The 284,128-nt window shown below is 42.7% G+C and overlaps 1 protein-coding gene across 1 annotated transcript; it reads left to right on the forward strand.

The window, feature by feature from the left end:
* The first annotated feature begins 114,903 nt into the window (after nt 1-114,903).
* Nucleotides 114,904-242,983, forward strand: GALNT9 (polypeptide N-acetylgalactosaminyltransferase 9). The gene is made up of 11 exons (XM_059863625.1): nt 114,904-115,189; nt 139,217-139,397; nt 160,173-160,339; nt 162,056-162,230; nt 173,827-174,024; nt 181,487-181,604; nt 225,980-226,165; nt 229,943-230,080; nt 232,387-232,482; nt 238,775-238,942; nt 239,634-242,983. The coding sequence occupies exons 1-11, from the start codon at nt 114,949-114,951 to the stop codon at nt 239,778-239,780; spliced, it is 1,815 nt and encodes a 604-aa protein (XP_059719608.1). The 5' UTR covers nt 114,904-114,948; the 3' UTR covers nt 239,781-242,983.
* The last annotated feature ends 41,145 nt before the right edge of the window (nt 242,984-284,128 follow it).

Below are 284,128 nucleotides of genomic sequence, written 5' to 3' on the forward strand. Positions count from 1 at the left end.
TTAAGATTCAGGTCCTTGCTGCTGCAATTGCCAGCAAAGACAGCTTGGTCAGTCCCCATGAAATGAAACCCTGCAATGGTTACACCTCAGGCAGGGGCTCTGGGAGGTGCAGTGGAGTTTGGTGTTGTCACTAACAGTAACAGCTCTGCTGTTGGGGACCTGTCCCCCACGTGTCTGGGAAGCATTTTCAGATCCTTAAATGAAAGGCACAGCATAGCCATAATGTGGGTCACCAGAAAATGTTACTTTTTAGTTCTTCTAGTATATAAATATTACAGAGCAGGCTTGGCTCTGTCAATGACCACCCCAGAGACCCTGCAGGCTGAACTGGCTACTGACAAGCTGCTCTGGGGGGAAAAGCAGCTCTCCTATATCCTTGCTCTCAGCAAGTCCTTTAAAACATCACCACATCCTAAGCACATGAGCTAGAAAAACAGCTGCCTGCTCCACTCCTTCCCTGCCTGATGAGGTTAATAATAACTTTGAATGCATATGTACAGCATTAGCTTTCATGGTAACATGCATAATTCAAATCCCCTAAAGAACAGTAGAGCTTTGAGGAAGCAAACTTCCTTAATGTACTGGGCAAAGATCCAGCTTTTACCAGCTGTTGAGGGTTGATGTACAATTTTTGGTTAAGTGAATAATTTATCACGGATATTATCTGTAGTGTATCACATCCCAACAGTTTGTAGGCCTGTGCATATGGCTCTTGAGATGCCACAACACTGCCATATGCTTCATGGCCCATTACCACTCACTCCCTTAAGATGTTTTCCCCTATGTTAAGCATGTTAGAGCTGCAGTGGGACCACTGGCTCAGTGCAAATGCTGGCTGGGTTTCTCCCCACCAGCCTCCCTGTGTTTGAAAAAAAATTAAAAAGGAAAAGTGGACTGTTCAGACTCTCCCCAGCCTTGTCATTTTAAATAAGCTGCCTGCTGCTTCACAATACAGATGTGGATTATAAATTCTGCAGAACACCTGTCCTGAACTCATCCCCAGCTACCCTTTGTAACAGGGCTGTGTTGTGTTGTTACAAATCTATTTATTGTAGCTCCAGTCGACTGCATAAATCAAGGCTGCTTTAATCAGGCAGGGAGCCTGCTCTGCCCCTTGTTCTCACAGCACCAGAACAGAACTGGGACGTGCTGGCAGCCTCTGAGAGAGGTATGGAATGCTGTGTCCCAAATTCCAACTGCAGATGGCCTATTTCTTGGTGAGGAGAAGGAATGCTGAAGCTGAAGGACTTCATAGTTTATGGAGCTGCTGTAGTGCAGGAGGGGGGGAAGCATCTGGGCTGTTTGTCAAGTTGATTGCTTATATAGGAAGCAGCTTCCTATGACAAAAAAGACTGAGTCAAGACTGAGAGCAAGCAGCTGCTGAGCTGGAATTGTAGCTGGGTGTCCATCCTGAGGATGGCTGCAGCTTCTTCAGCTACAGCATGTGCTGGGTTTGAGTTTGGTGACTTCATGTCCAGAGAAATACCTTTGTTCAGTTCACCTTGAGCTCCTCTGTGGTGCTGCTGGTCAGTGGCCACCAGGCTCCCCATGGCTGATGGCTGTAGCTTGCAATAAATGAAATCACCCCTACATGAATTGTTCACTTCTGAATGTGCCTCAGGAGAGTAAGTGCTAGAATGGGATCTATCACAGATACTGGATGGATTATTTCAAATTCAATGTTACACATGGTTTTCCTTCAGTATAAAACTGCTCTCTTTCCACACAAATGGCATCTTTAGATCTGTTTATTTACCCTGTGGTTGTTTCTATGTGTAAAGATTGTGCTCAGCTTTCTCTTGTGAGTCTGCTGCTTGTGCAAGTTGCTCTTTTTTCCTCTTTCTTGACTAGATTAGAATTTTTATGTTTTCAGGTTTTTTTCCTTTCTTAGTGGGAGTATTGATCTTTAGATCATCACTTCCACATGCTTAAACATGAGAGATACAGTGGGAAGTGGAACAGGAGATGGGTGTTGTGATGGCCAGCACAAATGTGATGGGTTTCAGGTGACAGGAGCACATCTGCTCATTTGCAGCCACCAGGCAGGCTCTGGCAAAGGGAACCTCCTCCCTCTGCACATCAGTGGGAGGAAGGCAGCCTATCCCGTGCATCCTGGTTATTGCACCCTCTTCAGGGGCAGGCAGGGAGGGCTGTGATCAGTGATCAGGGCCGTGATCACTGAACTCCTGCCTGGCTGCACAAAGGCACAGAGGACCCCAGGGAACAGCCCTCAGCTGGAGGAACTGGCATTTGGGACAGCTCTGTGCCCCCTGTCCCTGAAAGAGCTGAATGCAGGGAAGCTGCAAGGTGCTGAGGGGCTGGGACAGTGCTGCCAGGATGGGAAGCTGTGCTCCTGTGAGCCCTGGTCCTGCCCAAGCTGCTGCCTGGGGAGGGGAGGCTGTGCCTGTGCTGCAGTGACCTTCCCTGCTGGGATCAGCCCTGGGACACAGAGCTGCCTGCCTAAGAGCACTTGCTGCTAGCAAGGGAATGTTTATCCAGTGTTTTGATTAATCAACCTTGAAAAAGGGTCAGATGGATTTACTCAAGCATCTAAGTAACCTTCACAGCAAAAACTATAAATCCCTGGGTGTTAGGGGCTGTCTCTAGCCCTGGCCTTGCAATAATGATGTCTGGAGTCTTGAGCTTGTAGAGCAGCATGGGCTGGATCTGACCCCAACCCACTTCTTGTGTCTGAATGCACACCAGTTCTGGCATGGTGCTCACTGTGGCCACGTGTAGGTGCCTGGTGCTGGCAATCTGAAAAGTTTTTTCTCAAATTCCCTTTGATCCTGGTGTCCTGTCCTGTCTGCTTGCTGTGCTCTGTTCCCTCTGCAATCCTGCTGCTTTATGCCTCCCAGTTCCACCCCTCGTGTTGTTCCCCCTCACAAATGGAAATTGTAAGCATTTTAAAATGTGGGTAGTTGTCTCCATCAGAGTTTCATTAAATAATAAGAACTTCAGAGGTATAATTTCATTTACACCTCCAGCTTTGGCAAATAGGAGATGACCAAAAAACCCTCAAATAAATAGAGCTTCCCCACAATAAAGCACTGCTTTCCTCTAATATTTTTAGAGGGATTAAACAATGCTGAGGATAAGATCAATATTTAAACAAGAAGTTCTTGAAGCCTGTGTTCCTTTTAGAAAGATTATATACTGGGCTGAATTATGAGCAGACCAGTTCCTGTCTCATACTGGAGGAATTTGGCATGTGTCTTCTCCCATAAACATTAAGCCAAATATATTCTTGTGGAACTATCATATTAAATTAAGATGTAGAATCAAGGCAAGGTCTTCATTCTTTGTGGCAACTGGCAAAACAGCTAGAGGAAAAAAATAAAATCCAAACAATTGTTTCAACTGAAAGTCCAAGAATGACATCTAGTGGCACCATGTGAGACTTCTGGGATAATCTTATGTGAGAACACTTAAATGCATAGTGAGGTTCTCCTTGGCTATTCTCATGCTAGAGATCCAGCTGCTGATTTTCAATCACTGCCACCTACCCATTTTAAAAAATACTGCAAGCTGCATGCCTCTTCTTCAGGTTTGTTTTGTTGTTGCTGGAGGCTGTGATAAGCTCAGAAACTTTTTGCTCTGTGGCTAAATGAATGCCTTACATCACAAAGCTCAACTAATACTTGTAGTGACTTTAGCTTCTTTGAGTCCAAGTGAGGGTAAAGTCAATGTCTATGGGATTCCCAGCACCAGATTGATCTGATGAGAGCAGAGGTATTTATCTAGGAGACAGAAAAACTCTTACACAGAGGAAAGAGAAGAAAAATGCCTTCTCTGACTGCCTTCATAGATTTAAACTAAAAAAGGTGAAACTTCAAGTAAAGCAGTTTTTGAAGGCATCAGTGCATCATTTTAGGTTATGAGAGTCAATTATTTGGCAAAAGGTAGAACCCAGAGGATGGAGTGTTCTGCTCTTCTCTGTGTAAGTGGAGAATTGAACAGCATGTCTGACCTTCCTGCATCCTTAAATCCCCCAGGGTCTGGTGAGGATTGTACAGCATATTCATCATTGGTGATCCCAGTGTGGCACACCTCATCTTGGCTGTTTCATTTGTGTTCTGCATGTCTGCTTTGGAGTTATCTTTGGAATTACCTCCACCTTTTCTTGTGCTGTTCCCCTGGTAAATGTAGCTCTGTCCTCTGCTGGGAATGGAGACTTTGCAGTCTCGTTAGGAATTGATTTCACTCCCTCTCTTAGAAACAGAAAATGGATTTTAGCTGCTTGCTTTAAACCTGGAGCACATACCTGGCTATAACTCCACATAAGGAGGTAAAGAGTTGCTGCATAAATGCTCGGGTTCCCTTTATTGAGAGAGAGTTTAAATTGACACAAGTGGAGCCCTTTTATCTTTTTACCCAGCAGGCAGCAAATGAAGTGGGTTAATATCTCTGGAGGAGGGGCAAACTGGGTTATAAGGGGAAATTTTGCTGAGGATATAAAACTGAAAGAGGGACTGTGAGAAGAATGGGAATGTGGAAGAAAAATCCCACAACTTAAAACTAGGCAGATGTGTTGACAGCAGAGGCTCAACTTGAAACCAGGAACTTCAAGCAGCACATCAGAGACTGAGAGTTGTTCTAACTCCCAGAGGGCACTCCCAGTCCTAGCTCTGTCCTCATCCAGGCTCTGCCACTGAGGGGGATTACAAAAAAGGGACAAAATATAAAACTGTAGTAAAAACTCATTACTTTGCTCATGCTTCCCTCAGCTAAGACAGGAGGCAGCTCCACTGCTAAGCATCCTCTGGAAGAAATGTCCAATGTTTAGTAGCCTAAAGGCAGGGCCTGGTGACAGTATTGTCTTAGGAGCAGGGTTGGAAAAAAGCTGATGGTGATGAACAAACAGAATGACACCTGAATGCAGACCTAAACACTCTGATCCAGGAGGATTTGCAACCCTTGGTGGGTTTAGTGTTTCCTCCCAAAGGAGAATTTAGTGATGGGTTTGTGTCACTAAAAGCTCCTTTTTCTGGCTTTATTAGGAAGGGTTACTTTGAAGAGGGCAGTAGTGCTAAGGTTGGTGTACTGTGGCAGCTTTAATTAGAAAAATACCTCTGGATATGTGTGCCAATGAATTTCCTGCCTGAACTCTTCACCCTTATTCAAAATGATTCTTTCTATTGATTGCCAAATAGAAATATCTGAGATTTAGTAGGTGAGCGTGTGACAGCCACAGCTCTGTCCCAGGAAATCTGTCCAGACTGATTGTCTGGCAGTCCAGAGGGAGCTGCTGCCTGCCCTGGCGGGTGGTGCAGGTGCTGAGGAGCAGAGTGACTCTCTGGTGGGTCTGCCCAGGGCACTCAGAGCTTGCTCTCCCGGGCGTGTCCCAGAGCAGCAGTCGGTGGCAGTGCTCTCTCGGATGCCCACTAGGTGACGGTGCTGTCCCACGGACTCCGTGTGCTGGGAATGGGCTCTGCCATGGGGGAATTCCTCTGCTCCCACAGTGGGGACAGCCAGGCTCTGCTGGAGGAAGAGCAAAAATCGGCACTTTTACCCTCCTCAGGTTCTTGGTTTGTTTTTGTTTCCCCTCTGAACTGAGGGGCAGTTTTCACATCAGATGTAGAACAGTTCAGTTCATCTATTCTCTTTATTTGGGATAATATGGCTGCATCACTTAAGAGAAATGAGACTAAAACAGTTGTGCCACTGATGCTGAGGGTTTCTTTTGGGTGCCTTCACTGAGTTTCATTATTGGTGATTACACCAAACCATGAGAACTCGTTTGGAATAATATGAAATACTCTCTGCATGTACAGATGTTTAGTACATAGCTGTCTTCATGGTGGCCCTCCATCATCTCATTTGGGAATGAATATAAACCAAGGTAGCCCTTGTTCATTACTGCCTGGCAGCAACTCATTGCAAAAGGATTTTATTGTTTGGTTTTGGTTTGGTTTTTTTCCTTGGGTACCTGTTACTGTTCCTCTGGGAACAATCTCCTGAAGGCTCCCATCACTTGGTAGCAGGATGTTGTATCTTCCCTCACCAGCATCAGTGTGGTTATGGTCAGGATAATAGCCCAGAAGAAGACTCCTGTTGATCTTGAGACCTCTAAATCCCCTGGCAGTGCTGCAGGGCTCTGGATGTGTTAATTCAATTTACAGCCATGACAAGGCAGCAGCAAGTGGTAAGAGGGCTGTGAAGTAATCTTTGTATAAGTGAGGCTTTGCAGAGACTGCAGAAATTTGGCAGGGTTTGCTCAAGAGACTAATTGTTTTAGTCATTAGCATTAATCAGGAAGAGAGTGCTGCATTTCATAGCTTGGTGTTTCCTCTCCATGATACCCTCCCCACCAGGCTGGACAGCACCCTGATCACTGTGGAATGATGAAATGGAGGCTGGAGCAGCCTGGTCCTTACAGGGTATCTGCTGGCAGGACTTCCCCTCAGAGGCAGCCAGATGGACTGAGAGGATCTCACAGCCCAGGCTCATAAACAAACCCAGCTCCATCTGCCTGGGAGCTGGATTTCATTCCCAGGGATGTAATCCTCACACCTAGCTCCCTCCCTGTGCTCCACCTTCCCCTGCTGTGTGCCCACCCTGCTCCTTTCACTGAGGGGGTTGCTGTGCCTCCTGGAGACCCTCCTGGAGCCTCCTCTGGTGCTCACATCCTCACAGCTGCTGTGCAAGAGCCTTGGAACCCTCCTGCCCCCAAATTCCCCACATCAGTAAAAATACCATATTTATTGTGTAAGATGTTGGTGTTCACATGAACCAAGTTAAAGGAGATTCAGCCCAATATAATGAACAGAGGGGGCAGTGGGATGAGCCTGGAGTTAGAGTTGGCACAATTTCCAGCACTACTGCCATCACTCTAAAGGGATGATTTCCATTCAGAGGTGGAAAAGCCACTTTTTTTCAACCTGGCTATGTTGGCTGCCTCCTTTAGGGCTTATATCTCTTATTTCATACAAGATTTTGTTTCTCTCTTTTTTTTTAAATTTTATTTACTCATTCCAGCATTAAATATTTACCACTTTTTCAGCTGAGAGCACAATTTGGGCATGCTGGAACTGATGTCAAATTTCTAAATTGCCACTGGTGAAACAGCTCTGGCATTAAAACAAAATGCCTTGCATCTGTTTGTGGCTATCTGTAGTCTTTTAATTATCTGGCTAACATATTGCATGGGAGAGAGCTGGTCTGCCTGGGGCAAGGTTAAAGATGATTTGGTGTTCCATCTTTAAACAACAGATTCCAAAAAGGAGAACCCAAAATGCCCTGTTGTGACCTCAGCTCCTCAGCTCATGTACTGGATACATGGATTTGTACTGATAGTGCCCTGGTCCAGCTCAGCATACATCTCATGGAATGCCATACAGATTATTTAAGATTGATTTTAATTAAAGCCAGACCTCTGACAAGGCAGAAGTCATGTGTGTTGGGTTAGCTAGATGGAAGGCACTTGTGGATTCTTTGCTGTGTTGTGCTCAATTCCTGTAAGCTCTGCTCAGCCCACAGCTGCAGGGTCTTTTGAAAACAAAATGTGATAAAATTGTTGTTAAATTTGCTACTAAGCTCATCCATGTTCCTTCTGAAGTCACCAGGAGCTCTGTCCCTGCTCTCAGCATCCTGAAGCACTTTCTGCTTCCCTGCAGCCCCTGCAGTGACCTGGCTGGAGCAGGGCCCTTTGCTGCCCAGGGCACTCAGCAATGCAAGGGGGCAGAGGTGAGAGATCACAGACACCCCTGCAGGCTTCTCTGGCAGCACTTGTCCAACTCCTGGGGCCTCTGTGGAGTTCCCAAGGCAGCTGCAGGAGTGGGAGCAGGTCTGGGACTGTCTGTGCACGGAGGGAGCAGCTCCTCAGTGCTGCTGGAGCTCCCTGCATGGCAGCTCCTTCCCATGGTAGCAGGGAATGTGTTCTCACAGTGACCTGACAGAATCAATCACTGTGTTTGAAGGACTAATATATATATTTATATAACTCAGGGAAAAGCATTTCAGTTCAAAGCTTGGCATAAATAATACATTAGCTTTCCTGCCTAAGCTGTGGTTTACCATCATGCTGAGACACAAATGCAAGGGTGGGGAGGGGGGAACCTATTATACAGAGCTCAGCAGGCTTCCATCTTGTTACTTATACATAAACTGAGGGTAGGTTGCCCCTCTGTTCACATTATGAGGTGATTAGCATGTTGTTTAACATCAATTATGCATGTTCCATGTTTACAGGCATGTTAAATTATGCAAGCTGTAGTCTTTAGACTTTTTATTTAATTTGTTGGGGGTGGGAGGGGGAGAAAAACAACAGCAAAACAAACCTTTTAATTTGATGGCCTTTTTCTATTTACACCCTGGCTTTTACATCTGAGCAATGTCAGAGATGCCCCCCCATCACTTTCTGTCATCCCCCATCTCTTGGGGACACATGGCTTGGCTGCTGGCCTGGCACTGGGGCTGTGGCAGTGGCAGAAGGTCTTTGGGAAATGCATCTTGTAGTAAAGTAAATATCCTTGGGCTGAAAGTTCTTTCTCTGCTTTGCAGTAAACTTAAAAATTAAATATGAGCATAGGTGGATGCAGAAATGCTCTCTTAAGAGCACTTGCCTTGAATGCCAGGCACAGGCTGGATCTTGCCCTTTGTAGGGCAGAAAAGTTCTTTGTTTTGAAGCATGGAATACTTGAACTTAAATAGGGTCTCCAGCACTTGAACCCTGTGCTGTGTTTAGTGATAGTTCCAGTATTCCAGGAGTACTTTTCTGGTACTCATTGGAAAGTGTCTTCCCTGAGACTTTAACCTCACTCTGCTGGGGTCTGCTCAAGTGGGCACCTGACCCTTCCTCCAAGTACAGGGTGCTTTTGAGCTGGAATATGTGTTTCCCTGATGATTAAATTACATTTGTTGGTCATCCTGGTGTTTCATCTGCAGGGATGCTCACTTCCTAAAAAACCAGGCTGGTCTGCAAACTCTCAGAGGAAATGGGTTTTCTTTTCAGCTCTTTACTCCAAATGAGAGAGGCTTTCAGCTTGTGGAAAGACAAGTTTGGAAAGAGCTGGGGGTGGGGTAAATGCAGTGTCTGAAAGAATCCATCCTCCATGGCTTCCCACAGTGATAAAGCACAAAATACTTCCCTGCACAACTTTAAGACTTGAAATAAAAATCAGAAGCTACAGCTATGGTGTGCTGTAAGAAAAGAGCAGGAGGGCCTGGAGGCATGCTGGAGGTCATAGGTGCCTGCAACAGCAGCAGCTCAGTGAGGTGAAATTCCCAGCTGAGGACCTAAAGAAGAGAAACACATCCTCTGTTAGGAAAAATCACCAAAGGGCAGGAAAAGACACAAAATCTGGTGAGGTGTTTTAACCCTTGGCTTGCCTGCAGAATGAATCAGCTGGGAATGAATCCTGCATCCTGCTTTGTGATAATGGGTGAGAAAAGAGCTTCATGTGCTCTCTTTTTAAACTCCTGACAAGCACAGTGCTGTGAGGATGTGATGGGATGGTTACAGGCACAGAGCACTGCCTGTGGGACCAGTAGCTCAAGCAAGGAATCCCAGGCTGCTACTGTTTTGGCTAACCTGAGCCCCAAAGCCATCCCAAAACCATTAGAAGAAGCTGTGGGTTTGCATCCTGTGCTTTTTGCTATAACAAAGCAGCCCTTGCAACCTGCTCTTGCTCCAGGTCCTGAGTAATTGCTCTTGCAGTTTCTGAGCTGCTGCCCACACCTGCCCAGCAGGGCTGCTTTCAAACCCCCTCAACAGGGACATGTCAGCATGAGGCTCTTTGTTAGTGCTATGGACACTTCTTAATCTTTTTTTCTTTCCAAAGAGGTGGAGAATCCATTTTATTCAGGGCCAAACCCAGTTAGGACTGACCTTTATTAATTGTGTCAGATGCAGCTCCCCAAGGTGCTGATGTCAGGCAGGAGGCTTGGGAGGGCAGTGATTCCTCACTCAGTATTTCAATATTACAGGTCCTTGGCAAATAGATGAGAAGGAATGTGATGCTAACAACCTGCTTTACTATGAGCATAAAACCCACAATAGGAATGGGCCAGAAATTGAGTCCTAATGCACACAAAGAGCTTGTAATCTCAAAACAATCTGTGTAGCACCAGGGAGAGAGCTGCAGGCTGTGATTCAGGGTGTCCAACATGATTCATTGTGGTCACAGGTATGAAACAGGGAGCAGGAGCAGCAGTGAAGCAGATTCAGAATCTCATTTTCCTGACAGGCTGCATGTACCTGCTGTGCAGTCAGCAAACATACACCTGTCTGGGTAATGGCTGGAGAGAGAGATCCACACAACATGCACACACATCTCAGAAACAGATGGGGAGGCTCATAAAGTAAGTTTATGGAAAGGCAAGATTAAGCTGGAGAGGCAACAAAATGCTCCAGGAACTTAAATGAGAAATATATGTTGGCAATGGGACAGTGCTTAGAAAGAACAGAAAAATCAATTGTTGTTTAGCTGCAGCAGAGGATATGGATCATTTAGCAAGGGCTGGCAGAAAATATCCCAAGAATAGTATCAGTGCTTCCAAGGACCTCAAAGAAGCCAGTTGTTGCATGAGTTACAGTTCCCAGGGACATGCACACCTGCCCTAGTGTGCAGAGGGCAAGCCTGCAGAACCACACTGGACAGGGACTAGAACACACCAGAGTTTATTGTGCCACGTGAGAGGCAAGCAGTGAGGCATCTCTCAGGACCTGGAGATCTGGGATGCTGGAATTTGTGTTGAATCCCCCATGTCTTGCAAATATGAAGCAGTTTTTTGAGAGGAAAAGGTCTTCTTTCATGAGAGCTGTATCTTCAAGACCCACTTCTGTGACATCTGTTAGACCTAAGGCAGTTACTGATAATTTTAGTGTATTGAGCAGAGTTTGGAGGTCTGCTAATACATATTTATTTTTCAAAGAAAGTGTGGGTTGAAGTGATTTAAAGTTGTGATCTATACCAATAATTACCACCTTACCTGCATGATGTCCCTCTACGTGCATTTCATAATGGCTCTTTACCCTTTATGGGGTTTATGATCATTTGGGACTCTCTGCCCTAACAGGACTGTGAGGGATTTGGTCAGTTTTAGACACTGTAGGACTGTGCAGGGTCTCTTTCTCAACAACACCTTGGTGCTGCTGCTGTAAAAGCAAATAGGAGCAGCAATGACACAGAATTAATCTTGTGAATTAGCCACATAGAAATGTGTCAGGCTTGCTTGTGTGTCAGATATGTGTATGCAAAGGACAAGAAATGTTAGAGACTTCCATGCTGCTGTGAGGAAAGCACATCTTGAATTTGAGCCAGGCATTTGTGAAGTAAAGGAAAAAAACCAAACAAACATGAGTGTGTGTCATTGATAAGGAGCAAGATTTCTTTATTTTGTCTGTGTTCCTTGACTGTATTTGTTTGGAAGTTTTTATTGAAGAAAGTGAAACACATCAGTTATGGCCCAGCCTCTGCTTAATGTTAAATGGTTCAAATACCAAACCTGTTTTCAGTTTGCTCCCTGAGAGTGTTGTACTGCTCTCAAGTCCTTTCAGATCCTCACTCCTACCTCAGCTGCCAGAAGTCAGTTCTTCAATCTCTTTTCATGCATTTCTTTTGACCAGAGCACTGCAGGACATCATCCAAGTCCCTCTGCTCAGTGACTGCTGAGTCTGTGCTCTTTCTGTCACATTTTTATCAAATACTGTAGATGCTGATTGTCTGTGTTTTACAGCTCTGGGCTATTCACAGGAATGTTTTGCTAGCAATAAATTCTTGGATGCACCTGGAGAAGGAGCACATCCAGGCAAAGTTTTGCCTGATCCAGGTCATAAATTAAAAATAGGCTTATTAAATTGTTTAATATCTTTCCTTCCCTTGGCACATGTTATACACATGAATAATTAAGAATTAGCTTAAATTCATGGTATACAAAACTCTCCAGAAGCTGTGGTGTTTTGTGGCTTTCTTTTATTACAATGTGAAAGAAAATACTTTTTTTTAAAGTCCCAAGCTGAAAAGAAAACCAGAACCTTACAGATACAAGTGATCTCTGAGGTGCAAATGCTGTGAATTCTGGGACAAGAGGTTTTTGATCTGGTATTTAAATTCATAGGTATAAGAATGTTTTAGTCTGGATTGTACTACAGTTGCTAGTTTGGTTTCAAACCTTAAAATTCAGGATTCATCCAAGCACAAAGATGGTTGTGTCAGAATGGACCTGTGTCTGTGGAGGTCACATGAGAATGTCCATTGTGTTTCTGGAGCTGTTCACTGCAGCACCCTGACAACTACAGCACTAAATACACAGTGAGAGCTTGCTTTGGTTTTATTTCCAGTGTCTGCATAATGAACTCTGAGTATTTATATTTTCATGGTGCATCTCCTACTTTGCTGCCCTTTTTTCCAAGCATTTAACCTCTCTCAGATTCTTTACCAGTGAGACTTTGTTCCTGGCTGATCTACCTTTGCTCAAAGGCACCTCTGCTCTGAGAAAAACCTCCCAATAAAGTGAGAAGAGGATGAGTTAGATTTAGGTATTACAGAGTGCAAAAGGTGCTTCAGAGCAATAAAAGTCTGTGATTTTTTTTTTTTATTTTTGTGGCTCTTGTGTTTTCTAATTGACATTTACCAAATGTCCTTGCACTCAGTGCAGACTTTTTAAATGACCTTTGCCTGATCTGTAGTTTATGATTACAGGCTTGTGGGCTTTTCAAGGACTTTTCAATAATTGGTGGAACTAGGGGGGAAACTGAGACAAAGAAATGGGGCACAGTCAGAGGATTGAATGAAAAGTGTTGGCAATGGTGTTGGGGATTTATGACTGAGAATTGTGGCTCAAGGTCCTCAAGAATGAATGAAATCTGTCTTGTCTCTTCCCCCCTTAAAGGGGTCTGTATTTGAAGATGCAGCTGCAGGGATCCTTTGTGAGCTTTTCCAGGTGTGTGTGTGGTGATGCTTCATTCAGGACAGGATTTGTGAGAAGAGTATGGGGTCACTGTAGTGTAGATCTGTGGTACAACACAGCTGCTGGCTCCTGTTTAGCCTTACCTAATCCAGTGTAAAATGCACTTTCTCCTGCTGATCAGTCCTGTTTAACCTTTCCTGTATAGCACACGTTGCTGCCAATTAGGAACAGTGTAATAGACTGGTGAGGAGTTCTCTAGGCTGGGGATGAGCAAAGATCCCTTTGGGGACTCATCTCTACAATTGCATTTTGCTTTGCTGTGAAGTACAAGTACTGCTGCTGTCTAAGACCTCATGGAAATAAGACCCAGGAAATTTTAGAGAGAGGCTGTTTCTGCTTATGGATTACAGGAAATTCTGCCTCTCTGTGTATTGCCACATTCCTGTGTCCAGTCCTTGAGCATCTCCCTTGTGCCAGTAACGAGCAAAACCTGCATCTGAATTTTTTTTAATGCACCCCAAAACTCTGTAAAAAGCAAATAAAAAATGCAAGTGGTAGAACACAGAACTAATCAGTAGGGTAAGTTCACATCATTCTTGATAAAAACACAGGAGAGCTGATCTACAAATGCAAATTATTTCTGGGTTTCTCCTTGAAGAGCAGAATATACCAACAAGTTTCTGTTTTAGAGCCTTCTTCCCTTTTCTGTTCTTTCTCTAGGTAAGAGCATGCAGCAGTGCACTTTGTCTCCCAGTGGATTGTCCTTAGGCAAGACAAACTTTAATTATCTCATTTTTGAGCCTTGCTCCCTGCTGTAAAATGGCTCCTAGCTCAGCTCTGCACATCGATGTTTCCTTGCTGTTCTGATGTCCTTGGCATCTGCTGCTGATTCCTCAAGACAGGGTAAAAAAGAAAACCCATGCCTTGCTCGTGGAGCCTCTTCTGTTCATGTTGTTTGTGCTGCTGACACTCCTGTTCCTGAGAACTGCCTGGAATCTTGTGTGGGCACTTGAGGAGTGCTTGTGAAATGTGCCTGTTGTGATCTGCTCAGACCTGCTCAGGTTTTGTTCCACTCCAGTGGCTGAATCCTCACCTGGGGAGCTGCATGTGTCACTGTGACACACCACTTTGATACTGATGTAAAACCATGTGAATTATGGCAGAATAAACCCAGTTAGCACCTTAGTGAATCTGACCTTTGTGCTTTGGTGGCCTGAGGAGACAGCAGCAGCACTTGTACAGGTATCTCAGCAGTCACTGCAATTTTCCATTCCCTTTTTCTTTGGGAGAGAGGGAAGGGGAATCTGAGGCTATTTGAAAAATGAAGCCTATAGAAGAAACAAACAAACTGCCTGCTCTGGTATTAGAGTCATCAATCTTGGTCAGGCATTATTGCCAAAGGAGAACTAGGCTGGAGAAATATGCCTGTCAGTATTCAATCATTGTGTCCATTAGATACTGGTTGGCATTGATACATATTAAATAAAGGAGTGTGAGTTGTAGCTGCTCCAGTTTTCTCTGTGTGGAACACCCAATACAGTGATAACAGGCTGAAAATGCTCTCAGCAGCTCGTTTATTTATGTGTACCTGGAAAGGGGGGTTGGCAGCTGGGCAGGCTTGAACACTGCAAAGAAGAAATTTGGTTATGTGCCAGGAGATTTGTAGTCACAATCAACAACTTCTAAAGGATTCAGCTCAGGAAGAGTGAAGGCATGGAGCTGGGGCCAGTTGAAGCATTTGCAAAGTGACAGGAGAAATATTGTTATATATAAATATTAAGAAGAGCAATTGTGATGATTCCTGTTGCCTTAGAAGTCAATGGAAGGCTTAGAAACTCACAGGAGGGAGCTGATAGCCATTGATAGAGCTCCATGGGAATGACACCTGCAGATTTGAGCTTGAGGGGAGTGATGCCAGAGGTGGAGTGGGAGGGAGGATCAGATGGGGCTGGCTAAGAGAAGAATTAAGTTAATGGGCTCAGCTCTCTTTGGCTCAGAAGCAGCAGGAGCAAACTGTGCCAGCAGTCAGTGCTGTGGTGATACAGAACAGCATGGACAGACTGCACAGGCAGGAGAAAAGTCTTCAAGCTCAATTGCAGGCTCCTAGGATGGGCTTGGTTTCCTACAACAAAGCAAATTTTCTAACATGGTGACTGCTCCAGAAGAATGTCTTTGTGGCATCTGCAGTGTAGCTGTTTTAGAAATAGGCACACAGACACAGGAGCCTGTGCCCACAGAATTGCTTCCCTTGCAGGGAACGTAGCTCACACTGCTGATAGATGTAGCAAAGGTGACCTGCTTCCTTCTCAGCATGTTTCAAGGCTTTAAAAGTGCAGTATTACCTTTCAAAAGCTTTCCATGGCTTCCTTGATGCTGCAGCTCTGGGTGATAGGAATCCTTGGCTAGAGAAAGGCAAAGGTCTGAGCACAGCTGTTCCTCTCCACAGAGCAGACTGAAAACACTGCAGTTAAAAAGCAGAATTTTCCTTTTGAAAAATGGAAGAAAACATTTCTGAAGCCCTGATGGTGCTGAACAGAAATACCTCATTCCTGCAGAGCCAGGTGGGAGCTGTGCTTTGAAGCCTTGTGCTTGTCTCTCTTGCAGACTGCAGCCTCTCATCATGTTGTGTTTCTTCAGCCCAGCCAAAGGCTGAAGAAATCAAAGCAGGGATGGGATCCTGCCCAGCACAGCCCCAGGCAGAGCCAGGCAGAGCATGCCCTAAAGTGAGGTATTTTAGTGACAGCAGCAATGCCCCTGCCTCTGAGCGTGACAGAATGGAAGACCAGGAGGCAACTGCCTCATTGCCTGGTGTCTCTTTCACTGCCTGTGTGGAGCTCTGCAGGGCTCAGGATCCCAATTTGATATCATCAGATTCTCCATCTGGATTACTGACATTGATAGTGCAGTGGATGTCAGCTGTGCCAATGAATTTACTGACATCAGCTCTGCTAACCACACTTTGCTACTCTGAACTTCAGTTTTTCTCCCTAGCCCAGCAGTGTTTGAGCTTCTTCCATGCTCACTTTGTTGCTGGACCTTGGTGTAGCTGTTCCTTCCTTTGTGTTCATGTCCTGTGGAATATTACACTTTGTTTGTCAGGGCACAAAATGCACATATCTCAGATAATAACATTGTTTTCCAATGACACTGTGGGCCCTCTGCTGCTCCCACTACTTGTGCATCCCATGTAAGGTCAATGTACCTCTTCCCCTCAAACCATTTTCTAACATGAGAACCCCTTCTGTTTCACAAAGCACAATTTCCCCTCTTTAACAGGGTTTATATTTTGGCTTTTATTTTTCTTCTTCATTCTACTCTCCATTCCATAGTGCTGAAGCTTTGCAAAATGTCCAGAATTGGTTTGCTTTGGTGAAGGGGAAGTTTGGAAATGCCTCTGAAGGCTGAGCTGTGGACAGCTTCATTCCACACAAGTGTTGATTGTGCTTCCCAACAGCTGGGTGCCAAGGAACCCTAACCCCAAACCAGATGTTAGACCTGTATTTCCCTCCTGTAGTTCTGTCAAGGAAATGCCAGATGTGTTAACTTTTATTGTTCATGGTCCTCATGTGTAACAGCAGCAGTAGAGCCAGGTATGTTACAAACATGACTGGGTGGGGCCCAGGAAGCTGTTATTCTGTTCTTATTTTTGCTCCCATAAAACCAGATATAATATGCTTTTTGATCTCTGTAAAACATCTTGACATCTCAAGATGGAAGTTTCTCCAGTACACTCTGCTGCTGTCTCCCTTGTTTTCCCCAGTTTTAGAAAGCCTTCATCTAAATCCTCTCATCTGAAAAACATGAGACTAGGCAGTGGATTTTGATATATTCCAGTGGTGGGTTGACCCTTGGCTGGTTGCCAGGGCTGTACTCTCACTCCCCCTCAGCAGGATGCTGGTAGGGAGAAAATAAGATAGAAAATCTTGTAATCGAGACAAATGGTAGTTACCATCATGGGCAAAACAGACTTGACTCAAAAAAAAAAGTAATTTAAATTTATTGCTAATTGCCATAGGTTTGGATAGTGGTAAACAAATAAATTAAAACAATACGTGCAGGGAGTGAGGCACTCCTCTGTTTTCACAGCTCTGCCTCTCCCTCCTCCTCACAGCCTGGATCAGGCTCCCTAACAGCAATCAAGGAGTCTTTGGGTACAAAAAACAACTTTTATCTGCACTCAGCAGCAAGCACAGCCTGAGTGACAGCTGGAAAGGAGCGCTGAGTCCGAGTGCATCAACTACCCAGGCCCCTGGGAGCCCATTTCATATCTACTTTCAGCTCCATTTCAGAATGTGCAGCTCAAATTTCTGGTGTTGTCCTCGGGATGGGAGAGAGGGAGTCAGTCCAGTCCGATCTGAGGCAGCCCAGGCTGATGTGTCAGGCTCCCTCCCCGTTGTTACTCTCCAGCTGTCAGACGCGGCCGGCGCTCGAGCCGCGCGCCGCAACGACACCGCGGCTGTCAGGAGCACTCAGTGTCCTGTGCAGCTTCCCTGGCTGGCCTCAGTGGTGTTGTAGCTCAGCTAAATCCCCTTCTGCTCATGGTGGGGGTTGTAATCCATCAAATTTGAGTGACTTGCCTTGTCAGGAAGGTGAATGGTCTTGACCGAGTGAAAAAAAATTCAGGTAAACGCTGGGTTTGCACGTGGGCTCTGGGCTGTCTTGTGAGCAGAGACACTCAAATGGTTGAGTAGAAATTGTTACCACAAAGTGAGTGAGAAGGGGTGTTTACAACACACACAGGGCCTGTTGGGTGTTGTACCCTCAGAGTTAGTCAGTACAACGCCAATTTCTTCCCATGCAAACTGAGGATGGAGCAGGTATTGACCAGCAAAGAGGTTCTGGAAATCTGTCGCCCTGCTCTTCTAAGTTCTTCTAAGCCTTCTGATATTTACATTTTTATAATGGAATTTCTCAAGCAGTTTTTTGTAAAGAATGATTGTTTTTACACTCCTTTCTGGAGGAGGAGAAATTTGATGGACCATTGGTTTGACCAGAGTAGTTGGAGAGGTGGCAATTTCATCTTAGAATCCAGGGTCACTTTTGGAATTCTATAAGTATCCTTACTTTTACCGTGGAGGTTTCAGTGTGCATGTCCTATTGTGACAGTGATCTCCTCAATATTGGGAAAGATTTTTGTGCCAAGATGCTGCGGGATGAGCATGATTCCACAGCACTTGGATAGATGAAGAAATGTTCCTCTTAGAGTTGCAGTAGTTGTGAAAACCAACACATGGAGCTGAAGTGACCCAACCTGTCTGGTATGGGTTATTAGTTTCTCCAAATTTTAACGATTTTCAGTGAATCGGGCTGACTTGGTTAAAAAGATTCAGACCAAGTAGTAATTTCAAAGTTGTGATCTATAGGATAATCTGCTGAGAGCACAGGTTATAGGAGTTTTTCCCTGAAATAAATGAATGCATCCATCTTTGGAGAGTGGCAGCTGAAGGCAGCCTGGTACATGGTCTCCTTCCTTTTTTTTGAAGTACCAGCACATTTTGACTCATGGGAAATCTGAGTCAGGTTTTGACTCATGGGTTTATTCTGGTAGATTTTGCACCCTCCTGGTTTCTGGACTGGAGCATCTGTGCAGGGGAGAACTGCAGTTCTGCATCCAGGTTTTTCCTGGAATTACTGTCCTGGGGATGCAGAGCTGTGGTCCTGCAGGTGCACCAAGCATGACTGTCAGTCTTAAAGGATTGCTCTGCTATTTGGCCACCCCTTTGTACACTTTGTGTACTTCAGAAGTAGAGAATTATGAGAGAGATTTATAGTTAATTAAGAACTTCATCATCTAATCTTACCTTTTATTATAACTCAGGCTAATGAGCTCTACTCAGTGATTCACATACAGAGGCCAGCCTTTGACAGAGGGTCCCAGCTCTGACTGAAAGATGCAGCTGAACTCACCACATCCCTCTCAATTATGCTCATGAATAATTTGCTTATGATATTCAGGGATGCTTACAGTGTATAAGAAATTCATCTTTGTGTCTGGTTTCCCTGAAGAATATTCCCCATTTCCTGAAAAAGCAGCAGCTTGTGCTGGATGAGCACTGCCTCTCTCCTTGTCGTTGATCAGAGCCCTGCTGAAACGTTTCCGGTGGCGAGGCAGAAGCAGAAATGTGCTGTAAAAGTGCCAATCTTGAATTGCATCTGCTGAAATGGACATTTTAGTGAACTGCCCAAAGTCTGGAAATTATTCATGCTGCCTATTTGGGAAATGCTTTCAAATAATGAATAAATTTGCAGGAATCAGGGATTGCTCATGAAAGATAAATGATGGTAGAGAAGACCTTTTCTTTCATTTAAGTTTCAGCATTAGGTCTCTGGTTTGTACATCTGCTTTTGAAGTTACTGCACCAATGCTGATTCATTCAAAAGGAGAATTATGTTTGGAATAATTTCAGGGACTGTATTATATTTAAGGGCATGGAAAGGAAGAGGGGGCAAACCCACCTATTATCTCTAGGAAAATATTACTTAATTTCTGATTTGTGGTTTTTACTTTTGTTATATTTTACCACTACATTTTCTTTGTAGGGGTTAATTAAGGCTATGCTATTAATGAAAGTTACTTCCTCCTCATAATTAGAATGTGATGTTCATTTTCTTACACTTGTATTCTGGTCAGTATTCATTTCAGTGCTTAATCATTTCTCCTCCTGTCTGCTTATAATTTTGCCATTTGCAAGGAACATTGCCCTGGCACTGGTGTTGGTCTCTGTTCCTCCAGTGTACAATGCAATCACCTTTGCTCTGAGTTACACTGAGCCTGTTGATGGAGAAATCTGATTTTTAGGGTAACAGGTACTCAGCCCTTGAACAAGAGATAATGTCCTTAGCCTGGCATGGAGCTGTGTGTCATAGGAAACTCTTGATGTCCTCGTGGTTTAACATAGGCAGGGGTCAAACAGTATTTACTGAGAGCTGCCTAAAGTATTTCCAAAGAAATTTGAGGCCTAATAGTCCCTGGAGAGAAGGCAAACCCTAAATAAATTGTGGGAAGGCTGGAACTGTGGCTGAGAGTTGAGCTGTGGTGGATTTGGGAACCCAGCAGAAAAATCTAAAGCCTGAAGCCTCAGCTGAAGATGCCCTGGTGGAATCATGGCCAAGGCTGGGGCTCAGTGTCCAGGGGAAAGTGTTGAGTCAATCTGAAGGTTAATGAAGCTGATGCTGAATCCTGTGTGTGTGAAACCTGTGCTGCTTGTGGCTGTAAAGGGCCTTGATCAAATAGTGGGATTTCTGAATCAGAGAGTGAATTGCTGCTTGGCACAGTGTGTTTTGTTGTCCATAATGATAGGCTGGACTGTCATGCATTTCCAGTTATTCTTTTTTTACCCTGAGCCATGTTTGAAAGGATTTTGGTGTAGCTTGGCTGATAACTGTGGAGCAGAAAGAAAATGGTTTCTTAAAAACAGCTGAGCCTACACTAGGGAGCTCATTATTTCCACTCTGCTGAAAGACTCTCCATTCACCAGGACAGGCTTCCATCAAAGAAATCATCAATGAGTCTGCCAGCATCTCTCAGAATACCTTGTTCTCTTCTCCATAATTAAAACAGGAAGGTCTGTGCATTGCCCCCCTGGCAGTGTGTTCCCTCCTGCTTGCTTTGTGCAGCCTTGCTGAACAAGGGCCAAATGCTGCGAGGGAATTCTCAGTGAGAGGCCCTGAGACTGGTGCATGAGGGGATTATTATTTCTCAGGAAAGGTGGAAGTGTCTTTGGGTTGTTACAGGGGAGCTGCAAATACATCATTTCAATTCTTGCATCATAAACCACTCATTGCCATTTTAGACTGTGTTGCAGAGGGAAGACTGAAATGGATGTAACTCAGCATTCCATGTGTTTCTGCACTGTTTGAAGCCACACAGCCTAGTCACTTGTTTGATTTGCTTGGCTTTACCAGTCACCAAGGGATACAGCATTCTGTGAAACCAGATGGAGTGTGTGTGAACTGCTGGACTAACCTCCTAAGCAGATTTAATGGATGACAAATATTGAGCAGAAGTGAAAAATGCTGCTCCATTGTGCTAGACAAAACCCAAACAGATCTGGAACTCCACTGTGATCTCTTCTGCTGTTTTACTATGCAACTTAGCTTTTAATATCCTAGAGATGAAATTCTCTGCAGTACAAACTAGAGAGTGCCCATTAAAATACTCCATGGCATGGAGCAATTCTGCAACACTTATTTCTCTAGCAATCAGCAAGTCAGTGCTAAAGGAAATATCTCTCCCTGAACTCCTCCACCCATTTTTAAAAAATTCTAAGTAGGATTCATTGGTTTGATCTCTTTTATAAGCACATAGGAGAGATAATGAAGATACAATTCAAGTTTTTCTTGACACAGCTGGCTGGGTTGACTATGATTTATTTGCAGTGTAGCAACAGTCCATTTTCTTTGCATACTGTTATTGATGCAAAATTCTCACAATTAAATTTTGGAAATGAGGAGTACATATTTAAATGACAAGTATCTGCAGAAAGGATGAGTGGGTGTGCACTGAGAATCAGCTCAAAGCATCACTAGGTTCTTGTCCTACTAAGTTTGCTAAGGCACAAATGGAGAAGGGAAACAATGGGCTGAAAAGGAAGAAATGTACAGTTTGTGTTCTAAAAACAAGAACTTCACAGAAGTAATCTCTAAGTACAGTAGAACTGGAAGGTGACAGTGCCCAAGGTAACTTCTGTTGTCCGAAGTGACAAAATTGCCACTGCTGAGGAATGCAGTAATGCCAGTGGTGAAATTTACCTCGTGTTGATTAATTATGCTCTCCAAATCACCATCTCTGCCATCTCTGTCCAATTCACCACCCTTTTTCTTTCCCAGTGTCACTTTCTGTCCTTACATGCACTGCAGCAGTATGTACATTTCTACAGCCCCACATCATTGCTGCAGGAGTTGTTCTCTGTGCTAACTGCACAGCTCCCTTTTCTGGCACTCCAGAGTGGCAGGAACTTGATATGAAAGGAGAGCATATGGTTTTCCACTGAAATGTTCCCCAGAGAGTCTTTTCCAAAATGGGACTCCACCATCCTCCTCTCATCTCTCATCTACCCGTGGAGCTGCACTTCTCTTGTGTCAGCTGCAGTTTTCCACCAGGAGAGCCCTCCCTGTTTCCATGCTGGGGAGATGGCCCAGATGTCTGTCCCAGAGCTGGCACAGAGCAGATCTGGCTCTTGGTGAAACTGGTCCCAAGGGCAGAGGATGCCAAATTGCTGCAGATCAGGCTGTGTCTGGCCAGCTCTGCTTTGCAGAGAGGCTGCTCCTGAGGGCATCTCTTTGGTGAGGAAGGAAATGCCAAGGACATCATTGCATTGTGAGCCTTGGGAGAAAACTGTTCACATCTGTTTGGGAAATGGGCTTCCAAATGGCTCCCTTCTTCAAATGGCAGTCTGTGCTGTGTGCTGTGGGTCTCTGCAGAGCACTGATTACCCCAGGCATGTGTGACCCCCAGGCTAACGAGATGTGATCCCTGAACACAGGGCAGGTGTGTCTGGCTGTGATAGCAAATGACAGACTTGCACAGGAAGAGCTAACTGTAATTTTTAATTTTTTTTTCTTCCCCTTCATGCCTCTGAGATTATTCTCCACATCCTCAGAGGGTATGGAGCTCAAAATGAGACCTTTGTCTCCCAAAGCTCTCTTTTTAGATGTGTATGGAAAAAAACCCACACTTTTTTTTTTAGCATAGAAGAGGAAAATGTTATTTCTCTTTGCAGATAGGCCAGGCTGCTGTGCTTACACCTTCCCCTGACTGAGTTATTACAGACAGTGGTATCTGAGGTGTGAATAATGCTGTGCTCCTGCCAAAAGGCACACAACACATTGCCCATAGATCTCATAAATGTCAGGGTATGTAAGGAAGGTAATTGTTGATAGTTCAAATCCAGAAAAACAAAGGGGCTGAAGAGGAAAATTTGGCTTCGCTGATGTTCAGCTTGAACTTTTATAGACTTCTGAGAAATGGGTGTTCTTGAAAAGCAAATTGCAATTACAGTTTAGCCCTGATTTATCTCAGAGCAGCCTAATGAGGGACTTTCACTGCTTGCTCCGTGGGCTGGTACTGAAATGCAGCATTGAATCTCCCAGGCACTGCTAGCACCCCATGCTGGGCCAGACCTCTCTCACCCAGAGGAAACTGCAGGCAGAAAGCTTCAGGAGGTTCTGAAGCAATTTTACAACAGTACTGAGCAGACACTGGGTGCTCCCGGTGCTTTTCCTGACAGAAGTTTGCCCAGTTAAACTTGATAAAATATTTCCAATTTTTCCCCTGTGTTTATACACTGTTCATTGTAGCCTGACACTCGAGGTCTGTCAAGGGCCACTGGAAAATTCTTGAGCAATTCTTATTGCTCTTTTTTAATGTGAAGTCACTGTGCTCACCCAAACCCCTCTTAATATGTAGGTACTTCAGTGCATTTCTGATCCAGAGAATTCTGCCCAGAGGAGCCTCCTGAGAGTATCAGTCCTTTAGTGAAAAGAAAATCTCAGGAGAGACACACAGCCTTTGTTTTATTTTAGGCTAAATGAAATGTAGAAATCACATGGAATGTAATGGGTTCAATCATTCTGGGAGGAATCCCTGATTTCATGTCCTTGTGTTCTACCAGGCTGTGCCCTCCACCAAAGAAACTGCTGAAAATGCACCTGGAACTGCTCATTGCTTGGTAGAAAAAACAGTATGGTTTTTAAAAAAACAGTATGGTTTAAAAAAAAACAGTATGGTGTTTAAAAGTTTGGGTGAAACTAAAAAAAAAAAAAAATTCAAATCAAAATGTTCCTGTTCCTGCAGGTGTTGTATTTTCAGGGTTTGTTCTCCTTCTGGCCTCTGGCTTGCTGAGCTGATGAGCAGGAGGAGGCTGGGCTTGAAAGCAGCTCCTAGCACTGGGGCACTGTCATTACTCTGAGTACACCTTGGAAACAAGGATGAAAGGGGAAAAAAATATTTTAATGACTTGTCATAATTACTGCGTTTTCTTCATTTGTAATATCATCAGATAATAATAAAAAATAGCCTAGCAACATGGGTTACTGTTACTGCAAATGTTTTTCATGGAGCTTCCAACTGCTCTGAACCTTTCTAGCAGAAGCTCTGATCCAGATTTGAATTCCAAGGATGGTTAAAATTTAGGATTGTGTGTCTACTTCCAGGTTTTACAAATTATGAATTAGATGGGGAATTAGGAGCTGAATTTAAGTGCTTTGGTAATTCAGAAGAGTCAGAGTAATTCAGGGATTTGCATCAGACTCGTTTCTCGAGGTTAGAGGCATTTCTAATCCAGAGACTGCTGCTTCTCCTACTGTGAGGACTAACAGGCAGAATGTGATGACAGCTGGCAGCATGTCACTGCAGAGTGCTTCTCCTGGGTTAATGAAGATGAGGAGGGAAAAGCTCTGTCTCCTTCATATTCTCTCAACTCGGTAGGATGAAGATGCCTGACAAGATCTTTCAGAAGTTTCTGTGAACTGCTTTGTCTGTCACCCATTAATTGTGACACTGCAGTAACTCCCCCAGGAGACTCCCAGGGCTTTGCTCAGGGCAGTTATTTTAGGGATGAATAAACCTTTAGGCCACTCTGCAGGTGACTCCCAGGATGTAAAGGTGCTGATCTTTGCTTCCTTTAGATTGATCTCTGTCCTGAATTTGCAGTGGTATTGTGCTGCCAAGAAATAGTTGAGGAGGCTGATAGACATGCTCACAGAGTGAAATGCTTGACCCCCATCTCTCTAGGTCAAGAAAATAGTGAATTGGTAAAACTGTTGAAAGGAACTTTTTCTGTCCCAGCCTGTGAGGTACTTGCACTTTGAGTGGAATATTTATTGAAGTGGACATCAGATTTTTTACTGTTCTGTTAGCAGGACAAGAAGCAGCTGCAGTCTGTGCAGTGTGAGAAAATGAGGAAGCAGAAAGAATCCCCTCCAGATCAGCTGCTCCCATTTTGCCTCTGCTGCAGGATTGATATTTTGGGGTCTGCTAAGGCTGCAAGCAGGTGTCTGTCTGTCCTCACAGAGAGGAAATAGGGCTGCCATGAGAATTTTTCTATTCTCTCTAATCTCTTTCTGCTTTTACCTTTAGCAGTTTGTTCTTATTACAGAAAGCATATTGAAGAATTAGAGGAGGTGCAGGAGAGAGCAACCAGTAGGATAAAAGGTCTCAATAGTTTAGAGCCATGTGGAAAGGTTAAGAAAATTAGGCTTGAATTAATTAGAAGAAAGGAAATTAAGAGAGGGCATGATTCAAATGTAAAATTCTAGGAAAGGTGGATGGACTGAAGCTGTGTGAGAACAAGTTAGAAATAGCATGTGAGCTGAAACTAAGAAACAGAGATGGAAGAAGATAGAAAAACTACTTTGAAAAAGTGGATTTTTCAAAAGAAGTATGAGTAATAATTTTTAGACAAAAGAAGAATGAGCTGGAAAACCTCAGAAAGTGGATAGCCAAGGGGGAAGCATTGGTAGGATGCCTCTTAGAGCCTCAACACCAGCCTGATCTCATCTGTGTTTGTTTTAGGTGGAAGCCAGTGCTTGATATGGAAGTTATAACCCATACCTGATTTACCTCCATCAGCAGGGGAAGGGCTGGGTTAGTGACAGGTGGCATAAATTGGCACCACCCTGATTAAAACAGGCCAAAGTCCTCTGTAGTAATGGTGGCTTCTTCCTTCTAGAGATTGAGCCTGTCCTTGTGGTCCTAAAAGCTCTGTGGCTGCTGGCTTTAGGGACTGTGAGTCCTTTAGGGCTGTGTCTCATGGAAATGCACAGACATGCCCACATCTGGCTGTGGGGCCAGCTCCCTGCCCTCCTGTGCTGTGTTTTTCTGTTGGTAGCAGTGAACCCAGCAGTTGTGCTCACAGTGGTTTTGGGTTTGTTCCATATGTGCTCAGCAGAGCTTTCTCGTTAATCAAAATGAAATCACTGCCTTTCACAGATGCTACCCAGCTCTCCAGGAGAAAGTGCCAGAAAATAAATGAACCTTTTTCTCACCTGTACACAAGTAATTCTAGAACCCCCAGGTGATCTTACAGCTCGTGAGATTTAAATTGCAGCCAGGCCTAAAAAACAAGCACTCGGTTTTTTTGTGTGTCACGTTGAATTTTGTCCTGGTTGTAGAGGAGTTCAAAGAAGTGTATTTCCAGGAGCTGGCATTTCCTGATGCCAGGAGCTGGCACTGGGAAGAAGGTGGGGACACAGCTGCTGAGCGTGTGCTGCCTGCAGATGCAGGAAGGAAGGAAAATGTAAAGCCTGGAAGGATGCTCCAGACTGTCATTTGCAGAAACACTTCAGAGGGAGCCTACAAAGAATTGAGTTTGTCAGATTTCCCATCCTCTCTGCTATTTGGAACAGGGTTCGGGAACTCAGCTCCCATGGGACCAGCTGTATTTACAGAGCTGACAACTTTCATTTGGAAGCTGCAAATGGACAGTTAACTCCACAAGCAATAAGTCCCAGTGAGGTGAAAGGGCTGCTGTAGAGACCCATTAATTGGCAGACCTTCTCCCTGCCAAGGTCACATTGTCCTGGTGTGTGCTAATGACCTGGGGAATGGCTGTGGAACAGGGGAGAGCTCACTGTGAGCTCTAAATCGATGTTGGGGAAGGGCCAGAGTGTGGCCTGATCTTTAAAAGGCAACCTCTCATGCCTGTCCCCTTCAGAACCTCCCCAGGGCCCTGCTGCAACTCCACCAGTTGCTCCAGAAAGAAAGCACAGGAAATACCTTCCTTGAGCACAGTTTGTTCTGCAGAGCTGCCATGAAACCAGCCTGTGGGATTATGGAAGTTCACTAAGAGGGAATCCTCAGGTGAACCCAATGCTTGCCTGTGCTGATTCCCTTGTGGTTAGTCACTCCTGGATTCCAGAGTGGCCCCTTGAGGACAGTGACAATCTGTGCCAGTTGAAGTGGTCCCTGGCACAAATCTCAGCACCCCATGCAATGTCTGAATGCTGTAGGTCAGGTACCTGTACCCAGCAGATGCCTTTGTACACCCTGTTGTCCCTGCTGGTTTCCATCTGGATCAAAAGCTCTGGGAGATTCCCCATAAAGGAAATACAAACCCCATCCATTAAACCCCCTCTAGTCACATTTGCTCTCACACTTAGTGCTTGCTCCAAGATGGAGAAGTTAAAATCCTGTTGGTCCAGGGCTTCTTTCTGACAGCCTTATCAAACCATTAAATGTAATTCTGGATTGCCACTGGTTCTCAGTTGAATGTTAAAGAGAGGAATTTGGAAAAAAAAGCTGGGAATCGTGGTGCTATCCTGTATTCCCACAGCATCCTTCCCTGGCTTGCCCTGCCTTCCTGCACTGCTGGATTGCTGAGGCTCCATTCCCTCCCTGGGAGGGAGCTGGTCACACAGCTGTGTGAGCCTGGGGGAAAGGCTGCATCCTCTTCTTAGCCCCTGCCTGGTGCACAAGCTGGATAAATAAATAAGCCTGCAGCCTCTCATAATAAAATACTGCTCCATCTCTGCTGCTGAGTTATAACTTTGGGAGTTAGAGTAGCCTCTGTGTGTTCTGTGTGAGACCCATGCAGCTGAGGCTGGTGACAAGAGCTGTATTTTACATAGGTGAAGCTCCTACTGTAAATTGTACCCCATTAACTGCTGAGCTCTTTGCTCCTAGGGTCTGTTTAACATTTGGCAGCAGTGGAAGGAATAGCAGCTGAAATGGGAGTGGGAGCACTGTACTGTCAGGTCAGCTAAAAGAGCTCTGCTGCCTTTTCCACTGCCTCAGCTCTTAACACCAGCACAGCTGCAACTGCAACCTGGAGTATGTCTGAGCAAGATGATGTGATCAAACACCTTTAGTTAATTAGTGGCAGTGCCTTTACCATTCTCTGAATGTTGCATTTTATTGGACACCAATCATGCTGTAATTTTATATGATCCTGGACTGCCTTTATTATGTTAATTTCATGCCCATTATTGTCCATCTTCTTTATATCTAATGAAATGCTCACTTAGTAAAATTGATGAGCTTTTCTAGTCAGTTCTGCAAATCTGAGTGACTGCAGTTAAACCTAGGCTTCCTGGCAGTACTGACTCTGCTTTTATTATCTGTTTCCATCTGGGAATGCATTTCAAGCTTACCAGTGTTGGATAAAGGGGACTGCAACAGATGCTCAGCCTCCTTTGGCTGTCAGTGTTACCTTGGTCACATCACTTAACCTGTCCCTGCCTCACTAACAAATGCCTCATCTGTCACCGTGTCATTTGTGTGTTGTGCTTTTGGAGGCAGAGCCTGTGTGTGCTGCAGTTGGGTTCCATCCCTGTTGCACTGTACAGGTGCCTCTTGTCCCAGATATCATCAATAAATCCTGCTGGGGTGGCAGGAGAGCTACATCTGCCTGTGTGCACACAGCCCCCTCCCAGAGACAGTGCAGTGCTGTCCCCTGTCCCTCGCTGGAGCTGCTCCATTGTTCCCTGTTCGTTTAGTTCCCAGAGTTAACTGGGAGCTGTTAATTGCCCTGCAGGTGTGCTGGGATTCACTGCAAGGGGAGCACTGCTTGGCTCAGCACAGCTCCATGCCAATGACCAGCAGGGCTCGTTTCCTCTGGCAGGGTGTCAGGAATGCACTTTTCCAGCTGACTCTGTGGTCCCAGTGCCCTGGTTGACATCCCTGGGCCTTACAGGACTGCATCCTGCTAGGGGCTGTCTCACTGGGGTGGCAAGGAACTGCTGGAGTCCTCTCCAGGAATGCAAATGCAGCACACAGCTGTGTTTGCACCACATCAGAAAAGATCATCCCATGCTAGCAAAAGCTTTCACAGGCCAGCAGGCAGGAAAAACGTTCCCATCTTCTCAGGCAGAAAGCCATCAGTCGTGTGCTGGTGCTAATTAGCAAAATTCTGATTAAGTCATTGGAGCAGTGCCAGCTTGTACCAGATGAGGAGCTGGTCCATGTGGAGTTGGTGGATATGGCATGATTCAGCGTGGGCTGAGGGCACCCTGGGGATGTGGTGTGCTGAAAGCAGATCCCAGAGCAGCAGTCCCAGCACCAATTTAGTTAGTCTGGGTTTCTTTCTGGTACTTCATCTATTTGCTTATTGTGTTTCTCTATCTACCTACCTCAATTTAAAATGAGAAATCTATCTATGTGTGCACAATATATGTGTTTCCCTAACTTCCAGGTGTACACTGAGGGTTGTTAAGGCCTGCACGAGCCAGCAGTGTGTGGTTCAGCTGCTCACAGACATGCTGGCTGCCTTGGGGGTCCCCTCAGGGAGGAGGAGTGTGGGCACTGTGCTCCAGTCCTAAGGGACCTGGTTAGGAAACAGGTTTTTTTCCCCCTGCAGCTCACCAAACTGGTGATTTATAGGAAATCCTTTTGATTTATAGGTAAATCAATCAAATACTGGCAAAATATGGTCATTAAGTTTCTGGGGACGTTTGCAAGTCTTTTCAGCTCTGATCATAAGTGTATGTTCTTAATATAGAATCTTAACATTTCCAGCTATCCATCACAGGAGTTCTCCAGTTACCCCATACCCACACAGACACGTTATTCTGCTTCAGTGTCTGAAAATCTTTCTAGATTTAACAAGTGAATCATCATCTGTAGAAAGGCATGAGTTTACTGTCTTAAAGTTTCTTGCATGAAACTTCTATCTATCTCCATTTTTCCTTCTTGATCATTACTGATATCTGCATTCAGGTATGGGAAGCTTAGGGGAAAAGTTCATGAGGTGTTATTTTTTGTCCTTGCAAGTTCATTACAGAGATGTGCAGCAATATTAATTAAACAAAAGTAATCACTAAGATACTCTTAGAGCACAAAAGTTTGACCTATTTCTCTTCTTCCTCCTTTAGCTAAAGCCCACACAATTATACCCTTGATAACCATTCAGTGTAAAACACTCAGCACATTATAGGTTTGAGCTTATTAAAAAATTGAGACTAATGTATGGCCCTGTGTTGTTCTCTCTAATGGAGGAACCTGTCTTCAAAAAAGATGTGGACAAGCATGGGGTATCTAATAATTTTTCTGCTGTTGATAGAAAATTTTCCTTCTCATGTACTGTTCAATGTCAAAATACTGCTTTTATTAAGTACTTGCCTTCCAGGACCTCTGATTTAAATGTCAGGCTGAACTGAGTTGGGGAATGATATTCTTCAGGCTGTGGACTGAAAAGCCTCTTGAGCAGCCCAAGTGTCAGTGCCCACATTTGCCTTTCCCAAATAACCTGAGTGTGTTCCCTCTTCCTGGGGTGAGATGCACAAGCAATGAGATTGCCCCTGCTTGAGCAGCCACTCTGTGAGGCTTCATGAGCTCTGGTCATGATGAGATCCTCAGTCTCATGCTGGCTCTGCAGGGTACAGCTGCCTCATCTGCATGCACAGGATTCCCTTTCCTTGTCATTTAGCTGGTGAAGCCTCTGGGATGAAATGCAGAAGCTCTGTAGTAGTGCTGAGCAGTTACTTGGCTGCAAAAAAAAAAAAAAAACTAAACAAACAAACAAAAAAAAAAAAAACAACAACTAAAACCAGAAACTCTGAGTGCTTTGAAAAGATGGAGTGTCAGAAGAGAACAAATGCCTGATCATGTGGCATGATGGAAGAACTGTGATAGTTTGTCACCATGTCTCTGGAGATTGCTCTGGTTTTCCTTCTCAAGAAAATGAGCATTTCAAATGCTTCATTTGCAGTTTTGTGCTATTTCTGTCGAAGACAAGAGGCTTTGTTCAGTGTTGTATTGTCATGCTGGAAGAATGTTGGTGGCCTTCAGTCTGCCATAGGCTGAAATTATGTTTGGGGTCTTTTTTCCCCTGCCTTTTGTGATGGATCCCAACCAGTTATCTGTCACAGTGAAGGTTCAGCAGGTGTGGAAATGCTCCTGAGTGTTCATGAGCAGTTTAAGAGACTCTGCTGCAGTGGGAGGGGGATGGGAATAATAAGATTTGCACAACTGTTATAGACATTTTTTGGTGTACTTGTTGCCATCACAGCTCTGGAATAAGAAATCAGAGCTTGGAAGCACAATTTATCCAGGGCTATGGGAATATCAGCTTAGGGTTGTAAGGCTAAAGGCATGACTGGCCTGAGAGGTGTAATGGAAAGTGCTCTGGGAATGGATTCAGCAGCTGAAGAGCCCTTGGATGCATTGAAGCTAAAGGTGTAGAGAGACAAATCAGTGACCTTTCAGGGAATTGCCTTTCCAAATCATCTGTGAAATCATCACAATGACAGTTCCCATCTTCAAGTCAACTGGTGCTTGAGCATTATGGAAAGTTTGAGATGGAGATTCCTTGTTGGGCTCGTTCAGGTGGGAGGATGGCTCAGTGCAGCCTGTGGTGTCTGTGACAGCCAAGGACAGCTCTGTGTGTGTCACATGAAATGAAATCCAAAGCCTGGGATTTTAGGTAGGCACTGCAATAGAGCAGAATTCCATTGTAGCCCCTGGTATCCCCTCACTGCTCGTGTTGATGGATGGCTCTCTTTGACAGGAGCATGTGTTTGCTCAAAAATGGGTTGTTCCATTTGTGAGCCTCAGAGCTGCATCTGCCCTCTGTGGAGTGTGCTGTAGGGAGGGAATGATCTGAGCAGTTCAGGGGGCAGCAGGAAATGGAGCTTGCAGGTGTAAGAGTGCAGCCTCACAAGGAACACACGAGGCTGGCACATCTGCAGCCAAAGGACCATCCCTCACTTCCATGTCTTGGGAATTAACCACAGTCACTTAGGTTTTGCTGCACTGGTTTGGTAATACCACTGGATTTCTATGTTGGTGGTAATTTCTTTTCCCCTCTTTCCCCTCTGGCAATTACACAAAACAATTTTCCTCATCCTCTATTTTTTTTCAAACAATGAATTGGAGTTCTGCTCTGTGGAGCTCTATTTCTTTTTTCCATGCTATTCTCTGTGATGAGTGTGGTGGGAGCATTTGTCTCCCCCAGCTGCCTTCGTTGTGGCCAGCTGCAGAACAATTGGTGAGACACCATCTGGCTGTCCCTAATTTTCACCAGCTGTAGGTGTAATCAGCAGGATGATTGCAAAGCTCCTCTTCCTTCCATACAAAAACCCTGGAATGCAAATGCAGCCATGCATGGATGTGTAATAGGAGATGGAAAACATGCCTTGGTTTTCAGAGGGGTACAAGACCTGCATGATGTTATTTTTGTACAAGTGTAAAAGCACCTGGGTCAGGCTGTACCTGGTGGAGGAGCTGCTGGTGTTCAGCTGCTGCAGCTTCTCTGGGGCTGGCTTGTCTCAGTGCAGGTGCCTTGGGGCACAGGCACAGGGAGGTTTGCTGTTTGTGCCTCCTCCTGCTCACACAGAGAGCTCCCTTTCTGCAAGCTGGTGCCCGTTCAGATGTGTTTAGATTTTAATCTCTTAAATCAGTGAAAGTTTTCCAAAGTGTGCAGCCAGTCAGGATGTGCCATGCGACCCCACATGGCAGCCAGCAAGGTGATAGTTAACTTCTGTTTGTCTTGACTCAGTAAAGGGTCAGGATTAAGCCCTGGCTGTGGGACTCTGCCCACCCCACGTTAGGTGTGACATTGCAGCACCTGTAGCTCCCTTTCATTCAGTGACCCAGACCTGCCAGAACTGCAGGGTTTCTCTCCCTGGTTTTTGTCTGGCAGTGTACCTGGGTTTTGGCTGGTGTGTCTGTGCTTTCCAACACTAACCACTGGTGTGATGATATCTTGCTGTCCCACAAAAATCAGACAGGGCATTCCCAGAGGTTGGAGGTCCTGCTGGATGGGGACTGAGGGCTTGTCATGGCCTGGTGAAACCTTGTGTGACCAAGCTGTGCTGGAATTCCTCAAAGCCATGTCTGCTGGAAGCCTGTGGAGCAGAGGCTCGTGTAATGCTGTGTTTGAATGATTTAAGTAGTGCAAAGTACAAAGAGCTAATGAAGCACCTTAATCGTAGATTGCAGGGCTAAGGATTATGATAAACCTGCACAGAGGTGTAGAGGAGTAACAGTAGGGAAGGAGGATTATTTAAAGCAGATAGCATTTATCATCTGTTATTATGCCAGTGAAATTCTTTTTTTTTTTTTTTTTTGTAGTTAAAGCAATCAGTACTCATATATTTTCACATCTTCCAAAAATCATTGTATTGGTAAAAAAAAAAAAAAAAAATTGTTTCTCTCTCATGGGACTGAAATTAATATTGACCAGGAAGGAATTGCAGATACTTCAGCTTTCAAAACCTGTGCCAGGATGACTCCTTTGTTAAGCCCAGCCTGTTCATAGGCTAGAGATGGAAGCAGTTACCATATTGATTAATGTCATATGAACAAACCACTGTGTTTTGAGAATAAAATCAAAGGCAAGATAAGGGTATGTATTTGAGTTTGGTAAGAACAATGTTAATTAAAAAAAACACATAGACAAAAAGGTGCTTAATAGGAAGTGATCAATTCTACTCATATCAAGACTATTAATCTTGCTACTAGTTCAAAGCAAAAACAACTGTCAAAAGAGCCAAACCAAACAACATAAAATGCCCTCCATTGTGCCTAACAGAAATAGCTCAAAAGCTCTTCAGTGGAATTTAAATTTCTGATTAATTAGACTGCAGTGTTAATTAGTGCCAGTGGTCCTGAGACAAATCTGGTAATTAGTGAGTTGCATATCCAGTGGGGAAGCCCAGCAGAACACCTGTTTCAGAGTGGCAAAATGGAAGCAAATGGAAGATTTGCAGAGTTGTTGCACCCCTGTTAATTTTCCTCGTTCTGTGGCTTGTACTGCAACCATCTGTATGCAAGTTTGAGTTTGTGAGCAATATCTCTGAAATTATAGAAAACCATGATCTTTTGTTAGGCTGGTGGTGCTGGGCCAGGTATTGCCTAGCTAATGTGAAGAGGGTAACTATGGATCTGGATCAAGTTATTCCCAATTGTTTAGACTGCAGTAATTAACAGTCAATCAGGCTTGGGTAAATGGATTAACAGCACCTCAGGCTCTCAAGACAAATGTGTGTAAACCTCACACCCCAAACTGAATCTGATCCACAGAAGGTTTAAATCGAAAAATAAGCTCATGAATTCTCTTAGAAAACGTGTTGGATCACGTGAGGCTCCTCCTGGTTTTCACCACTGTGCCTGTGTGGGTGTTGGCAGCTCCTGTCACCTCTGATGAGAACAGAACTAACCACAGCCCTGTCGAAGGCAGGTCCTCTCATTCCTGAGACTCTTGTCTGCTAAGAGCTCCCTGTGTGGTTTTACATGTTCATACCAATACTGATAAATGAGGAGTTGTTTCTTAATTAAACCCCTTTGTGCTTTGGTGATTTTTTTCCTCCTTCTGAGAAGGGATTTCTCTTTGGCTCTGTTAAGTTACAGAAACAGACATTACAGATCTTAGGCTTAGGTGAAGTTCAGTGTGAAGCAAGAGCTGGTGTCTGCTGCATTAGGGGCAGGTGTTTGAACACAGCTCTGAGCACTAATTAGTTGCTCCAGGAGCAGAGAAATACCATCTTCATTCCTACCAAAGGTTTTATGTTAAGCACAGAAACTTTTGCACCCTGATCAGATGCACTGTCTGCTTGGAGTTAATGGTCTTTTTTTTTTTTTTTTTAGAACAACAGGCACATCCAGGATTAAGATTTCAGTTGGCCTTAATTAAGGATGTCATTGGTTGAATAAAAAATGCAGGGCTGGAAATGTCCAGGTGCCCTTTGGGGCAGGGTTCATCCACATTAAATGCCACAGGTTCCTCTGGGTAATGATCTCCTGCAATATGAAGCATTGTCAGCTGCAGGGAAGGCTGTAAGAAAGGTGAGGTTCAGAGCAATTTACTCCATCTGAATCTGACACTTAGTGTTGACACAGCTCAGCTCCAATTAAGGTCAAGAGGCAGAAAGTTTGTGTCAGTGTGGAGTGGTGCTGAAAACCAGAGCTTCAGAAGTACCAGAGAAGAAGGAAATGTTGCTAAGGAAATGGACTTATTTAATGCTCTGTTTCTCTACCAGCCTGTTCCCCATCAACTTGGATATGGGCATTCTTAATTTGATACAAATAGAGAGGCAAAATGCATCCCTTGGCCATGAGCCAAGCAGACTCAGCAGAATCTTGAAAGAAAAATAAAGCACCAATCAAGTTAGCAAATAAAAGTGGAGATTTGTGTCTTTCCTCTGAGAACAGTTGATGGTTTTTAAAAAGTCTTGTGATCAGAAACCTTAAAATTTCCTCTCAGCCAGGACAAGTGTTCCATGGCAATACTTTGGTCTCTGTAATTTCCTCCCCCCACTGCCCTCCCAGGAAAACTCAATCTAGTTTTATAATATTTTTTTACAAGCAAATAAAAATACACTGTGAGACACAAGTTAAAATACTGTGACAAGCAACCAGGGTGTAGGCCAGGATCTCATCCTTTTAGTGCTTTAATCTCTTTGGGGATGGACATTTATCTAAGTAACAATGGCACAAAACATGGGCAGTGTGTTAGGTGGGGCTGACATCTCTTGCTAGACCCATGCATCTCATTGTAGGAGAGGAAAATGCAGTTTGAGGCATTCAGGCCATCGTTTTTCCTGAAATACAAGCCAGTTCAGTATTCATGTGGAGGTGAGAGTGCACTCTCAATGTCTGGCAGTGCTGGTGAGCAGAGGTAGAAAGGCTGAAGGCAGTCCTGGACACCAAACTGGCCACAGTCTGGTCAGGTTGGTGCTGTCATGGCCTTTTCATGGCTTTGTTACATGTCTTGGGGCTGGATGGAGCTGTGCAGCTGAGGCTGGAGGTCTCCAGCATGAAATCACCTCATCTCTGCCCACATGGGCCAGTGCTCTGTGTTTCTGCAGAGGCAAAGTGCTCAGCAAGAGCTGACAGCAGACCCTGCCCCAGGCTCTCAGCAGGCTCTGCTCTCAGCCAGCCTGGGCTGGGCACCTGGCTGCAGTTGTTAGCCAAACGCACCTCTACAGAGCAGCTGTAATCACAAAATCTATAATTGTATGGAGATCAGACTGGAGTGCAGAGACCTTGTGGACTTGCAGTCTATCAGAATGACCTCTGCAGGTCGATAAATGCTGTGAACAGGGAGCCAATTCCATCCTTTCCAACCCTGAGGCAAATGCTGAGGTGAGGTGTAAACAGTACCCTGATGATGGGCACGATCCAAGTGCCCACATGCAAGGGCTTGGGTTAAAGTGTCTCAGAGTCATTTAGCCTTGTTAACAGGGTTGTCCTGGAGCTCTCCAGGTAGATGACAAAACTGAGGGTTTTTGAAGGTTTCTAGATTTGCTGGAGGCCTTCAGTCTTTTGGGTGTTAGCTAAGCTCAGAAGGAAGATCAAGTAAATCATTAGCTTTATGGAAATGGTGCCAAGGCTTTTGTTGGTGCTCCCTGCTCAAACTCAAAATGTAAAAAAAATACGTCTCAATTTCTGGGGGGACTACAGAAAAAAAAACCCTAGTACTTGAAATCCTCTTTTGCTCTACAGAAGCTTGTAACAGATTCTTTAACATAGACATGGGATTGAGCATTCTCCTTTCATGTTATTTCCAAGGAGGTTTTTCACAGTAATGAAATATGCCACAGTCAGTGATAGCTCAGCTGAAAAAAATTGGCCAGTTAAGGAGAGGCTCAGCATATGTGCCCCTGTGCACCATCTTAAATCACTCTTACACTCTGAATTGTCTATTCCTGATAAATCTGTCCAACATGGCTAGGTTTGAAGTGTGTGGAATTAATGCATCCTTATGGGATGTGCTCCAGCTGAATCCAGCCTTGTGTAATTCATGGCACTGGAAGTGGCCCAAAGTGACACTTCTCCCTTTGTTAGTTTTGCTTTTTTTTTTTTTTTTTTTTATTTTACAAAAGGCCAATTGCTATGCAAATTACCTGTGAGAGCTATCAACATTGGAAATATCTGCCACTGTAAATAAATTTGGAGTGTTTGTGGCTTATCTCTGATCAGTTTACAGCATGATTTGAGTGAGGCTCTGAATTAAAATGGATGAAAAATGAATCCAAACCCTTTGTTTTCATTTACACAGGCCATGAGCTGCTGATGTGTGGATAGTTCCAAGAAGATAACTAATGAAAAGACACCCTTACTTGGTGTTAAAATGAATTCCCCAAACTGTCTTGTCCTTCTTGCCTCTTCCCAGGATCATGTGTAGCTTCCTGAGCCAATTCAGATGCATCCCTGAATGAAAGGAAAATAAGACAAGCTGGAAATGAAACTTCCACAGGCAGTTTGTGAGTTGAGAACTGTCTCTGTGTGTAAGCAGTCAGTGAATGGACTCAGAAACAGGGCTGAGATCAGTCTCTCAGGGAAACAAAACCATGTTGCTAACATGTAAATTAACACATTTTCTAATTGGCTAGGTACTCTATATGATATAATGTATATTATATATTGGTGTGAGAGCTGTGTATGGGCCAGGGCAGGAGCCAGCTGAGCCCCTTGGGGCAGGGAGGTGATGGCATTGGGGTCCTGCAGCCCTGCTTTGAGGACCTCTCCCCAAGCCCTGACAGGTTGATGTAGAGTTCTGAGAGCTGAAATACCTGCCTGGTGAGAAATACTCCTAATAACAGATCACTTGAATGCCTGTGGTTTCTGGCTAGGTCATTTGGAAGCAAAACTCTGGGCTGGTGGGGCACCCTGGTGATGAAACAAACCTGTTAGTGCTTTAATTAAGTGTAGAGGGCTGGATTTGCTTGACTGGGGGGTTCTGGAAGGGATCCAGCTCTGTCAGCCCTGGACTCCACTAATTGCCCTAACCCAGGGAGTAGTTTGGAGAGGTTCTGTGGAAGTTTTTCCACCAGAAAAAAATCTCTCCATTGGGAAAAGAGAGCTTGATTCAAGAGCAGAGAGCATTTACAGCTGTAGTTCTGACTGCCCTGGAAGAAGAAGAGGGGTTCCTTCCCCAGGACACTGCTCAGAGCTGAACCATCCAGCCTGGACAAGGAAACATGCTTTGCTAGAAGATCTTGGTGAGGTGTTTTTTCTTTTTGGTTGGTTTGGTTTAATTTTTGTGGGTTTTTGGTTTTTTAGGTTTTTTTTTTTCCTAGACAAAGTGATTATTCCAGTTCAGCATTTGTGCTCACAAGCTTCTTTCACGTTCCAGTCTAATGGTCCTTATTCAGACAGAGGCATGCCTTACTTTTACTTTGGGAAATCTGCTTGTCACTTCATTAGACCACTTACAGCTGAGTGACAGGGAATTTAATTTTCTCCTTTTCTTTGCTGCTGTTGAAGAATTCTCCCCCATCTCTCGTGTCACCCTGTCACACGGGGATGATGTCTGTGGAACAGAGATGCTGTGGCACAGCCTCTCAGCTCACAGCTAATCAGCCATCTCTTATTCTGCCTTGGTGTCATCCAGTCTTGCTTTGTGTGTTACAAAATCCTTGACTCATCTGTTGCTTAAACAGCTCCCTGATTTGGCACCTGGCTTTCAAATCCTGCTGGCAGGGCCAAGAACTTGGGCACAGTGTGAGAAATTTGCTCTGTATCCATTGGTTCCAGGGGAACAACCAGCACCAAGATCTGGTTTCAGGTTCAGGTCCAGCTAGACTGAGCCAATGGCCCCTGGTGCCTCCTGGCCAGGCTTCTCCCTCTCCATCCTCATTGACCCCTGCGCTGGAACAGAAAAATTCTGTTTCCATTTTTTTCTCCTCCACTCCCCTTTCTCCCCCACCCTTGTGATCCATTCCTTCCTTTATCTATGAAATCAATGAACTCCAGTCAGAGACTTTTCTTATCTCTTGGCAGTTCCAGAAACTGCCCTTGAAATGCTGGAATCTGAGAAGAGAGTGTAGCAGAGCATCTGGAAAACTTATCTCCCACAACTTTGTATCACTGCTGTATTGCAATTTTCTGCCTCTGTACTCTAGCTGACCTATACATATAATAGAAAACTTTCTCCTATATTTCTCATAGTCAAAAGTTGTCTTATCTTCAAGGAAGAAGAAAATAGGTTCATTACTCAGAGAAAGACAAGGAGATGTCATCCCATGGTAGGGTTTTTTGAGTGCTTTGTTTGGGTTTTATAAGTGGCCACTTACTGAACAAAAATTGCAGGGGGAAAAAAAAAGCACAGCAGCTTTTCCCATTACTATTTTGTTTTCTAATTAATCCTGCCCATTCAAGCTTTATCTGCTTTGCTCATGCAGAGTTTGCTTTTACAGCTTGAAAAAAGGGTCGGGGGGAGGTGTGAATACCCTCCTCTGCTAATGCATTATGATTGCTTTTTCCCCCCACTGTTGGAAGGCTTTTAGAAACACCAGGGCTCTTAATTTTTCATGTGACACTGGTTTCCCACTGCTCTGGGTCATTCAGCCTGGTAAACATTTTGCCTGAAGGATTGCATTGCCTTTGATGCACAAGGTGGTGAGCTGAAAGTTGCAGCCACTGTGATTGCTTTTGATGAAGACATAATTAAGACAGGCTAATTTGTGTGAGTGTGTGTGTTTTTAATAACTCCTGAACCAGCCTGGTGGAAGTGAATGGTTCCCATGCTAATCACTGCAAACCAATCATGCTGGAGAGAAGGAATTCCCTGTGATGGGGATACATGGCTTGGCTTCTGCTTGGCTGGGTGACTCCAAGTCAACCTCTTTTTGTGGGCAGAGTTATCATGCTGCTCTGCTCTTTGTGTTCCCTGCACAGCCAAAGGTGTTTTCATCCTTGTTAATTTGTAAACTTGGTCTGGGTTGTCAAATTTTGGTCATGTAATAATATCTGACTGTGTTTTATTTGGAAAATGGGGTGCTGTGTGAGGAACTGTGCATGGTCCTTCCTGCTGCAGCAGTTTCTTTCTCACCAGTACATTTCTCTTCTAGAAAAAGCAGCTTTATCAGAATTCAACTTTGCAGTATGAGGCAGTTGGGTGAAACTAGATTTTGGAAGAAAAATGGAGTTGGAGTATCTGAAGAGGATCAGCTTTTAGAGCTGGGAAGTTGTGGAGCAGACCTGATAGTGGCATCAATTATTTTCATGATTTTTCAGCTAAAATGAAGCAAAGTGTGTTTAAAAATGCCCATGAAATTAAGTTTTTAGAAGAATTATTATGGCTTGGAAGAGAAACTGCATTCCCAGAGCATTTCTTCTGGAACAGAAATTCCAATTTTAGCTGATATTGGTGATACAGAAGAACAGTACCTATCTCTTTGATGTGCTATGCACTCATAAATGAGTGCCTATAACACCTCAGAGTTGAATAGGTCCATGTAAGTGCTATTATTGTTTATTGCTATTTAGCATTAGTGGATTTAGATCTCTCAGAAATCCAATTAAAGCAGAAATAGTGATATTCAGGCCTTCATGTTCCTATTTGTCTTTCAGTGGGTTTTATTTCATTACCTTTGAGACTACTTAGGGAATGATTTCTGACCCTCCCTGGGTAATTTTCTAATCTGTTAATGCTAAAATATCTTGGAGAGTCCAGATCTCAGGCTATTTTTCTTCACCTAAATGTTTCTTGGAGCCATTTAAAAAGCCCTTGGAAAGTATAACAACAAAAGCCAGGCAGTGTAAGTTTGCATGACTTTAAATGATATAGACCCTAATTCTGTGACAGACAAATCCCTCTTGGTATGCAGCATCATTCCCCCCTCTGCAGCTTCCCTGGCTAAAGCTGTCAGGGCAAAGTGCATTTCAAAGCTGAAATGTCTCAGTGTCAGAGCAGAGCTGCTCTGTCATTGCTCTTCAAAGTTTAATGTGATATTTCGAGGTGAGATCGAAGAGATGCACCATCCCTGCAGATGCCTCTCTTCTACACAGCTCAGATCCTGAGGGCCTTGTGATGGAGGCATCTCCAAGGTGCTGAATAAAAAACATCCCTGGCTCCAGCTGGAATGTAGTGGTTTGTTTCAGAAGTGCCCTGCTGGAGCTTCCCAGCCTGTACCAGGCAGATGAGAGCTGTGGCTTGTGCCTGTGCATCCTGGAGCTTCATCTTCCAGCTGCACTCAGGCATTCCCTCAGGAGCTGTGGAGGTTCAGCCCTGTGCTGCTGGGGCAAAGCTAGGCTCAGGAAATTACTTTGCACAGTCTGAAAGCAGAGTTCTCTCTGATCTGATTGTCCAGATCCGTGCCCAGCTTTGCAGTAATTGCATTTTCAGACTGTTCAAGCCTTCCTTCAGGTGTTGATCATCTTGTTGCTCCATTGCCATCTAAATGCTGTAGCTGTAGAGATAACTCCTGAGCTGATTTGGAAAGGATGCAGGCAGAGATGAAGTTTGGGAGTGGCATTCATTAAATAATGCCCAGCTCTAATTGTGTCTTCTGCAAGGAGGCTGGAGCTGGCAGATGTGGTGGTGAGGGCTCTGCTGGAAGGTTTGAACCTGCCAGAGCCAGACACCCTGCAGAATGGACACAGATTCCCTTTGCTCTGGGTGTAGCTGATGAAGCAGCAAGGAGCTGAGAGCTGTGTTTCTCCAGCCTGGCTGGATGCCTTTCAGCAGAAATGTCTCATTCTGTGAGTTAAAGGTTCTTGACTAATCACTGCTCTTCACAGAATAGCTCTGGGAGTGTTCCATAGGCATGTCCCTTTAGTGAACTCATTTTTCTCCTCTCTCTTATGGCTGGGGCTACTGAGCTGGGAGATTCCTTCAAGAATAACTTGGTCCTCTTGGTTGTGATAAGGAGAAATTGAGGTGTTGTTAATGTTTGTGCCCAGCTGGGTCCTGGTCCTCAGAAGGAAGGGAAAACACAGAGCAGCCAAACTTTAATTTCCCTGGCCAAGGCAGCAACACTTCCAAACCAGAACTGTTCTGCTTTCAGGGACAAAGGTTCATCTTCTGAGCTGGAATAGGAAGCAGAAATTTCCACTTGAAAATAAAGATATATACAGTTGTACTTGTTTTTCTCCAGAACCTTCTTATATCACTTTCTTCTAAAGTGATAGCATTTTTTCTAAAAGATTACTTGTTTACCTTAAGTTTACTTTTCTGTTCTTTGAAATTCTCTTGCTTCCTATTCACTGCTGTTGTTGCCCAACTCCTGTCCTCTGTTAAATAAAGACAAAAAAAATTTGGGGTTGTCTTTGGTGGTGAACAAGGAAATCAAAATTGTCAAAATTATGATCATGTCCCTTCCTTCCCTCTTCCAGAAGAATCTGTATCTCCTCTCACATTGAAGTCTACAGGTTTGGTGGATTTGAATAAGAGGAAACCTATGGAAGGGGGAGGAAGATGCTTGGTTAATTCAAATTGGAACCTTCCTCTGTATCTTTCATGTTTTAAGCCTCTCTGAAATATGTGTTTGCATTAAATAGTTTGATAGGTAGAATTTTGAAAATCCCCAGTTAAAACTCCCTGGAGGTATCACCCTCCTGTGCAGAAGGCAAGTTGTGCTGATGCTTTACACAGGTTGAACTTTTCTCACTGCAAGCCACAGTCACAGGTGATAAATGATCCTGCAAAGCCTGAACTTTTGTGTGAGTGTATTACCTGCCACCAGCTTCTGGGTTCAAAGCTTCTCCAACACACACACACTTCTTCCTTTAGCTGCAAAATAGATTTGGGTTTTTTTGTGGAGCTGCTTGTTCTTTCAGACAGTGTCTTCTCATGCCCTCTCCCATTTCATCAAAGCTGATCATTGCCAAGGGTAGCTCAGAGGCCCTTTTAATAAAAAAGGGTGTCAAGTGGTGGTGGCAGGGGGCTGGATCCTGGCAGGTGTGCTGCTCATTTTGTAGATGCAGCACAGCACAAGGAGCACCCCAGCACTGAGCAGCTGGGTCTGGTTCTGAGCAGGACAGTCTGGTGACTGATTTATCACTCCCTGAAGAGCTCAGAGGTGTGTGATGGTGGGATCCCCTCCTGAGGTTGATGTCCTAGTGTCACACTCTGGGTAAACTTTGCTGGAATAGGTTCTTGCCAGATGCCTGTGCCCCCCTCCCTCTGCCTGGCCTGGTGATACAATGCAAATCAGACCCTCCTGTCCACAGGGATGATGAACTCTCCCTTCAAGTTGACCAGCTGGACACATGCTAAGTAAATCTTGCCAGTATTAACAAGGTCTTTAAGGGTGTGAGTCCCAGCTAACTCTTACAATCTGTCATTGCACCTTTAAATCTTCATCAGAGCTGGAGCACTGAGCCCTCCCAGGACTGTATTAATTGGATTTCATGCTACTGGGAAGGTGTGTGGTTTGTGCCTTGCATAGCAATTGCAGGCACAGCCACTGAAGATTTTAGTACTCCTTGTTTAATTCCTCCAAAACTGCCATTGCTCTTGAAACTTTTAATAACTTACCTTTTGTGAATCAGTGATTTGAAGGAGTAAACAGAAGTGGAATAGCTTTTCAGCTAACGCAAGTCACCTCTGGTTTTGGCTGACTCTCTCAAACTATGTTTCTTTCTTTAACCTTTAGTTGATTTTCTTTGCCAAGGGACTGCCTGGCACTGTGGTGGCCTTAGGTCCATAAAACAAAGTAAGAATAACTTATGCATCTGAAAACTGTCATCTTTAATCTCGATTTCCAGAGTGCATTGCTGACCAAACTGCAATTTTAAAAGCTTTATTCCCCCTTTTACTGTCAAAGAGGTCTAGTCAGAAAATAGTAGAGAACAAAACCATTTTTCAACCCAGATGAAGTGCATAAAAATTATAAATTGATTTTTATAGTGCTTGTTGAACTTGCTTGCTCAATAATAAATTATTCCAGTTATAATGTAACCAATGCATTCCTTGTAACTACCTACTCTCTGAACAGTGACAGTCTACAACTTGTATTAATATAAACCATATTGAGCAGCCAGCAGATCATATGCAGTGTTTCAATGCAACATCAGCACTAGAATCATGATAAAATACTTCAGGGTGTCAGGCTAGGCTGTGACAAAGAGCTGGCAATTTGGTCTGGTCTTCAGGAGCTACAGTGGAGTTAACAGGGGGAAAAAAGGGTTCACTGGCAATAAAGGGCTGAGTGGCACTTTATTTGTCTGTTCAAATCAAGTATCAGATGCCAATTAAAAGGGTCTCCTGCAGCCACTAATTAAGCAGCACTGAGGGATTGATTAGCCATTTACCAATGGCTGTCAGTACAAATGCATTTGTTCTATTATCCCAGCAGGTACTCCAGGGAATCGACCGGGTTCTATCAAGGAGCCTGAGCAGGCTCATGTGATCAGCACAGGGCTCTGGCATTTCATTTGTTTTCATATACAAACCATTAATTTTATTGACTGGCCTATGCTCTCCAGTCATGGATATGCTTTCTATTTGCCTTCAAAAATGACTCTCCAAAAGGAAAGGAGCCATCCCAGAAAATAGCTAAGGGTCAAATTCTTGTGTGTTCCAGTGGTGTGCTCCAGCACTCTGGGCTTCCTGCTGCATTTCTGGGGCATAAAGGTGAAGATAGAAATGAGGAAAGTGGTGGTGAAAGGCCCAGGTTGGAGGTCAGAGTTGTACCTCTGTAGCATTGCTCCAGCCTGAATTTCTGTAGCAGGATTTTGGGCAGATGGCCCTGCCCTGGCCTTGGCAGCACCTCCACTGGAAGGAGGAGATCCTGAAATGCCAAAGACTTCTTGGATTCTCAGTGCCTCCTTTTCCCTCACAAATGTTTAGGTGATGAGTACATTTTGAAACAGAAAAATATTTTCCCACTGTTTATCTTTAAAGTCACTCTTTCATTTTTATTCAATTTGAAGAAAACTCTTCTTTTGGGTCAGAATTTCCCCCATTGTGGTAATGTGTGGCCAATACTCCTGCCTCACTTTGGTAAAACTGCCAAGTTTTTCTGATGGAGCTCCAAAGGCAGCTTCTGCAGGAGATATTGAGGTTCTGAGAGAGCCACCTGTGAACTCTTCCATGTCTGTCCTTAGAGCAGGTGAGCAAGGAAATCTCTTGGGAAGTAGATGTGAGAGACCAGCTGCAGCCCAGGGTTTTTAAAGGCAGATTTAGTCTTGCTGTAACAGGGTGAGTGGTTTTGCTTCTATACCTTCAGTGGCAGGTTTTTTGGCTGACTTCAGTAGAAAATTTGATGCATCTTGGAAAGGGAAGTAGTTCAACATAGGTGGAACACACTGCCTCTATTTTCAGAATTCAAAGTCCGTTTGATATTAAAATGCAAATAAGCAAGAAAACAAAAATCTCCTCAGAAGCCACGATGCCTTATTCAAGATGCTGCCATTTGATGTCCATTCCAGACTTCATCCCAGTTTTAGTCATATATGAAAGTCTTTCCTAGTCCTGATTTAATGGTTGGGGAAATTAGATTGGGAATGAAAGCTAGTAGAAGGAAATATATCCTAAATTTGCTAGTTGAAAGAAATAGCCTTAATCTCTCCTCTTATTAGTACTAAAGGAGCTTTCAGAGAATAATGAAGCTATTGCACTAAGCTCCTTAATTCTTTCCTTTGGTCATTTCTTCTCCTGTTTTTCATTTGCTTTTTTAAATTCTTCCAATATTAATTTTTCATTCTCTTCCTCAGCACTTTTCACCTTCTTTCCCTCACTCCAGCATTCTGCATTTACTAAATCTTTCCCCCCACTTTTCCCTATCTCTTTTTAAAATCTCATTAATATTTTTCCCCTGTTGTCTCCCTTCTCTCTTTTGTTTCATGTTCTCCACCAGAGCTCAGTCTCTGCTGTTGTGTCTGTTCCTGTCAGCCTGGTCAGGGTGGGTGACCCATGGTGGGTGCAGAGTGGCTGTGCCTGTTTTTCTGAGAGCTCCCTGCCTGCTCTGCTGCTCTTGCAGGACAGCTTGCCTGCTGTTGCCAGAGATGTTCTGCCTGCTCACACCACTCTGGTGTGGCTTGTGGCAACAAATGTGCCAGCTACTGGGTAGTGTGAAAGTGTTTGGGTTACTGCTGGGGAGCATTTTTGCTTGGTCAGCTTGGTTTTGCATTGTTCTCCTCCTTTTCCTTTTCTGTGCAGGGACTTTAATGTTGTCTTTGTATGTTAAAAAGCTGCTGTGAGAGAAGGAGGTCACCCAGATGGTTCATTAGAGCCACAAAGTCAGGGGAGGCAGGCAAATTGAGACTCATCTGATATGATAATCCTGCTATTGTGGCTAAAAAATCATAATAAGTATAATCCTTGTGTAATAGGAGTGATAATCCTTGTGATATTTGCAATGGAAATGGTTATGAGTATGAATAACTTTCATTCAAAAAAACAAAGTTGGGCTAATCAATCATCAGGTGGGTGTTTTCATGGTACAGGTATGCCACCCCCTCTGTGCTTTGGGGCCCCTTCCTCATTTATCAGTTTCAGTCATAGCTGTTGGACATCATTAAGTGGACTTGATATGCAAATTGACCTGAATATAATGGTCTGCAAAGAAAAGGTTGGGATTAAATATAAGACACAGTTCTAATACTAGGATTTGGTGGCCCTAAATGCATATAGTGCCTGAAATTAATCTTAAAATGACAGCACTTTTGTTCACATTGTAGAATAAAATGTTTTACCAAATGCTTTTTGATAACCATGATCCTCTATAGTCACAGAAACTTTACCTGCAGTTATGAAAATACAAAGAATAACAATAATTCCCCAAATCTGACAAACAGCCTCAGTGTCTGATGCTGAAATCCAGACTGCTGGTTTGGCTCCTGGAATCATTTTTATCTCATGTCTCTCCCTCAGCCTTTGGATGGTCACTGGCCTGACTAAATGGCCTGAGTGTCCTGAGGGCCTTTGCAGTGGATATTGCTGAAATTCCAAGTGGCAGCTGCTGCTCAGGCAGGGCCCAAACTCACCTGGGCTGCTGGAAAATGCCATTTGAGGTAGCCAGGCATTCTGAGCTGACCATCTGCTTTACAGTGGGTGTTCCTGTGCCTCATCAAACCTGATTGCTCCTGTGATTGTTAGTAAAGAGGGGGGAGCTACTTTTCATTGTAAAATTAGTGGTGATATTTTCTGAGCTATAAATATCAGTCCCTCTTCAGATATCCACTGGTTCCCATTTGTCAAAGTGACAGCTAGCCAGCCAGCAAGCAAACCCTCAAAATGGGGGATAAAATTAGCTGCAATCAATACTCCATTCAAAGTAATACAATTAAGCCCACAAGTTTGTGTTTAATTTCATCTTGCAGAGGACTTTGTTTGAGAAGGATCTGATTTTTGCAATAGCCAGGGAAGATGAGCACAGATCCCTTTACAGTTCTCATTGGACAATTGCACTTTCCAGGAAAAAATGTTAAGGAAAGTATGGCTGATATGTCTGTTGAAGGGAGACAGATATCAGCAACCACAAATTTCAGGGCAAAATAGCAAAAGTTTTATAAGACAAGTTTTTTTTCCTTTTTTCCTCTTATTTTTGGTGACTCAAAATTATGATGGATACTGAGAAAAACCACTTTCAAATTCATGTGATCACTGGTGCATATCAAATTTAGTGTGGCAGAATGCAGGTTGGTATTTATAACTGGAAATATCACTTAGAGGTGCATATAGCATACCAATTAATCTTACTATCAGCTGAGTGAACAGCTTGGGCAAGTATCTAAATTTTGAATATTTGAAGTAGGATAAGGATAATAGTAGGACTAATTGTTTGGGAGTTACATTGGTCATAAGTAAAAGAATTTTCCAGAGTTTGAGTCTACCTTTATATATCTGATAGTTATATATTTTCATCTACTTTAGTGTTGATTTTCCCTTGGGTCACTGAGATGTTTGTGCAGTACCACTGCTGCATTGCCAAAAAATGCTGCTGACTTTCAAAAATTCACTGTGGGGCATTATACCCTTGATGTTGGGGTTTGCATCATTTCAATGTGTTTGAACAAGGTCTTGAATAGGAGAGCAGGGTGCTAGTAGTGGTGCTGATGCCTTTTTTAAGGCTGTGAGATGCCATCCTGCTCCTTGTGTTCTGTTCCATCCAGAGCCTTTCCTCCTTGAGCATTCCTGTGCCTCCTCCAGGCTGCAGGGATCAGGCTCTACTGCTGCCTTGTCACTGTCCCCCACTGCTGTCATGCTGCACTGCAAGGTCAATGAAGCCATAAATCAAGTCTTCTCTGAAAACAGATCCTTGTAGAAAGCTAAGCATCCTAAAAGTTCTGCACAGTGCACAACCCAGGCTGATCATCTCTTTCCAAGCTGATCCAAGCAAGATGTTTCCTTTTATAAACTGGGGGTTGCTGCTGGCAGAAAATTCTGTGCAGAGAGAAATTCTTTGTGGGATTTGTTCTGTTTCTGTTTGATCTGTTCCTTTGCCTGGAAAACCCTTTCCTTTTGGCTCTTGGATTGAGGTCCTGCTGTGGGTGTGGGGTGAGGTGTCAGTGTCCAAGAGGGATTGGCAGCAATTGCAAAAGGGAGTGTGGAGAGTTTGAGCAGAAGGGTTTTGGCAGCTCCTGCTTGCAGCAAATCCAGAGTGCATGATAACACTGACAAAGGAAGTGTCAGGAGTTGGTGCCACATTAAAGAAAGCCTGAACTAATCTTTCAATTTGGGCTGTGAGAGACTCTTCTGCAGTGCTGGGTGTAAGTGTGCACTCACACCGTGTGCTTCTGTGTGTATAAATAAAAACTGGCCTCTGACTCTTGTAATCCCTTCCTGCTGGAAAAAAAATGTCATGGTATTACATGGATTTTTGGTCAATTCAGAAGAAGTTGTGTCTTAGCACATTTCCAATCGATTGGTCCTGGGAACATGCCTCTGACTGTGCACTTGTGTGCTGCCTTTAGGCACTGTGTGTAGAAAGGCAGCTACCCAGGAGCTTTAGCTCTGCCCAGGAGGAGAGCAGTATTTTATGAGCTCTCCTGCATGCTTTTGTTTAGAAGTGATCATGTTTGCATTATAGGTCACTTGGAAATATTTTCTTCTGAGCGTGTTTTTTCTGTTCAAGCTATCATCTAACCCAGAGCCCAGCCATGCAGCTGCCTCTTGGGTAAATCCTCTGACAGCACAATTCTTGTCAAACTGTCTCACGTGTTCATCTAGGTTGGAATAATCAGAGCTGCTGATGTGTGCTGCCATCAGCAATTGTATTGGCCTGAGCACATCAGTGCATAGAGTGGTTAATTTAAAAAAATGAGCTGATCTCTGTTTGCCCCGAGCCAGGTTAAATTGTAAGGAAACTTGCAAACAGCAAGGCCTCTCACTGGATGGCTCCTGACAGTCAAGGAGCAGATGCTGGGGGTGACTTTTGAATTCCCTGTGTGGTTGGAAATGCAGTCATCTCAGGATGACAGAGATGACAGGACTGGAATTACAGCCCTGTTCGTGTCAAGCTTTGTAGAGATGTGCTCTGGCTAAGGCTGCCAGGAGCCTTGAAATGGTATCTTCCTTTAGTGGATCCCTCACAGCAGAGGCTATTTCTGTTGAAGTGCACATCAGGTTTGGGAGGTATATATTCCGTGCTTTGGAGGTGTTTTTTGGCAAGAGCTGTTCTTAATTGAGGCAGGGCTTGTTTCCTGGCCTTTGCTTTGTCAGGGATGGATTTGCTGTGCAGAAAGACTTTAAATGTCTTTAACTCCATGCTCTGCATCTTGGCTTCAAGGGATTTGCCCATAGCTCAGAGCTACAAACCCTTTCATCTCCCCTGTCAGGACTGGCTCCTTTGCTCTGCAAAGGGAAATGAAGGGTGCAGATTGCTGTGGCTCCAGCCATGGCCTGTGCTTCAGCAGTGGACAGCAGAGAACAAGGCTCTTCTGGTCTCTGATGTGTGCAGGCATCTGAAGGTTGATGTGTGCTGCTGTGAGTCCCTCAGAGCTGATACCTGTGAGGATCCATCTGACTGTGCAGCCTGGTACAAACCTCACAAAGATGGATTAATGACTAATTGTTCCTTGGCTGTGGCTGTGTTCCCTGAGAGCTTGTTTCTCCAGAATGGGGCTTTCCTAATGCCACCAGGAGGATGATGATGATAACTCCATGTAAAACACTGTTAAGTGGCAAAGTATTCAACAAATTAGCTCGTGGTGTTGGAAATCAATATCATTTAGGAAGTGTGTTCCAAACAGTGGCAGCACGAATCTGAAAGTGTTCCCTGATTCAGCAGCTGAATGGAAATACCCACCAGAGAACAGGATGCTTCCTACTGTTCAGCCTGCGCCTTTCTCTTTTTTGGATGTAATTCATGTTCCTTCACAGCTGGTGAAGGCAGTGAGCTCCTCTGTGTCTGTGAATTCCTGAGGCAGGAGGAGAAATACCGAGATAAAGAATCAGCAGAAGTGTGACTGTGACAGAAAGCTACCAATTAAGATGAGCAGCCAGCTTAGCTTTGGTGTTGGACAGGTGGGATTTGATTTGCTCCTTCTTGGGGACAATATGGTTGAACGTGGGGTTTGGGCCTTAGAGGCATTGTCTGGACTTTGACAGTGATTGGATTTAGGACTGGGAGGAGGTGTTGGGTAGGAGTTATAGTTTGGGTAAAGGACAGAAAGTGCCAAACCCAGGCACTCCTGTTGATGACCCAGGTCTATCTGGGCGCATTTTGACCTGGGACTATGAGGTTTTGCTGTCATCATTCTGGGGCTTGGACTACCAGGAAAATGGGGACTGCAAGGTAGGAAAAAATCAATGCTGCTTTGTTCTAGGACAGGCAGGGGTTTGGGACACCATGCTGGATGGAAACTCTGTATATGGGTGAGAGGCATCTAGCCTGGCAATCTGTATTTCCTTTAAGCTGAAGAACTCCACTGAGTTTTGAAGGAGTATTTAGGATAAGCTGGGCTACTTGATGCCTGCTGGTGTTTTCAGGTACTAAATATGGGCCAGAAAATAATCTGGGTCTGGGTCTTCATTAAAGAAGAATCTGGATCTCATATAAAAATCAGTGAAACATTTTTTTTCCCCAAGGGCTACAGTAAATCAGCTCTCCTGACCAAAAGGAGTGGTCAGTCCCAGAGCAGCCTCTCTGTGTCACAGTGAGCTTTATTTAACCAGACTGACTTGCTTTTTACCCTAAGCTGTGTTTGTGGGCATGTATTCCAGGCTGATGGGGACTGCTCCTGGCCATTGGGTGCAATCCTGCTTCACCACATCAAGCTTTATGGCCCACTCATAAAAGTAGATTTAACAGTAGCAGAAGCCTAAATGCTGCAGCATTATTGCAAAGCAGTCCAGGCTTTAGCCTCCCTGCTTCCACAGCCTTCTAAGAAGCTTGGCTAGAAGGAGCCTGACAACTGTCCCAGGGGCAAACACAGCATTAGAACAAAACAAACACATTCTGTAGGGAGCCCCAAAAAGGCATGCCAAGGGGAACAGAGGACTGCCACAACACAGCTCCCTCCACACCGTTCTGCTTGGCACCAGCCTCACCCCTTGAGGCTTTTCCTGCTCCTCCCAGGGCTAGAGTTACACCTGTGGTTAGGGTTCAGAACATCACAAAGCCCAGAGCTCCAAGCACACTGCAGCTACAAAAGGCATGCTAAGGTGAGCACAGGACTGCCACGTGGTTGCAAAACAAACAGACACATACCAAAACATCCTGTAGGGAATAAAGACTATTCCTACCTCTTGTTTACAACTTTTTGTTCTACTGCCACGCTGGTCCACATATATCTTATGCCCTATCACTCTAGATGAGATATAATATACTTCATTTTCCAGGAAAAAAATCCTTCCACCTCCAAATTCTCATTATAGGTTAGAAATGTCTTCATCTCTGTTCTTTGAGAGAATCATTTGGGAAGTCACTACTTTAGTCCTACTGCAAGCAGCAATAAAAAGTGCTGTTGAGACTTTGATAAGCTGTGTCTACACAATTTCACTGCAGAGTTTTGTTTCTTGATTTCCCTGCGCCGTTCTGCCGTGTCCTGGTTGTGCTCAGAGGATCTGTTTGTTCTTAGCAAGACTGCCCCAGGCATTATTTCCCAAATGGTTCCAGCTCAGCCTCTGAAAATCTGGCAGAGGAGAAGCTAGAATCCTGTTTCTGAGAGAGGTTTGGTAGCAAAGGGCAGCTTTGTGCCCAGCCAGGGTTTCTCTGGAATCTCCTTTTTTCTCTGGAATCTCCTTTTCTCCCTGGCTGGGTTTACCTCTGGGGCTGACAGCAGCACAGTCCCCAAAAGCTGCCCCTCAGTTTGGGGCTGCTGCACTTTGAAGGCAGAAATCTGGCAGCTGGAGCAGACTGGAGGGCCTAGCAGTTGGGAAGTAACTCCTTGCCAGCTCTACAATGCAGTCCCTTGGATTGTTTTGGGTATTAAAAAAGCCTAAACAGGATTCATCAGCTGCTGGTGTTTTCTCCTTCTAGGCTCTCCAAAAGCCAAGAAGGCATTTGTAGGGCATTTGGGGAGTGCTTTTCTGACCATCACCACTCAGTTTGTTCTGCAGTGTGTGACACATACTGTTTCTTTAAACAATTCAGTATCATTCAGGATAGTGTGTGTGTGAATAAATTTCATTTGGATGCTCCTTTGACAGTGACTGAAGTCTGTGTGAGCCCAGATGAGGTATTAGCAATGGGTTTGTAAGAGAGTGGGTGTCCTTAACATAGTGATGGACTCCCCAGTATGCCATTTTATTCCTGGTGCATTTTGCTGATAATTGTTTGCAAGAGAGTGATCCTGAACACTGGTAACTTGTTTTGTAGTACCTTAGTATTAAAAATGTATCAAGCAGTTTGCCTTTTTGCAGTGCCTGCTGTCTGTGGATGCCTTTTGAACCAAGCCCATTATCCAGACAGCAAACAGCATGGCAGGCTGTGAAAACAAACCTGTTCTGAGTTCAAAGGGAAGTAACCTCCATTTTCCCCAGGGCATGTGAGTCAGCACCAAACCTGGCTGAGTTTTCTTTGTGTCCATCTAAGTATTGCTATAAAACATTGATACCTCCCTATTGATCTCCACAGTACCCTAGCAGTGCATCTAAACCACCTGCTAGAGAAGGAAAATGTTTGTTTGTTCGGGTGGTTGTTTGTTTATTTATTGAATTAATTGTTTGTTTATTTATTTGTGATTAGTGGGCAGCCCATGAAACCCAGTTTGAGTAAGATCAAACTGCACCCCTGTCTCAGTTGCCTCCCTCTGGCTCCAGCCTGGCTCTGTAAGACAAAAAGCCACTTACAGGCCAAGGGCTCTTCCAAGCCAGCAAGGAGTTTTCCCCACTAGACAAACACCTTCCACAACCATCCTGCCTTTGGGAAATCAGGGATGAACAAGGCCAAGTGAAAGCTTGCAGAGTGGGTGAAGCACCACCCTGCCTTGTGTCACCCAGTTCTTCTAAGCCTTCTGATGTTTACATTCTTGTGATGGAGTTTCTCAGGCACTTTTCATGTAAATAATGATTGTTTTGCATTCCTTTCTGGAGGAGGAGAGAACTGATGGACTGTTAGTTTGACCAGTGTAGCTGGAGAGGTGGCAACTTCATCCTCCAATCCATGGTCACTTTTGAAAGTCTATAAATATTAGAGTTTGGAGATAAACTACTGTCACTGTCATATTTTCTGAAAAATCCCTTCAGCAGGATTTCTTCTCCTGGGAAGCTGAGAAGCCTCAGAGAAAAATGAAAACAATAATTATCTGATTGCTTCTCCTGTGTTTTGCTGCTTTGGGATGTGGTTTGGAGATTGTTTACCAACTGGCCATTGTTTCATTGGTTTCATGTGAATTGTTTTGACTTAATGACCAATCATGGTCAGGCTGTGTCAGGGCTCTGGAGAGAGTCACGAGTTTTTCATTGTTATCCTTTAGCCTTCTGTCTGTATCCTTTCTCTATTCTTTAGTATAGTTTTACTAGAGTATTCTTTGATATTATATAATATCATAAAATAATAAATTAGCTTTCTAAGAACATGCAGTCAGATTCAATCATTCCTCCCAATGACAGGGAACTCAGAAAATACCACAAACTACCCTCTTTTTTACCTTTGGAAAAAAACCACAACAACAAAAAAAGACCAAAAAAATCCTAAGCAAAAAAAAATCATGTTCCAAAAAATGTAAATACCACAGCCTTGGGTTGGTGGCTGCAGGGACACCCCCAAGGGTGAGTGTTCTCCCCACTGAGCCTCCTGCAGCTCAGGGCAGTGGGGAGCCCTGGCTGAGCAGCTCTGAGCACACCTCCCTTGGGGAAACACTGGGATTCCTCAGGCAGCTCTGCTAGAGGCTAACAGATTTTCTTTTCCTCTTAATGCTGGAAATTTACAGTAAAAACGAATTTTGTGAAGCTCTTTTGCAGCCAGCCTGGGCTTCCCCAGAGTGTGGAGGTACAGGATTGGAGCTGCCTGAACCAGATGAGGCAGCAGGAGCCCCCAGAGCAGGAAAAGCCACTTAAAGCTCTTCTGCTCAAATCCCTCACTGCTGAACTTGCTGTGGGGATAGATGTTAATTTAATGAGTGCTCATTAAATTATCTTACAGTAGCTCAGATAGGTCCCAGCAGGTTCCTTGAACATGACACAGGATTTTGTTTTGTATTGTTTGGGCTTAATTAGTTTTTCTGAGGGATGGTTATAGTCTTAGCAGAGAAGGGTATGAAAATACCATTGTACAAAACTTTGTGGAGGAGAACTCATGCTCAACTCCACCTCTGATCATGCTATTTTTAGATCATGCTATACTTAAATATAGTTCAGCTTTCAATATTTTCTCCCCAGCATTCTGATATTTTTTTTGATGTGTTAGAAATAATAGCTTCAAACAAAGAAAAATAATGTAAAGAACAAATAGTATATATGACTTAAATGAATTTAATGGAAATCAAGAAGTTTTTGCAGGTGTTTGCAAAATGGGAAAAAAACAAACACATTTGTCTTGGGGTCCATCATAGTTTCCAGATTTCCCACAGATACAGAAGATGAGTTGTTCACAGCACTATGGTCAGTGTGAGCTGGAGAAATGAATTCCACCTGGGATGCACAGCTATGGGTGAGGTGTGACACCTCCAGCAGCAGCAATTAAAAAAAAAAATAGGAAAAAACCAGTGCCTGGATGTGTAGAAAAGGAGAAAAAGTGAGAGACTTGAAACAAAGGGAGTACCTGTGAGTGGTCACAGGTGATGTTTTCCAAGGCTGTTCCTAAGGACAGATGATTGGAGAACAATCTCATGTTAGAGATAATTGGGGACTAATTAGCAGCAGGGATGGTCCCCAGGGGTGCAGTCTTGGCCAAGCTGGGTGCTGGGCAGGAAGACCCTCACATGTCCAGGGCTCACTCCTGGGACACCTGCAGCTCCTGTCTCTGGGGATCCCTCCCCTCCTGCCAGGGAGATCCAGGTGTAACCCACGGATTGTGCAGAAATGGACAAGCCCTCTAGGCTGCCTGAGAGTCCTTTCCCTAGCTGGTGTGGCTGACTAAGCTTCACCTGTTCCCTTCCAGGATCTGTGATATCCTCCAAAGCCTCCCCTGTTACAGGAGTGGTGCAAAACACCCAGTGCTGCTCTCTGGCCCTGTTGTTTTCCATATCACTGAGTGAGACAGCTCAGACCAGGCACACAGAGAATGAGCAGCATGTTCAACAGCTAATTTCATGTTAAAAAAAAGATGATTTTATTCACCCCTCCTTATTTGGGCTAATAGCTTATCAGTGTGAGTCAGGCCTGGAGAAGGAGCACTGTGTTACATGGGTTTACATATAAATTAGCTCCCATTTTCTCCCAGGCAGCCTGGGCATTTTGTGCTAGTTTAGCAGAAATTTCCAGTGATTGGGGTTTTGAAGGTCCATGCAGCCTCTGCAGCAAGAATACTTGCTGATGTTAGAATTCAGTTTTTATTGGAGATGAGGTGTGGTCTGTGAGTTTATTAACAGCTGAACTGCTGTGCAGCTGGCAGGCAGGTCAAACCAAAGGCAACATTAGTTAAACTAATTCAATACTCCATGGTACATTTATTTTTGGGAAATATGGAAACAGTTTCATCTCCCTCTGATAAATAAATAACTTCCCAGGCTTGAAAATTGTATTTTAAAGGAAACTTTTAGGTTTGTATTTCCATGCTTCTGAAACAGGCACCCAAAGCAGGCATCAGCCAGTGAAGTGTGGGGAGGAACATCTTGCATCATTTGCCTGTAGGGATGAATTTTGGATGAACTGAGGTTTCCAATGGCCACAGCAAGTGAAGATATTTACTTGAAAGCCTTTCAGTAAGGAAGGACTGGGATGAACTCATTGTGGGGACAGGGACATTCCATGCTGTGAATAATTTGTGAATAATTCCTGAAGTGCCTAATCCTGTGGTAGGAAGTACAATAATGAGAGAGGCAAAAGTGCCTCCAAGGGCAATGGCTCAGCACTCTGCCCTCCCTGTAGGTATCAGCAGCTTCTTTTACTGAGATTGATGCCAGAGGTGCCCAAGAATCACAGAACAGACATAGCTGGGCAAATGGGGAGCTGTGGTGAGAGAGGGCAAAGCAAGGCTTTGGGGGATGCTTGGTGGATCCCAGGCTGAGAGGAGAAATTGCTGTATTTCCTTTCCAAAGTCATCTGAGAAAAGGGCAAGGAGACCTCCAGAAATGAGCCAGGAATGGCTTTTATTACAGGTCTTATATTTTCCAAATACAAACTCTGTGTCTGTGTGTGTGCTTACTTTTTAAGGGTATGTATAGTACTAACCATGGCAAACCTGTGGTTTCTGGTCAGTTTAATGATGCTGTAAAATGTGGTTTATGGCTGACTTTCTCTGTGTTAATGCCTGGGGTGCTTTTTTTTTCTTTCCTTTTTTTTAATCTCTAAGAAAAGCAGACAATGACTGCTCTTGATTTTGTGGCTGAGAAGTTCCTGATGCCTGTTTTTGTTTATTTGAGGGGTTCTTTGAGTGGAACCCTCAGTGCCTTTCCCAAGTGCAGGAAAGAGGAGGTTTGCTTAGCTTGGTTTATCAAGCAGCTGTATCCACATAAACACTTGTTTTGTTATCTGCATCCAACACTTCCAGAATGGAACTGGGATCTGCTAAAATTCAAGAAAATCTGATGCAAGCTGATGAATTATTGTAGGAATTTAGTGCAGTGTTGTTAAAAGAAATGAATAAAACATTAGTAATGAACTCTTAACTTGTGGACACAGAACAGTTCTCCAAAATACAGATTGTTTTCATACTTCAATACTTTCTCCATTATGAAGAAATTAACTCTCATCTGTTGTCTTTAAAGAACAGAAGCTTTTGTTTCAAATGTGGCATCTTCCTCCCTTCCCAAATATCTTTTTGCAGCTTCTTAGTCTTTGCTGTTTCAGATGAAAGATTCTTGTTCTTCTTTGTGTCACAGGAACAAGAGCTGAATTCTGATGTTTTCAATTTCCTAGAGCACAAGTATTGTTTAAGATTGAATTCTTAATATCTCTTTTTAGTATTTATTTCCTTCCTAAGAAGCAATTGCAAAAATATGGGAATGTCTGCATCTTCATGAGGTGACATACATTTTAGCAAATTATTTTATTTACTTCAAATGGTGATTTCCTCTAATCATCCTAGCAAACCTAGATTAGCAGTGTGATATGCATTGCAGAGTTTTGACATCTGCTGTAGATCATGACTGAAAATGCTTGACTTTGCCATCTTATTTCAACATCTTTCTCTTCCACTGCCTGCTCTTTGAACCAGCCAACAGAAATCAAAATCCAAGTGCAAAAGGAGCTGTAATTCAAATCATGCTTGAAGAAACAAAAATCTGATTGGTGCTCTGATGGAAATGAAATACAATTTAAGTTTCTTTATACAACAGCAACAACAAAAATCCAGCAACAGGAGGGTCATGAATTTAGTTCTAAGGTAGATTTGTGCTGAATTGGAAAACTGCCTCGAGTGTTGGAGGACATAAAAGCCTGATGTACCACTTCCTAATTTAAAACTTATTGTGCTCAGCTGGCTTGATATTATGAATATTATTAGCCAGGGCAAAAAATAATGATTTTCTGAATAATTTTAATGGTGACAGCAATTTTTAATTGGTGTTGTAACCTAAGCAGCATGTAAGCAGACCTTTGAATAATTTCTGGTGATCCTTGTATCAGGATAGTATTCCAGAATTCCTTGGGCTTTTTTGTTTTCAGGCCTTTTCACCAGGGCACAAGGTAAATGGTGGAATTTAGGCCCAATAATTAAAATTCATTGCTGCTGATTCATTGCATTCCATACCTTTTTTCTAAAGTAGCCTGTTGATTTGCCCTGCTAAGGCTGAAAACCCCTTCTGTCTTGTCCAGTTCTTTACATTTCTCAACCACATGTAGCTGTGGTTTCAAAAAGAGACAACTTCTTCAGGAAACTCTCCCAGCTATCTTGACAAGGCAGAACAGTAATCCTTGAAAGGCTGTTGCAAAGGATTTGTCAAACACACATGTAGGTGTGTGGTTGAACCACCAGGCCACGTTGCTGTGAATTTTCTGTTTTGTCATGGATTATTTTTTGGTCATGGCTTTTTTTTTTTTTTTTTTTTTTTTTTGAGCTGTACACTTAAATAACTGTGAAATGTGACAGAGCTTAGGCTGAAATGATTCAGAAGTGGGATATGAACTCATCTCTGCCACCTCCCAGATCAGTGATTTCTATTCTAGATTATAGAATTATTTTTCTCTATTTTTTGGGTTATTTGGTTGAGGGTTTGGGGGTTCTTTCTTCTCTCAATAAGAAATGAAAGCAAGTGTAAATCTCAAAATTTACAGAAGGAAAAATGTTATTTCTGCCTGTGTCTTGTACCTTATGTTCACCCCTGGAGATGAATCAGTGCATAATATCCATTTTGACAGACTGAATGAGTCTTTGGTTTAGGTGCTGTGTATGTTATCCTAATTGTCACTTTTATTCTTTCAATCAAGCCCCCCACCCCTCATTTATTAGCACAAAGCTCTATGGGAAACACAGAAGTCCTACTGTAAACTCTGCTTCCTTCCTTCCTTTTTTTTTTTTTTTCCCCTCTGCTTTTTTTAATGCCAAAAAGCTTCAAAAAGACACTCAAAATCCACAGGGGAAAGAGAAATTAGACTCCAGCTGACATGACTGAATTTTAGACTGCTAAATATTTTATAGTTAGATTAGATAACGTGAGGTTCCACCAAGCACAGCATCAGGCTGTTTGGGGCTTTGGCTTTTAACTCCATCTGTGCTTCACCATCTTGATCAGAAGTGCTGCAGGACTTTCCTGCAAAGTTAAGAGACTTTTGACCTTTCCCAGCATTTCATAAGTGATCTCAGCTTCGTGCCTTGCTGATTAGGGTTCACCTTATTCTTCAGGAGCAGCAGTAAAAACCCAAAGTGCTTCCTTGGACTGGCTCTTTCTGGCTCCAGCTGATAAAGGTGGAGGTGCTGTCTCTGTCACTTCTGAAAATGGCTGCAGATGGCAAATCCTGCAGTTCTCCTCTCCCAAATGATCTGGCAATTCTTTATCATAATGCTTCCTCTGACCCCTCTCACAGTCCTGCTTGGAACTTGGGCTCAGACTGGCAATTCTGCTGGGTATTTTTAGTTTCTTTCTTTTTAGAGAAAGATGGGATAATCCAGGACTAGCATGCTGAGTTGCCTGATCCAATGCAAATAATTACATTTTTCCTATTTCTGAAAAGATGTATTTAATTGACTGAAGGCAGTGTAGCTGAAAACACACTCCATTTATTTACTTTGATCTTTTAAATATAAGGTCACAAATGTCCAAGAGGCTCAAGTGCAGTCAGTGCTGAGACACATCCTGGAGCACTCTGCTGGGAATTCTTTTGGACAGAAAGAGGTGAGGGTGAGCACCAGATATCTGCTGGTGTGGGCCAGTGAACTGAGGGTAATTCTATTCTGCTTTTTGTTTTCATTCATTCCATTTAGATTGGAAAAATAAAACTCAGCTTGGAAATCTCACTTGACAGCAGCAAAACCTTCCCAAGTGCCTGGATCTTGCAAAGGAATGTTGTTTGTGGGCATGCTGTGCCTTTAGGGCAGGTTTGGGGCTCTGCTGTGAGAGGAGGCTAATGGGATCTTTCTGGTGAATCTTTGCTTTCTCTGAGGCAGCAAACAGGATCCCAGAGCCCTCAGTCCCACACTGATAATTATTGCTCTGCAAACAGGGATTCATTGGATCTGCCTGTTTGCTGCATATGGGTCTGACTCTTCAGAAGGGACAGGATATTTCACAGCTTGAGGGTTGTAGCACAGGCAGAAGAGGAGGTCAGATGTCGGAGGTCAAACAGAGTTTTGGTTTTTCCCTTCTCTCTGCTGAGGACAACCCACAGTTCTTATTTCAGCATGTAAATGTTGAGCTACCACAAGGGCCTGGTGCTCTTTGTGAGGTCCCACCTTGCTGACACAAGACACAAGTGCTGGGGTAGTGGAGCACAAGAACTGTTTGGGATGGATTTGTGCCACTGCCCATGCTCTCAGAAACAGCAGAGTGGCTGAGTGTCACTGTGATCTTTTATGAAAATCCTGTCACTGGGATTTTCTCCTGAGAAGCCTCAGAAAAGAAATGCAAACAATAACAATGTGATGGCTGTGGAATGTGGTCTGGAGATGGTTCACCAACAGGTGCATCTTTGATTGATTCCACGTGGATTGGTTTTACCTGATGACCAGTCATGGCCCAGCTGTGTCAGACTCTCTGGTCAGTCACAAGATTTTATTATTCATTCCTTTCTAGCTTTCTGATGTCTCCTTTCTCTTTCTTTAGTATAGTTTTAGTATATCATTTTCTTTTAGTATCATATCATAATCAGCCTTCTGAAACATGGAGTCAAGATTCTCATCTCTTCCCTCCTCCTGGGGACCCTCAATCACCACCACAGGTGAGGAGGTGATTCCTGCCCTCTGCAACCCCCTGTGGGGAGCAGGCAGGGATCCAGAGGGTTGGGTTTTGTAGCAAGAAACCAATGTTTTCTATTCCTCATACTCCTGCAGAAGCCCCTCTGGTGGGCTCTGTCCCCTCCTTGCCCTGCAGCTGGCTCCCACAGCCTCTGAAGTGCCTGGACACAAAGTGGGCTTCAGCCAGTGAGGTGTGGGGAGGAACATCTTCAATCATTTGCCTGCAGGGATGAATTTTGGATGAACTGAGGTTTCCAATGGCCACAGCAAGTGAAAGTATTTACTTGAAAGCCTTTCAGTAAGGAAAGGACTGTGATGACCTTATTCTGTGGACAGGGACATTCCATATTGTGAATAATTTGTGAATAATTCCTGAGGTGCCTAATCCTCTGGTAGGAAATACAATAATGACAGAGGCAAAACTGCCTCACAGCACTGCACTGCCTCTTTCTCCCTTCCTCTCCTGTGGAGCAGTTGTGTGTGCAGGGGTTCCTTTGGCCTATTTTTCCCCTCCCCCTATGAGCCACCATGTCTTTTACATTGTGCTGATGTGCAGAAGCTCAGGGGGACATTTGCATATATGCAAAATTTCACAGAATGTGCTGAGGGATGTAACCTCTTCTTGGGCCAGTTGTTTTCATTTGCTTGCCCAAGAGCCTTCCTCCATCCTGTTTATTAGAGGCACTTTGCACCTCCCCAACAAAATAGCTATTATTTTTTCCCACAGCAGTGGCAGCCTGTCATCTTTTCTGATGAATAAGTCTTTTTCTAACATATGCTAAGGCTGTCAGAGGTTGTAGAATGAAAGAGGATGAGTGGGTCCCCCCCAGCTGCTGGGGAACATCTCCCTCCATGGCACTGGGACCAGAGCAGCTGGCCTGCCCCAGAGAGGGACATTTGCAGGCCAGTTTTAAAGGAAGATAAAGTGTTTTGAGCTAAAACAAGGATGAGGCTGTACTGCTGAATTTTCATGGGAAGAGGATATGATTAAGGATGTTTGAACTGCAGTTGTTTCCAAGGTACTTCTTCAAGTTAAAAGGGAAATTTTGTAAAAGCTCAAAAATCATATGCTGAGTATCACCCATACAACTTATTCAAGTCTGCAAGTATCTGTAAAAACAGCAGAAAAATGAAGTAATTTATTCCAATGTATTAGACAAACAAGAGGTGCAGCTCCCAGAGCAGTTTCATTGAAATGCTGGAGTGCTGGATGGAGAGGAGAGAGGCAGGTTTACAATTATGCTGTATTTGATATCAGATGTTATTGCAGTGTCCAAGCAAAGCCACCCACCAACTCCATCAGCAGCTGATATAGGTGGAAATGTGCCTCGTGCCACTGCCAGCTTTTGTCACAAATTGATGATTATGAGGACCAGGCCATTAGAATACCCAGCCTGAGAGGCCCTAAAAAGCTCTTTGCTGAGGGTGCTGCCAAGCTGCTTGCCTTAGGATGTTTCAGCACTGGAGGCCCCTCCAGCTACTGGAGCTTTTTGAAAATCTTGGCTGTGAAGTCTGAAGCTGTGAATATCTAATGTGTGATGGCAGCAGGCCCAGCTGGAGTACAAACACACACATCCAGAAACACATGAGAATATGAACTGTGCTAACAAGATAGAGATACTGTGCTCTGCTGCTGCTCTCATCCCACCTCCATAAAAGAGTGTATTGAAAAGGGGAATTTACTCTCTGTCCATTTCTTCTAGCCTTAAGGCTTAATGCTGAACTTTATGGGACTTGCTGGTTTCCTCTTTTTTTCATCTCCCCTTTCAACTTAACGTTGCCTTTTAGTTTTATTATCTTGAAAGCTCAGAGAGACTCTGAATTTCATCTGCAGGGAAGCTCATTTGTTTTTAAATGATTTTCAGTCTGAAAGTTGGGAGATTACAGGCAGCTGTAAAAAAAGAAAATCACCAACGAATAAAGATGAGTTTCTTGGTTACCTGAAAACCAAAATAGGTTCAAAAGGAGAGTTTAAAAGATGAGATTCTTTTGGGTAGTTGACCAGTGATTTTGCACCTGGAGGCCTGTTCAGCAAGAAGAGGCATTTGAATTTCTCCACCTCTCATAGTCTGACCAGCACTGAGCTGTGGCAGGACATGAGCTGTGCTGGGTATCAGGCAGGTGTAGGAGATCACTTCCTCTGGGGCACTGCTGTACTCAGCTTTGCAGCTTAAAACCTCCCAGCACTGATGAGGAGTGTGTGCCCCACTGCTCTGATGTGGCAGGGACAGCTGGGAGGGTGACAGGCACACCAAGACAGGACCTGGCTCTGCTGAGCCCTCACTAATGGGGAGAAAGGACAAAAACCCCCTGTGCTCTGGTGGAAGTGTTAATTCTGACCATTGCAATCCTATCCCCAGGCACTCCAGGTCATCAAAGTTTGGGAATATGGTGATACAGAACCTCATTTATCCCTGGCTTTCCTTTGGCATAAACTTCATTTCAGGAAAAGTCAGGAAAATAATATGGCTGTCAGGAGATTTTTATGTTTTGAGAGACAGGTGATATTAAAATACTTTTTAATGGATGGTTAAGCTTAATGTGATTAATAGATCATTTTCGTGTTCTGCAGTTAGGGTGATATATAGGAAAAAGCAGAATAGAAACCCTAGGGAAGTAATATTTTCATTCCAGGTTTTTTTTTTCTTCTGCTTTTTTTAGTTCCTTCTTCTTCCACCTCTATTTTTTTCCCTTCTGTGACTTTACTGACATCGTTTTGCTTTTAAGGAATGATAATTGTGAAAAGAAAGAAATTCAAAATTAGGCATTTCAAAGTTAGGCTTCTAATATTTTCTAAAGAAACTCAGATTGCCTGTGTTTTCCATTTCAAGTTCTGTGCTGTGCTGTCCCTGATAAGAGACTTCAGTGGTTTGAATGAACACCAAAGTATTAGCCTAAAGCCAGAAAACTGGCAAAAAACAACTCAAGGCTGTCTTTTAATGGACAATGTTTGTTCCTTTCTGTGGTGATTCCCCCATGACTGTGATCAGGAATTCTAAGGACTGTGGTACCTGCAAGTAATCTGGTACAGAGGCACAGTGGGAGGAAAAACACTGCATTGATCTGAGGGATCAAACATTTTGGGGAATCATCTGATCTCACGGATATGTGCTCCTTCCCCCCCCCCCCCCCCCCCCCATTATTTTCTTTAAAGATGCATCCCTAATCAGGCTTTGCCACTGCTCTGTAAACAGCAGGCCTGTTAGTGATGCTGAAAGATGAAGAGATTGGCAAAGACAAGGGAGCTTTTCTTCTCACTTGTGCTTTAAATATTTATTCTGCATGTGTGCTGGACCGTTTCTGATTTGGAGAAAGGGACCTCCAACGTGAAGTGATACAAAAGCAGAGATTTTTATGCAGACTGCTGTTGATGGTTTTCTATTCCTGTATCACATCCTACCTGCTGGGGACAGAAGCTGCTCCTCTGGGGCACAGCCCTCCTCCAGTGTTGTCTCCTCTCTGGCAGTGGCTGGTGCTGGACACCTCCAGGTGCCCAGGGGTGGGAGGGCTCTTGGAGCAGCACTTTTCCAGTCCTACAGGCTGAGCAGCACCTTCAGTGCTTGCCCAGAACTGCCACAGCTTGGGTGGGGGTACTCACTCCTCTGCAAAGCCTCCCTACCCCTGGCCAACAGTGCTGTAAGCATGGGCCAGCCTTCCTTTCCATGGAGTCCAGCAGCATTCCTACCTCTCTGACCTCCAAGACACCTGAACTTTTGTGTCTGCTGAAGCAGTTTCCAAAGCTGTAAAAGCATTTCTGCTGTAGCTCTATTAAAAAACCAAGCACAATCAAGACAGGGATTTTTTTTTTAAGTCTTTCAAAGGTAATTTCTGACTTATCACTGTGTCAAGGGGCTTGGAACAGGTTTCACTGTGTATGTAGCACTGTAATTCCTTCTAGCCTTGACATGTATTTAAGAAGGAAAAAGTGTATTTAAAAAGGAAAAAGTGTAAGTTCCCCATTCAGCTTCACAAATAAAAGCCTCACAAATTGCACAGGGGATGATTTATCACTGGCTAAAAAAGCAGGGAGCTTCAACCCTTAACTGTGTCTTTCCTGCATAAATCCACCAGTGTGACACTGATCTAAGGTGCTGTAAAGAAGTCACACACAATTCTTGTTGTTTGTTGGGAGCATCCAAAGTTGACTTTCTGACTGCACAGCAGAAATACTCTCTTTGCTACTTACATGAGCATAATTTTGTGACCAAATTACTTAAGTCAGCAACTAATTTCACTGCTGCCTCAGACCTGCTTTAAATGAACAGGTATATTCATCAATCACCTCCCTTCTTCTTTGAGTACCAGCCTAATCAATACTTGAAAAAGCTGTTTAAACACTTTCCTATTAAAAAGGAAAATTAAAAAATTGCAGGTAGACAAAACAGCAGAATAAATATTAGAGAGAATTTAGGGACAGGCATTGCAGTTTGATGCTATTCTGCATTAGGACTTTATAAATCACTAAGCAAGAAGGATTAGGCAATGGTGCCATTCCACCCTGAATTACCAGGGCATGGTGATTGCAGAGTTGTGGTTGCACAGAGACATCTGAGAGCTTTGGAGCTTGGATAGGTTTTGAAACACCTCAGTGCAAAGGGATCACGTTTTGCTGAGCAGGGTGAGCATGGAAAGCACATCCCCGTCATAAAAGGCAAAGGAAACTCTGTGGATGTGCTCAGATGCAAAGTGTCTTGCTCAAGACTCCTCTGTGCTGGGAAGAGGGGCAGAAAGGGGTGGGATAAGGTCTGTGGAAGAGCTGTGGGTGCTGGCTCTGTCAGACCCCACCACCTCTCAGTGAACATGACTGCTGTTGGTGCAAAGGCAACACTGTGGACTTCTGGCAAAGAGCTGGGTTTGTAAATCTGAACTGGTCACAGCTGAGCTCTGCCCAAGGTTCCCTGCACAACCTGCTGGCTGCAAAAGTGAGGGGTTTTAAAGTACAGGAGTTACTGTGCAGTGATGCTTAAGCTGTGCCCAAAGATGTATTTATGATGGAGCTCTTAATTTCTGATCTGAGCCATGAGTGTTGGCCCAGCAGTCTGTGCATCAGGGCTCCAGAAACACCAGGGGGGTCCCATTGTGTCCTCACGGGGGGAGATGGAACACAAAGCTCGTGCTGAGAGCTCAGGGTGGCCTCAGTTTGCAGGAATTCCACAGAAATGGCCCCTGGCAAAAGGAGGATGTGAGACATCTTGTGATTGATAGCTGGTGGTGCAGAAATCTTTGCTACCCAATTAAAGCCCATAAGCCCCACAGGGCTCTGCGTGCCACTGGAAGTTCCCATTGTCCTTTCCATCCTGTATTTTGCAGTGTTGAGGAGTTTTTGGTTTATTGACTTATTTCCTGCTCTCAGCTCTTGTTCTTGTGCTGCATAAGAATGAAGTGGCTAAAAGGTGTTTGCAAACCAGAAATGCTAATTGTTAGAAATATAATTATCATATCTTTTGGAAAATTAATTAGAAGCCTGAATTAATGGTTTTATATCACGATTCATTTAAAAGAAATGTTTAGTTAGATATAAGCTTTGTTTGCATGTTCAGTGTAGTAAGACTGAGTCTGAAGTTCTTGCATGAACAATATCCTTCTCTCTCCCTCTTTGTGTTTAAAACTCCTTACCTACACATTTAACAAAAGGAAGGTTTAATAACTTCCTTTTCACTCTCTAAATGTACCAGTTAAGTCATAGTAGTCTATTTACCACCTGTAAAACTGCATTTACATGCTTAATCACAAAATCTCTTAAACCCATTATTACCTGCAGCAGGGGCTTTTATAATCAGATTTTTTTTTTTTTTTTCCTCTTTCAAAGTAATAAGATGCTTCATTATTCAGAAAGTGGAGGTGTCTCTTCTGGATATTGTGTAGAAGAGGACATGCTGCTGCATGTTAAAGAAACATGAGCTGTGCAGATCAGCTTCCCTGTGGAGGAGCCAGCAGAGAATCAGTGTATTAAATGCAGCTCTTTATTTACATACCTCTGTGAGTGCTGGAGCAGAGGCCACCACAGAGCAAGTGCTCTGACAATTCTGCCTTCCAGAAATGCCAGCCTGAAAGCTAATGACACCTTCCTGGGAGTCTTCTCTAGCCTTCCAGATTTAGAGGGCAACAAAAAGTCCCAGGAAAACCAGCCCTGCTAAGCACCACTGATTTCCTCCAGGGGAGACTGCTGAACAAAACTTCAAACTAAAGCTGGCTGTAAAGATTGAAGCTTTCCTCAGTGTTAGGGAAAGAGTGATTTGCCCTGAGTGATGTGAGGGCTAAGTTAAAGACTTTTCTTTGCAGTGGTTACCCTTTGTGCCATATCCCAACCCCTTTTTAACTTCATTTGAAAATATCTGGGGTGCTTTTCTTCTTGTGTTTGTGTACATTTTTAATACCTGCAAAAATCAGTGCCTGTAAGGAAGGTTTCATTTTCCTCAGTGCAGCAGGGCACAGCTCTGCCATCTAAAACCCTGGGTTGGCAAAACAAAACCAAAGCTGAAAGATTCCCACCTCCTGCTCCTCTAAATCCCTGTTGATCTGTAGGGGATGGGAGAAGAGAATTGCTCCCTTCAAAGGCAGGAGCATTCAGATGAGGAAATTTTAAAGCTGCACGTTTGTTTCAAATGGGTCCTATTTAGCTTGACAGTAAAAGAGCCATGGGGCTGAATTTTATTAGACATTTGTGCAACAGGCATTAAATGTTTCATGTTAGGAATATATTAAATTCCATAAGAAAAAAAAAAAAAAACCACATTCAGAAAAGATACAGAAAAGGAGTAGCATTCCTCTGAGGTTTTTGTGCACTGAAAAGCTGAACATTGAAAAAATAAGTGATGAAGGCAATATGGAGGATTTTATCACATCTCCTGCCTTAGCTCTGCTGGGTGGCTTTTTTGGCTTGTTTTTATATTTGGGTTTTGGGGGGGCTTGTTGTGGTTTTTTTGTGCATCTGAGTTTTTGCCTGTTCAGAAAAGCACCTTCAGAGGTGTCAACAATCCCATCATCACTGCAGCTCTTGCCATGAACTTGCAGGGCCAAGCCTTTTTGAAAAGCCAGACCCAAGTTAAGGCTCTCTGAAATTGAAATCAATTTGGAGCATCAGCCCTGAAGAACCCAATCCTCCCCTCTTCCCTTTTGTAGCCTCTTTGATTTGGGTATTGTGCTCAGTGAAGGTGAGAATTCTGCCTGTTTGCAGAGAAAGCAGCTCTTGGGCACAATGAAATGATAGAAATGGACCTGATTGAGACAAGATGGGAAAAAATTGTACAGTGTTGCAACTCCCTGATTTGAGCTTGAATTAAAGGAATCTTTCCACTGCAGGTGACTGTAATGTTTGTGCACCCTCAACTCTGAGAGGAAAACATTCACCAGAATGGAGGTGTGGGGCAGTTTCTTGCTGTAGTCTTCACTGTAGTGACATCACCATGTGGTGGGGTTCTCTTCTGCCTGCCACTGATTGATAAATGTTTTCAGGGTAGGATTATTTGGAGGGTTTTGCTCCATATCCCCTTGCAATAGCAAGTAAATGTTCCTCAGCCCTGAAACAATATGAGTGTGTTCTGACCTGGGGAGTCATAGGCAGGCAGATGCACAGATTGCTAATTGCACTGTCCATAATCATCTCCATTTCATAGCCAGCCCACACCCTGCATTCCTCTGCTCCCATCTGGCTCTGGGCACTCCTGCTTCTGCCTTTAGCCACACAGCATGAACTGTGTTAGAGATGCCAGGGTGGAAAACATCATCCTTGGGAGCGTGTGGGGGAGGAATGGTGGATGACTGGCATTAACCATGCTGCAATCAGCTTTCCTTGTTGAGATGTTGCTAAGTCTCTGAGTGACCAAGCTAACAGACTGCCCAGTGGTTCTCATCACTAAACTCTGTGCTGGTTTGTATCCACTCTGCTCAGTAGCTGTTTCCTTTTAGCAGTTAGAGGAGTAATCAGGGGGAAGGACACAAATATGTGTGCTGTGTGTGGGTGGGATCTAATCTTTGTGGGCTCAGCTCTGATATCGTGGCACCTTTAGTGACAAATGCAGTGGGACTGGAGCAGTTCTGAGAGGGCACTGCAGCCCCCTGGGCTGATGTTCACATCTGGCACACATCTGGGAGCATGGCAGAGGGCCCCAGGTGTTGGAGGAGGTTCACCTGACTGATTCCACAGCAGAGCCAGAAGCACTGTTACTGCTGAGCCTGGCTGCACAGAGCAAAGGCCCAGGGTTTCAAAAAGGTCCAGAAGGAAGTGGTGGCTTCCCCATTTCCAGCAGTCTGTAGCCTCAGCCAGGTTACATCCTGAAATGGAAATTTTGGACAAATACAAGTTCTGAGGGCAGCATGGGAGCAGTTCAGTAAAACAAGATCTTTGCCTATGTGGAGTAGCTCTTTTAATCTGGTCTGAACTGGCTTAGTAACAGCAAAAGAGAAGAAAATGCCTGCCAGGTCTATAGACAAGAGTTTGCTTTGAATACCTTTCCTGAAGCAGCAGCAGTGACATGTCTGAAGGGTGATGTGACATCTTAGCAGATGCTGAATCACCCAGGAAGCTTTCTGCAAGTGGGAAGCCAATGTGACTCATGTTTAACTCCAGAGGTTTCTCAAAGCAAAGCTCTTTTGACAGCAGCAGTGTGGCTTTTGTGTTATCCTTTGGTTTATCAGAGGAATTATATCTTAGGTTTGTTATTAATGTTTCATTTCACTATCTGGGCAGCCCTGACAGGTTATGACTATTTGCTCATATCAATGACTCAAGGTGCTGCATCTGGACTGGATTATTTTCAGAGGTTCTGTCAAAGATGTGGAACTAGGCCTGGACCATACCCAGGTATAGAGGGGTCTAAATATATTATTCCAATCTCTGTATCTTTATAAAGAGCTGCCTTAAAGATGGCCTTACAATGTCTGAATAGTGTTCTCTTGCCTGGTGTCCCCTCACAATCATTTTTATTTCCTCTTGTTCCATGTACAGTAGCAAGTGCTGACTTCCATTTGTATTGTGGGAGCATCAGGGCCCTTTATTCCCACGGCCACTGTCCTGGAAAGCTGAAAAAAGAGAGAAACTAAGGATGAAGTGAGCATTACCTGTGCGTGACTGACAAGATGTGCAGCAGGGAGAAGGATAGCTCACATCTGTGCTGAAGCTGCTAATTGGCTGGTGATATCCAGGATTTTGAATTAGTTCTTCTCTTCCTTTTCTTTGCTGCGAGAAGGCTCTTCTGAGTTTTTTTAGGGATGATAGGCACAGTCTATAAATAGTGTGAGCCATGGAAATGATTCTACCATCCTTCCTAATCTAATGGGTAGCTAAGCATCAAGTTTTCAAGCACCCCATAGGACTCTTTTTTTTTGTTTTCCCCTTAGGATCCTGATTGACAGGATTTTTCTCTCTCAGTTTTAACAATGGCTTCACATCTCAATCGTGTTTCTCCAATTCACTGTTCGAGAAAAACATGTTCCCTGTTCCTGAACTTTTAAATGTCCAGGTTCTGGCTGTGCACTTCAAGGTCAACCTAAAGCTTGAATGCTTTATTTATCTGAATGGGTAGAATGTTTCAGCAGGTGATTTTTATTTACCTGTACCATTCTGATGCAGAACAAAACTGAAGAAGAAGCCAGGGTGGCAAGTGAATATGCTTTTCTTGTTCCTGCAGAACCATCAGCTGTGCACAGCTGGCCTCAGGAGAGAATAGGCACTTCAGGCTTCTCAATGAAAGATAAAGGAACATGCTGGTTACTGTGTGATTTAACTGTTCAGCCACTCTTGTCCTTTATATGCAGTTCCTAATTTTATGTGGTACTTAAGAATAAACCTCTATTGTTTATTCATCCTCTAAGTCAAGGCAGAATGAAAAGTAAATCTGAATTTCCTCCCCCCCTATAACCAACTTCACTTTGTCTTGGCACTCAGTAGATCTTGAAGGAAAGAGCTGAGTGACTGGGTCACACTGAGGCAGTAACAAAGCAGATGGCATCTCCATATGTGACAGACCAGGAGGTTTTGAAGCTGTGCATCTGCTTTTAAGAATCAAGTTTGAACTGAACTGACAGTCCTGTCAGATGGGCAGCACTGAGCTGCTCCAGCAGGTGATAAAGCTGCCACAAGGCAGAAGGCTGCTCTGCATTTCCCAGTCTGGAGTTTGGGTGCACTCAGATGAAATCTGAATGGGAACAGGAAATGCAGAGTGTGGTGTCTGGCCAGGCCATTGTCTGAGACTGCCCTGGAATTAAAGTCAGAAATGTGTCTAGCTCTTGCAGAAGGACTTGGAATGTGCCTCCTCTGGAACTCCATGGGCATTTTTACTTCTCCAGGTGCAATGATAATGTTTTGTCAGCAGAACTCAGCTTGGTGCTGGATCCTTGTCTGCCTCTGCCTAAGGGATTTCTGCATTCCTTACAAATTAAATCACTGGGACTGTCACAATTTTATGGGCTGTGTTATTAATGAGACTTTGTAGTGTGTCCTAGTTTAGGAACAAGAAGGCAGCTCTGCAGTTCTGTGTGCCCTGTATGCCCAGCAAAGGCTGTCCTGCTGCACAGCTGGGCCAGGGCTGCTTCTTGCTCACCAGAAAACCTGAGGAGTGTAAAAATAATCAACAGTTTCTGCTGGCTCTAAGGATGGATTTGCTTCATTTGGTGCAGTGTCTCACACTATCATTGCTTGCTCAGGCAGTTGCACAAGATCCATCTTCTGTTCCCCCTGCCCTGGGATGGAAAATACTTGATCAGGACTTTTTATTTCTGTTGAAGGCCTACATGGCTTTATCCCAAATCCATCTGTGCATTAGAAGATGAGACACAGGAGCCTCTATGCTTATTTGGACTATTTGCAGTATTCCTGTACCCACCTTAGGATAAAGATCATTATCCTGAGTTTTGTAATTATTTTTGCCTATATAATTCCATGCAAAACAGTGTAATAAAAGCTAGATGCAATCCTGGAATGCAGCTTGAAATAATTAGTGGAGAAAGATTTCAAAATTCAGGAACATGTTGTTTAATTTACTGGAGGAATTTGTTAGGAAAGCCTAATTGTTTGCTCTGTAGCATCACCATCTTTATCTTTTATTGCATAAATATTTAACAGGAGTCCCTTTGTGAAGAAAATGCAAGAGAGAAATATTATCATACAACATAAAGAGCTAATAATTTATTTGCCACAGAATTGTTAACACTCTGTGTTTATACACCACTTTCATGCATTTTGTAAATCTTTCAAAAAAGAAAATTAAAATGCTGTGAGTTCAGACATTCCTTCCACTGCTGTCTAGCATCAAAGTCTTGGCTCAGCAGGAACAAAACCAAATTTGAAGAGAAAACCATACTATGTGTATTCTTCCTTTACTACCAGTGCCTGTCACACATGAAACGCTGTGAGGAGCGAGCAAAGCACATGCAAATTGCAGAAGGAACCATGCAAAATAGATTTTTCCAAATGAAATATGACATGCCATGATAACTTCCTAAGCACTGGAGCCAAAGGCTGCAGCAAGGCCCAGAAAAGCAGGGTTTGCTTGCCCAGCCTTGGCATTGCAGTGACACCCAGTGTAGCCCAGGAGAGATGAGCTGTGCCAAGCTCAGCTCAGGTGTGCATCAGGATTTTCTTCCCTTCAGAGCTCCCCACTGCAGCTCAGCTGTGCCAGGAAGCTGCTCCTCTGTTCTGGGTAGAAACTGGCTTAAAATGCAGATTCTCACATCCTGTAAACAAAATTCAGCCATTTAGGAGTTTTCCAGATGTTGGATTCCATCTCCCATCATGGCACCAAGGGGATAAAGGTTTGCTTTATTTGCTGAAATGAATTCAATATATTCCTGTCTTAACTATAGGCTTAATTAGAAGAAAAGATCAATATTTAGGATAATAAAAGCACACAGATAATTAGAATAATAAAACTCCAAAGATAATGAAAACAATTAAACTGGGTGACATAAGGATTCAGAATAATCTTTAGTAGATCTGGGATTTTGATTTTAGTGAAATTGTCTCTGACCTCAGAGTTGAATAAGAGCAAAAAAACCATTTAAAACTAAAAATGGCAGAGCTGAGAATTTCCCTTCTTATTCTTCTGGACTGTGAAAGTCTGTTTATCTGAAAAAAATTAATTTTCTTCAGGATCAGTAGTGATCACCTGCTTTCCCTTTTTGCAATGCAGGCAGCAGTGTCACCTACAGCCCCAGTCTGAAGAGCTGTAATTTTTCATGAGAGATCCACCTGCTAACTAACACAAGTTAGATTTCAAAAGGCAACAGAGACCTTTTGAGCTATGAGAACATTGAAATGTCTTTTTGTTAGCCAAAATTTTCTTCTGTTCAATAAAATAGAGGCCTGAGGTTCATCTCCCACCTCCCTTGCCTTCTGTTTGTGTTGCTTTGTGATGATAAATTCTCAGCACTGTCCTGTCTGTGCTCCTTCAGCCCCTCTCCCACTGAACCAGAGCACCACTGGTGGAATCACTGACACCATTTGACTGGTGTGGAGCATCTCACTGGGGTTTTCATCAGAAGGGCTTGGTGGCCCAGTTGGGCTTGGTTCCTCCCAATAATTTCAGACTTCTGGTACACCCAGTTCTGTGAGTGTTTCCTTTGGGTTGGGGTCATCATCTCACAATGTTATGTAATTCTGCCTCCAACATAACACTTGTTTTTTTTTTTTTTTTATCTGATTGAGTTTTGTTTTGGTTTTTGTTTGTTTGGTTTGGTTTTTGTTTGTTTGTGGTTTGTTGGCTTTGTTTGTTTGTTTGTTTTCATTTCAGCCGCCTAGGTGAAAATAACATCAATGTGGACATGCTGAGATGTGCTGGTAGAAAAGAAACTATTATCATTCCTAAAGAGGAAAAGCAAAATACTCATTCTCTGCAACAGCTTTCTCAGCCAGGGCTCCTGCTGGGTTTATGTTGTTTTTGTTGTTGTTTCTTCTCCACTTTCATTAAAGCTGCTACCATCTCTTATTTCTGAAAAGAAATAAAGTTGGATATTTTGGATTAGGCAATGGCAGAGCACCCCTGGAACTCTGAGCAGCCAGTGCTGCATGTGGCTGTGTATTGGGACCTGCAAAAATAAGAGGGTGACATCTCAGATGGAGCCATGGCACTGTCACCTTCATTCTGGAGTCGAGAAAGGGGAAAACTCTACAGGCAGGAGAGAAAGCCAGGGAAGGCTTCTAGTGCAGTGCCAGTGAAAAGGGGAAGTGTGAGCAAGAAAAGCAGAGGACACTCAATAGCTATTAAAAAAAAAGTAAAATTATGCCCAAATTCTACTTGGGGATGAAATGTTAACCAGGGAAAGTGGAAGCAAAACAGGATTGTGTGACTTAGTGAGAGTTCTTGGTCTGTGGGCAGGAGCAAAATATCTGTGACTGCCAGTTTTACAAAATCTTAAAAAACATTTTGATTTTTTTATTCTCTCTCTCTCTTTTGGTTAAAAGACAGCTTCCCTGACAAAAAGAAGCATTGCTTTTCAGTGAGAATTACTTGAGGATTTGTGGCTTTGGAACAATGGATCGATATTTGTTTGCTAAAAGCTCCAGCTAAAGTGGGACAAGAGGAGATTAGCCCGATGAGCTGCTGCTTGTCCATGGCTATAGATTTCTCATTGGTAGCTGGAGAGGTTTATCTTGCCCCCCTGCTCAGAGCTGAGCAGTGATCTGGGACAGATCACAGGAATTACAAATAAAAGCTGTAGGTGCCACAGGTGCAATAGCAAGGAAGGACTTTCCTTCTGAGGAGCAGGGTGGGCACCTCAGAACCTCTCTGTGCCCTGGACAACCTGCCCATCCTTCAGTCTCCCTTTGCTTCAGAAGAAGCCTGAGCAGGCAGAAGTTATGGGCTTAGAGTGAGGTTAATCAGACTTTGGTTTTTATAATTGCTGTGCAGAGATGCCACAGAAACAATAAAAAAGGGTCAGTCTTAAAAGGGTGCTTTTTTTTTTTTTTTTTTTTTGTGGCTGATCCCCTGTGCCCAAAACAGAGCTGGGTTTTCTCTTAGCTGGCTTTGCCCAGATGCCAAATACCAGCTCTGGGGGTTTGACAAATTGACACTTGCTACAAATTGCTCAAAGATCCACTAAAATCAGGAAGGCTTTGGCTGAACACAGAGGTTTAACCTCGTGGCTCAGACTGTGGGAGATAAGGCAGGATGTGATTTCCTCTGAGATTCAGGAATGTTCAGGTTGGAGTGAACCACACAGTGTTTTTAATCTGAGTTTTTCAATGCCATACAGTTAGGTCATTTTTATACCAGTTGGATTTGTTCCAGTGTTTGTTTGTATTTCAGCAGGGAATGCCAGGACACAATGTGGGGTTTTTTCAGTGACGTGGATGTATTAACCAGAAGTGTCTAATTATCTTTATTGATTAACCTTATCTTATAAAGAAGTAGTCACTCAGCAGAGCAGTCCATATCCTGTACACTGCAAAAAGAGAAAATGATTAATTTACTCCCTGGGTTGTACTGCTCTGTATGCTGTGAGAGTAAGTGATGGATAAAGGACAGCCTGCACTGTCTTGGGTCAGAACAGCAGGTCAGAGTCATTATTTACCTTTTGAATATAGAGTGAGAATTTCCTCTTTTTGCAAATCATGGTCCCAATTCTCTTGTGTACAGGGAGAGGCAGAAGTGGGGCACACACCTGTGCTCTGCATAGATCTGTGTATTTATAGAGCTGCACTTAGAGCAGCTCTGAGGGAGATGGGGAGGGAAATAGGACCTGGGATTTCTGAGATGAATTAGAAAAGCTTTCTGTTAAAAGTCCATAGAGCTTTACTGTTCATTTCTTTCAAATCTTCAAACTGTCTTCCTCTGAATGACCACTGCCAGAGTTCATTTTGGTGACTTTTATGTCAGCCAGTAACACCTTGCTTTCCTTCTTGTGATCCACCACTTTTTAGTCTGATAATATGGTGGGAGCTCTTGCTTTGGTCTGTAAGTTTTTAGTGCAGTAAGATCCTGATGTGTTGTGAAGGATGCTAAAAGCAGATTAATGACCCAACCTGACCTTTATCCAGGTTTATGTGTGGTGTGTGCATGGGTCTGGATGGTGTGTGGGTACATGACAGTTTCTGCTCCCATCTGGAGATGCCTTACAAACATCAGGCAGGAATGCTCATCCTGCATTGCAATTATTAGTATATTGCTGTATTTATTGCAATGGGAACAAGTTATACAAGCAATAACCCAAAAAATCCCTGAAACAAAAATGTTAACCAAGAATTTTCTCTCAGTGCCTTGTGGGTCTAGAGAGCTGAAAGTTTCACAGCTTTCCTTGCTGTGGTTTTCAGCCTCCCTGTTGGTTTGTCCTCTTATCCAGTGTGTCTCAGGTTCAGTTTCATTCTCTGCCAAACTGAGATTCTCTTTTAGGCATTCCCTATTCTCAGGTTTCATTTTGCCTTTTGTGATCCTGTTTTTGTTCTACAGGCAGTCTTATTCCTGTTGATGTCTGGAATGGAGTTATCTTCTTCTTTTGTTATTTTGCCTCCCTTACACACGAGGGAGAGCTTCCTCTCCTGCAGCCCATCAAGCCAGGCCCCTCCACTGTGCTAATCAGATTTTCTCCTGCTGCCATCCCTCTCCTATTCCCAAATCACTGCTCCTTCCCCTTCAGCAGGATGCACTGCAGCCACTGCTGCTAAAATTGCTGCACTGCCCTTTGTGCTGAACCAGCTTCCCACTCTCTCCTGTGTCTGCAATCACCCCCCTGCCTCCAGAGGAGCTCTGGTGGCCCTTGCTGCCCAGAAAAATGGGCTCCCCTTGATCTTTGGGGCTCTGAGTGTTCCCACAGCATCCCAAATCACCCTGAGGGATGCTGAATACATTCGTGCCTGTCCTTCTGAAAAGGCTGGATGAAATCATCTTCTGATGAGTCAGATGCTTCTTGCTTTTTGTAATACAAATGTAACTGAGTCAATTTTGCCTTTGAGTGCTTTCACTTTCATGACATCCCACTTAATATGCTGACGTTTTGACCCATGCCATACTTAAAAAAAAATAAATCAAAAAACAGCCTAGTGATTTTTGTGGGTTTTTAGGGTTTTTGAGGAAACTGCTCACTAGTGATTTTCCATATCCTGGGAGCTGATGACTTTAGACATGTTCAGAGAGTTGCCTGTCCTTATAGCAAACCTGATGCCTGCTTAGCAACTTCTGTCTGTTGTCCAGAGTACCTATTTTTGTCTCTAAAGGACACGAACTCAGTGCTCAAAAATAAATTTCTTCCTGGATGTAGCCCTGACTTTTATGATTTCTAGCAGAGTCCTACTCATATATTTTAATTTAATTTTTACTTTATGCTTATTTCAATTACACAAGTGTAAGATCATGAGATTGAATGATAAATTAATCAAAGGACATTTGCATTTATCACGGATTCTGTATCCTACACAGAACTATTTTTCTGACAGTCAGATCTTGTTTGCCCTGCTGACATGAGCAGCAGCACTCTTGCAGCCAAGGAAGAGCAGGAATTTTCCTTCTATGAGGAGAAAAGCAACCTGAGCAGCACTGCTGATAGAATATTCTGTTGGTTTGAAGTCTTCTGCTTAGGAAAGGCAGCTGGGGTTTGTTCTTCAGACATTAAAAGGGAGAGGATTTTTAGGTTTCATCTTCAGTTTTCCAAATTTAACCCACAACATTTATTTTAGATGATTGTATCACAAGGTATAAAGTAAACTTGTGCTAGATTAAAAGCCATCTCATGGAGTTTACACTTTGCTGGTTTTACAGAGTAGCATAAAACGTAAAGGTGTCTGGGGATTTTTTGTTCCTCCACAAGAAATGGAGGATGTTTTGCTAGCTGCTTGAAAATGGAATAGCAGAATGTGTGTTAGTAGAAAATAACCATTTTGATCATGTTAATGCTGCTCTGTGGGGCAAATTCTGCCTCATGAGGACAACCTTAAATTTTTCTGCTGTTGAAATAATTATGCTCAATTACAATTTGTAATCTAGGGTTTAATTTAATCCACAGATAAAATGTGTGCTTTGTCTTCATCTTCACTATCCAGCTGTTAAATGGAACAGAAGGGGAGCATTTATCACCGAGAAAATTTGGTTTTCAGAAGTTTGTGCTATAGCTTTGCTTCCATCACGTTCTGTAAAACAAGGGCACTTATTAGTGTCAGGAGTGTGACTGGATAATCAACACACACACAAGTTTGCTGCTTTTCTTTCCATATTTTTCCAAAGGCACTCAGGATGGGGAGGTGCCTGGGGGAGGTTCCCCACCTCATCCTCAGGCTCATCTATGCCTGTGCAGCAGCTGGAGCAGCTGATCCTGTTTCCTCAGGATTCCTCAGCTGCCTTTAGGAAATGTGCAGTGGGGAAATGTCAGGCTGAAAATTATCTTGTGGAGAGGTATGGTTAGAAAAACACTTGACTGATCTTTGGGGGAAATGTGAGACCAGGCGTGGTGTGAGTTGTGTTTCAGGGTAGCCCATGAGTGGCATTTACAAAGCAGAAATCTCTAAGTTGTTTCAAAAATAAACAAATGGGGTTGCAGAGCTATAAGGGCATGTTTGAGAAAAGGCAATACCTTGTAGTGTCTTTATTTTGTCCCCAGTAAAGACTAAGACTGGAGTGTGGGGTTAGACTGGGACACACAGGCAGCAGGCTGAGTTCCTCCCTCAGACATGACCTGCAGTACTTTGTGAATTTTGCTGTTCAGCTTGATAAACTTCTGCAGTTTTTCTATTACACAGGACAAAGCATCACTATTGATTTTTACAGCCTGATGAATTTTATTTCTGTTCTCTTGCAAAATCAGCACAAAGGGGAAAAATCACAAATCATTGCACATAACTATGGAAAATTTTCCAGCTTAATGAAAGCTTTGTACTTAGGTCTGAAATTTTAAAAAGCACATGTGCTACTATTTTTTCCCTCTGGCAACATCATTGTTTTAAAACAAACTGGTTGCTAGTTTGGCCATTTGCTGTGTGGAAAATCAAACTGTCAGGAGCTCTTGCTGGTGCTTTTGATCTGATGAGGGAAAGGTGAACACACAGCTCTGGCTGAGTGGGCTGGAGGAGAATTATTGAGCACAACCACTCTGGTCTCCCCCTCCAGTGAACCTGCAGACAGCAACCCTGAAGTCAGAGCACTGAATTCTCCTCGTGAAATCAAGGCAGCAGGAGCTCTGTGTTTCAGAAATCTCAAAGCCATATCAATTAGGAGAGGCTCTTGCTGACAATCCTACATTGATATTTTGTTGCCTGGGAAAGCTTGGGCAAGGCTGACTTGAGCATTTCACTGGGTAGGGGGAAACCTTTTCTCTGCTTCATACTGTGATGACATATAAATATATCAGGTATTCAAGGGCAATATAGCCACAGGAAAGAGTTTTTCCTCCTTTCTCCTAGACTATAGACCTATTTTTGAAGTGGATTTAAAGACAAGAGGAAAAACCTTTCCAAACTATAAATTAATGGCTCAAATATTTCTAAATGAAATTGGAACAGCCTCTGTGGTATTTTATTATCTTTTGCCATACAGAGCTGTCTTTGAAAGGGGAAAAAAGCTTAGTAAAAAGTAATTTCAGAGCCTTGACTGCTTTTTGATTACAATTCAGGATTACTGTTTTAATCACTGCTTATCAAGTAATACCACAAACCTCAGAGCATGACCATCTTTCTCAGGGGAAGCCAGATTTAAAAGCCAATTTACAGCAATCCTTCCTCTTTCTTCCAAACTCCTCTAACAAATATGGAGGGACAATAATCTGTGATATTACAAGAGACCCTAAGCAATGCATGAAACTCGCTGTGTTCTCAGATTCCTTCTGAGTTGTCCTGATTGTTGGAGAAGAGGAAATTCTGATGTAAGTCTGAGCCTGCTCTTCATCCAAGGCAGCCTCCACTGGGCTGCAGGATCTCACACATTCACCCTTTCCCAGGCAGATGACAAATTTAACTCAGAAACACATCCAGATGGGGCTTGAGCATGTTTTCAGGGCAGGTATGAAATGTGTGCCTCGTATTTGTGTGCAAAGCACTGCTGCAAAATGGCTTCATGCACCAGCCAAAGCCCTTGCAGAGATGTGGATGAGCAGCCACGAGAGATTCTGGAGCTAAAAGATGTTTTTTAACTCAGAGTTACTGATATTGCATGGTTTTCCCACGGCTGGAGATGGGTGAAGCAGAGTGAAAGACAGAGGAGTCCTTTTTTGCTGCAGTGCATTGGGTGTTTGCAAGGGGAAAGACCCCTCTGTGAAATTTAAGCAGGTGCTCAGTGAGGACCTGAAGTGGCCAAGATCAGTTCTGGAGCTGATTTCTTGTGTTTTCCCTGTGACTCTGTCTCACAGTGGAGCACCATGAGTCCCTCTGCAGGATCCCTGGTGTCTTAGTTCCTCCAGATCAAAATTGCTGCTCTTCCTAAAAGAGAAGACAAAGCCTCCCTCCTCCCTCCAGAAAGCTTGAACCTAATTCAGGTAATCAGATTCACCCTGGCCACAATGACCTTTTCTCTGAGTTATTCAGGTGCTGCTCAGTGATGCTGGGGATGGAGAGGACCAGTGGATGTTTACATTTCTTCTCTGTAGAGAGCAGGTTGTGACCTGATGGGAGATGATGCATTTTTATCAGTGCTGCTGGGAGTCATCTTTGCCACAAGGCTTGGAACGTGCTGCTACCTGCTAAGGGGCTCCAGAGCTGCTTCTATGCAAGAGATCATTTATGAGATTATCTCTATGCAAGAGATAATCTGGTACAGGAGCTTGTAGACAGTGTTTGGAGTGTGTGTGCTATGGCTGAGGAAGGCAGTACTCACTCCCAGGCTGGTGTTCCTGTGAAAAGAACCCTTAAATCTCTGCTTTTGTTTGTTTCTGTTTGGGTTTCTGTGTGTTATATCCACGCAGAGAGTTTTGAGTAGTGCTATGAATGAGCTGATAAATGGCTGGAAGGGATAAATTGGTGTTATCCCTCTTCCTGGAGTAACAGAGAGCTCCCACTACCACTGTGCACATCCAGGTTTTACCTACAAGTGACCAGCAGTGTTCCATGAGTCAGAGTAGAAACAATTACAGAATCTCTATAAAATATTCTTTCAAAAGGAAGTGAACTCCTTTACCTGTGGGTCATCAGTCACAGTAAAACTGGCAGGGAATTACAGTCTGGAAGTCCTGAGCTTGTCTGTGTGGTAGCCAGCTGGGATGTCTCTGGTAGAGGAGCCCAGCATTCTATCCCTGCTTGTAAAATTAACATCATCTTCATCTGCTCTTTCTGCCAGCCTAAATCAATGTGCCAGCCAGCTCTAAAAATATAAAAAAACAAAACCCTCCACCCTGTTAAGAAAATACATCAATGCCAGCAGCTCCTACACATGAATGAGCCTCAGCAAGCAAAGCACTGTGCATGGGTGGCAGAGGAGGAGAAAAACAAGGAATTGATAAAGAAATATATTTCACTTTCAGCCTTCTAAGACATTGGCTTAAAAACAACAAAGAGAGAAAATAAACCCAGTCATTTTTTAAAATCATGAAAAATACACTGACAGGGGCCTGTGAGATTAAGTAGTTGAAGGGTGGGGGGAGTTGCCTGCAGAGGCAGACAGAAGGCTTAGGCCTGGAATTATTTCCAGTTATTGTTCTGGGGTTCTAGCCATGTTCCTCAAATATGGATTGACCTTAATATCTCTAAAAGCACTATTCCTGAAACTCTTACTGCTTGTAGTGTTCAGCTAAGGTTTTGGATTGGTGTGCTGAACTTCTTTGTTTTTACAGGAACTCCTGTTTTTTACAGGAAATGGTCTCTCTTGTTTGGCCATTTAAAACTCCAAAGCAAAATTGCCTTGAAATTCAAATGGTTTGCTGGTAATTATGAGTCAGGGCAGAGGATTTCCCTCTGGAGAAACAGCAGAGTCAATGTGCTCACAACTGAACACAGTCAAGAGACTCTTGGTATTGACCTGGAGCCTGCCAAAAATGAAGCAGAGCTTCAGGACAGAGATGATGCAGGTGGGAGATTACCTCAAAATGCAGGGGCAAAGAACATATTTTAGCATGTGCTTTGTGGGGGCAGAACACATTCACTGTCAGAAAAAAAAAAAAAAGTGGAGGTAAAAGGTTTAGATTGTTGGCACCAGTTCTGTCAGAAACAACCTGAAAAAAATGCTTCATTCCTTCTGAAGAGTATGTTGTGTTCAACATGAACACAGTGTTTTATGAGACAGGAGCACTGGCTGGCTGCTTGGCTTGAAAGGGGGTTGTTAACAAGTCTAGGCTTTCATCAGAAAGGTGTAAAAAAAAAAAAACCTCCTGATACTTTTGTAGCATCTTTTCTGTGAGTGTGAAGGTGCTGTAGGACAGGGCCTGCCATGGGGGCCCACTTGGATCTTCGTGCTGCACAAACACAGCTCCCTCTAGCAGCTGGGTGCTTTCCTACCCTCCCACAGAGGTCAGATATCCCTGTTTTCCTGCAGTGCAGGTGATGTACTGAGGCACAAATACAGGACCAGCCATATAAACTCCTAAATTCTTCCTGAGATCCGTGTCCATTTGCTGGTGGGTTTTGGAAGTGCTGCACTCCCAGCTGCAGGTGCCCACCTGCACCTTCAGAGCTCTCAGGACTGCTTTGGAGCTGCTCCTGGGGGATCTGGCCAGACCCCAGCACTGGTTCATGGCCTGTGGGAGTCTCAAACGTGAGACTGGAAATGCCAGCCTCGTTAGGGACACCAGGGGATAGGGCAGTGGCAGCTGGATGTGGCAAGGGAGGGAGGAAAGGTGCATCAGGGGGCTCAGGTACATCTTCCTCCAGTTTCTTGGTGAAGAATGGTGTCCATGAGGAGCTAAGTTTTGAGGGCTTCCTCACCATGCACAGGCAGAGGTTTTCTGGCCTTCCCTGCACTGTGTTCTTGCAGTGTGAGAACATGAGGACAAGGGAGGGTTGCCATGTCTGTCTGGTGTATTACTCACCAGGAACATGCTTGATTTATTTTGCTGTGTAGGTTTTTTCCCCGTGCATCCATAGAAAACATGGAATAAATGACATAGACTGACTGAACTCGTGTCTCCCAAACCTCCTCTGAAAACTTAATTAAACCCACAGGGTCTTGTTTGGGGGTAGAAAAACAGCAGGATGTGGTACTGAAGACCAGTAAATAAATTGTTGATGCTCCTTGCTACTTCAATTGTGCTTCTAGGGATGTGAAAAAAGTAAAAATCTATTATTGCTGCCTGACTATTCTATCATTAGCACCTTCTTTTTGTTTTATCCATGACTTCCTGTTGAAGAAAACTGCACTGGGGAAAAGAGAGTTTTTAAAGGTTGGACTTAGGCTCATAAATATACAGGCAGCTTCTCTGCTGAGCCTGAAATTCCTTGCTGCTATTTTTCATCCAACAGATCTCCTCTCACAGGCTGAACTGGAGGCTTTGGATGTGGTTTGGAATGCTAACATGACATTGTGTGACACTGGGACACAGTGGCTCTGGTGTGGGACAGAACCCAGTGACCTCTGTAGTAAAGCTTAGCATGCACAGCCCATTAACCACCCTTAGTCCTTGTCCCTGTGTTTGGCAACTTACCTGTTCCAGGAAATTGGGGGTTATATTTTCAGTGATCTATTGAAGTAAGACCTGGGGTGAACAGCTGGGGTACAGTGACCTGGTCAAGGTCACATGGAAATCTGTGCTGGAGCAGGGACCTGGAATGGTTTTTCCACTGGAGAGGTAAAAATGGATGGGGCTGAGAGAGAAGAATGTGCCCCTGTCAGATCCAGGCAGCAAGCAGAATACAGGAACATGGGATAAATGACAATAAATCTGGATTATGCTCTTTTCTGATTTAGAGATGGGGTAACTGAGAGGTGTTTTTTAAAAACTTATTCCATTTTCAGTCTCATGCAAAGGGTGAGACAATGCAGGTGTTATAATTCATGCTATTATAATCAGAAGCTACTTATTTCCTAATTACAGTACATTATAAGTGTTTCTTGGCCTATCAGCTTTAGCCACACCATGTTATAAATGCCTTAAAACCAATCATCTAAAATTGCCTCTCATGGGTCCTGCTACAATGCATCTTTCAGAGTTCTATTTCTCCAAAGTATCTAGTCTTATTTGCAAAGCCATCCTTTGAAACTTGTTTCTAGTTCTGTTTCTCTCTCAACAATATCTGTCCTATTCCATGGCATTTCTAAGGCAGCAGCTCTTATTCTATGTTCAGCAGATCTTATTCTGTAACAGTTTTAAGTTACCATTTCTTATCTCAAAGTTTACATTCCTACATTATGTGAGACTTCTGTCAAACTTTAAAAATTCTCTACTAATTCATTTCCCACATTAAGCAAGGGAGGTGCTTGAGATCCTGGCAGCCACAGGAATGACTGAAAATTTTATCCTGGGCCTGCCCTTCCTGCTTCCTCAGTGGTGGCACAGTCTGGAAATGGCTGGTACCGTGGTGTTTGCAGTCTTCCCCTCTTTGGTGAATGATGTATCAGCCTAATAAACAGTGGAAAAGAGGAAATGCCAATTCCAGAAGTGCTCCACAGCAGTGTCCATGCCTGTGGGCCATGGCCAGGCAGGGCTGGCTAAAGCCCCTCCTGGGGAGCCAAGGAGCTTCAGCAGGACTTGGGCTGGCCCAGATGGGGACAGGATTCCTGAGCCCTTCATGTCTGAGCACAAAGCCCTCTGGCTGATCACTGTGAGGGCAAAGGGGCCCAAATTCTGCTGCTGTGTAGGAGCAGCCAGACAGATTGAGCAGAGAGCAAACTCTTTCCTGCAGGGCCTTGTTGATGCAGTGGCTCAATCCTGCCTCCAATATGTGACATTAATGGAAAGATGCTGTGGATTGGCCTTTTTGGATACTGGTTATAAAACAGTTATAGATTAGGTTAGATTCAGTCTAAATAACTGCTGTGTTTTCCTCTTCTGTTTAATGAAATTGGAGAAGAGGAAGCTTCACAACTTCTGTTTTACAAGTAAAAGTTTCTCTCCATGTTTCTCTTGAAGGCCTTTTCTTTCAGTGGTGTAAATACAAGTGTAGGACATGCAGTTCTTGCTGTTGTTACATGGAACTGAATAATGGTTTTTGGGCAAAGACCAAACTTCCAGAAGGCTGCTCTTCCCCTGCCCATTCATCTATGTGATAATAAACAAACCCAAAATATACAGCAGGAAAAAAGGACTGTTTAGTATTCAGAGCTTGAAATACATTTAACAACATTGCCCTCACCTAGGAACTAAATTATTTCTTCAAGAACTGTAGAGAGAACACTTGGCTTTCAATTTACAGCATGGTCTGTTGGAACACACTGCAGTGTCAAGAGTGCTGTGGCAGGATTGCTGAACTTGTACCAGAAAAGGCTCTGAACAGCCCCTTGCAGCTCTGCCATGTCAGAGGGACTGTTGGAGATTCAGACCAGGAGGCAGACTTTCTGATGCTTTTTCCAGAGGTGTTACTGTTTCTGGAGGATGAATGTTCTGAGAGAAGATGAAGAGCTCAGAGCCCTGTGGTTTAAGCAGATGTTCTCCAGGATTTGTACCTGAGCTTTATTGGCTGAACCAGTTAATGCATGCCTTGGTTCCTGCTGTTTAAACTGGGATAACCCAGCCCTCTCTTAGACCTTTTCTCCAGCCCAGACAGGTTGCACATTCTCAGTTCCACAAACAGAAATTACAGGGCTTTAATGTGTTTGAATGAGGCTAAGACTCGCAAGGGCTGGTCTGAAACAGCCACAACTGCACTGTACACAAATATGAGGACAAAACTTGGTGTTTCACCAGGATTGAAAGAGTTGTGGAGAGTCCTCTGAAGTTCCCTTTGGACAGAGTAGAACATTTTATTATCTCATTTCTAATTTCATCTATTGAATCTTCAGCCTCTTGCTGCTGTTGCCAATGTTCATAGTCCACAAACAAGCTAGAGTTTGGGAAATAAGAAGGATTTTCTAGATCTTCACGGGAATGTGTGCTGCTGCTTTTATGCTGGAGAGCTGACCTGGATAATGCTGGGTTCTGTTTATTTAATGCCACTGGCTTCACTCATTCCTGGACATATGAGGTATTTATTCATTCCAGTTTATTAGAGAAAAATTGTGCCTGAAGGCTAATTTCATTAAGACCTTTAGAAGCAGCAAATAGCTCCAGTAAGTTAGTCTCTTCAGAGGAGGAAAAAAGAAAAACAAGGGAATCATGCCAAATCTAATTAAATGTAGGGGGGACTTTGTGGTGGGTTTTTAGTTTGGTTGGTTTGCTTTCATTATTTGGCCTCTCCTTAGATTCTGAGGCCATTTTGTTAATGGCACAATGGCTGGCACGTGCCCCTGCTGCCTCTCCTGTGATGGAGGGAGATGTGCAGCATGAGCATGTGGGAAGAGACCGTGCACAATCCACTGGGGACACAGAGGTTTCCACAACAATTTTGTGGAAATCCATAACAAACGTGTTGTTAGGTTGGTTTATTCCTTCTCTTTCCTGCTGTGTAAAGTATTTGATATTCAAATTAAAATGGTGCTTGTTTAGGACAATTCAGTTATAGAATAAGCCTGGTAATTGGTGCCCGTGGGACTGTTTACACTCTGCTTGGTGTAATCTACTTATGGAAAATTAATGAAAGGCAATTTCCTCCTCCGTTGTAGCTGTTTTAATATGTACACTATGTCGTTTCCTCTTCCAGCTGAAGCTTCAGATGCCTGTTTGGGGACAGGAGCTCAGACAAACCAAGGTGCTCCCCGGAGAGCCCCCGGGCTTGCGCGCGGTTTTGGCGCCAGAGCCCCGCGGAGCAGCGACTCAGCACGCTCTGAACTCCAAACTCTTCCTGTCCCCAGGAGCACTTTGCTAGCAATTACAACTTTTATTTATAACCACTTGTGAGATTTCCCAGTGGCAGCTGAGCTGAGCTGGGGGTTTGTCCAGCTGAGCTGTCTGGCTGTCCCCTCTGAGCACAGCACAAATCCACACCCAAATGTTCACATCCAGGGCTTGCTCCTGCCCCAGCTCTGGGGAGCTGCTCTGGGAGGGGACACAGATTTTTCTCAGGAAACACATGGTCTGAGTCTGAATCTCCATTGACCCAACTGTAGGTTACTTTTCGGCTTCCTTGAGCAGCTGCATAAGCCCTCATTGTAATATTGAAAGGAAAAGAAAGGAATGATTGCACAGCTCCACTTTCTGTGATTTACTCAGTGTGCAGCAGGAGTGTGATGGGATGTCAGCAGCACTCCTTGTACACCTGTAGAGACATTACTTTCCCTGCAGGTTGTGAAGGGAGGAAACCTCTCAAAGGCCTGAATGGAGCCTGAGCTAAGGCTCTGCTGTCACTGGGCTCTGATTTCCTATTTCCCATTTTGTCAGACAAGGGGAAGAAAGCCAACTTCTTTACTCAGGAATATTTTCTAGCTGTTTCACAGAGAGGTGATTCTAAATGCAAGGGTGGGTGTGAGAAATGAAGGATTTCAGTAAGTAACTGTTCAATTTTGCAAACAGTACTGAAGCAGTTTTGGGCTGTGGGATACCTGAGTCAATATGGCCAAAGCAAAGAGCTCCAGAGCAAATAGCAGCAGCAGAACTGGGAATACTGGGAGTAGAAGTAGCATTGTTCTGTTATTCATGGTGGCTACAGATAAATTTGCTGAGGAAATACCAAATGCAGAGAGCTGGAACTCAGAGAGAAGAATGAAATCAAGATGATCCTGGAGAAATTACTGATCTGCTTTGCCTGGTGGGGATGTGAAACCTTTGCCTCTTACCTCAGCAATAAAGCATCAGGGGTAGCATAGGAAATATGCTCAGTTTGACCTAGACCTATTACCTAGACACCAGCTCTTCACTGTCTCACCCCAAATTCCCTTCCCTCCTTCAGGCAGTGGACAGACTCTATTTTCTTTATCACTTCCAAGAAATGCCTTTTTTCTTTCTGTGTTCAGTCAGGTTTCCTATCTAGACTGTCATGCCTTCAAATAAAAAATACTGTAGCCTTCTCTCAGTGTCTTTAAAATTGGCATAATTCTGCCTGACCCAGACACAATTACAAATGCTGAAATCATCTTTCTGATTCTCACTTTGCCTGTTTTCCTGGGAGCTCCTTCAAGTCGGGCCTCTCCTTTCACATTCTCCTGCTAAGAGATCATTTGGGTAAGATTAGGCTGACCAAAAGAGGTGGATGGGGAGGGGAAGAGATTTTTGTCCCCCTGTGTCATCTCTCAGATGTATTTGCATCTGAATAAATAGCAGGGGACAAACTCTCCCTAGATATTGATGTGGAAAACCTGGAAAAACTATTGTACATGCATCTTTGTCTGGTTTACTAATGTGAAATAGTTGTTTGGGGAATGTGCAGTTTGCCAGAGAGGGCCCTGGTCAGAGCTGCTGTGCTTTTTGCAAGTGCAGAGCCCAGAGCACAGGCAGCAAATGCTTTGCTGAGCTGTCATTTCCCCCAGCTCAGCACCATGCCTGTTCTACAGCCTGTGCTGCAAACCTCACCTGCACAGAGCTCTGTCTCACATTTAAAAGTTTGATGTATTGCACTCAAGGTCCAACTCATAACAGGCTGTGTTCCACAGCTCATTTGGTGTCGTTCTGAGAAGCATCACTCAGCTGCTGGCACTGAGAGCCCTGAAAGCAATGCTTCATTTGGCATCTCAGCCCTTTGGAGGGTGGGGAAGATTTACTGCCTGCAAATGAGGATGGGTGAAGTTGTATCCTAGGGAATGGGATGGAGGCAGGGAGCTTGAGGGATGAGCAGCTCTGGGGTCACCTGGATGTTCTCACTGGCATGATCAAATTGAGATGAATCAGAGTCACTCTGCCTTCCCACTCAGTTGTGGTCCTGTACAAGAGCTGAACCTCTCTGTGATGCAGCATCTTCCAAACTCTGGGGCATCTACAAGATGCCCTTGGAGATGGGCTGGAGGGGACACAAAGAAACTTGTAAAGGTTTTTGTTCAGCTCATCAATACTTGAAGGGAGTTGAAAGGAAAAGCCATTTCCAGAAAAATAACTTCTCCTCACCAGTCAGTTAATGTCATTGAAAGGTTCTGTCCTCTCCAGGTGATTGGCACCTCCTGCTCTGGGTTGAAGGAAACTCTCTGTTCATATTAACATAACTTTTATCCTTTTGTCACTTTTGAAGTCCCTGTGGACTTTAATTTTTGCTTTAGGCACAGTGAACTTTATTATCATTTCATTTGAAGAAAATAATGAAAGGGACTTGCTTGAGAAGTGTCCTGTTTCCTCAGGACCCCTGGGTTCAATGACCAAGACCTCCAGTTGTCTTTCAACAATTCCCACTTGGTTTTTGCTATGCATGACATTCTCTTTATGGATACTAGATGTAAATGGTAAATATTCATCCACTGCTGGAGCTGTGTTTTTGCCATGTAGCTGCCCAGCTCTGGAAGGCAGAGTGCAGTCTGTGCTCCCCTGCACCACATGGGCAGTGTTTTGTTTTAAACAGGGTGTGAGAGCTGTCCTGGGATCTGCTGGGAGATGGGCAGGGACTTCCCATAACTTGGGTGTCATGATTTGAATGCAAGGGCAGGAGCACAGAATGGTTTTGTTAAAATGGAACTTCAGGAACTGCAGTGACAGGACAAGGGGGAATGGCTTCCAACTGAAGATCAGGTGTTAGGAAGAAATTCTTTACTGTGAGGGTGCTGAGGCCCTGGCACAGAGAAGCTGTGGCTGTCCCTGGATCTTTGGAAGTATCTAAGGCCAGCTTGGGCAGGGCTTGGAGGAACCTGGGAGAGTGCAGGGTGTCCCTGCCCATGGAAGGGGGTTGGAACAAGATGGGCTTTAAGATCCCTTCCAACCCAACCCTTTTGTGGTTCTGTAACTTGGTTATCTCTGATTCTGGGAACTACTCAGATGAGCAGTTATGGTAAAATAGTATTTTGCACAAGGAGCTTGCCTGAAATGGAGTAAGAGTGTGAGGAAAGTAAGAATGTTTGGCTCCATGGAACAGTTCTTCTAAGCAGGTAAAATTTAAGGAAGCAAAAAGGTCTCATAATGAGCACATCCCTGTTCCCTGATTATTTTCTGCAGGTTATTGGGAATAAAATGCAGCAAAAAAACTGAGAGTACCTGAAAATCACTCCACTGTCTGTAAAACTTATGACAGACACTTTTCATTTAATTCATTCAGGAAATCAATGTGTCTTACAGAATCATTTGACTGTGGTTGGCAGGGAAATGATAAATATACATGAAAACAGAATTGGATTAATAATTTTTGACAGGTAATATAATGCAGCTGTTGCTGAATGATATTAACAAGAGAAGGCATGTTAAGTCCCAATGTCAGAGTAAGGCTAGCTGGTTATAATGTCTGAATAAATTTCCTGCTTTGACTGAAGACTCTGGATGGCAGATGGAGATTGACAATATAAAGTTCCATTAAAAAGTCCTTTGCTTTGCTAATTCTTGACTCTGTTACTGGTCAGTAGTCTGCTCATCGATCTTGGCTGACTGAAATAGAATTTCCCCATTCTGTCTGCCTGAGCCAATAGATTTCATTTGCAATATTCTGAGTTCTAAAAAAATGGGAAAATTCACCCTCCTGAGATCAGCATCCCAAAAAAGGCTGTGGTCATCTGGGCATGGCAGCATGTCTGTTTTAACTTCCTTCTTTCCCATGTAAGACTGAGTTTTTCAGATTTCTTTCTTCAGGATTTATGAAATGATTGTAAATTAATATGAAAGACAAAATTTTCTTTGTGAAAGATGTCAGATTGGGATTTTTGCAGTTTTTCTCTTCCAGGTTCTTTATTCCCCTTTTTTTAATTTTCTTTTTTTTTTTTTTCCCTAACCCCTGAGACCATTTGTCTCTCAGCTTTCCCTGGTATGGGATTCTTTTGTATCCAAATAATGCAAAACAATCAGAACTCACTTTAAACTGCCTATGAATACCACCTGCAAAAGGATATCACGTGTGCTGTTTCTTCCAAAAGACAGAGAGGTGGAGATAATCACATTTTGACACTGTACATAGAATGATGAGACAAAAAAATACAGTGTGAGTTTTTCTTTAGAAGGTCCTGTCTACACCCAGAACCTGCTGTCTGAAGCTGCCTTCTCTTGGGGGGGTGTGTTAGTTTTGGTTGTCTGCTAAAGGCTGAGAATTGCTGCAAGCAATGAAGTGACTGTGATGCAGAAAAGGACCTGGTTCAATCCTTTTTTTACCAGTAAGAAACAGTTAACATGGGGAGAGGCTGGAATTAATGGAACTGTTCAGCCATAGCTCATCCACTGCTCTGTCATGAAACCATCAGAGCTGCCATTTTATTACTCAGCCAGGGCCTGGATGAATATTTTAATGAGACAGAGGAGATAAAGAGGCAAGGAATATAATAGGTAGCACTGGAATTATACAACTCTTATTATAGCTTGTTTCAAAGATTATTTTAATTTAATTGATCAATTAGATAAAATTATATACCAGCATGCTGCTGGCACAGGCTTGGGTGGGTGCTACCAGAATTTGTAATGTCCATCATATCAGTCACAGATATCTTTAAAGTGATTTACATGATGGAAAAGAATGTTTTTAATTAGAGAACTACTTGTTATCTTTACAGGATTATTTAAAAGAGCACTGGGAACGGCAGCTTGATAATGTCCCTGTAAGAAATAATCTGCCAAGTGTATAATCCATAGATCTTGAGATAGACACATTTTGACTGGCTTTACAACTTCCCACAGCCACCTTTGCAGTGATTAGAAATAAAATCACATCAGGAGACTAACCTTCATACCCAGCTTTAATTGCCATCAGTTAGAAAGTGGTTTTTTCCTACCGTGTGATTTGTTTTCCCCTTCTTCTTGTCATATTCATCTTTATTCTTTCAACACTTAGCAACAATTTCAGCATAATTTGGTCATGCTAAGCTTTTAATAATATAGTATTTAAAAATAAAGAGACTTTCTGTTCACAGTTCTCTCTAATCTGGACAGATTCTCCTCTTGTTTTGATAACTTTATAGCCTCTTCCTTTCACCACCTTCCAGTGCTAAGTGATCTTGATACTCTGGACTGCTAAAATATGGCACATTTTCTGATAGTGCTCTTGTACAGAAATGGCATCTTTCAGTGTCATTTCAAAGCCTTTCTGAACAGAGCTTCAGCATCCTATGTATTAGGAAAACATCATTACCAGGCAAACATCATCATCAGGCAAACGACTTATATCCAATTAAATTAAATGTTTTCAGAATGTATCTGATTTTTCTAGCAATTCTTTGTCTTTTATTCACAGGAAACAGTCTAAACTCTCTTTTTACCCAGCTTTTAATGTCATCTTCTTTAGATTTTTTTGTCTAATAGATGCCAATGTTTTGCAAATGTACATTTGACAAGAATGAAAAACGCTTTGTTCAACTTCTCCCCAAGAAAGGAAAAAAAAAATAAATTGTCTAACTAATCCTAATTCTGGCAGTCCTGCTGCAGCAGAGAAGACACTTGCCTTAAGTAGCACAAAACATGTGATAAACACAGATAAAGATGGATCTGTGTGCTCTGGGTGACTGATGTCAGTCAAACCCTGAGAGAGCAGCTGGAAGAGGAGGTTCTGTGCTGAGCACTGAAATATTTCTACAGGGCTGAAATCTTCCCTGGCCTTCAGCTCTCCATGTTGCATGTTCCCAGGAGCAGAGGAGATTGATATTTTCTGGTGACTCTTAGGAAGCATTCAGCTGGGTTACAGGGCAGCCATCCTGCTCAGGAGCTCACTCAGTGCCTCTGTGTGTCCAGTTTGAGCTGCAGTGAGCTGAGCTCCTCTCCAGGCACACAGGACAAATGATGTGCTGTGGTTTGAGTGCCCCTGCCAAGCCCTACAGGGGGCTGTGGCTGTGCAGAAAGGATGCAAAGCAGGGGAGGATTCTGCCCTGGATTCTGCCATGTGCCTGGTTTTTAGATGTTGATGTGATCTGAGTGGAGAGTTGCCAAGGCAGAGCAAGGCAAGTGACTGCTGCTTCCAGTCCTCTGTGCTGTGTGTGTGTGATCTGTAACAAGCAACCACGGAAATCATCTGGGTTTGTGGCACTCAGGGAACCTGGGCCAGTGCTGGGACTCTCCCTGAATCACAGGGCAGCCCAAACTCCATCCAGGACGTCAGGGTTTCTACTTGAACCTGTCTTTTCTCATTTTGAGCATTTTTTTCATTTACCTTGCACAGAGTAAAGCAAAGGATGGCACAAGACAGACACGGGCTAATCAAGCTGTGACCTGGCTTGTTCTTCCAGCAGATTGCAAGATGAGATGTATGCATACTGCTGGGGTTTTTAGGGAAAAATACACATTCCTTCCCAGTTTATTCAGCTTCCATTATTTTTTCAGGGAGAACAAGAAGTGTTGAGGAGAAGAACCTGAGGATGAATTTGTTTCTAACAAATGTCCTACATTTGCTGTGTGGTGTTGTAAAATAGGGCAGGCATTTGCACATAGGAAACTGAGATGGGGGAAAACCTAGAGGAGATGTCTGTGTTTGTTCTGCAAGTCCACAGCAGCTCCAGGAATCTGTATAAGTTTTCATGAGTCATGTGCTTTAACCAGGTCTGGTTTATTGGTGAAGAAGAGCCAGGCTGTGGTGGAGCCCTGCAGGAGCTCCTGTCGTGCTCTTTTATGGGGTGTAAGTGCTCAGCTCTGTGTCCTGCTTTTCCTGAGCAGGAATACAGCCTGGAAGGTGACTCCCTGAGAGCAGCCTGTACCTGCTGAGAGCTGCAGGGTCAGACCAGGGATGGTGAGGCAGGAGCTGTGTCTGCAGCACCAGTCCTTCCCCAGCCCCTCACTTTGTGCTAGCCCTACACTGAGCAAAGGCTCAGTCCAGGTCATGGTTAATGAGGACCTGAGTGTCCCTTTTGGTTAAATTTGATGCTTTTTTAAAGAGTTCAGGCAAAGCTTGAGATGTGCTGGGACCCTGAAAACAAGAAAACACACAAACCCCCCTCATGTCCATCTTTAAAATGATATGAGTAGTGTATCTGATTTATGAAAAATGTATAAATGTGACTTGGGAACAGCTTGTGCTTTCACACTAAATAAAAGGAGAAGACAGAAGAGGGAACTTGAATGTCTGTGAGCATACTCATGTATACAAATGACTGTCATAAATCTTTTTGCATGATTGCTTTGCTTTGTGGCATCTCTTTGGGGAGTTCTGCAGGGAAAAAGAAGCCCTGCAGTTTGGGAAACTGGAAAAAAAAATGCAGGAGAAAATGGATTTGCTGATATAATTATGCAATTCATTCTAGAACATATTTGGTCTGCTAATGAGAATGGAAGGGGAAAGCCTCAGCAGTGCTGTTGGTACAAGGGAATTGAATTAAAAAACCAAACATCCTGGGTGAGACTGCTGCAGCCTCAGGAGGCAGGGCTGGCTCTGGAGGGAGTTGGAGACAGAGCCCTGCAAGCCCTGCTAGTATCTCATGACTGAGGAAAGAAAATGCTTTATTCTTGCAGGATGGGCTGGGGAGAAAGCAGATTTCTCAGCTGGCACAAATCTGCTGGTTCACATTGCCTGCAGATGTGGTGCACAGCATCCTCATTGTGGGGCAGCTCCATCAGCCAGAGCTCCCCAGAAAGGCAAGAGGAACCTGGGAGAGCTCATCTGCCCAGGGATTGGTGCTGCCATGGCCACAGGGGATCCTGGACCTGAGCTGAGGCTCCTCTCTGACTGCAGCAGCTCTGAGCTCCTCAAAGCATTGCTCCCCTTTCTCCCCAGGCTGGAGGGTGAGTGATTCTTGGTGATCCTTCTGGTGTGTGAAGTAGGAGAAAGTGAATGAGATCATGCAGAAAGTCAATGGAAAATAAACAGCAAAACTGTTCTTGCCCTTCTAATGTATTTTAATGGTGGTGTGCTTTTGCAGGAAAGCTCCATCTCCTGCAGGGGGAAAGTCTTCCTCAGCAGACCCAGGCTAAGGAAGTGTGACTGGCAGCTCTGTGCCTTGTTCCTGCCTCTGACTGTGCGGTCCTGGTGTTGCCCTGAGCTGTACATCCCACTGTTGCTTGCATATAATCTTGCATACCTGAGAGGTTATTAATAGTTTGCAGAGAAATGCCTGTTAATTGGCTGGGCTTTTGCAAGCTTGTGAAATAGTTAAATAATGTAGAAAGAGTATTAATAGTTATAAACAATAATGATGATTTTAAAAAACCCTGTTAAAGCCTGATAAAGTATCCCTCGAGAGTAGCTTTGGGTAGCAAGGAAGGATTCACTCTGATGGTGCTGAGGACTTTTTGCAAACCATGGTGGATGGGGTTTTCCCTTCTGTGAGAGGGTGTGTGCATGTGAGACAGAGCAGCTCCCAGAACTGCTGATGGGCCCTGCTGCCTGTCCTGAAGTGGCTGTGAGCAGTGCCAGGCTGCTCTGTGCTGCTCCTCTCACAGCAGCCACCTGCCTCCAGAGCTCTGGGCTGAGCTGAGCAGCCAGCTGGCCATGAGCACACCCAGCTCCCCTGGACCTCTGCTGCCCTTGGGGCTGAAGAGCTGCTCAGACTTCCAAGAAGAAACTCTTCCCTTTGTTTTCAGTGAAAAGAGCAGTAACCACATGGAAATGCCATCACCTTTTCATTCTGTCATGCAAAAGGGAAGGACAGCAAAGATTACAGCAGAGGTGCTGTTGGTATGGGGGAAGCAAAGACCTCAGCTGCTATGTGCTGTTGTGGTTATATTTTTTTAAGGAGCTACTTACACTAAAAGCAAAAATAATTGTCTGTGATAGATATTTGTACCTTGCAGTTAAAAGCCTCTTGAATTTTGAAAGCCAGTAGAGAGTCCCTTTGCCTCCCTTCACGGGTTTTTGAAGTAGCCCTGAGATTCATGTTGAAAAGGGAAGCACAGGACCTGCTCTGTGGGTTTCTCATGCTGTGCTCAGCTCCTCCATGCCCAGCATTTCTTTGCTCTGGCAGCTCCCAGCAGAGCCAGGCCTGGGCTGACTCCTGTTAGCAGGGACAAGCAGAGCCAGCCTTGGTTCATCTACCAAGGCATTTGTCTGAGACTTTAAATTCTCCTCTAAGTCCCAACTGCAGCTGTTGGAAATCTGGCTCCTCTCTGGCAAAGGGAAGCACAGCCTCTGAAGGACTTGGGTCAGGCCAGGCTACCTGTGAGCAGCCACCTCGTGTGGGGAGCAATATTCTGGCCCAGAGGCTTTTGCCAGAGGGAGGGAACCACATCCCAGTGCTTTGTAGAACAGAGTAACAGAAGAGAGGGTGGGATGTATCTTGCTGTAAATGCCATTCTGTACTCTTTTGAAATAATCTTTGATAACTCAGAGAAAGGTGCAGCTGTGCCTTTCATTGAACAGCAATGAGTGTGGTGGAAACTGCTTACCCCTACTTATGCAGGCTTTTCTTTTCCATTAATAGCCATCCCTCTGCCTGGCTGGGCTGCCCAGGGCTCACTCAATTCCTGTTCAGCTCAGCAGCCAGCATGGAAACTGTGCCACCAGCAGTTCTTGCTGCTGTCATCCAATTTTCCATGGGGTGTATAACATTAGCAACTGGATGCAGCAGGATTTGGTGGGCTGTTTCCCTGTGCTGGAATCTGTCTAATCTGCCCTCTCCTCAGGCCTCCCTGCATTGTTATTGGAAGCCAGGTCTGCTGCAATTTTCCAGGCAGAGGTTAATGGGATAAATTAGCATTTTATTACTATGATTATCTTATTGTTCTTTGCGTGACACTGACCTGGAGTTTGAAGTGCTGCATAAAACAATAAGGGGAGACGAGTCCCACTCATAAAAAGAATCTTTAGATTAATTCCAGGCACTGGAGGCAGTGTGCTTGTTCCCATTCTCCTTCCCAGGCTGTTCCTGGGAGCGTGGTGCTTGTACCACTCTCTCCACAGTGCCTTGTGTCTGCCTCCTCAGAGCTAGATGCAGCATAATTAGGAAGGGAATTTAAAAGGTTTCAGCAGGAATTTTACAAAGCTCCCTCCCAAGTCATTAAGGAATGCAAACAACAAAGAAATGGAGTGACCTTTGTGTTCTCGAGGCCTGAGATGCTCCTGCAATCCCACTTATTTCTGCTTGGGGCCTGACACAGCAGCTGTCAGTTGTTCCACTGCTTGTGGAGCACATTGGTCTCTGCCCTGCAATGTTCACCCCTGCTAGCTTGCACAGCCTCTGGAGGACAGCTCACCACTGTTTCCCTTGGGATGCACCCCTGAGAGCTTTTAAATTTATTTGTTGCAAGGCATGTTTGGAATTCCTTGTCCCAGTGCTGTGAAAGTTGACACCTTTGAGCACAGAACCTATTATTTTAAAGAAAAAAAATCAGATATGACTTTCTCAGCAGTTTGAAGCACCGAGTCTTCATTATGGACTTTAGAGCCTGACTGTATCAGGGCTGACTACATTTTGGTGTCTTAGCATAAATATCATAAACTAAATTTTATCTGGTGAGTTATAAGACATTAAGATCTCATTAAGGGTGAACTCTTTACCCTGCAGAAGCCTGTAATGGAATTCATGTTGTTTTCCTCTCTGTGAATCATCCTGTGATGATGCTGCTGGCTCTGCTGTAGACTGGATAGAGACTGCTCCAAACAGCAACTGGATATTTGAAATTCATCTCCAGATACTGCTATCCTCTGTGCTTCCCAGAGGGGAGTCAAAGGAGCCAACCAGGGAAAAAGGAAATTTTTTTGAACTATTATTTGAAAAAAACACAATTCTTAATTAGTGTGCAGAGTGAGTGTGGCAGATCATTCCATCTCAAGCAATGTTTTCAGACCCTTTTAGAGATACACTCTGGAAACCTAGCAAGTGTAGAGCCATTGGACCTATTCCCTATTGGATTTACTTCCATCTGGGGACAAAAAGTGCAGAATCCACCCAGGAAAAGTAGCAGAGTTTTGCATGTTGTGTCAGGGCAAAGAGAACATGACCCCATATTTCTCAGTGGAAGACAAGAGATGACAGAGTAGGAATGTGGTGTGGCTCCTGGCTTTGCCTTGCTGAGCCCAGTGTCCTTGTCAGGTTAGTTTGGAAGGCTGGTGCTTTGCAGCTCTCTGCCTCCAGGAGTACTGTGGGCTGGGGAGAAAAAACCTGCCAGAGCAAGGACTAAACTCTGCAGAGACCATGCTGCAGCTGTTGATCATGGATACAAGAGTCATTATTTTCTATTTTTTTTTAATTAGATAAAGTAATGGTTGTTTTCCTCTAATGAAAGACATTTGTCTTTTCACTGAACCTCCAGCCTCCCAGTCAAGGGTTTTTGCCCTGTTTTTAATTCTTTTTTCTTCCCCCTCTTTTCCCCTTGTGCAATCAACAACAACAGACCAGGTCTACAGCAGTTTGATGTTTATAAAGTGGTCCAATCATAGCTTCACTTCTGGGCAGGAGTAAATAAATTCATCAAGCAGTTGATGCTTTTGTGCTGCTGTTATGATAAATGTTGCCATCAATTATACCAGTATGCTCAGACTGCAAGGAGCAGAACTAGCTGCACATGCTGCCTGAGAGGAATGACAACAAGACAATTCATGTTCCCTCTCTTTGTGCTTTGTATTCACAAGCACAACTCTCCAATTATACTAATTTGTTTGTTTGGATTAGCCAATGGATTAAGAAATGTTTTTAGTTAACACTGGAGCATAACACACATTAATATTTTGGCAAACATGACATAATTCTCTGTGTTGGGCTGGAATCAGTGGAGTCTCTGGTGCTGGAGTTTCACCAGCTCCAAACCTTTGGAGGGTGCTGAGGGAGCAAACTCCCTTCTGGCTGGGACCTGCTCACTGCAGCTCCAAGAGAAATCCAGGGCTCACCAGAATGGGATCTGGTACCTGGCAGCATTTGGGAATCACCTGACTTTGGATTCCTCCAGAAGAAATGGCACCAGTCCCCTTGCTGAAGGTGTTTGTCATGGATGGTTTGAGGAGGTTGGAGAGGGTAGTTTTGGGAGATGTTATGCTGTTTCAGCTCTGAACTGGTAATAATAGAGGAGTAAATGGCTTTTGTTTGGTTTCAGCATTGGTTCCAGTGCCCTCCCTCTGTCATTCCTGTGTGGTGTTTTGCAGAGCCCTTGCATGATATTTTTGCAAGAGATTTGTTAGAGAAGTGGAAACCAAACTAGCAGATAGCACATTGTAAAACCTAAACCATATTTAACATTATTGTAGATGTCCTTTCTTTGATCACAAACTGTGAAGTTGAAGCCTTGCATGAAATAAAGGAAATTAATTAATTCAACAGAGAGTTCCCTTTCCTCCTTTGAAATTAATAAACAGCCAGTGCCTTTCAGAATTGGGCATTGTCACTAAAATACCAAGAAAAAAAGCACACCTTACAGCTCAAAGCAGAAGTAAGCATACAGCATCTGCTTCTTGAGGCCCAGAGTTCAGCATGTCTATTTGATAACTGGAATTTTAAAATTAAGCAAGCAGATACAGCCCCCATCTGAATGGCTGGTGAAGCATCCACTACTTGTATTCTATATTCCTGGATTGCCTGCATGCAGCAATTAAATCCAGAACAGAATTCTGTCTGGGGTGTGCCATCCCAAGAGCTTTATTTGCCATGTCTGCTCTTGTTCTTCCCTCATTGTTTTGCTGAGCAGATGCCATGGTGTGGTAGCTGGGCCCTGGTTTGGTTAAGAGAGAATGGAGATGAGGCATGTCAAATACCTCTTTAATGGACACTGCTGGCATGAATTTCAGATCTTTCTGCAGGCAGGATTTGGGTCAAGAAATGTGCAATTCTGAGCATAGGATCAAAATCAAAACTTCCCTTTCTGTCTGCCTCAGTGTCTCTGAGGAGACAACACAAATGGCAATCTGGTCTGTGTAAGCAGCAGTTGTTATTTGTGATATTCTTGGCAAAAACAAAACAAGTATCAAAAATACTGCAAATTGATGTCACACCAGGAGGTGTGAGACCAGGGATCAACCCAGATGTGAAGACAGCCCTGAACAAGGCCAGAAATCCCTGTGTGCATGAGACTGCTGTGAGCGCAGGGAATTCAGGCAGCTGGCTCCCTGTGGCTCAGCCCACTTCTCTGACCCAGCCAGGGTCAGTGGTGACCTCAAGGGAAGCTCTAGGAGAAGAGGAGTGCAGGTTCTCCACCTGGGAGAGGGATGCTCTGTGGGTCCCACATCCCACATTCAGCAGAGTTTGTTAGAGTGCAGCACGTGGGTGGTGGGCACTGGGGCATGAACAGAAAAGCACAATATCAACACCCCTATCAAACACAGAGCATGGGCTGCACTCTGCAAGGAGGAAGGCTGGACCCTGTAATCTATTCTGCAGAGAACAATTGTGCCAGAGCTTGTAAATGACATTTACAAATGATCAGAGGAATGCTGTGCTAATAGCATCCAGACAAAACAGTTCTCTGGACAATAAGAAATGGTTTCAGTCCTCAGAGCCTTTCTTTGTCTGCAGCAAAAGGATTTTGTCTTTTTAGCATTTCTTCCAAGGATCCATCTGCCTCCTTATCAAGAACTCAGGCTTTCAACTAGCAGAGTTCTGAGTTTCTAAAGAAGGTGCTCTTGTGTGTTTGCAAGTTGCAGGCTGGCTGTGGGCATCATTTACTCTGTGGTCCTGCTGGCTACTCCTTATCTGCTGTAGCACAAGTAGCAAATGCAATTATGTCAGGGAAAGCAAGGGTCTGATTTCCAGCCTCTGCTAAGGAAGCAGTGCAAGGCTCCTCGTGCTGCCCAGGCTCAAGGGCTGCCCTCTGCTTGGGGGGTCACCCTGCTCTCCTCAGGTGGGACAGGTGAAGGTCCTGACTGATGTTTCAGATTAGGAAAGCCCATCTTATACTTTCATGGGCTTCTGCATGAGTGCACAGTGCTGGGGTTTTGTGATCAGAGCCAACATGGAAAAGGATTTTCTGATTCCCTGCAATCCCTGATGTTACAGTGGTGGATTCTGGGATTCAGAAATGAAACAAGGACATTCCACTGCCCCCAGCTCTGGGCTCCTGTAAGTGGAGCTGCTTTGGTGGACAAACATTGTGTTTGCATGAGTTCATTTGCACCCTCTAACACTCCACTCTTTATTTTGTGCAGTAGCTGTAGAGTGTTCTGAGCTAACCAGTCTGCTCCTGATGTGATTGTAATTGGCCAGAATGGTGACACATGAGAAAGAAAGAAATCAATCAATCTGGGTTTGAAGAGAATTCATTTTTCTTGAGGGAATTGTCTGTGGAGACAGAAAGTGACAAGTCATGTAGGTGGTCCAGCAAGTTGCCTTGCCATGAGTTTAGGGAGGGATGTTGCTTCCCAGACAGACCACCCACCATCCCCTGTCCCTTCCTCCTCCCCCCAACTCCTCCAGAAAGTCTCAAAATAGTGCTGAATACCAATGCTATTCAACTGGAGAGGAAAACCTTGCTATAAATACAAGCAAAAATAACAGAGTCACAGTGTACCTCACGACTCAGGACTTGGGAAAGTTTTCTTGGCTGAGACACCAAGGAACATCACAGGGACTCTGTGTTTCCAGGGAAGCTATTTTAGGTTATTGTGGAAGAGGCAGTGTGATTTTCTACTTCCTTTCCCATCCTGCATGACTCCTTGTAAACAGGCACAGCTTAAATACAGATAATTAGGTGAAAAGGGAAAAAAGTGGTGTCTCTGTGTACAAGTGATTGCTGTCACACCCAGGTACTTCTCTCAGAACCAGCTTTGTTCTGTAACTGCTGGGCAGCTGTGGGTTGCACTTGAGGGGGGCTGGTTTATATTTATCTGTTGAGAGGGTTCTTTTATATTTACCTGTTGAGAGGGCTGGTTTAAATTTACCTGTTGAGAGGGCTGGTTTATATTTACCTGTTGAGAGGGTTATTTACCTGTTGAGAGGGCTGGTTTATATTTACCTAGCAGGACTTTCAGGATGCAAAGTTGGCTTCTTAGGTGAATCTCTGTGGGTGCCTCAGCTTTCAGCTGTTGTGACAAGGCAGGGCATCCTCGGGGCAGATGTGGCACCACACCAGCACCTTGTGTTTGCAGCTCTGGTGAATGGGGATGGGTTTACATCCTCACCTGTGCTGAAGGTGTTTTTGAGGGGTGTTTTTCATTCAGTGTGTAACACAGCTGTCAGGTATGGCAGTCCCTGGTACATCAGATAAACAGATTTATTTCCCCCCCAGCTTTCTGCTGTGTACATTGTTGGCAGGGAACTGAGCCTGGCTCTGCAGGGAGGGATCAGCCAAGGGGAGCAGCAGCCTTGCAGGGAACCTGGGCTGCTCTGCCAGGAGAGCCAGGCAGGTGAAGAAGAAGCTGTTTTGAATCTCAGGCTGATTGTAAATGATGAGTTATCAGGGAGCAGAAAGAAGGGGAGCCACTGTACCTTTCATAACACCAATACTCTTTGTTAGACTACAGACAAAAGTAGGCTTTGACTTGAGACTACAGGAGAATACAAGATGAGAGCCTATAAAGATGGAACATATTGATCTTCCCTTTATCTTTTCAAAGCATTCCTCTTTTGTCAAGGGGTCCTAGTTTTTGTACAGCATGTCCCTGTTTTCCAATTCTTTGTGCATTTCCATGTTCATATTTTAGGGAAATGCAGCATTCATGTTTTCTGTAGTTATTAATTTTTTAACTGAATATTTGTGAGTGATGAAACACATACATTTTCAAACAAAAAGTAATTCTGAATTGAGATGGTAAAACCAGGTAGGATCCTGGCCTGGCATGAAAGCACAGTTTCATGTTTCTCACTGAGGGTATATTGATTTATATGAACTAAACATCTTTTTCTCTGAGCCCCAGATCAGAGTGGGTTGTTTTGAAGCATGCTGTCTCCTATAAACTTAAAAAGGGAAGGCTTTACTAAGGAGACTGGAGATATACAAATAATTGGTTTGTTTGTTCCTTTGTGGACTAAATCAAAACATTGGGAAAGAGAAATATCCAGATCAAAATGAATTATTTAAGCTTTTTCACTAAAATAAACAGTGAAATCCATATATATATGTATATGTGTATAAAAGTGAAAGTTCTTCAGGGTCAGAATTGGCCCACTTCATGTCAGGGCATCATCTGGAAATTTAGAACTTCAAAGTGCAGAAAGATGTGAAAATTTTGAAACAAAGTCACCCTTTTAAAGTTTATTTGGAAAAAAACTCCTACTAAGAGTTGCAGTGAATTGATATGGCCCATTTTGGGTTGCCTGGAGTCTGTTTCTCAGTGGATGCAATCCCAGGTCAGCCAAGCCCCTTGTCTTGAGCACAGAGTTCTGTTCAGTCACTCCCACGTTCTGGGAGCACTTTCATGGGCCATGGTGGAATTCCAGGAAATGAGGGTTGAATAATGCCTTCTAATAAAATATAGTGGTGCAATACAGTAAAACCCACAGAACCATTATTCAAGGTGCAAACCTTTAGAAAAGCTCTCATGTTTTGAGTTTTTTTTCAGTGAGGAAACAATTGAATCTGTCCCAAATCAGCTTCTTAATCCACAGCTGCTATAAATCAAAGAAGAAGAGAATTAAGTTTCAATTGACTTTCCTGGCTTTGAGCATTAAACAAGAATAACTTGAAAGATGGAGGGAACTCTGCAATTTAAAATTCAAATGCCTTGCCCTGCTGAGCTCACCAGAGTGCAGCTGAGGGGGCTGCAGGGCTGCAGCAGAGCCCCTGTGCAGCCAGGTGGCCCAGCTGGGAGATGACAGCAGAAATGGCACAAAAAATAGAAAAAAATGGGACCTGCAAATGTGTAAGTGTTGAATGAGTCCTTGTTCTGTATAAACTTCCCAAACTGAGAAGTCATCAGGATTGGAACCATTCAAAATGTCAGGTGTGACAATGGGATGCAAATATTATCATCTAATCAAATATTATCATCTCAATATTATCCTCTTATTCATCTGAAGACTAATGGAGTTTTCCAGACCATCATTTTGGAGAGTTTTCTTTTTCCTATTTCTTCTTTTCTTATTTGAAGTTTTTCTTTCAACTCAGTATGGAATGTTTGTGTTTCTTTCCTAATCATGTGAGTTCTTTCATGAAAGTAAAAATAAGTAGAGTGCCACAAGCTTTCTAGCTGCAATTTTTTTCACATGTTTTAAAGGAACCTAATAAATTACTGGATTTCTTTCTTCCTTTCAACAAGGAAGAACTTTTAAAAACCTTTTTACTTCTAAAAGCAACAGAGAATTCATAGGTCTAAGGAGTTGTGTAATTTGATTTTGCTGCACTTTGATGGAAAATGGGAATTTACCCTCAAATCTGGTAAATCTAAGATGGGTATTTTTTAAAGTCTGTGCAGGTATTTACAGTCAGTCCTACAGTTTGTTAGCTGGAATTTCAGTGCTGCTTTGAAATATCACCTGTTATTGTCCTTGTTATTTTAATGGCCCATTCCAGAGGGTAGCAGAGTTAACCACCAGCATTTGTTACATGCCAGCTCCATTTCCAATTCTCTCCAAGAGAAAAACACAGAGAAAAATTCCCCTTCTGTCTTGCCTTCAGCATGATCCCTCCTTCAGCTTTGCTGTAAATCTGTGCAAAGTGATATTGATTCCTTTCAGTGTCCTTGCTTGAGAGGCTGGGGCACCTTTTCATTTTGGTCTGGTGTTCTGGAAAGGTCACTGTGCTCTGGGGTCATCTCCCACTGAAGCCATGCCTGGGGCTGGATCCTGAGCTGCTCCATTCCCAGCTGCAGCATCAGGCCCTGCTGTGAAAAAAAAATGCCAGAGGCATTTCAAAAAGACATGAATCTTGGGATTTATTTGTGACTAATAATATTAATATTGAATTCAGTAAAAATGAAAAAGAGAAGGAATTAGTATGAAAGAGCAAAAGAACTGCAAGAAGCAAACAAACAAACGTTACTTTTTAATTGGGTTGTGTCTTTTCTAATTCCCTTTCTAATCCAGTATAAGCAGCTGGCTTGTGACAATAAATTCCCCAAAGACTAAAGAATTTTCCTCTAACATATCAAACTGGGTCCATCGTGGCTCTGTTCAGTGTTTTGTTGGCTATCAGATCTCAGTTTTTCATTCCATAAAACAAAGGGGTCTTCTCTCTTCTCTGCACCCCAGAATCCCTTCAGGCTAGGAATTTTTACAGAATCATAGAATGGTTGAGGTTGGAAAAGTCCAACCAAAAAACTGAATTATCTATTCCAGGATTTGCTGTGGTTTAGAGGAGTGGATAGAAATGCTCTTTCTCTGGCCATTTTAAGACACCACCTGTGAGCTCACAATCTTGCAGTTGAGGAACAAGGTGATGGAAGATGTGGCTCAGAACTGTTGTGTGTGCCACAGCACTGCACTTTGTTTGAGATGAATTTGAGCTACACTTATCTTACTATTGGGCTTTTCTGCACACCTGCAGTGTGCTTTGGAAAGCTGGGTGAGCATGAAAGAGAATACATTGCTGATTCTGAGACAGAGTTTCCTTAAACTGAAGGTTTTACCAAGCAAAGGTCAGGCTCAGAGCTGCTTGTTCAGTTCTCCTGTTTGAATTTGCACTGATGCTATGTACAATTAGTGGCAATTAAATGAATTAACATTTTCAAGGCAGAGAATTTTCTCAGCACTTTCTGCTCCTGGTATCCAGCTCTTCCATCAGCATTAGTGTTATGTGGCAGCATTCACTCATCTAATTTTAGAGTAGGCTATTTAAAGAATAATCTGATGTATTCATTTATGTCCTACATAGAGTGGGTGTTGAAGATGCTCTGTTCTTATCACTGCTGTTATCACTTGTCCTGTCTGTGTGTGACAGGTGGAAGCAGCTCCCTGTCCCAGTCAACATCAGGGTCCTGTTGCAGATAAATGCTCCATTCAGGCATTGAGAACAAAAAATTTAGGGAAGTGTCATGGGGGAGAAAAGAGGACTGTAAGATACATACTGAAGGATTCATCAACAGAATTAATTTAGTGGCAATCACTAGTTGGATCTGTGGCCAGTTAAAGCTAGTAGTAAAATGTGTGCTGTGAACATCCCTTCTGGCTCCATTACAAGATGAAATTATAAATTTTCACTTTAAGCCTTTCTTACCCTCTGTTCTGAAGGCTTCCTACATCTCCTTTCCTCAAACCAAACCTGCAGAGCATTTTCCAGGGCAGGCAATCCACTTCCCTTGCCTGCAGCCAGCAAGGGAACAGTGGCACCTGCTCTGGATTGGGCTCTGGAGATTTGGGATGATGTGTTGGTGATGTGAGTCTCCTTTTATGGTGTAGTCCCTGTTGTCACCACAAGAAATGCATTATTCTTCCTATGCCATTCTTGTTTTAGCTCATGTGCCAACTCTCTGGCCCCTCTGGGCAATACCACAGAAATTTCCTGTGCACATACTGACCTCAAAAATCTTGAAAACTTGGAAGGAAACCACCTTTAGTTGTTTTACCTACAAACATCAGAAAAAATTGAGGTCCTTATTAACTTCTATTCTTTATTTTTTTGTCCATTCTTCCCTAGACTGTTTTGGATTCCTCTCTCTTAACCTGCCTGCCTCTAGCTTCCTTCTGCCCTAATCCACTTCATGTTATGCTGTCCTCCTCCTGTGCTCAAGAAGTTGCAGTATTTCATGTGACAGACAATTACTGGTTCAAGAGAATTCTCCTAACCTTTTGTCAAGAGTTGAATAACCCCAGTCTGTCACTGAGCTATCCCTTGGTGTTTTCTCTGCCAGGGAATTGTACTAATTGTGTGGAACAACGTGTGCTAACAGGCAGCAGTGCAGCTCCCTGCAAGGCTCTGTTAAAGAGCAGCTGAAAGCCCAGATCTCAGGCCAAAGCAGGTCCTTGCTAAGCTCAGCCCAGCCATGTCCAGCTGGGGTCTGTGAGCCTCAGGAGTGGAGGGCAATAAAACCACCAATCAAACACTTGCTCACACCCTGCTTGTTGCTTAGTTTTGGTTTATGCAGATCAAAATCAGCTCAATGGACACGAAAGGATTTAATGTCAGGATGGTTTTTTGTGAGCTGATACCACTGGATGTGTGTTGGATAGAATATATAATAATAAACAACATAAAGAAAACTACAGGCCTGATCCATTTCACATTTCCTTCATATCAGTGGGATGTGATCTGGCATTAATGTCTGTACCACAGTCAAGCCCCCAGTGTCAAATATCTCCCTGTATTTAGTATCAGAAGCAGTGAGAGATCTGTGTCTGTAATTCTGTATCATGGTGTAGGGGCTGAAGGCAGGCACAGTATGGAATGCTTGGGAGCTTGGCCAGAGGCTTTGATGCTGCAGTTTCACTGGGGAGGGCTTTGCTGAGAAATTGTTCTCCCTCAAAATAAATAAATATATAAATTAATGAAGTTTTTCAATTTCATAGCCCAGAGCAAGATTAATTAATAGGGAAAAATGCTTAATCTGTCTGCTCACCACGGAATTAATGAATAATAGAGAATGTCTTCCCAGCATCTAGAGCTAAAAGGGTGATGGATATGTGGGCATATTATTACCTACCTGCAGCTCCCCTCACCACTGCACTTTGGGTGCCTCCTAACACCTTGGTTTTCCTTGTTTTTCTTGGTTTGGACTTCTTTTTGTTTGAAACTCCATATGGTGTCTAAATCAATTGAGAGGAGATTAATAAAAGCAAATTCTGTCACTTCCCTTATGGCAAGCTGTCCCCAGTTTTCAGATGGAGAAATTGAGAGCTGGGGAAGCTGTGTGGTCTGGAGCAGGAAAAGACAGAACAGTTCTGAAAGCATTTGTATAGTCCAATATAGTCTTAAATGTTCTTTTCCCACTGACTGGCTCATTATCAAGTGTGTTTAAAAAAACCCCATAACCCCCCAAAAACTCTCTCCTAAACTGTTAAATTGGACTTTGCCTTTTACTGGGAATATTAGGGAATCCAACCCAACTAAATGAATGTGGTTTTGTCATCCTACTTCCATCTGTCAAGGATTCTCACAGACATAGTTTTAGGATGGAATTTTATCATGCATCAGCCTTTAACTTATTTTTTTTTTTTAAGATGAAATATTTTAAAAATACATTGAAGACTTCAATACTAGAAATGTTTTGGTTTCTATTTAAATATTCTGAACATCTCTGTTAAAGGCAGATACAAACTGTACTAAATGTTCTTTATTACTCATACATCCACTGTCCCTGTGAAAAACATCATACATCAGAGGCAGCAGTGATTCTTCAGATTTGCCCAGTGACAAGGCACCATAAAGCTATTCTTTACTAAAAATGTCAATGTCAACTTTATTTGCCAAAACATGTTTTCTTCTCTCAAGCTGCCAGTTGTTGTTTCAAAATAAATGGAATCTAAAAATCTCATTATTTTTATTGTTTAAAGCCAGCATTGGGTGCAGCTCTGGGGGTCAGGAGGTAACAATACTAATTTACCCTGGTGCTGCTGCACTTAGAATATTTAATCTCTTAGGTCTTTGACATGATGGCTGGCTGTGTTTCTTAATTTTGTGGTGAAGATGTTGCTGGAGGGCCAGGCAGCTCTTAATAATGTGCATCAAGACAGAGAGAAGTCAGTAATGAATATTGCATGAGGTTCTTCTCCTACCAGAGGATCAGCCTGGACAAATACCTGCACAAGCCCACAAGCCAGTTCCTCCTGGCAGAACTGGGACTGCTACAGTGATGGCCAAAGATTAATGTGCCCTACTGGATTCAGAGCAATTCCAGTAGCAAAATAGTTTAAACTCTTCTAAGCCAGGGATAACGTTCAGCTTTTTCACCAGCTTTTAGCTGGATTGGGCAGGGAGAAACATCCCTCCATCCCCTCCATCCCCTCCATCCCCCTCCATTCCCTCCATCCCCTCCATCCCCTCCATCCCCTCCATTCCTCCATCCCCCTCCATCCCCCTCCATTCCCTCCATCCCCTCCATCCCCTCCATCCCCTCCATCCCCTCCATTCCTCCATCCCCCTCCATCCCCCTCCATTCCCTCCATCCCCTCCATCCCCTCCATCCCCTCCATCCCCCTCCATCCCCCTCCATTCCCTCCATTCCTCCATCCCCTCCATCCCCCTCCATCCCCTCCATCCCCTCCATCCCCTCCATCCCCCTCCATTCCCTCCATCCCCTCCATCCCCTCCATCCCCTCCATCCCCTCCATTCCTCCATCCCCTCCATCCCCTCCATCCCCTCCATCCCCTCCATCCCCTCCATCCCCTCCATCCCCCTCCATCCCCTCCATCCCCTCCATCCCCTCCATCCCCTCCATTCCTCCATCTCCTCCATCCCCTCCATCCCCTCCATCCCCTCCATCCCCTCCATCCCCTCCATCCCCTCCATCCCCTCCATCTCCTCCATCCCCTCCATCCCCTCCATCCCCTCCATCCCCTCCATCCCCTCCATCCCCTCCATCTCCTCCATCCCCTCCATCCCCTCCATCCCCTCCATCCCCTCCATCCCCCTCCATCCCCTCCATCCCCTCCATCCCCTCCATCCCCCTCCATCCCCTCCATCCCCTCCATCCCCTCCATCCCCCTCCATCCCCTCCATCCCCTCCATCCCCTCCATTCCTCCATCCCCTCCATCCCCCTCCATCCCCCTCCATCCCGTCCATCCCCTCCATCCCCTCCATCCCCCTCCATCCCCTCCATCCCCTCCATCCCCTCCATTCCTCCATCCCCTCCATCCCCTCCATCCCCTCCATCCCCTCCATCCCCTCCATCCCCTCCATCCCCTCCATCCCCTCCATTCCTCCATCCCCTCCATCCCCTCCATCCCCTCCATCCCCTCCATCCCCTCCATCCCCTCCATCCCCTCCATACCCTCCATCCCCTCCATCCCCTCCATCATTCCATCCCTCCATCCCCTCCATCCTTCCTTTTTAGTGCCACGTGTCTCTGAGAACAGACTTCTCCCCAAAGCCAGCACTGCTGTATTAAAAACATGCTGGAATAGGAAACTTGATCTAAAATAATATCTGATCAAAGACTAATAAAAGACCTGAGAGGAAATTGTGCCTCCATAAGGTTGGTTGTTTAAGAGTAGAAGTGGAAATGAAACAAATGGATTTTAAGGAGGAGCTGAGGATCATAATCCACACGTGTCACAGACAGAGCTGAAAATTGATTTTCTCTCTTGGAATTAGGAGCATCATTCATGAACTCTTTTTTAAAACAGCCCCATCAAAAAAGCAGTCTCTGTTTCAAAGCCTGTGCAGTGCATGAGAGCAGCAGAAGAAGGAACATGCAGAACCAGAAGATAATGTTGGACAGTGTGAAAAGTAGAAGTCTCAGCGTGCTCACAGCCTAGCCATTGTTTAGGGCTTTGTAAGTTTTTTGGCATCAAGAACAAGTAAAGATGGATTTCAAGGAGTATAATGAGGTAATTTCTATATCTGTAATAGCTGGATATTAAATTACATTTATATATCTCTTGCACATTTATTTTCTTTATTGCAACTCTCATAAACATAGAAGCCGTCCTTGAAAAGCTTCCCTGATTTATTTCCAGGGTGAGTCTCTATCTTATCACAGAAACTCTCAAATTCCTTGCAGTAAGTTATGGGATGATCAAAACCATCAGTCTGCAGCTCAGAATCCCAGTGCAGCAGCTGCCAGGCAGGTCCCAGCCACCTTCCCTTTTCTGAGGTGCTGGTGGGCTGAGCCTCTCTGTCATCTGGGGGAGACAAGGTCCTCCAAGATGCTTTTTCTCTTGTTGCATGGGTAAATCTAAGTCCCTGCAAGTAATTTTTGATCGTGGTGAATGGTGATAATCCTCTCTTAGCAAACAAGCACCTATTCAGGAATTACAGTAGGAGATAATAATAGGAAATGGATGGAGGACTATGCAGTTGGATTTTAAAAAGGCAGCTCCACTCAACTCTTATTAAAATTGGTGAGAGCTGTAATGTTTATTAATTAGACCTTTGTAAAATGTGAGTATGTGGGTTGAATATTTTAGTCTTGGCATTATTTATAACCTGGTTTTACAATGACAGGTTTATTGGGGGTTTTAATGCACGTTTGGATAATTGTTGAGTTTTATCTGCATGCTTTTACTACAGGGTGGTCAGCAGCACAATCTCACAGGCTTGAAAGCAGCAGATCTGCTGGCAATTGTGCTGTCTACTGTAAATTCACTCTGCAGGGTCAACCTGTAGCTTTAATGCAACAGGAAGAATATAAAAGAAGTGATATTTGTGTCACAGCCACAGGTGGTAGAACACAGCATGATTTGTACATTTGAAGAGCTGTCCCATGTGCAAGTGGGAATTGCTGCAGTTTTAAAGGAAGCATCCCAAATTCCATTTATGAAACTTCTGTGTAATCTTAAGTGACCAATACAGCCAAAATTAAAAGGATATATACACATATATTACACACACACACACACACACACACACACACACACACACACACACACATATATATATAATTTCTGAAATGTTCAGATTTTAAGGCATCTCAGTATCTGAGGGGCTGCAGTGCCTCTTTGCAACAGGGTGAGGGCCTCAGCTCTGTGTGTCTGGGTGTTCACAGATCTGAGACTCTGCTGGCTGCTTTTGCTGCTAGTTTCTTCTAAATAAGTAGAAAAGTAAAAAATGAAGTAGAAAAATATTAGGCTGTGTTAAAACTCTAAGCAAAGTGCTAGCAAATGCAGTTGGGGTTTCCCTGGGAAAATGGTGGGTGATGTCTGTGTGTGAGTAGCTACAGCTGGAATCTGCAGTGGGAGATCATCACTGGCATAATATTTTGTCTGTGTGTCTTTTTCTTTCTTTAAAGCTAGTGCTCAAATACTTGAAACATCAAAGTCTTCCCTTCCACACATTATTCATTCCTGCAAATGTCTCATATCATGCAGTAGGATGATCAGAAAGGTATGTCTCTTTAGAAATGGTAAATCAATCTTGTCCTTTTGGAAAAGTGGTTGGGAATGATTTTATGGTTATTAACTTGAATTCAATATTTTTTTTCCAGCCTAGGCTTTTTAAAATTCAAAAAAACTTTCAAGAAACTTTTTAATCAGCCTCTTCTTGCCTTTTCTCAAAAGTAAAATCTTACTTTTTTTGTTTTGTCAGCCAGTTCCTTCATCTCATTTGAAATGAAACTCAACATAAAACCCCTCATAGAAAAATTCAACTCAGTGGTTGTCTGAGCACGTACCCACCACACCTGGGACTGAAGGTGTGGTGCCTCCAAGGGCTCTGCTGTAGGGATGGCACTTCTATATGGTCTCTTTTAATACATTTTTCCGAGCACTTTTTGGGAAAACTCAACCTGAGAACAGTCCAGATGATGGAGGGTATGTTTATCCTACTCAGTTGCTGTACAATCTACAGATTTCAGTAGCTGGATTAAAAAAAATTGTGTATTGGTTGAGTTTTGTAGCTCCAAATGAACTGGGTCAGATTGACTTGGGGTCTGTTGCCTTGAGGAGCTGCATGATAGGCTCTGTATGTCATGGCTGTAAGACTGATGCTTTACTAAAGTTCTTTTCAAAATATTTTAGTTCCTTGTTGTTTTCAGTGAAATTTTCTGTCTGATAGCTCAGTAGCTAAGTAGAGCAGGATTTTAAATGCAGAAGCTGCTGAAGTTCTCCTCTGTATCAACATCCTCATGCCAAGATGGAGCATTCTGCAGTAACCAAGAGTTAACAGAAGCAAATACAAGTGTTGGAAGGCCAACGTTGCACAAGACCAAGCACAGCTTCAAGAAGAGCCTCAGACAACAGCAAGGTTTGGTTTTACATGCTGCTGTTACCATTGCAGCCTCAGCTGTTTGACAGCCCAGTAGCAGCTCAGAAGTGCCCCAAGGCAATACCATCTTTGCTGCTTTCAGGGTGATGCTTGTGGCAGATGGATATTTCAGAGTGCTGCCTGGCTTTTCAGAGTCTCTACCTCTGGCTGTTTGACACCACCTTCATCTGCAGCCAGCTGTCCTTCATCCAGGTGTTCCCTTTGGCTGAGCTCAGGGGGAGCACAGGGATGTGGAGTGGGATCACCTGAGAGCTGCCACTGGAATGCACAGGGTCTTGGTGTGCCTTTACAGCATCCTCCTGATCCACCTCCAATGATGAATGGAAATAGGAACCCTGTGGAGATGAACAGGAGTGAAAAATCAGTGAGAGAAGTGAGAGAGAGAGAGAAACTGGATTTGTGGATTGGAATGCAATCCCAGCATTGCCTCTGGCTTGATCCATTGATTGGGAGCAGCTACCAATGCCTTCCCATGATCTCCCTTTGCAGGATGGATCAGCAATCAGAGCTGATTCCTCTGGGTTCAGCCAAAGCATTTTCACTGAAATCCAGCTGTTATATATATATATATATATATATATATATAGACTTTTATCAAATTTTCTTTTGGCAACATAAGTCTTTTCTGTGGGAATTAAAATTGGAGCTTGGCCCTTTTGGGCAGGAAACAGCAGCTTCAGCTCAAGTGCTGTTCATGAAAAAATATTACAGTGCCTTTTTTGTTTGGTTTCAAGGAAAAAAAAAAAATCATTTGATCATTAAATTTGTCCAGAAACACTTCTGCTGTCCTTCAGTCAGCTCTGGTATCTCTTTTGCAACTTGTTTTGAGTTGTCTGAAGGAACAGCAAGCTACACAAGCTAGCTATTATTTGAGTGATATTGGGTGAGGTTTCAGCCATGTGAACACAGTCTGTGGTGTGTACAGAAGAATATGAGAATATTTTAAGCTGACCATTTAAGAAATTTACTTAGGTAAAAAGTGATTTCCTTCAGCTAAGCCAGTCATGGATGAAATCATGTCTGTGAAAGCCAGTTTAAAACTGCAGTGGTGCAAAAAATCCTCATCAAAACTTGGTAAATTCTCTGAGAATGTTGAAGGTGTTTTACAAGCCTTGGGACAGACTATAAATTTGTGTCAGAATCTAATCTGAATTCTTGTGGCCAGCTTGAGAACTTGGAGTTTATAATAGAAATAGGGATGTAACAGATTCTTAACCATATCAAGACCAGCAGGTGTTGCTATAATATATTAAATGCTGTGGAGCCATCAAATAAGCTGCACTTGAGCATTAGTTCAATATTTTCTTAAACCAAATTGTTATATGCTAGGAAAATGTAATGCTGTGAGTGATTTGCAATAAAAATACTACTGAAATAATCAAAGCACTGGAAAATTTCACATTCTGAGCTGCTTCTGCTGAGTGACTAAGAGAGTTTTGCTGCAGTTTGAGTGAAAGATCTCATCCTGCACCTCGGCATTATTTGTGTTTAGAATCCAGTAATGTAGGAAATAACAAAATCCTGTACATATTTCCATACTTGGAAGAGATGACACTGCAGAGACTTGTGGCATCTTCTTCCAGGGATAAGATTAGATGATAGTGAAACTCCAGTTTAGGTTTTTTCTGCTCAACACAGGTCTCACTGGCGATCCTCAAAAGACCAGGGGAGAAGAGAATTCCTCTAGGAAGAAACACATCTTCTCCAAGTAACTGCACCCTCAGGGGCCTTGTAGAAGGTAAGCAGCAGGAGGGTCAGAAGCAGGACCAGCACTGAAAATTTATATCTCAAGAAATCCTGAGCAGGATTTGCCAAGTTTCAACGAACTCAGGGAGGTTGTAACCTTTGCTAGATTTTGACTTGGCAGGTCCTGAAACCAAGAAGGAAGGATGAAAGGAGAAAAATTCCCAGCACCAGGATATATGCTGTGGTATGCAACCTTCTAAGTGAGATGGGTATATCTTTTTGTCTAAAAGGAGGATTGCTGTGAACATGAACAGAGAAGTTGTTGAAAGGGCATATTTAATGCCCATAGGTATTGAGATTTAAGAGTTAATGGTTATGACCTGAGAGATTATCAACTTAGACTAGACATAAAGAATAAATATTTTCTGATGAGGGTGTCATAAGTTGCCCAGAGAGGTGGTGGATGCCCCATCCCTGGAAACATTTGAGGTCAGCTCGGACAGGGCTCTGAGCAACCTGATCTGGTTGAAGATGGCCCTGCTCATTGCAGGGGGCTTGGAGCAGATGGGCTTTTAAACATTTCTGCCAAGCTAAACTAGTTTATGAGTCTATATTTCTATGGATGCTTGGCAAGAACTTCTCTTGCCTGTGCATGTGGTCCCAACCATGTCATTTCCATGTAGGATCCCAAGCCAGCGCCGTGCTCGGGCTGCTGGGAAACCCACTGAGCAGAGTGTGTTACCAGCTCTCCCTCTTGCTGGGGAGCGTGCGAACTTGTTTCATCTCTTCTCCACCGCTGAGCCGGGTGGGGCATCACCTCCCCTCCGGGGCTGCACCGCAGCCAAGGACACCTTGGTCCTGCCGCCCTCGGGAGCTGCCCGTGGGCAGGACCAGCGCTCTCCAGGTGGGCAGCGGCGGGAAGATGGCCCCCGGCGCGTTCGGCGGGGCCGCCGGGCAGGGCGCGGAGCGGGGCGGGCGCGGCTCCGCCGTGTGCATGTAGATGAGATCCCCCGGAGCACGTCACTCCGCACCGGCGCTCTGCGTTTGGGGCGGCGGACAGCGAGCGAGGGCGGGCGAGCGGGAGCCGCCGGAGGAGCAGCAGGAGGAGGAGGAGGAGGAGGAGGAGGAAGCTCGGCGGAGCAGCAGCGCTCGGCCCCGCTCCATGCCGCCCTGCCCGCCGCGGCGCGGGCCCCGCGGGGCGACGGCGGGCGCGGAGCGGGGAGCGGCGCGGCGGTGCTGAAGGACAGCTCCGCTCTCCTCGGCTCCGCTCCCGTTCGCTCTGCTCCCCGTGGCTCCGCTCCCCCTGGCTCCGCTGCCCTCGGCTCCGCTCCCCCCGGCTCCGCTCCGCGCCCCGGGCGCGCCCCTCGCCGGGTGGCCGCGGGGCCGCCGCTCGCCGCGCCTGGATGCGCCCCCCGCCACCGCGCCCGCGGCTCCCATGGCGGTGGCACGGAAAATCAAAACTTTGTTGACGGTGAACATCTTGGTCTTCGTGGGCATCATCCTCTTCTCCGTGTACTGCAGGATCCAGGACCGCTCCCAGGAGCTGGTGCAGATCGTCCGGAGCGCGGACCGCCGGGCCAGGAGCCGCGGCGCCAAGGTGGGCAGCCTGGCCGACAGGGAGTCCATCCTGCAGCGCCTGGACCACCTGGAGGAAGTGGTCTACAACCAGCTCAATGGTACGAGGGGCGGGGAGGGGATGTCCTGTGCCCCGGGAGGGTGCTGCAGCATGGGCAAGAGCCCCCAAGTGTCCCCCCGCTGGGGAGGGGAGCCCGGGCACTGCTCGCACCGACCCCAGAGCTGAAGTGCTGAAAATCCAGGGCAAGAGGTGATGCGGGGTTTTCTGGAGGGGTTTGTTGAGCCTCCCACCACCACCCTGCCTCTCTGCCAACTCTTGCTCCAAAGTCAGGACTTCCTCAATAGGTGCAAAGTTCAGGAGGCTGCAGTTCAGGGGTTTCAGGATCAGAGGAAGTCCCTACAAACTGTACCAGGTTTTACAGTTTGCCTGGATATATTAATTCTGCATAGGAAGTTGTTTGTATAGCAAATACAGTGTTAGATTATAGCTGGAAGTCATATACTTGGTTTCAGAGTTACTTTAAAAACATTCTGCTGAGTTCTTACATTGTGCACTATTAATGGTCTGTTTAAACATAGCACCCATATGTTTCCTTAATGATTTTGCCATTTAAGTTTGTTATTGTCATTGATGAGGAGGGGAAGCATCCACCAGTTCTTTTTATGGCTTACCATTCTAATTCACCAGCCTCTAAAAATATTGCTAGGTAAGCAAAGAACCCTTCCATGGTAGTTAAAACAGCCATCAAAGTTGTAATAGGACAGATAACATTTCATATAGAAACTAATTCTTCAAAATTACTGCATTTGTATTTGCATGGATTTATAAAGTTCTAAGTGTGAGACATCAAAGAAATAAGTATGTGATTAAATACAGCAGTGTTTTGGACAAGAAAAGGCTGAAGGAGTGAACCTTGCATGAGATTATAATATAAATGTAACATTTAGTGTTTCCCAGCAAATAAAATGTTCAGAGTAAATATGTTTAATATGTGCTTCTAGGCTGCTTGTGGAAATCTTACTTGTAACATTGATTTAAGAAAGGCTACTGTAGCCTCAAAATGCAGACAAATAGGAGGCTTAGCATAAAGTATGTTTCCTATTACTACTTTGTGAATGAATGTATAAATCTAGCTAAGTTAGGCTGTTATGGTGATGTGCAGTTTGTGCCAGCAAGTGTTAGGGAACAGGCATCCCCTCACGCTCTACTCTGGATGAACAGGGCAGAGAGAGGGAGAACCTGCAGTGGGGTGTTAGTCCCAAACCCACACATTCAGGAATTAGAGAGAAAGTGTCAACAGCTGTGTTTTCTGACCATATTTTGAACACTTTTGATTTTCCTCTTCAATCCTACATTCTTCATTCTCGTGAATTCCACCAAGCTGCAAAGTTCACAAACTAAATGAGATTGCTCTGCAAGATATATCCATTCCAGCTCAGTGAATGGGGGTTTTGATCCAAATAGACTTGTTCTTGGTGTTCTTCACAGGGGAGCCTTTGGGAAGGATTTCCCTGACTGTGTTCATCTCAGCACAGCATCCCCTGGAGAATCAGCAGAGCCCTTGCCATGCTAGGCAGGCACCATTGCATGCAATGACTGGAAGTTCTCTGTGAAGCATGCCTCTTTTTGGGAGCTTTTTTCTTCATCTTCTTTAATTCCATTTGTTGAATATGGATCTTCTTGGTGAAATTATTTGAACTTAGTGTTACATTGCTTCTTCAGGTCATATCAAACAGCGCAGACAGTTTTCTTTTCCAGGAAGTTCTTACACAGGAAAATACAGAAAGTTTTTCAAGCTGAGCTGTTAAAATTTCCTATTTATTTCTCCTTAATTTTTCTCTGACGTGATTGTTGAGTTTCTTATTATTACACAGTGGTACATTAACATAGATTAATTCTTTCATCATCATTCTGAAAAAAATCTCTTTTCCCCCCATCATGTTTCAACAAAAGGAAAAAGTCCTAAGAAATTAGGAGATGCTTCACTGAAATCATCAGAGCTGCATTGCTGTAAGTGAAATCAGGACCAAGCCTCTGTATTTGGGTTTAGCTGGCTGCTGTTCTGTTTGTAATACCATGACTCATTATTTGTGTCATTAATGGGCAGCCCTGGGATCCAGGGGAGCCTGTCTGACAGGGCTGTGCTGTGTCACACAGCAGGGCTGCTGTGCCACAAACACTCTGTGCTCTGCAGCTCTGCAGCTTCACCTCAGGGTTGAGTCAGGTTTCTCAGTCCTGCACATGCTGCCTGATCTCAAGGTTAGAGAGCTCACTGAGGCTGTCTTGGATGTCACTTTTTCATGAGGTGGGACAAAGTCTCTTCTACGTGGAGAGACAGACACAGGTAGACAGGTTTTATTCAGGAGGAATACGAGTTCCTTGCATACCCAGAACCCCTCAAAGCTCCAGGAGGCTGAGTCCAGCTCAATGCTATCATTGCAGCAGGTCAGCCCAGCCCAGTACTTGAGTTTTCTGCTCTTCATCCTTTATCTTTGAGATCAGCAAATTTAGAGCTAACTATTAAGTATATTTTTGGTAATATCTCAGTGCTCTTCTGTTTTATTTTTCTCTTCTACTCAGATGAGACCTGAACTCGTAAAACTTACCTGGATTTTCTAGGCACCACTCTGTGAGAGACCAGCCTTGCAGCTGCACAGAATTTTGTTTCTGTCACACATATTTGTTTACATACAATCAAGGAACTGTTATTTAGGAGTGTGTGCCTTCTGCAAGGAAAAGAAGCACAGTAACATTACAAATGTATAAAGAGGCAACCCAAAACTGATCACTTGAGAACTCATTAACTTTCCAGTCTGAATGAAATCAGTGAGTGCAGTGCCTGAGGAGGTGTGTGCAGAACACAGAGGACCATGGATGAAAGTCAGGACAAAGCTGGTCCTTGCCATTATCTTTGGCAGAACAAGAGTGTTTAGAATGGGATGAATGAGAATTGCCACGATCCCTGCAGAGTCGTGCAGACATCCACCCAAACAATAGTTTTCATTTGGCTCATGCTCTGGTTTTTTATCAACTTGGGAGAAATGGTATTTCTGAAAGCTTTCTTTTCCCTCAGCTGCTGCTGGGTTTGGTGGAAGCAAATGAACAGAGCATGTAAAGGGAAAGGAAAGCAATGAAACGTGTCAGTGGAATTTTCTTGGTGAGACTTTGTATTACCTCCTGGTGTTTGACCTTGGGTACAATGTTTATTTTCAAAAACAGAGTTATTATAGACCTAGTTGAGCAATCTATATATATATATATTTATTATTTTTGCTGTGGTATTGCTATTGACAGATATATTTTACTGTCATTCACAGAACTCATACCAGCTAGACTTGGTAGCAATTCATTAAATGTCATAATGATAACACCTTAGTATTTTCTTCCTTTGCCTTTACTTTTTTTGTAAAAGGGAAAAATTTAAAAATAATTGAATTGACTGAATTTTTCCCCTAATCAGTTTTGCATCTAAGTCTGTTGCTAATGATTCACCATAAAGGATAAAGAATTTTTGATGTCCCAAGTAGAGCATAACCTTTCATGCCAAAAGCAATTGAAGGTCAGACTACAATTTCAGTCTAATTGCCTTTTTCCCTTTTCACTGTCTCTTTCCAGTAATACACAACAATCAATACAGCATGTAATTAGATTTCATTCAATCTGCAAAGATTTAGAGAGCTTTCATCTTCTCATTATGTATTCTCACATCATGTCTTCCTACCCATGTCTTCTACCCCAGACCCCTTTGACCTGTTCTGTTTTAGATGTGGAGGGATGAGTTGGGAGTATTCCCTTGAATTTGACAGGTTATCATTTGTTACACATCATAATTTGATTTTGGTCTCTTTGGGAAGATTAAATGCAATAGCAATTTCCAGTGTGATAAATGGGGTTTACATTACATATGCATTTCATGGAGGAGGCTGGGGGAAGAAGTGGACAATTCACATAATTGCAGCACAGAGGCTTAAAATGATGGAAACAGCAGGTCCTGGGTGCAGAGGAGTGATTCCTGCTGACTGGGACTCCTGATTTTTAGAGTGCACTGGAAGCCAAGTGATTGCATTTCAAATTCAGCCTGGCAATCTGCATAGGTAAAAGTTACAGTAGTATTTTTTAAAGAGCAGCTTATTCTTCATAAGCTCTGGACTGTTTGGAAATGGATCCAAATTTCCACGTTTGGAAGTAAGGGTTGGGAGCAGGCTGCAAGAGAGTCATGTGAATGTCCCTATCACTTGTCCACATTGTCAAAAAGAAGTTTTTACAGCTGGCAGCTGAAGAGCAGTTCCTTGTCAGAGGAGAGAGGTAGAGCCACACATGCACAGGTCACATTTAGTGTGACTGCAGCCTTGCACCAATGAAACTGCACCTTCTCATACCCACACATTCTATAACTATTTCTATTTTGTGTGTTTATGGTCTGCTGCTAACATACATCTGGCAAAATTAACACCTAAATATCTCCAGAAATACCAGCTCACTTGTGGGCTCTGCTCTCAGCCATGTGTTTTCCTTCTGGTGATGGGCTTTTCTTCATGTGGTTTCATTTTTAGCACATTTTTAAAGAAGAGCAAGGTTGGTTCTCATGAAGGCATAAGGGAAAAGTGCTAATTTTTTTTTTTTTTTTTTTTTTTTTTTTTTTTTTTTTTTTTTTTTTTTTTTAAAGTTAGGCTGCCCTTTCTTGGTTTACTACACAGTGTTTTCTCTAGTGCTGGGTCATTTTCTCAAGCTTGCATAAGTCACCACTGACTTACCAATGCAGGCCTGACCTTCTGTGTTGCAAAGTGATGGTCAAGTCCAACAGACCAATTTCCCCATCACACTTGTTTTGGTTGTATTAGTATTGATTTATGCAGCTGAGGGAACTCACAATCACTGCTTTCAGGAAGGTCAAGGTCTTATTCCCCAAAACAGCAGAAGGAAAATATAAGGAGCCAATATTTGGATAGCCTCTATATAAATATAAGGTAATATTTGAAATAGAATTACTCTATTTAGGCACTTTAGGAAGAGAAGTTCTAAAAGTTTAGTTAAAAAAGAGGGCAGCTCTCTTTTGTAAAACAGACACAATTGCACTCAGCTCTGAAAAATATTGACAAATACAAAAAAAAAAAGTCTCCATTCCAGCAGCACATCAGTGATTTTAAAGTCTTTCCCTCTACTCTGTGTTTCATATAGTGGTAACTATTTTTTATGTAATGTTTTTGCTTTTTGCCTTTGTAGCTGGGAAGAAAGTGTATTTTGACAGGAAAAAAAAAAATCATGTAATTTTATCTTTGACTCATTTGTGTGGAACTTGAATCATTTGTACCATATGAGATTAAAAGCAATGTTTACAGAGGTAGAAAGGAAACCTTTGCCTGATGTTGGTTTTGTTGCCTTTTCAGCTGTAGTCTGGTTCAGTATCTTTCCATTTCTTTGTACATTTAGCTGGAATTGGAAAAGCAAATATGGGTCTGTCATCTTCCCAGAGAGGAGCTGCAGTGTGGTGGCTGCACACCTACAGCCCCTGCACAGGTTCAGAGGATTAAAAAACCTGGCTTTAACTTAATACCCTTGATGGAGAGAGGTGAAGCCAGTTTTGAGTTTAGGGAGTTTTATTGTTTGTTTGTTTGATCTTTTAGTAAATAAAGGCAGGTAGCAGTTGAACCAGGAGCATCATTTTGGAATGAGATTCCAGACACTGGATGTGTGGCATTTATCCAAGGAAATGCTAAGATTTGTGAAAGGAAGGAAAATAAATGAGTCATGTTTAACAAATCTGCCTTTTTTTTTATGCTTCTCTCTAACTTTACTAATGGGCACTCAGTTTCTCTTTCTCAGCATACTTAGCATACTTTTTTGTTATTGTTGCTGTTTGTGGGGTTTCTCTTGGTAGTCATTAGCATCATTTAGTTTAAACCAACACACTGAAGGACAGGAAAAAGGAAAAGTAGAAAATAAAAGGAGCCTGTGATGTTCTGGATAACAGGAAGGAAGAGAGCCAGTGACAACAGAGCAGCTTCCAACCTTCTTGGAGTCCTATTGATCAAAACTGTGCTCTGAAATAAGACACCTCCAGTTCCTGAGAGAGAAAGCCAGAGAAACCCTCCCAGTGACCCAAAGTCATCTTCTCCTGAGAGCACAGAGCTAAACCAGCCAAATGCTAATTGGATGTGTCTGCTTTTCCTAAAACTCATAGCTGTGGTGCCATGGAAATGCCTGTGAATACCTGAAAGCTTCACAGGTGGAGGCAAAACCCATTTTTAGGACAGCAGGGCAGGTGCAAACAGCTTTAAAACTGTCTTTCTGCCCTAGAGTTTCTATCCTTTCAGGTGTTCTGGAATATCCAGGTTCTCCAGACAGTTTTGAAGACAAGATACAGCACAACTGGCACTTACTGCTTACTCAGCAAGTCCTGTAGGAGATTAAAGAGTGCAAGGCCATCTCCTGAGCCAAGATTTCTTGACTTACTCAACAGAAGGCAGCAATGATTCAACTTGGTCTAGGGCCCTCTGATTTAGCTGGGGTTATTTTGAGTTTAAACACATGGTAGTGCTGCTGGGGATAAAGGTGACAGCCTTGGTTCTGTTGGTTATTTCTCAGTTTGATCTGCTGGGCTTTCAAATCCTTACTTCTTGAAGTGACATCACACCCCTGATCTGGTACAGGTCCAGATGAAGCAAGCTGTGATATCCACATCTGTAGATAGCCAAGGACATCTGTAGATAGCCAAGGGAGTGGTATTTTGGAGCTGAGCTCTGCTCTCTTATCCCTCTGGTTTGGTGCTCTTCTCCCACAGTGAGGAAGGGGACTTTGCTTCCTGCAGTTCTTCACACTAACTTTTATTTCACCTGGTTTAGCTCAGCTGGACTCCTTGTTGTGCATGCAGAATCCAGCAGCACATTTTCTGGGAAACCCAGTGGAATGGGTGCTCCAGAGGAGCTCCCACACCATTCCCAGCCCCTCTTACTGCACTTGTCAGGCCATTTCATTTCTGAGCAATTCTGTGTTTGTGTTTCATTTACTTGGATGACTTGTTCTGAGGGATCTTCTCACAAACCAAGGATGAGCCTGAGGCCATGAATTGTTTTGTATCCCCATTGAGGGCAAAATGCAGCAGAAATGGGCTGGTCTTGAGAATCCTGACAAATGGTAAAAGGCCTATTTTTTTTGTTGGTTTATTTTTTTCCTTCAAAAGTGTCCTTGATTGCTGGCTCTGAAGGAGAGTCTGAGGGCAGCAGCAGGGTGGGGAGCTGAGGAGACAATAGAGTGATTCTGCTTTGTCATCGTGCGCAGTGTGGACGCAGAGTTCTCTTGGGGGCTGAAGAGTTGTTGAAGTAAATGAGCAAAACGTTTTTGGAGAAGGTGAGAATATAGATTTCTGAATATCTTAAGCCTGGTATCACCTCCCATGGAGCCATTCTCTAGAAGCACTTTCACTTGCCACCGGTCTGATTTATACTTTTAATACATGAGCTGTAATTTGCATGTCATCCTGGGAGAGTGGGCAATGATGAAGACAACTAAACCAAGGAAAAGGCTTTTAAAAGAGCTTCTGTTTTGGTAGTTTTCTGCTACTTAAAAATGGCTCTGTCAGGCAGAGTTTATGGATGCCAAAGTACCACAGGAGAGTGTTACCTGTTTGACAGCACAATGTTTGGAATCCCAGAGTCTGGAATCACATTTAAATAACCCAGAGTTGGTGGGTGAGGATAACCAAAGGAACTTGCTTGGCTTCTGGGATTCTTTAGTGTGCATTTGCTCCAGTCTCAACCTCCTGGGCTGCAGGTTAAGCAAGAAGCCCAAGAGGCTGCTGCAGCAGCAGGCTCTCCCCCGGGCTGAGCAGCCCCTGTAGAATGGCACAGCACTGGCACAAGCCTTGCTCTCCCCCAGCAGGCTCCTGACACCTCCTTCCCCTGTGCAAAGCCAAGACAGCCCTGTGGAAAGGAGCTGTGGGTCACAGGATTGACAGCACAGAGCTGGCTGGGCTCTCTGGGTTGCCAGTGTGCTGCTGGATTCTGTTCCTGTTGAAATTGCCATGTCTGTGGTTGAGTCAGCACTTGTGTTCAGCTGGGAATCCAAGCCAGGTGCAAAAGTGGCACTGCTTTCTAAGCAAAGTGCAGATGCTGCCAGCCCTGCTGTGCTGTGGCAGTGAGGGGGGTGACAGCCACTGCTGCCTGCACAGGGTGACTGCCTCCAGCAGGGTTTTATCACTGCAGCAATGATTCAAATTCTCCTCAGCTCGCCCGTGCACTTGGTCCTGTAGAAATCAGTTGCCTAAATTAATCTTTGCTATTGATCCAGAGGCATCAGCACAGTCAGTAGTTATCAGTACAGTAACTCCAGTAGTAAATTTGGCCAAGTGAAGGCATTTTTGCCACAGGATGAGGAGCAGGTTTGGTAGTTATGATGATGTGTATGTGGTACCAAGGATGAAGCCTTGCTGTGTCCCTGTGCTGCTTCAGACTGGTTGAGAACAGGGCCCTTCCTCCTGGGAGGTTTTGGAAGGATTCCCCTTTCTAGCAGAGATCTGGTGAATTTTGTGGGTTTTTTGCCTCTGACTCCTAATCCTGGGGGCTCTTGTTGCTTCTGTGTTTGTGCTGTTTTTGCAAAAAGAAGTTCTCAGACCAGGTCAGAATAGCACTTCATGGTGGCTGCACTGCCCGTGGTACTGCAGGACCACTTGCACAGGAAAAGGGGGTTTGTTGCACAGGATTTTGTTTCTCTTGGAAGATATCCATGAAGACAGCTGGAAAGCCCTTTCTTGCAATACTGGGGAACTGGGGAAGTTTGCTGCTTCTTTTTTTTTTTTTTTTTTTTTTCCCCCCTAGCATTTTTGGTGGGGTGGTAGGGTTAATTGGTTGTTTTTCATTTGGATTTTTTATGCTGGTTTTGCATTTTATTTGGCAATGGGGCCTTACTGCCCTTTTAGAAATTGAGTTTATTTTTTTTCTACAGCTCTCATATGCCTCTAGGATGAACAGCTTTTGTAAATAAAAATGTATTTTTTTGTTATATTAACTCATTTTCAAGCAAGCCTTGTGTTGTAGCAAAGACTGGTGGTATTCTTTCCTGTGCATGCTGAACTGAAGGCAGTGATAAGACTAAAAATATCCCCAATTGAAACAGCATTGTATAACCCAAAGGTTAGTTTTCCTCAGGATGAAAATTTGCAGTTGCTCCATGGGTTCCTTGCAAGACAGATTTCTGGTCATGCAGCCATGTGTAAAATGAGGCTGCTGATAGCTGCAAAGTTCTGTATCTGCAAAACTCAGCCCCACTGGTGGCTGCCAGGAGCAGAATTCAGCTGGTGGCCAATGCTGGCACCCATGGCTCTGCTGTGAGCTGGGGGTGAGTGCTGGCTGTGGTACCAGAGCAGGGCCCAGGCACTGTTCACACCTCTAACAGGAAAAGCAGATTTCCCAGCCCAGAGCTGTTAATGTTCAAACCTGCTGATGGATTGCAGGTGGCTCCCTGGAGCAGATGGGAGTGGGGCAGGAGGGGAGAGAGAGCTGAGTGTTTTGGAGATATTACACAGCCTAATGCTGAGCTGCCCAGCTGCTGAAAGAGTCGATGCTTTCAATTTTCACAAGCAATGAGGGGGTTTGGTGTGGAAAAATGGGTGGTTGGGTGGTTTGGGTGTGAGCCTGTGCTAGCCTTTCTTATGGAAACCATTTTGTTCTTAGATAGTTCTGTTACAAAATTTGTGTGTCACCTGGAGAGTCCCCAGGACCCAGGTCTGTGGATTTAGGCTGCTGACTTTCCAAAACCATCACAGGGATGTGGGCAGCCAAATTCTCCATTGAAGCCACCTTTCTTCCAGGTGGCCAGTCATTTCCATCACTCTTTAATGAACTTTTGCATCTGCCAGTCATTTCCATCACTCTTTAATGAAACTTTGCATCTGCCAGAAGTTGCAACTTTCTCAGCAGTTGAAAAATATCTTTTGTTTATTCACTGCTAGTATCACAAGGAGCAGTGAAAATGCTTGCAGGTATTAATTACAAATGCCACATATTTCTTCAATTTAACATTTGGCAAGCCCACTCAACACATCCTTTGTGGGGTGCTCCTTTCAAAGGCACAGACGTGACCATGGCAGCACCTGCACTGAGCATTTCACCCTCAGCTATTCCTGCTCTGAATACACAAGCCCAATAATCTTTGATTTTAGACCTGTGCCAGCATGATGCTCCTCCTGAAATAGATCCATCTGGCTCAATGCGTTTCCATTCAACAGAAAATTAATTCCGGACGGGAAGTGCCTTTTCTAATGCCTGGATCCAGTGGGGTTGTGTGCAAAACCTTCTGTTTCCTGAAAGAGGCAGCTTGGTAAGGGTCCCATATTCACAGCTACGTTCCCATTCCAGGCCCACATAATTCAAAGCCAGGCTGCAGAGAGCCCTCTCAGATGAGATCATGGAAGGAAGAATTTCTTCTGTGATTCATTCTGAACCTGATCTGCCTAATAACTGGATTCTTTGTCTCCCTCTTTCTGTCACTCATTAAAAAGTTCACAAAGTGAGAATTTCCAGTTCTTCTTTGCACAATGAGAAGAGTGAACAAAAGATGTGCATAAATGGAGGAGAAATATTTGTGAGGGAACAAAGACATGGCCCTAACTTTGAAGCTGGGATGGAGCAGCCCAGCGTGCCAAGGGCCACAGGGTGAGTGATGCAGCCCTCAGAGGAGGAGATGATCATTGCAGAAGGATTTTTGCATATGCTACAGGACTACTTGTTTAGGCATCTCTCAGCCTTTAATCAGCCTGACAAGAAGCTGGAGCACAAATGGAGTCAAAGAGACACAGTGGAGCCTGTGGGAGAATGAGGCCAGTGTGAAATTTTCCATGTTATAGTCGATGGAAGTGCTCATGGGTGAGTGAGCTGGGGTCAGGGTCTGTGCCCAACTCATGGCAGAGCTGTTCTGGCCCTAAGGAGAGGTGGAGCTCCCCATGGCAGCCCCACATGATATTGTGATATTGCTAATCAGTGGTGTGTTTAACAGGTCACTCTGGGACAGCCATACCACTGTTTGACAGTGCATCTCAACTTGGAGTTGATAGGTTTTTTGTAGACCAGTTTCAGGAGAGAAAAGCTCTTGTGGGGCTTCCTTATGGCACTGAGTAGCAAAGTCAGAACCAGGCCCAGAGGACAGGACAGCTCATGCAAGATCAGCACCAATTAGACATGACTAGGCTGACACACACTGTACTGTCATAAAGCAAAATGATACTTCAGGATGGAAATTCATTTTAGAAGCAGAAATCAGTGTATGATCTTCTGGTTTTGTCCCTGGAAGAAGATGCCTCTAATCTGTTTGATGGGTGATATTGCATGCCTGTGGCTCCTCAGTGCCTCAGCATATGGTTGGGAAACTAGAAGTTGATTATTTTCAAAAGTATTTTGACAGATGCTGAACTGACAGATTCCCTGTTAAAAAGAGAGGTTTTGTTTGCTCCTCTGCTCATGAGGCTTCGTGGGTTTTAGGATGATACCTTGCTTGATATTCCTTTCAAAGGTGGGGAGGGAGAAGCACTCCTACCATAGGAAATCAGAAGGATTAATTTTTATTAATTCCAGGGGAAAGAGGCAGAGCTGCATGGAGTGCTGTGTCTTGCTGTCAGGGTGCCTCACCTCCAAGCCTGTGTTCTCCCTTTCCAAGGGTAGCAGTGCTAATCCAGCAAGTCAGGCATTTCCATGTGAATTTCCTGTAATATGGAAAAGTAGTTTTAAATGGGATCCTCATTTTTTCATTAGGAATCCCCTAATCTGTGACCAGAAAACACACTCTTTTATCACTTACCCTGGTTCTCATCATTGCCACTAACCCCTGACAAGAAGCAGAGTGTGTGAGCTCACAGAAACTGGAACTGGGGACAGAAGGGGTCAAGAAAATATGTTTAGCTGCTGAAATCCAAGTCCCAGACCCAGGAGACCTGGCCTGCATTTCCAGGGGGGCTGTGCTGGGTCCTTATCTGTGGTGACAGCTCATCTCTCTGCTCCCCTGATCCCCTCCCCTTACCTGTGTCCTCAGGTTAACTGTGGGATATTGTTAATTAGTGGTGTATGTAACAGCCAGGCATCCAACACACCTGGACACCCAGTAATTAACACATTTAGTCCTAAAAATGTGTCTTCACTTCCTTGAACAGCTAAACCAAGAAAACTCAATTTCTTGTGGGTTGGCAACCCACAAGTGAATTCTTGGGTGGTCTCTGAGAGCTCCAACAGGACTCTTGTGTTTGATCTTTCACCAAACCTCTTCTCTCAGTAGGAACATTTTAATGGCACTTTCTTCCCAGATGTCAGCTTCTGTGACGCTCACAGAAATGCAATTTTTGGAGACCTCTGACTGTCTGCCGAGCTTTGGCTGCAGTTAGAAGCAGTCCTTGAAATCTAACAAGCAGAGTGAAGGGAGAGCATGGAGAGGGAAGCAGACTGATAGACAAATGGAGGCAGCATGATCCCACAAAATGTTTTTTCTTAGCAAACCAGACTAAAAATCATATTGGTGACAAATGGGATTTTTACTTATTTAAACACAATTGTGAAAATTGAGTTCTGAGCTTTTAAAGGAACCAGACTCAGATGTCCACACAGAACTTCTTTGCTTGCTCTGTTAATTGGCAGTATGTTAGCACAAGCATTTTTTTCTCTACTTTCCTGCTTATTTCAGTTAATAACTACAGCAGCATGACATTTCCCTGACACTACACCAGTACTGCAGGAGAGCCTGCCTTATTTCCATCCTGCTGAAATGGCAGACTGGGGCCCCACTAGCCTGTCTCAGTGCCTTTCAGTGGAGTGAATAATTAAATTATGAGCGAGCAGAGCAGCGATCCCGGTGCTCTGTGCTCAGCAGTGTGACGCACGTCCTGCTGCTCATCCCATCCCATCCCATCCCATCCCATCCCATCCCATCCCATCCCATCCCATCCCATCCCACCCCAGGGCTCAGCCCTGCCTTCCCCTGGCCCCCCTTGGTGCTGGGAAGCTCTTGCTGCTAAGGAGAAATGTGGGTGTGACCTGAAGTTTAAGCATGACCAGAGAGCGCCTCTGCTTTGTGTCCTTGAGGAGCGATGAGCCCGAGCTGTAAACTCAGAACTTGGGTTCCTGAAATTCAAATTTTGATTCATACCAGTCTCTCCACTGAAGGATGATCTTCTGCTGTATAAAGGCACCTTCTATCACTGTCCTCATTTCTCTTTTTACTGTGTAATTTAACACCTTATAATGTAGTCGTAAGCACAAACCGGAGGCACATCAGGGGACAGGGACATTCATTCTTTCATGGAATTTTGGCATAAAGGAGAGGAAAGCTTGAAGAAAAATTGAGTCTCAAAACTTGGTTTCTTTTTACATTGCCTTGGTGAAAACCAGAAAAGCACTGCTGCAGTCAGTGGTATTAGGAAGGTAAATTGAAGAAGGTTGATCCACAACTTCAAAAACTTGGCCACTGTCTTTATATATTATCTGAATTTTATATATGTGTGGTAATTTAAACGTGCTCTGTAGGTGGATCAAAGCAGCACATTGTTGCCAAATGCATCCTTGTCTTCTCCAAGGCAAGCCCAGGGGTCCTGCTGGGGGTTTGTCAGGGCTCAAATCAGCCCTAGGTCACAGCCAATTCCTACAAATACCCACATGCAATGAAGCCAATCTTGTTAATAATGAATCAGTTATTCTAGGAGAGCTGGTTTTTACAGTGCCTGTAATAGTAGATTGTAGCTTTCCCGCTCCTGGAAGTCTGAGTCAATTTATCTTTATATCAACAATAAACCAGAAAGGGCAGAAATCAAAGTAAGCAATGTTTTTATTACCGCTTTTAAATAAAACATTGTGCCAATATTTTTTCCCTAACATTACATCTTTATTTTCTCAAATTTATTGGCAATTGCTATTTATCTTCATTTCTCCTTTCTTTTGCAAAGCTATCTCATCCTTTGATTTGCTTCCCCCAGAGAATGTGGTACCTAATTCTTTTTATTTGTCCTTGATAAATCCCTGATTAATTGTATGTTATAGGCTATCCATGCAACATCGTGTCTTTCATTTCTAAATAGGTTTTCTTTTATGAATATAAAGAGCTGAAGCTTTCCTTTCTAGAGCCAAAACCAAATCCAGACTCAACATTTCCTTTAACAATAGCAAGGCACTTCAGAACCAAGTAAGATTCTGAGCACCGTGGAATCTCCTATTCCCCCTTTGTTAGCAGGAGAGACTCAGACCTTTAGTTGGGCACATCCTCTAGCAGACAGATCTGTTAAAAATGTGGCTGTCCCTCCATCTCATCAATTAGAAGGACTCTGCAGAATAACAAACTTCATCCATTTTACTTTCAAATATGCCATAATTTGTTAATTTGTTAGCACTTTTGTTTAGGTGCTGGGTTCAGGACTGTCTTTTTGCTGTTTAAATTGTGTCCTGTATTTGTTTTTGAGCTGACTTGTCCTGCTGGTAGGAAATTAAATCATGCACACATTAAGAGGTTGATGGAAGGAGGCATTGCAGCCTGGCATTGACAAGCAAGGCACAGCTGTGGTGTATGTTGACATGAGATATGAAAATAAAGTGAAGGCAGGAAAGAGGAGGAAAAGCAGAGAGCCAAAAGCCAAGCTCCCTGAGAGGTGTCAAAGATGTGGCTGAGAAAGAGGAATACAAAGACAGGTCAAGAAAAATACACAGATCTACAGATCTGAAATAGACAGTCTGTCAGGAAAACGAGTGTGTTTTGAAACCAATGTGCAATGATGCAAAAAAAAAAAAGTATGTCACCCTTACAGAGCTTTTAAGGCAATACCACACTGAAAGGAAAGGGGAGGAATCAAGGCTCTCTCTGGCTCCTGAGAAAACCAATATCCAAATTAACTGTTTTTCAAGAGATTGGGTGGAAGTATTTGAAATCTCTCATCCTCAATAGCAGCTGATGTCTTCTCCCATCAATTCCCAAGGAGAAATGTCTGATGATGAGATGGAGAGGCAGCAGATAGAGAACCAGCCCTGCTCTGACAAACCCAGGGACATTCTCAGATCATTTCATTCTCTGATGCCAATAGGAAGAGCAGGCAGTGGCTCTTGGAGCACAGGAGAGCAGTGGCTGTAGCCAGCAGGTCTGTAGTTGTTAACATTGGCTCTTTATTGTGGAGGCATTGCCAGAGGTGAACTCAGTAATTTCACAGGAGTGGAAAATGGAGATCCACTTTCAAGCACAATGTGGCTCTGAGTTCCAGCAGCTCCCATGTCTGGGTTTAATGCTGCCATCCTCTGCTGTGCAAAATGAGCTGAGCAACCAGGAGCTTTCCAGCCATACAAATAGCAAAGTGTTCTATATGACTTTGTTGTTGGGAAAGCTATCTGTGTGATTATGTTAGTTTAATTTAATAGCAGGCTGTTTAGGTAAATGAGCAGGGAGGCATATGAGTGTCTGCAAATAATGTGGAGCATGATTGCAAAATGGTGCTGCAGGAGATGGGCTTGTCTGGCCCTTGTCAGGGCTCTCCAAACACCCTTGAGTAGGAGAGAAGAATCTTCCTTAACCTTGGACAAAATCCCTCTGAGACAGACCCGAGGGTGAACCCTGGGCAGTAATTTGGCAGGTTGGGCAATGTCAGATGTGGTAGAGCCTTTGATGAGTTTGGACTTTGTTATCAGCACAATGGAGTCTAGAACAGTATGAACTTGCATAGGACCTGAAATTAGATAGGTTTTTTTTTTTAGTCCCTTGTGTTTAAAGCTTTTTTTTCTTTTTTCCCTTTTGGAGCCCATGCCTGAGGGATTGACTGTTGCAGTGGAGCTGGTCTGAGAATAGAGCAGTCAGGGACTTCTCATCTAGAATTGCACCAGAAGTCAAAGGGGTATTTTTAGTGATTAGAGGTGTGCAGTCAGCTCTGTAGGGTCAGGGAAATGTCATTGCATCCAACAGCAGCTTTCCAGCTGTGGCTCCATCCTGTCAGACCTTGGGTCACAACTCCCTTCCCACCATGGTCCACTGCTTCCTTTCCCCACCTTTGATTAACACAAGCAAACTCCTTGCTTTTCAAAAGATATTTTACTCATTTATGAAATTAAAACCCTTTAACTTGGCTGAACCAGCTTGTTCCTGAATCTAATTAAACACCATGCACCATCTCTTGCACCATGGAGCTTTTCAAGGAGAAGTCGCTCTCCCTTCCTCCAGAGTGGCTCTGTTATTGTTTTAATGATCACTTCACCCAGGAGTTTTCACCTCTGTTTCCCTGGAAAAATTAAAGGAAATCTAATATATTGATACAGATGATCCATTTCATGTGAGTTGGTGACACTCTGACCGTGACAGTAGCAGAGAATTCATTGCTGCAGGAGCCCATTGAATCTAATATTAGTGGCTGGGCTTTTAAAGGACACTGGGTAGTTTTATGCCCTGTTTCTACCTGTCTGAGTTAAGATAATGAGGGTAATCTAATATTATGCTTCAGGGCTTTAGTTACCTGCCTATGGGGTTCAGAGGGAGCTCTGCTTCCAGGGCCTGAGCAGAGTTTAATTGGCCAAGTGCTTCATCGTTTGTGTTTCATTTCCTCTGAAGCCTCAGGTATTGGCCACTGCCAGGGGACAGGTGCCAAACTGATGACACTCAGATTTTGTCTCCTTTTAATATCAGTGGGCTGCCAGGCAGATACACCAACATTTCAGCTCCTCCCCCTCAACTCCAGTTTTATGCCATCACCAGAGGAGTTTTCTGGCTTTCCTCCAAAGCCCTGAAGAGAAAAATACATTTTATGTTTCACCAGCAAAAACCACGAGTCATCTGGGATTAAAAAACTTCTAGAAGAATGGTGGCATCTGTTATTTATTTAAAGATAAGAGAGTGATCTTTCTCTGTGAATGAACTTTTTGATCATTGAAAGGAAAATTAAAAAAAAAAATCGGTCAGACACATATAATTTAAAATTATAAATGCATCTGAGGTAGGGGCTTTTTATTTTGCCTCTCAAAATGTATCCTTATATAGCTCCTCCTTGCTTAAGGAGGAAATCTATTTTTGTTTATATCAAGTTTCTGGCAAAACTCTGGCACCTCTCTTATTATCTGTAAATTTGGGATCAGTGTCCTACCTCACAAATGAGCTTTTATCTTCATCTCCAGTGGACTGTACAGCTGCTGTTTCTTGGTCCTTCCAGTCCTCAATCTGTTTATCTCCTCCTGAATTATCTGTTGTAATTAGAATACATTTTCTCATCTCAAGGGGTAACCAGCTCCAAATGAGTGTTCTATAAAAGCAATTACTTTTGATATTAGATATCTGTACATAAAAACACAGTATTTCTTCCAATTAAAAAGCACTAATGAATTTTGTGTCTAGAGAGGCAGTAGCCTACGCAGTGCTGCAGTTTCTGTGAAGCCAAGAACAAAAGATGAGGAGGCAACTGGAAGAGGGCAGTGATGTGTGTGCTGCACCACTGAACAGCAGATTCAGAGAGAACATGGCTCTGCAAGGACATCCTGTTCCTTTTTGTCCCCAGCAGGCCTTTTGTCAACACTGATGGACCAGATCCCTCTCCACGTTGTGCCAAGGTGACTAACACAGTTTGTCCTGCTACGCCTGTCTTCTGCACCTCAGTCTTTTTATTTCCTCAGATATTCCTCCCCTTTTCCTCAAAGTATTAAATCTTGCATTTGGCATGGAGCAGCTTTTCCAGAGGTGAACTCCTTCCCTCTACAGACACAGAACTGCCACCTTTTATCATCTCAAAATTACCTGAATGACTAGGGAGCTTTTAGTACAAGCTCTTCTACAAAAAGGATCATTTCAGAAACACTTTGACCTTGTTATATTGGCTTCATGTCTTCTTTCTTCATTATCTTTCTTGCATCTGGTTCTTGTCTTTATTGATGGTGAGTGCATTGGGCTGGGATCTGTCTCTTTGGGCTCATGGAGCATCTGCTGCAGTGGTATCCTGAGTCTGGACTACATGCCATGGAAACTCAAAGGAAAAAAACTGTTCTGGCCAAATCCTGTCCTGGTAGGAGTTACCTTGGAGGCTTTAAGGATTAAAGCATCAATATGGTGGGAGCAGAGTGTGTAGGATGGAAAAAGGGTCAGCTTCCAGCCCAGCTGGTGAGAACAGCCCAGGGCATCTTCATGGAATTTTCCATAAAATGTATTTTGAGCATTTGACAGATATGCACATGCTGTGTCTCAGAGTGCTCTCTGCAACCTGGAAAAGTCCCTGTTTTGAAAAAGAAACATGTGGCAAAGCACACAAGGGGTTGGATATTAGTCCTCTCTCCAGATAATCCACATAATTTCCCAGGCTCCTGGTTCTGCACTCTCTGCCTGACTGGCTGCAGGGGGTGGGAAAGGAGCAGCCCCCCTACAGGCAGAGCTGCCAAATCTCTTCATCCCTTCCCCATCTTTCACCTGCTCACAGAGGGATGTCTTGTAGCATTGCCTCTCATCTGGGCTCCAAGACTGAGAAATGCTGTCTCAGGCTTTCCACTGGGGTCTGGAGATGAGGTTGAGCTACAAAACCACTGCACCTCCTGTTTCTAGAGACAAAAAGTTGCATATCAAGTGCTTCAGTGCTGTACTTTTGTCCTTTCCAAGCCATCAGCTCCAGGATGCTGTTTGTCTTCTCCCTGATAAATCTGCAGAGATAGTTGAGGCTGATACCAGGCACCAGGGGACATAAACTTTTCAAGCAAGGATGCAGCAAACTTGAGTACAACTATAAAAAAATAAGACTGTGTTTTGGGTTTCAGATAAATGGAACTGCTGGAGTCACTTAAATTAGATGGGGTTTTGTTTGTTGCACTCCAATTTCCAAAAATTGGAGCTTGTATCCCTGTGGGATGTGATTTGCTGAATGTTGCTGTATGTAAAATAAATCTCCTCCACATTCAGCATCCCTTCTAGCTCAGAAAGTGAGCACCTTTTGATATGGGCAAAATTCAGATCAGTTCTCTGGGCAACAAACCTTACACATTGTGTAAGCTTGCTTCAGGGTCATGGTGGGAGAACCTGATCTGGGATATGGAAAGTTGGGATATGCAGAAATTAAGGGCCAGGCTCTGTTTAACATTTAGATTGAATCATGAGCTAGACACCAGCAACTCCCCATGCTGCATGCTGCTGTTTGCAAAGTTGGCTGAAACACTGTCAAATAGTGAAATTGTTCCAAATAAGATTTATTTTTTTCCCCTGCATATTGTTGATCCTCGTGCTTGCAACAGAAAAATGCTCTTAGTTTTTCAGGTTTAACATTAGTGCATAATGCTGCCAATGCATTCACTGAATTTATGCCAGTGGGGCTGTGCTGGGTGTGTGTGACAGACAAGGGGCTGCTTACACCAGAGAGCCTTTCTCTGGTGTGAGTGTGTTCTTTTAGAAATCATCAGCTGATAGTTATTTTTAGGCATCACTAAAATGAAGCTGGTGAGCTGAGACCTTTAGCTCAGTGTTGAATGGCTCACCTGTACTGCACTTTTCCTTCTCCTCCTCCAACCAGCTGCTTTTCTTGGGCACCTGCTTCACTCTGAGATGCAGCTCCTGAAGGAGGAAGATCAGTGCTTCCCTCCATGCCTCCAGATATGCCATTCTTTGAGGCTCTAACATTCAGCTGAAGTTTCTAGCTGCAACAGAACGAGCTCACAAAATTAGCACAATACAGTAATTCAAGGTGGAAGCACTGGGGCTGATTCAATAGTTGCAACTGCTCTAATTCCTGACTCTAAACAGGTGGGTTTATGTAAAAATAGCTTAAAAAGGCATTGCAAGCTGAGTCTTGTTTAAGCTGTTACTGAACCTATTCCAGAATCTCTGAACCTTTTCCTTTTCTTTGCAAAGCTGTAACTGGAAATGCTGAAAGTCAGCTTTGTCAATCTATGTGCAGTTTCTATTGTCCCTTATTCTTTTTTTTTTAAATTTTATTAAGCTAGGATCCAAAGATTTTTATTGCTTTGCATGGTATGCAGTGGTATTTTCAGCTGAGAAATAATAATTGGAGAAGGAAGGAAACAACAGTTTTCTGGTGAGTTTTATGTTTCCTGTGTAAGTGTTTCAGGAGTCACAGGTAGAATTGCTGGGTGACTGTGTCTGGTTTTTTGACCTATGCCAGGTGTTTTAGAAGAAAATGTTTTATCCCCTCCTTTGAAGGTTCTAGAAACTGAAATACTTTTCTGCAGCTATTCAAATGTGTAGCTAAAGCTCAGAAGTCTGGCTTTGAAGCCCTTCTCAAGCTGGGGCTGAGACAGGCCAGCAAGGGCATTTTGGAGATTTTGCAGCAGTTCTCTCCATGTTCTGACATTCTATTATTATTTTCAATCACTTTTTTTTATTATGATTTGTCAGAAGTTTAATTTTGTCTGAGAACCTTGGCTGAACCTGATTTACAGCAGTCTGTAATTGTGTTGCAAATAAGAAAAAAATGATAGTGAAATAATCACAGCCATAATCTGATCTAGATTTTTCCATAATATCTCATATAAATCTCCTTAGTACTTTTCCCATTGTGACAGGGTTTATGATGAAAAATAGAAGATCTCTCTGCTTCCTAGAAAATGATGCATCCTGTGGAGTAATTAATCTGGTTAAGGAACTAAGGCTGGCTTGTTCTGCTCTCCATTCTCCCAACAATTTCTGTCCTACACAGAAATCTCTGCAGTGAGAGCAATAAATTTGAAATGAATGACAGACACTAATTATTTGTGACCTCATTGTCATCTGCAGCATGGAACAGTCTATGACCATTCCCAGTGTATCAGCTGCAGATATTTTTAGTCTAGAAAATTTAAAGAAAACACAGCATGAAAAATACCTGCTCACTGGGCATCCCCTTTCTGCACATCCCCATTGCAGAGTGGCCCCATGACCTCAATCCTTGGCTCTGGCTCTGGGCCTTGCCCTCGTTGGCTTCTGATGCTGTGGAAAAATGGGTGAGAGTTGGGTCTGCAGGTGAGTAACCCAAAGGTAAGAGAAGGAGATGGAAATCTGCAATGAGCTTCAAAACAAGAAGAAAACAGAGAAGTGCTCTCAGATGAGGGCCTGGAGGATGTGCTGGGAGGTGTTCACCAACAGCCTCTGCTTCAGCCAGGCTGGGGATGCTCATCCCATCACCTGTCCCCTGATCCCATCTCTATACCATCCTATTTTGTGAAGATGCAGCTGAACTGAAACTCCTTTTCTGTGGTTTTTTTTTTTTTTTTTTTTTTTTAGGCTGACCAGTGCAGGGGATTTGGGGGTTAGCAAGTCCTCATTGTGACATAGAAAGTGATGGGAGAAAGCTGTTTATTGAGGAGACAACTGCTGAAGCAACAGCAAATCAGCTTTGAGATGGAAAATGCAATGGAAATATGTGAGGCATGGTCTGGCTAACCAACTATGCATTGAGGAGCATTGCCTGTAATTGCTGCCTCTCACACACATGCACATATATAAAATAGAGTATATTCATTGTTCCTAAGAACTTCCAGAGACACTTGAGTGCTCTTTTTGAAGAAGGCAGCATTGTGATATCATTTATTTAATTGCTGCTTTATTTTGGTCAATGTTACTGCATCACTGGGATAACTGTCAGTCAGACTCAGCTACAATTTGGTAGCTGGAGCAAAAAGCTCACAGCAATATGCTCTGAGGGGAAGTCAGTCAAATGATGACTCCTTCCCACAACAAGATCAGATCAGCAGCACAAAGAGCTGGAAGATCAGATTTAGAAAAGGGTATATGAAATAATTGTCATCATGGATGGTTTGGCAGGTGCTTGATGAAATAGCCAAGCTTGATGCTTCCTGTGGGCTGCAAGTTTCATTCTCACATTACTTGTGCCATAAAGACTCAAGTGATTTGTTCCATAAACTGCAAGAGCATAGAGTATGAAGAAGAAAGTTTTCAACTGCTGGAATTAGATTGTTGCTTCAAGTCAAATGAGCACACCACATCTTGGAGACTCTTTCATTAAAGCAGGTCAGTTAATTCTAATGAAGTCATCTTCAGTTTGCTTTGATGTTACATCAGAACCTAGCCCAGATGATTCCAAATGATCATCAAATGAATTTCCACTTTATGGTCTTTCAAGGACATAGGCTTTGTCAAGTGTTCTGGGATTTTGACTTTTAAAGTGTTTAATTTGACTCTTTTTTTGGAGGGAACTGCTGACTTTTCTCAGAAGCTGAGCCCCTTTTAGATTCCATATATTGGGCAGAGCTTGCAGCATCACTGCTGGTGGTGTCTGTTAAGTCTAAGACTGTATCCTGCAGGAAGATTAGGCTGCTCTGGTTTTCCTTTGGAGTGGGGAGAGATGTGGAGTCTCAGACATGTAATTTCTGTAATTACTCAAGCAAGGAATCATTGCCAGGCCAGGCATGCAGGGCCCTCTGTTCAATTTTTTCCTGAGGAAGGTCAAAGTGCCAAGCAGCCTCTCATCCTAAATTGGAACAAAAAGGACAAATGTTACCATTTTCTTCAAAATGAAGCTCCCTAAAATATTTTCAGAATATTGAACACGGATTGAAGTGCTTCACTTAATAAGCTAGAAGAATTTCTCTGGTTTGAAATCCAGACTTGAGTTTTAGTCATTTCAGTGCATGGTGGTGTGGAGCATGAAGGCATCAAAGACACAAACACAAGCAAGATCTGTCCTGACCCAGGACCACAGATTGCAGCATTTATGCATTTTTGTCAGCAGTGTCTGAAGTTCAGTAGCAGAATTCCTTTTATGTTAATTTGTGACTCTCTGTATTGGTGCACTTTACCTCAGCACAGGAATTTGTCATAAACACTGCAGCAGAAAATACAAAATTTTACTCTTTGAGATCAGTAATGAACCACTGTCTCTCTGGCTGTCCTGTCACTAAACAGAGATGGTGATGGAGCTGTAACAAGTAAGAACATTGTTTGCAGTGAGGTGCAGGAGAATTTCCTCACGAGGGTCTGGACTGCCCCCCTTAATGGGACTTGGAGAAGCAGTCCCACGTTTGAACTGCCATGTGTGTTTGTTGCTACCAAATGCTGACAGTTCCTTTCTTTCTTTTTAATCATTTAGTTGAAATAATGACATTTTCCTCTTGAAAAAGTCTTGATTTGAAAAATGTTGAGTGGGTCAAGCTCTAATTGCTTTACTTGGTGTCGTAAATGATTTGGGGGAGAGTCACACATTCCTGTATGGTGTTCCCAGGGTTATTATAAATTACTTTGTCATTTATAATGACTTGCTGATAGCCAGCCTTTTGGAAAGGAGAGCTTTGACATTAAACACAGGATATTTGAAGAACTTATTTATGAGGATTCAGCACCAAATTAAATGCCTGTTGCCATGGAAGAAGTTCCTGGTGATGTGATCATACAAGCATTTTATGTTGGTTTTGTTTTATTTTTATTTTTGAGTTGACCAGTGAATAAAACCTGTAAATACATTGTTAATTGGCTGATTTCTCAGCACTTTCTGAGTGTCCAAACTTTCTGCTGCTGTGAGCTCTACAGAGCTGAGTATCTTACATATTTCATTTGTCAGATGTGAAGAGCAGAGGAAATCTGGAGTGATTCCCAGGTGGAGTGGCAGCTCCATTAAAATACTTTTAGCACATCTTTGTGGCACCAGGCTGGGCAGGGTGTGTGTTTGAGTCCAAATGACCCATCTGTTGACTCAGGCAGTGAAATCAGATTTATCCTGTATTTCCTACCCAGCAGAAGCTGGTGGCCAGTCCATAGGAACCAAACCTGGACCAGGGCTGCAGTGGTCCTGGAGTCAGAGCAGGCACCAGAACTGACACTGGTGTGGAGTTGAACTGGCACACCCACATGTGGCAGAAATTCAACATCTCTCCCTTAAAATGAGTGAAGATTTAATGGGCTACATGGGGAAACCTTCCAGTTCTAATGGGGAAAATTTTTTCTTAATTATCTTAACAATAATTAGCCACTTTGGAAAAAGAAGGAATCGTGAAAGCTGCTAATTGATTCTTTATAGTTTGCTCATTATGCACAGATACCACAAGATGTGTTGATTTGGACTTTGGTTTGAGAAGCTGAGGATAATTTCCACAGAGCCATGAGGGTTTAAGAGCTGGGAGTTCAGCCCTCATTTATCTGAAAACATTCTGTGTCACAGAAGAGGTTCTATCTATGCCTCTTATATTAATAATTTGATTTTTTTTGTATCTGTTTCCTTTAGGTCTGGCAAAGCCCATGGGATTAGTTGAAGGTCCAGGAGGCTTGGGCCAGGGGGGAATGGCTGCTACCCTGAGAGATGATAGCCATGAATCAGAGACTAAGTATGAAGAATATGGTTACAATGCCCAGCTCAGTGACAGGATATCACTGGACAGGTCCATCCCTGACTACAGACCTAAAAAGTAAGTTGAATTCTGCATTATCATTTGGAGTAAGGGACTGATTGTTGTTCTGACCCATGGTGGCATTCCTCACATCCTTCCTGGCTGGAATATGACAGCAGCTACTTGTACAGATACCCCTGAGCTGAGTGAAAATGAAATACACCAACTGCCATCTCAAGCATGAAGTGCCAAATTAAATGCATAGCTAATTCTGTCAGTAGTACATTAATATGCATGTTCAATGCCTCAGATCAAAATTACATCAGGATATCAGTGCATTTTGGGTTTGGTTCATTTAGAAAAAGCCTTCAGAGGTGGCAGATTTAGTCTGTGCCTCTTGTAGTCACGTGCAGTGGGAGGGGGGCAGTGCAACAAATGCTTCATAGTCACTGGTCCCTTAAAAATAACCCCAGCTTATCAAATCAATTGTCTTTAATTGCATTTGATATTCTTAGAATTGTTTAGTCAGGGTTTGCAGTGTGCTGAAACATGGACTAAGTGTAATCCATCGGGGTCCTGTAATTGCAGGAAGGTTTTTTTTGTCTTTGGAATGTGTGTCTATTTTTATTCCAGTGTTTATAGTCTTCACACGCCTGTGCTATGCTTGACATTGCAATTACATGTTTATTATTTGCACTGATTTATTATATTTTGTATTAAATAACTTTCAAATCTTTCATATTTATGGAGTTATATATTTTCCAGATGAGACATCCACACTATCATCCCATGAATGACAATCAGTAATGTCTTAATGCAGAGGAGATCAGCAACAATGCCTAGTTGCTCTCAGGAGACAGAATTGAAAAGAATACTTAATTAATTTCTAATAATAATCTTCTGTTTTAAAAGACCCACTGGGGCTCCTAGGCAGAACTGAAAGTTAAATAAAAAAGTATCTTATTAAATGGTGAGAAAAGTTTAGCCAAGCTAAACAGCTGTGGTCTGTGAGTAGATTGCAATTGAATTAGGATTTTAGGCAGTTCAAGCTGCCAAAACCAAAACTTCAGCTCAACTACAAATTTCTTTAGCTGTGTTGCATATTAAACTGATCTCAGGGGTATTGACTCAGCATTTGTTTTCTCAGACCCTTGCTACAGAAAACAAAACTGAGGTAACAGAAGAGGCAAAGAGAAAACAATGTATTGCCTTGAAACCACGTTTGATGCAAGTACACATTTGTTCAATGGTCTCACCTCTCCTCTCTTGATGTGTGATAAAAATCCATCTTGGAATTATGCTGGGGAAAGAGGAGTCTGCAGTTATGCAAATATTGGGGCTGTGCATCAGATCTGCCCCAGAGCCCCTAAAGTCAAAGTGAAGTTTCCCCAGTGGAGCTCGGTGAGGTTGGACCTGGCTGTTATTTGCTGCTGTGGGCAGGGGATGAGGATAAATGAGATGTGTTCTGCTAGGAAATGCAAAAGCAAAGGCTGCAGAGCTCAAATCCAGCTCAGCAGCTGTCAGAGGCATGAGACCATTTGCAGTGCTGTGGTGTCTCACTTCAGATGATGCTCTCCCACAGTTTTGCTTAGGAGCTTTGATGAGTCATTCTGATGAGCTTTTTGACATTCTCATTGTGGGTATCTCATCAGGCCATGCCACATGATTAAATATCTGTGTTACTGGGAGAACTGCCTCCCTTGTCATGTTTGGACACTGCTGAGGTGGCTCTACTTAGATCTAGAGGCTGCAATTGATGCACTTGCCTCTGGATGAGTCACAGGAAAACCCTTCAGACTGAATTTGCTGTGGAAAATAAGAGTGTGGAGAAGGTAGAAGATCTTTGTAGAAGAAGATTTTGCCCACTTAGATGGTTTGAGGGCAGCCCTGAGAAGGATGTGGGGGTGACATGGAGCTCAGCATGGTCCAGTGCACTCAGAGTCCAGAAAGCCAAACCTGTCCTGGGCTCAGCCCTCCCCATGGGCAGCAGGGAAGGGAGGGGATCCTGCCCCTCTGCCCCACTCCTGTGGGACCACCTGGATCTGCACCCAGCTCTGTGGCCCCCAGCACAAGAAGGACATGTACCAAAGCTGAGCCTGACTGTTTGATTTACACACTCTGCTCTAATTATGTTCTGGAGAGAACTGAACCTCTATGAGCTTGAGACAGACTTTGAAATCCCACTCTTGCCCAATTTCTCTTCGTGCACACTTGCCCAGTGGTCTCCCCTCTCCATTTCTGAGCTTTTCAGTTTGCTTGTGATTTATATTCATGTCGTTCCCAGAACTTTTCATTTTTTAAAGGAGAGGGCTGTTCATTTTTAAATTGAGGAGCAAGGTAGAAGCAATGTCCAAGGCCATGTACAAAGTCCATGGACAGCCTGTGAATAAAAACATCTGAATTTGCATTCCCAAAGTATTAAACTCTGCTTTCTCCCCATCCTGGCTTCCATTTGAAATATTCAATCTATGTATTTTCACAAACCAGTATTAAAGATATGAACTGGGAGAATTTGTACTCGAGTCTACATGGCACAGGCACAATTTATGAAAGTAAACATGATTTCAGTATGCAAACTCAGGACTTGTAATATTCCAAGCTTGATGAGAAATATTGTATTTTACTTCATTTGAACTCCCCTTTTACCATTGTCCACTATCCCATTCTGATAGAATAAGCCTTCTATTCCATCTACAAGCCTAGGTTCATAAACACTTGGCAGTTTAATGGCTTTTCAGGAGGTATTTTCATCCCCATACTGCAAATTAAAAAATATGTTGCACTACAGAGGTGCAGAGTCAGCCAGTGTGACCAAGAAGCTCCTAAATTGGAGTCAGCTCCCCCTGTCCTTGCTTGCAGCAAAGCCTCAAGCCTGGGTGGGTACTCCTGCCCTCAAGATGCTTTTCTCACATTTTTTCTGCTTTCCTACCTGCTTCTGCCACTGCTTTTATTCCTTTTAGCTCAGAAATCTTTTCTTTAGGTTACGAATTTCTGTTGGTACAAGAGACAAGAGCAAATTTTGTTTGTGTGCCAAATAGAGGCAATGGCAGTAAACTTCTTGCTTGTGATTACAATCACACAGTAATTACAAAATTACAATTTCATTCTAGCATGGTATGATAAATACATCCCAGCTTTTTCTTCTCAATATCAGAGACTTTCAAATATCTATTAGAGATTATATTATCTGATTATATTATATAAATAATATAATAGTTGAAGTTTTTCAAGGTCTATACCCTGTAGAAAATGTGTTGCAGGGATCTCAGAATGTTTAATGTCCTGATTTTTCTTCCCAGCAGTAAAGTACTAGCAGGATTTCTAGCCCTCACTAGCACATCTTATTTCCTCTATGAAATGGAAGAAAGAGAAGCTTTTCTTGTAAGGAACAGGTTATTTTTGTTTTGCAAGCACACAGCTAAGCTAGAGCTTGTTCTATGGTTCTCTGGGAGAAGTGTTATTTGATGGTGAAGTGTTATTGGAGTAATTTCCATATATGTTTTTCCATATATAAAATGAGTGTCATAATTGAAAAAACCTGAGCACTGAGTGAAAATAATCTCCTGATGCCAATGAACCTTGTGTGTTCACAAGGAAAGCATAAGAACTTGTATTCCTGGCAGCTATCCCTGCCAATATGTCTAGGTGGAGAATAGTCCTGAATCCTGCCCTTGGGAATGCTGTAAAATCTGCTGGGCTCTGTCCATGCCTCTCTTACCATAATGCCAAAGGGAAAATGTTTGACTGAATGGTCAAAACCAGACCTGAAGCAACAGAGCTGAGATTTTGGTGGAGATTTTGCACTTCCCAGGGTCAGCACCTAAACCCCTGCAGGCACTGGGCAGAGGAGAACAGATTTCCCTGTGTGGCTACAACAGGCTGGCAGAATTCATCCTCCTGCCCTTTTTGGGGAATAACAGCCTCCACTGCTGGCAGCTCTAGCCAAAATACCAGCCCCTGCTCCAGTAGCAAAGGATCAGACTCAGTCCTTCCCAGTCATGCATGAAGGCAGAGGTGCTGAAGCCCCAGGTGACAGGGGATTTTGACTTTATCAAAGTTAAGGAAAGTAGAAATGTCCAAAACCTTAGGGAATGTCATTCAAAGACAGGGGTAAAGGCCCCCAAACTTACAAAAGCTGTTTGTTTTACAGTGTAGCATGCTGGAAAATTGGGAAGTGCCAGCTAACCAGATGCTTTCAAACATAAGCATTGTCTCTCAGGATCACATCAATTCCCCTGCTCTTTTTGATGTACAGCCTGGATAGCAAGGGGTTGAATTGAACAGGTGCAGCACCTGTAAATCCAGCATTTTCTATCTTTCTATCACTTGACTTTGCAACTTAAATAACTTCAGGGCTTTCTTTACATGCAGGACACATCCACACACGCAGACACACACACTCAGGCACTTGTCAAAACCACTTGCTGTCATGCATTATGCATACTTTGGAGAAAAGTTAATATGATCCTGCAGCTTCCATAATGGCTAAATTGGCTTTTACACAAAATTGTCGCTGCTTGGTGAGGATCTTTAATTTAACTGATCTTTTTTTGAGCAACTGGATGCAGAGTGCATTGTGGCAATTCAGTGATAACAATAATATTAATATATGGATTCAGTCTGCTGGCTCTATCAGCCAAAGAAGATATTTCTTTGTGTTACAGTCACGGACGTTTGTATTGAGAAAATTCAGCCCTAAAGAACAAACTTATTAATGCTGTGGCAACTCAAGTCTTTAGCCATAAAACTCAGAGAAATCTGGGTCTCGAGGAAATTGCTTTCATTTATTCAGTTCTTTTATGGAGGCAAGCATTTTTGTGGTTTGCCATAGACATTTCACAATAGCAAAAGAATTGCTTCTCTTGGGCTGTGAAGTGTAATTAATGGTTCAATCCACTCCATACCTAAGGAAAAGCTTTTTTAATTACCTATCAAAAAGAATTCCGGAATTGATCAAATAGTGCTACCAAGGGGGCAGCCTTGGTAAATAGACCTCTGATTTGTTCATTCAAAGGTTTAATAACAGCAGCTCCAGTGAGGCCAGCAGCTGGGGAGCTCTCAGAGATGGTTCTCAGTGGCCACTGAGCTCCAGCTGTCCTTGAAGGCAGAACCACCACCTTCAACTTTGACCCTTTCTTTGGGCAGCACATCTCTGGAGAGTCCCTGTGCTGTTTCAGCCACAGCCAGCAGCTCTCTGGAGCCCCATCAGGGGTGTGTTTGCAGTTTCTCTGTGCTGGGCTTGGATGGCCCTGGTCATCAGTGCTGGGCTTGGATGGCCCACATGCTCTGCTGGCCGTGGCTGCAGGAGCAGGGCACGAAGGCAGATGGCTTTCACAGAGCATCAGCTTTTGGATCAGTGCACTGGACAAGGCTGGGTCTGGGCTTATTTGGTTTTCCCCACTGCTGCTGCTGGCTCTGCCTCGTGACCCTTTTTTCAGATCCTCTGGGGATGCTGGGTGTTCTTTGAGCCACTTAGAGAAACGACACAAGAAACTCCAAATTAAAACAGACCCTTAGGATTCTTTCCAGGTTAACCAGAGTGCAATGTAATGGGCCTTTTCACAAGGGATATTTGAAGTCCAGAGCTTTCCAGAAATCAGAATTTCTGATTAGCAGAAAATGACAAGTGAAAAAAAAATCGCCTAAAAATATTTTGTGTTTGGCTGAACATCTTCTGTGAAATGTCTGTTTAAACAAAGAGTTTAGACCAATGAAACCTTTAGTTTCCCATTTAAAAAATCACTCTTGAAATTAGGAATTTTCCACTGTTAGCTTCTACCAATACTTTCAAATTAAATATCAGGTCACAGTTAAATGAAACATTAATTGAAATTAAGCATTTTGATTTTTTTAAGCAGAACAGTGTTTCACAATAAAAGTATAGGCATGATATTTTGATTTTAATTAGGCTTATTTTTTATAGGAAAGCATTTGACTTTTTCTTTTGCACCCACTCTCAATCAATCTAAAAAACCATGCTAAAATTCTGAAAAATCCTTTTTTCTGGCCACTCTGAACATATGACGTAAATTGAAGCAGAGAGAAGGAAAAAACAGAGAGAGAAAATGGAGCAGACAGAATTACCTCTGGGCAACAGATTAAGATTGTTTATTGGAGGGAAATTCAGTAAGAGATGAAACTAACTGAAGTGTTTTAATTAGATCCCAAACCAGTGTCCAGATGTGGATTTTGAGCAGGGCGAAGGAGAGGGGTGCAGACACAGGCTCTGGGAGTTTCTGTAGCTTTGTCCAGTTCCATGGGCTGGGCATTTCCTCGTGCTGTGAACCCCCTACAAACAGCACCTCTGCATGCACATTATCTGTGTGAACAACTGGAGATGCAGCCCCAGAGAGATGCAGCCAATTTCAGCTGATTTTTGCCTTGCCCAAGAGCAGGAGGAGGAGGAACTGGTGTGGACTGAGTAAATCCCTGTGCTGCCTGCTCTGCAGTGAGCTGGGCTCTGACCAGCTCCTCCTCAGCATTTGGTGTTGTAGTTCTGACTCAGATCATTTGGGATCTCAGCTGACAACCTCAATTCACTCACACTGCTGCCCCTGGGCCAGCTGTGCTTATTTGTGTATCCCTGTGTACACCACAGGCTTGGCACTGCCTTTTGGGAAATGCTTCCTGCTTGGCTGTAAGGGGCTCAGACTGGAACTGTGCAAAGCCCTCAAAGGAGAGGAAAAACTCACCTGTTTCTTTGGCTGGGCAAGAAAATCTGAGGAAATCAGAGGTGCTGCTCTGTATCAGCCTCTGTAGCTGTTGCTGAGTCCTGGAGTCGTGACCTGGCCCTGTCTATGAAAGTATTTCAGGTCTTCTCCCAACCTCTGCTGGAGCTTTGCCCACCTTGCACAAATAATGATTGATTAGGTGGAATGTGGGCTCAAACCTTGGTCTCCCAAACCTCAGGCCACCTTTAGGTCTTTGTATATTTAGTTGGTTGTGCAATGTTAAATTGCTCCAGTGAGAAGATTAAGGAACAGGTTAAAACCGTGTTTCCCAATAATATTAAAAAAATATTGAGAAACCTTCCATCCCCTCTTTGAGGCCAGTACCAGAGTTTTTTGCAGGACATGGCCCATGAGCAGAGCCTCCCCATCAGCAGGCTCCATGCTGTCTCCATAGCAGCAGTGCTGGACACATGGCAGTGTCTCACACTTATTTCTGATATTCAGTAGATGTTTTCTCTGGCTTTTCCCATTAGATTCATTATGGATTCCCCTTTGTTTAGTGCTGGGCTTTCCAATTAAGTAGTGACTTTAATTATACTGCAAAGTGTATAACATAGCTCCTGATTATTAACACTGACCTGTGGGATGAAAGGAGCACCAGAAAGGCTAAATTAAAAAGAACCATAAAAATGAACAATCTTTCCAAAAAGCCACCTTATGTTCAAATGCAGTAATTTTCCTGTTCTACATTTTTGCAGTGCCTTTGTGTATACTAATTGTTGAAGACAAGTTCTGCATGACTGTCAGCACTAATAAATGTAGATTTAGTGAAGGCTGAATTTGATTAACTAGGGAGTATGAGAAATAACTGATTGCAATGTTGTGTTTAAATGCAGCGAGGCTGGAAGCCATTCCCTGCAATTTGTCTGCACCAGAATGTACTCTTGAATTCATGAATAGTTTACCTAAGGTGAGTTGCATAACAGGGACTAGAAATTAGACATCTAATCTGGGGTGAGGGACTTGGCTGCCTGTGTAGAGGATGGAGATGCCATGGCAGCATGGCTCATCATGGGCAGGTGTAATGTCCTCTGCAAGTCCCTCCCCCAGGAGCCACGGGCAGCCAGATTCAATAGGATTGCAGGTGGATCCAGCCCAAAGTGTTCCAAGCTCCAAGGCATGCAGAAACAGGGCCAGATTTCTGTACTAGCAGCACTCACTGGAGAATGACCTGCCAGCATGGGCAGCCTGGTCAGCTGGGAGGAACAGAAACAATGATCAAAAAGCTGCTTTGCATCCCTCACTTTTTCTCATCAATCCTCAGACTAAATGTGTCTCATGTGACCTGCACATTCACCTTAAGCACCACTGGGTTTTTTTCCTTTTAAAGTATGCTTAGAGACTGTGGTAATTTTTTGAACTTGAAACCAGAAAGCCACAGTATTTCCATGGCAGAGAGAGTATTTCCTCCTAAAGAAGAGCAATGGTGGAGTGCTGTCTACCAATTCTGTGAGCTGCTCTTTCATAGGTAAATGCATATCTGAAGTGCAGAAGCACTGCTGAGATCCAGCCAGCACTTGCAGCTGTGTGCTGGCATTTGAGAATTTCTTTCATTTCCCTCCCCTGAGCCCATGGCTGTTGTTGCCTGCTATCACTTCCAGGGAGAAAAGGATATTCCTGTAAATTTCTGAACTGTCATGTTATGTTACACTCCATGATATCACATTACAGGATAAAAAGAAGTAACAGAACAAGACAGGCAATGAATTCAGGGTGGTATTTCTTTTCCTTTTATGTTTCCTTGCATGTACCTCTGTTACACTATACCTGAGATTCTTTGTAGGGCTTTGAAGGAGTTCTAAAGGTTTGAAATAATAGTTCCCATTTCTTTCTTAAAGGTTTATGCAAATTTAGTTCTGCTGACAGTGTGAGGTATGTGTTATCTCCAGATGTCTTCCTGATGTAGCTTTAAAAATTAGTGAGTTCTTATTCCTATTTTATTTGGCTAGGTTTCATAGTATAGGAAAGTCAAGGTTTCAGGTCACATAACCTCAAGGTTTTTCAGTTGTTGTTGTTGTTTGTGTCTCTGTGATAAAAACATGAGCAGGCCAAAATGTCAGACAATTTACTCTTCTGTCTGAAATAAAACTGAATTGTGAACTCCAGGTTGATGCAGTGTTTCATTTTAATAGTGTCAGTTCGTGCTTGTTTTGCCTGTGTCTCCTGTTTTGAGTGAATTTAGTGCTAATAAAAGTGAGAGACTCTTAAAAGTAGCCAGAGCCAGAAGTACCTGACAGATACAGGCTGGCAAATGTTAGCTCCCTGTCTTGGTTAGCTTGATCTAGATCCTTTCCAAGGTTTGGTTTCTCTGAAAGAGCACCTGCCAGTTCAGCTGTTCTTTGAAAGTTTTATGATATTGAGGGCTGAGGGCTCTATTTTCTGCTCCTGCTGCTTTCTGAAATGTTCTTGTCTTCTGTTGCATTGCTTCTAGACCTTCTGCTGTGGTCTCAAAACCAAACCACAGACAACCCAGGCCACCTTGCTGAATGCAGCACCAGAGGAGCTTGGTCTAAGTGCACCCACAATTTCAGGTGGTGTTGGTGTGTCAGGATTTATCAGGGAGGCTCTAGGCAGCTTTAAATTACTGGAGATATCATTTCTGTATTACTTCTGCACAAGCTCCCTGTTTCTCAGCTTCTAGAAAAGAAACCCTCTGGAATTGCATTTTTCCTGTGTGAGAGATGCCTTCAGGTTGTCAAATAGTTCCTTAATTAGTTTATTTTCTTCTTTGCTCCAGGGGGTGAGTATATTATTTATTCTATGCTACCAGACTTCTGTTAGTCTGCATTTATGCATTTTGTCTTCTGAAGGCCCCAGCAGTGGGCTGGCTTGGGGTGGTATGAAACACACCTCTCAGGCAGACACAGTGCTTCAGACTTGAATAATGGTGGGATATTAATAGCAGCAATTGTAATTAAAACAGTGCACTAAAATACCCTGGGGTGTTGTTGCTAAGTTAGTCTGTACCCCTAAAATTTCAGAGGAAAGGCATAAATTTCAGTTATTTCCATCCACAAAGTGAGCAGCTGTCTCATTCAGTGACTGGAGCAAGCTTTCATCCCTGCCATGGAAGTTTCATTAGGACACAGCTCTCCCAGAGGGTCATGGTGAAGTTTACATTAAACCCAAGATAAAAATGACATTGAAGCTTTGCTCCTGTGTTTTCTACACTGCCTGAAAACAAATGCTTGACCTCTAGCTACTCCATTGCCTTATTGCCTTGGAGTTATTAACCTGTGTACCAAGAGACAGGGAATTTGTGTTCTGTTTGCTCAGAGAGGAGCACTCCCCTCCTTTGCCTGACAGAGCTGGGAATCCATGGAAGCACTGGGGGGAAAGTTTCTCTAAGTGCAGAGCTGAGCAAACAGCCTGGAAGGATCTGGTTGAATGTGTGTGTCTGCAGATGAGGAATGAGGAAGGGCAGGATTGCTGGGCATGCAGGTAATGGTACTCACTCCTGCCTTTCTCTGTGATGGCAAATTAATTTAACTCTGCAAACGCTGAGGATGTGAATTTAAAATGTCTGTGGACAAGATAGAAAAGATACCAGACAACATGAAGTGAAGAGGGGAGTAGTTTCTCAGCAGGTTGATTTGTGCAGGAACAGTGAAATGCTGCAATGGCCAAATCTCAGAGCCAGGAAAAGGCTCTGATTGTCCTTGGCCTGCTCAAATTCACAGCCTTACTTAAGTTCGTTGCCTGGTCTAGGATGTGTGCCTAATTTCTGTCAACCTGAGTGAAAAGCAAGCACATGTTGACCTGTTTTTTCCTTTAAATTAGGATAAGAGCTCATAAATATAAAAAATCCCCATGCACTGCACTGTTTTGCTGCTATAAAGTGTGTGCTCTAGGTATTAGCTGTGTGCTAGACAGTAAACGTGTCTGGATTTTTTTTGAAACTTTTCTCATTTCTAAATGTAACCAAAGCTGAATAAAAACACAAGAGTTTTCTCAAGTTATACAGACTGAAGCAATATAAATAGTTGCAAGGGAACTGTTGTTAACATTTAACTTTTAAGTACATGAAATTGTCGAATACTGTGCTGTTCACCTCTAACTAGCCTTTAATTTAAACAAAAGCTATAAAAGTGCAATTAGGCTGCAGTCCAACGAAGCACTTAAATATGTTCCTAGTTTTAAGTGGATGAATAACCTCAGAGAAGTTAAGACAAGCTCAGGTGCTTTCCTTGAATAGGACATTTCACAGAGTAGTTGTAATGCATCGAGAACAACCCTGCAAGAATCACTGGGGAAGACGTAGGGAGAGTAAAGTCCCATCTGCACTTCAGGATTTGGCTGCTCTTGCCTAAGGATTTATCCTATGGGATCCTGACCTAGAGCTCATGGAGAGCTTTGGATGTGCTCCATCATCTGATTGTCAGGCAGCTTCCTACCCACCCACAGCACATGCACCTTCCTTTGTCCTCTCTGCCTGACTCAGACTTTTTATGAACACTCTGCTGCTGCCACCAGGCTCTCTCCTCAATCCCAGATAAAGCATCTAAACATCCTGGATTTAATACTCCCATTTTCAGTGCTAAATCAATGTTCTTTATGCATTTGTTCTTGGAACACTGCTCTATTTGAACCATAATTCCTCCCACGTACCATAAACTTGGTTCTGTTTTTACTCTGCTAGGAATTGATCATTTAAAGTAGGAGGAAGCCCGTGACTACTGTTCAAACATTTCAAGGCTATTGCTGGTTAGTCAAATGAGCTGGTGCACCACCCCAGAAAAGTGCTGTGATCACCAGGGGAGCATTACCTTGCTGGGCTACACCAGCCTTGCAGCAGCTGGAACAAGTCAAGATTAAAGAGCTTCTGACTACAATTCTGGCAGGCAGTGGTGGAGTTTATCCAGTTTATGGCTGACCTCCCATTTGGTGGTTTACTCCTCCAACTATCCTGGATTTGTACATAGGTAGAAAGAAACATTCTGCTGCATAACTGAATTTGACCAAAGATTAAAGCTGGTCTCCTGTGAAATACACTGGAGCCTATTAAAGAAGGGATTGTTTGCCAAACGTTGTTGTATATCCTCCCCAGACCATAAAAAACATTGTTAGCTGAAGTGATAGTGGAAAAATATTGCATTCCTCTATTCTCCTCCTTACCACCACAGTGCAACGTGACAGCAAACCCTTAATGAAATTCATGAAGAGCTCTGCAGCAGTTACCTTGAAAACTTTTTTATTGCCCTGCATTTCCAGGTAACACTCTGATACTCAGCCTCTGTCCAGCACCAGCAACACCAGCTGAGGCAGAGAGATAGTCAAAATTAAACAAAAGTACCTGGAATTTTTAATGTTAAATACTTGCAGTACATTTTTAATAGTCAGGGATAACTTCCCTGACTATTACATATTATTATCTGAATAACAAATAGCTTCAAAGGTACAGCAAAGTCTTCTGTGGAAATGGAAAAGGGTGAGTTTACTCTTATGCATTATTTATTGAAAATAATTCCTTTGATTTCACCAGTTCCACTGTTTTTCCATGATGTCTGGCATGGGCTCAGTAGGCAATGGGAGAGGAGCTTCAGAGGAGGTGCTACCTTCAGATCTGTACCCTGCTGCTGGATATCTGGGCTGTTCCCATCTCACCCCCTGCAGACATGCTGGGATTAATTATCCCTTTGCCACAAAGAACCTTTTTGGGATCTTGATGCATCACCTTGAGTGGAAAAGTACTTCTTTGATGGGAAAAGTGCTAACAGCCACTGCTGGAAGTGCAGCTAAAAGGCTTCACATGGCTGGCTGGAGAGCAGTGACCCTTGGTGGCAGCAGCCAATTTTGTGAATGCACCCTGGAAAACATCTTCTGGCTTTCTGGATGGCTCTTTGTGAACCTTCCCTGTTGGAAATTTGAGATTTTAGTTTTGGCAAAGCTGAAATGAGAGTGTTTATTCTCTCTTCCACAAGACAACATGGTTCTCAAAATTAAGTTTTTAAAAAGTTGCATAAAAGGAAGTGTTTCCCTGAATGTATTTTGCTGATAAGATCTTCAAATCAAATTGACACAATGCCTTTAGTTTGGCCTTTATTTAATTCAGATTCATCAGTTTCACCAATTTTTACATTGCACTTAACTTCAAAGAGCTCTCCAATCTCAAAGCAGAATTTTCCAAGACTGCCTTTATGGCTTTTTTTTTTAAAGACAATTCTCTAGTTTTTACTTTAAAAGGATGAAAGCTAAGAATTCAGTTGGAACAGAGGCAAAGATATTTGCAAAATCTTGAGAATCACTAAACAAGCCATTTGTTTTAATCACCTAAAATGAGGCAGAATACAGTTCACTTGGAATTTAGCTCAGCTCCTCCTTAAATTTAAGTGCAGCACCATTAAAAATAAAGTTGCACAGGGGATCTGTTTTCTTTGGGGATTTTTGGAAAGCATTTGAAAGCAGATTTAAGCCTCTCCATTAATTTCCAATGAGCCTAATGCTTTGTGATGCAGCATGCATACAGCCAGAGGCAGATCCGGACAGGCACACTGGGGGACAGAGTGGAAATTTTTTACAGATGGTATTTCAAAACATATTAGTGACTCAAGTTAAGTTACCAAAAGAAAAAAAAAAAGGCAAAGACTTTTTACTACAGGAGGATGTGAGCACGAGCTTTGAGCCATTTTTCATGTTAATAAAGAGGCTTGTTTTAAAAGTGATTGAAACTAGTTTTAGCATTTTTATATGTATAAATCAATAAGGGTATTAGACATAATGGCATGTTTCTGGTATTGTTTGCCTGAGGAAAACTAGAAATAGCTCAGTGAAATAGAAGGCCTCTTATTTTATGTGTGCAGCAGCTACTTTTGAAGAGTCTAAAAATCTTAAATATAAGGGTTAATATTCTCTACAAGTAGAGTCATCTTGCTGCATATGTTAACTATGCATATGTAGTGTGCTATCTGTCACTGATTGACAGTTCTCAGGGCTTTCTACTATAAATATAAAAATAATTTGCTTAGAGAAAGGAGGAATTAAACCAAATAGAGCAAACGTGTTATAAAACAAAAGGCACAAACATGTGTTGGGTTTTTATGAGCAGAGGAATTAGTCACAGTTGTACTGGCCTGGAATTTAAAAGAAAGGAAAAAGAACAAAAAACAAATCTGTCATTATCAGGGAACCCTTGTCCTTGTATTGAAAATTGATGGGGAGCTTTAACCTACCTGTGTCCAGCTTGAAAGGCCTCTCTCCTTCATAAAAATATTACAGGACAGAAATTCCTGTAAATTTGGTCTTTCCTGTAGGAAATAGGACAGTGAAGAGTCCTAAGGTACAAAAGACAGTTATTTTAGGAAGGCTGCTGCTGTTCTTCAGTCTGCAGATCCTACAGACATCAAATCCAATTGTCCAGCCTGGGAATGTGGGAAATTGCCATGACCAGATGTGTTCTGGAAAATTCATTGCACATTGCAGTCATTTGTTTGTGGTTGACATGAAAGGACATTTTTCCTTGATGCAGGAAATGTTTGAGGTTAGCTCAGGTGCAAGGACTTGGCCTTGTTTCTTTCTGATGAGTGCAGGGGATTTCTTTCCTAGACTTTTGGATGCAAAATAAGAAAAAAATACATCAAGGAGCATGTGAAAAAAGCTGGTGGGAATTCCCACAGTATGGAGTAGATTTAAGATTTCACTTTATGAGAAAATGATCATCAACATCACTGTATATGAGAAAAGATGGAGAAAAGGTTATTTTAGTGGATTTCCTCAGACTTACAGCACCAACATGAATTGCACTGTATCTTGTACCTGCAATTCTCCAAACAAATTGAGGAAGAAGGTGTTGATTTTTCTGCTGTAGGATATTTCAAAATGGAGGCTGTTCCATAAGGACCACAGACTGGGAAGAAGGTATCTTCTGGTATCACCATGATTTCAAGGCTTTTTCTGAAAATGGCTCATTTCTCTTCTTACCTTACTCATAAATACAATGTGCTGTGTTTCTCAAGGTGAATAGAGCATCAGTGTTCTGTACCACTGCTCTCTTGTTCACAGTTGTATTTATGTGATGTGCTCTTAGGAAATTAATATATATTTGAGTATATAATGAATATATAGGAAATGTATTTATATTATGTGTTCTTAGGAAATATCCCTGAGCTGCAAAACAGGGGGAGGAAGTAAGAGCAAGCCTTGAACTCAAAAATTTTCCATTTGGGTTTTTGGATAGGGCAGGACAATCCACCCTCAACAGAAAGAGAATGCTGTGCCATAATACAGTTAACATCCTCTGCTGAGAAGGAGAATTAATTAGGAAGGAGTTGGAGCCTCTGGCTGACAGATTCATGATCCATGAAGCTAATCAGTTTTGTGGCCTGTCACTGCTGCTGCTGCAGACTGGTCAGCAGCTGGATCCATGCTGGGGAACGAGACATTTACAGCTTGTCACGTCCCCTCTGTCGTGCCAGTGTGGAAGAGGAAGGTAATGTTTAGTTTATTTCTGCAGCTCAAAAGTTACTATTGCATCCAGCACTAGCTGTAAAGCCTCAGTGGGTTTCTGGAGAAAGAAATCAGGCACTGAGCTAGACAGTAAATTTAGTGATTTAGCTGTGGTAAATCGTCTGTGCCTATAGGAGTCACAGTAGCATTTAGGTGCTAAAAGGTAACCATGTAGGTAAGATTAGTCTGAGCCTTTGGTTTAACAGGGCTCAAAATACATATTGACCTAGTGATTAAAAGTAGTATTTGTTAGCATTAAACAGAAAGAGTTCAATAATCTTTTAAAATATTTATCTTTGTCCTTTCATTGATCGTGTGCCAAATAAGGAGCTGTTCCAACTTGTTCTCCTGCTGTGGCTATAAAACATGAACACAGATCATTCTGAAGCTTTCAAGGTACAGAGCATGTAGGGGTAAGGTTTTTTGGTTTTTTTTTTTGCCAGAACTGCAGATGTTTCTTCAAGCCCAGCAATTTCATCAGGTTTGTGAAGGAGAGAAACCTTCAGTCATCTCCATCCCAGTAGTTCATTGGAAAAACATATCTTGTATTAAACACTTTAAAGATTCATGAAGCAGCTTTAATTTTGTTTGCATTTCTTCCTGAAGGGTAAAGCTGTCAGAAATCTCTAAATGCATTGCTTAATCCATTTCCAAACTCAGTATATTAAGGTCTGCGAGCAAAACTCATTTTTGGAGTTTAGCAAGTTTAGAGACAGGAAAAAAGGGCCGGGGAAATAGAGCAGGGACAATGTTTCTTTTTTTTTTTTTTTTTTTTTTTTTTTTTTTTTTTTTTTGGTAGTGCACTGAACTACCTGCATGGCTGCAGTGACAGTCCTTCACAAAAAATAGTGCAACCCAAATGGACTGTAAGAGCAGCCTGATAAATAGAGGACTTCACGTGTTTCTCTTGGATCAGATACAAACAGAGTGAATGCATCTGTCAGGGAATGAAGCTTCAGCCAGAAGAAAATTTCCTTCCCTTTAATTCCTCCAAGCTTACAGGGCTGCCATGAGCAGGTTCATGTGCAGCTGAGTACCTTTTGTTTTCTCATGTCCCAGTTTCTGATCTATGACCTTTTCATGTTAGTACATGATTTTTTCCCCAAGTTTCTGATCTGCCAACCAAAGAGCTTTTCCCATTTTCTTATGAAGCCTGCAAGACACTTCTCACAGCTGGGCTCAGGAGGCTGCCTGGGAAATGTTCATTTAAGGAGCCAGTTCAATGTAAGGGAATGAATGAGTGAAAATCATCTCCAGAATAGAGAAAAATGATCTGAAAGGAAATACCTCTGGGTTGCCAGCCAAGCTCTGCAGTAGCAAATACAGGATGAGAACACTCAAAGACCTTTCCCAAGACAACAGCAGGATGCCCCAGGTTTAAAGCTTGGCATGCTGTATGAAAAGAGCCTGCAGGGCTGTTTCACATATCAGGTCTAATCCATCCTCAGCTGGCCCATGGAAGTGATTAGCCATGGCATTGTCAGCCTTTGCTGGAATCCCTAGTCCTGCAGACATCCAGCACTGTGTCCCTGCCCAGGTACCTGTGTGCCCTGGAGACCTGGGCTCCTCTGCACTCTGTGGGACCTGCTGACAGTTCTGGATGCTGATTTAAATCACAGGAATATTGAATGTAAGCTATGCCTGCCCAGCTCACACCATCTTTAGCTACCACAGAGGTCAAATGTGCACTCAATTCTTCCCAAACTCAGGAGTGTTGGATGTTAACAAGACCAGGTTTCAGCTGTCAATTGCTGAAATTGTTCCTCTTCTCACAGTTCACAGTGTGGTCAGACCTGGTGCAGAGAAGTGGAGACTGTGGTGGGATCCAGCTCCCTTCCCTGGCACAGCACTGGGAGCTTCAAACCCTCAGGCACTGCACAACATCAGGGCTGAAAAAAGGATGATTTCCAAATTTCTTACCACGGTGCTGTTGGCAGTAGGGCTGGAGGATTATGAAGGTGTGCCTTGCTAGTGCATTTTGTACAGTTTGATTTCTTCTCATTCTGGTAATTTCCTTCTCAAAAGAAAGAAGAAAAGTGGCTAGTCTTGTGCTAAGCTGCCTCAGCATTAGCTCATAGTTTCTTGCCTGATGCTTTCCTCTGTGTCCAGGCTGCTGCTCCAGCCCTTTTCTGCAAGGATGCTCTTTGGCTCGTGGGAAGTCAAGGCTTGTTACAGCCTTCCCCTTCCCTCTATAATGAACTGTCCCCTGCTGCCTCCTCCAGGGCCAGTGCAGGGCTGCTGCAAGGAGGACTCTGTCACTCTTTGTGTCCCTCGCTTACAGGCACCAGGGGCTGGCCCAGTGCAGTGCACTTGTGAGGCTCTGGCTGAGCAGAGGTGGCTCAGGTGACAGCCAGGTGTGCTTTGGCAGGTGAGGCTTGCTCATGTCACTGTTTGGCTAGGAGTGTCAAACTCTGGTTAGAGTTTCTTGGAATGAAGGAAGGATTAACTGTAAATTGCTGTGGCTGGTGTCTAATTAGAGAACACTTTGGGAAGAACTCAGGCAACAATCCAGCAAAGCACTTAAAGCACCCACTGATTTTTAAGGAAAGACACCTTAACTGGGATTGCTCATGCTCTCAAACATCATCAGAAGTGTTTGGTAGTGGACCAGTAATTTCTCCTGACTACCTCAGCACATCAATCTCATTTTGTGAAGTGACCTGAGGAGTTGAGAGTTCAAGGTTGACTTGAAGTCTGCAGGAAATAAACCCTTAAATCACTGCTGAGCTTTGGAAAGTGCTCAGCTAGACAGCTGCTTTTGCTGTTCTTCATCCTCACTGCAATAAATAAATTTATGACAGGTTTTAAACTACTGCTAAATTCTGAGGTTTGCTTTTTCCCATCTAGGTGTTCCTGTTGCAGTGGCACTACCAAAGATATTCCAATATATTTTGTTTGGAGTGCTCTTTCCAAATGCAGTCAAAATGCAATTTTTCAACTATGTCCTGCTAATAGAAAAAAAAGGGAAGAACTAACAGGCAAAAGATTGCAGTAAGAAGTGATAGGCAGGACTTCATCCAGGTGGAATAAGAAATTCAAACCAGCTTTTTTATCTAAAGCAGTCCCTGATGCCCTACAGTGTAAGTAATCACTGAGAACTAAGGCATGAAAAGTCTTGTGAGCCAGCAAGGCCATGGAGCCACACTTGGGACAATAATGCATTGATTTAATGTGATGAAGAACAAATAAATCAAAAATTAGGAGGTTATGGTTTAGGTGTGCTGGTTTTAAAGGTAGAATAAGATTTTTTTTTTCCTTTTTTTTTCCCCCCTCTGAATTAAAGTGGGAGGATGGCAGAAAAGCATTGAAATTAGTCCCACTTGTAGTTACCCTACCAGTCTGACCAGGAACTCGTGCTGGGTGTTTCAGTTCACTTGCCAGTCCATGTTTGATTTCAGTCCACATTGTTTGTGTTCTTGGGCCTGAGATTTGGATCATTTGTCCTTGGTCCCCAGCTAGAGAAGGAATTGTTTGGTCTCCCTGCTCTGTGCAGAGAGCTCACCATCCCCCATATAAAGCTCAGAATTATACAGTAAAACAGTACAAAATCTGAAAAATATGAAAGTTAAACCTGAGGCATCACAGATGGGTTTCACACTTCCCTCCCTCCTTCCCTGCCAGCTCTGAGTGCTGCTGCAGGACCCCATGAGGAGGGATGGCCTGGGGTGGGCTCCCTCCTCTGCCTCCCCTGCAGCAGCAGTGCACCCTCTCCCTGGGGACTGCTCTGGTTTCCAAGGTGCAATTTGGGATGTGTGGGACTCTAGAGAAAATTGCTATCAGGTAAAAGATGTCCCTCATCACAGGAAACCTTGCAAGGTCCATGTTTTTAGCTGATGGCTCTTTCCTGTTACTGCAGTATTCCTGATGCACTTCTTTGATAAGTCAGTGTGCTCAAGAGGAAAATTGCATTCAAAAAAGAAATTCAAAAAAGAAATTCAAAAACGAGGGCTGTCAGAGCATTCATGTCTCCTGAAAACCTCTGTCCTTGTTCCAGGCTTATTTTTAGGCTGTGTAAGAATGCTGTTTAGCCAGAAGTTTAGCACAGTGGTCCTCTGTGTGGCACAGGCCACCAGCAGGCTGCCAGTGAGTAGCTGTGGTAGCCCTGGAATCAATGATGAGTGCTCAGGTCTCTGAGCAAATAGTGCTGGGATCAGGAATTATGAATAATTACACTTTACTAGAATTCATAACTGACTTCCAGAGGTTACCCAGCAGTCAAGCATTTGTCACCTGCCCTATCCCCATGACTGCTGATAGTGGGGAAAAAAGTGATTGTTATGCCAAAGTAATGAGCATAGAGGTCAGAAAGTTTGATAAGAGCAGGAGAAGTCATTTTCTGTGATATCATTAGCAGTATTTTAGAGAGCAAGTTCAGCAATTGCTATGGTAATTCTGAATGGCTTTTTGACTGTGAGAACAGGTAGGTAGTTTTTAAAGTTAGCCTCTTTGCTAATGGGAGAGAATCCCACTGAAATAAGGCAGTGTGGTGTTTCAGAGGGGCATGGGCTGAGGACTTGGGAAGCAGGAGCTCTGCTCTGTGCTGTGGAACTTCTCCAGGCCTCAGGTTTTCTTCTCAAAATGGTCTCTGGTAAAATACACATATCAGTGAGCAGCACAGAAGCAAATTGTGAATGAGGATGTCACAGCCTAGCAAGGCAACATCTCAGAGGGAGCAGACCTGTTTGCAAATAATTCAGCAAGTGCAGGCCTGTACAACAACCCCCATGGGTTTGTTCTTGCTGCACAAACTGCAGTCAGAAAGGGTGGCAAGTGCTCTCTCTGTGGGCAAATGCAGAATGTGCTTGAGCCAGTGCTGGTTTTAAAGTCCTGCTGCAGCTGTGAGTTAGCAGCAGAGCTGCTGGTGGCTGCCCTGGGAGCACAGCCAGGGTGTGCCCATGTAGGCCTTCTCCAGGATGTTTTTGAGAAGAGTCATTGATAGTCCTTTGGTTTTCAGAGATGCCTTTAACCTCACAGGGAAGGAGAGCTGCTACAAATCTGTGTGCATGCCCACACCATGGCTTTATGCTGGGCTGATGGAGAGGGCTGCTCCTAACCAGGCTGCTTCTTTTGAGCCTTTACCACATCTTTCCTTGGGGTTAGAATGATGCCTTGGGAAGGCTGACCTAGAACAGAGACTGGACAGAGGTAAAGAATAAAGTAGGGATTTATTAAAAGGCCTCAATGGATCCACCTTGGGCAGAACAAGAGCCCAGCCAGGGCTGCACCCAGGGTGAACCAAAATGGTCACAAAATGGACAACTGGTCACAAGATCTCTATTTCTTATAACTTCTGGTCCATTAGCATATTGGAGTTAATTGTCCAATTATAGCTTTAGCCCATGAAGTTCCATCCTTCTTGTTTTTCTCTCTTCAGCCCACGTTGTTTATGTTCTTGGGCCTGAGATTTGGATCATTTGTCCTTGGTCCCCAGCTAGAGAAGGAATTGTTTTGTCTCCCTACTCTGTGAAGAGAGCTCAGCCTCCCCTCCTATGATGCTCAGAACTACACACCAAAACAGCACAGAATCTGAAAAATATAAAAGCTAAAACCTCAAGCATCAAGAAAAGACAGAGTCTGCAAATCCCTACACGGATGGAGAGCAAGGAGGGGAGGATGCTCTTCAGTCTGTTTTGGCTCCCAGTGGCTGCTTGGGTTTTACTTGTGTCTTTCCCCTCTGCAGGTGCAAGCAGATGACCTACCCAGAGGACCTGCCCCAGATCTCAGTGGTGTTTATCTTTGTGAACGAGGCTCTCTCTGTCATCCTGCGCTCGGTGCACAGCGTGGTGAACCACACCCCCTCCCACCTGCTCAAGGAGATCATCCTGGTGGATGACAACAGTGACAATGGTGAGCTTAGGTCACTTGGCCTCTAGCACGGCACCCCATGTGATTTCTAGGTGTGAAATGTAAAGGTGTTTGTTGAGGAGAGGGTTGATTGAGCCATTTGCACAAAGCTGTGAGTAAATATTGACTATTTGTATAATAAATAAACATTATGTGGATGAACTCTGTTGATTTCATTGAAATGTTAACAAAATGAATGGCAATCTTAATAGGCAATCTTAATTTTAGTAGGCAATCTTAATAGGACACTTTTCTCCAAATTCAGAGGCATATCATCATCAATAGAATAAAAGTTTAAATTCTGCTGCCAAGGGAAAGCAAGGCTACAGATTCTCCTTAAAAACAGTTGCTACTCTTTTATATGGCAGCACATCATTTCTTCTTGATTGAATCCAAAATCCAAATACTGGTGAGCATATAGGTGCTACTGTCAGCATGTTTCACAATACAGCCAGGTTTGAAGATTCTCAGGATACAAGGGACTAGAGCTGTCATGTTTCAATCTGTACATTACACTTCAGAACTGATTCATCTTCTAAAATCATATTTATTTCTAATAAGCCTAAAATTTACCATTTCCTCCTCAGATCAACAGCTCTAGGTTCTTTCAGTTTTAAGTTGCTCTTACTCTTCAAGATCCTTGAAGAGAAGAGAGAACTGAGAGAAGAGACAACTCAAATGAAAACAAGTTCCAAAACCTATAGATTTAAGAACATGTTTATGCAATCCAGATTTCAGTTATGGCAGTGTAACCTGTGGAGTAATTATGTGAGACTGCAAAGTGTCTGAGTCAAGGCAATCCTGAGGAGAACTGAACTCATTATTTCTCAGTGAACTCTTATATGGCTTCTCTCTGCCACTCTTCTAAATAACTGGAGATTTATCAAGTCTTTGATTCTAATGATAATGATTCTACTGTCTAATATAGATCAGAAAAATGAGGCTGCTAATGTCCTGGAAGCTTTTACTAATTATTTCTGATAAAGATATTTAGGCAAAAGCCACTTTATGAATAAGTTGCAGTGTAAATGAATTACCAAACTACATTGATTTGAAAAAAAAAATAGAGAAACCATTTGGTAATTTGCCTGTTTATAAGCCTCTTGAAATGAAAGCTGAAAAAGGGTGAATGAGCTCTGCTCCGTCTCTGATTGAATGCCTGAAAATGAACAAAAGAGAAGTCTATTTGAGATCTTCAATATCCATTTAGTTAAAAAGGAAAGAAGCCTGGTATTGAGAAATCTTAATTATATTTAAGGGGAAACCCTGAAAATAAAGGGAAGTTAATTGTGATCTGAATTACTTCTTGACCCAAAATCCATTGAGGTTATTTTTCTAACTCTTACTGAACAGCATAAATAAAAAAAATCACCAGACTGGCATGGTACACTTGCTTATGGTCAGAATTGCTCTTCCAGAGGCCAGTTGTAACCTAATGCCAATCATCAGAGAATCAGAATAGTAATTTTTTAAAAATACATAGACAAACTACCTCTTCAACACTGTACTCAGATCCATCAGGCCATATTAAAGCTGGGCAAGTCTCTGGTGAGTGGGGAATTTCTCTGGGCTGAAACCCCTGGAACTGCTCCATGCCTCAGCTCCAGTTCTAGGTTTATATCTCTGAGACTCACCAAGGGTTTGGGAATATTGGAAACACAACATTGCAGGGCCTTTCTCGTTCTAAATGCCTGTGTGGGTTTTGCTTTTGCCCTGCAGTTGAGCTGAAGTTTAACCTGGACCAGTATGTCCACAAGAGGTACCCGGGCCTGGTGAAGATCGTGCGCAACAACAAACGGGAGGGGCTGATCCGAGCCAGGATCCAGGGCTGGAAAGCAGCAACATCCCCTGTGGTGGGGTTCTTTGATGCCCACGTGGAGTTCAACATTGGCTGGTGAGTGCTGGCTGTGCCCAGAGGGGCAGTGGCACTGGGCTGTGTCAGCTGCAGGGATGAGAGGCTGTGGGGGTGTTCACAGGGGTGCCAGGACCAGGGAAGAGATGAGATCTTGACTCCATGTTTCAGAAGGCTGAGTTATTGTTTTGTGATATATATTATATGAAAAGAAAATGATATACTAAAACTATACTAAGGAATAGAAGAAAGGATTTCATCAGAAGGCTAGAAAGGAAAGGAAAGGAATGATAATAAAATCTTGTGACTGACTAGAGAGTCTGAGACAGCTGGACTGTGATTGGCCATTAATTAAAAGCAACCACATGAGACCAATCAAAGATGCACCTTTTGCATTCCACAGCAGCAGATAATTATTGTTTACATTTCATTTCTGAGGCCTCTCAGCTTCTCAGGAGAAAAAAATCCTAGCAAAGGTATTTTTCAGAAAATATGTCCGTGACAGGAGGCTGCAGGGATCACCTCAGCAAGCACTCCTGAATTGTGCTCCTGATTATTGCAACATTGCTGACAGGCTCCTGCAATGGCTACAAGACCATAAAAAAGCTGCTCTGCCTGGTCTAGCATGGCTCTGTGGAGAGAGGAGTAATTGGAACCCCAATGGGTGTGAAATCCCAAAGCCATCAGATGGGGACACACCATTAAGGAGGCTCTGGCCTGGAGGATTTCAAGTGCTTCTTTTACCTCCTCATCATTTTCTATCATTTCTTCTTAGCAACTTGAATACCAATCTGATTTCCTCATAAATTTCCTTGCATTTACATTTGAGGGAAACATTAAATTATTGCCTGCAATTTTAATAGGGCTTGAAATTAGCATGACTTTCCCCATCCCCTTTTGGTTTAATGGGCCAGAACTGCATTTGGAATAAATCTTTGTAGCACCACTTGGTGGCCAATATTTGGCATTACTGGAAGTTGGGACTGTAGGAGCTGATCTGTACCATCAGCTGCAAAAGGACTTCTGGGACCTTCAGCATGTAAAACATGCATTTTCCAAAGATAGGCTGGTATTTGATAATGATGATGCAGAGTTATGGTGGAAATGATTATGCTCTGCAATTCTGGGAGATATCCTCAAATTAAAACTAAAAATAGCTGTACTTACAACTAGAGAGAAACTTAATTGCAAAGGAGTAGAGTGTTTATTTTTATATGTTCATGAATATCTTTATAAAATGGGAGATGCAATAAAATAAGTCTTGTAGTGCACCTGTTTTATGATCATCCCATTTTTTTTCCTTAGGACTATGTTAGACTATAATAGCAGCTGTAGTAATTTTCTACAAGCTTAAGAGCTGGTTTAATTTATTTATTTGCTTTTAAAGCAAGTAGATCTTTCAAATTTTTTCAAACATTCATCTAGGGTAATACCAGCTATGGGACAGGATCAGGAACTGGGGAGAGCATGCTCTGGGTGCTGTCCCCAGTGCTTGTCCTGCCCAAGCTGCCTTTTCTAGGGCTTGAGGAGAATTTTGTTATCATTTTAGAAGGACCTTGAGATCTGACTGATGTACTGTACCCAGGGAAGACCAGCAATGGTGTCAGTAAGCAGGAAAGGGCTGTGGTTGCTGTGGGGTTTGTTAGGGTTTGGTTTTTTACTGTGCTGCTTTGCCCTAATGTCAGGAAGGGTTGAGATCAGCACAGCAAGAACCTGGAGTGCCCAGTAAATGAGTGTGTATATCCAAGATAAGAGGTTTGTGTTTTCTGCCCCCTGCCTGGTGCACCCTCCTTCCAGCAGAGCTCTCAGGTCTCAGCCAGGCTCTGCCCTGCTCTGGGGCACTCAGTGGGGACAGAAAGCTGCTCCAGGAGCCTCCTGTGTCCCTTCATTTCAACCTGTGGGCTCAGAGTATTCCCTGGTGTTTCTCCTCTTGTTCCACTCAGCCTTTGTGGCTGCTCAGAGCCATCTCAAACCCTGCTCCATCCACTCCTCCCAGTTTCAGCCCTGTTCACCTGTGCACATGGGGTTGCCTGTCATCTCCATTTTCATCTCATCTCCTTTGGCTGGGAGGAACTGAGGTCCTTCCATCTGGACTGCTCTATTTTTTCCCACCAGGTTAGCACTGCCCCCACCCCACAGCCCTACCAACTCAGGAGTCAGGTGGGAGTCTCTTGTTAAAGCCCTGTTCTATTCTCCCACTAAGCTGCACCTTGCATGAATATTTCCCCCCATTTTCAATGCTTATTTATGTATTCAGAGGCCACATGGATTGCTCCCACTAAAAGCTGTCTGTGGATTATTTGTGAGGCAATTAAAAAGAAGCCAATTCCTTTACCACAGAAAAGAGCATTTAGCTTTCTGTTTGGTTTGTGTTCCATCTAAAAGTCAAGTGCCTGCAGTGCAATTTAGTTTCCCAATCTATGGCTGCTTTACCTGCCTAATCAGTTGGCAGATTAATTCATAAAAAAATCAAAGAAGGACTTCATCGCTTTCTCATGAAATATGCAGGACTGACAACAAAAAAAACTTCTTTAAACAATAGTGGCCCATTTACAGGTGGCTTTTTGCCTGATATCATACTACAGCATTTTATGGGCTCTCACAGCATTGCTCTCCAGGGACACTTCTTCTAAACTAAATTACAATCTGGTAGGATATAAAAAAATACTCTGCAACCTGGCAGGTCAAATTAGCTATTGAATTATTTATTTTGCTGTGCTTAATTGCTGCTTTTTGGCTTCTCAGGTGTAGAAATATGTTATCTCAGAGCAGTGATTTTCAACTGACCTGTTCCCCTTAAGGCTTTTGATAGTGTGAGCCAATACAGCTGCTGTGAGAGTGGAAGTGGAGAGGACTGCCTGAAAGGAAGGCCATTGCTATTAATTCTAAAATGGAATTTTAAATTAGAATGACAGGGTAATGTATGTGTACATTTCATTTCTAAAATTCTGCCTGTCCTGTTGGAGTGGAACCTGGTCTGTTTTTAATGGTTACTTGATGTCAATGGGAGTCAGCAACCCAGCAGAACCAAGAGTGAGGAAAAGCTGCTCTGCTTTCCTCTCTGAGGGTGTAGCTAAGCTTGTTTAGCTCAGTTTTCCTTCAGTCCTCTGAAGATTAGAGCACTCCTGCTCTGACCTTTGGGTCAGGTCCACCCAGCCTGCCTGAAGGCACCCCCTGAGAGCAGAGCAGCAGGTCCTGGGTGCTGATTGTGTTGCAGAACATGCAGAGCATTGTATAAACCCCTGTCTTTGAGAGATGGGGAAGAATAACATGACAAGGGGAAGAGACCTTCCCTACATTATTTCTGGGAGCAGGAAAGAGATTGCAGAGATAGGGTGTTAATTCTCTGGGTGAGAAAAAGGACACATTGAGTGAAGGAGAGCAGAAATCAGTAGGTGAAAGGCAGAAACCACAATATATTAGCAGCCATAAAGAGGGTGCTAGGAGCCATAAAAGAAGACATAATGATAGAGTATTATAGTTGCATTCTATCTTAGGAATGGCTTTTGCTCCTATCACAGAGGTATTATCAGAGCACTGAATGGAGTTATGCAGTCCTGTAGTAATTAAAATTTTGCCAGACAAAGGGTGAGTTTCAATAAGAAAGCAGTGAAGTAAGAGGATTTAATCAAAAGATTTCAACACGCCAGCCAGACAGAGCCTGACATGAGAAAGAGAACATGAAATAAGTTGAGTGTCCATCAGATTGTGTCACACACATCCCATCTTTATGGATTATCCCTGAAGTTGTCAGTGTTTTAAAAAGATACAAAAATGGGGTTTTAATAAACTAAGAAGAGCTAAAGATCCCTAGGCCTGTGGATGGTACTTTGCAGATGGCATTTTGTACTGTAAGGTGTAATGCACTTTGTTCTGGTGGCCATAAGCAATGGATTCTCAAAAAGGTGTGTAAAGGAGAAAGGAAGTTGATTTCCTCCTCATCTTCTGCTGACTTTGGTTATCCCAAGTACTCTGTAGCACAGACATGGTTGTTCTTTCTGGGGACAAAGCCACAGAGTCTTTGTCCCCCTGAGAGCGCCCTGGTGACATTTTCATGAAGTGCACTGGAAGCCAATCTCTACCTGCAGGTAAACTCCCTGTCCCTGCTTTTCAAGCTCAGGTGGCTCTCTGGGCACATGACAAGATCCAGGTGGCTCTTTCCTTCTAAATGAGAGAAGTGCTGAAGGTGAGATTACCTTTGCAGTCCTTCTCCTGTGCAGTCTCTCCCCTCTGAAGCATTCAAGCACATCACTCATACTCAGGCCATGGTTCACTGGGCATCCCTGGGCTGAGGCTGACCTGGGAAACACAGATGAAAAGGGAAGGGAGTTCTTCCTCATCCAAAGCCTTAGGATCACTCTGGTAACTTAGTGGAATACAAGTTTTAGATAGCAAAACCAATATAATCTGAGTGGAGCATGCAACAGAAGCCACGTGGGCCTTTGGGATCCATGGGAGGGTGCCAGCCTACACACAGGGCATGGACCACAAAAGCAGCTTTGACTATTCATCTACCTCAACAGCCTAGAATGTTCACTGAAGCATCCTCATCCTTTTCAGTGGTGCAGAAAAGAGCCATTGAGGTCTGGCAGCCAGAGAGCTGATCTTGATCTCTCCAGCAGGCACTGGTGCTGCATTCCCTCTGTTCCAGCTGGGGACTGTGGGTCTGAAACTTCCCTGGGCACTTGGGAATGCTGATAGAGATGTCAGGCAGGACAGATGGGGGAGTTCTCTTGCAGACTGAGGAAGGGAGAATGAAATTTATTTCTTTTTTAGTTCTCTGAACACTTATTTACAGGAAAGGCATTCCACATTAAATATTCTGCAGATGGCCTCAGTGAAGAATTATGTGTGTCAGTAGATCTGCTTGTCTGCATCTGATAAATGTATATTGTCACTGAAATGGGAGGTAGCGTGCAAAATCATGCAAAATAAGCTTTCAGTTTACACAGCTTTCTTTTTTCTTACATTTCTCTGTTAAGGTTATACTTCATGGTACCTGACATGGTAGAGCCAGAGTAAAATACGGTGTTAAACTCACTGAGCCATAAAATCTAGCAGATGAGACCATGTTGTCTTTCATTTATGTCTTATAAGGACTCTTCCCTGACTGCTTGCAAGAGGAAATTCTGATTTGTGAAAGCAGGACAAAGAAGATTGGGTTTTTTTAATGTTAGCTCTTCATTTTTTATTGGAGTAAAAAGTAGCATAGTGATGGTGGAGAAGAAAAAAAAAGAGGCATGTTTATCTCAAAAGAACCCAGAGATCAGGGCATATACCCACCTGGAACAGGGCAGAATTGGAGAGACATTTCCCAATATAATTCCTGTCATTTAGGAAAGGATTTACTTCTGTAAAAATTTAGAAAAAGTGACATTTGGGCTGCAGGGAGGAATTTATTGACAAATGCCTTGTACAGCCATTCTAACTAAGAACTGGAAGGTAGGGTCTGCTTCTCAGATGCTGCATGTTAGCAAAGCATCCCTGAAGCTGTGAAGGCCATTGAAGTGGCAGAGCTGGGCAGCAGAGATCTGGCCTGTGGCATGCATGTGGATTCCCTTGGATTGTGTGCATTTATTCTGATGTTGTGCCTTTTTAAAAGTCTGCTTGAAGTCAGCAGGTGTTTTTACATATTTAAAAAGGTGAATTATATAATCATGTGCACCGAGGAGCTCATTACTAACTTCTTTTTATCTGTTTTTTATCTGGAAGAAGCTGTTCTTTTCAGCATTGTGACAAATCAGGCTTTCCCTTTGGCATGAATTCTCCAGCAATCTGATAAGGATGTAAGACAACACAGAGTTTTTGTTTGCTGTGGTTTCCCATGGGGTTTTGAGCTGCTCTGAATCAAGCCAGTGTTAAATACAGAATGCATATATGTTCAGAGATAGACTTACAATAGGATTAGAGAGGCCTGTGTGATCACAGTATGGCCCCTGCCTTTGCTCTCAATCTTCTTACAGGCTTATTCTGTGCTCTGCCTCAAATTCTGCCTTCCAACTCTCTTCCTTCCTCCAGTGTTTATCTTGGGAGCATTTACTCTTTGAATCCCACAGAACCAGCATTGCTGGAACTCCCAATAAAGTCATCATGGGTGCTCAACACCTTGGAAAATCTGCTGTTAATGAAGAAATCTTTCCACTGGTGGGCAAAAGCATTGAGTGCATGTGCTGTTTAGTGATGTGCTCAACAGACTTGGACAGATCAAAGTGAATAAAATTGAAGTGAAAATACCCTTTAGCCTAGTGGAGTCTATAAGAGAGCTAAATTTATTGTCCTTTCTCTTCTGGTTTTATCCATTCACCAACAATCTATTCAGAGAGAGAGGAGGACACTGACAAATATGTAGTTTTAGAGAGGATGGAAGGGAGAGGATCTTCATATGTCACTCAAATTCCAGTCCAAATTGTCTGCTTGGTTTTTATTAAGTGGAAAAAAACCCCCACTTGGGTGATGTGAAGCATTACCTCTAAAGCAGAATCTTTTGATTATATTTAGTTTACTGAAATCCATCGTGTCTATGAATATGCCTGGGAGAACTTTCCCTCTTGCTCCAGTAAATAACTTGTTAACAATGCATGCTGCTCTTTGCCCATAAAGTACCTTGACTCAGATGCAAACTAGGAAACCTAACATTTTTGCACTATGAGAAATGGAGATGGATCCCAAAATCCACATCTGGCTTATGCACCTGATCAGGCAGGGCTGAGTGCCATGAGGAAAGGCAATCCTCCAAGCACGTATTGCAGCTCATCAGCTCAGTGTGCTGGACATCCCTGGGCTTCAGCAACCTTTTCCCCTCTTATTCTTTCAGTCCTGTGAGCTGCCAGAAGCACCTGACTTCTGCAGATGGACAGCAGAAGAAACAAGGCAAAGTGGGAAAAAAAACCCCACAGAAAGTATGCTGGTGTCTATAAAGAGGAGGGGTAAATCTACACAATAAAGTAGCAGTTTAAAATTAGGAAAAAAAAAATTAGAAATTACTTAGAAAGATTTAATCATAATTCTTTTTAAAATCTGAAGCAATTAGATAAAGCCAGAGTGACCAGGAAGGTTGACAAAGGATTTGATGAATGTGCAGCTCAGCTCAGCATTATAGAGCAACTCTGAGGCTGGGCTTTGCTAGCCTTGAATAGCAATGAAACCCTCTCATAGTCCATGGATTACTCGAGATAAGCAATGCAAACAGAGTGCATTGCCCAGTCCTGTTCAAACTCACAGCCCTCCTTTACTGGCCATTACCTGGGGATCTTGGCAGGCAGACAAACAGCCCACCAGCAGTGCTGGCAGTGAGAGGGCACTGGCAGGGTCTGGGATTTCAGTGTTCCTGCAGATCTCACAGAGATGAGCTTGGGCTGAGCCTCTGGATACCCCATTGCTCTCTCTGCTGTCTTTTATAGGGCAGGACAGGCTGTGAAATCTCTCAGGTATGCAATGTTTAATTAAAAGGCTCTCCATTCTACATTTTTGCTAAGAGAACAGCTCTGGCCTGGATTTTCTCTTTCCATCTGTGACTCAGAGCCTACTTTCTCACTTGTGGATGTGAAAATATTTTGGAAATTAGGTAGCTGTGCAGTCTGTCCAGATACTCAATATTCCTGCTCCTAACACAGGCAGGGATGTGATTTTCACACATCTAGGTCCCAAGAGAGCTAGGAAATCACCTCCATGGGTGAGATGGGAGGTTTAGAAGATGAAGTTCCAGCAGTTGCTTTCATACCAATTTACTCCATAACCTTGGCATGGCACTTGACTTCATCTGTAGCCTGAGGGTAGAGAAATCAACTCTTGTTAAAGCAGCAATATCTTAAATATTTACATTTCTTGAGTGCAGGGGACTTAAACAGAACATCCATCACATGGACAGATGCCTCAGATTTCATGGAAGTTCAGAATCTGTGATTTCACATTAATAGGTTGGTAGAGAGTAATGGAATTTCATCATGCATTTTGACCCCAGCTGTTGTATTACAATCCAGAGATCCCCCCTTGTGCCATTCAGATGCAAAACACCAAGTTAGGTGGTAATAAATGTGAGCCACACAAATGGGAAAGCACAGAAATTCCTCAGGTGTAGAGTGACAGGTATGGTTTAGTGATAGTTTGTGTGAGAGCAGCTCCAGAGCTGGGAATGGATTGTTCTTCATATAAAGAAGAAAATGAGGTCCCAGGTTAGCATTTCCAGGACTCAAGTATTGGATTAACACAATCACAAATATGATTAAGGGCTAAAAACCAGTGTGACTGTTGAATATTTTCTTCACATTATTTCTCTAACCATTATTTGGGATACACTTCAGCAGTCCAATTTTAAGATGTCTTTCAAAGTAGCAGGCTAAATTCCCTTTATATTCAAAACAGGCTCCTCTGGAACATTATTAACCTCACCCAGTTTCAGTGTCTACATTATTATGAGAAGCATCTGACTATAAAAGTGCCAGCCTCTGCCTCTCTCTGCTGAGAATGAAAGTTTGAGGCAATTACTGTGCATGTGGGGGGTCCATTGCAGGTATCTGACATTAAGGGAGAAGAAATCCTTATCTTCTTTCAGCTTCTTCATTACACAATCTCAATCTACCCTACCAAGTAAAATACTTGAAAAATGAGCACCCCAGGAGGAACTGTAGAAGGGCCATGGAACCTCCAGGATGGTTTTGAGTATGATGGTTGAACAGCCTTGCTTTGTCTCAACACAAACGTGCCATTAATTGAGGACTTGAGGATTTGGTGACCAAAGAATTCCCAACAAGAGACATAAATTAGTTTGAAAAACTCCCAGTCTTTCCTTGTTTGTCAAAGACCTGCTTCCAGAATCAGACAGTAGTGAATGACAGAGTTTGATTCTTGCAAAGGAAAGCCATTTACAGATTTGTGCTTCAGAAGGCATGCAAGCAGCTTTCCCTCTTTGCAGGGCAGGTCTGGAAATCAGACCCAAACATAATAAATTTGTTCAACCCATGGGAGTCAAGAAAACAATTAGTGACACCTGTGCCTGTTGTCTGTGTTTTGAAATCCTTTGTTTCAGAGTTTAGAGGGAGAAGAGGAGCTTTATGCCCAAGGGTTTCTGTGTCCAGGCATGGAGTCACCAGACTTGTGAGGGCATGTCCATCCTTCTGTATTTTCTACTGCTGCTGAGCAGAGATAACAGGATGGAAAGAACAAAGCAGATTCAGCTTTTCTGCATTTTTCCCTGCTTTGTTGGATTTGCAAGAGTTTTTCTGCTACCCACACACAGTCTTTTAAAAACACTGGTTTTTAAGACTTAATCTCATCAATATAATCTCATCCTAATAATGGAAGTGGCTTACCCAGATCTGGTAGGTCACACGGGCTCTATGGGGGTGCACAAGTGTGGCCTAAAACCCATAGGAATTGAGAGTCTGAACCATGTACAGAATCTTCTGCTGGCCTAGAAGGACATTTAGGGTAACAGGCAAAATATGAGGTAACACTTGAAACCACAAAGGAGCAATTGTCTTCTGACCAACAGCAAAAGAAAGTGAGAAAGGATCAGTGTTCAAATCCTCCTACCTCTGTGAGTCTCAGCAAAGCACCATTCCCTTAAAGATCCATGTGAGAGCTCTGCAAATTTTTCAAAGCACATTTCAAGGGGAAACACACAAAGGAGTGAACCAGTGGCTCTTTCTAATACTGCTTTGAGGAACGATTTCCACCCTTATGTAAGTCTGCTACCTCTTCGGATCAGTTTCTCTGTAAATTCATAGCAAACTCTCAGACTACCTTGGTCAGAAAAGAGTGCTTGCACTGAAGCTTTTTACTTTCCTTTTGGGATGTAGCTTCTGTGGAAAGCACATTGATGTTTTAAAGCCTTTTGAAATGATTGAACATTTCCTGCAGTTTGCTGCTTTTGCACCATCTGGCACCTGAAATCTTCTCATCACCAAAGAGGTTTTAGAAGGCATAATGCAGCCACATTTGTCATTCAAACTAGGTGTGATGGGGTCAGTCTTGGGAAACAGGATTAAAATCTTTGAGCAACCTTCAGATTCCTGCAGCCCCTGGTGTGTGTTCAGGCCATGCCAGCCAGTATTTAATTGCTGCCAGGAATCCTGGTGGTGTAGCCAGTAGGAGACCATTTAGCTGCTATTGGTGATGGTGTCTCTCAACATTTGTCCATTGTGAAATGAATTAACAATCTCCAGGCCTCAGAATAAGTATTTGGTCAAATTTTGTGTTGTTAGGCTCTGGCACAGTTTCACAGAGGTGCTAATTAATCTCATAAATATAATCCCATACTAATAATGGCTTATCCAGATCAGGTAGGTCACACTGGCTCCATGGGGGTGCACAAGTGTGGCCTAAAACCCATAGGAACTGAGAGTCTGAGCCATGTGCAGGATCTTCTGCTGGCCCAAAAGGACAATTATGGTAACAGGCAAAATATGAGGTCAATTTGTGTTGTTTGGTGTCACTGTAGGACACGAAATAACAGGATGCACACACTGCTGTTTTCAAGGCAAAAAAAGGAAGTTAATTTTCTGACTTTAACATTTATAGATTTCTAAAAGTGACAGTGGATTGGAGGGTGACAGTGCCACCTCTCCAATGACACTGGACAAACTAAGAGTCTATCAAATTTCTCTTCTTCTGTAAAAGAATGCAAAACAATAAGTTATTTACAGAAAGTGTGTGAGAAAGTTTGTTACAAGAATGTAAACATCAGAAGGCTTAGAAAATCTTAAAAAATCAGGGTGACAGGCTCTGGCACAGCTTCACAGAGGTGGTAATTCCTGTGCAGGTGCTGTGTGCAGTGTTCCACACCAGCTGCAGTCCTGCAGTGTGTGGCTGTGATCTGTACCCTGTCCCTCCCTGCCCTGCTCTGGCTTTTCCATCTCACTGTGCTGTTGCTCACAGTGATTTATTAAAAAATATGGATATTGATCTAGTACCAATATCCAACTGTGATGGACAAAAACTCTCTACCAGTTTAAAGTTAGAAAGTGTGTGTTTATTGTGAGATAGCTCCCAAATACACACCGTGATGTACAGGTGATTACAGACTCCTTTTATCTATACAAGTATTGAATACCCAAAATACAAATGCATATTCAGAACTTTGGTACGTCCCATTCCCCACTTCGCTTTGTATGGTAATGAGTTCAAAAGCTATTAAGCATGTGTAGTTTGTTCCTTGAAATGGGTTGGTGGTCCCTTTCATGGGGAGGGGTCCCAAAATGAGGAAGTAAATGAAGTCTTCCTCATTCTGACCTTTCTACCTTTTCAATGCAAATATGACAAATGAACCCTTGGTAGAACTCCCATTCCACGTCGTCAATTGGTTTCAGAACAGAGGAGACCTACAAAAAAAATTGTCTTATGTTCCTAAAAGCTGTTTATCAGTTTCTATATTCTTCATTATAAACCCAGCTAACCAAACATTGTGTTGACAAACAATCAGTTATTAGCTAACTACCAACTCTTAACTTCATCAAGGCCTACCCATCTCTTACAATTAACTCCAATAAAGCTTATCTCTAACTAAAATCTCACCTCCTCTAAAATCTCTAAATTCCTTAAAGTTTAGGTCTCAACAGCATTAGAGAACCTCATGTTCCCAGCCTGCCAAGCAGGGATTCAGGATGGCAGTGACCCACTGTGCTGCTCTCGTTGCTCTCAGGGCGGAGCCGGCGCTGACGCGGATCAAGGAGGATCGCAAGCGGATCATCCTGCCCGCCATCGACAACATCAAGTACAACACCTTCGAGGTGCAGCAGTACGCCAACGCCGCCCACGGCTACAACTGGGGGCTCTGGTGCATGTACATCATCCCTCCACAGGACTGGCTCGATAAAGGGGATGAGTCAGCTCCCATCAGGTAAATCCCCCCTGCGCCGTCACCTGGGCAGAGCGGTGTTTCCATCCCGGCTGTCTGAACGAGTGTCGCCGCATTTCTCTTCACAGAGAAAAGCAAGGCACAGTTCTTCCCAAGAATATTTCTGGGTTTCACATTCTCTGAACCTCAGAGAATGAAAAAACAATTCTTATCTCATTAGCTGTGCCAATGTAGAATGCTAATGTGGAGATTGTTTGTCCGAAGTGATGGTGTTTTGTTTCCTTGGCCTATCAGGCGTGTGTGTGTGTCAGGACTGTGGGCTGACAGTCACGAGATTCTGTGCAGTGGAGTGCAGTTGAGTGCTGGGCAGATTCAGTTTAGATGTAATGTAATATAGTGGAATATAGTCTAGAATAATATAGTGTAATAATTAATTAGCCTTCTGATAAGAAGGAACCAGATGCATTCATCTCTCCCCCTCGTGGGGGGCAAGAATATCCACTATAAATGAGGCTACAGGCTTTGTGCAGGAATAACAGGATGAGACTGGGGAAAACTGATGGCTCCACAAAAGCTGTGGATGAGTGTGCTGCCTTTCAGAGCTGCCCCACAGTGCACAGGAGTACTCTGGCTCTGGGTGTGTGCTTCAAGCACATGTTCTGGCCATTAGCAGGATAGCAGGATCCTTTTCATCTCACCTTTTATTTTCCAGTGGGCTCTGGCCCATTGTGTGCATGAGAAACAAAGGTGTTGTGTGTGGGATTACAAAGAGGCTGGTTTCACTCCTGATCTGTGGGCAGCAGTCTTGGCCATCAGTCCAAACCAGAGCTCTCCTGGAGCATCACTAGGAGCTGTGTTTGGTTGGTTGGGTCAGTTTTTTTTTTTTTTTTGAGAACTTTGCACATGTTCAGAGTTTCCCTACTGGTTGAATTTTAAAACAAGCCCACACCAGACTATGCAGTCAGTGTCGATTTACTTTTCCCTACAAGAGAACATTGTACCTTACAGAAATGAAATTTTCTAAGGAAAGGCCATTACAGGAATTGTGAAGGTGTCTCTGAGAATTGTTACAGTGGGAAAACTGGAACTGATGTGAAAAGGGCTTTCTCTCCCCTCCATTTGAAAATTCACATCTCCTAGCCTTTCATCTCCAGTGCAGATGTTTGTCTAACAGCTCCTCTGGGACATATTGTGCTGGGTTAAGGGTACTGCTGTTACCAGCTCTAGAAATAAATGCTAAAAAATTTGAAGCCTAAGCATGGACTTTAGGATGCTCTTATTTTTAAGACTTCTTAAGAAGGACACAAATTACCAGCTTAAAGTCATCTTCATTTTCTGGTATATTGGCATCATCTTAAAGCAAGCTAAAACTCTGCTGTATGGTCCCAGTGTGGGCTTGGCAGAGGAGCTGATGTGCTTCCCTTCCAGTGCAAAGCTTGAGTTGCCAGATCCTGAAAAGTTCAGCCAAGCACTTCCAACAGCACACTCACCTGAAAAAAATGCCAGTGATCCTTTGGAAGTGAAAAGACCCTGACACACTGATCACATTTCTCAGTGGTCAGAGGGATGGGACCACCTCACAGGATCCTTCCCTCATGAAGAGCAATATTTTAATCTGTATTTCACCAAGTGTTGCAAATTGTACTCAGGTTCATTCTCATGCTCTGTGACTGCAGAACAGAGCTATACAGAAATATTAACCTTATTTACTGCAGGACAGCACAGTCCATCATCACTGACCTTTTGCTTGGCTTGAAACCTCAATAAGCAGGGAAGTAATTACTTAGGAAATCAGTTTTCCTGGATAACATGCCCTGCTTGCCTCACATTGTTTTAAAAGTGCAGATGTTTTATACCTGTTTCACTCAGCCCTGAGAAAGTTTATTGATAAAGGAAAATTACTCACCCAAAGCTTTCACTCCTGAAAGGTTTTGTGCACTTCATGACTCACAATTTATATGTGAAATCATTGTAGTAATTTTCCCATGGATTGCTCCAGTATTTCAGTATCTCCTGTTCTGGAGACAATGATCTCATAACAGATAAGACTGAACTAAGAGGTTAAACCTCAGCAATAAAGGGCCTGATTTACCATGGACTTCCCTCAGATTTATGTTCAGGCTCTTGCTGGTGCCACACTGGCTCTGAGTTGGGCTGACACAGAAGTGAACCAACTCAATCCAAAATCAAAAACTCCAATCCAAACTCAAGCACTGAGCAGTGTTAAAATCTGATGCACATGAGTAGTTGGCTCCCAAGAGCAGTGATTTTATTCTGAACCTGAATAAAGAAACCCTGCAGTTCAACAGTGCAGAAACTGCCCAGAGACAGATGAGACAAGCAGCAGAAGGAGGAGAACACCCAACCCTGGCTGGCAAACATCAGGAGCACTGACACACTGCCACTGCCCAAGCATCTCCTCTGCAAAGTAACAATTCCATGCCCTAAAAGGCAGAAGCATCCACCATGAACACTTCCCTGTCTCCCTGGGCACAAGTTCTTTGAAGGCAGGGATTTAGGAGAGCAGAGCATCCCCTTTGTGGCCACACTGCAGTGTGTGCTGAGGAGTCTCTGAAGCCCCAGCACCTGCATGGGTTGGCTAAAGCCAACCCTGTTTGGCTGTTGTGTTGTTCCTGCTTGTGGAGATGTAATGTGATTTTGTGGCTTTTAAGTGATATGCCAGTGTAATTATGGTAGAGGAAAGAGTGACTGTGTGAGTGTTATTGATGGAAACAATCAGGAGGTCTGTCCTTGGGACTGAGATTTGAAAGTGGTCATGGTGGGAACTTACTTGCTGTGGAATATTTAAAGAGTGTTTTCAGAAGGAAGGCAAAGTCAGGCTAGTGAGCAACTTTTAAAAAAATCTCAGATGTGACTTGGTTTGGTACAGGTTTTGGTTTTGCAAGCAGCTTTCCAAATCACATTTTGCAACCATGATTCCTGTTTCAGTCCACTTTGCAAGACAGAAACTGTGCACTTTGATGGTGTTTGAATCCATGTGTCTGTCCAGTGCATTCAAAAGATTGCAAAGCTGCTCACTAGCATGAAAACTGCAAGTCCTTTTAGTCCTTGCTACCACTGTCCCTCTCAAGGCTTTGTTTGACCCTGTTTTCAGCTAGCAGTGGATTTGGTTTGTGCTTCTCTGTGTGTTTTGTGAAAGAAAAGTCTGGTAACAAATAACCCTGTGACTGGCTTTGTGGTTGGTGTAGCTGGATACTTTCTGCCAGATCTCCAGAGGGATTAGAGATTTTCAGCATTAAAGAACATGTGTACCCTGGTATCAGTGAGGATCAGAGCCCTGGCATTTCTCCTGCTTGCACTGTATGAATAAATATCACCAATGTGCAGAATTGGGTGAGGCACTTGGAAAGCAGGGCCCAATTCTGTTTTCTTCTGGGACTACACAAAAGATGTGCTTCTTTCCTAAGAATTTTTCTATTTTAAGCCTGATCCTCTAATTTCTAGAGCACTGACAGTGATTCTACTCAGCCTTGCTGGGAAAGAGCAGCAACTGTCCCTCAAGCCAGCGGGTCATTCATGGGCAAGTCATGTCAAGTGTGCACCATAAAATGTCACATCAGCTGTTGTGAGCTAAGTGACAAAGGGGACATGGCCTTGAAGTGCTAACAAAGGTAAAGAAATAGCAAGAACAAGGTGTCAGATTTTGTAAAGATTGCTGATGCACTTTAAAGTCGGTTCTTTCTTCCCCCCACTACGTTTATTCTCTGAACTCCAGAACAATTGATCCCTGCTTCTGCAGGCAATCCATTTTCCATGTCTGACATTTGAGATGGAAGATGGCTGTAAGGTGAAGATTTAAATGAGGATTGTTATTTTGACACGCTGTGTCCATCACGTCATTTTCCATTCGTGTTCCTGCGAGCACGCTGCCCAAAAATGTCCTTAACATCTGGCCCCACACTGTGTAACAAAGGATCTGTTTCAGAGGGCTTCTGCTGAATTTGACTATGCATTGAAACAAGCTGGCTTTTTTAATGCATGCTGTATTTTTTTTTTTCCTGGATTTTGGAACAGCAAGGAAGGTTTCTGGTATTCTGAACTCTGGCTCTGCCTTGTCTTCCCTCACCTGCTGTGATTATGATGGACTGCTCTGCATTTGATTTCTTGATCAGCAGCCACTAACATTAGAGTCATTAGTCAGCCTCACCCCGCCAAGCACTGCACAGCTTTCCATTTTATCTTCCTCCAGCAGCAGTGGTGCATTTCATTGTTGCATATGTTCTCACTTACTGCTTTAATATGCCATAGCTTGCTACCAGTAGGGATGTGCATGTACATGCACTGCATCAGCTGCTCCAGAGAGTGCCAGTGCCTTGCTCATGGACATAAATTAGAGTTTGATGTGCCCCCAGTGAAGTGCTTTGTGCTGCTGCTTCTATCTGGGAGTGTGTGTGCCCATCTCATGTGCAAGTCAGGCCCCATGCTGGTCTGCAGTAACAATAATGATGAAGCCAGTCTGAGCCCTCACTGCTCTGGGAAGAAATCCACCTGAGCTCAGGAGGTAAAGTCTTTCATGATAAACCATGCTGCCATGTAATAATAAAACTGGGGAGTGTTTATTGACTGCTCAGAGCCATCTTTTCAGTTTCTGGTTCACAGGAGCCTGTAACAAAGCAGTTTTGTTTTTATTTGTCCAGGTTCTGATGGGTGTCCTGCCTGTGCCAAAAAATTTACTTCCACAGGGCATCAGAGAGTTATTCTGCATCCCTATTTGCTCTGCCTTTCTAGATAAGCATTAGCTTGTCATCTTGTCTTTTTTTTCCCCCCCTCTTTCTTCTGAGCAGCAAATCTGTCCGTGAGTTCTGCTCTCAGGGCCTGGTGTGACTCTTTCTTGCAGAAGACATGAGCTGTAAGAAAAATAGAAATGCTTCTGCAGGTACCATGCAGGTTTCCCCACTTACATGTCAGACCAGGGCTGAGGTGCTGCTTAAGAACCTGAATCAAAGAAACATCCTGCTGGGAGAGGTGGAACATTCAGAGACAGGATGTGTGATGTGTCATTTGAAACTCCTGGTCTCTCTCATTATGCCTGTATATACACATTTCTGCTTATATATTTATTTATGGTTCTATTTGTGTTTGAATTTATGTCTTTAATGTGTTTGTCAGTTTTCCTGGAAATTGTAGTTGGCTGCTCAGGAAACTGTTTCAAATGTGACCTGATTGCATTGTGCACATATGTATATATAAATATATATATATATATATATAAATACATGCTGGCATAAGGCAGGAGAGAAGGATGCATAAGGCAGAGGAAGACTGCCTGTACCACGTGCAGTACAGTCCCCATCCCTTTCTCCTTCACTGGTTCTTGGTGAAGCCCCCAGGCATCTCCCTTCAGTCAGGGGAAGGAGGGGGATGCACCTGGCTGGAGAAATGGGCATCAGCACCTGCTGGAATTTTACCAGCAGAGCTGTGCTCCTGGAGATCTCCCTGACACAAACCAGTCCTGACTCAGACCTGCAGCACATGCCTTTTTCCCTGGCCAGTGTGCCCCATCCCATGGCAGGCACTGCCCTCCCCACACAGGGCCTCTCCTCCTGCTGCAGGGAGGGAGGGTTCACCACCAGGAACCTCTCTGTGCTTCCTCTCTTTCCCAGGGCATTCCAGAGAAATGTTTCTCTCATGTCTCCCTTGCTACAGCAGTGCTGTCAGGAAATTCCCCCAAACTGACTGTGCTGTATCTTTCTCCAGTGCAGAATCAATACAACCCTAGGCTGCATTTTAAGCTTTTAGCTGCAAAACCCATTTTGCTGTGTTCCCCACATTATCCTTTGAGTGCTCCTGTTGATTATCATTAATCCTTATAACACCCTCCATTGTGTCAAGGAATATTCCACAGATCAATTAAGTTTCACAACACCTTTGAGGTGCTGGCAAAAAATAGTGCACTTCTAATTGCTGCTTTCTCCTTCCAGAAGTGTCTCCATTTTTCTAGAGAGTGCATGATGGAGGGAAAAGGAGGTTAATAGGTTGTGCTCTGAAGCTGTGAAGTGCTGGGGCACTCCCCTTCTCATGTGCTGCCCCTGGGGCAGTGAGCAGGGGGTAAGAGGGGCTAACACAGCTGCTTTGGCTCTTGTGGCCATTTCCAGCTTTCAAGATAAGTCTGCTGCACTGCACTAAAAGTGGTGGATGTACTGGAGTATTTCAGGTACTGGGAAAACCCAGTTCTAATGCCAAGTGAGGGCCTGGAGCTTAATTCAAGCACATTTTTTGAGAAGTTTTTCTGATGTATCAGCGTGACTCTGTAGTCCAGTATAAAATTATAAAAGCTGGATGTGGTTCTTTCTGTCATTATTCTGCTGTTGCTAACTCCTGAAAACATTTTTTTTTTTCCTGAAGAAGCTGTGAAAGCTTGTGAGGTCTAGATTTGAATATATATAATAAGAAATAAACCCTAGAAGGGAGAGAGGGAGTAGCAAAGACTCAGTGGCATTTGTTTTCTGAGTGATGATTGTGTAGTTGCATCTAAAATGTATTTCCCACCCCTGTTCAATTAACAGCTCAGGCTCTTAATGGACAGAGCCTACAGCTGCAGCAGTCCATCCCCCAGAGAGAGGGATTCCAGCACCTGAGAGCAGTCTGCAAAGCCTGGCAGTGCCATCAGAAAGGGAGGAGATGTCCTCATGGGAGCATCCTACTGCTGTAGGGAGCTGCCTCCTGAGGATTTCTGTGGGGGAGACAGGCTGGAAAAAGAATGAATCCAAGCCCAAACTAGCATCTCAGTTTTGCAAAGCAGTGGTGCCTTGATCCAGTGAAAGCCTGTGTTTAGTTTGGAATACATGAAAAGGAAAATGAAGAAAGTGGTGTGTGTTTCTTCCCCCACCTCCTTCCCTCTTTTATCTTGGGTAAAACTTAAAAAATATACCTGAAATATTCCCTCCAAGGCTTATTTCATTGCAAAGGTACTGAATTTCCTTACCTTGGTTGTATCCTCCTTTCATTTTAGTTCCAAGACCAAATTTATTCCTTGTTAGCCTAAGATATGCTTTTCAGTGGTACAAGATGTGAAATCAAGATGTACATAGGATATGTCTCATCCTGGATACAGGAGAGCTCTCAGCTTTTTTAGGCAAATCTGTTTCCAGGCTTGCCTCTGGGAAATATAATCAGGAAGATGCAATTCATCAAATAACTTGAATTTATAAATGCAAAGATCCTGGTGTATAAATATATGCATCAGCAGAGGATGGAAGTGCCCAGCCAGGAGCATCCAGGGCCCTGTGTGGTTTTTGTAGAGCTTTGAGACCACTTCTGCCTAGAGAATGATTCCACAGAAAGTCTTCAGAAATTACAGCACAAACAGAGAAGAACTGGAATTTCTTGCATACCTGAAGTGCCACGTGATTGATGCTAATAGGTAAATTTAGAATGTAAACTTGAAAACAAAGAACTGTTTAGTCTGTGTACATTTGTTATGAGCTGAGGTCTGTAAGAGCTAATCAATGGCTCAATTTTTTGCTTTGATCTCTCTGTGCAGGACACCAGCCATGATTGGATGCTCCTTTGTGGTGGACAGAGAGTATTTTGGTGAGATTGGCCTGCTGGACCCTGGCATGGAGGTCTATGGAGGAGAAAACATCGAGTTAGGCATGAGAGTGAGTAACAAAGAGACTCTGTGCATGTGCAAAGGGTGCTGGGCAGCTTGTGGCCCAGCAGAGCTGCTGTCTGACTGATGGGCTGTTGTGCTGGAGTAGTTGATGCTGCAGCACTATCTGGAAGTGCCAGTGCCAGTAAATGAATGTTCCTGTGGGCCTTGAGAGAACTGAATATGCTTTATTGGAATATGCTTTATTGGAAGATGCTTTATTGGTTCATCCTGTCAGTGTCTGAACCCAAGGAGAAAGGTTTTCCCCTTTCCCAGTATCTTTCCTGGTGCAAACAGCCACTCCAAGCCTCCATGTGCTCATTGCCCTTAGCTGAGGTTGTACATTTGTGCTCTGACAGATGCAACATCTACACAAAACTAAGGCCAGGCTGGTAGAAGTCATTTGTAATGTTCATCACACACATTATGAGTGCTGGGATATTTTACAACTCTAGGGATCCTCCTTGTAGAATAAGAATGCAGGGTGCAGGTGTTCAATCCTGTTGGACAGGTCAGTGTGAAGTGTGGGCAGATGACTTTGGAACATCAGTCCCTGTGGCCTGGACCTAAAGGAGGTTTGACACCTGTGATCCCTTGCCCTTGGTTTCAAGGTGGAGCTTTCCAGCAAGTCCTCCTGAAGCCCAAGGAACATGTCTTTGCTTAGCATTGAAAATTAGGCCACCTAATGTTGCATGAACAGAGTTCCTTCATTATAAAGCTGACTGTTTAATTATTTTCCCTTTACTCTTTGTCCCCTGCTTCCCAGTAACACGTCCCTGGTGCATGTAATGTGCTCATTAAAGCATATATTCTGCTCATGGTGAAACATTGAACATCAAATTAGTCCATTCTTTATCTGGCTCTCCTTTTTCCTAAAATGGCTACAAACTCCTTCACACCATTGGACTGAGAAGGAAGGTCACTGCTGCAAGAGTTTATTTTCACATATGGGTGTGTATTTGTTATTCCAGCATTGCAAGAGGGATGGGGTTTGTAATGGGACTGTGTGAATACACTGCTTATGCTTTAAGGTTCAGAATTCACAGAGGGGACAGAAAAACTGCTACCACAAATCATCCAATTTTCCTTAAGAGGGTCAGGCTATTACCAGGATTGTGTGAGCTTTCCTTTATCATTGAGCAGGGCTTTGAGCTGTTTGAAGCTTTTTCCACATGGCTGCTCCCAGAATAGATTGAACACTCTGGCAAAACTCTGGCGTGGTTGATGAATAAGGCTCCTCAGAAATCTGAAAGCTGTCGCTCTTCCTTAGGCCAGGAGAACTTGCTGAGTACGATTAGAGCTCCTGGTAAACAGAGGCAAAGGTTTTAATAGGATTATGAAATGGCACTTGCTTGAAGAGACAAGGATTTGAGGTGAGTGGGGATGGGTTTTCAGGGATAGGGAACCTGCCAAAGCCTGCAGAAAGCTTGGATCTAGGAACCAGCTCGTTTTCTTTGGGTTTTATTTTGGATGGGGGCTTTTTTTTTTTGCCCTATAAGAAAAGCTAACCCTGCTGTTTGGAAAAGGTTTTATGAAAGTACAAGAGTATGATTTTGTTGTGAAATGAGTTGTGTGTCCATAGCACAGGCCTGTTACTCTGTGTTTCCAGCCTGGTAAGTAATATACAGTGTCTGCCTCCTAATTTGCAAATCCTATGTGTGATCCCCTCCTGTGAGTCTTTCAGAGCTGTCAGAAACTAACAGTGTGAAAATGCACAGGAACCTTCTCCCTTCTCTCTAGGCTATTTATAAAACCACTGTGAATTTACCAAGTTGGGGTTTTTTAACTCCAGAACCTCCAAGAAAATTGCAAAAAACTCCCTTCTTTCCTGAGGCCTGGTGCAGTGACCCATGCAGGGATATTTGGTGCCTCCCCCCACCTGCACAGAGGGATGCTGTTGACCATGTGTGACTGCTTGTGTGAAGCAATGAAAGACAGAAAAAGGAAGGAATACATGAATGAATAAGTAAAGAACAAATATTAATATAATAATAAATAATAAGATGTAGGGAAAGGGGTGGCCCATGCTTGGCTGCAAACAGTCCCTGTTTGAGATAGCTGTAACATTAATCCTTTTCTACTTTTTTGAAAACTGTTATCATGTAATGCTAAGAGAAAAGGGATTAGGCTTGGAGTGTCTGAAATAGATTACATTGCATCTAGTGAACTCTTGTTTAAATTGTTTTAATAAAGTGAAATAGGGAAACTCAGTGAAACTAATGAGCTGATTTGGGAGGATACTGTTTGATAACCCAGCTAATTCCCATGAAATCTATTGTTGATTAAAAAATTGTGACCTTGGGTATTCCACTGTTGGCTTTGCACTTTTCAAAATTCCACAGATGGAACTATTTAAATAATTAACCCAAGAGATTTTCTGTATTGAGAATGAATAAGCAGTGCAGCAAGAGACTGGGGTTGCCTGCTATGCCTATTGAAGGTATTTAGGGCTCTGCAGCTCTTTTTTAAACTCCAATTATTTTTTGAGTATGTAATGGTGGTTAGAGCTGCAACATTCTCCTGATGGGGTGGCTTCACACTGAAGCCAATGTCTGTTTGCCAAGAGAGGGAAATTCTGGTTTGGTTGACAAAAACCACCAACTGTTCAGGGAAATAAAGGGGAAATGGACACATTTGCAGGCTTGTGAAGTAAGGAAATGGATGGACACTTACATAATGTCACCTTGTACTGTATTTTTTAAAGGTGGCAATTTCACCACCAGGAGGATAAATTGGGGGAACTCTGTTAGGACAAATGGTGCTATTCTCTCACTGTTCTCCAACCAGCTACTGAAGCTGATGGGAGTTATTATTAGCACCTAAACACAGGAAATTACAGCATCCAGTCTTGGCTGACTCCTCTGTGGATGAGCTGCCCTTCATGAGCACAGGCTGAAGAAGGCACTCAGAATTCAGGGTAGATCATCTTTGCTGCTCCTGAACACCCAATGGTCTCTCTGACCTGTAGTAAGTGCAGAGAGATGTCCCAAAAGGAAGAGAAACTCAAGCAGTGCTGGAATGTGGAGGCAGACAGGGATCCCTTTAAGTCAGGGTCCCAAATTATGACCCTGTAAGAAGCTGCATGCTTTGCAAGCATCATGTGAGCTCCATTCCTAGTGGGAGCTACAGACACACTTAATTATTTAGAAAGGGATCATATAAACATTAAAAGCCTAGTTTATGATTTAACCTAATACAAGCAGTTTATGATGCATCTTTTTATAGTGAGTCATTAATCATTGCACTAAGGATCCTTCTCTTCCTCTGGTGCTCCAGTGATAAGGTGAATGAATTGCTGTTCTTTTTACTTTGTGCCCATCAGCTGTAATGGTGGGTGGAAAGAGATCAAGCATTTATTTTAAAGGATGCTGCAGCAGAAATTAAGTTCTGCTTCCACCATTAAGAATCCAAACAAATTAAATTTTAAAAAATACGTTGTCACGTTGGTAACTGCAAGTAAAACTTTTCTTTTATGGCCAGCATCAGGCTGCTCTCTTGTCAGTAGCCCTGAGTCACATCAGCAGGTGTGTCCCAGGTAGCTTTGGCCAGTTTTGTGGCACTGTCAGTGGAATGTCTCTGGGAGCACAGAGCTCCTCAGGACTGGAAGGAGCTGACCCCAGCCAGGATGCAGCTCAGACCCTGTGTGCTCTCTGCTGCTGTGGTTTAGCTGCTGATGGAGGCCAAGCTGAAATAACAGGTTGTGTAAACAGAAATGCAGTCCCACTTCTGCTTACACAAGTACTGTAAAAAAACTCATGATGCAAATGCACCAAAATCTCTTGATGAGGAAATGAAGCTCGTTATCTAATGGACTTCCATCCACAAGCACATCATTGTACTTTCCCAACTTCTGTTACATGCCCTGCCTTTACTTTCTTTAAAAATAGATGAACTACATTTTTTCTGAGCAGAAATGCTAATGGTGGATTGTTGAGTAGTGAATTTTTGACCTCATTTTATTACCTTTAGCTAAAGAGATTTAGATTCCTTTGAGCAGTCAGTGTTTTAAATGCAGATTCCAGACTGGTATGCTGTAATAAAAATGTCACAAGGTTTATGTATAGCAAACTTTAATTCTGAATTCTGGACAATGCTTTTTGCTCTGTGTGATTCATGAAGCCAGGTCCCCAGTCTTAGAGCTAAACAGAAACTCAGTTCTGGTGAGTTACTCCAAATTCCAGCATTTTTTCACATGTGCTGTGGTAAAATACAAGTGAAAATTGTACAAAAAATAGAGGTTAATCAAAGTGTCTTATTATGGTGAATCTGAAAATGCTTCATTTTTATTTGGACCTTTCCCAAGCTGTAATTTTTAGTATAAATTAATTCAGTTTTGACTTAAAAGTCTTAAAGCCTTTTAGTTCAAAGACATTTAATCACTTGAACTGTGTTAACAAAACCCCACAGTTGCTGACATCTGAAAAAGTAGTGTGCTCTGTCCTCAGACATGCCTATTCACATTGGAGTGCAATAAATCAGCATTTTCAGCATGAAGTTAAATGCTATTAAAATGTTTCTGAGCAGTTCTACACTGCCTAAGCAAAATCCTGGTAAGGGATGTAATCTGCTGGTATTGGAAGTTGCCCCAGTGCTTAGGCTGCAAAGATCTCAGTGATAAATCTCCCAGGTCTCACCCTCCAGATCAAGTGTGTGAGTAAAGGGTCCCCTTTTTCCATCCCCAGTTTAATTTAGCAGTTTCTTAGGTATCTCCTAAGGTAAAGGAATGCTAAGCTTGTGGAGCCAAGCATGAAGAAGTCATGAAAGGATTGAAGTGTAGTGCCTGCATTCCATGAATTCCCAGCTCCCTCCCCTCTTCAGAGCAGGAACTGGAGCAGCTGGTTCTGTGCTGATGTGCAGAAGTGATGAGCCAGGCCCTCAGCATCTCCTGATTCCTCTGGAGCTGCACAGGTTCAGGCAGGATGGGATCAGGAATTTGTGTCCAGCAGTCACAGCTTCTGTCTGGAAATGGAGACAGACTTTGAGGCAAGAGAAGGAGCCCCTGCAGGTGTTAAACCCCAGCCTGCTGAGCCCTGGAGACTCTAAAAGCAGCCAGAGTCACCAAAACCCACCCAGAGTCACCACTGGTGGCTGCCCATGGCCACAGTGTGCAGTGGGCAGCTCCATGGATGCAGAGGGCAATGTCTGTGCTCCCAGCTGGGAGGGAGCTGCCAGCACTGCCAGGGACTCTGGTCCAGCCCCAAAACAGATCCAGGGAGAAGGTGGGAAAGCAGGTGAGCACAGGCTGATTGCAGTGATAACCAGCACTGGGACAGGGCTCAAATGTCTGACCTCAGCCACATTTGACAGCAGAGGGTTTCCTCTGTAAGGGTCTTCCCCACATGAAAGAACAGGATGTGCAGACAGTGTAAAGCAGAGCCAAGCAGCTAAAACAGCCCTGGGCCTCTTCTGATGAAGGTAAGAGTTCTTGGGTTTTTCTCTGACCAGGTTATTAATATAGTCTTAATTGGACTTTTAATGGGATGTATGATCCTGGTTTTGGGGACAGAACCCAAATCCCTGTCTGCAATTTCTTTGAACCATACTGTCCTCTTTTATTTTCTTTCTTATTTCCTTCATTATTTTTCTTTTTAATAAAATAAGGATGACTTTAACCTTGCATGAGAAACAATGGTTTCATCAGAACACAGCACAGTGGTGCTGCAGCAGGAAACTGCCAGCACAGAACAGGACTGGAGCTTGTGAGCACCCTTAAAAAGCCTCTCTAAAGTGGGAGCCTTGGAAAAGGCTCAGAAAAGAGCATCTGGCCATTTGGCTCCTGTATCACATCATGCTCCATCGAGTGCAACATTTTATGTTACAAACTCTTTCATGTACCAGGACATTATCAAAGCACAGGGCTGGAAATTTCAGAAAGAGATCAACAGCAAAAGAACTGAGGGGAAAAAGAATGATTCCTTAGTCTTTGCCACTTTCTTCTCAGCCCCTTTGCTGCAGGTTTGATCTCAGTCTAACACGTGTTCCTCTTCAGAGGCAAGTGTGAACTGGATGAGGAGGGGGGGAATGAAGAGGAGAGTGTTAATTGAGATTGAAATAGGTTTCACTTGCCTAATGATGAGTCTGAACCAAACACTAGAGATGAGCTACAGCTGTTCAGAAACTTTCTGATACAACATATTTTGTGTTGCAAAAGAACAGCTCGTCCAGAACTCCAAAAGGTCTGTAGAACTCTAAATTTTGATGCTGATTACTGAAAGCTTGGCTTGGGCTGTTTTGGACCCATAGGTGCCCAACTATCAGTCTTTAGCTTGGTCCCAGCACACCAGGCAAAAGATTTCTTTGAGTTTTTCTGGAATAATTTTGAATCTCTCTCAGAACCCTTAAAAAAATGAAAAACCAGTTCTGTGGAAAGCATCCTTTTTCCACACAAAAGGAAAGCAGGATGTGAAAGTGATCCAGGATACCAGCTGTTCCCAGAGTGAGGGATGCCCCTTTCCTAATTGACTTTTTGAGTAGCTCCCCAGCTGGTTCTCGGGTTTTTTTGGGGATGAGAGGTTTAATCAGGAATCTCTAGGAAATATAAAGAGCTCTCAAGATGGGAGGAGTCTTTTCAGCCCAGATTTCTGTAGCTGGAGCAAAGATTTGGCTTGGAGTAGTGTCCTGTGTGCTCATCCCCAGCCCAGCAGCCTGGGTAAGTTCTGGAGGAGCCCAGTGGACGTGTGGGTCACAGCCCAGACTGCTCCCCTTGGCAGTGACCAGGGCCAGTGACCTCACTGGCAAAGTGCTTTGCAGCCTCAGGGCTGAGCTCCTCCAGGCTGAGTGCAGGTCTGGAGGTGGGTTGTAGGTATTTAACTGCACAGCTGAGGTGTTACCCTTGCAGGAGTGTTCAGGTCACCATTCTTCATGGTGTTAAACACAGAAGTCATCACCATTGGCAAGTGGAAGTGTTTTTGTCACGGGAGCATGAGGGTAACAGAGCTGATCTTTGAGAGCTGTAGGCTTGGAGGGTTAAGAGTTGTGGGGCCAAGGTTTGCTTGGCTCTGTTTTAATTCTGCCTGGGAGGCTTTGCAAGGTGATGTGACATTTTCTCGCTGTACCATTTTTGGTCTGCTAAAGAAATCTCTAAGTGACTAATAATTATCCTTGCACTAGTGTTCACCTGAATAAGGCAGAGCATGTTGGGCTGACCTGTGTGACAGGTACCTCTGAGCTGAAGAGCAGGGAAGGATTAATTCATGTAGCTGTGTTGTTGTATAAAGGTCCACTCCTTGGTGCCAAATTTATCATTATCTGCATTGTGTGTAACACATGAAAAAAAGGCAGCTTAACACTGTGCTTGAAAAAGAGCATTTTGTGCAGAAGGCAGCAGCAGATTAGCCAGCAGTGAGAGGTGAGTTGGTGCTTCTCCTCCAAAGAGCTCCCAGAGGAGTGAGACCTGGCACCTCCTCTGAGAGGAGCCAGAACAGGGAACCAGATCCTTAGCTGGCCAAGCACAGACAGGAAAAAAAAAACTTCATTAAAATAATTAAAGCCACAAAATTTCACGATGCTCTTAAATTTTGTTTTCTACACAGGAAAAATGGGGAAACAGGTTGGCTGAAATGTTTTATTAGCATGTTTATTGTAACCCAGCTCTGTGTGTAGTTTCACTGCTGGCATGCTGCAGCCCAGTCTAGATTCACATAGATAAATTCCCTCTGCATCCTCATATGTCATTGTTTCTCTTCCATGAATATCAGATTAGATTTCATGGCAGTGTTAGACATATATTTAACGTGCACAAAGGCATTGGTCAAAATGCCAATTGCTTTCCATTGGTAGCTTTCTTTCAACATAATGGAAAGGTGTTAGCTATTTAAAAGAGAGGGAAAACAAACACAAAGTGACATAACTGTCATTTCTATTTGTACTCTAGGCTTAGAAAAAGCAGATCTCACTGAAAAATCATATTTAATATGACATACAGAATTTATAGCATGAGAAATGCAGCCAAGGAGAACCCAGAGAAGCAACAAAATCCATTTGCAAAATCTGTTTTGGGTGCAACTGCATATCACATAGTCAAGTGTTTTGACTGTGATAAAATAATTTATTCACGTGTTTTAGTAAAACTGTAGCTGCATATTTCTACCTAAAATGCCACAGATTTCCTCTGTGTCTCTGAGAGAATGTCATTTGCACAAATACCTTCCTATCAGAAGAAAAGCAAAAGATTCAATAGCCTCAGAGCAGGTCTTTGTAATTCCTGGCATGCCCTGAGGAAGCAGGTAAATGAGTTTGGTTTGATTTAACCAAGGGGAAACTGAGGCAGAAGGCTCCAAAGATGTCCCCACGGGATGTCTGAGAGTCATCTGATGGCTGAGCCAGGCTGAAACTATTCAAAACAAACTTTATTGTATTTCTCTACTAATTGGTCTGAATTCAAAGCCTGAAATGATTACTGGAGGTTACAGCACCTGCATGCATTATAAGAACTGCACTCAAAATTCCTGTGTTCCTTTGGAGCCTGATTGAGTGAGAAAAGGACAAGGATGATGGATTTCAGAAGGAATGAGTGAGTCCTAAGCTCTGGGGCTGAGTAGGAGTGCAAAACACACTCAAAAATCCTCTTGAGATGTGCTTTTCCTATTCCTGCTTCCAGCAGGTGTTGCCACGTTGTGCTGGCAGGTTCCTGGTGGCTTGCAGAGTTTCTGATATATCTTCTGTGGCCAGCTCACCAGCACTGTCCCTGATCCCCCAGGGAGGAGAGGTGGTGTCATTTTCTGTCTCTGCCTCCCCTCCACTTGCCAAGAACAGCCCTTGGGGCCAGCCTGGCAGCTGAGGACAGCGTGGAGTATCCTGCCTGTACACACACACATCATATTCCTGCTTCACTCCCTTCCCTCACCCTTCTTATCCCTCATCAAGAAATCCATTGGCTCCTGAACCCTTGTACTGCAGGAATGCAGTGATGCCTTGGAGTGGCTGCCTAGAACAGGGGCTAGACAGAGTTAGGAGGAAAAAGTGGGTTTTTATCAAAGGCCTTCAATAGATACACTCTGGGCAGCCAAAAGCCTTGCAGAGGCTACACCCAAGATGGACAATGGTCACAAGTTTTTCAGACAGATATAAGTGTGGTCTATTTCCATATCAGGCATTAATCCTCCTATTACAGCTTCAGGGAATGAAATCATATTCCCCCAGTTTGCTCCTTCCCCAATTCACTTTTGTCCATGTTTTTCAGGGCCTGAGGCTGTGAGGTGTCCTTGGATCACAGAGGGATTGTTTTGCCCAACTAAAATGTGAAGACAATGAACTACACCTTCCGTGGAGTTTGGAGCTAGGCACTGACACAGTACAGGACTTGAAAAATGCAAAATCTAAAATCTTAAGGCATCAGCTGCACTGGTGCATGTGCTGGGCTGGCTGGTGGGTGTGTGAGCACTGAGCTGTGAGTGGTGCTGTGTTCCCCACCCTCTGTCTGTGGCTCAGCCTGTCCTGCTGCTGGCCCAGGCTCTGCTGCCCTGACATCGCCCCTGTAGCCGAGAGGCACCGATCTGCCAGAGCCCCCGAGCCTCAGAGACATGCTGACAGTTCAGCTCCAGTGAGCTGCAGTTCAAGGTCAAACAGGACTTTAAAATATGAATAAATGTCAGGGTTTGCTGGCACATCGATCTCAGTCTTTTTGATTAGTGCCAGATCGCATGAATAAATTAGCCTTGACAGGTGCGATAAATTGTATAGACTACTGATCTCCAACAGTAAATGTTAGACAAGGACGTGGAAGGCCTGGAGGGGAAAATACCCTCTGCAGATGCTTGCATTAAATGAGGTGAGCTTTGATACAGTGCTCAGGGGTGATCTTCAGGCAGGAGGAGGCCTTTTGTTCATTTGAGATTCTGTGCCAAGCCGGGGCACGTCTCCGGCTGTGGTATTGATTTCCTCTGTCAGAAGGAGTTTGGGTTGCTGTGCCCTGTGAAGCAAGAGAGCTCTGGAGCCTGTCCCACCCACTGCCCTCCCCACCCTTGCAGGGCTGTAGAAATGGCCTGGGCTCAGGCCTTCTGGGTCTCAAATAGCAGGCAGGTCTCCAACTACAGCAAAACAGAAGTAGAAGGCATTGGAAGTGTCTCTTGGTGTGTTGTCATACTGTGCTGAGCACTGTCAAGCCACAACTGACTCCTGCATGTCAGATCTTGGCTTTGCAGGGTCTTTTTACCTGGAAACCAATGCTGATATTTAGAGAAATTCACATGACACAGAGTACATGCTTTCTTTCTCTAGGATTTCCTGTGAGATGTAGCTGGGATGCTTCATTTCCCTCTTATGCATAAATACTAGCAATGCCAATCACTAGTGAATTTTATTTTTAATAAGAGGTTTTCCTCTTTTGTTGATTGCTAACTGAGCATGTGAAAAGAATTTGAGGATAGGGTGGGGGGTTTTGCTCCTATTTCATATATCTCCACCCAAGAACTTTTAGTTTTCTTAAATCAACAATCAAATATTGCAATCCTCTCCAACACCAGACACATCACAAAACCAGACTTTGTCACAGACATTTCAGTTTGTTCTTTTACTGATATCCTTTAATTAAGCATGCCTTCTTTCTGCAGCACCATGAACACATTCTGTCTCCCCATCTTGATAACTCATCTGTGTGTTTGTGTACATAAATCTGTGTATACATATTTATATGTAAGTAGAGATCATGGACTAGTGCTCATTTTGGGCCATTCTTCCTCACAAGGGCTTCTGTGAAGTACTTGGATTTATGCTGAGACACTGAACTTCACAGTACAGTTAATCTGAAATGCACAATTTCAAATGCAGAAGTATTTTTCTCTCCAAAAGCAGAAAGGTATGGATGTGCGATATTTTGTAGCAAGAGAATTAAAGAGAGAAACTTTGGGTATGCCTAAATCAATTTTACAAAATGAAAGCAGAGCAGAGTCAGTGGATTTTAAATTTTCATTTTGTGAATGTTCTGCATAGCTCCATTGTCTTAACTATAAATACACAGCCACCAGTTTGGTAGATAAATTGTCCCTTTAATACACATAATCAATAACATAAGTATCATCTAAAAGAGGCTATTACAAATCTGTTGTTTATGTGCCAAAATGTTTGGGTGCTCTGATGAACTTCAATATGTGTGTGGTGCTAGAATGGAAGGAGTTACTAAAAGGGATTTTTACTTGTATAGAAATGCCTTTTTTAATATAAAAATAAGGTGATTATTTTGATTACAAGATCTTCACCAGATGGGTGATGTCCTGCACACACAGGGCTAAGGATGGTGTTAAGAGCAGAAAATGGGTGCATGACAGAAAGAAGGGTCAGCCGTGCTGCTGAGTGGGAAGAAGCAAATTGCCTAGCAAGAAGGATTTTGAGAATCATAGAGGAGCTCTGGGAAGATTAGCCAATGCAGGCAGGTGTCTCCAAGCCTCAAAATGTGTGCTTTTCTGATTACTGGTATTAGAGGGGAAAAAAATAAATGTTTACAAAGTGATAGGGAGGAGAATGAAGATTATATTTTGAGGGCCAGGGAAGTATTGTGCCAGACTTAGGAACTGCAGAAAAAAATGCTGTTGAAGTAAACAGATAAGAGAGAGAAGCATTAGTATTGCTAGAACTGGGGCTTCTTGAACACATGCCAAATGAAATGTGGAGGGATTTGCTCATAAGAGTCGAACGATCTTCAGTCAAAAAGGCTGCAGAGATTATTAAGGATGTTTTTTGCATTCCTACAAAAGTGCTTCTCTGTTTCCACTCATAATATCTGTTATTTTTCTGATCTGGGGGCAGGGCAGCAGACTGGGACCTGGCTCTGATTCTGTGTCCAACCAAGCTTTGCCAAGAACCTCCTGAGAGGAGAGGTGGAGTTTTGGTTAAGTCAGTTTGGAAACTATCTCTGATAGTGCCAGCTGCTTGAAATGAACCTGGCCCACCCCTGCAGGGGATGGAGTTGTGGATAATGGATCATGGAGCCAAGCCCTCAGTGTTAAGCCAGACCTAGTATAAACTGAATCAGTCCATTCACTTTCCTCCTTTACCTTGCCTCCTCCTTCCCATCTCCTCCCTAGGCCATTTTTGAACTTGAGGGTCAATGTGTTTTGCTTCTGGAGTTGTGCTGAGGCATTCCCTGGGCTGCAGCAGAAGTGGGAAGAGATTTTGGAAAGCTGCATTCAGGCCCAGGCTGGTGTCACTGTGTGCCCTGTAGCATTGTAGGTGCTTTCATTTGTACAGGTTACTCGTGGCTGTCTCCAGCTGGAAGCACAGCAAAAATAATTGCTGAGGGAAATGTGGTTCATTTTTCTCTTTCCTCATTAATCCCTATTCAGTATCTCTTCAGGAAGATGCAGTGATGTGTCAGTGTGCTATAACTTACTTTCTCTCCCTTTCCATTCCCTCTGCCTGTTTTAATTAGGCATAGCCCTCTTGTCCATCTTACTGGAGCAACATTTCCTGTCATGTCAGATGTCAAAGGCAGTGTCTACATGAAAATATAGCAAATTCTCACACTTATTAAGATGGCTTTCTTAGATCTTTACACAGTAAAGTTTTGTCATTCTGCACACCTCGTGGGGCACTGACTTTTTTTTCTAGAATCTAGACGTGGAGGGCTGTCTGTCAGCCACATCCCTATTTATCCCTAGGTGCTTTCACAACAGTCTCTGGGCTGAGCACAGATCTGCTGTCAGTTCTGCCTGGCAATGATTCAACACACAGAACCAAAGGAGGGCTAAGGAAGGTGTAGATGTAACCAGGCTGGTTGTGTGACAGGCACCAGCTTGGCAACCATGGAAATGAGATGCAGAGGGAGGTAGGGACGTGTTTGACTTTGCTCAGCTCTCAGCCCTGGCAGGCAGGTGTGGTATGCAAGCAGCACTCATTAAATCCTCTCTGAGGCAGCCTTGGAGGCTTGGAAATCTTTTGCATTTTGCACATGGAACTGGCAACAAAGGAAGTGTTTTGTGGGGATGGTGGAGATGAGGAACTGGAGTGTGTGAGACAAATGGCCAGGACCAAATCATCCTGAGCTGTCCAAGGGCTGTGTGGAAAATTCATGCCATTTTCCCACCTTGGTTCAGCTTTTTTCCCAGTCTTAAATCCTTTCTTTCTGGCAAGTCTTTAGACTTTTTCTCCACCTTCTGTCTCCTGCTCTTGCCAATGTATCTCATTCTATTTCATCACTTTCCTCTCCCTCCCTCCGCCTCTCCTGGCTCAGCTCCACCAGGCCTTAGTGCTCCACATTCTCCTCTAGCTGTGCCAGTGACTTATGAGCTCAGTGCTGCTGTGGACACCAGACCTCTTAAGCACCTTAGCAACTCCCAGGAAAGCTCATAAATGTCTTTCACAATGGATGTTCAAAGTAAGAGAAGCATTAGAGGTTTGAGGAGTTTCTTGCCTAATAGGAGAAGCCTAACGAGATGAGAAGGGGAAAACCTATTACTTGGGGTAGAAAAATATAGCTGCCTTTTTAATTGTGAGAACAACTAAGCAGGTGTCCTGTCTGTGACATGAAGTGAGAATGTAAAGGAAATGTTGTAGTTTGAACAGAAATTAATGCAGAGGAGAAGCAGAAGAGGCTTAAGTTCTGTAGGGAAATTAGCCTTTGTTGATCATAGAGCTTTCTTTTGACATCCCCTCTGGCTGTAGAAAAATAGTGGGGTAGAGACTTGTAGAGGTGTTATGCTTGTTATGTTTGAATGTAAAATTTGAAATAGTGACCTCAGGAAATGAACACAGAGGTGAATGTAAATAGAATCTGATTAATGAGTAAATAGAATCTGATTAATGCACCTGACTCAGATGCACAGGGAGAAATCTCTGAAACCCTCAAGGTCTCAAGAATGAATCCTGTTCTGAGGTTTGTCTGCTGTATCCCTTATTATACCTCTATTATCTCTTGCCTGATTGTCTCTTCTGCTCCTTTGGTCTCTCTTTCTCTGTGTGGCTGCTTGTTTTCTAATGCTGCCTTCTTTCTTTTCATCCCCTCGTTCCCCTCAGGTAGTTGGACAAAGTAGCTTGGAATTATCTCATGCTAATGAGAATCCAATGCTGCATTTCTCCCACTTGATGAAAACAGACCTTGAGGCCCCACACTGCACAAGGAGCAGATTGCATAATATGGACACAGTTTTAGTACAAAAACAAGCATGGGGTGTAGAAGTGGAACAGAAAACAAATTTTAAATCCTTACAGTGCCTTGTATCATTAAATCCTGGAAATGTGGGCTGGGGGAATCCCTCTTCATAGCCAGGGCAGCCAAATTGTTTTAGGGGTGGTTTTAATGCTAATAACTGCTTGATATCATAGACAGGTTGTTTTGGTTGATTAATTTGGATGTTTCAGCTTATGTGCATTAGTATTCCCAAACTAGTCAGGGGTTTTGCCAGTAACTTGGCTGTGGTGGCATCAAGCTGTGGCTGACACTAGCTGTGCCAGCTTATGAATTTTGATCCAGTCAGTCTTTTCTCTCACTTTGAACAAAAACATCAAAGTACTTATTTATTATTTTTTTTTAAGCAATCACCTATGGATTTCTCTTGGTTTGCATCAGTAAAATGTTACTGGAGGGAGTTCCTGTGGATGTTCAATGCCACAGGATTTGAACATCTATTTGATTTGATATCAAACAGAAGTGCACAGGCAGCTGCCTGCACAAAAGGCTGTGTTTTCACAGAATGGTCAGGGTGGAGGTTCAGTGAGTGAGCCCATGCACCCACTGCAATACTGCTGACATTCAAATGGCCAAATGCAATCGAAAGGATGGGTGCCATCAGTCTGAGACACACTGTCTAGTGTCTGCAGTTATGCTTTTGTTTAATGTGTATTTAGGAGGTGACTCCTCTGGGTGTCTGTCTTAGTGGGCTTTGGCTCCTGGGGAACATCAGCCTTGTGCTTCAGGGGAGCTTAACTCTTCATCAACTTGACTGCCCAGCAATAGGAGCACTCTGTCACTGGTGCTTCTTAGTGACTGACAGCCAGGAAGGCACTCCAGAGTGACAACTGAACACTTCTCTGCATATCCTTTTGCTAGGTTGAAGTGACATCCATGTGTTGGCTCCAGACAGTCATTTATAAGACTGTCTGCATCTCAGACTAGTGCCAGATGAAGTATTAGATGTCATCAGCTGTGACAACGTGGTATCCACATTTCCAGCCCAAATCTGGGCTGGAAGGTGGCACACCTTCTGCTGTATGTAGGCATCAAGAACTAAGGAAACTGATAAATTGGTGTTGGAGTTCATTTTCAGAGTAGTGTCTAGGCAATTCCATTAATATTAATAGGAATTTAGCAGATAAATCTCCTCGAATAACTTTTAGAGAATTTACCCTTAATGTGCCTTTCAATAAGCTGAGCTGTGTTTTGAAATTCCATTTGAGAAGGGTAAAGTGATAGATATAATAACAAGGGATATGCAGAAAACAGTGGGATGCATATTTCTGTGTGACACTAAAGACTCACAGTACTTTTAAATCAGAGCACCCTGGAATACTATTAATGAAATCCCCTTTAACCTTAAGGGGTAATTTTTACTAAGTGATCCACAGGGGATTTGGCTGTTAAATTTCCATTAACAGTAATGGGATTCACAATATTACAAAGCAAGTTCCCCACTAGCCATGCTGAAATTCTACCCCCTGCAGCAATTAATCATGCCTGTTGGGCTCCTTAATGGAAATATGAAGCAAATTATCTGGCTAATCATGATCTGTGATCAATTGGCTCTCCTGCAATAACTGATTGCCAAAGACTCAAAGCCAACTCACAGCTTTTGTAGCCAAGTGACAACAGGACACAGGGGTGTCCCTGTCCCAGGTGCAAATGCCAAGGCAGCTGCAGCACATGGAGAGCACAAAGCAAGCCTGCAAGCAGATGTTCCTCCTTGGAATTTCCTGTCTTCCATCTCCTGGTTAACACTTTTCCAGCAGTCCTGCAGGAGCTCCCTTCTTTGCCCTGGGTGTAGCAGTGTCCTTTTTATTCCTTTTTTTTTTTCCCATGCTTGGTTAAATCTAAGCCACTGAGTTGATTGTGTTTGGGGCCTTTTTCCTCACTAGCACTCTGTGAAGGCTTGCCATTCTGCCAGAATGTACCTTTAGCTGGGCTGCAGACTCAGCTCTGGAGGGTATTTTTTGATACACATGATGGCACTATGCTTAAGCTGACTGCAAACATGCAAATCCAAGAGTACCATGCAAAATCAATAGCATTTCTTCAGGCAGCAGCACACTAATTTATAGCCACACTGCATGACTCTGTCGTTTTCCTAATGAATTCTCCAGTGTGCAGGGGTGCACTAAACAACAAAGATAAATACTGGTGTGCAGAGGAGCATAATACAGATTTATAGCCATAACAGCACACAGAGTACAGATGTTTTGCAAGCAACCAAGATTGCTTTATGAGCTTTTGCAAGCAGGGGTATCTGTATTGTAACTAAGGACTGGTTTTCAATGGAACTTGAAATTAATAAAGCAACAGGAATCTTCTTAAAATACATTTTGGCACCATCCCAGCAGCAGTGTCTTCTGCATGCCCCACTGTGTGTTTCAGCTCTTACTGAGAGCTGTCTGATGGCAGAGGTTGGCTGCTAAAAAGGGAGAATCCTTAAGATCACCTGAGCAGCTGTGACACTGATGTCATTGGAAAAGGACACACAGGAGCACGAGGCACTTGTTAAAATCCCTCCCAGAAAGTGCATTAGGTTAGCCAGGCACCAACACAGTGAAGAGCTTTTCATTGCCCACTCTCTCATTTGGTACAGAAACATTTAGTGCCTTGTTATTAATTTTTATATATTCAGGACCTTATTTCTGTGGAAATCTTGATTTTTATTTCCCTTCTTGCTGGGGAAAATAAACCAAACTGCTTCTGTTGTTTCTGTGGGGAACTTTACTAATGTACATAATATGCAGCAGCTGATGGCAAGTGGTGATAAGTTGCTGATACCACGGGGAGCTCTGGAATGAGTGGTTTACAAAGCCCAGTAAGCAATAAAAGTCCATAAACAAGACACTCCACAGAGCATCAGAGTGACAGAATTTTGGCTCCAAGATTGAGGCTGTTTGGCTGGTATTGGAAATCCATATAACATCCTTCCCTCCTGGCATCTGCTACTTTGAGAAGGTTCAGTTCATTACAATAACAAATTTCAGCTAAGCCTGATTGCAGTCTGTGGCCCCCTGGATGGATGGCCTTACTGGAACATCCCCTAGCTTGGTCTCACACTGCTGGGTGCCACAAGACAGGGCTTCTGTGGTCATTTGTCACTCCCTGACTCCAAGCAGGCTACATGTGCTGATTTGTAGTTAATGCAGGTGATCTTTGTAGCCTTTCTGATCAATCCAACCTAATTAAAGGAGTAATTCCCTGGTTTTAGGTCCAATTTACCTTTCCAAGATGGTGTGGATGCCTGCAGCTGAACTAATAATGAGGTAGCATCTTAGAGCCGATTAAGTGCAAATGAATCAGTAGAGCCCATTAGACTTGGTGGAGTTCAATAAGGGATGGAGCAAGTGAATTTTTCCTTGTTAGGAACTCTGGTGTCTTCTGGAAAGTTAGAAAAGTCACAGCAAGCACCTTCTCACCCAGGAGTGTCAGGCTCTGAGTTCCTGAAGGCAATCAGTCTCTTCAGCCAGCAAACTGATGGCTTCCTGAAACAGCTGTGCCTCTCAGAGGTTAGGCATTCAGAACAACCTATATGGAACATATTTCTGGGTGTTATTTTTGTGAATATTCTTGCAGATCAGCCCTCACCCATAAAAAGATTCCATTAATAAAACCAGCTGTGGAATAGGAAGGGAGAATGGTGTTATTAGTAACTGCAAAACGCCTTCAAAGCACTATGCATCATCCACATAATTTACTAAATGGTTTCTGAGAAGAACTATTAATTAACTGGCAAGAATGAGGCACATTAACATTTGTTTATTGCTCTATGTCTCTTGGCCTTGTGGGCTTGGACCAGAAGAGAAATTATCACGGAGGGGTAAATGTTAGCTGTGCCCTGCGTGGACAGAATATCTCAGTGATTCACACCCTGAAAGCTGCTTGGGATTAAGGCCAGATGTGAGGCTGTGGGGCTGTAGCTCTTTGAGCCTCAGTTCTGCCCTCCTGTCCTGCCTGATTCCCTGTCCTCCAGAGAAACAATTCAGTGGTTGCATTTTAATTAGATATTTAATACTGTGCAAATCAATTTGATCAGAAGAAAGAACACGTTATCAATGTAATTTAAAATATGCATTTGTTTTTCTCTTCTGAAATGGGACAGATTTCAAGCATTGATTCATTCTGTAATTTGTTTTTTCTCTATTGAAAAGTGCATTTCAATAATCCCTATGATACAGAAGAAAAAAGAATCAGGTTTTTTTTTCAGTCCTTTTCTCTGCTTTATTCACATCTAGCTGTGTTTCTCTCATCTTTGCTTCTGTGTGCAGATCATTAGGGTTTGTTCATTCACAGGTAGAGTGGGATGTGCTGGTGTTGGAGATACACACGTTAAGCCTGAATTTGTTCCTGCATCCAGGTCATCACTGGAACAAGAAGAATCAGCTTGCTTCTCAGTTTCCCCTTTGTTGGGAGGGAATAGAGAACAGAAAGTGTGTTGTGTTTACCTGAATGCTAAAAAAACTGACCACACAGTGGCAGCGTTTGTTGCTGTAACTCAGCCCCTCCAGAGAGGGTTAGAAAGGCAATGAGTGAGTTAGAAAAGGCTGCTTAAAATATCAGTGTCAGCCTGCAATACAAACCTTGGGCTCAATCTACCACTTTCTCCAGTGTGAGATATCCATGAAGCCATTAGATGGATTTTCTCAGCGTGTGCTGTGTCATCTGCACTGTTCTTTTCTCACAAAGGGAAAAAAGCCAATGGAATGATTCTGACATGTGAACAGAGCTGGTTATCACAAGTGTCTTATCCTTCCTTGTTGTGTGCAAATGGGAGAAGATGGTTCTACAGCTGATGAGCCTGTTAAAAACTGGATCTATTAAATAGATCCATGTCTTTGGCTTCAGTGATGAGATCTTAATCAGAGCCTAACATTACCTTGCTTTGCAGGTGAACTTTTCAGTAATATGTTTCCCACATCTGGTGAGCAGCTGCTGTGGACAGAATCCCCAGCCCAGCTGGTCTGGTCAGGTGTGTGAGCTGCTGTCAGCACATCTGGTCAGGGCTGAGCCATCTTTGCATAGTCGTGGGGTCTAACTGTATTTATTTTTTTAAATGCTGTACAGAGGGGTGCAGTAGGTTGACAAAGTGTCAAAGGCTTTTCTCTGCCTTTGTTCCAAGCATTTCATGAGGTTGTTTTCCTTCTTGCCTGTTGTCTCTGTGTTTACCAACTGCAGTTTCAGATTGCTTTAGATTGCTCCTCCAGCCAACATAAATGCATTTCACTGTGCAGTGTTTCAAATGGGTGCCACTAAACCACTTATTCATGTCAACACTGAAGACTAAATCACTTCTCTCACTTACATGTGTGTGACAAATTTCAAAGTGTTTTCAGAATTTGACACATCCTTTCAGTGGAGATGTCAAAGAAGCTAATGTCTTGCTGATTTGATTCAGAAAGAGTGAATCAATTCCAAGTGTGAAGGAAACATCTGTGTGCAAAGTTGCCTTAGACTGCTAACCCAGATCTGCCATGTCAAGAGACTTCCACCTCAATTAGAGATTTCAGAGTGGCCCACTATGTTTGTTTAATTCTGCACATTCACTTCAATATCTATCAATTAACCAGTCTTAATTATCTTTGTGTTGAAAAGCCCTAAAGTGTCTGGATCAAAAGGAAAAGTTTTATATTGTGTCCTGCACCACTGAGCCCTTAAGTAATTTTCTATTGAGCTGGTGGAGAGCCCTGGCCTCAGTGACTTCTGTTCATGGATAAATATATATAATAGATATTAAAACAAATATCTGAGGACTCTAAAATATTGGTCTGGTAGTGAAGAACAAGAGAACCTTTCCAGAAGGAAGAATTTGCATGGCAAAGATTAGAAAGTGTTTAAAATTTGATTCTTATCTCTTCCCAAAGTCCTAGGCTATATCTTGTTGTGCTTTTTGTCAGTCTCAGACTTCCTTAACAACTTCTAAGCATCTGTGAGAGTAAGAAATATGCTAGCCTAACCTCTTGGAGACAAGCTCCCATCTAGCACAAGAATCAGCTCAAAGTTCTGGACTATAAATTTTGTTCTTGCCATTAGAGCTGAGAACTCTGAGCTGAAGATGGACTAAGAAAGAACAACATTCAGACTTTTGAAAAATTGCCTCTGATTTACAGTGGTGACACAAAGCTAAGTATTGAGTTATCAGCACATTCATCACTAGGTTTAGTGCAGTTTCTCAAGATAACTTTCTTTTTGAGCAGTGTTACTGTCTGATTTTTGTGAAGCAGCTTTCTTTTTCATGCACCTCAGCTACCCCTTTGTGCAGTTATTACCCACCACTTCCTGCAGGCTTTTATTTATCTGCCCTGTGCAAACCTGCTGATCCTGCATTTCCTTTGACTTCTGAGATATGTCCTAAAGCTTGGCTATGGCCAGTGATAAAGGGGTTCTGTCCAAGTCTCAGCTGACAGATGAGTGTGGTTCCCTTGAAATTGATGATGAGATGCCAGTCCACCCCAGTTCAGGGTATAAACCAGGAAGCTGTACTGGATCCAGAGGCATGTAGCACTTAAATTTTATTTATTTCTCAAATGTGTTAAAAAGCCTTGTGTGAAATGTTTCTGCCTTAGCAAGCTGAAAGCTGTTGATGTTTTTGCAGACATCATCCTTTTAGAGCTGCAATCCTGAAGAAAGCTGAAAGGTGCCAGACTCACTATTTCTATAGTCATGTACCAGTGAATCAGAACAGCTTGAATTTAGTGCTGGGGGTTTTTTGACAGCTTGGAAATGCCTTATGCCATTGGAACTCATGCTCTGTGCATGGGATTCGTTCCTTCAGCTGCTCAGAGGACAAACCTGTCAAGTTCATACCTTGTGCCTGCTGAGATGTGAAATAGGACCTTGTAATATTAATTCTTCCCCTGTCTGCCTGTTCTTCCCATACTCTTGCCTTGGGATTACCCTAATGGCACCTCCCATGTTGCTGACTTGGGGTTTTATTTCCAAATTAAGCCTCCTGTCCAGGGTGACCTCTCTCTCCCATTGTAAAGACCTGGGTTTTGTGAAGGGCTGTGTGATCCCACACAGGAATTGGACCTGGGTGCTGAAACTGGGTCAGTTCCCAGGTAAGTGGCTCAAGGAGAAAATTAGCTGTTCTGGAGAAAATGAAGTCCTTATGACTTCCACCAAAATGCCAAGAGGCTTTTCATTTTCCAGGGTCAGCCTTGCCAGGAGGGGTAGGCTTCTCAATCCTTCTTTATTTTGCAGGCTCTGGTAATAGCAGTGTGGGGCCATGTGGACACAAGTAAAGCTGCAGCACTTAAAAAAAATTATTAAAGTAGAGATCAAGCAGGACAAGGAAAGAGGAGTCAGTATCTGGGGACTGAGAAGCCCCTTCAAAGGAAAATGATGTCAGGAAAGAAAATCTGGAGGCACAATGTTGAATTCTTTCAGTGTCCCTCCATTATCTGTCTGCCTGTTGGAACATCCTCAAATGTTACAGCAGCTGAAACTGCTGAGGGGGAACAGCATGGAAAATAATAGAAAAATAATCTCTTTATAAGGAGTGGGGGCTAATGCCCAGAGGCATCTTGACAACAAACAAATAACAAATCCCTTACACAAAGGAGAGGTACTCAAATAAGGCAGCAAGCCTCCCTGACACCAAAGCCTGCTGAACAAAGCTTCTCTTGTAAGCCCTGCCCACTTGCTTGCAGTGGATAAATACCACTAAACCTTTCCAAAAGAAGCTTAAGAAAACTAACAAACAAATCACAAACAAAAAATAAATTCCATGAACCTGCAATCTTGGCTCTTTGCCCTGTCAAATGCCCAAGACATATTTATTTTGATGTGCAGCCAATAGAGACAATTCAGAAGAAAAATGAGGGCCAGGTCCTCTGATAATATAAATCCTTCTGACTTGATTGCTAGCCCAAGAAATCAAGTGGAATGGAAGCAATAAAGTGATTGTAATATTAAATATTGTTTTGGCTGGCAGATTAGTGCCTTTTCCTTCCTCTCCCCCTCCCCAAGCATGTGTGCTGTCACATTTCTGTTTCTTTATAAAGCTTGGTGAGCATCTGATTTGAGAAATAATCAATAAAAAGGGTGAAATTTTCCAGAGGATGTTTGATGACCTGGATGTCCAAATCCCAGAGAATTTTCACTTGAAAATTTCTCTGGTAACACTTTGCCTGCAGTTCTGTCAGATCCTCTCTGCAGGGAGCTTACAGCACTGCAGCACACCTCAAACTTAATTTCATACTTGTGGTGTTACTTTTGCTGAGGTGTTTGTTCAGTTGGAATGATCTGGAACTTAGCACTGGGGCATTTTCCCTCAAGCAAAAACACTTTGTGGAAGGATGCCAAGAGTGTGTGTATATCTATATATCTAGATGTACACACCATATCCCAAAATTATACATGTGTTCATGTGATTTTAATATTTTGTATCAAAATATGTGTAAGCACCATGTCATTTAATGACTGACAAGGAAACGTGCTCCCAAAATTTAAATGGTGTGTCAGAGCACCCACAGCCTGTTTGCCTGCTTGATGATTCACATGTAGTAATAACAGGATTCACATATAAAGACAACAATAGAAAAAAAATTATTTGTCTTAAAATTTTCTAACCTGGTTTCCTGGGTAGGAGAACACAGTGTGGTTTGTGTTGATGTTGATTTTTCATTAAATAGCTTGGAGAAGCTTTGGGGTGTTCACCAGCCAGACATTTGGGCAGACCCAAACTTTTCCTGCATCTCTGGGGCTTTGCCATCAGTGCAGCACTTGTGCAAGTCCCCTCGATGTCAGCAGGAGCTGAGTGCCTGGTTAAAGTTAAAGTTAAAGTCAAGCACTTGCTGAAGGGTTTTGCTGCAGGAGATGAATGCAGGGAGCTGGGAGTTGTCCTCTCTGTGTTAGCCTGCAAAAATGAGTGCCTCAAACCAAACAGTTACATTTGAGAAGTGTTGTAGCATTGATTTTCACGAAGACACCACAAAGAAATCTGTGAGAAAGCAGCAGGGAGCTGCTCAAACCATCGTGGTCCTCCTCTGAAAATGAATAACAGTGAGGGATGCTGACTGGGAGGGAGGGAGGAAGAAATGACTGGGAAGTGTTATTAAATAGGTGCACCAGCTCCATTGCTCTTTCCTTAGATCAAAACTGAGCTTTTAGGGAAGTTCCTGCCTTTGTTCCATCTGTTCTCTCCATTTGTCTGAGAGGACAGTGAGTGTTGGAGGCAGGAGCTGGTTTCCTCTCAGAGTGTTTACAGTGCAATGATGCCCTCGTGTGATGCTGCACTGCCAGGAGTGATGGTGTGAGCCAATGCACCTTCTGAAAAGCAGAAATGTTAGAGCCTGTGCTCTTCAGTGACTCAAATCAGCAAATGCTGCCTCTGCTTTGCTTCTGCTGAATGACTTGAAGGAGTTGCAAAAGCTGCTTCCCTCTGACTTAGTGGTGCTGGCTTTCAGAGCTCATCCAAGATGAAAAATCACAATCATTTTGAGCAACAGGTTCATGAGAGACACCTCCTTATGTTACAGAACTCCTGAGAAACAAAGTCATTAATATTTGATTCTCATATCATATGCTATTGGAACTGCAGAACAGTAAGGAACTGCTGACAAGTCAATCAGATTTGTCTTCTGAAGAATTTCACAAAAGCTGGAGCTTTTTGTAATATTGTCTTTCAGTAGATGGGCTGAGCAGGGCTGTATTTTGAATTCAGTCAGCCAAAACTCTTGTCACTTTGTGGCAGTTTTCTCCAAAGACCTTTTTCTTGCTCTATTTTCTTTAAAACATTTAATTTATTCTTTTTTTCAGGCAGCAAAATACTTTACCCACACTGCTACAGCCCTTCCTTGTGCAGTTTGCCACTCTCCTCTTTTGAAGCACCCTTCAGGTCATATCAGAACAATAAGAAAGTTGGGTTGTTCATGGGATTTTCAACCACAATTTTTTGTTTAAATTTTTATGTGGTGTCTTTACTGGGCACTTGACTGAGCCCAGTAGAGATGAGTGGGATCCAGACTCTGGCTCCCACTCATGGTATTTCTGTCTCTGCATTGTGGTGTCACCCTGTAATGCCAGGATGTGTGACTGGATGAAAAGAGAGGGCCTTTGATGGGATCTTTGTTTCTGAGTGCCAGGTACAAAGGTCTGTGGGTCCAAGGCTGGATTTCCAAAGTTCTGCTGTGCAAGAAGGAAACAGTCATGTTAAAGCAGACAGGGAGTCATGCATTCAATAGGAAGAATATGTTGTATTAGTTGAATTATATGCATAGAAAAAGTAGGAAGTTTTTGAGCACAGAGACCTTTTTTCAGGTTTTTTTTTTTTTTTTTTTTTTGTCCCTAAACAGCATGGCTGTAACATCACTAAACATCATTTTACAGCAGGGGTGAAATTTGTTTCGTATCATTCAGCTGGAGAAAATGAGAGTGATGTTTCCTGCAAAATCTTACAGCCCTGGGCTGCTTTTAAAGAGTGTAAACAGAAATATCAGATCTTGTTTTCCTGAATCCATTGCATTTTTAGCTGGGTTTTGAAAAGCAGCAGGTGGAAGCATCAGTTCCCTGGTGGTGTGGCAGGACCAGGGTGGTTATGGGAGAAGGGGGTGCTGGTGTCCCTGTGGCAGAGGTTGGTTCCCTCCTCAGCAGCAAGCCCTGAGATGAGCTCTGATGTCCAAGGCTGTCACTCCTGTGCCTGCTCAGTGCACCCAGCAGGTTCCCAGGGCTGCTGCCAGTGCCCACCAGTGTCTGCCACAAAGGGCTCAGCACCTCCACCTTCTCTGGTGCTAAAAGCACTGTAAGGCTTTCAGAGAGCCAAAACAGAGTGGTGTCATGTACCTGCTCCATCTTCACATCCTCACTTTAAAATTTCACACCTGACAAATGATGCTGCAGAGTTTTCAGCAAATGCAGTGTGTGGTTCTTAGAAGGGCTTTTATCATTTTAAAGCCATGATGTTTCTCTCTGGCTTTCTCCTCTTTTCTTTCACTTTCACAAAGCAGATGCTTTATGTTTATGGGTTCAGTTTCTGTGTTTCAGCTGATGAAAATGTATTTTGTTTCTTTCTGAGTGCAGGAGTTGCCTGCCAGTGTGCCAGTGCCACTAATCACCTCACTAATGGCACAGCCAAGCACTTCCAGAGCTCCTCTCTTTGCAGGTACATTTTCCACACCAACAGATGGGCCAGACTAATACAACTTGGAGCAAACTGTGAGTGCTCAAACCTACCCCAGGTGCTAAGCTTACCCAGGGGATCACCAGGCAGCTGGGCTGTAAATGCTTTGGTTCTTTTCAGGGTTGTAAAAAGGAAAGGGGAGCTGGAGACTGAATAATTTCTCCTTCAAGCTTCACTGAATTTCCTCTTCTGGACCTACTTGAGAGCCAAGTTTTGCTCTCCCAGTACCTGATGCCACTTTTAATTTTGCTTAGGGAAACACTGAAAACAGCAGTCACCCTGATGCTAACCTTTGTACAGACAGGGCCCATTCTGTGGCTAAAAATGGCTGGAAATGATGAAAGCTGTACACACTGAAATGGTCTCTGTGTGTAAATGGTTTAAATTGCTGCCTTTAAAGATCAAAGACTTAAAGAACAATTTACTTCATTTTTGGTGTAGATATCATCCGTTGCAGACATAAAATACTGGTTTGTCCTAATATGTGTCTTGTTCAGATTGCTGGGAGTAGTAACCATTTCACAGATGACACTTCAGTGAGGGGACAATTATATTTAATGGCATGTTCCCTTCCACTGGGGATGATCCACACAGCAGAAGGAGTGAGGTGCTGCACAGTGTGCTGAGGTAGGGAGTAGCACAAAGGGGGTCACCCTGCTCAGCCAGCATCTTCTTGCTGCTGCTAAATTGGGAAACAAGTGCAGGTGGCTAAAAAGAGATGCATTTGTTGACTTTGAGGAGCCCCAGATCTGCCATATGCACCCCAATAATCAGGGATATCTGGAGGACCCTCACTCTAAATCAACACAGAAAGCCCTACCTAAATATGTGTGAGCAAATGGTCAGTATTTTAAAACTCTGATGTTGTTTTGTTAAAAGCAAAACAAAAACCCCACTCCAGGGTCTTTTAATTGCTTTGTATTTTTTCAGCTTCTGATTCTCCTGTGTCTTCCACAGAAGGCAATTTTATTACCTGCCCTTTACATGGACACTGAAGTGTGGGGTGTCTTATTCCAGAGCTCTGATTTGACAGAAGCAAGGATTCCAGGCAGCTCCTGTTCTCAGGCTTTCAAAAATGCCCTACCCACAAGGTTATGCTGCCTTTTACACAGGTGTATTATGCATAGTTAATACCCATGAAATCAGTACCTGAATTTTCCACTGTCTCTTTATCATGCTGAGACATGTTTTTTTCAGCTTCTTGCTTTAGAAAACACACTTTATTTTGGCTTCTTTCATAGTTTCTATTAGAAGTAGTCATGGTTTGATATTAATGTTTGCAGTGCTTTTGACACAGTCTAAAGCATGAATATCTGAAACCAGCTCTGCTTTGTACATTTTGTCAGCAGTTTAATGTCATTTCTCTTGCTGAGCAAGTGAATTTGTTCAGAATACAAAACGACTGTAATTTAGGGAAAAAAACCCAACTCCTGTGCAGCAACTTGCAGATGTGAAATATCAGAGAAGTGAAACAAGGCAGGATTGGGCGGGGTTCCATTCATTGATTAATACATTTTTTGCTAACTTAGCCTGCTTTTGCTAAGCTCAACACTTTAAACAAAATTGTTCAAAACAAATCACATTTATCAAATACTTCTTGATTATTGTTACTTTGGTTGTTGAGTTGTTTGAGGTTTTTTTTTTTTCCTGGTCAGACACAGAATGTCCTTCAATGATTAAATGCCATATCTGAATAACAAATTAACCATGTTATCTACATAGTGAACTCAGAATTCATCAAAACAAACGATGAGGACTGTTACTTGTCATCTGAAATTGTGTAATCACAGCTCTGCTGCGTTGTGTTTTGATTAAGTGGAAGATGATTACACAGATCTGTCTCACAGAAATGCAAGAGCACCCAGGGCAGATTTAATTCCATTCCTGGATAATAAAGGTTTTTGAGCACAGTTTTAACTTCTCACTCAGGCCAGGGAAAATGCTTAAAACTGTGCATGTGTTTAAGTCTGTGCACCCATCTGTTTCTTAATTTTTCTTTTCCAAATGAAGAAATGGATGATGGAGCAGAATATGGACAGGAGGGAATGTGCAGGTTTTGTTACCATAGTATAAAGCACAGACTTCAGCTATTTAGCCAAGACTGAGTGTCTCAGGGCCACAAATTGGTTTCTTCAGGTTGTAGTATCCTGAGCTGGAGTGAAGAATCAGGGCTGGCATTTTCCAGCTTGGTGTAGATAACAGGGGCTGCTGTTCTGAATTAGCCTTTGAAGCAGTCAGAGGTTAGAATTGGAGCAGTTTTCTGTCCAGAACGAGGTCACTCAGGGGTCCCTACTTCTTTACAGTCATTATGACATCGAGGACTTTTTCTTCAAACCCTGGAAGTATCAGCTGAGAAACTGAGAAATGAAGTTCAGGTCTATTATCTGTACTATTATCCTGAAAGCACATGATCACCCTCTACAATGCTTCTCCCTAAGATAAAAAATAGTGTAGAAATTTCATTTTAAAGTTCATTTTTTAAGGTAAGTTTAGAAACATGAAGCCCCTCGCTACACAGCTGAGCACAGAATCCAAACTACTCCAAGAGGTCCATAAGGCAAATTGCAGAAATAAGCCAGTAGTTTGTTATCAGTTGGCTTTTTTTTTTTTTTTTAATATGCTGTAATCATGGAGCATTCCCAGGTCCAGTTGTGATAAGTAATCAGGTGGCAGGGGAGGATGACAAAAGCTGTTCTTCTGGCCAGCTCCTGCCTTTAGGCTGGTATAGATTCAGAGTAACTTCAGCACAGTCAGTGAGTCAATGCAAATTGACAGCAGCCAAACTGAAAGTGCAGTTTAGTCTTAGTGCCAGAGGAATAAAGAGAAGGAAGCAGAGGATCTAGACTGTATGTCAATGATGTATTGTGGGGCACACCTCCTAGAGAGCATCCAAAGGATGCTGCACTGAGGCAGCTTTAAATGTAGAGCAGTGTTAATGATTGAGGTATGGGCATTTTCTCAGGCAAGGAAGCTTTTTACCCTCTGTGGCTTTTGATGTTCCCTGGGAAATATTCCTTATGATTTTGTGAAAAGAGACAAATTGTTACAGTGCATCAGACTAGGTACATAATGGAAAATTTTACTTGCACAAAAGGCTCATATAATTCCCTTATGGCCGGGGTACTTGTGAGTTATTGGGCTTTCAGATGTGAGAAATAACCCTCATAAGTCATTGCTGCTATTGTGACCCATCCTCTTTTCCTTTGCACACAGTTTTTCTTCCTTACCCTTCTTTCTAGCTGAAGCATATTACAATTATTTGATTAGATCTGTTACATGCTGCTCTGTGGAGCAAAATGATGAGACTGTTCTCCCAAGTGAAGTTCTGTTTTCAAGAATGCCAATTTCATCCTGAGCTTACGTGTGCTATTCCCTTTTTAAATGAAACCCAAAAACCATCTCTTCCCAGAATTTTGGTAGCCAATGTGTGAACTCCAGAAAGTTCTTGCAAGATGAACTCTCATTTTTCCATCTGTGGTGGTTTTCAGGCACTTTCAGGCTTGAGCTGAACCAGGAAGGTGGGAGGCTGTTTCTGTGCCTTTTCCAGCCTTGCTGTTCTGGGGAGCCAAGGCTGTGCCTTTGGCAAGTTCACCCAGAGTTAACCTGGCAGTGGGACAGAGGCAGGAGCTCTCCTTGCCCCCTCACTGGACTTTGGTGCCTTTTGGCTCTCCCTCCATACCTGCAGCAGAGCACTTCAGGGGGTTGTGCCTGTTTTGACAACAATTAGCAATTCTTCACTGATGAACTGTTGGTGCAGCTTTGCCAAATCTGGCTGGGCAGTCAGATTGCACCACTTGGTTTGGGGGGTCTCTGCTGTCCTGAGTGTCAGCACACACCCAAGGCTGCTACACACAGACATGGAGCTTTTCTCCCTCAGGCATCTTTGGCTTGATTTCATTAGCAAGAGGCACTACTTAGGAATATGCCACTTTCTTCATAAAGTTTATTAGGTATTAAATTGTTTTATTGGGTATAAAATTGGTTTAGAACATTACATCCCAGGCTACTGTAGCTATAAAGATTTCAGTGGCAATTCATGAGATTCATGGAAAATTAGAGACAGCAAGACTTCCTAGGTAAATCAAAAAAAGGAAAACCCACCCACACTGTATGTACTGCCTGAGGAGATGACTGCTAATGAGATAAGTGTGATGTACAGACCTGTTATAAAAAATTACATAAGTTGGAAAGATAGCAGGTTCTTCAGTAGATCTTCTCAGGGGTGTTTTCAGGAGCACATTTACTTGTTCAATTTGGAGTTAAAAGGAGCTTTTAAACTCCAGAGGAGCACTGCAGTGAGAAGGAGAGACAGCCTAAGCAGGTTGAGGTATTGGCTGTGAATTGTTAACAAGCCAAAAACCTACAAGGCACTTAACCAGGCATTTAATTTTAACTGTGTGAGTGGTCCTGCTCTAGTCAATGGAATAACACAGAGCTGTGCAGTTAGGCAAGCAGTCAAGTGCTTGGCTGGATCTGGAGCTACAGGCAATTGCAAATTGCTTTCCTGCCCTCAGTAAGGCCATGCTGCAGCAGCAGCCAAGCATCGTTTCCTAAATGATCTCAAAGGATAGAAAAAGTTTCTCTCTGCACGTTTTCCTTATGTAGGCAGGCAAAGGGCAATCCAAGGGTTAAAAATGCAGAGCAGTTTGGAGGGAAGGTCCAGGCTGAGATAATCCACGAGGGGATACAGGGGAAGTCCTGCCATCTGCCTTGGTGTGCCCTGCAGGGACACTCAGAGTCCCTGGGCAGTCGCCCTGGCAGGCTGGAGGTGCCTTTGCCCTGCTGCTCACAGAGGTGGCTTTGGGAGCATCTCACTGCTCCTGCCCCTGCCCAGAAACTCTGCTGCCAGCTTTTCTTACTGCTCTTTTAACCTGCCATCATGTCATGGCTGTCCCAAAGGCCAGCTTCAAAATCAAGTTCCCCCTTTCTACTGGAGAGAGACATTTACAGAACATTTGCCTGGGAGCTGTTGTCACACAGCAAGCTCAGTCCTGGCCAGGGTTCCTCCTGTTTAGTTGCAACTGTTATTTGCTGCCTGCTCTTGAGTTTATGAATGTAAAACCATGTTTATTAATATAAAACCATGACTGTACCACTCCCAGGTGCAGGAAGTGTGTTCTGCTTGATAACTTTTGGTTTCCTGCACATCCTTAGCCATGACAAGCAGAGAAAGAGGTTGTTCTTTTCTATCTTGGATTACCAGAAATTGATGCACTGTGTATTCATTATTTTTTTGTTGTTGTTAATCTCCACCTGCATCTCTTGCCCTGTAACTAGTAATTGTAGTCTGAGAAATTTGAGGAAAGAAATATTTTTGAAGAAATGCTAATTCTACATCAGAGGATCATTAGGCTGACTTTAGCCCAGGCTAGGAAGCTAGCCTGATTATTTTTTATTACAGAAAAGTTTTGTATCTTTTATAAACATTGGAAAAGTAAAATTTGCCAATTGGTGGCCTTCATTTTGGGCTGTGGTGTTTTCTTCCTCCCTGATACTCTGTGAATTTGATGTACAAAGTAAAATTCCCCAATTTCTTGTAGAGAGCCCCATCATTTCTGTTTGGTTTTTAGTAGGTTTTAGAAGATGCCTACTCTGACTGCAAAAACCCTCAAAGTAGTAGAGAATTTGCCACAGTGGGTCAGCAAGCTGTTCAGTTTATAATTATCTTTGTTGTTTAAAAAGCTCCAATTTATTCTGAAGTCAGAATTTCTCTAGCATGATCTACCAATTATTAGATTTCATTATGTCTTCTTCTGCTACATTAAAGAGCTGCAAGCAGGAATTTCTTCCCATGCAGCTGCTTATTAAACTGTCTCTTGGCCGTCTCTCAGAAAATAGATTGGGCTTTTTACATCTCACTCTGTTGCACATTTTTGAGGTTAAAAAACACTCCTGCTATTTAGGAGGAACACTAGTGAAATACACTTTATTTGTCAGAGGAAGGAAAGAACTTTTCTTGTCTGTTTGAGCAAGTTTGAGCACTTTGACAAGTGCAGACATGGGACAGGTTTATCTGCAGAGCTTTCTGGTGCTGCCTGGCTGCCCCTTTGGATGCTCCAGGAGCAGCTCTGGGGACCCTGGAAATTCATGGAAAGGCTGAGAATTCACTGGGGCCCTGGCCTGGCTCACCTGGGGCTGCCAGTGCTGCTCAGCTCCTGTCAGAGCACCAAGGGGGATTTCCCTTCAAAACAAGGAGGCTGAGAAAGACTGGGTTGAACACTAATTTTGAAATACTGAGCAGAACTGATGTTTTCTAGCCAGAAATCCTGCAGAGATCTGCTAATGAGTAACAGCTCTCTGCCTGTTCCAGAGGCTCACCACAGCTGGCTGTGTTAGGATCATTTTTTGGCTAAAGATTTTCAAAAATTGGGAAACCTGAGCTCATTTTTTCTGGCTCTGCTGTAGGTTCAGATTTGACTTTGAATAAGACATTATATTTTTGTATATTCTTTTTTTTTTTTCCTATGGCAGATGGGAGGAAATATTTATTTCAGTCCATGTCCATCTTTCAGAGCCTGAAATGCTCCTGGTATTTCAAAATGCATCTGGATGTAATAGAGGCTTCCATAACTGCTGCCACATTAACAGCCACAGTACTCCTCTTTTAAAAAACTGAAATTTACCCTTTAACATGTCCATGCCAACAGAAATTAGAGTTGGGCATTTTGTTTCCAGCAAAGCTACCAGAATTATTATCTCCTCTTCATCTTCATTCTGAAACTGAGATTACCATTTGTTTAAACCTCATCTGCTTGCTTATCCTTCCCAAAAATGTCAAAATTATGCAATATTTGTTTAGACTAGACTGTGTTGTCTTGAATTATAATTTACCCAGCTTCTGGAGCATTTGCACAGCCAGCTCAAGCAGCAGGGATGGGGGAATATGGAAGGCAGGAGGAATGACCCAGGACTGGCACAAACACCTCTGGGATCAGGTCTTTACTTGGCCCAGCCAAGATCAACCACCCAACCTCCAATTTGGTCTGAGCAATGGGACACAGGGCACAAAGAAAGGGCACAAAGAAAGGGCACAAAGAAAGGACACAAAGAAAGGACACAAAGAAAGGACACAAAGCAAGGACACAAAGCCCTTTCTGCTGCTGTGCCTCAGGGTACTTGAATTATTCCTGTAAACACAGCATCCTTAATGTAAAAATGGAATTGCTCAGCCCAGTTCAGTCCAGAGCAGGAGCTGTAACTGAGCTGGGTGGCAGCAGGTGACAGAAGCAGGGGAGGTGGGGAAGGAAATAGTTGTTGCCATCAGCTGACAGAGCAGTTGATAAGGCTGGAATCCCTCTGAAAACACAAGTGGTAGAAGCAGCAGAGCATGTAAACATTGACACAGGGCAACAAGGCAGGATTTTGATGGAGTGGACACTGTAGTTAGAGCTAGTGAAGAAATCCCCAGGGGCCCTGACTGTGGTTATTGCTTTTGTCTTATTTTATCTCTGCTGCTTGTGACAGCCTGACTCTGAGAAGATGAAAAGAGATTATTTAGAGACAAGAGGACAGACAAGTGGCTTGTATTCCATGTTACTCACAGCAAACGTGCTCCAGGGCAAAATTAAATGAACTGCAAGTCCAGAAAAGTACCTTCATAAAAATGATGTAAAGCTATATTTTTTTTCAGATTTTCTTATAGATGATAGACAAAGCAGTGCAGCCCTGTAATTGTTCTGTTGGTTTGGTTATTTTTTATCATCCATCCCATTTTACCAGAAAACCTTTTTTTTTTTTTTTTTCTTTTCCTGACAGAATGGTATTTAGGTTGAATAAGAAAGACACTTGATAATTTCTTTGGCAGCTTAGAATGTTTACAACAAAGGCTCCACAAATAAATAGCTGGATGGAACCTGGAGCTCAGTAAATGAAGAGGACTTGTGACCCAGCAGGGATAAAACACATCAGCCATGTGATGAAAGAATTACTTAACCCTGTGGCACTCTCTCTTTCAGTTCTTGGAAATTCAGACTTTAATGAAGCCAAGTAGCATTTAATGATTACTGCCATTCTACAGGAACAAAAAATTACTGGAGTAACAGAGGATTGTTTTTAAGTTATTTATTTTAGCCAAGCTGAAGTGCATATTCTTAAGTAAAAGTGCAGGCACTGTCTGGGAACATGAAATGCTGTGGGTCACCATGTAAGCTCTGTATTTATTCCAGTGCAGGATTTTCCTGGTCCCATCTGACATGCTTTTAGGGTAAGTTTTGTGCTGATACAAGTGAAGAATGGTGATGAATGACTTAATTAGGGAAGCTGAGAGAAGCCAGAAGGTAAATGTTAATGCCTTCTTTGTAATGAACTAATGATCTTTTTGTCTATAATGGGACATTAATTTGCCAAATAATGTATCTGAGAAAGAATATAGATTTGGCAAGGAAGTATATCTAAGTGCATGTGTTGAGAAAGGAGAAGCCATTCTATTACATCCTCAAAAAGGTGATTTTCAGATATTGTTGAAACAAAATGTTTTGCTGGACCTGAAATGAACTTTCATTCCATACTTTGAGTTGTCAAACACCTTGAAATGTCGAGCACCATTTTGGTTCACTTTGAAACCCTGTCTGTATCTCTATATATTTAACTTCTAGAAATCTCTTGCAAACAAAGAGCATCCCTTATTTGCTCAGCACTTTTATAATATGGGACACTACCTTCCCAATAAGCTGAAGCTAATATTTGCAGAGTTCAATTGTGAGGACACTTCTGACTCTTGGGAAAAATACTGCCAAATGTGTGTGTGTGCTTTCACATGCTTATGTTGGATGGAATGTGGCCTAGGTAACTTAAAGAATAAAAACATGCCTAGCAAAGTCTTTTATATGTCACCATTGATAAACTTCTCATGGTTTCATTATACAGACCAGGAAGAAAATCCACCAAACAAAACAAATTGTCAGCTAAAGCAAACCCTAATCTAAATCTTTGTAAATGGGAGTAACTGATCTTGAAGAAATGAAGTTAAAAGAACCAGTAAAAAGCTGTGGCTGGTGATACAGCTCACTTCAAATTTCCCTGGAGAGGCAACAAATCTACAAACCTGACAGCCTACTTTGCAGGCCTGGAATTTGGAGATTCTTTAGGGAGCTGTCCATCAAAATCACAAACAGCCTTTTTCCTTTGTGTTTTACCTAAATTGCATCCCCTTAGCAGCTCTTTAGGTGGTGTACAAAATAGCTTCATTTGTCACTCATTTCACAGCCTATGATTAATGTTAATATCTGTCCATTAATAGCAGCAATAAAGCATTTAAGCAGAGTGAATCACTAGGATATAATGGCACTTTCTTCTCAAAAAGTTCCTTTTCTGTGCCTTTTTGCCTTTTCTCTGAGGTATCCAAAAACCATTCCAGACATCTGCTGTCTGATAGTCAGGAAAGTAAAGTCAAAGCATGTTGTAACAGACTCACCAGAGAGGGGTTTTTGCATTTTCTCATGTTCTTTTTGCAGCTCAGGTAGCTGCCAAGGCTGTTGGGGCCTGGGTGAGAGTACAGTGTAGGCAGAGGCATTTTCAAGTTTCAGACAAGTTTCAAATATCCTATTCCAGGCATTGCCCCTCCCCTGGCACTCTCCCATAGCCCTGGGAGGAGAATATTAATCATGGGTTTGTCATCCCAAGTAAATAAGCATTCCCAGTGAAAGCCATGCTCACACACATCTGCATCTAATGTTTATTAAGGATTTGGCACTTAGTGTGTAAAGCAGGGCAGCAGCTGAATGCAGTAATCATGTGCTGCTTTAGTGAGCAGGTGATGAACAGTTCTAGCTGAACTTGTCCATTATAAGCAGGTGATGATTTTTAAGTATAAATTGCATGTTTAGTTTGCTGATCTAATTCAGAATGGGAGTGTGGGAAGGGCTGCCTGGAATTACTGTAATGATTTTTTTAGTACTTCCATGCTAGCTGATATTTTTCTTACTGCCCACCTCAGATATTTTACTGATTTCCCTCCTAGAGATCAGTTTTCAGTGTAGATTCTAGCTCCAGTTTTGAGTTCTGCTGTTCAGGGCACAGAATGCTGCTTTAGTGTGGTGTCACTAGCCTGGCTGGGCTCTGTGCAGGTGAGGGATGAGTTCACACAATTCCTCACAGCAGGATTATCTCTGCTGCACACCTAAAGCACCAAGACTAAGCAAGATTTATGGAACTATTAAGGATGAGCTATCAGGTAGATCTCCTGGATGATAATATTCATGGTTGTGTTCATACAACTGCTCCTTCAAGAAGGTCACAGAGGAGGAACAAGGTGGAATTCATGCTTTGAAAAACAGGAGTGCCCCTTCATCCTCAGCAGTCTGCAGGTGAGTTCAAAGAGCACTGACAAGAGATGGAAACTGCCCCAGCTCCCTGAGTGCCACACATCCAGCCTGAGGACAGTGGGTTCTGCCATTTTTCTGCCATTTTTCCCAGTTTTACCTTGCTTTCTTTCCTTTTCTTTTTTGTGTCAGCACTGCCCTGGAGATCATTATGGAGCAGGGCTGTGGAGAACTCCCAGCTCTCACCTTGTGAGTGAACATCTCTGCTGGTGCCAAGGCCTGAACAAATCAAACCTTTTGTGCTTCAGCCACCAAGCAGCCAAGTGACAAATGTGCCTCATCTGTGGTGGCTTCATAATGTGGCCTCTGAGCTCTGTCACCACCCATGGCACTGCTTTGTGCCCCAACACCAAGTTCTTGGGACTTCTTGTAACCGTGCTCAAAGCTGAATTTAAGCTGAGACATCAGATGTTTTCATGGTCTAAAACATTAGTAATTAATCTGAATTTGTAGTGTTCCTGCCTTGGAAGAAGCTTTTACTTTAATAGCCTTTTTTTTCCTTTTTTTTTCCTTTTTTTTTCTTTTCTTTTTTTTTAAATGTTATTTTAAGTAGATCAGCATGCTGAAATTTGCATCCTAAAAGATTGTTTTGGAAAAAAGCAGGGTCTAATGAGCATATAGTAAATCCCTTGGCTCTGCAGCAAAGCCACAATAAGCATAATAGCTCTCACTGAATGAATCCCTTGCAGCCTAAAAGCTTTTTTCTTTAAAATGAAATAGCAACCCTGCAGGATTTAGTGTAGACAATATGCAAAGATCATTTAAGGGTCTGCTGTGGAAAGGGAAAACAAATGAGGATGACTCCACTTAGGGTCCTTTGAAAAGACCCTTTGTGATCACTTCATTAGTCAGTCTGTTTCAATATTTTCTCATTCGAGAATGACTTTATTCTAATTGAAGCATCAATAAATTCCACTCTTTATTCTTCCTCCCTGTGGTCTCAGCTAAAATGTCAGGAAGCATTTTATCATTTTTCAGCCTTCTTACTGAAGGCTGAGCACACTGTAAGTATTATTTCATCATTAGCAAAAGGCTGGAAGTGTGAACTGCTGGTATTGCACAGGAAAGTTGAGAACTCACTTTGGTGGAAAAAAGAAAAAGTTTAACTTTTATTTCTTATTTTCCCTCTGGCTTAGCTGAGGTGACAATTGAAGGGAGGCTTAGTTTAGGTGGCAATTGAAGGGAGATGCTGTTCCAAGTTAATTTTGTGCTTTTCAAGAGATTTCTGTGGTCATGTGAACACCTCTATGTCAAGCAAGGCATCCCTACTCTGACCTAAGGTGTTCTTGCTGATCTTCCCCTGGCATCTGCCAGAGCTTAAACGTGGTTTGGAGATTGCAGCATGCTCAGTTTATCTAATCTTGGGCATTTTCTGTGGGCTGGACTGTGGCAGTGAGTGTCCTGTTCTGTGTCCCAGCTGCTGAGCTGACCAGTCAGCATTGCCTGGTGCTTTGGTGCAGGTTAACAAAGCTCTGTCTGGCAAAAAGGGGTATTTCCTAAGAACTTCAATGTTGCAGGAGCTCAGCTGGAGATTTTCTCATGTAAGCTTAGTGTACATAAGACTTTATCCCTTGCTGGGGTTTGAACTTAGAGGGAGATTTTCTCTATGGTCTTTTGGGATAAGTGAGGAGTGAAAACCTAAAGCAATCACATGAAGGAGATGTGAGGAACAAGAATAACAGGCTGGTCTTTAATGCTGTTTCATATATCCCATATAGATTGTATTTTTCCAAGGCCAATTTGTTGAATTTTAACAGTTATAGTACAAACAGGATCTGTGCTGGCATATTTACAGAAATGACTGACAGTGATGCTATTGATTTGGGAAAAAAGTTGAGTAAATTTGTAAGAAAGCAGAAAATTATTCTCATCAAATGCATTCTGAAGGAATGCATTATGAGAAGCATCTGCCTGGGACAATTAGCAAACCACATTAGAGATACCAAATTTCATTTACTTTATAGAGGAAAAATGATTTGTGCTTGCAAAACACAACATGTATGGATGGTGCTAGACCAGAAGAAATCTGCAGCCTCTTTTAGACTTGAGGAGAATTCAGAGAAAATGGAGTTATTATCTCTAGCCTATGAAGTTTGAGGGTTTGCCTCAAAGCAGTCTCTTTCCTACGCCTGTCATTTACGTGGTAGGAGCTGTTAACATCTCCTGGAGCATTTTGAGGTGCCAGCATTCATTAATCTGCTAAGAAAAACAAGCCTTGGAAAATGAGAACCTTGCTCTTTGGCTGTCCTTTCTCCCTTCTCCCATTCCTCAGTGCTTACTCACCTGCCAGGCCCTGAGCAGTGATGTCAGGGAGATTGGATCAGGGGGAGCTTGTCCAGCATCACTGACTGAACTTCCCTAGCAGGAAACAAGAACTCCTGAACCACCACCACCTTTTGGAGCTTGGCACATTTTACTCTTTGCCATTTGAAGTCCATGAGCACAGCTCAGTGTGGCACAGGACATCCTGCCTGTGCAGGGTCAGGCTGCTCTTCTTGCCTTGGAGGGGTTTTCAATTTCCATCCCCCACCAGCAAGGCATTTCAGAGAGTCTGGAATTTTCCTTGCAGAGGAGAGATTTGCTTCTTCCCCAGACATGCTCTTTTCAAAGGTGCATTACTCTTTGTAAAAGTTGTGCAAAATATGGGTTTATGGAGATGGGATTAGTGCTCAAAGCATATGGGGCATTTTTAATATGATTTTAAATCCTATCTCCTCCCTTGCATAGCAGCCAGTCTATTAATTTATCAGCCCTAGTTCTTTACACACAAAGTTTATCTTTACAGCAAGATAGGAGTTGCTGAGTGGGAGTTTCTCTAGAACATGTTTCAATTTCTTCTTGCTTATCTGTTTGCCTCTGTAAGAGGGTTAACAGAAGGGTTTTATCTTCTCTCTGTTGTCACATCTGAGATCTTAACTGGCTTGAGGTTCTGTGTAACCTCTAAGAAACATGTGAAGGACAGCCTCTAAATTTGCTACTGAAAAGCCACCAGACAGACATAAAACATGCATGTGTTGAGTGTCTCATTGCAAGAATGTTATTGTTCCACTGCCTTTTTTTTTTTTTCTGAAAGCAAATAATCTGTAAATACCAGAAAACCCCAAGGGATCAAAGCTGAGAGCTCAAACTCCAAAAAATTATAACAAATTTTAAAGGCTAATGGAGTAACTATGAAAAAATTCTTTTACTTTTCTATAAAGAAAAGGTATCATTCTGAGTCTGCCATGAAATTCTCTTTAAATGACTCTGCAGGAGAATCTTGCAGCACACCCTTGAACTCTGTTGTAATAGTTGTGGGGAAAGCAGCAAGCTTCCAAGTATTCCTCATTGGGACAACTGAAATACTGATAAAAAAATAATCATAAAGCAGTAATAGAGCCAGACATATCCTAAAGACTTGTATGGCTGCACTTCTCTATCTCTTCATATCTCTTCTTCTCTCTTCAAATTAAATTCTTGTTGTTTGAGCCAGGAAAAAAACATGAGGAGAGCCCCAGGTGAAATTCAGCCCTCCAAAAATCATTAGTCCAAAAACACTGCTCTGTGTTTCCAGCCTTCCAGGGCAGCTAGAGTAAAGGATGGGTACTGACACATGCAGGGATAGAAGACCCCTAATAACAGAATTAGCTTTCATATTTGAGGTTTTGTCACACTCCCTCTACATCTGCTGTGAGCAGATTACTTGCAAACTGCTTTGAGCAGGAGTTGAGAGCAAAGAGGAGGGATTGTCACCAGGTCAATGTCAGGATCAGTCAACCAAGGACCCTTTTGGGTCCTGCAATTTGAAAGCATAGGTCAGAAGTTTATCCTGAAGCTTCTGACAAAACGAAGATCTGTGGATCTTGAGATGTGATTTCTTCCTTTGTTCAGGTCTCTTTTTGGCAGCTAAAATTCTCTCTGATGTAAGCTGGTAATCTCTCCCAGCATGGAGAGATTTTTGCTCTAGAAGTGCACCATGAACTAGCACAGGCTGTTTTGAGAAGTGGCAGTTGGGACTTTTTTAAACCATAATTATGGCTGCCTTTAAAGACAATGATAAAAATGCAGTTGATGAACAAAACGAGAGCATGTGATTAATTTTGCCATATGATGAGTTTGATTATGACAGCTCCCCAGTCTCTAACAGCTTCCTATGTGAAGTGAAAAACAGAGAGGGAGCACTTTATCTAGCACAGCTGATTAAATATGACTCTCTAGGCAGCTCTGAGAATACGTGCAGGAGAGAATATCCATAAGATTCCATTAGAAAACAAGAAAATGTCAGGCTATAAATTATGGGAAAGATCAGTTTTCAGTGAACTATGTCAATTGTCAATATCAGAGATGCAAGAACAGTAAGTGTGCAATATTCCTATTAATTTCTGGGTTTAGTGTTGGCACTAGAAGGGTTGGCACATCCCTTAAGGACTGGAGGATAAGTGCAGAGCTCCCATTCTTCAGATGGGAAAGGATTTTATTGTCACCTTTCAAATACACTTTGAAGAATCTCTTCTGATTTAGACCTTGTTGGTTCATGGCTGGCTGGAGAGAGAGACTGAAATGACAGCAGGTTTTTAAGTCTAATTTTTTTAAATCCTGATAAAGATGGTTTCAACCTTCAGCATGAAGTACTTGCGGGAAAATGTGTTTCCTTGGAAAATTTCTTCTTGTTTGGCAAGAATTAAAGCTTGGAACCTTATTAGCCTTTCTAAATAATGTACCCAACCTGCTTTCAGAGACCTTTGCTGATGCACAATTGAGGCCATGGTAGACAAGACACAGCCTCATCTCAGATTTTCTCTGATGCATAAAATGTGATGTCCAGCTGGCTACTGCATAAATAAACATTTTCCTGTAGGACAGCCACACCTCAGGTGTACAGGAATAGCTGATAATTGGTGTCAGTGAATCATTATAGTGCAAGCCACAAACATAATCACTCAGTTTGTAATTTACTCCTGATGGGGGTACTTGTTCTTCTCAATACTTAATATGTCTGTTTATAGAAAAGTTGATTGAGATAATTAGCAGTAAAAATGCTAAGGTAACACGGCTATGGTAACATTTAAATTGCCATCAATTTTGTTTATAGCAGCCTAAAGAGCAGTGCTGAAATTAGAAATTAGCTACAATTAGCAAATAAATTGAGTGTCTCTTGGAATTACTTGATCATGTCTTAAAATGTTGCACAGTGAGATGCTCACAGAGGCAAAGCTGAGTCCCTGGGCTGCTCAGCTGCACCAAGTCAAGGAGAGCACATCTTGCTTTGCTGCTGCTCCTGCCCTTCCATGGAGCCTGGGCTGCTGCCCCACTGTAGAGGTTTGATGGGTGCATGCTGTGAAGCCAAAAAAACCCAGAATTGCTCTCAGGGATTTGTCTCTGCATGGGGGAAAAGAAGGCAGAGTGGGATTTTCAGCGATGTGCAGCCTTGTGGGCAGCAGCTCAAAGACTGTAACCCTTCCACCAGCTCAGTAAATGAACCTTGAGACACACATTTACTGTTGGCAGCTCCATATGAGAGGAATAACTTGGGCTGGAAATGTGTTGTTATCCCAGAAGATACAGAAGGCAGTTTTCCCTGATTGCCTGAAATGTGTCTCTTTGGAGGGCCTTGGGCATCATTTTATGTTCACAGTTAGAAATAGTTTGCTTCCCCCAGTAAGGTACTTTAAGGATCCTGCTAGATAAATGTTTTACAGAGACATGTAATTATTTTCCTGGCATAATTTCATAGTTTGATGTGGAAAGAAATGTGTTGTCTGCTACTGTTAAAATGGGTCATTAAGTGCAGTTTTGAGAAGGAAAAGAGGACAGGAATCAACCAGTTTCAGGATCAGCTGCTGACTCACCTCTCTCTCACCTTCTTCATACAGTAAGAGTTTCCTCATCCTTTTACCCTTGGTTAGAAGCAGACAGGGAATGGTTTTCTGCCTTTCAACTCTGTGTCCAGAGAGGAGAAGGTGAACATCCCATCCTCCTTCAAGCACAAGTCTCTGGTATTCATCCAGATCTCACATGATGGCTCTCAGCTGCTGGGATCTTGCCCAGTTTGGGATGCACATGTTTGATTTTACTACAGGAACTCTTATCTTTAGTGTAAGTTTAAGTGATTATTGGGCTGGAAGGGAAGGAGAGAAGATCTTCACCCTGTACTTAGCCATGGGCTGGAAGGGTGTGGGGACACTGAGTCATGTCTGTGCTCCACTGAGCAGCACCTGATCCTCATGAAGTGAAACAGGAGACCTTGTCTGGCCTGGAAAGAAATTACCACAGCTGAGGAGCTGTGACATTTGTCTGGGATGTGGAGAAATGGTGGCACAATGATGTTCACCTGGTGATACACAGATATCTGACTCCTTGCCCCTGTGCTCTTCTTCCAGTTCTCTTTCTCTGGGATTGGAAATACCGTTTTTATCCAGGGAAACATCCCCTGCTGGTGTTAAAAGTTACATATTCCAATAAAAAAAAAAAAAATCCAAGTCATCTGGGGTAAATTTCAGCATCTTCTAAGGAAGAAAAATTTCCTTGAGTATTTCCTGGCTGTTTCCTTCCTTCTTTCCTCCTCTTCAGCACGTGTTGGATATTTAAAGAGCAAATTGGGCTGAGGAGAAAGGGAAGAAGTGACTGTCAGGGGAAAGCAGTCCAAGAGATTATGGATGGGGCAGTCACACCACAGGCAGACCCCTCCTGAGAGCTGAGCACCAGGATCAGACAGAGTGAGAGTTTTCTGGCCTGAGGCTGCTGCTGCCTTGTTTTATTGTGTTCCTTCAAAGCCAGGTGTCTGTGTTCCCTGTGGATTTCATCTGTGGAGAATTTATCACTGATAAATAACTGTTTGTATTGAATTTACAGATGAGCTAAACTGTTTTCTTTAATGCTGCAGTTTAGTACCTTTTCATTTTCAGGTTTGTGTGAGCACTGGCATTCAAAGGAAATAAATCTGTCACTCAGATAATGTACTTGCCCTTGGTACCAAAATACATAAATAAGAGTTACAAGGTCATTAGGCATATCAATAGGAAGAATAGTGTGCTGTGCATTAAACAGCTGACTTTCAGGCTGGGTTGGGCAAATAGCAGTATTCTAAAGTATATTGCTCATTTCTCCTTCTGATTGTGAAAATCAATTAATTCTTTTTTTTTTAGCACTTCTTCTTTGTACTGGAAACTCTCAGCACACGTCAGTCCAAATTTGTGAGCAGTGTGTTTTTCAGTGTATTCCATTTATCAAATGTAAATTTCAGTAGTCAGTGATTTACTACGGAACTGTTTGGAAAGCAGCAAGTAAATATTACCTAAAAAAGTATTAAAAAAAGAAAAGCCAGAGCAGAGATTTTATTTGCCGCTTCCCAAGCACTTTATCTTTGTCCTTGAAAAGGCAGGTTAGGTGGAGAATGCCCCAGTGTAGTTCTGGAATGCATCTTTATGGAAATGTGTTTTTATTCTCAGTAAAAGACAACCTTGGAAAGTACTGGAGTACTGCTTATATTTTAATATCTTTCATTTTCAGACTTTTCTAGTAGGTGCAGACCTGAGGGAGCTGGATCCATAAGCCTCCCACACTCTGCATCACTCCAGATTATGCTGATGCAAAGAGACAAGCCCTCATTGTCCCCTGCCGTGGAGTTCAGACAGTAAACAATCGGCTGGGAGAAAATTGCTCAGTGTGGGTTCCATGGTGTCTGGGCAGGCTGGGTGACACAGTCTCCACTCAGCCCCTTTTAGCCCTCTTCATCAGCTCAGGGGCACAGAGATAAGATGATGAGAGGTCTGGAGCACCTCTCCTGTGGAGACAGCCTGAGAGAGTTGGAGATGTTTAGTCTGGAGAAGAGAAGGTTCTGGGGTGACCTTAGAGCCCTTTCCATACCCCATTCATGTGTCAAACACAGCCAGATGACACAGCTGATTTTTGTTGAAGTTTCAGTAACAAACACTCGATTAAAATAGCACCCATGGCGGGGGTTACCACTTCACAATTTGTTCTCTGCCCGATGGTCCCAAGAACAGTGATATTGTGGTGAAGGACTTGTCTCTTTATGGCTCCTAAACTTGTACCTAATGCAGCCATCTGCATCCCCTCAGACCCACCTGCCGTGTGCAGCGAGAGGAGAGCTGTGCAATCCTTGTGAACTGACTAGCAAACACCCTACACACAGCTCCTGCACAGAAGCACTTGTATTGCCTCCAGGGGGGAAAGAGAAGCCCCGTGGCTGTTTCTCAAGTTTCATGTTGCTGGAATGGCTCCCAAGGTATTAAAAAGTCTTTTTTTCCCAGCCCTGCGCTCCAAGAAGAAGTCGAGATTCCTCGGCTCTGCTTTTCAAGGCTGTTTATTTTCTCTTACCTAGTACATTCTTTCTCTGACCTGCTGAGGTCTGTCCAGCAGGTCGTGTTGAGGCACACTGACCGCCCTCGGGGTGGTGTTAGCTTTTTATACTAAAAGCTACATGTACTTTATTTACAATAATTTCCCAATACCTATCACCTATGTTAGACAGTCTGTCTCTACTCTAAACCAATCCAAAAGTGTCACCATCACAGCAGAAGATGAAGAACAAGAAGGAGAAGAAAGACAGGACACGCCCAGATTCCTCCATCTTGCCTCTTGAACCCCTATTCTAAATCCCCAAAATTCTACTTTTTCACCCTATGATAAATTCACTAACATTCTACTCAAACCCTAGTGGCTTTTAACTCCTCACACAAAGTTGGTAACTTTTTCCATGGGCTAAGAAAGAAGGCACAGATGTCTTTGACTCCGTGCCAACGTCTCTGAGCCCCCTGCCAGGGTCTGGAGCCATCCAGGGCAGTCAGAGGAATGTCCTGGGTTGTGACAGCTGTTTTGTGTGCCTCCCCCAGGTGTGGCAGTGCGGGGGCAGCATGGAGGTGCTGCCCTGCTCCCGCGTGGCGCACATCGAGCGCACCAAGAAGCCCTACAACAACGACATCGACTACTACGCAAAGCGCAACGCCCTGCGCGCCGCCGAGGTCTGGATGGACGACTTCAAGTCCCACGTCTACATGGCCTGGAACATCCCCATGGCAGTAAGTACAGCCCACACTCTGGCCTGAGCACAGGCAGAAACATGAAGCTGTTCCTAATTAGTTCTTGGAGATCAATGTTGCGGTGTTGTGGGTCCCCAGGACGAGGTGAGAGATGAGAATTGACTCCAAGTTCTCAGAAGGCTGATTTATTATATTATGGTATTCTATTATATTAAAAAAATTATATACTAAAACGGCACTAAAGAAAGAGAAAGGAGACATCAGAAGGCTAGACAAGAATGAATAATAAAAACTCGTGACTGACTGGAGTCCCGACACAGCTGGCTGTAATTGGTCATTAATTAAAAACAATTCACATGTTTGGATAAACAATCTCCAGGCCACATTCCAGAGGGGCAAAGCATGGAGAAGCTGAGGCTTCTCATCTGCTCAGGAGAGAAATCCTGGCAAAGGGATTTTTCAGAAGATATCATGGTGACGGGTGAAGGAAGTGGGCAAAGCTCAGGGAAAGTGCTTTGGTGCATGCTCAGTACAGAGAGTTCTGCCAGGAGAACTTACTTCCTCAGTCTAAGTTTAGTTGTGCACTCAGTCCTGACTGTTGTATGCAGTGACACAGATTTATAATTTAACCAGAACAAAATGTCTCAGGTTTATGTGCTCCCCCAGAAGTCGTTAATTTGGGGCACTGTTAAACTCTGAGGTGTTCATATGCTACAACAGTGGGGACAACAGAAATGTCCATAAATAAATATCATCATTCATTGTGAGACTCAGTAGACCTCACCAGCATAAAAAATGAAGTATGCAATAAAAGAATCACACATTAAATAGTTTTATTGTCCACAGGCTGAGAGGTGCAGCGTGAGCACGTTCTGCTTCTCACGGTGCATACGAATTGTAGCTGGCATGTGGGAGCCTCTAGGAATCCATGTAATATAAATATTAGATAAAATGTAGGTTCCATTTATCACTTAGTTCTGTAAGTATATCACATGCTACATTTGCACTGAGCACAATTCTTGAAGAGTTTTATTTTATATCCCAGCCAGGTGGAAGCTGGCTGTTGGTGTGTTCTTTGGCTGTGTTTGCATCCAAATTATTCCCATGAAGGGGCACAGGGAGAGCAGCTGAGGGTTAACATACACTGACCTGTAGGTAAGGATGGTTTAGTTAACCCTTACAGCAGGGGCTTGGCCAGAGCCAAAGCAAATAGGAACAGGAATGTTCCTATCAGAACAGGAAAATATGGAAACCCAGAGGTGTCTGGGAATATTCAGTTATGACCTGGAGTTCATCAAAGTCATGGGAGTCTTGTCAAAGACTTCATTGAATTTAGTCTGTCCTAAACATCTACTCATACTTTGGTACCTAGTTAATACATGAAACCCCATTTTTGTTCTTTCTCCTTACAGTTTTTAAAATACACATTTTAAAGGAGCAATGTTTCCTCTTGGTCCATTTGATGTCTGAATATGCCAGATATTTTCACAGCTCTAAATTCACTCACTGCTGTTCAATATTGGACACTCTGTGCAATGTGTTTTTGGTGACTTCTTTTGGCACAAGAGGTAATTGCAGAGAATTATTTTGCCTTAACAAAAAGCAGTGCCACATCACTTTTTCCACACAAGATTTCTGTGACAGTAGGAGGAAGACAGTGCAGTGTCCATAAAAAATTTATGAGCATTTTGGTCCTGTCTGAACACATAAAATACACTTGCTAAAATGGTCAGTTTTCAATTAGGAGATGAAAAACTAACCTCTGTAAATTTGCTTGCTTGATGACATGTGCAAATGAATTCTGAGAAAAGATGATATTTAAATAAGCATTTACGCCAAAACATGATTTCCTTTAATCTCTCTGAGATTACTTATTGATGCAGCTTTCTGCACTCAGCTATACAGCAGAGCTTTTAAAAAAACCCAGGCACATCGACAATAAAAGACATAAAATCAGCAGTACTGAACATTAAAATTTCCTTTTTATAAAATAAATTGATTGATTGATAAAATGTGCATCATAAAAATAAGCCTATTAGCTCTCAGGAAAAGGAAGCTGATGTTAGTGTTCATGACATTATTCAATACAGATGACAGAAGAACTCTACTTTTGGCATAAGCCATCACAAAAACCTTCTGCAGGGGAATTACAAACTGGTTAAAAAGAATATGTCCACAAACTAAATCCTGTGGACACCTCATTCTTGTGCCATCACACTGTAACCTGCCCATGGTGGCTGCAGCTGGCACAGAGGGTGAGCACAGCTCAATTTGTTTTCACAGCTGCTCCATTTGCAGTAGAAACAGCACTGCAAAAAAGGGCACTGTATTGCCTCATTTTAAATAGGGCAGAGAAAGGTAAAACACATGCATTTTCCCATACCACAAAACTGACCCAAATTAACTCTTCTATAACTTATATTCTTAACTTCTCCACATTAACTCTTCTTCCCACCATCTTTTTCACAACTCACAGGTTATTGAGAATGTGTGCATAATGTTTCTCTAGCTCAGCAGATGGTCTTGGGCACACCTGCAAGATCATGTTCCTATAACCTTCAGCAGCAGGTCAGCACAGCTTTATTCCAGTTAACCAAATTCTTGGTAGATCCCCACTTATGATTAATTCCTCGACAATTTTAGTGATAAAGGAATCTTGCACTGGATGATTTATTGCACTGAGTGCCTCAGAGGATTCTCTCCTTCCACGCAGCCTCAAGTACCACGTAAATTAACATTCATTTGAATGGATGCTGCACTGAGGGCTCCTGACAGAACGTGCATCAGCAAGCAGCAGTGAGCACAGCAAACCCTTTATGTGGCAAATAGGAAAACCTGTTCAGTATTACACTTGTATTCTCTCCTGAAAACCAGGCATCTGTTGGGGATCTTAATAAACCCTGAGCTAAGATTTGCTGTTGTCTTGGAACCCTGCATTAGAAACAATCTGTAAAATGTACAGATATTCTTCTGGAGGAAAAGCACAAGGCACTTCAGAGAGATCTCATGCAAAACTCCCCAGTTTCAGTCCATTTGATTAATATAGTGTCAGAAAAGGTTTTTGGATGAGGTAACTCTTACTGTCTTAATGTTGAACTGTGATGATTTATAACACTTTAAATCAACAGACTCTAACTCGGGACTCACCAGTTTTAAATGGCTGACTTTGTTCATATTAACTTGAATCTTCCAGCCTGTGTCTTTCATGGGATTTGTATTTAAATGTGAATTAGATTCTGAAGTAGAATTATAAAGGTTTTGAGTTTGACTGCATTCTATGGCTCAAGTCTGCAAATGAGCTCCAGTTCTAGTAAAAACTGAATGCTGGTGTGTATGAATGCTTAGTGGAGCTTAATGATTTTTGAGCAGCTTTGCTTTGAAGTTTTAACAGATCTGTTCTGACATCATTTACTTCACTCAATACTCAAATCTCTTACTGGAGTAAAGCATGACCAAGCTACCATATTGTAGATCAGAATTACTGCCTAAATTCTAAATGAATCTGAAAACAAAGGCTTCAGGATTGATTGCAAACACTTAGAACTGCTGTAAGTAACAACATTCTTATTGTATTCTTATTATTTTGTTTTATTTTGGGGTTTCCTTTGTTCTTTATGTCCTTTTTCCACTGGCTTTCATTAATATTTATTTTCTGCACTCAACACCAGCTGTTTGATGAGCTGCTGCTCACAACAAAAGAAGGAAAAGCGGGAAATGCAGCTTACTATACAAAATGAACTCCAGTTTGATTTCAGTAAAGATAGCAACCATAAAACCAGTGCAGTGAGATTTCTTTGTTGGTTTTCTGCTTTGCAGAACCCCGGAGTTGACTTTGGAGACGTTTCTGAACGAATTGCTCTGCGACAGCGACTGCAGTGCCGGAGCTTTAAGTGGTACTTGGAGAACGTGTACCCTGAGATGAGGGTTTACAATAACACAGTCACTTATGGAGAGGTACAGCATGTCTTTGGAAACACATCACAGCTGCACTCCAGCACTCCTCTGCTTTCAGAGCTGGCTATCAGGATGTACAGAGCAATTACACATCAGCGCGGCAGTGGTGACAAAAATGCCCTCCCCTCCTTTTAATCAACACTAAGGAGTGTGGCTTTGAGAAGGCCTGTTCCTTTTGTTGGAGGGCAGCAGGTTGTAGGCACACAGTTTGTGGTGGTTGGGAGTGGGGCTGTGGCTGAGCCTCATCCTTAATGAGCTACAGCTGTGAGAAGCAGGTGAGCAGAACTGACAGCAATGAGCCACGGAGTGCCCAGGGGCACTGAGCAACCACCAAAGGGAGCAGAGGGCACACAGGCGCACTGCATCAACATGATGGGTATAAAAGGTTGGGCTAAAGAACAAGAGGGGTGGGTGTTTGAAGCCTTCTGAAGTAATGTGATGTTACTCTGTGTGGGTTGAAGCCTTCTGGTATTGTATGGTGATACTCTGTGTATCGTGGCTCTCTTGACTGTGATGTATGCTGCAGCACAGGTGAAGTCATCTTTACTGACAATTACACACAACCTCCTTGGCTCTCATTTTAAAACACTGAGACATAAGTTTGAGGCAATCATTTTCCCAAAGAAGATGCCAGAGACATCATAAGGAAAATGTCAGTGGTCAACAGAGCTCAAATAATTGTCTACATGAGCTGCAATTAAATCCGAAGGCGATATATTTTCCCACAAGACAGCTAAATGAGACTGTTCCTTTCTCTTCCATTTGATGGACTTCATACAAAAATAAGTCAGGCACTTGAGACAGTGACACAAAGTGGAGGTTTTAATCCATAATATCACTTTGCATCCTAATATAACTATCCCCATCAGGAACTGAGAAAAGCCATTGAGTAAATTCAAGAGGAGCTGTTGGTATCTGTCAGCTCTGAGAAGGTTGTTAACAGTGAAGAACATTGGCAGAAGTGCCAATGTTGTGTCAATTATACCAGACCCTGAGCAATCTGGGCCCTAAAACAAATTTTGTTCCTCTCGAGCTGTCACATAGAAGGTTCTTGAGTCAAAAAGGAAGTTCAGAGATGCAAATATCAAATTCTTTAACATTTTTAATAGAATAAAGCCACACAAGATATTTACCTGTTATAAACCAACCTAGGTCCCTTTCAGTCTTTAGGCTTCATCCTAATGACATCAAGCTTGTTGTAAAGTACTTCTGGTTATTTTCCTGGAGGAAAAGATGTCTGGATTTTTGTGAGTTTCAAGAAAAATAAATGTATTGAGTAGATGTGAGACAGATTGAAACAGTAGTAAAAATATATTTCCTAGTGACTCAATTCCCCTTTTTTTAAAGCCATCTCATAAAGCTGTCTTCATCTTCTTTAGCCTTGATAGCACCCAAGACATAAAATAAACCTCCTGAAATTTAGTTGTTGGTGAGCCCCCTTATCCAATTGGATTCCCTGTTATGCTTGTACACTATAATATGAAGGAATATATACTGATTTTTTTCTGACACCTTATGCTGCTTATGTTTCTAAATTATGGGGGTGGCCAGACCAGTACTTCACAGTCTAAACCAAAATTGACCTGTTGAGTCTTTTGAGGTGAATTTCTTGTTTATGATATCTCTAAAGTTCTTCTATGTTCAAAATATGTGTGTAATGCTTCCAGCCTCAAGAGAAAGGCTGGAAGGGTTTTCACAAGAGCTCCATCCCAGTTTTTATAGACTTGTAAATTCTTCTTGTCCAGGGAGGCACAGGAATTTTTTACTTCCTTGGATCTCTGAACCTGTGCCCTTTCATAAAATGTGCTTTATGTCACTTCTGTACATAACAATGTACTATATTTTCAGTTCAGATAAAAATTTTTCACATGCTTTTTTGGTTTTATATCAGCAATAGGAAGAAACAAAAGCATGTTAGATCCAACACCAATCCTGGGTAGCTCCTATCCTGTTTGTAAAGCCACATTTTCAACATGCAGGGTCAAAATTTATGTTTGCACATTGGCAATTTGGAGCAAAACTTGGCCTGGGTGAATTTTAGGAAGTTCTGATCCTTGAATAATTGCCAAGATTGTACCTTTGACCCAAGGTGTGTAGAGACAGCAGCTTGTCCAAACAATGTCTTTTCCTGGATCAGATTCACTGCTGGCACCCTGTCATAGCTGAAGGAGAAACAGGTGTCCCTCAGAAAGCAGTTTTACATAGTACATTTTTCAGGAGCTGTAGCACATCTGAGATTTAGCTGGACTGGACAAAAATGGGGATTAATTTCCAGCTGAAGTGTTTTCATTCCGTTCTGGTTCCAGGTGAGGAACAGCAAAGCCAGCGGCTACTGCCTGGACCAGGGGGCTGAAGAGGATGACAAAGCCATCCTTTATCCCTGCCATGGAATGTCCTCCCAGGTAAAGGGTGAAAATCCCATCATGAGTGAGAAACCTTGAACTCAGAGAATATTCAGAAGAAACAAAGAGTAAATGGATGTATTTGGGTTGAGTTTGGCAGTATAATTCCTGAGCTGCAAAGGCAAATGTCTGGCTTTGCTCCAGTCTTGTCAAGTGCCTTTTCCAAGGCTGACCAGCATGTGAATCCATACTTTGAAGTTGCCAGTTAGGGAAACAGAAGAATCACATTACTTGTTTGAGTAACAGGGATCCACTGAAGATTAATTAATTTAGGTACTCCGTGTGAGTGAGCAGTTCTTCTTGCTGTAACATGACTTATTCATGGTACCTCTTTAATTTAACTGTTCCTTGGTCCAACAGGCTCCTGGGCAGAAATTATTTATCAAGCTGCTGATTTGATTCCCCAAGTAGGCAAAAAGTTAAGCACATATTTAACATCAACTTCAAAGGGAATTAAGAATATCCTCTAAGACTTTTCTAAAAGAGAAGATTTCTCTTTTTTTTTTTTTTTTGTCAGTCCCTGTACATATTATTTTCTTTCAGATGTCTGAAGATTTAAACATGACATTTCTTCTTTCCATGCTCATAGTGACTTTACTCATACAAGTTGGATATTATTTAAATCCAGGACTTGAGTTTTTCTGAAATACACTTCTTGTTTCTTTTGAAGTAGCATCTGAATCAAAACTATATTAATGAACATTCTCATGTGTAAATAAACTGTGACCTTATCAGGCTGAACAATTATCTGAGGTTCAGTCATGCATATATTGATTGGGAGTCCTGGCTCGTGCATCACCACGGGGGTGAAGTGAGACAGAGACAGTAATTCCTCCTGGCACAATGTCCACCTTTGGCAGGATCATTATGGAGTATTTGACTGACACTCTCCTAGTAGAGGTGGAAGGAGCAGCCTTTGAATAAGGTAACAAAACAGCATTGCTTAAATAGATGTAAATTAGCTTCTCAAGAAGACTCTCATTAGAGATGTCAAGGTGCTCAGAGAGAGCTCAGTCTCCTGCTCCATCCTAATCGGAACAGAAAGTTGCAAATTTAAGTCTTTCCTGAAAGTCCCTTAGCAACACCTAATCTCTATCATAGTGTGCTAGCACTTAGAAGAGTAATGAAATAAATGGTTCTGACTGTAATTTATTTTGCAATTTAAGTCCTTAACCTACTTGTTTGCCTCCCTGATTCCTGTCTCACAGAGCAGGCTTTGACTTCAGGAAGAAAATAGATGAGGGCATAAGTTACAGTGAATTCTTCCCTTTAAAACAAACAAACAAACAAAACACAGGAAAAGAGTTTTCATTCTGCAAGAAACACCAAGTGAAGGCAGAGGTGATGTTTTATCTAAGTTGAGTATTTCACAGACAACCATGGGTTGGAGGCACTCAAATGCAGCCAAGTTAATTAATGATTACACAGCTGGAAAACTTCTATAATCTCACCACAATTTACAAAATTAATTCAGTGTGAGAACCACAGCTGCACAAACCCTAATCAAGGATATTCAAGCACATAGCACGAAAGGTGTTGACAGCAAGCGTTTTAATATATTAAATAAACATTTTTTAAGCGCCTCTTCTAATCAGGCTGGGTGAGCATAGTTGTCTGCTGCATTTAGCTTTCCATTTCTGACACTTTTCATCTCAAGCATAGGACATAAAATACCCCTACTGAGCTGAGATTTGGGTTATTTGTACATGCCTACTGAATATAAATTTATATAAATATGGAACTCCCTTTCCCCAGTTGGGTTATCACTGGTGTTCATGTGTCCTACCAGTGTGAAAGCCTCTCCCTGTTTATCTGTTTGTTTTCCATACTCTTCAATTCTGACAAGCAGATTACCAGTGATTTTAGTGTACACATGGTTCCACTGAAACCCACCCAAGTCAGGCAGATGTTTAAAGAAAGCTGAGTTAGGAATAAGATTACTGTTCATCTGTGATAAAATGTTCTTTTTCTCTATGTCTTACCTTTCTGTTTCCCTTGGATGTTGTTGTCCTGCATTACAGTGGCAAAATAAAACCACTCCACTGTGACTGCCTTTCCCTGTGTGTGTTTTCAAGATCAGTTTTCACCATGATAAATCACATCTTTGTAATGATATCAGCTTTTAAATTTCTTTATTCAAACAGGGACAAGCTCTTTTATGGATGCTCTGGAATGCATTTAGCCTGAGTTTACATCAATTTAGTTAAATGAGTTTGACTTGAGCTAAGTCATTGTAAGCTAACAGCTAAGAATATCCAGACAAGGTTTTGCATCAGTCTGAGTCGATTTCAAAACCTATTGTACAGCAAAGTAGTGTCCTTTTTATATGTGTTCATTGGATCTGAAGTTTGAGTCTAATGGCTTTCAGGAAAAAAAAATTTGCAAATACTACTGGGAGAAACAGTCCAGGGCTACAGAAGATTTGTAAATAAAGAAATATATTTGGAGGCTTGAACTGCTCTGCCTCTGTGTGTGGCTTCCATTGTGCAATCAGCTGCAAAGCCCAGTGGTACTACAAACTTTTGTTGTAAAATAATTTAAAAAAAAAAAAAAAAAAAAAAGTGAGGTTCTGAGGACAGATACAACGCCCCCCAAAAGGGGAACTTGTTGTTCCGAAAGCTTCATAGAATGGTTACAGGACATGCAGGATTTGAACCATCTGAGAGCACTACACAGCCCCAGTGGAAATATTCACTATCTCAGAGCCTGACTTGAATGCCATGATGTGGGGCTGATTATATGGTATGTGAGGGAGAGGAGAACATAATGAAATGGCATCGTGGGATAGAAGGGCCAGGGTGAACAGCCTCCTCCCTTCCCTTTCACAGCAGAGAGGGGAGGCACTGCAGCTGTGAAAGAGAGAACTCCCTCTGCATTGACAACAACCAGAGGGAAGGGAGAGCTCCCTGCTCAGATTCCTGGGGCTGCAGCTACACAGAGTGAGAGGAGATGAAAGGCTCTGCTTAAACTGTTGCTAGAGGGCAGGTATTTAACATTTTGCTGGGTAGAGGTGTGACTGCCCAGATTTGTGTGCAGGGCAGCAGGGTGGATGAACAGGTGCTTTCTCCACTTGCAGGAAGAGCTGGGTGGGATTCTGGAGCAAGCATGGAAGTTTGATAAGCTGTGATCTGTTTGCCTTGAGGGGACAGGTATTCTGGAGATGTCGGGTGTTTGGGATTCCTGCATCACTCACTGTTTCAGTCCTGTGTCAGCTGACGGCTTGCCTTAACTGCAGGGCTGAGGAACCATTAAAGGTTTCCTTTTGCCTGGAGAACAAGAGTAAGAGAGAGAGGTTAAATTTAGTGTGGAAAGCTACCAGACCCATCCTAGTAACTGTTTCCTACAAACAATTACCTGCAATCATTTGGTGCTTTGTTCACTTGACTGGAAGTTAGCAGGAAAGGATGTTTTTGAAGTCAAATCCTCCAGTTTAAAGCTGCCATTTTCTTACCACATTAATATTCCTGGAGGATCATATTCCATAGGCAGCAGCACTGACTATTTTTGATCCAGGTATGGTGGCTTTGATAAAAACCTTTGACATCTTTTGCATTCTGCTCAGATTTCTGAATGTTGAAGGGAAAACTGTCCTATCTTACATCAGTACAGCAGATGGTATCAGGATTAGATCTTTAGTATTTAATAGAGCACTTGGCTTCAGTGTCATTTGAATCCTTCAGCTCTTCCTAGATAAAAGAGACAAACTGAGTGAAGGTCCATCCCAATGTGATGTATAAAAGTGTGCTTCTGTTCTGCAGCTTGCAATTTGGAGTGTGTAGAAATCTGAGGATCTCAGCCCATCAAAACCTGCACAGATTTTTTTTTTTAAATTAAGATTTAATAATTCTTAACAAAGGGAACTTTGTCATTTGATTTTAGCTGGTTGGCACTGGGAATGGATTTAACATGGTGTATCATGCCCACAGTCCTAACATAAATAGGAATTATTTCTTTTTGGATGAGTTAATGACACTTAAGATCAAGTTTGAGCACAGGAGGTACAATTTTCATTGGCTGCATCCCAGTTCCTGCTTTCTATCCTATAGTATTAAGCAACTTGTTTTTAGTGCTTAAAATAAGCATTAAAAATAACTATTCCCTTTAATGTTTATTTTATTTTCACAGTTTATGTTGTCTCTAGGAAGTTAAGACAGGAATTCTTTGGAGAGAGATGTTATTCATCATATAGTAGTTTCTTGAACCTTAATTTCTGGTCTGATTTTGCAGAAGCAGGCTCTACAGCTTTCCTATTTAATATGGTCTGAACCGAGATAATCCTTTGTGGGTGGGGTTTTTTCTATTTCTATTTTATTGCAGAATAAGCCTAAGTTTTCATGACTGTTGTAACAGCTATAAAAACTTGACAGAAAGTGCAGGTTCAGGAAATTAGGCCCATGCTGTTCCATTTGTCTCAAGATTGTACAGATAAGAGTCTCCTGCACGGAGCCATCCCTGACCCTGTTGAGCTGTAACACCAGCTGCCACTTTCAATACTGCAGATAGTTTAGAATTGAGTTAATGCATCTTCCACTTCTAAAGCCTAAGCAGGACTGGTCCTTTCTGCTCTGACAGGCTGCTCTATTACAAAGTGCATGGCCACTGTGATACAGAGCACATGGAACTCTGGCTACTGAGATTCTGATGACAAAGAATGTTTTAGACCATTTTAATACCACTACACAAAATGCTGCTCATCTCAAAAAGGAAAATCAATCCTATCCCACAGAGCAGAGAGCCCATTATAAACATTTCTTCTGATTATCTACATAAGGCAAAGCCAACAAGCTTGTAGGGCAGTATTTTGGGACTACAGAGAGATAATGAAGACTGCAAGATGAATATATTTTCTGGTCAGTGTTTCAGCCATTCCTGCAGTTCATTTGAATTCTGCTGGAAACCCATTAAATAGAAGTGTGAAATATACAGTCTGGTTTATTTAAGAAAAAAAAAAAGACAAAGTGTTGTGTTTGATTTGGATTTTTTTAAGCAGCTCCTTCTTATGTGAAAAAACAAAGTTAATTTGTCTGACCTGGCAGTTCCTTCTTATTTTGAATTACTTTGCTTGCTTGAGCTTATTTTACATATGTCCCTCCTAACCTCAGAGTGGAAAAAAACCCCAGAAGTGTTTTGATGAAGTGTGTCCAGACTGTGCCATGACAAAGGCACCGTTCATACCCAGAGCATCCTCATGTGGTTATCTCTCTGATGTAGGCTCTCTTCTACCTCTGTGCTTCACATGGCTGCTCTGAACAGGAGTGGCAGGTGGGAAAATGAACACATACTATGTCAAAGAGCATCTGGTCTGGGAGCAAGTAGACCATGCTCTTTTTACCACCAGCAAGAAATGATTATTCACAGCATGATTCTTCTGAGGTTAATAAGGATGGCAGTAGAAAGCCAGACTCTAATTTGAGTTTTTTTGATTGATTCTTAATGATATCTCACACACTGGTCAGTGGCATCCAATAAATGGCAGGCACTTCTGACCTTCCTTCCCTTTCTTGTTAAGTAATTTCAGCCATATAACAGCAATAGGACCAGACAGGCAGTGAATTTCCTGGGTGGTAATTGCATTTCTTCGGTGGCTCCGATCCTCACCCTGCAGCATCCAGGCTGACAGCACACAAGCCACGTAGCTGACTCCACTCTGCAGTCTTTTGGCACCTGGGTGTTGCACTTTCAGAGTAGGAAGGGCAAAATATTATGCTGGTTTAATGACTCTGGGTTTAAGCACAGAAGTGAGAAGTAGATAAGTCTGATTTGACGTATTGGCCTGCTGCCAAATTAGCATCGTGCATTTTTGCTTTAATGTGCTTTACACAAAACTGAAATACCAGAGTGTCATTCTTTATTATGTAGGCCTGAAGCATATGTTAGCAAATTTGCTGCCATTTCCCTCATGGTTTCTTTTTTCCCTCTCATATTTTTGGATACGGGTTGCATGACTGGATTTTTTCAGTAATGTTTATTTACAAAAACTAATTAGACTTGTTGCTATCAATAGCCTCTAACAGAGCTCTTAAGAACAAACTGCACGACAAAATTGACATCGTGTCCTTGTTAAATCAACTCCTGCTGAGTGGGCACGATTTACATATTGATTACTTCACTTCCTTGATTGTCCTTTTTGCAGTGACATAGTGGGTGGGGAGTGGTGGGGAGAAGAGGGGAACGTTGTGCTCTATGTTTTACCAACATTGCCAAAGTTTGCCCTTGAGCAGTGTGTGCCAGACCCAGTGTGCAGCAGGACCAAGGGCTCCTCAGCAGCTCAGAACTCTCCTTTCTCCCCCAGCTTGTCCGCTACAGCTCGGAAGGTGTCCTGCAGCTGGGGCCACTGGGCTCCACCGCCTTCCTGCCCGACTCCAAATGCCTGGTGGACGATGGCAAGGGCAGGACACCCACCCTCAAGAAGTGTGAAGATGTCCTGAGGCCAGCACAGAGGTTCTGGGATTTCACACAGGTGTGGAAGAGCTGAGGAAGCCTTGAAGAGATGAATTAAAGAGGGATGATGCCAAGGAGGTCTTTGGAGTGCTGTACCAGGAATTCCCCCCAGTACTTTTTAGAAATAGTCAGATATGTTTTCCATAGATCATGTGCTACCCAGGAATATTCCTTCATTATTACTAGAAATTTTGGGGTATGATTTCAAGGAATTTTTATTTATCCTGTTTTGGAATATTCTCAATTTCTGTCTTGATTGTCAAGAATATGCTTGTAATTGTTTACTGTCCAGGAGTTTTTTTGCATTTAGAACTTTTCTAGTTTTTTTCTAGCACCTTTATAGGCATTTTTTAAGATCTAGAATCTTCAAAACAGTTTTAAGACTTTCAAAGGCATGATTGCAGTCTCTGGGATTTCCTATTTCTTGAGCTCTGTAGGGAATCACTAGTACTTTTTAGAGATTTTCTAGTGATTTGGGGGGATTTTCCCAGCAATTCCTAAATGTACAATTATCAAGGAATTGTTGTGGTACTTTTTATGAATTAGCTAGCTTTTCCTAGGAATTTCTAGGACTTTATGGGCCATTTATCACTTGATATATACAGAAATGCATTTTATAATTTTTTTTAAGGTTTTACAGATGTAGCACTGTTTTTTCTAGTCCGTTCCTTCCTCTAATCCTTTTTTTTTCCCCTTCTTTTTTTCCCCAGAATGGTCCAATCATCAGCAGAGACACAGGCCGTTGTCTAGAAGTGGAAATGTCAAAGGATGCAAATTTTGGGCTCAGATTAGTGGTACAAAGGTGCTCGGGGCAGAAATGGATGATTAGAAACTGGATCAAGCATGGTCGGCACTGACTGTGGGGCTGAGCTGCCTCTCCTGCTGCTGTCCATTGCTCAGTGTGCCATATCTCCTGAGGCATTTGTCTTAAAACAAATTAGTTTGAACAGGTCTTGGCTCTCAAGGGTCCTCCATCGTTGGGCATTCCAAGGAAAGAAAGAAGAAAAAGGAAAGCAGACACACAAATGCTCTGATTGACTTTTCCTTGCTCCAGCAGATGATGTGGGAACCTTAACAAGAGTTTTCTGTTGATTTGGAAATCTTGTGAAGACCAGAACACAACAGGAAAGTGGATTCCTTAAGCTCTCCTAGGGGAATTGACAGATCTTTCCATGCTGAGTTGAAAGGAGACGTCCCAATACTGCCTCATAAAGAGAGTTCTCTGATGGGTAGCTTTTTAGCTTTAAGTTTTGGACTGGTGCACAACTCCTACGGTGAATAATTATGTGCCTTTTTTATTGTACTTCGTATAAAAGAGGACTGGAAAAATCCCACCTTTTCAGCATGTCTGGTTCGTTGTACTAAACAAGAAGATCTGTAAATAACATTGGAAATATATTATAATATATGATACATTTCAAGGTTGATTGTTTAGGAGTCTCTGTTTCTAGAAAGAGACTGTTCTGCAAATGTTTACAGGTGGTTCTCAACCTTTGAGCTGCTGGAGGGCAGCATTTTAGAGACCTCTTCTAGTTAGACACAGATAAATGTTGAATAGGTAAAATAGCCACATGCTCTGTTATATTGCCACATTTTACATTTGTTGGCTGTAGAGACTTCACAATTTAGCACTTGGATATTTGGCTCTTCTGAGGCAGTAAATGTCCTGGTGGATGGATGGATTTCAGGAGGCCTCAGCTGGCCCCAAAGCCCTGAGTGTGTGTCCTGTCCTGCAGGTCACTGTTGTGTGAGACTGCCTGGAACAAGAATACTCCAAATCCTCCTTATTCTGGAAATAAGTTAACTGGCTTAGGTGCCATCTGTGGAGCTTAAAAACTTGGATCTTCCATTTTGTTTCCCATCCTGTGAAAATGTTAAATGTGAGCAAATATGCTGTGTGAGCACTGTCTAGACAAGTTTCCTGAATAAACCAACAAAGTCTTTTCAGCATTTGAAAAACAAACACAAGCCTGGTGATAAGAAGGCAGATTAGAACAAGAGGTAGGGAGCATATATAAATACTGTTACTCTGAAATATAAATATTTTACTGTAGCTGACCCATTGGCAGCATCTTTGTAAACCTGAATTTAATAATGTATCCAGTGGTTCATGCAGGGTCAGTGGATATGGACAGAGCAGTGACAAGGTCTCATCCAAAAGGCTGCCAAAATTGATGAGCATTGTCATCAGCAGGTTTTGGGTGTGGGTCTGTGTCACACAGCTTTTCTGTACAGATGATTTCAGTCATACTGAAGGAGAGACAGAGATGGTATTTGTTAATTTCACAGTTTAATATTTTATAGTTTAAAAAAAAAATGTTTTGTTTTACTGAGCCAGGAAAATAGCTAATTGCAGTCACTGTGGTACCATGAATCTTGGTGATCTGTTCCTTGAATAACTTTTGCCATTCCTATTTCAAGGCATGCTGAACAAAATTTAATGGAAACAAAGTTAATTTTTCAAGGGCATGATATGTAATAAAATTTTTATTTTTAACATGCAAAATCCATCAGGTCTTGTCAAATCTTGCTTAGTCTCTAGAAAGCATATCACTATGTTTTGGTCCAATTTTATTCTTGAAATACAGTGTGCAAGATGCAATACAAAGCCAATTCTCCTGGAGTTTACTTGTGGCTAATTGCTGATCTTTATTCATGTCTCATGGACCAGGATACACATGAACATATGCAAAAGAATAATTCTGGGTGAGATTCTAGATACAAAAATACTTAAAATTCTGTGTTTGTGGTAAGTTGCACACAACCTTTTGAACAGTGTAATAAGACCTGCAGGGAGAGTGGCATCTTTAATAAATCAAGCAATACTGTATAAAATCACGGACAATCTCAGTATTCAAGCCTTCCTGCAGGTCCAAAACAGGTAGGAAACTTCAGGCTAAATACAGATTGGGAACAGCTGCCCTGCATTTAACCTCCTTATGATAAGCTATCAGACAATTTAAAATTATATTTACCATCTATGCAGCAGATGTTGAAGGCTTTGTACAGGAGTGAGTTTGTAAGTGAGTTTTCATCTTCTCTCCAAATACAATTTCCACCTTTTAAAGTGTATGAAAGCTTTATTCTCCTTTTGTTTGCTCTGATGGAGTTTTACTCCTTGAGGGAGGTGAGAAAGCAAAAGAAGGAAAAGATGGTTTCACCAGGTGAGATTTTGGGGGAGTAACAGGTCATTCACACCCATTTTTAGTCTTTCTAGTGAGTAAGTGCTAACTGTTTTATATGAACATGGCAGGAAGTAGAAATTAATTATATATCAGTGTGGCCTATTAGAGTATGAAGTTACAGTACTGAACAGAAGCAAACATGCCCTGTGCTTCCTTTTTCTCTTTTATTTTTCCTTGTCTTGAATTAAGAATCCACACTTGATCCTTGGTTAGCAGTAGGGCAGCAAGCCTTTCAAACCCTGGGTAAATGAAAAAGGAGAGCTGAATATTTAGAGGAATTTAGAGTTTCAATCTACTCTCCTGAAAGGAGTCTTGCATGGGCAGTTTAGGAGCTTTGAAGCTGAATGGAGCAGATAGATCTGTGTTTACTGGCAGAGATTTCAGGGAGATTTCAAACCTTCATCTGACACCACCATGATCAGAGAGAATTGGGTGTCTTGGAATTTTGCCCCTCAGGGCATTTGACTGTGGCCACACTGTCTGAGAGTGGTCAGTCCTGGCAGGTTTGGGTGCCAAGGCCACCAGCTGCAGGAGGCTTGCAAGAATCAGACTTAGGGTACAAGAAGGAAAACAGGTTTTTGTGGTACATAAATGGCTTTGAGATTTACATATTAACATAAAAGAAATCAAATAACTCTTAAAAGGTGGAGTTGATATTTTATGTGATTGTCCTTTTTTTAAGACTTGCTGGAACAATTTCTTATATTTGCAAAACACATCTGTTGGATTAATTTTACTTTATTCTTTATCTGTATGAACCACTGCTTTGGCTGTGGTGCTAACATGGTGACTCTGCATGTGAGAGGGTCTTAAATATTCTCTCGTCAAAGGAATAATAATAAAAAAAGCCTTGAGTATTATCTGTTTTAACCAAAGTCTATGGTTCTTTTGTCAGTATTTCACCCCTTAGTGTAATCTGAAATCCTGCTTAACGGTGTTCAGATTTTCAGTCTTGTTTCCCACAGTGCAGCATTCTAGATCTCATGAAAAGTATTCAGTGTAGTGTAATATGCCTTGTGGAGAAAATTCAGATCAAAGGCTTTCTATGCTATTTTGTTTGATTTAGGGGTTTATGGAGCTAAATACTAGGGCATAGGACAAAAGAATAGAAGGTAAGAAAGACCAGCGCACCAGTAAGAAAGTCTAGCACACTGTTGTGAAAGCCAAGCCCAGAAAAATATTCCTTTTTTAAGCATTATTCTTTTTTTAATGTCCCTAAAAAAGAGTTTGAGTCCTAAGGTAATAAAAGCCCTTTCTTTTTTGAGAGCTACAAACTATTTTCCAAGCTGAATTTTATTTTGGTTTGGTTGAATCTATTGGTTCCTCAGCCAGAACTGTCCTCTAGCCTTACTGGTTTGCTGGTTCCTGAGGCTTGCTAAGCTCCAGTGGGAAGGCAACAAGAGAAATTTGATGCTTTGGAAGGACCCACTGGATTCCCCTGCAATCATGTAAGTTCTCTTTTGTGCTCACCCACCAGAACTCTTCAGGGGTATTCCACATGCAAAAAACCAAACTCAGGTTGCACAGAAGTTTTAAGACCAAAATATGGAAACAAACAACAGCTCTTCATATGTATTTTAAAAGTGTTGAAGTATTTCTCTCAGCTGAATGAATAATTTGGGGCTCAATGTGGCTGAAGATGAAGCCTTCATGGTCCTTCATTTACAGTCCTTTTCATTTGCCTGTCCCTTTTAAAACACTGTGATCTAGTAGATGAAAACCTCACTTGCCATGTGACAAGGGGTGTAATCTATCTGACACAGCATAGCTGCAATTTTAAGTACTGAAGTCATAGCTAGTCAGATTTAATGAAATAGCACCAGTCCTAATCTGTTCTTTAGATCAATTACACAGTGTGTAATTCCTTCAGTATCCAGTATTCATTTGAAATGGTTCATTAGCAGCCACACAAAAGTGCATTATGGCCAGTTTCAGGATCCAGGGAGTTGGGCTATAAGAAGAACTACAATAGAAGTTGTAGTTCAGAGGGAGTTTAGCATATTATCATTCAGTTAGGGCACAAATACCTTTGTTTTTTCATCAGAGGCTTTGGGGGGAAGAACAACTACCAGAATTCACTCGATTGAAGGTGTTTCTAACAATGATGTTCTATTTTTGCCTGCTGCTATTTTGACTGCCTGCTTCTTAGTGCTGATCAAAGTCAATGATAGAGGTCATACCACAGATAAAAGATGGTATTGCCAATTAGAAGACCTAGCTAACAGGCTGGACAGAAACCAAGGAATGATCAGATCTTTACATGTCTCTAGATCTAGATGCCACCACAGGAAACTTAATACCCAAAAATTCTCTTTGGAAAGAATCCCAAACTACAGTGACCTCTTTAGTGCATTATAATGGATTTCAGAATGGCTTCATAAAATACAGTGACTTAGATTACAAAACCATTAATGACGTGTAACAAAAAGGTATTGAGTTCAGGGGTTGTCCTAAATAAAAACAATGGGTTTTGGCCAAGAATGCTTACAAATACCCAGTGAAACAATATATGGCAACCTGCTTTTGAAAAACAATTTCTGAATCAAGAGTGTCTTCAAAGATATGTAGAAGCATTGATTACTTTTCATAGTATTAGTGTTTCCTATTGCCCATCAACAAGTGTTGTGTAGTTTTCAAACTCTTTGTAATGTTTAATTTTAAAAAATGCAGGAACTAGAATACAAGTTGTGACTGCAAATATTTTTTCATTATGTGGCACATCATCAAAGCAATTTGTATTCACACTGAAAAAGTTAATAAATTACTATGCATTTTACTGCTGACATGAGCTGCATGTTTATCATTGTGCATTTGGACATATGTATTAAAATTCCAAGATTCACACAAAGGAAAACTAGAAGACCAAAGCATATGGGCATTTTAAATTTTAAATTGCACATATTGTGTTCTGAAAGGCAGTCACTGCACACTCATAAGCGACTTGGCCCTGGGGTGCACAACCAAAACTGGATTGATAACAGTGCAGACTGTCACTTACATATCCCAGCATCTCACCACTGCAAACAGTCAATAATTGCTGTTTAGAGCAGTGAAATAGGATGCAGGGTAAAAGTAGAATGATCCTTTCACCATATATATCCCTCTTTTTTCTCAGGGTAAGGCCTTCCCAAGCCAGAGGCTCTACACACCAACCCAACCACTAGATGTAATGGCTCTGGGCCTGTATGTATCCAATCCACTCAGAGCTCTGGGTATCACAACATCCTGCTGTAATAAATAGCACAGTTGCTGGGAGTCACTACCACAGCCTCTCATTCCATAGGATGCCCTGTAGTTCTCTTATGGTGAAAAGCTGTGAATAACTGCTGCCAACTCTTTTTTAACACCCTTTTTAGTTTGACCTCTGTCATCCTGTTTTAAAATATATTTCTGAACTGACTGTCATGCTTTTTTTTGTGTCACCAGCAAACAACTTTGTAACTGCACAAGCAGATGGTCTGTGTCATCTCTTGTGCTGGGTGATAGCAGGGTGAGAACCCATCGGGTTCCTGAGCTGCTCAGTGGGATAAAACATACATTGCTGGCTTTAACATTGATTTTGGATCTCAGCCAGGCTGTTTCTCCAGTGTGCATGACAAAGTTTGCAATTTGTGATCAAGGAGAACAGAGCTTCTGAGAAAGGATCCAAGTCCTTCTTTTTTTCTTCCCTGCCCTGCTGCTCCTGCTGTCAGGAGGCTGTGGAACACCCAGGATTACAGGTGAGTGACCAGGATGGGACATGTGCCCATGTTCCTGACTCTCTTACATCCCTCTAGTTCAGCTGAATCACCTGGGTGACACCTGAATGCCCAAGCTTTTTCCTTTCCAATTTCTGCAAGGACAGTGACTGCCTAAGTGGAGGAGCAGCCTCCTTGGTTGATTCCTTGGTTTTCCCAGAGGAGGTGGGGTTGGCTGTGGCCTTCAGGTGGGTGACAATACCACCAGCCTCAGAAGGAATGGCCTGATACAGCCTCAGCAAATTTAGCTGCATCCCCAGGATCAGTCTTTGTGTTCTTTCCCATTTCTTTGTAACTCCATGCTGAGGACTCTGTGTAGAAACACTGCTCTGTTTCAAGCCAAGGTATTCTGTAGACCCAACTTCCTATTGTAATCAAGCCAGCATTTCTTGGAAGGAGAAACATCACCTTTGAAGGTACCATATGCTTGCTAGAATGAATGTTTTGTGAATAATATCCAGCAAGATTAGGTTTGTATAAATATTTTGTCAGCAGTTCTGCATCTGACCATATTTTTACTGCAGAAGTTATCCTAAGCATGAGTTTTTTCACTGTGAAGAATGTATTCTGTGGATGTAGCACTCCTTTGTTCAATAAATCTTCATGAATTGACTGTGAATCATTAAAATGTGTCTGTAACTGAGCACTGACTGGCAGTGATCATGATTTTTCAGCCTATAATGGCTTGGTCATGTTTTGGTTTTGTTTTGGCTGTCTATTGTTCCTGTAACATAGTCAAGCACCTTTCTTAATCAGCCTTGCCTTTGCATTCTGACTCATTATCTGGAATTTAAAGCAAGAAAATAAGGACTGGGGTACCTTTCTACCTGTTGAGGTAAAAGCAAATAAACAAATGAAACCCCCTTTCTTTATTCTAGAATTTATGAAATATTTCTAACTTGTGAATTAATCCAAGAGTTCATTTCAGTGTTTAAAACTAACTATAATCCTAAGAAGCAGCAAACAAAACCCATGCAAATTTAGTGCAAGGTTTTTCTGGACTTTCTTCTTACCATTAGCCCACTTTTACTGCTTAACCAAATCCTACCATTTTCCTTTTAGGATTCATCTTTTTCTATCACTTTCAGCTGTGTTACTAATGTAGAGGAGATGCACTGGAATAAAAAAGAACCTTCTAACTAACAAAATTCTGTCACTTACAGAACTTATGGATAAAGCTGGGACCAGCAAAGTGATGTGACATTCATTGGACCATGTGTGCAACATTTTTTTTAAAAAGCCAAGCAGAGCTTCCTAACAGCCTCTGTCTTGCTGACAGTGGAGGCTGCAAGATGACTCTTTGGGTGGGCCCAGCTGGCAGAAAAAATTCTTGAGGAACTCAGAGTTCCAGTAATGGTGTGTGAAGGGAAGAATAAGGCACATCAGGATTCCCTTGAGCTGGAAAAGTGGGAGTTAAAGACTGAGCTGCACTGTCCAGCCTGGAAAGCATGAACTAACACACAGCAATTCACCTGGTGATAATGCCCTGGCATCTTTACATGAATAACTGAGCTTTAATAAAGGGATTTTAATCAGGATTCAGGAAAGATTTTTCTGCTTTTGCAGTTTATTGCAGTGAAATATGCCTAATCTGTTGACAGAGCTCCAAAACACACAGGTCAGTGCTGTGGTGTGTTAGCAGTGAAACATTTGCCAAAACCTATTGAAATTCTCTGTGTACTTCAAGCATTGGCATTCTGAGGAGAAGCTGGTGCCACCTATCATCAAAAAGGAGGAAATTAAACACCAAAGTGATGTGTTTAAACTGGAGAAACTGCTATTTTCATTGCAAAGCTGATTGTTTTGTATTAAAAAGGCAATTAGCAAGATGTTGGGGCTACTCAGGATGACTCTGGGTGAGGTGCTGACCAGGCCATGCTCCCCCTGCAGAGGAGGTCAAGGCTAGGCAGATCCTGGATATTCTGGTCTTGCTGACCAAAGGGAGAGTTATGAGATTACAATCCACATCAAGGGTGCAAATGCAAGTCCAGCAGATCAGTTGAGGTCCAATTCACCACAATTAAGTAAGATATTTTTGTGAATCTGAACCTAAATAACTTCTGCTCCACTTTTTCTCTTTTTAGATGGTACAAGTCATTTTGAGTCATTCTTGAGAGCAGAGTATGGGTTCATTAAAGTGGCACAGGTATTTTGAAAATGTTTTTCCTTTTTCTTTGAAAAGGTACGTTTGGAATGATAACCCTGTTGGAGTTTTTGTTTAAAATACTCAGAATACATCCTAGCATGTCCAAGCCATGTTTTTTCCTCACAGTCTCAAGCTATCATAATACTGAGACCCAGGATACTGCATTGTGCCTTCTTTTGCTGAAAAGAAAGGAATTTCAAAGCTTCAGTGGGCTCCTGAGGAGCAGAGAGGGATTTGTGTCGTGTTCAGCCTTATTGGAAAAAAAGTCACGACACTTTTCATCTCTAAGGGGCCTGCTTCATGTTTTGATCCTGGAGCCAAATAATCTTTCTTAAGTCTGAATCAGAGACCTTTTTTGCCAGCAATCAGGCCAGGGTGACACAAGGCTTTTCTCCCTCTTTATAACTCTATGTAACTATTAAGCCTATTCAAGACCTTACAATTCTAGTGGTTTTTGAAGTAAATTTTTAAGTTCTTTGCCGGAGCACAAGTCAAAGTGGACCTTTAGTTTGTCTTTCTTTCTTTTCCTTTGAAATGCATTGATAAATGCATGGGTGATAAATTTAGTCTGAGGCAAATGCACACAGCATCATGTCTCACAGAACTGTTCTTTGATACATCCTCTGAAGATTGAGCTTAAGTAGAAAAATGCTGGCTGCTTAGAAAAAGAGGCTCCCAATCAGTTAATTTGTGCCAGGCCTGAGGACTCCATGAAAACCTGTGGGTTTAATGTGCCATATGTACATATCATCTATATATTAATACTCTAAACACTCTAAAATAAGTCACACTCTAAAAACTACTTCTCTTCCTCCTCTTGTTAATGTGCTGATGGATTCTGATTCAAGATAAGGTTCTGACTTACCTGGTGCGTAAATATCAGTGTGACATATCACAGACCTCTTATGGCACACAGAGGCCAAACAGTAGAAGAGCATCAACAGCATCAAAATAGTGGAAAAGGAGATGACAAGTAAAAGCTATTTTAAATGTGTTTTTACAGTCTACATCTCCACCATCCCTCCCTCCCTTCCTCCCTCCCTCCCTCCCTCCCTTCATTCCCCAAGGTGAGTGTCTTGCTGCCAGAACTAAGTTCTGTTCTAGTGATGTTTTGTTGTACCTTATCACATAAAACAAATGTTTTTCCAAAAGCTTTCTTACATGAAGGCAATGAAGTAAATCTAATCTCTAACATTCAAACCAGGCTTACAGAAGGGCAAAGAGGGCTCACTTTGGCTTGGATGACATTTATGGCCAGAAAGCAGCTCGTGGATAGGAAAAGGCAGCATGCTGTTCCCTGTAGGGTGTACAATGTGAAACAATTTTATCAGAATCTCTAGATAGAAATCTTAATAAACTGGAGTTAAACAACTGGGTGGTTTTATCTTGGAGGCAAAAAAACCCAAAAACTAAACCCCACTACATTTAAGATTTGCCATATGCACATTAACTTGCAGTTAGTAATTAAATTCTCACAACATCCTTCCACAGTGCCAGGCAGAGCATATTGGCTTGGGTTGGCCTGGTTGTCGAGCGTGAACTGAAATGATTTCTAACAGCAATCAAATACATTTTTAAATATGCTCATAAAAATGCTAGCTCAGAGGCTCAAAGCAATAATGATTCATGTATTAGCAAATGAACCTGTCCTCTGCAAGCTAGCCCCTGAAATGTAATAAGGGGTCAGTCCAAGGAAAGGGGAAAAAGTGTGTTTATGAAGGTGTTGAGAGGTAATATTTTGGGATGGGAGTTTGGGGTGACATCTCTTCAAGATCTATGGATTGAGGTGTTGGACTGGCCTCCAGAAGCCAGTCTTTGTCAAGGGTGCCTTTATCAAATCTATATCCACAGAGGGATTTAGGCAATGTGCTTGCCAGAATCCCTCTGTCCCTTGGCGGTACCCAAGGGAAGCTCTTTGGTGCCCATATGAGCAAGATTGGGACACACAGCAGGTGAGAACAGCTGTCCTGCATCTCCTGTGCTGTGAAGATGCTCAGGAATGGCCTGTGTGTGAGACCTGGGAGAGCTCAGATAAATAACACAATTACCTTCCACTACCACTTCTGGACATGTCCAAACACACTCTGAAGAGATTGTGAATTTAAAAAAATTGGTAATAATCTCCCCTGGAGCCTAACGGCATGACCATGGCTGCATACTGCTTAATCTTCATTGTTTTGAGCATGAAACAGGGGTCAGATTCTCTCTCCCCTTGAATGCTCATCACCTGGCACTCAGAAGGGTTCATGGGGCTGGAATTTTGACTTGGTGAGCCACAGAAAATTGGGGACCCAGTTTCAGCCCCTGGGCTGGGCTCTGCCATCATTTATTCCTGCACTCTCATGCACAGCCCCATCAGTAAGAAAATGGGAACAAAAGAGGAGCAGCAGTGTGGAGAAAAAAATCAGTAAGAACTCAGGTATTTTATGGGAGCAGAACGTCCTTAAATAAATATCTGCACAAAACCCCACTCATGCACCTGAGATGCTAGTTCATTTTATCCCACTGGTTTTAATTTGCTGCCTGAGGCTGCTCAGCTAAGTGGCATTTAGTGGCTCAGGGATGAAGGGGACAGCAGAGCAGCCTGCAGACTCCAGAGAGCCGTGACCTTTCCCAGCACCACGGAGAAAAGCTGCCGGTCTCACACGGAGTGAACAAATCCGGGCGCCGCGGGCAGAAACCAGCACTGCCACCATCTGGAAAAGTGTCACCTCATTAACCCCAGGGACAGCTGCCATCCTGCTGTCCCAGGGTGGGGGCACAGGTGGGCACACAGAGCTGTGTCCCAAGGTTTGGGGGCATGGCTGGAACCCCACAGCACAGACCCTCAGGGACCAGGCCTCAAGCAAACGGCTGCCGAGGCCTTCTCCTGCTATGGAGGGGCAGTGTCCTGCCTGGGAGCAGCCCTTAGCTAGGACACAGACACTGTCCTTGTGTGTCCCTGTGTCCCTGTGTGTGTCCCTATGTCCCAAGGTTTGGGGGCATGGCTGGAACCCCACAGCACAGGCCCTCAGGGACCAGGCCTCAAGCAAATGGCTGCTGAGGCCTTCTCTGCATATGGAGGGGCAGTGTCCTGCCTGGGAGCAGCCCTTAGCTGGGACACAGACACTGTCCTTGTGTGTCCCTGTGTCCCTGTGTGTGTCCCTGTGTCCCTATGTCCCAAGGTTTGGGGGCATGGCTGCAACCCCACAGCACAGGCCCTCAGGGACCAGGCCTCAAGCAAACGGCTGCTGAGGCCTTCTCCTGCTATGGAGGGGCAGTGTCCTGCCTGGGAGCAGCCCTTAGCTGGGACACAGACACTGTCCCTGTGTGTCCCTGTGTGTGTCCCTGTGTCCCAAGGTTTGGGGGCATGGCAGGAACCCCACAGCACAGGCCCTCAGGGACCAGGCCTCAAGCAAGCAGCTGCCGAGGCCTTCTCTGCATATGGAGGGGCAGTGTCCTGCCTGGGAGTAGCCCTTAGCTGGGACACAGCCACTGTCCCTGTGTGTCCCTGTGTGATCCTGGAACAGATCCCACGGAGACACTTCTGGAGGAGGGCCAGGAGAGCAGGAGCTCCCAGCCACCTCAGGGGGGTGGGATAAAGGTCTTTTCCTGAGGGGCTGGAGGAACAATCCCACCTACACCCCCAAAAGCGTCAGCATTCATGAGTGTCGGCTGTGGCCAACGCCGTGTGGTGTCCATGAGGAGGCTCAGGGATGCTCTGAGCTGCTTGCTGGGAAAACTGGAATATCCTTGTTGTAACAGTGGGTCCCTGGCTGGGTAATAATTAGCATTGACTCCATGATTTATGGAAGGCTGATCAATCTATTTATAATTCTTCTATTCTTATTAAGAAACCCATTGCTTTTATAGACAGTTATGATACACCTGGACCTAATTGGTCCTCCAATCCAAACACCATCACCACTGGCTAATTAAGAAACCATCCTTTGGTAAACAAATCTTCATAACACTTTCCACATATTCACAACAGCAGGTGTAGCAAGTGAAGATAAGAATTGTTTCTCATTCATTTCTCTGATCCTCTCACAGCCTTCCCCAGGACGATGCCTGGGAAAAGTTGTGCGCTGCTCTCTGTAGCCAGAAATCTGCTGCCACAGATCCTGCCCACCCTGTCCATCCCTGGAGGCAGAACTGGCACCACAGAGTCAGACAATGGTCTCTGCTCAGTCCAGGACTCTTGGGAAGCTGGGCACTGCAGTGCAGGAGGCACAGAATGTGGATACAGACTGGGTTCATCGTAACAACTCCTGTGTATTCTGTGTGGGGTGTGGGCTAGAGCAGTCTAAATACACTACATGCACCGAATTCACTTTTCTAGCACTCGGATAAATTTGTTTTCCTTTCTGAAGCCTGTACATGTCTCTGTTGCCAAAGCTATTTTAAGGACTCAGGTGTAATATCCCTTTGGCTCCCCTGCCAGTCAGATCTGTGTTCTTACAGGTTCTTTGGATGCCAAGCAACCTTTAGACACAAAAATCTTCATAAAATAAAATAAAATTGTTCCTAAAATTCTTCCGTCTCCCCATGAGGGAAGAATTCTTCCCCAATCTTCTCTCCCCAAACATTCAAGAAGGTTTCAAACTTTGAGACAGCAGCCTGATACTGACAGAGCCTGGAATTTTCTATATGAGGTGCTACTGGGAGATCCAAGGCAGAGATTTAATCAGGACTAGGGGCAGCTCTCAGAGCAGGCTGTCATGGCTAGGAAAACTCAAATTATGTGCTAATTATCCACCTACACTGCCAGGGAATAAATAAATAATGACTTCAGCTTACTGTGCTAAAGATAATTCCAGTTGTAACAAGATTGCAGGCTGAGGTTTTCCGGGATGTGCTGAAGGTGCAGTAAGGAGCAAAAAGCTTTGCTGAGGAGTGACTGGGTGGGTTTTGAGTCCCGTGGGCTCTGGAGCAGCGGAATCAGAGCTCAGGGTGGTCAGTTTGGAGGGGTGACTGCTGGTCATTGCCTGCCTCCTGAAAGGGCTGTGTAATGATGTGTGGATGGGTATCTGCCTTTTCCCACTCCACTTTCTTGCTCTGTACTGTTGCTTTTAATCACAGGAAAGGATTTTAATCAGAGAAACAGAGTTTGTTCTCACCTTGACCTTGCAAACAAAAGAAAATGCTGAAAAGAAGATCCTTTTTGAGTCAAGGTGTAAGATGTATTGTTCAAACCTGAAAATTTGTAAAGCTGTGATCAAACTCGATTAGGCTCACGCATGCGAGTGAAAAATAATGCCAGTCTTTCTTTTAAGCATTTGAAATGAAAGTTTGCTTGCTTGCTTCTTTAAAAACTAGAAAATTTAACAGTTTTTCCATTCTAGGAGTTCAGTGTTTGCTCAAGTGCAAAGGCTGCTGGCAATATGGGAAGGTATGAGAACTGTGAAATTAATTAAATTGACACTTAAAGAAAATACCTTTATTGTTGCAATCCTCAAAACAGCAGTATAAAGCAAACTTATGACATTTTGCCAAATGTTATTTTTCATGAGTTAAAAAAAGCTGGAGATTTTGCTAAACTCTGAACCCCGGGGGTCTGGTTTGATACACATTCTGAGGGTGAGAGCAACTGTTTGTTGAGCTGCAGGCAGCCTGGATTTCTCTCTCCTCTCCTGTAGCTGTCAAATAATGAACTGCTCCTGGATGGCATTTTTCTAAATGACTTATCATTAAGACTTAAGTTCAAATTATGTGATAACTTCTTTATTTGATTTTTTTTTTTTTTAAGTACAGTGCATGCTATGAAACCCATACAAATCAATTCCTGTTCTTTAAGGATCCCAGTCAGTCAATAAATATCAAGGATAATTCCTTCTTATTGTTCCTGTTTAGGTGTTTTCATCTCCTTTCCTAGATCTTCCTTCCCCCTGTTTTATATTTGCAATAATTAGCTGAAGCTGGTGAATTTTCTTAGCCCCAGGAATAACTCCACCTGGATTTGAGGAGGAAGGGAAGAAGGGAAAGTATGAGAAGTAGGAGGTAAGGTGATTAATGTAGGTAAGAAAGACTGACTATTCCCAGCTTGCAAGTCAAGGTTTAGGTAGGGTTCTTTTGTTTGTTCAGGTTTGGTTTTCTCTTTTTTTAACCCAAGCCATTGAGCATTGGTATCTTTTTCTACATGAGCCTTTTTACTGGTGGAATTCAGAAGCCTGTACGTGGCTCTGCTTCAGGGTAATTGATATCTGCTGGGCAAAACAGAAACCAGTGCAAGAGTTCAGCCTGCAAATCAGGGCAGGAGAAACAGATGAGTCTTAACAATGGCCTTGACTGCAGGGGTGAGTTTTTTCTATGCTTCACATATTTGGAGATCTGGATTTGTTCTATAAAGTGATGAGAAAAATGGCCCACATGGGAAACCATTATTGATTGCTTCCTCTGCCCTTCAGTGATAAATATTGCATGACTATCTGCTCATCTTTTGCATTAAAGGAACAATCCAATATCCATTTGTGTTTTCCACACTATGCTAGCATGACAAGCTCTTTCCTAGTCTTCTTATAAAGCAAAATCCAAAGAGGTTTCTTCTGAATGTTGGATGACAAATAGGAGAGTAATGCCTTCCACAGGAAATCTCATGTTGCTGTTATATACACTATTGGGACATCTTTTTCAAAATTGATAGTGGAGAATATTTCAGAGCCATTTATATGGAGGATAACTTTATACCTTGAATGTGTACTTACCATTAGGATTCCCAGGTCAGCTTTTGAAAGACACTTGAAAATGTTTATTTTATTTGCTTGCAAAATCCTTACCTGCAGGCAGACTCTCTTAGAGCTTTCCAGAAATATATTGACAGATCAAAAGCAAAACTTGTCCTTTCCAAACCTCAGTACTCAGCTGCAAATAGTGGTTTTCTTTCCTTTAGAAAAAGATAAAGGATCTTGATGATCTCAGTGAGTAAAATCAATACAATAAAATTTAGGGTTTTTTTTTTTCTTCCAGATGTTCAACCTTAAACCAAATATTGCTTTCTTCTCCTCTGTAATTTTACAAATTGTTATGAAAAATTCAGATTTTTTTTTTATTTAAACAATATGACATAAAATTTCTCAATTATTTCCACACCTTGAAGCATTAACAGCTGAAAAGAAATAGGGCCCTGACAGGTTTCTGTTGAAATCCCCATCTCACAGTTCCACTGCTTTCTTCATTGTGTTTGAACTCTGCTTGTAAACTTTCACTCACGAGCTCCTTTGGGCAAGGGACCTGCTTGACCTCTGGGTGGCCCAGCTCTGATAACCAGCTGTGACCCCACTTATTTTCCTTTTATTCTTTCCATCTCCTGAGTTGCTCTGCATGCTATTATGCCATTCTGGATAGGCTCTTAATACCATCCTTATTGATTTCCAGGAGATAAATGTCAGGCATGGTCTGTATGTCACTGTGATCTAGCACTGGCCAGCCCAAGTGAACAACAGAGGTGAGAAGCAGAGTGACAGCTCCACACCACATCTGGCACCTGCTCTTTCCCCAGGACATACAACAATTATCAAACCCTACATGAATAACTTAAAGAGATTTTAAGTAGGTGTTGGTTGATGGAAAGCTGCTCAGGAGTCGTGGGTAGGTGGTAGAGTGCTTTGCTGTGGTCTGCTGGCACTGGTCCAGCTGATAAGAGATTATTTATTCCTTCCAAATCAGCCCAAAATGTAGCTGATGCATCAATCTTTCTTTATGCAGCTCATTGCAGCTGAATGTTATCAATACAGAAATATTGGGGGTGTCTTTCCCCACTGGTGCAAATTGGCTGCTTGGAGGGGCTGATTTAGTGCAGCAGTGATTGCAGTCCCTCCATGAGGAGCAGCAGCTGGTAGAAGCCAAGCATAAATTGCAGTGGAATAGCTGCTCTGTGCTGCAGAAACTGCATGCTGGTTCTAGAAATTTCAATCCACTCATCACTTGTTTATGCCATTAGACAAGCTCAAGTTACCAGGTTCTGTGGAAAACTTCTTGACCTTTCCCTATTACTTTTTCCTGGTATATGTCAATAGCAAAGTGGGGAAAATGCATATAATTTGTGAATTTCAAGACTTTAGAATGTAGAAGCTAAAAAAAAATCCCCATAAAATGCTGTGTCTTGCACTTTTGGAGGCTGGGGGGAAGCTTGTGCCATATATTCATTATACATATGTTCTTTCATTTGGTTATTATAATACAAATATCCAGGGATAACTGCAAGGGAAAATCTTTCAGCCGTGTTAAATCCCAAAGTGTTGTTTGATAAGGGCAAGGCTTCAGCATTACCAGATGAATTTTTAACAGCAAAATATCATTTTGGGAAATGTTAGTTGAAAGAGAGGATGGTAATATTTAACTTGGGTTAGTTTGTATCTTTTTATCCTGTCAAGAATAAGGGAGAAAATTCTGCTTCCTTATTATTGTATGCCATGTAAAACATACATAATTTAGAAGGTTAAAATTATATTTTATTTCACTTAACATAAATAGTTCTTTTCTTCTGAAACTGTTTTGCACAATATAGACTTACTGAGAGAACCTCTGTTTTGTTTTTTTGGTTGTTGCAGCTCTGATCTATTCTTGGTTTTCTTTTGCAATTGTTCTAAGAAAAAGTAGCACAGATTCTATTAAAGAACTCATTGCTTACCTCGGTTATTATCACCCAGCAAGTTTCCTCAAAATTAAATGTTCTGGAGTAAACAAGGGTTAGGTAGCATGAATTAAGACCAAATTTAAGCCAGCAAAAATTTACCAGCTGGATACTGTGTGACAGGGAGGGGGGATGAAAAGGAAAGAAGAGTAGGAAAGTAAAAATTGAGAACTGAGTTACGCTTCATGTATACCTATCAAGTTTGTTGAAGGGCAAAGCTAAAATCATGAAAGGAGAACTGTAGGGTTTTTCTACTCTAAAAAATTGTATTAATATTTAAATGATAAAATATTTAAACAAAAAGGAAGTGCTTATGTTCAGACAGTGCATCACTTTGTCAGTGGTTCCCAAGATGATTATTCCAGGAAACATTTTTTAACCTAAGCTTTAATCCTGAGAGAAAATGAGAGAAGAAATGTGAAAGGCCAGAAAAAGAGGAACACTTGGAGAAGGAAGTGAGGATTCCACATTCATGAGAGCAGAAGACTGGACCTTGCCTTCCCCTTTGGCAACAATTTGTTGTGCTCCAGGCTCCCTATTCGTTGGTTGGTTTGTTTTAACACTTCCTTCCCTAAAGCATTGGCAGTCCCTGGACAGTTTTAAGCCAGCTTTAAGGAAAGACTAAGACCAGGACATTCATATGAATAATTTTCTGAGTAATCAAACTTTGTACTATGGTGAGCTGTTCCCAATTCTCCAAACCCACCCATCATTTTTGTCATATGCTGCACAAGCAGAGTTTGTTCTTTCCCAGTGCCTCAGCAGCAGCTCACAGGACTATAAGCACACAAATTTCTGTAGCACTACATGCAAAAGCAATCCCTGGCTGTTGCATTTGTAGTTCTAAACTGGAAAAAAACATTTACAGTTAATAATCATATTTTATTGTGGGACTAGCAGTTACAAAGACAAGCTGTTTCTTCAGTACTGCTGTTTCTGAGCCACCTAATGAGAATGCGTTGCCATGGCAACCAATGCCATAAGTTTTTGGTTTGTTTTTTTTTTTTTTTTTACATAATTAAAATTTCTAAGTCAATTTTCTCTTACTTGCCAGGTTAGGAAATGGAATGCTGCTTATTGTTTTCTGCTGGAGCACTGAGGTGACTCGGAGGGCCAGCGGGGTTGGAGCTACCTGAGGAGATATCAACTATGCAAGGCCTTTGTTAGTAAATTATTCTTTTTCTGATATGTGGTTGGTGTGGGAGGGCTTGATGAAAATTTGTGAATAATTCTATTCCAGCTGGATTGGTAGGGTGTTGCTAAATGGAGCCAGGAGGTTAAATACCAAGACTTTGCTTTGTGACCAGGTGAATGTACAGGAGACAAGGATGCTCAGATGCCATTGAGACAAATGTGTGTGAGCATGATATGAAAAACAACATCTTTGCCAGGCTGATAGTAGAATGAGACAGACATCCCTGATTCAAGCTCTGCTTGGTGCTGTCAGATTTATTTACCAGCCCTCATATGCTGTACAACATGGAGTTTATTTCCAAGGCACAGAATGCCCTAAGAACATAATGGAGGGAGGGGACCAAGCCTGCTCGATTCCTGCAAAACAGGGATTTGTTAAGTGCCCAGTTCCCTTTGCTGTAACTTGATACACAAACACTGCTGGCTCTTCAGGGCATTCTCTGCTCAGAGCCAGCTTTGGGAATATCCAGAACATATGGGCCAACCACAGAGCAGGATGGAGGAGTGAGGCCCATTTCATGCCTTCTTTGATTCTGCTTGAATTTCCTGAAGTCACTGCATGCCTTTCCAAATGCCTGTCAAACTTCATCTTAAAAACTACAGCTGTCAGCTATAAAATCCTACAAAGTTTATTTTAGCTTCACTCTGCTTGTGCCCTTTAGCTGAAAAGAGAATGAGTCTCCAGCAGAAAACAGAGGAAAGAGCCCCTTAAGTGTTTTAATTTTTAACTGTGAAAAGGCTCTACTTAAGCATCACAGACAGAAGCAACAACCCAGAAAGCTGCAGACACTTTAAAGCATTTAGTTTTATTGATCATACTGTTTGCTCTTCCACTGAAATGATATGAAATAAAGTATAAAGAGATCTTTGTAGAATATTTGATATCTTGACTTCCGTAGGACAACAGAAGATCCAAGCAAATAATGGGGGGTTTTGTGTTTGGTGGCTTAAACTGGAAACAAATTTTCTTTCAGCTTTGCCTGAATGCCACACTTTAGCTTTCCATACCAAACGAAAATTTGACACAAGTAGTCTTGGTTTAGAAGGAATTTTGTTATTGATGTGATTTCTTAACATAACACTGAATTTAGCTATTAAGAATTTTAAAACCTGCTTATTTTCCCTTAAAGCACAATTTTTTCCTGCTACCTAAAGAACATCTCTGACTTATCCAAATATATCTGAAGGCTTACTTGTATGTCCCCAACCTATGCCAGTGGTTTCCTGCTCCCCTCAAGTGCACCCATACCTAACAGAGCTCTTTGCAGTATTTATTGTCTTTGGACTGGCCTCTGCCCTGAGGGGCTCTCTGGGTGTCTCACTTGAAACCACTACAAATCTGTGACAGCATAATTAGGGCAATCTGCTGGATGCAGGTGCCTTTTTAATTTACCCTGGTGAATAGGGAACATTTTCACAATGTCATTCCTCCTAACAAATCAGAGCTCACAGATTGTTTTCACAGCACAAGTTTGCTGGCTCTTGGAGCAGGTGAGTGATGGAGCAGGAGAGCAGCTTTGACACCATGTTTTATTTTCTTCCTTCCCTCTAAAGCCTGGTTAGCTGATATGAAAGCAAGAAGGCATTTGTCATGTAGGCTTTTGTTTCCCAAAGTGCAGAAGCTTACCTCTAAAGCTCGGTCTTTGGGCATGGGTGAAAACATCTGCAACAGGTTACTCATGTTTGCACATGGGAGAAGGAGTCTGGCACCATCAAAACTTCCTGGTATGTCCCTGAGCTTTTGAAATGTGGAAAGAAATAAGAAGAAAGCTATAATGAGAGGAGTCACAGATATGACAAAAATAAGAAAGGGTGAAATATAATGTAATTTGACAGCAACGAGGAAAATACTGAGAAATCTATCACATCTGTGCTCCTGGTGTTAAGAAGGCAGTGAGAGCTGTTAGGGAGGCACAGAGCCTGAACTCACAGTACTTTTATGCAAAGGCTACAGTAATGAATTCCAATCTTGCCTGGGAGCAATTCTTAAGATAAGTACAAAGGTGAGTCTGGGGTATTGATTTTTTTAAAAATATGATAGATTGGAGTGAGTTGTAAAAAGTTAGTGCTGCCTGGAACAGTTCACATTAAATCAGTGCACAGGTAAAGAGGTGCAGGCTCAAAGGGGAGTGTATCAGGATTGAATTTTGGATCTTGGAATCACTGCACAGTAGGGTCATTCCTTCTTCCATTCTGTTCTCTTTCCCCTGCCTCCTTTGTTGCAGTAACCCCTGTGGATAGATCTCCAATTAATAAAACTTACCTTTATGTATGCATTATCATAATACAAAGGCTCAAGGGGAGCACAATCCCTTCATGCCTGAGCAAATTTAAAACTCATGATTCTCCTGGGATGCTTGCTGGGAAATAGAGAAAGGGAATAAAGGGCATTCTAACATTTCTGCTGAATGATTGCTACTCCTTGCAAAGTGCTATGAAGCTTGTTAGATTCTGAACACTTATGGGAACCTTATTGCTATTAGATCCTTTGAAATGACTGTAATTAAAAAATTCTGGTCTTTTTTACATGGAAGATCTGCACTGTGTGTTAAATCATTTTCTTGGAAGAGCCTGGGAGAAATTAGAAATGTGATTGGTACAATAAGAGCAAATGACCAGAAATATTTAAATTGCCAACATCTTTTAATGAAAAATACTGTGAATGCCAGGTTTGAATGCACATATACATTGGCCCGTATTTTATCCTTGGGACACAACTGTATGCTTATGATTACTGTTATTAAAAATTCTATGTTTTTTATTTTTTTGGTCTGTGGTGTGACTAGAGGAGTCAGGGCCATCATAGCTTGTGCTGTACAGAGCATTTATAGAAAGGCAGATGCCCCAGAAAACTGTAACAATCTATCAGGGCTGTAATGACAGACTCCGTTAAAGAAATGGGGTGAGGGAGAAGTCAATAGCCCAGAAATGCAATTATGGCAGAGTTAGAATTAGTGATCAAAACACTCCAGCTTTCCAGGCCATTGCCAAGTGGTCTCCAGCATGCCAAAGAGCACAACTGCAATCCAAGACTTGAACAATAACTTTGGTGGTGTTGGAGGATTTGTGTGAGTGTTCACTCAACACATGCGTATTCAATGCAAATTGCTGCCCATTAAGCAAATTTAATAATACTTTGCAGAATTGTGACTTTCATTAACAATCACCTTGGAGTGCCAAAGGGACAAATGAGAGGATGAATACATTAAATAAAGAGATTTTTACAATTTGGCCTCTCTGTAGGATATACCAACTTCCAGCTTGGCTTTTTCCAAGAGTGAACACAGCCAAGGAATGTTTAGGGCCCAGGAGGAGCCCAAAGGAGCAGGAATTGCCTGTTCATGAAGCTGGGTGTCTAACTGCAAGAAAATACACTTTTGCCAGAAGAGGAACCTGGAACTCAATACATACCTATTTGACTAAGCCAGGTTCCCAACAGATAGCAGAGTTTTCACTTTGGTCTAAAACCTTGCACATGAGCAAGGCATTTGTTCTTTCTTTGTAATCCCATGAGTGAGAAGCCAGCCACAGATTTATGGTCCAATTTTTATTTTCTTCTGTGTTCCATCCAGTTTTCTATGGATTTATTTATAAAACTCCCACGTGAGAGTGTGGGGATATTTCTTCTTGGTTTATAACCTGAAGTTCATGAAAGATTTTTCTCCCAATAGTTTTGAAAAATGACAAGTTCTTGCTTCCCAATCCCAAACCATTCCTAGGAAGGTAAGGTCATTCCTTGGTGAATTCTTGGACATATTTACTTTTAGCAATACCAGATAAATTCCCACGGGGACAAGTTTAATTAAACTGCTTGCTATGTCATGTAGTTAGCAGCTAGTAGATAAGTAAAATGAATTCAGACTTATTTGTTATTTGTTCTCAGTCTTTAATCACCCAATAATAATTCCATAATTGAATTAAAGTACTTAACCATTCTAATGCAAATTGTCTGGCTTACAGTTCTTCAATGAGGAAATTATTGCAAATCAGGCACCCATGATATCAACATTATTATTCACTTATAGTTAATTTATCTTTATAATAATGAGTTAATTTTTATTTGTTCCAGAATTTGATGTCTTTTTATTCGTGAAAATTGAAAATTTGGATGGCTTCATAAAACAAAACTCACGGTTTGTTTTCTCTTCTTTTTTAATATTATTTAATGTTTTACCAGAATAGAAAGAGAATCCAGGAATGATATGGATCACAGCAGCAGGTCAGCTTCCACAGCAATTTTGATAAAGTGCAAACAAATGAAGTCTAAACAACAAGAACACTGCTAAATATGTGAGAATGAATATGAGAATATTTATGAGAGCATACACACTGTTAAGAACTTCTTTTCACGGTTAAAAAGGACTTGCCTACAAAGAGGAATTATCCTCACTAAAATAGCATTTTAATTAGAAAAATTATTTTTGATTTAACAGAATATTTCAGTAAAATTATGTGCTACTTTAAAAATATGTTTATTTTGCTTTTCAAATACTAACCAGGAGGAATTTACTAGAGAAACTGTACACAGATAATTCTGTAACTGCAACAGACAAGTCAACAACTGCAAGTTGCAAAATCTGTGCCACGACTAGAAATGGTCAGCAAGGCAGAAGGTAACTTCAGACAGACAGGCAGCTTCTTCTCTAGTTAGAGCAGGGTAATTGGACAAGCTACAGTCCTGGGGATTTTGGTCTGAAAAGGTGAAAATACCCCTTCTCCTAACTGATGTCTGATTAACCTCAATTAGCATTTGGCAAACAGGTGCCTTTAGCAATACAAAAGGGTGGTGATTGAGCTGCTCTGTTTTTCAAGTCTGTTAAGAGCTTAGAGAAGTCTTCTGAAATTATAGAGAAAGGGAAATTATTTTTGTTCTGTTCTTGTTCATGTAAGAGTGCTCTTGACTTTGTTTCACAGAAGTAAAATATTGTAATATGAAGAACTTCCAGGAATAAAAAAAATTGAGAGCGGCTGACTGCTTTTGAGGCAACTCCTGTCAGCTATGCAGAGGACTGAATTATCCTTCTGCTACAGGAGAACTTGTACTGATGAGTTCATAAGGGCTATGAGCCTTTTGTTTTCCCTTATAATTTTTTTTGCCTGGTCTTTTATTTTGTATATTTTATTTTTTTTATTTTTTAGCTTTTGCAATTCATTGCTTTAGGACCTAATTCTGCACCAAATATTAACCTGATGTGTCGTCTGCCTATAGACACATGAGGGGAGGCAAAAAGCTTATTCATTCTCTAAGGATCACTCAGTCTTACAATAAAACAAGTCTAATTTGATAAAAGGCACAGGATTATTTTATGTGCTGATAGCAAAGTACATATGTCCTTACTGCTTTGTTTGAATCAAAGTAAGAGGAAAGTCCTGATGTGGATTCAAAGCCTCAAGTCAAAGTTAAGATACCAGCATGGGAGGTAGGTGGTATTTATGTGCTGCAGTAAGCTTTAAAACTTGTGCCTGGTGCTGGGGTAGTCTTTGATGTGTGAGTGCTGTCTGTGATCCTTGTCATGTGGAGCCTTTCAGGAAAAACCAGTGAGGAGCTTTGTAGCTCCCAGGTTCTGTTGTCTGTGCAGTCTCTTTTCTCTGCCTCAGAGGTTTCAGATGAGTTCACCTACAGGTGTAACTCAGAGTGAGATGGGAATTTCTGAAAGAATTAAACAGAAATTGCCTTCACAATTTCTGAAGTAATAATCAGTTGTGTGTCATTGTTAGAAGGAGACAACAGCTTAACATTCTCATTCCTCTATACTCTTATAGTTAAATGCTGTCACTTTCTCAGTGGCTTGGACAAAACAGTTTGAGGCTCCAGACATGAATTTGTCACTCTGCTGGAGCTGGACCGCTGGTGGGAGATCACTTGCCTTTTTTGCTCTCTTACTGGGATGACTTGGAATCTTCTTAGCTTGCTCCTGCTCTTTTTTGGGTGTCTGAATTCATAACAGACTCTTCCATAACAGAAATCCCTGTCATATTATTGCTCAATTATCCTTTTCTGTATAATGACTAATCCAATAGAAGCTTGGAATGGGATTGTGAATGCTGTTATCAGCTGCATGTGTAATACCCTTACTTTTTAACTTTCAGAGTTAAAATATGTTAGTTTATGGTATTATTTTTTGACAGTGACAAATAAATGCCAGGCACACTGGGAGATCAGAGCACAAAGTGGTTTACATGAAAGAGCTTTACCCAAGGTTAGAAATTAGAGTTACCATGAAAGACAGCTAATTGGATTGCAAGGCTTGCTTCCTGTTTAAGGAACATCAGATGTGCAAATTCCCCCATTGTTACATTTGCCACGTACTGACAATTAAAGCTTTTACCTGAAAACACCAGACAATTGTACAAATGTAAAAGGGGGAGAGGGAAAATCATTCTTTTTGCAGTATACTGGGGAGAAAATGATGGCTGGTACCTGATTAGGGTAACAAATGTGCAGGAAGTGTAAAACTCAGCTTTTAGTTTGGCTGGATGTTTTAAATGAATGGTTTAATTTGAAAACAATGTTACAAATCTGGCTGGACTCTAACTCCCACTAACCTCTGGCTCCTTGAGTCTGTGCTAATGAGGTGCTATTCATCAAACTCTATCATGAGCTATACTTTCCATAAAATGGTTCTGCTGGCAATATGATTATTTGATTCTAAGACTGTTGCCTTTGTAATCTCTGATCATTAGAATTATCCTCTTTCATTTTGCAGTTAAAATATAATTTCTGTCTTGACAATGGATTTGTGTTGGCTCAACCCCGAATGCCCTAACCAACAGTTCCTGGAGTCTATGCTCTTTTTAATCCTATATCAGACTAAAACATCTCAAGAATATTACATTCTTATGATCTGTCTAAGCTGGGAGTTTTCTGAAGGTGGTGGTGCTGTGACCTTACTTCAAAGTACCACAACTTGCAGAGTGAAATGATGGGAAGTAGGTGTTAAGCATCTCCCAGAAACACGGGATATTGGCTGTTAAGTATATTCTTTTATTTCAGCAGATCTGTAACAGTGGAGATCAATGTGGTGTTGATTAATTCCCAGTGCTTCTCTTAGTAATGTACAGCAAAATGGTGGTTCTTAACCATTAGAGGAATGAAATTCTGAGCCAGCTTTATTCTACCCTACAGTGGGGCAAGCAAATGCTTGTAATTTGTGTTAATGAATGAGATATTTCTGATAATTGCACAGGCTTAAGCTGGATGCAGGAGGTACATCCCACAGCTGCTACATCCCTGTTGTTTATCCCCATTCTGCCTGCAGTGTAGGGAGAGAAGAGAGGTGGTGTGAGCCACTGAAGCCCAGGCAGCTGTTACTGCAGAGGGTGAGTCAGAGCCTGCCCTGCCATTTGTGCTCCTACCTCAGGCTCATGAGAGCTTAGCCAGTGCCATAAGCTTGGAGCTCCCAGCTGCTCTTTTCCCACACAGCAGCAGGAAAATAATCTCTGGTTTTTTGCTGGTGTTGCATGGGACTGCCCAGTTAGACCATGGTGTGGTTTTTGTGCTTTGTGGTGAAACTGTAGAAATCAGGGAAAGCATCAGTATTTTGCAGAATAAAAGAAATACAACCACACACGCACAAAAGAAAAAAAAAAGCACTCAGGTCTCTTATGACAAGTGATCACTGGCCCTGAGTTTTGTCTCTGCAGCTGAACTGGGCTGATAAGGAAAGGAAGGGGTTAAGCAAACTGTGGTTGGAGTTAGTGCCTTTTCTTCATTGTGTCTGTAGGCAAAGGTCTCTCTTCAAGGACAGAATGGGCTTGAAATTCTTACACTGAGGAATGCGTGCTTGCTGCAAGTTTTGGTATCCCTTTACTAATTATCTTCACCCTTTACTTTCTCCTGTACTAATAGGTGGGCAGCTAATATCGTGCACTGTTTGTGACTGTGGCTTACTGTAATTGAGAATAATGATAACATAATAATGATAATGGTCTATACTGCAGCTCTATCTCCAGGCAGTGGAAATAGGATGGAATTCCTTGTCAGTTAATGAAAAGAAAAAAACATTGCTCGAGACCTGCAAAGGGAATGATAAAGTGTCTAGGAAAGCACTTGTAAAAACCTCCTGAAAAATCTGATCCAATCTGTTTTTAAGATCTGCCAAATATGTTTTGGGGAACAGTAAAGATGGTTGTATTTAACCAAGCATTAGCATGATCTGTGAAAACAGATGCTCTCCCTCAAGGACAATGATGAAGCATTAATTACAGGTAGAGATGATTTGAAACAAAGACTGGAAACCTGCTGCTACCAGAGGCATTTTTTTTTTTTTTTTTTTTTTTTTTTTTTTTTTTTTTTTTTAATTGTAGCTAACCGTGGAGTTTAAGTCCTAACAAAGATGAACCTTGAAACCAGGCAGGCAAATGGATTCTTCTACAGTCTAACATGATACATTGAATTTACATCATGTTGGAAATTAGGTTTGGTATGAATTGCAGTTGTAAGGAGCAGTTTGCCCTGTGATTTCAGTGAAAGCACCTGATGGTGATAACTGCCTTACAAACGCCAAGGACTCTTACTCTTCTTTAGAATAAATTATTTCCTGGACCACATCAGTCACAGTGTGCTGGAGGTGCAGCAGGCCTAAATGAAAATGAATAAATTCAGGTGGGTAATTAAATGTTGCTGCCTGTGATAACTGTAAGGCAGGAGATTAGCCTTAACTAAGACAGAATAGGTCAATTTATGGTGGGGTTTATTGAGTCAAAAAAAGGCAGCTGATAGAGGCAGAGACTATCACACCTGTGAGTGTGTCAGTGCACAGTGTGTGTATATAAATGAGCACTGGAAGCTGCCACTTAAAGCAGAGTAAACTACAACTTCCTGGTGACCAAGGCAAGCTAGGAAAATGCAGCAAATAAGAATATGAAAGTTTTCATTACTTTAATTACTGTACAGTCTGACCATTTTCCTGTTTTTCTGATTTAATTTTGAAATAAAATCATACAGAGTTATTCTTTCATGGAATCTACTTTTTTGATGGTTGTGAAGACAGTCATATTCTCAAGAATTTCTCAATTATGAAGCTATCACCTTTCCCAGGGAAAACAGAGATCCTGTAGGGCTGGGTGTGTGTGAAGTTTACATCAGTAACCTGTTTATTGTACTGCAAACACGAGTGAGGGGGTGTGCTACAAGTGTAACTAACAGCAAAGTAGGAAAGGTTTAAATACAGGCATGGATCATGCATCTGGAACTATTGGCAAGTTGATTGCAAGGGGACAAGGGTCATGTATCGATCAGATTGTAATGAAGATTTATTGTGAAGAAACTGGGAAAGTAGCAATCTGTTCTTCAACAGAATAGGCAATTTGGGTGTGAAGGAAAGAGAATTAAATGCTGCTAAAAGTTCTTGCATTTTCCTCTGTTCTGGGATTCAGGACAGTTTAGTATATTAAATATTGTCCCACTGACCCACATTGGGGGTTACTTATTCAGCAGCTTTCTGGCTCATACTTGGAATAACTGTAAGGGTACTTAAAATTCTTCCAACACAAGTGCTCTGACTCCTCAAGGCCTGTGTGGTCCAGGTTACACTGCAAGAATTGCATCACCTGCAGAACTAAAACTGAGCTGTCTTGCTGTGGAAACCCTTCTAAGCCTCTGGGTGTACCAATGACCCCATACAGAGGAAGTGCCTCTTTGTCTTTTAATGGCAGACATCTGGCTGAAGATCAGGCTGATCTCTTCTCTCAGAGGAAATTCCTTGGACTTGTAGCTAAACAAAATTTTCTCCTGAAAAGACAAAGCTGCTATTCTCCAAAGCAAATCAGCAGCTCTTTCACAAGATGTGGGCTGAGCCTTGCCAATAGTACAAATCTATTGATTGATTTCCAAGCACTTGAAAATGGATTAATGTTGTTTCAACTCCCAGTGGGTTTTTTCACAGGGATTTGAGATTAGTTCAGTGCTATAGTAGCTGCATAGTCTCTGCTTCTAGTCCATGTGTGCTCCTATTTTATCAAAACTTAGCCCTCGTTTGGTTTCCACCAGTGGAACCACTGCTGCCTCTTAATATCTCTGGGTGAGATTGTGCTGAACTTGCTTGCTGGCTAAAAACTCTGGAGTAATTTTAAGTATAATTTTTAATTTACAACAATACAGCTTACAAATGCACAGAAATGTGTCTCTGGGCTGCACTTGTGCATGTGTGTTTTATTCTACTTTCACTCTTTCCAGCTGCTCCTGTGCAATTGTGTAATGAATGCATCAAGTCACAGATCTAATTGAGACAGGCTGGAATCCCTCCTTGCCAGGAACTGTTACACGATGGCAGGGTCCCAAGGGGGATTTTAGAATACACTACAACAGGTTAAGACAAGAAGGCTGAGGTAGGCAGGAAAACAGTTATTGAAGATGACAGTTGTCAGAAAGAATAGTTTGCATGCCTGTACATCTTCATTGATGTACTGTGGTGTATTCCCCAAATAAAAGCTGACATTGAAACAATGAGTTGGTCATTCCTAGAGAAAAACAGTAGTTCTTGCTTGATTAGCTGCCAGGAAAATGCTGCTCTTTTTCAAAAGTTTTTTGATGAGTATTTCCACTTTGCAAAATAGGATTGTGGTATCAGGCTTGGCTATCATCTTTAGTTTCTCCTGTGGAGAAAGTTGGAGATAATCTATCTCTAAAATATCTTCAGCCCTGGGAGAACAGCATTCATTTCACACTTTTGCTGATTTTCTTTGCTCGTTCCTGGATATATAAAAACATTCAAGTTGTAAACATGTTACTGCTGATGAAACTGATTTTTAGTTTGTTTTGAGGACTTTTTAGTCAACATTTCTATGAATATTGTAAACAGTCTCAGCTGACTTTCAGTCAACTACAAAGATTACTTTAGCTGTTCCAGCAGCTATTCCTGATTTTAGGGCTGCCAGTTAAGTTTTGTGAGATGTGCAGTTTGGATGGAAGCAGGATAGAAAGGCTTTAGATGAGAGCAGCCAAAAGTTAAACCATAACATTTTCATAAGTAAACAAGAATACTTCTTCCAGGAATGTCTTGTTTTGGGGAGCTGCATTCCCTGTGGAATGAGGGGCTGCCCAGCCACTGCTCAAGAGATGGATTTACTCCCATCTCTGGCATTTCCATTGCAAATGGAGGCAGATGGTGCAATGGCAGCTCTGGACCATATGTTATTGGTTTGCTCAGTTGGTTCCTCCTTTGTCTGTGTTTGTAAGTCTGCCCTGGTTTCTCCACCTGCTCATTTGTGAAAGATGAATGGGCTCTTTTGCTGAGCCTTGTCTGTTGTATTTCACTCTATTTCCCCTGACCACATTTTTAAATGTCACTTTCTGGGAACTGCCAAGCAGTGACTTTTTGAGTATTTGATTCAAAAAGACCCAACCAAAGCAGCCTAAGGCATTAAGGGTGCAGATGTCCAAGCAGTAGCAGAGCAGTTCTTTCAGACTGCTGATTAGTACATCTTTTCCCTGATGCTGGTTTAATTTCAGTGACTTTGCTCTAAGTGCTCCCAATTTGGCATTTGTTAATGCTTCAAATCTAACTGCTGATAGATTGAAAAGAATTGATTTTAATTGTTTTTGGGTGGCATTTTGTTTAGCTACTGTAAGTTGAGCCTGCCCAACTTAGGCATCATTAAGAAAATTCATATGTTCCATAAATATTTTTATTAAAGCTTTATTCCCCAGCTGGAAGACAGAATTATCATCCTAAGATAACTGACAGGCATAGTGCTAAATCAACATTACACTGTCAGAATGCAGAGAGAAATTGAGTCAAAAGATGCTGTCACCACCAAAACACTCCCATTCTATAACAAAAAGTAATGTGTATTCCTAATAGTGTTGAGTGAGCTCTTAAGCAAGTAATTTCTTTTAAAATTCTAATTAGGGTACATTGTTGCTGCTAAAGATGCCCTGTTTTATTCTGTAGCTGACAAGCAGTAGAGATATGAATTGCCAGTGTAAAGGAAGCAAGCTGCTGAGGTAAAGCAGCAGGTTTCTGGTGGCTGTAAGATTCCTTAATGCCCCTTCCTCTCTTCTTCTCTTCAGGTGACACCAATAAACCACAATCCTGCCCCAAGGCAAGCCCTTCCTCATTGTGCCATTGATTTAAGCAGAAAAGTACAGGTGAGAATTGGCTGAGGCAGTTGTGTAAGAGCTTGTAATGTAAAAAATCAGTTTGCTGAGTCCAGTGGCTTCTCTCCAGCACTGGTAGCACCAGCTGCTCTGGTACCTGCAGCCCTTGCTGCAGTGCAGGACCTGCAGAAATTAAACTCTGAGCTCTCTTTGTTAGGGCTTGGCTGCTGCTCTGTGGCAGGGTTAAACACCTTCACCAGCTCTTTTATAGTTGCTCTAATCATGGCTAGGTTTGGACTTGGGCATTCTTCTCACTGGGATATTCTCGTTTTCCAGCATGTCCTGCTGCTGGTGGCATCTGATCAGGTCTTTGTGTCTGTCTTAAAACACCTCCCTTGTGACTTTGTGTCCTCACAGGGCCATAAAAAGGGTGTTAGCAAACCTCCCCAAATGCAGAGCTCACTGCTGCAAACGTTCTTCCTGCCCCTGCCAAGCTGCAGGAACCCAGAGGGATGAGCCAGTGAGGAGAAATTGAGTACAGCAAGTACCTGCCTGGCCACAAATCTCCTTTTCCCTTCCGTTTACTTAGGTGTGTGACAGATGTTTACCCACTAAGATTGATGAGGAGGCTTATTTAGAAAGATTTGATCTGGCATTTGAACCACGTTCATAATTGGGAGCATTTTGGAAGATAAGTTGATGAATAGGCCCATTTGTTTAGCCAGGTTGGCTGAAAAGTAGTTTTAAGGTGCAGAAGATTCATCTAGGAGGAACTACAAATATAAGAAATAGCTGTTTGAGCTGGAGAATGGTGTTGATGAGAAAACACTAAATCATGTAAAACCTGGCTCTGTAAAACCTGGATAAATTCAGACTGGAATTTGAAGACTTGCTATTATATCATGGTTTCAATTGTGCTTCAGTTTGGCTGATTTTTTTGACAAAACTGAGTTTTAGAGAAAGTTGGCTGAAATCAGTCTGAGACAGGAAAGCCCATGTGACATCAAAGAACAGGCTGCTATTCTTTGAAGCTGGTCCTCCAAAACTTGCAAGACTGTCTCAAGACTCAGTGGCAGATGCTGTTAAAGCCAAAATTTTAAATCAACACTGATATTTCCAGTATCCCTATGATTTAATCAAATTATGTCTGTGTTGAGACAAACACAGCTTCCTCTATAGTTCTGTGATCTTTGATGTATTTTTATTTAAATGTATTTTACTAGATTAAAACTATGTCTTTTCAAACTGACAAACCACAACCTGATGTCTGCTGAACTCCCCACCCCAATGAAGTTTGGAAGGTGCTGTTTTGTAAATTTCAACCATTTCAGAGGATCTCAGTTTCACATTTTCATATTGGCAAAATTAACTTGCAATCCCATTTTTCCAAATTCCTATCGTAAGTTAAAATGAACTTTCTACTAATTACAAAGCACTTACTGGAGATTTTTATGGTAAATCAAACCTTTTCTCTGAAAAGAAATGTCACTTTTACATGTTTTCCACTTGGAGGTGTGAGATGGAAAATGTCAAGAAATGACCAGCCAGTTTTTCCTTCCATCCCATGAATGAAAACCAATGGAGAAAATTAATCTGGTTTTATCAGCCCTGACATACAGTGTGCAAGGTTGGAGCAAATATTTTTCAAATGAAAACTCTTCCCTGAGATTTGCTTTTTCTAATCTTCATCCATCACCCCAAAAGATGAGGAACAAATAAAGGCTGAGATGTGAATATCAAAAAAATGCCAAGAGGATGTACTTGCACAGCAGTCCAGGGGAGGCTTTAACACATTCCATGTAGATGATGATATATGTTGATTAATCCATATCACTTCACTCACAGATGTGCAGAAATTCCATCAGAGGCTTTATTGCCTACAGAGGGAGTTGCAGTTAGAGTTCACCTGTCGTCTGCTCAAAATTTATTTAAAGAGGGAAAACAACAACCCTTCCCCGAAGAGCTGCAAAAATTGAGGCTGGTTCCATGTTCCCTTTCATTTCAGGGAGCAGTCAGTCCCCCACCAGCCATTAGCATCCTTTAAGCACAGTGACATTGTCTCCTGTTTTCTTAAGGAACTTCATTTTCCAAGATACAAGGTACTGAATGGGCTGTGGGGATGAGTGTCATACTTGCAGGAAGAGGGATTTCCTGCAGACCCAGCTGGGCTGAGGGGCAAATGCAGCTTCTGGTGGGGAGGGGAGTGAACACAAGGCAGGGAATTTCACAAGAGGGAGAATGGAAGTGCACAAAAAGCACGAGGGAGTTCTGCAGTGAAGTACTGGGCTACTGGATCACGTGTTGCACTGATGGATGAAGCAACACGAGTTGTGCACAATCATAAAACCAGAGGAGAGTGCTCAGTTTGAAAAGACAGCATGACTTTAAAGCCACCTGGGTTCATTTACTGAAGAACTAATTAGGTTAGTTCTGGAGAGGGTGGGGCTATTCTAGGATGACATTCATTTAAGGCCTTCTCATTCTACAGAAAATTATTTTCACTGCTTTGCCAAAAATTTCAAGGATTCAACTTCTGATAACCCATTCTATTTCTCTTGAAGAAAGCAGCCCACTTCTTTCTCATCTGGCTAGACAAATCAAAGCCAAAATAACATAGGGCACTTATCTCCTGGAGCAGCCTCTGCTGTTTTCTGTTCTGCCTTCTGATCTCTGGACCTTGCCTAGTGGAAAGTCAGACTGGGTCCTCTTAGACCTTACAAGGAACTGTGAGGCTGAAAATTGCTATTTTAATTTTTTTTTTTCTTCCCAGTCAGCCATCAATACTCATTACATTAATATTTCTTGTATGTTTATTGCCTTCTCCACTTCCCTCCCTTCTGTAAAAAAAGGAACTTTTATGAGAGTCATGAAGGTGAATGTCTGAACTGGCAGTTTCCTCTAATAAGCTCTTTTAAGACGATTTTTTTCTTGTAGTAATGAGAACTCTATAAAGATATTTTATGCAAGATGAGCAATTCTGGCTGATGGCTTCCTCTAGGACAAAATGACCAGCTTGTTAGTTGATGATCCCACTCCAGAAGGAAATAACCATAGATTATTATACTAAAGTGAGAGAGAAACGAGGCTTGCTTCCTTGGCAGCTGTGAGTGGATAATCCAGAGAAACTGTTACGTCAGAAGCAAACACCAGTCTTTTCTTTTTCTCAGTTGAACCTATCCCTGTACTTTTATAGCTGGGGGTTATTTTTTGGGGTTGTTTTTTTTTTCTTGCTGTTTTGGTTTGGAAGGGGTGGTGTTTCTTTGTTTGGTGGGCTGTTGGGGGAGTTTTTTGGTGAAATTTTTATGTTTGGTTGGGGTTTTCACCTTACCAGGGATCAATTTATTCCATTCAGGTAGAGAAAACTAACTTTTCTTACTCATAAATAATTTCCTTGTCATGGAGTGTCTAATGACCTCAAATGGCCAAGGGCTTCATTTATATTCTGTAAGACTGTCTACCCTAAAGCTTACTTCAGAATTAAAGTAATTATCATAAGTGAAAAACTATACAGCAAAGGCAAAATTTCAGGTGAGAAGGAAAAAGGGTAGCATGAAAAAACTGTGTGTAAATAAATGGCTTGTCGTAGACATAAAAAACAAAAAATTATTCTTCTCTTGCCAGAAGGGCAAGGAATTACTGAAGCTGCAGATATTCATGCTCCTGGTTCTCACACAAGGATTTATGTGAATGTGGGTGTACATATATATATGTATGCAACTAAATTTATAGGCTGCCTTCCTATGGAGATTGGAGGATTAAATGATACTTGCTCCAACTGAAGCAGTGTTTGGTTATGAATTGGTCATGCATCCACTCTGTTTGATTTGTTTGGGGTTTTTTTACTTCTTTTCCTACTTCCTCCATCCCTATCTCCATGGTTTCACTCCTCCTATGGGGTACCTGTTTTCTTCAGCCAGCATGTGTATCCCTGCCAGGGAGAGTTTTATGGAATCACATGGTTAAAAGCTTCTCTTTCCATGTCTCTGCTCTGTATTGCAGCAGCACTTGTGCTGTGGATATGGGAAATCATTCCTCTGTCCCTGTGGTGATGAGAGGAGAGCCAATATCTCAGTCTCTTCTTTGGGATAAATCCTGAGCTCCACCGCTGTTAATTTTAATCAGTATTCCCTTGAACTGATGCTTCCTCTTCCTTTGGGACTGTGGCACCTCATCCATGCAGAGTTATCTCCCCAAGTGCATCCTCTTCACACCATTTCCTGGAGGAGCTGTGATTACTGCAGGGGGGGAAACAAGTGACAGAGCCACTTGGAGTGGTGCCCCAGTAACAGTTCAAGGCATGCTCAGAAGTGCATTGCTGTCATCTAGTGATGAACAATGACAGCCTTGCAAATTAATTGTATGGATCACAGGCACAGCTCATGCAGCTGTTACCAGGTTTACTGGCCAAATCTGCTAAAAAAGAGCATTAGTGAGCTCTCTAACAGATGCCTGGGAGTGGACTGTGGCCAGTTCTGCAAGAAAGAAGCCCACCAACCTCTCCTGTCCTGTGATCCCTCCAGCTGGAAAGGAGCCTACAAAAGTGTCTGGGGGAAAGGAAGGGAGAGACCTCATTACCTTGGTTCCCAGCTTTGGTTCAGCACAGGCTGAGCTTGCACTGCCTGAATGGGGGGATGGAGGCTGCAAAAGACCCTGGGGGCTCTTGTGTGGTGTATGGGAAGGCAGCAAATGCGTTTAAAATCCCTGCCTGTCACACAGGGAATGCAGAATATGGGCTGTTCCTGTGCCTGGGAACAGCAGCCAGTGCATGCCAGGAACAATGGCACAGCATGGCACCAGGAATCTCTGGGAATCATTTGTGGATGTGGCAATGGCCAGGTTGTGCCTCCATCCAGTTACTACATCCTGCTGGATACCTGGATACCTCCTGGACTCATCTCCTGACATGGAACACAGGACTCCAGAATAAAGCTAGGAGGAGGAAAAACCTGTGCTGCCTCTCCCCTGCCTTAAAAAAAAAAAAAAAAAAAAAAAAAAAAAAAAAAAAAAAGCCTCACATGGCTTAAGACCAAGAAGTGGAGATTTAGTGGACCTTGAAGGTTTGGGGTCATCTGCCCACATTGCATAACTGTCTGACACCCCCTCCCCCTTCAACTTTGATGGATGGTTTCAGCCTTAATGAGCATCCAGTGGCCAATGAATTTCTCAGCCTAATTACATGCTGTCAGATGAAGTGCCTGCATAGTGTAGGTTTTCTTTTTTTTTTTCCCCTAATCTGCCATCTTGTAGCTCTGATTAGTGTTGGCTACCACCACTAGCTATAGGATTGGCATATGGCAGCCCAAGCCTCAAATACAGAGGGGTGTTTTTTGTTCTATCCTGCATATCCAAGTTTTGGAAATGCAGTTATGATGCTATGCATGAGCTCTCAGGCAAAATCCAACCTGTGCTGGATCCTAACTGCATGAAAACACATGGCACCTCCAGATTGATGGCAGTAAAACCATTGTACTCCAGACATCAACAGTGTAATGCCAGTCACATCCAGGAGCACTAAAAAAGCTTTGCCCTCATTAGTATTCTGATGTCTGCTGGCGTTCTGTTTGACAGGGAGATTATCCCTTTGTGATTGCAGACTTATCACAGCTCTTCTTTGTCTATTAGCACCATTTCCCAAGGTGATGGGAAGAGAATTTTACCATCTTCCATCTTTTGTCTTGGAATTATTGATTATCAGTTCACAGGACTCTGAGGTTTGCTCTGTGAGGAAGGTGACCCTCACAAAGGAAAGTGAGGAGAAACCTGGTGGGATTCTAATGCTGAACAAGGTCCAGCTTGGTCACTAGCTTTACTTTCTATGTGCAAAAATGCCTTTTACTTTCTCTTTTTTACTGCTTGATATATCAGAGGAGAGGCTGGCATTTTTCATGGTCCCTCCCATCCTCCATGTTCATAGATGATCTTTGTTTTCACTGAAGTGTGGGTGTGTTTCTCCTCAATTAGTAGATGCAGAGTTCACACTCTGCATGATTAGATCTTTCCACTTACTCCATGAACCAAAATCTCAGAAATGAGCCCTTGCAACCAATGCTGAATGCTACTAGGATCTATACCACAGTATTTTATGCCTCTTTACCTATGGCTCAAATGAGGTTGGGAGTCTAGATTGCAATAAATTGTTTCTTAAGAATAAATACTTGTTCTTTTTACTTTTTGGAAGTTATTTATATCAAGTTTAACAGTCTAGGTCCTGCTGCATGCAATAGCTTTCAGTGCATTCTGCTCTGCTGTCCATTGTTCATTTTAAAGACCTTGTAGTTTCCAGGTTTCTTATTTTCTTTTTTTTTTCCTTAATGTCATAGCTGACAGTATCTCCTGACTGAGTAACTTCAACTGCATTCCAGCTTTTGGGACTTGAGATCTACAGCCTGGGAGTGCAGACTAAAGAGGGAATTGATTATAGTACAGCTATATAAAAATAAATTTTAAAAAAGATACAAGCATGAATCTGTCAGAGGAGAAAGTAATAATCTTCTTCCATCTTCTTGTGTGTAATCTTCTGTTCTTTATTGAAATGAACAAAATATGCTTTGCTCCAAGGTCTTCTGTTTGATAACTTATCCTCTGTGATCTCTTGTCTAAGCTTACTTCTCACTCCCTGTTTTCTTAGTTGTACATCAAATTCTCTTGTTTATTTAACATGAAGACTCCAATGTGTCCCCTTGATCATTCTTAGACTTTCCTCTGCTGCATTTTAATGCAGACAGGTACCCATCTGCTGCAGGCATCTTCCTGAGATAGAATGATTTGGGGCACTGTAAAAGGAAGGGATACAGTGTCTGGCCCAATCCACTTTCCCTTTTTAGCTTTAATTATGGAGTTTGAGCAGGAAAAGTTGACATTACTTAAAATAACTGTTGCAATTGTGTCCTCCTGGGGTATGTGAGGAAGCCAAATATTCAGAGCATACAGAGAATGCTGGGGGAAAAAAGGCACTAATGGTGAAGCAGTGCATGCCTTAAAGAACTGTTACAACAAATCACCAAATGCAACCTCAGTCCTGCAGAAAACTCTGATGATCTGAAACTTTTTTCTGTCACAGAAAAATATATCAGGGTGGAAACCTGTGCTGATTTTGAAAACTTAGTACCTAATCTTTTGAAAACATGCTGTGCATCAGGGCTCCCTATGCAAGGAAGATTTTCTATGCTACCAAAATTCCATGTTATTTGTTTGGAAAGACACAAATGTTTTCTTTAATTTTCCCATTTGAAAAATACTATCCAAAAAGTATTTTAAAATAATACATGCCCCATTTGCTAATAGGAAACCTTGGTTTTACTTGTGGTCAGTTTGTTATTGTATAGATTGATGATAGCAGTCCATAGAAAGAAGGCAGTGTGTTTATTTCAGGGTTTCTGTCATTGAGAGATGATACATAAATAAAAGACAAAGTTTATGTTTGTGTTTACAGACTCTCAGCTCTGTGGGAAGGAGAAAAGGGCTCCCATATGTTGTTGATCTAGAAATGGTATCTGCTTCTCTCCACTTGAAGTTTGATTTAGACCTGGTTTTGAATTAACTATGAGAGACTTGAATGTCATGTGATTATTTTTACAGCATATAAAAACCTTCCAGGATTGGACTGGTTTTCAAATGACCAAATGAAATAAATTCTTAGCAATTGTTCAGACCTTCTAGTGCTTTAGAACAGGAGCTATGTAAATTGAACCTTTTTTCATTAAAAAAGTAAATGTTACCTTCTCATTTTAGTAATGGACTTGAATAAATATTATAAGAGTTGAAGTTAAATGTAATTTCTTAAAAAGATACAAAGGAAACTTCAAAATTAACATTTAAGTCTGACATCTCTACCTGGCTTCAAAGAAAAGAGGTGAGGACAAAAGCAAAAGCTCTGATAAATCTTGACAAAATTGGACCATCACAAGGAATAATAGGATCAGAGGCCAGATTATTTTATAATTTGAGGTCTAGAAGAGGAGAAATCTTTTCAGCTGATACTTGAAAAGAAAAATTGAAAAAAGAGGAAACATGCAGCAGAATTTAGGAGTCTTACCCTGAAATGTGATACTAAAGGGAAGGAGAGTGGAAAATGGAGGAGGAGTGGCACAGGCTGATAGCCAGTGGAGGAGCCCCTCCAAAGCTTTTGGAAGTAAAGCAATTTGAATCCTTGGCTCTTGGCAGAAGCCAATGTGTGATGTGTGGCTGTTTTGGGTCGAGGAGGGAAGGCCAGGCTGGGGTCTCTGAGGAGGAGCCCTCACTGCAGGTGAAGTTCCTCAGCTTCACTCCCTGCCCTAAACTTCCCCCTGCTCAGCCTTTTGTGCCAGGTACTGCACATTTACAGGACAAGTTCAGCCTCTGCAAGGTGAAAGGCAGGGAGCAGCGTGAGAGGTGTGATCTAAGAGTGAGAATTGATCCTGCAATGAAGATCTGCTGCCCCAGCACACGGCAGCAGGCGTGGAAAGAGCCTGAAAGCTTTCATGATTGTTTTCAGAAGGTTCCTGTATCGATCCCTGCTGGTTAGCAGCAGGTGCCTCTGCAGTGCATCAGCTCTGTGGGAAGCCCTGATCAATAGCCCAGAGCAATGGCCTGACAGTTATTTACTCATCAGCTCATTAGGGTGGGAAGAGTAGATTACACTTCTCATAATTTCACTATTGATTGGCACACTGCACTGTGGTTTTGTTGTTGTTTTTTTTTTTTTTAAAGTACTCTGTAATGAAGATGCCTGAAGGAGAGGAATAAAACCACAGTCTTTTAAAATGAAAGGTGATTGTAAAAGCAAGGAAGACTTATTCATGGCAAGACAAAAAAAAGAACAAATAGGAGAAGAGAGGAGCATGGGCAGCTCAGCCCTGAGTAAAATGAAGTTGTTTATTTGCTTTATATTGTTCAAGGCAGAATCCCTTGCTGTGTTCATCCAGCACTGTTGACTGAGGGGGAAGAAGTGAATTTACTTTGAGGTCAGTGGTGGTATGGCAATGACTAGTAGACTTGTACTGACACGTTCCTGGAAGGGCTCCAGCAGGTAAAAGGTATTTTAGAAAGCCTTATTCAGCAAAATTGTTCCTTGCAGTCCCTGATGAGTTTTACAAATTTATGATGACTACAAAAAAGGGAACTAAGACCACTGTCACTGCCCAGAAGTGTCCCACTATTATGATCTCCAAAGAGTGGGTACCAAAACTTTGAAATTTCTCCTGGTGTTTGGATGGATTTCATTCACTTCAAGTGAACTTAAAAGGCCAAAGAGCTGAAGAAGAAATCCAAATACATTTTAACTGGGGTATTTATACTTTTATTTTTGAAGTTGAGCAAAATTATCATTTGGAACGTGTTGCTACAGAGATTTTTGCCTGTCCCTTCAAGCCTTTAAGACTGTGACCTGTCTGAACAGTTTTGATTTAGATTTCAATGAACAGAATTCATTTGTCCATTGAAGGAGTAACAGAATAAAAATCTGTGCCTGTGTTGTACTAGTACTTTAGACAAAATAAGTAGAACAGAAAATGTGACATTTCCAAGGCTTCCCACTAAAGAATTTGCTTTAAACATGAAACTTTTGTTCTAATCCAATTCATGTTATATAAAGTTGGAGCCCCTACCCAAAAATTCTTGTTCACCTCCCTGACACCCTTGTGATGCAGAACATATGAGCAAGTGCAGCATCCAGTTAGAAACCATGGGATTTATGCACCCATTTATGTACTCATTTTTCTGCTGAACCACTTCAAGTAGACCCATATACCACGGCCTCAGTTTTCTTGATTGCTTGCCAAGCTGCTGCTTTTTCAATTGCCTATAAGGAGTGTTTTTATAATTTTGTACCTTTTTGACATGAGGCATTAATATTTGAGACCGACTCTCCTTTGATATATCTTGCATTTTTTAATTTGCTTTCTATAGAATTCTTTTTGGGATGAGCAAGTACATTATGTTTTGGGGAGTGACTAGAATGCTGGATGCAGACAGTGCTAAATCTTTTATGAAGCAAAGCACTCTAAGAAGCTAAAAAACTAATTTATGAGAGCCATTCAGAAAAGGGAAGGTGTCAGGAGAAGAGTTCAACCCTTGCATTGATTTTTCTGCAGCTCCTTGCATTCTGAACTGGGGCTTATATTCATTGCCTGAAAAACTGTCTGCTTTGCAACTCCTGCCAAGGGTGTGTTTTGTATTTTTGATTGTAGTCTTATAAGGTCTTTTTCTCTTCTGCTTTTCATTGCCAAGAAAGAACCAATTTCCCCATTGTAAGAACTAAATGGCACTGGGAGCTGTTTGTAAAGGCATTAACTACCAGTTTTACTCACCGGATTCTGTGAAATATTGAGGTTGGCTGATTATTGCTTGCCTCAAAAGCAATCTTCCAAAATTAGACACTAAGCTATGTAAATGGGCAGGTTTATTGTGAAAACATTTGAAACTGACCCAGCAAAAATAAGCTGTCAGTGGCAACTTTTCCATTAGTTCCAATAAGCCCTAATCAAGCTCCTGTAATAATACAGCACTTCCAAATCATGCTGCTTTAGGGCAGTTGCAGGTCATTTGTGGAGAGCTGGATAGAAAAGATCAACAAAAAGAGTTAATCCATGAAACATTTATACAGGCACATCTTTAAAGTGCCATTGTTTCCTTACAGAGTCTTTGCAGGCAGGAATTTGTGTCCATTGAGGCACTGTGGTCTTCTGATATTTAAAAAAAATAAAACAAAATATCCAAAGCCCCATAACTTCCCCAAAGAAGACTGTGATGGCTTGGTGGACAGTTTTCTATTTTAGTAAATTGAGTTCTGAGGCAGTGTGTGAGCCAGGGCTGGGAGCAGAAACAGCTACCCCAGGGTTACAGCAATCCCACCAGCAGCTGTGCAAGCACTGGGCTCAGCAAGGTCGGTGTGGACCCATTAGCACTGCCCCATAAAACATCCTCTGCCAGCCTTGCCCTGCTCCCTGCAGTGGTTAAAGCACAGCTGACTCTGCCTCAGCAGAACCCTGCACAGCCTAACCCATTTCAATTAACTGTGAGCTGAAGGACTGACAGTTTTATTTTATACAAAGAGAGGCAGGGAGACCCTTTAAAATGCAGGCAGTGTCAGGTTAAGCCCTTAAAGTCATGTTTTAGCACTGAAAAAGGAGCCAAGTTTACTGGCTAGGACTGAAATTAAGTGGAGGGAGGTTTGGTTTTGCAGCTGAGGTGTGTGGCTGGGGCTTCTGATTGCTGGGTTTTATTGGGGTCCAGGGAAGACCACGGCACTGCAAGCTGCAGTGGGGTAAAATGCATGGACAGGACTCCCAGCTCAACATTCTGCTGATGGATGACAAAGACAGACTGTGTCCATCATTTCTACTTGTTCTCCTTCAACATTACTCTTCTTCACAGAGCCCTTGAGGAGTGCCCTGATTGACACCACAGAATAAATGCCCAATTCTAGGACTAGGGACATGTCAGCAGTGAAGCTGAGGGGGCACGACCAGTGGTTAATAAATCATAAACCTGTTTTATGAGTGCTAGCCTGGTTGTTGTTTGATCCAAAGATCAGCTTGCTAGAACTCATTCAAGGCAAATAGAGCTTGAAAAATAAACACAAATGTGAAGCAGAGTTATGTTTCTTAGAGAATACATGCAGGGGATGATTGAGAGCATGAGGCACCAAAAGGAGCAGCTGTGGGGCTGACAGCAGCATGGCTGTGTTTGTGGGGTTTGATTGCCTGCTTGTACCTTCATTTTTGAGAAACAGCCACTTCCTACTTTTTCATTTTCTTTTATTTTTCTGCCTTCTCCTTCTCGCCTCCAACCATTAAATGGAAATGTGTGCCTGGAGCTTGCTGCTAAGGTGCTCTGCTTAGAAATGGTGATGTTCACCAGTGAGAAAAGCACATAAATGCAGCAGCCTTCAGCACAGGAGTTCTTGGTGTGGTGGCCAGAATACTGCTCTCTGTACCACTTTCCCACTGGTCATCTTTGCTCATTTTTCTTATTTAATTCAGCATGATCTTCAGTTTAAATGAATGTTGTGTGGTATTTTCTAGGGGAAGTATCCTGTGAGCTCCAGTGCCACAGCAAATATGGTGCTTGCTCTGGGAAAGCTTCAAAATTTAAGATCATCTTTGGGAGCATCAGACACTTTAATTTTTCAGGGGTTCTTTGCCTCCTCCCTGGATATAAATGTGAGACAATGATTGTAGATGCTCTGGGGTAAAATAACAGAAAATGCAGTTGTGAACAGAAAGCAGCAGCGAGCTGGAGACAGAGAGCACAACCCAAGAAGGACAAACCTCGTGCCAGGAATCAGCTGCTCTTGCTGGATGCACTCACATGAGCAGGCAGGAGCTGCAAAATCTGTTTGGAGGTGGAGGGAGCTAAATTTAGAAGCTAATCTGAATGTTGCTACCCTGCATGTCCCTGGCTGGAGCAGCTGGGAGCCTTCAGACAGACACTCAGCTCTGCCGGTGGCAATACCTGGCACGTTCAGTGCTTCAATTTTTCCCAATTTGCTGATGAAGTCAGGAGTTGTTCATTTCCACGCCCTGTGTAAGTGGCTGATAAGCACATTCACTAGAGGTCTGCAGCTCTGTGGCACTTATCATGGTGTGCAGTCTCCAAAGAAATAATTTTTTATTGGCCTTTTAAAGGAGGAGAGGCAGACAAAGTAGACTGCACGTTGATCAAACGGGTGACACTTGTTCCAAAGCTTTTTCCCTGAAGCAAATGTTATCTCTTTATTGCCATTTTTCAGCTTGGGAATGAAAAGAGCTAAACTTTCCCAGTTGGACCTTGATTTGTAAGTTTTCTTCTGGACTCTCAGCAATTTAGATGGAAATTCTAGTGTCATACTGAGAATGGGATGGAGACTTTGCCTTTGTGAATGTGGGATATTTAACCATTTTCATACTAGCTCTCTACTATCTCAGGGAAAAATGGTTTATTTTAAATTGGGGTGATTCTGGGTCTTCTTCATAAATTCAGTCTAAAATTAAGTTGTCTGTTGACTAAAATTGATTTGTCCTCACAGAACCTGGAATGAGTTTGTCTAAATAGATTTGGAAAATGCAGCACAAATGTGGAGGTCAAGGTGCTCTTTTAAAGGTTTTGTTTTGGAAGCCGGGGAAACCAAATGAAGAGAAAGAAATTGTTTGCTCAGGGGAGGGCAAGGAAAGAGAAGAGAGTTGTAAGCAAAGCAGATTTCAAATAGCTGCTGGACAATAATTTTAAAAAAGGACTCCCTCATCTCTTGGAGAGGAGGGTGCTCAGGGCTAGGATGGGGACAAGGATGAGCTACTCCTGTAACTTTTGCTCTCCCCACACCACAGATGAGAAGGGCACAGAGGCTCTGGCTTAGGTCAAACCAAGTGCTGCCTTCCCTGAGCTGCTGTTTTGTAGGCAGAGCTTGTGTTGAGCCCTTTTGCAATGACACCTCTGCAGTGCAGCTGGCAGGGAGCACCACGAGAGGGCTTGAGAACAATTCCATGGCTCAGAGTGAAGGGATTTTCTGCTCCAGGTGTAATGCTGGTGTGTCCTCTTCCCTCACCCTTGCTCCTCTCTTCAGTCACGAAGGGTTAGTGACTGGACAGCCCAGGAGCTGTTGGCTTGTTTACTTACACAGCACAATTTCCCTGGCTCCCCCACCTACTGGCACCAAAAACCCCTCTAATTCCAAACCTGTGACATTGCAATACCTGTGAACAGATCAAAGGGCTGCCATTCAAGGCTTCCTTTAGCTCCTGTGCTCCAGAGATGGATGTAGGTCAGCACCCAGCACTCACCATTATCACTGACATCTGCCAAGGGCAAAAGCTCACTTCCTTCTTACTGCCCTCCTGGGAACAATTTCAGATTTAATCTTGCTGGTGCTGGGTAACTGCAGGATAAGGCTGAGTAGGAGTAGGATTTATTAATGGACAATTACTAGGATGTAAAAAGTAGGGCAATCTGTTCTGGTTTAGTAAAATTAAGTGCTGGGCTTGGGTATTGCAAGTGTTGAAGAGATTTTGGGGTTCTTTTTTTGTTTTTATGCAGCTGGGAAGCAGAGGTGTAAGTAATGCTCACACCAAGCTCACTGGGGAAGGCAGGAGGTAGCTGTGCTCCTGAATTCCAGATTCCAAGTTTGTATCTCTGGATAGAAAAGAATGGGACTGGAAAAGTATAAAAGGGTTAGCCCAGCCTGGGACAGGTTATAAATAGGAAAAGATGTCTCAAGGCCCTGTGCAATATAATATTTAAGAGGAAAGTCTATTAAACTTGCTTGATAGGTCAGTGACAAGGCACACTGGGGATTCATTTCACTGTCATTATTAAAACTGGTGAGAAAAGAGAATCAAA

Source organism: Haemorhous mexicanus, chromosome 19, assembly GCF_027477595.1.
Source record: "Haemorhous mexicanus isolate bHaeMex1 chromosome 19, bHaeMex1.pri, whole genome shotgun sequence".
Lineage (NCBI taxonomy): Eukaryota > Metazoa > Chordata > Aves > Passeriformes > Fringillidae > Haemorhous > Haemorhous mexicanus.

Excerpts from the sequence above, each read along its gene's own strand:
- GALNT9 (XM_059863625.1), top strand. The coding sequence starts at position 114,949 with ATGGCGGTGGCACGGAAAATCAAAACTTTGTTGACGGTGAACATCTTG. Across the intron at positions 174,025-181,486 it reads GATGAGTCAGCTCCCATCAG|GACACCAGCCATGATTGGAT; the intron begins GTAAATCCCCCC and ends CTCTCTGTGCAG. Across the intron at positions 226,166-229,942 it reads CCTGGAACATCCCCATGGCA|AACCCCGGAGTTGACTTTGG; the intron begins GTAAGTACAGCC and ends TCTGCTTTGCAG.